Source organism: Zootoca vivipara, chromosome 13, assembly GCF_965207765.1.
Source record: "Zootoca vivipara chromosome 13, rZooViv2.hap1.1, whole genome shotgun sequence".
Lineage (NCBI taxonomy): Eukaryota > Metazoa > Chordata > Lepidosauria > Squamata > Lacertidae > Zootoca > Zootoca vivipara.
In genome coordinates, this window is record NC_142596.1 from 53404540 (window position 1) to 53615894 (window position 211355).

At 52.1% G+C, this 211355-nt stretch overlaps 11 protein-coding genes and 1 long non-coding RNA gene across 21 annotated transcripts; 6 read left to right on the forward strand and 6 right to left on the reverse strand.

The window, feature by feature from the left end:
• Positions 1-4337: 4337 nt before the first annotated feature.
• ADCY9 (adenylate cyclase 9) lies at positions 4338-35893 on the forward strand. Its single transcript, XM_035131579.3, has 12 exons — positions 4338-7842; positions 10687-10859; positions 16906-17010; positions 17924-18141; positions 20086-20188; positions 21966-22174; positions 22735-22894; positions 24306-24454; positions 24888-24929; positions 26261-26302; positions 27603-27644; positions 28937-35893. Exons 1-12 carry the CDS (start codon positions 5973-5975, stop codon positions 30126-30128), a joined length of 4305 nt encoding a protein of 1434 aa, XP_034987470.3. The 5' UTR covers positions 4338-5972; the 3' UTR covers positions 30129-35893.
• Positions 24773-27677, reverse strand: LOC148683730 (uncharacterized). The gene is made up of 3 exons (XR_015946904.1): positions 27557-27677; positions 26688-26767; positions 24773-24889 (listed from the first exon to the last, which is right to left on the reverse strand). It is a non-coding gene; the product is annotated as an uncharacterized LOC148683730 (long non-coding RNA).
• Positions 35894-42089: 6196 nt separating the features above from the next.
• LOC118093266 (hemoglobin subunit alpha) lies at positions 42090-43027 on the reverse strand. The gene is made up of 3 exons (XM_035132243.3): positions 42719-43027; positions 42402-42606; positions 42090-42295 (listed from the first exon to the last, which is right to left on the reverse strand). Exons 1-3 carry the CDS (start codon positions 42811-42813, stop codon positions 42167-42169), a joined length of 429 nt encoding a protein of 142 aa, XP_034988134.1. The 5' UTR covers positions 42814-43027; the 3' UTR covers positions 42090-42166.
• A 1537-nt stretch (positions 43028-44564) lies between these two features.
• On the forward strand, positions 44565-45310 carry LOC118093265 (hemoglobin subunit alpha-2). Its single transcript, XM_035132242.2, has 3 exons — positions 44565-44667; positions 44775-44979; positions 45094-45310. The coding sequence occupies exons 1-3, from the start codon at positions 44573-44575 to the stop codon at positions 45220-45222; spliced, it is 429 nt and encodes a 142-aa protein (XP_034988133.1). The 5' UTR covers positions 44565-44572; the 3' UTR covers positions 45223-45310.
• A 4371-nt stretch (positions 45311-49681) lies between these two features.
• On the forward strand, positions 49682-71333 carry LOC118092903 (uncharacterized). 4 transcript variants are annotated; one of them, XR_015946903.1, is made up of 8 exons: positions 49682-50158; positions 58594-58641; positions 59899-60051; positions 61211-61322; positions 63345-63512; positions 66347-66414; positions 69464-69964; positions 70688-71332. XR_015946903.1 is itself a non-coding variant. In XM_088657330.1 (7 exons), exons 1-7 carry the CDS (start codon positions 49786-49788, stop codon positions 71094-71096), a joined length of 1764 nt encoding a protein of 587 aa, XP_088513456.1. In that variant the 5' UTR covers positions 49685-49785; the 3' UTR covers positions 71097-71333. The 4 variants fall into 4 exon arrangements, 2 of the variants coding, with proteins under 2 accessions (XP_088513456.1, XP_060138404.2); XR_015946902.1 differs by having other exon boundaries at positions 70691-71332; XM_088657330.1 differs by lacking the exon at positions 66347-66414 and having other exon boundaries at positions 49685-50158; positions 70688-71333.
• A 1439-nt stretch (positions 71334-72772) lies between these two features.
• KATNIP (katanin interacting protein) lies at positions 72773-106196 on the reverse strand. Its single transcript, XM_035131801.3, is given in 29 exon segments — positions 72773-73711; positions 74151-74239; positions 75791-75951; positions 76969-77070; positions 78078-78217; positions 78763-78873; positions 79150-79214; positions 79317-79474; positions 79735-79900; positions 80750-80927; positions 81254-81329; positions 81718-81926; positions 82632-83372; positions 85384-85542; positions 85545-85682; positions 85685-86201; positions 88393-88533; positions 90175-90387; positions 90750-90822; positions 91479-91588; positions 94524-94720; positions 95906-96046; positions 96395-96647; positions 98884-99006; positions 100420-100554; positions 101754-101857; positions 102860-103029; positions 104194-104270; positions 106025-106196. Coding segments are annotated over 28 exon segments (4791 nt in total). The 5' UTR covers positions 104256-104270; positions 106025-106196; the 3' UTR covers positions 72773-73652.
• Positions 106191-146745, forward strand: GTF3C1 (general transcription factor IIIC subunit 1). Of its 2 annotated transcripts, none has more exons than XM_035130536.3 (37): positions 106191-106486; positions 107620-107829; positions 108991-109164; positions 109833-109976; positions 111521-111617; positions 111978-112101; positions 112839-112997; positions 113384-113499; positions 113606-113948; positions 114314-114525; positions 116091-116233; positions 116383-116536; positions 118964-119067; positions 119702-119871; positions 119995-120243; positions 121619-121764; positions 122100-122197; positions 123130-123226; positions 124488-124665; positions 124849-124990; positions 125784-125919; positions 127953-128034; positions 129862-130059; positions 130366-130523; positions 130711-130853; positions 134332-134413; positions 135553-135665; positions 135998-136060; positions 136358-136451; positions 137531-137703; positions 138796-139083; positions 140814-141076; positions 141209-141492; positions 142145-142700; positions 143578-143617; positions 144880-145072; positions 146447-146745. In XM_035130536.3, the coding sequence occupies exons 1-37, from the start codon at positions 106266-106268 to the stop codon at positions 146666-146668; spliced, it is 6369 nt and encodes a 2122-aa protein (XP_034986427.3). In that variant the 5' UTR covers positions 106191-106265; the 3' UTR covers positions 146669-146745. The 2 variants fall into 2 exon arrangements, with proteins under 2 accessions (XP_034986427.3, XP_088513454.1); XM_088657328.1 differs by having other exon boundaries at positions 106221-106486; positions 113606-113939.
• Positions 146746-147117: 372 nt separating this feature from the next.
• POLR3K (RNA polymerase III subunit K) lies at positions 147118-148403 on the reverse strand. Its single transcript, XM_035130542.3, has 3 exons — positions 148261-148403; positions 148082-148169; positions 147118-147323 (listed from the first exon to the last, which is right to left on the reverse strand). Exons 1-3 carry the CDS (start codon positions 148369-148371, stop codon positions 147196-147198), a joined length of 327 nt encoding a protein of 108 aa, XP_034986433.1. The 5' UTR covers positions 148372-148403; the 3' UTR covers positions 147118-147195.
• Positions 148404-148464: 61 nt separating this feature from the next.
• SNRNP25 (small nuclear ribonucleoprotein U11/U12 subunit 25) lies at positions 148465-151952 on the forward strand. Of its 2 annotated transcripts, XM_035131576.3 has the most exons (6): positions 148465-148609; positions 148684-148780; positions 149661-149766; positions 150226-150300; positions 150841-150903; positions 151609-151952. In XM_035131576.3, the coding sequence occupies exons 1-5, from the start codon at positions 148475-148477 to the stop codon at positions 150893-150895; spliced, it is 468 nt and encodes a 155-aa protein (XP_034987467.1). In that variant the 5' UTR covers positions 148465-148474; the 3' UTR covers positions 150896-150903; positions 151609-151952. The 2 variants fall into 2 exon arrangements, with proteins under 2 accessions (XP_034987467.1, XP_088513457.1); XM_088657331.1 differs by lacking the exon at positions 150226-150300.
• A 454-nt stretch (positions 151953-152406) lies between these two features.
• On the reverse strand, positions 152407-172302 carry RHBDF1 (rhomboid 5 homolog 1). 2 transcript variants are annotated; one of them, XM_035130537.3, is made up of 19 exons: positions 172166-172302; positions 164609-164738; positions 163104-163234; positions 162352-162453; positions 161450-161663; positions 160986-161192; positions 159734-159856; positions 159463-159632; positions 157932-158189; positions 157560-157671; positions 157255-157329; positions 156266-156427; positions 156007-156107; positions 155770-155833; positions 154294-154388; positions 153999-154074; positions 153814-153914; positions 153545-153698; positions 152407-153103 (listed from the first exon to the last, which is right to left on the reverse strand). In XM_035130537.3, exons 2-19 carry the CDS (start codon positions 164723-164725, stop codon positions 152684-152686), a joined length of 2682 nt encoding a protein of 893 aa, XP_034986428.1. In that variant the 5' UTR covers positions 164726-164738; positions 172166-172302; the 3' UTR covers positions 152407-152683. The 2 variants fall into 2 exon arrangements, with proteins under 2 accessions (XP_034986428.1, XP_034986430.1); XM_035130539.3 differs by lacking the exon at positions 162352-162453.
• A 12319-nt stretch (positions 172303-184621) lies between these two features.
• On the forward strand, positions 184622-188066 carry MPG (N-methylpurine DNA glycosylase). The gene is made up of 3 exons (XM_035131575.3): positions 184622-184823; positions 185700-185904; positions 187548-188066. The coding sequence occupies exons 1-3, from the start codon at positions 184659-184661 to the stop codon at positions 187943-187945; spliced, it is 768 nt and encodes a 255-aa protein (XP_034987466.3). The 5' UTR covers positions 184622-184658; the 3' UTR covers positions 187946-188066.
• Positions 188010-204732, reverse strand: NPRL3 (NPR3 like, GATOR1 complex subunit). 4 transcript variants are annotated; one of them, XM_035131518.3, is made up of 14 exons: positions 204575-204707; positions 203167-203236; positions 200856-200894; positions 197593-197722; positions 195488-195562; positions 194054-194207; positions 193671-193752; positions 192337-192474; positions 191974-192130; positions 191127-191233; positions 190854-190983; positions 190559-190748; positions 189570-189762; positions 188010-188964 (listed from the first exon to the last, which is right to left on the reverse strand). In XM_035131518.3, the coding sequence occupies exons 1-14, from the start codon at positions 204690-204692 to the stop codon at positions 188799-188801; spliced, it is 1749 nt and encodes a 582-aa protein (XP_034987409.2). In that variant the 5' UTR covers positions 204693-204707; the 3' UTR covers positions 188010-188798. The 4 variants fall into 4 exon arrangements, with proteins under 4 accessions (XP_034987409.2, XP_060138630.1, XP_034987410.2 ...); XM_060282647.2 differs by lacking the exon at positions 204575-204707 and adding an exon at positions 203563-203686; XM_035131519.3 differs by lacking the exon at positions 200856-200894 and having other exon boundaries at positions 204575-204732.
• Between the last annotated feature and the right edge of the window lie 6623 nt (positions 204733-211355).

Here is a 211355-nt window from a genome sequence, read left to right on the forward strand (position 1 = left end):
AAAGTGCTTTTTGAGAAACTGGTGATGAAATAATAATATTGAATATTCAATACATTCTTCTGTTATGTATGCATGTATTAACGAGTGTCTTAGCATGTGCAGAGTTTATACAGTGGAACCTCAGTTTATGAACACCTCGGTTTATGAATTTTCGGTTTATGAACGCCGCGGACTCATCTGGAACGGATTAATTCACTTTCCATTACTTTCAATGGGAAAGTTCGCTTCAGTTTATGAACGCTTTAGTTTATGAACAGACTTCCGGAACCAATTACACCCATGTTTCAGTTTATGAACGCTTCAGTTTAAGTACTTCGCGGACCCGTCTGGAACGGATTAATCCACTTTCCATTACTTTCAATGGAAAAGTTTGCTTCAGTTTATGAACAGTTACTCCGCGGACCGTCTGGAACGGATTAATCCACTTTCCATTACTTCCAATGGGAAAGTTTGCTTCAGTTTATGAACGCTTAAGAAGGATGTTCTTCTCATTACAGGGGATTGGAATGCTAAAGTAGGGAATCAAGAGATAAAAGGAACAACTGGCAAGTTTGGCCTTGGAGTTCAAAATGAAGCAGGGCAAAGGCTAATAGAGTTCTGTCAAGAGAACAAGCTGGTCATCACAAACACTCTCTTCCAACAACACAAGAGACGACTGTACACATGGATATCACCAAATGGGCAGCATCGAAATCAGATTGATTATATTCTCTGCAGCCAAAGATGGAGAAGCTCTATACAGTCAGCAAGAACAAGACCTGGAGCTGACTGTAACTCAGATCATCAGCTTCTTATAGCAAAATTCCAGCTTAAACTGAAGAAAGTAGGAAAAACCACTGGGCCAGTAAGATACAATCTGAATCAAATCCCTTATGAATACACAGTGGAAGTGAGGAACAGGTTTAAGGATTTAGATTTGGTGGACAGAGTGCCTGAAGAACTATGGATGGAGGCTCGTAACATTATACAGGAGGCAGCAACGAAAACCATCCCAAGGAAAAGGAAATGCAAGAAAGCAAAATGGCTATCCAATGAGGCCTTACAAATAGCGGAGGAGAGGAGGCAAGCAAAATGCAAGGGAGATAGGGAAAGATACAGGAAACTGAATGCAGATTTCCAAAAAACAGCAAGGAGAGACAAGAGGGTCTTCTTAAATGAGCAATGCAAAGAAATAGAGGAAAACAATAGAATGGGGAAAACCAGAGATCTGTTCAAGAAAATTGGAGATATGAAAGGAACATTTCGTACAAAGATTACCATAATCAAGGACAAAAGTGGTAAGGACCTAACAGAAGCAGAAGACATCAAGAAGAGGTGGCAAGAATACACAGAGGAATTATACCAGAAAGATATGGAGGTCTCGTACACCCCAGGTAGTGTGGTTGCTGACCTTGAGCCAGACATCTTGGAGAGTGAAGTCAAATGGGCCTTAGAAAGCACTGCTAATAACAAGGCCAGTGGAAGTGATGATATTCCAGCTGAACTATTTAAAATTTTAAAAGATGATGCTGTTAAGGTGCTACACCCAATATGCCAGCAAGTTTGGAAAACTCAGCAATGGCCAGAGGATTGGAGAAGATCAGTCTACATCCCAATCCCAAAGAAGGGCAGTGCCAAAGAATGCTCCAACTACCGCACAATTGCGCTCATTTCACACGCTAGCAAGGTTATGCTTAAAATTCTACAAGGCAGACTTAGGCAGTATGTGGATCGAGAACTCCCAGAAGTGCAAGCTGGATTTCGAAAGGGCAGAGGAACCAGAGACCAAATAGCAAACATGCGCTGGATTATGGAGAAAGCTAGAGAGTTCCAGAAAAACGTCTACTTCTGCTTCATTGACTATGCAAAAGCCTTTGACTGTGTCGACCACAGCAAACTATGGCAAGTTCTTAAAGAAATGGGAGTGCCTGATCACCTCATCTGTCTCCTGAGAAATCTCTATGTGGGACAAGAAGCTACAGTTAGAACTGGATATGGAACAACTGATTGGTTCAAAATTGGGAAAGGAGTACGACAAGGTTGTATATTGTCTCCCTGCTTATTTAACTTATATGCAGAATTCATCATGCGAAAGGCTGGACTAGATGAATCCCAAGCCGGAATTAAGATTGCCGGAAGAAATATCAACAACCTCAGATATGCAGATGACACAACCTTGATGGCAGAAAGCGAGGAGGAATTAAAGAACCTTTTAATGAGGGTGAAAGAGGAGAGCGCAAAATATGGTCTGAAGCTCAACATCAAAAAAACCAAGATCATGGCCACTGGTCCCATCACCTCCTGGCAAATAGAAGGGGAAGAAATGGAGGCAGTGAGAGATTTTACTTTCTTGAGCTCCTTGATCACTGCAGATGGTGACAGCAGTCACGAAATTAAAAGACGCCTGCTTCTTGGGAGAAAAGCAATGACAAACCTAGACAGCATCTTAAAAAGCAGAGACATCACCTTGCCGACAAAGGTCCGTATAGTTAAAGCTATGGTTTTCCCAGTAGTGATGTATGGAAGTGAGAGCTGGACCATCAAGAAGGCTGATCGCCGAAGAATTGATGCTTTTGAATTATGGTGCTGGAGGAGACTCTTGAGAGTCCCATGGACTGCAAGAAGATCAAACCTATCCATTCTTAAGGAAATCAGCCCTGAGTGCTCCCTGGAAGGACAGATCGTGAAGCTGAGGCTCCAATACTTTGGCCACCTCATGAGAAGAGAAGAATCCTTGGAAAAGACCCTGATGTTGGGAAAGATTGAGGGCACTAGGAGAAGGGGACGACAGAGGACAAGATGGTTGGACAGTGTTCTCGAAGCTACGAACATGAGTGTGACCAAACTGCGGGAGGCAGTGCAAGACAGGAGTGCCTGGCGTGCTATGGTCCATGGGGTCACGAAGAGTCGGACACGACTAAACGACTAAACAACAACATGAACGCTTCAGTTTATGAACAGACTTCCAGAACCAATTGTGTTCATAAACCGAGGTACCACTGTAGTGACATGGAAGCATATTGAGGGCAGCGGTGTCAATATGTGTTCTAATTTCAAAGGTAATTATTCTCCCCACATACGAATGCAACCTGAAGAGTCACCTTGTAAAAAAGATGAAATTATCAGTAGAGTTTGTCAGAGAAGCCCCCAAATTTATGACATTTTATAAATTCTCAAGGTTTGTTTTCTCCCCCCTCTTTCTGATATAAAAATGTAGTTTCAGTGCTGAGGTAAGACTGCAGAGTAGCACCAGTGAGAGGATGTACTGAAGCCTGGTAGGGAAACAGTTTATAAATAAATATAATAAATAGCTTGCCGGCTGCACCAGATATGTTTTTTAATTGCCGGGCCCATAATGCAACACTTTCTCCATCACCTTATGCATGTTTGCTTCAGAGAAAGTCCTAATGAATAAACCCCGCTGCATAGGATGTAGGCCTCGGCAAGGAGAGGCGTGTTGCCTGTTGGTTTTCCACTCTACATAGGATCGGGATGTGAGGATGTGAGGGAAAGGAGGAGAAACTAGAAGAACACTCTGTGACAGCATCAGAGGACTCTGTGTGGGAGCCCAAGATGGCAAGCGGGAGGCAGGAAGAGATAACAGAACGCAGGGCAGAAACATGCAAAGGCAACTGTGTCAGCTGCAGCTAATGAGGGCGCAGAAGGGGAGAGAGGGCGGCAGTGAGATCAGGCGCAACCCCCCCCCCTGCAGCTGCGGCTGCTGCGCGCCAAGCCTTTAATTGCTCTCTGACTCAGGCCGCGCATCATAAACGGTGCCACAATGGAACCAGCTGGCTTCTTCCCTGCTGAATAATTTACCCTTTCGACGGCAGCAATTAATTAGCTGTAATGAGAGAGAGAAGCAGGTCCAGGGAAAAGCTATTAAGAGCAGCAAGGTACTTTGGGCAGCCCGGTGGGGGGATCTGGGCTGAGAGCAGGCGGCACACGCCTGTGGCTCCTCAGGCGGCTCCTGGCTGCCAAAGGCCATCCCCAGGGGAAGCGAAACTCATCCAAAGCGGTCGGTGCCATGGAGGAGGACCGCAGACCTGTGGCCCAGGAGCACCCTTGGGCAAACGGCGGCGCAAAGCCGATCTCTTTGCTTATGCGCAGTGTCATTTGGAGCTGCGGCGGTGGCTTTGGGGCTCATCCTCCCATCTTCTCAGCATCGAAGAACCCAAGTTCTGCAGGGCGAACCAGAGCCAGGTGGTCCTGCAGGATGAGCCCGAGACCTTCGCTGCCTGAGGCGCAACAGCAAAAGAGCTCCTTTCCCGACCGAGGCTGCCCATTATGGTGGCAGAAAACCCCGCGAGTGCATCTCCTTGGAAATAAAACCACAGTAACCATGCATTCTTAAGCTCAAGGTGATGGAGTCTCCTTTATTGGAGGGTTTTCAGCAAAGGTTGGGTGCCCACCTGGCAGGGATGGTTTTGCTGCCATCCCTGCATGGCAGGAGGTTGGACTAGATGAACCTCGGGGGTCCGTTCAGTGGAATAACTAACCATTTGCACCTTTCCCTGCCTCGTGAAAGGTCAGCCGCCACTTTGCTTGACTTCGCTGCAGGGCTGCTGACCTTGGTAACTTGCCTGGTGCTGCAGAGTTCAAGGGCTGCAATTCTGGAGACAATAAATGCAGTGGGAATATGGAGAAGAGAAGCTGGGAGCTACTCTGGGGCGACCAGCTCCCTCAAACGGAGAGCGGCATTCCCCAAGAGTCGCCAAGAGTCTTTCGCCAGTTCTTCCCTCACATGTAACTTCTCAGTCTTCCCTCAGCAATTTCTCAAAATGGTGCCTGTCACCGAAATTTGGGTTGGAACTTATCAGCTGTTTGTTGAAAAAGAAACAATGAATTGGCTTTAAAAACCTTTTACTGGAAAATGTTGATTCGGCTATCTAACCATTCAGAAACTCTGAAGCAAGATGGAAAGAAGCCGCTGGGTGCCTTTATCACCTGGGGCACTTAAGTCGTCTCTGCCCAGCGGCCATTTTGCTTTTGGTCCGACTCGCCAGCTTTGCTCGAGTTTCTCCCGCTGCGGATGCGATCGGCCCTCACGCTCTTCAGTGCTGCAGCTTAGGAAGGAAAGGATTTCCTTTCCAACGTCTTAGGACGGTGCTCTTGGGAGTCAAAGAGTGAGGCATTACATTACATTTCGCAAAAAGATAAACTGGGAGCATTAAGGGTGCCAATCCGTGTGGGAACCCTTTGCTAAAGTCGCCCTGGGTGTAAATACCGGTCACTCACTGACTCATCGTTGCTCAACTGAGCTACGGTATGGAGAAATTGCTCGGAGAAGTTTTGTTGGAAATGACAAGCTAACAAATGCTTTTTTAAAAAAAGAAAATAGCTCATGATAACTCGGGGAGAGACGGGGTCTTCGTGAGGATGGCCCCCCTTGCCTTTCTCCCGCCATCTAGTTTTTCCTCACGAGAAATCGCGGGGGGGGAGGGGCGCTGAGGCGAGGGAGGAGACGAAAGGCGGGAAACTTGGCTGCACAAGACAAGCGGGCGCTTGCGCAGTGGGCAGCGCGACTTCTCCTGGTCGCGGAATCCTCGTGGCCGCCGCCGCTGCGCGCGCGCCCCGCTGGGGTCTCTTCCGTGTGCGCGCGCGCGAGTCCCCGCCCCCCTCCCGAGCGCGCCTGAGCCCAGCCGCGCGCCTCAGTGACAGCCGCCTCCGCCCTCGCCCTGCTGCTGCTGCTGCTTGTGGTTCTTCTTCCCGAGGGCGGCCGACCCGGCGCCGCGGCCTGTGAGGCGCTTCCAGGGAGGCGGGCGATGCGGCCGAGCGGCCCGCCGTGAGGGAGGAGCGGCCCTGGCGCAGCGCCATGCGGCGGGGCCCGGAGCGGCCTGGCGGGAGCCTGAGCAGCGCGGTCTTGGGCGGCACTCAGAACCCCGGCAGCGGAGGAGGCGAGGGCGGCGGAGGCGGAGGCGAAGGCGGCCCGAGCGGCGAGAGCAGGTCCGGCCCGCGCTGAGAGCCGCTGCCTAGGGAGAAGGGCCGCGGCCATGGCCTCCTCGTCGTCGCCGCCGTCGGGCTCGTCGGCGCACCAGCAGCTCCTCCAGCAGCAGCAGCAGCCTCAGCCTCAGCGGCGCCGGCGGAGCACCGAGGTGAGCTGCGACTCGAGCGGCAGCGGCAGCGTCACGGTGAGGATCTGCGCCCGGAGCCCCCCGGGGGCCCAGCCGGCCAAGGCCAGCATCTCTTCCTCCAGCGGCAGCAGCTCGGGAGACGCAGTGGCGGCGGCAGCGGTCAGGAGGGCCCAGGCGGCGGCGGCCGGAGGAAGAGGCGGCCGGGGCAAGAAGAAGAGGGACAAGGGCGGCGGCGGCGGCGGCGGGTTCGGCCTGGGCTTGGGCCTGGGCCTGGGCCTGGGCTCCCGGCGCCGCTCGACGCGGCTCCCGCAGCTGTTCGAGCGCGCCTCGGCGCAGTGGTGGAACCCCACGTTCGACTCGAGCAACCTGGAGGAGGCCTGCCGGGAGCGCTGCTTCCCGCAGACGCGGCGCCGCTTCCGCTACGCGCTCTCGTACCTGGGCGCGGCGGGGCTGCTGTGGGGCGGCTACTTCGCGCTGCGGCTGGGCCCCCCCGGCGGAGGGCGGCGGCAGCAGGCCCCCTTCGTGGCGCCCGCGCTGGCCTTCCTGGCCGCCTGCCTCGCCTTCTTCGCCTTCACCTTCACGCGCGCCTACGGGCGCCACCCGGCGCGCACCTCGCTGGCCCTCGTGCTGCTCGTCTTCGCCATCACGCTGGCGCCGCAGCTGCAGGCGCTGGGACCCCCGGCGGCGGCGGAGGGCCGGGACGACTGGGGGGGTCCCGTCGGGCCCTCGCCGCCGTCGGGGCCCTGCCTGTCGCAGGTGGGCAGCTTCTCCATGTGCATCGAGGTGCTGCTGCTGCTCTACACCGTCATGCACCTGCCCCTCTACCTGAGCTTCTTGCTGGGCCTCTCCTACTCGGTCCTCTTCGAGACCTTCGGCTACTACTTCCGCGAGGAGAGCTGCTTCTCGCCCTTCGGGGAGCGCCTCCTGGCCTGGGACCTGCTCAGCAAGGCCCTGCTGCACGTGTGCATCCACGCCACCGGCATCCACCTCTTCATCATGTCCGAAGTCCGGTCCAGAAGCACCTTCCTGAAAGTGGGGCAATCCATCATGCACGGCAAAGACCTGGAGGTGGAAAAGGCCCTCAAGGAGAGGATGATCCATTCGGTCATGCCCAGGATTATTGCCGACGACCTGATGAAGCAGGGGGACGACGAAAGCGAGAACTCCGTGAAGCGCCACTCCACCTCCAGCCCCAAAAACAAAAAGAAAAAGCCTTCTATACAGAAGAACCCCATCATATTCCGTCCTTTTAAAATGCAGCAGATAGAACAAGTCAGTATTTTGTTTGCAGATATTGTGGGCTTCACAAAAATGAGTGCCAACAAATCTGCGCATGCCCTGGTGGGACTCTTGAACGATCTCTTTGGTCGCTTTGACCGCCTGTGCGAGGACACAAAATGTGAGAAGATAAGCACTTTGGGGGACTGTTACTACTGTGTGGCAGGGTGCCCTGAGCCCCGAGAGGACCATGCTTATTGCTGCATCGAGATGGGGCTGGGCATGATTAAAGCCATTGAGCAGTTTTGTCAGGAGAAGAAAGAGATGGTGAACATGAGGGTTGGTGTTCACACTGGGACGGTCCTGTGTGGCATTCTGGGGATGAGAAGGTTCAAGTTCGATGTGTGGTCCAATGATGTCAACTTGGCCAACCTTATGGAGCAACTGGGCGTGGCAGGAAAGGTCCATATTTCAGAAGCGACTGCAAAATACTTAGATGACCGCTATGAAATGGAGGATGGAAAGGTGACTGAGCGTGTTGGTCAGAGTGTGGTTGTAGACCAGCTTAAAGGTATATATATATACGTGTGTGTGTGTGTGTCTAAAATGAACTGGTATACTTCAGTACTTTCCTCCCATAGCTTCTTATGTTTGTTGTGCTGACATGTCTGGACACATCAAGTACAACATCTGAGATTCAGAGAATTAGTTTTGAGGTTCTCCTTGATGATTCTTCGAGGGATGAAAGATAAGATATTTGAGGTCATATGCTTGGCGGGTGCAATGCTTTCTGATTTTAGAACTGATTATTTTAAAGGGCAGTTTTAATAAATGTTGAATTTTAATCGTCTGCCAGATATTTTATAGTTAATATACTTTCATATAGTCTGTACTTTGGGTGGTTGGGTTTGAAGTGATTCATAGGCTTCTAGAAAAAAAATATGACGTTCAGGGGGAAAAACTTTGTCTTCGTGCTGAGGAGCAGACTGCAGGCACCTCGTATGAAGGCAGATTTGCTTTTTTGTTTCTCCAGAAAAATACCACTGTTTGGTGAGTTGTAATGGTTAGAACTTGAGTTATAAAGTACTAACCTATTTTGTTGAAGCTACAAATAGATTTGAGGCACCCTGTTACAAATCTGTTCTTTAGAGAACTTGTGGCAGTTTGACAAGTACTTTAGGGAAAAGGCATATATTTTAATGAATTTCAAATAGAAGTCAGAACTCAGAATATATCTGAAAACAGTCAAATAAGTGTTTTGTTTCAGGTACTTTGTACTGTATTTATGAGTCTGGAGAACAGATGAAAGAGAGCTGAATGTGATCCAAAATGAAGTATTTGATACTGTTTTAATTAATACAGTGGACACTCGGGTTGCGAACGTGATCCATGCGGGAGACACGTTCGCAACCCACAGCGTTTGCAACCCACGTCTGCGCACGCGCGGGTTGCACTTCAGCGCTTCTGCACATGCGCAAAGCATAATTTAGTGGTTCTGCGCATGCATGCATGCCGAAAGCCAGAAGTAACCTGTTCGGGTACTTCCAGGTTCGGTGCAGAGCGCAACCTGAAGTAGCTGTAATCCAAGGTATGACAGTAGTCAGTTTTAGAAACCGTAGGCAAGAGCAGAGTGCACTGGAACAGATGGGGCATGGAGCATAAAATGACATAAAATATGCAAAGCTAAAACTTCCTCAAGACAAGCTTGAAAAATGTCTCCATCTTTCCTCCTCTTGAGTTTTCTTAGCATGGTGAAATTTAAAAGGCAGAAAGTCGAAATATAGTAATGGACTCAGCCTGCCTTCCTTGACAGCAGATGGAGGGTACCTGTAATTCTTATCTGTATAAATTGTTTTGAATTTCAAACTGTCATTTGACCTCAGCCAAGTCAGCTGCTGTTAGGCCAACCTGATTTTTGAAGAAAGCCTGTGCTGTTTACTCTGTGGCTCCCTGAAGTGTACAAGATATGCTGCACCCTAGGACAACTAATTTATATTGGTTTATTATATACGTATCTATTTCTTTATAGCATTTATAGTCTGTGTTTTCAGTACAGAATACTCCTAGGTCAGTAGTTGCAAATACAATATTAACAATTTAATAGTGAAATCTGATTTTATTTTGTTTTGTTTTTTTAAGAAAAGGGGTTTCTGGCTCTTCCATATGTGGTAGAAAGCCTTTGATGGGAATGACTACCACAAAGCGCCTACTTGCTGTTCTAGCAGTACTGTACACTTAAGCATTTAACAAAGATAAGACGACATAATTAGAAGATTTTCTTATGTCTAGCCTGCAGAGGAGCACTGTGCTGTGTAAAGAGAAGCCTTTGTTTTCTGCAGCAACACACTTAACACTGAATGGCTGTTTAACTTGCATAGACTGGATAAATTCAGTTAAAAACTTGATTTTATGGATAGTTCTAAACTGGGTTAAGCTTTGTATAGTGTTATATTGAAAATATAATAAACATATGCAGGTAATTAATGTGGTTATGTCACTCTCATGGCTTTTGTTTAGATTCAGCTCAGTTAGAGGGATTAAAATATGCAGGAATGAGCTTTGAATACTGTTAGTATTCTAGATATACTAGATGCAGGAGTCTTTGCTTCTGCAGTTAACTATTGTAGGTTCCCTTCTGGAAAATGAATTCAACAGGACTTCTGTTTAAGATGTGCATAGGGTTGCAGCCTTGGAAATGTTGAAGAAATCTTACCTTGAGTGGTGGGTCAGCTTTGTGTCCTGAAGGACTTCTATGTGTACACAAACCATTCTGCTTACTGCTGAATGTTTTTGACACCATGTTTGCTGTAGGAAGATAATCTACAGGCCATTAGGCTGTACCTCCTTGCTAAACTGGTGGGTGGGTGGGGGGGGGGAGAGTCTTGCTAGCATTCAGCTACTCGAGAAAAGTCTTACTATTATTCAGATGCTGCAGTGCAGTAGTCCTTGGTGCAGGATTCCCACTCTTCATAACATGTAAAGTGTGTGTGTGTTTGTGTGTGTGTGGGTTTTTTTTAAAAGCAAACATTCACACTTGCCAATGAAATCAAGTGCTACTGCGTGGGACAGAAATGCCTACAGTATTCAAAAATTGTAAAATACTGCAGCCCTGTATTGTATAAGCCTATTCTTGCCTTTCTTTTTATTGTGAGGCATTAGGAAGGCAGGAAAAGGGAAACAAAAGTCTGTTAAGAGCAGTTTATGAAATGTCTTTTTGTTGCCAGAGGATGGGCCTGACTGTTCCCAAGAGCAGCAGTGAGCCATGGGAATAGCTGGCTCGCTGGCAGCAGTAGCTGGCTGCTGTGGTTTGCCTAGTCATAGTGGAGTGCACATTGGAGAGAGGGGTTCTACAAACAAGTGGGGGGATAGTAGTGGAAGAATGGTTTCAGCTTTCCTAACTGTAATTTTCCTGTAGGTTTGAAAACATACCTGATTTCTGGTTTGAAAGTGAAGGAGCCCCACTGCAGCTGCTCACAGATGCTGCTTCCAGGTCTAGAAGCAGGAGACAGAAGCAAGTTACAGGGAACCTCATCAGCAGAGAATGTTGGCAACTTAGCAAAAGGTTTCAGACAGTTGGAAAAAAACAAGGTTTGTCAAATGTATTCTTCAAACTTCTAAGGGTTATTAATCAGAAACTTGTTTGAGAAGCTTTCATTGGGGACATTAAATAGCCACTTGGGTGGTTGGAGTAGAACTTGGAACATGCATCACTGAATCCTTGAAGAAGGAGAAATAGAAAGATTTCCTTCTTCATTTTATTGCTTATGAAGCCCTAAAATGAGAGGGGAACCATACTGTGTGATAATAGCTAAAGCGGAAGGTTGGCTGTGAGAGACCCAGTTCAAATTCCCATTCTGCCATGAAGCTCCCCAGGTGGACAAGTCTCCATATCTCAGTGCAACCTACCTCACAGCAGCAGTGTTAGTGAAGAAATGCTGCTTTGAGTTCCTCGGAGCAGGTGGCAAATGGAACAAGGGGTTGGCAGGGAACTCTTGTTCTCGGGTTCTTAAGATCCCCAAATGTATGTGGGAAGAGACACTTCTTATCTGTGCACAAATTGGTGTGCTCTTCCAAGCATTTGTTCCTAGTGCAATATTTGTTCCAGCAAACCAGTCACTTTTCAGGGTTGCTTTTCTGTTATCTACATGTGAAAAATAACTGATTGAAATTTGTGTGTGTGTGTTGCTTACAAAGTAAAGCAGGTGACAGAGCAGAAACCTTTTGGTTTTGTTTTAACATAAAAGCATTCTTTAGCTTAAATGCTGTGATGGTAGAGGAAACAAGATTCCATTGATTCTAATACCTACATTAATCATACCACTTAAACTTTCTCATAAAATTGTCAATAATTGTATCAAAAGCTTTAAAAAGGAGTAACGAACAAAGAAGGGAGGACTCTGCCTCAAGGAGCTTGTAGGGAGGGAATAGGAAGGAGGAGGAGATGTCTGTTTCATTAAGCCAAAGCACATGTAAACTGAACTGAAGCACTGTGTAAGGAGTAAACTATATATTATTAATAATTTGCAATATATATTAACATTTTTAATATAAAAAATACTGTATACTGGAGATTGGGTTCCCTACCCTGGCACCCTTTGGAGAGAAAGGGTGGGATATAAGTTTTTTTATTTGTTAACTAAAAACAATGGTGTGTTGGCAGGAACTGATGGGAGCTGTATTAAAAACATCTGGGGTGCACCTTGCTGGTTAAGGGTGTTCCAGAGCCATTTCGAGTGCAGCCAGTAGCCCTGAGAGGCTTAGGTACAAATTCCATATTCTTTGCTCTATAGATACTTGGTTCATCTTTGCCTATATGAGCCTTCACAGGGTGGTGGGAGGGATGAATAAATGAGATGTAAGGTTGTTATCTGCCTTGAGTTGGTAGGATGTAGATAGGATGGACATGTCGTCAATATCAACTGATGCATTTGTAGTTTTTAATTCATAGCAAGTCTGTTAAATATTTTACTCATCCCTTTAGGCTATGGTTCTTTATGTGATTGTGTGTTTTCAGTAAAAAAGAATATGATTATTTTTATCTGCAATTGCAGATGAAATGTTAACGATTATGGCAGCGTGGCTGTCCTTCAAATTTATAATGAATCTTGAATAAGGTGTTTCAGTTTAGCCCTAGAGTGTCAGAGACAGCTGTACACCATATAGAGCTTCACGCTATATCTATGTCACACTAATGGATTTGCTTCCTGTGGGTCATAATCCTCAGGAGTGGCTGGGGGAACCCGGCCAGATGGGCGGGGTATAAATAATAAATTATTATTATTATTATTATTATTATTATTATTATTATTATTAAAACATTCATAGAATTGTAGTGTTGGAAGGGATCCCGAAAGGTCATCTATTCCAACCCCATGCAATGCAGGAATCTCAATATATATGTTATTACCATTAAACTTATTTCCAGCGGTTGGATTGTGCTAAAAAAGGTTTCAATCAATGGAAGTCAAATTATCAACACAGGGAAAGTGTTTTTAATGGTTGATCTCTCAGAAATAAGCTTTTACTTCCAAATCTTATGTATTGAAATTCAAACACAACTTATTTCTGTGGGGCAAAGGGTTGCTACAAAATACATCACTTTAAGTGCCAAGCCCTGACTTGGTAAAGGAAAACCCCACGAGTGTGCAAAACAGGTGGGGTGGGGGAGCCATGCTTGTTGCATTATTAGTTTTTGAATGTTGCAGCCTGTGTATACATAAGCCACAGGACAGGCTGTGGATAGCAGTGGAAGGGACTGAAAAAGAGAAATCTAATACAGTACCTTGATTTTGGGACAGTCACATACCGGTGTCAGATATTTTGGAGTGGATTGATTGCCTTCCACAAAGGGAACATTGATGGTCTGGAAGAAACAGAAGTTCGAGATTTCTGTTTCCCCATTGCTTCCATTGGTACTCCACCACCCTTTTATAGACAAGACAGCTTGTTTGTTGTTTAGTTGTTTAGTCGTGTCCGACTCTTTGTGACCCCATGGACCAGAGCACGCCAGGCACTCCTGTCTTCCACTGCCTCCCGCACTTTGGTCAGACTCATGTTCGTAGCTTCGAGAACACTGTCCAACCATCTCGTCCTCTGTCATCCCCTTCTCCTAGTGCCCTCAATCTTTCCCAGCATCAGGGTCTTTTCCAGGGAGTCTTTTCTTCTCATGATGTGGCCAAAGTATTGGAGCCTCAGCTTCAGGATCTGTCCTTCCAGTGAGCAGTCAGGGCTGATTTCCTTTAGAATGGAGAGGTTTGATCTTCTTGCACTCCATGGGACTCTCAAGAGTCTCCTCCAGCACCATAATTCAAAAGCATCAATTCTTCGGCAATCAGCCTTCTTTATGGTCCAGCTCTCACTTCCATGCATCACTACTGGGAAAACCATAGCTTTAACTATACAGACCTTTGTCGGCAAGGTGATGTCTCTGCTTTTTAAGATGCTGTCTAGGTTTGTCATTGCTTTTCTCCCAAGAAGCAGGCGTCTTTTAATTTTGTGACTGCTGTCACCATCTGCAGTGATCAAGGAGCCCAAGAAAGTAAAATCTCTCACTGCCTCCATTTCTTCCCCTTCTATTTGCCAGGAGGTGATGGGACCAGTGGCCATGATCTTGGTTTTTTTTATGTTGAGCTTCAGACCATATTTTGCGCTCTCCTCTTTCACCCTCATTAAAAGGTTCTTTAATTCCTCCTCACTTTCTGCCCTCAAGACAAGACAAGCTAGCACAGTTTAAAGCATGGTCCTATGAATAAGGACTTGTCTACACAAATAGAAAACCCGTATCAGTAGAGAGGATTGCCACTCCATGTTAATTGGGTCCATTTGCACCAACTGCATTATTTTATAGCAAACCAAGTTACGAGAGAAACTGGTATAAGGGACCTCACTCAGGGACCTCACTCATTTGAAGCATCTGATTTTGGAGAATGAGCAATGAACACAAGGCTTTGTCTCCAAAATGTGTACTTTATTGTAAGTGGACTCCTTGGCTCTTTCTATCGGCCCACAAGTGGCTGGGCCTGGTGAACTTTTAATTCCTTACCCCAACGGTTATGATTCGTGGGTTCCCACTTAATTTTATTTTGATTTTAAATGTGATTCGAATTGTATTTTAAATTAATCATTTGATTTTGTGTTTTTAATGTATTATATATTTGGTGTTCCCCTGAGCCCGGTCCCGGCCGGGGAGGGAGGGGTATAAATAAAATTTATTATTATTATTATTATTATTATTATTATTATTATTATTATTATATGACAAATTCATTCAGCTCATTGAAGGACTAACAGGAAGAATGGCATAGGGCAAACTATACAGGGATAGAGCCTCTGAAGTCAACTTCTGCAATAGTCGGTGTCCTCATTGAAATACATCACCACTGTAGGAAGTACCAGGGGTTGAGAACTAAGAGGCTCATGCACACCTGTCTGTTGGGAGTGTCTGAAGGTTGTCTCTTATTGGACTGTGGTTTTCAAAGAAGTTGGTGTTGGCGCAAAGCAAAATGTAGCACTCCTGACAGCTGATACATTTAAATATTGGGGGGGGGATGAAGTTGTGATGCACAGATTTTTACTTTCAGTTATGTTAATAGCTGCACAGATTAAAAGTGCAGGAAAATGACAGATGAACTAGCATTTGAAGTATAGTTCCACAAACTGTGGAACTTTGCCCTGGCAGAGAAATTAACATTTAACATAAAAGGGGCCAAAGTCAAGGTTAAATAAATGAATTATTATGTACATCAGTGTACATCAGTGTGCAGGCCAGCATTAGATATGTCAAATGCATTTCTTAAACTCTGTGATAAACTCAGTTGCCTTACCCAGAAATGAAATATTGGAGACTGGGCAATAATTGGCCATAATGTTCGGGTCCAGCAATTTTTTTTTTAAAGAAGCTGCCACTTTAAGGGACAAAGGTGAGAGCTGTTTCCTAGTTGTGCTGGATCTCTCAGCGGCCTTTGATACCATTGACCATAACATCCTTCAGGACCGTCTAGAGGGGCTGGGAGCTAGGGGCACTGTTATACAGTGGTTCCGCTCTTTTCTCCGGGGTCGTGTCCAGAAAGTGATGTTGGGGGATGAGTGTTCAGACCCCTGGGCTCTCGCTTGTGGGGTGCCTCAGGGTTCCGTCCTCTCCCCCATGCTTTTTAATATCCAAATGAAGCTGCTGGGAGAGATCATCAGGAGGTTTGGGCTGGGTGTTCATCAGTATGCGGATGACACCCAGCTCTACCTCTCTTTTAAATCAGAACCAATGAGGGCGGTGAATGTTCTGTGTGAGTGCTGAGGTTGAATCCTGACAAGACTGACGTACTGTTTTGGGGGGACAGGGAGCGGGCGGGTGTGGGGGACTCCCTGGTCCTGAATGGGATAACTGTCCCCCTGAGGGACCAGGCCTGGGAGTCATTTTGGACTCACAGGTGTCCATGGAGGCACAGGTTAATTCTGTGTCCAGGGCGGCTGTCTACCAGCTCCATCTGGTATGCAGGCTGAGACCCTACCTGCCCACAGTCTCACCAGAGTAGTGCATGCTCTGGTTATCTCCCGCTTGGACTACTGCAATGCGCTCTACGTGGGGCTACCTTTGAAAGTGACCCAGAAACTGCAATTAATTCAGAATGCGGCAGCCAGACTGGTGACTGGGAGCGGTTGCCGGGACCACATAACACTGGTCTTGAGAGATCTACATTGGCTCCCAGTACGTTTCCGAGCATAATTCAAAGTGTTGGTGCTGACCTTTAAAGCCCTAAACAGCCTCGGTCCTGTATACCTGAAGGAGTGTTTCCACCCCCATCATTCAGCCCGGACACTGAGATCCAGCGCCGAGGGCCTTCTCGGTAGTGGCACCCGCCCTGTGGAACGCCCTCCCATCAGAGGTCAGAGAAATAAATAACTACCTGACATTTAGAAAATACCTAAAGGCAGCCCTGTTTAGGGAAGTTTTTAGTCTGTGACATTTTAATGTATTTTGATGTGTGTTGGAAGCCACCCAGTGGCGGGGGGGGGGGACCCGGCCAGATGGGCGGGGTATAAATAATAAATTATTATTATTATTGTGTGTGTGTGGTGCTTTTCTGAACAAGTACACCTTGTGAGAAAGGGGCTCTTGATACTGTGTGTCAACTGAGATCTTCCTCCTGGTCCCTTCTTGTGAGCTGGAAGGCGGGATATAAAAATAAGATAAATGATGAATTAGAGATACTTCTCTATCTTTTATGGACTGTGTTCTCAGCTTTAACATTCTGTCTCTCTGGCCATGAGAACTAGAATTTTTTCCCCCAGATGGCATTTCCATTATTCCAAACAGATTATCTAAGTACAAGTGCATTAACTGTCTTTTTGTTTAATTATAGTTAGGCTTCCATTAAGTGGTGATCACTTTTCTTATATGTGATACGACTTTCATTTATGCTCAAGTGATTTTAATTCTATTCCCAAATACTCAAGGAAGGAAAAAGGACAACTAAGTGTGATGTGCAGCCTGCTGGCAACATCCCATGGGCTGCATTTGAGAAACCTTTTGCCAAGAATCCTGAAATTTATACCTATTGGACATGCTAAGATTTGCAATGTCAGTGCTATTTAAAAGAGACAAATTAATCTTGCAGTGTTTTTCTCTTTTGGCCTCCAGACATGCCCTTCATGTAATACTACGTTGGCATCTGCTTCTGCTGCAAGTATAGAGGAAGGAGCTATCCAAAATGGGGGCCAGGATGAACATAAAAACAGCACAAAGGTAACACTAATTTATCAGCTTGCATTCTTCTCTAGCTCCCCTGTCTCATTCATGTGGTAAGTCCAAGATTTGGAAACTCACTTAGGGTAGTCTCGAGAGAAAACTGACTTAACCACTGACATCCAGAATTCCATTCTCAGAACTGATCTGTATACTTCCAGAAGTTGCACTTGGGTGCTTCAAACTGACCACTTTGAACTATTAACTATTAGTGGTGTAACACATTAGAGCCAGCAGCAAAGTTCCATGACTAGCCTTATCTAGCTTCCTCCAATCCATATTTGTAGAAGAGTGAATTTAAAAAACAACAAAAAACAGTGCTGCCCAGGTATCGGATAAAAGGTGCCATAGGAATTTTAAAAGTAAATAATAAATTGTAAAATAATGTTTGGCGGAGCCAGTGTGCCTTAATTGAATAAGAGACCAATACAGTACTGTACATCCTGTACTCAGATCCCCGTGAACATCACTAGCTAGTTTGTGGCAAAAAGTGTAGGTTGCACAGTGCTGTGAAAATCTTTGATAGTATTACATAAGTTTTACATAGAGATACATAGAAATTAATGAACGTGGCAAAGTTAGGTCCATTAATTTCAGTAGCACTACGCTGTGTAAAATTGAGTTGAATACCATCCCTTCTGTTTCAGACAAGAGGTGTTTTGACTTGCAAAACAACAAATAATGTACGTAAAAATAATTTGCATTGTAAAAATATCCTGAAATTTTCTTCTGTCTTAATTGTTTGGTTCTGTTTGCAAACCTGAAAATCGTTGAAAAAAGAAAGCTTGCAGACTTTCTCACTTCCAGTTAGAGCTGAGGCAGTTTTTCTGTCAAAATTTCTTGAGGATGAGCAATAGAATAGCACGATCACTCTGTCTCTTTGTGCTTTTGCCCCTCCTTTGATCTGAATCAGGGCCCTGGAGGATGCAGTCCAAAGTCCCAGAATGGTCTTCTAAGTCCTCCACAAGAGGAGAAACTGAGCAACAGCCAAACGTCCCTTTATGAAATGTTGCAGGAGAAAGGAAGATGGGTTGGCGTGAGCTTGGATCAGTCACCACTTCTGCCACTGCGCTTCAAAAACATCAGGGAGAAAACGGACGCTCATTTTGTTGACGTGATAAAAGAAGACAGGTGAGAAGGAATCCCAGCTTCACATACACACTGGTGGGGTCTGAACTAGCAGCAACTGAATAGGAAAGGTGTCTTGATCTCATGGTGGATAGCTCAGTGGAAACATGGACCCCGTGCAGTACATGGTAGCTGTGAAAAAGGCAAAATCCATGTTGGGGATCGTTAGGAAAGGGACTGAAAATTAAACTGCTGATATGTTACTGCTTTCATACAAATCTGCAGTGCAACCACACTCGGAGTGCTGTTTGTCATTCTTGCCACCTCACCTCAGAAACAATGGCTGTAGAGCTGGGAAAGAGCTGGGAAAGGGTCAGAAAAGGGCAATCGGAGTGATCAAGGGAAGGTTTGCAACATAAGGAGCTTTTTAGTTTACCATTACAGAGCTACATAAGTTTATGCATTGTGTAGAGAAGCTAGGTAGACGTACGAAAACCCAGTAGAGTCATCACACAGCACACAGTTACAGGTAGGTAGCCGTGTTGGTCTGAGTCGAAGCAAAATAAAAAAATTCCTTCAGTAGCACCTTAAAGACCAACTAAGTTTATATTTTGGTATGAGCTTTCGTGTGCATGCACACGAAAGCTCATACCAAAATATAAACTTAGTTGGTCTTTAAGGTGCTACTGAAGGAATTTTTTTATTTTACACAGCACACAGTTAAACTGGATTTCACTACCACTTGATATTGTGGCAGTCACCCACTTAGCTGGCTTTAAAATGGGATGAGGCAGGAAAATAAGGCTATGTGCTACCTTTGGGAAAATAGGCTTTGAATACCAGCTGCCGTGAAACAACATTGGGGAGAGGGGGAAATGGGATGTTGAATTAAATAGCTGTTTGGTCTGATCCATCAGGGTTCTCCACATGTTCTTAAATAACTAGTCACAGTTTTTAAATAAATATTTTCAGGAGGCGACTGTGAGCTTTGCCTAAGCAGCGCCTTGTTAGGTGGGCAGTTGGCCATGAGCATTCCAGCCCCAGCAAAGCAGCTGATCTCTCCAGGGGTTTTGGTGTTTCTCCTCTGCTTTGACGAGGGCATCCTAGTGGGCACTTGTAGTAACTTGCTAGGTTACTCCTCTCTCAGCCTTTGTCCTCCATCTGCATGTGTGGATAATAATACTGAGCTACCTTATATGGGTGTTGCAAAGATGATATGCAACATCTTAATCTTCCAGTAAATTTTGCCATTTCTGCATACTCCAACAGTTTGTGCAAATTGGGTCTACATTGTGCTACACAGGCTTGCTCCCCATCTTAGTGTAAATGGAAATTACTATTCTGCCGCCCACCTGACTGGGTTGCCCCAGGCCCTCTGGGCAGCTTCCAACAAATTAAAACACAATAAGTCTATGCATGAAGGAAATAACATGCCACCCCATATCTTGCAGGACATTTGTGCCATCCGTGGTGAGACTTTGTAAATTGTGCAAGTGATGTGTGCAGTCCTTGGGGATAATATATGGGATGACATTTGCCATATAGGGGGGGGGGGTGTCTCAGAAGTCGAGTTACTTGCAAGACGTAGGTGGATCATTCTGCTGTTATGCCTCACTGTAATTGTAGCTCCCCTGGAGGCTGGAGGGTGGTAGTCCAACCGCCTGCAATGCAAGAATCTCCCTCAACCCGTCCCTGCCTGCCTGCTTTCTTACTTTCACAGTCCAGCAGGTAGCACACGCACGCTGTCGGCTTCCTCCTCCTCCGTCTCATTGTTGCCGTTATACAATCCAGTAGGGGGGAGGATGGGGACAAATTTAGAATGGGCTCTGTCTAGCTGATGGAAATATTCTGAGCACTGCCTTCCTTCCTTGTGTGAACACAGATACTGAATAGTGAGAGACTAAGAGCTGTTGCTCAACCAAGAAGTAACCTGGAAATGGGACATTAGGAATTGTTTCTTCAAATGATAATTATGCAGAAGTAAACTCTTTTCCATTCTTCCTCTAGCTTGATGAAAGACTATTTTTTTAAGCCGCCCATTAACAGACTGAGTCTGAACTTCCTGGATCAGGAATTGGAGATGAACTATAGGAGCAGCTATCAAGAAGAGGTGTGTTTGTGTGTGGTGTATGTTCTGGTTGTCTCTGAGAAGCAAATGAATTTTTCATTTTTTACTGAAAAGTAGTCCTGGAGTGTTGCATTTTGTGGAGGGAAGGCTGCTTTATCATTGTCCTCTGCTCTTAATCTCACCCAGCCCAGTTGCTTTTGTCCCAGGGTTCTGAATTCATACTTCTGAACATACATTTGGAGCTTTGTAGGAGAGGGGAGAGATGCTTTAACTCCTTCATGTCTGTGGCTTTTAGGAGTTGTTTTGGAGGATGTGATGGTTTGTACTCGGTTCCTTTTGGGGCAGTTACTAACTTGATGCCAGGATGGTTTAAGGATAGAGAACCATACGCTGTTGCAGGAACCATAGAATCGTAGAGTTGGAAGGGATCCCAAGGGTCCTCTAGTCCAACCCCCTGCAATGCAAGAATCTCGACTAAAGAATCCATGACAGATGGCCATCCAACCTCTGCTTAAAAACCTACAGTGAGTCCAAGGGAATCCATTCCACTGCTCAACAGCTCTTTAAATTCAGAAAGTTCTTCCTGATGTTGAGTCGGAATCTCCTTTCTTGTAACTTGAAGCCATGGGTTCGAGTCCTACCCTCCAGAGCAGGAGAAAATGAGCCGCCTCCATCTTTCGTGTGACAGCACCTGAACATCCTTGATGTAGGCAAAAGAGAGGACAAAGGTCCATCACACTGTAAAGGTTCTCTGTCCTTAAACCATCCTGAACGTGCAGTGATACCCTGGGGGAGTTTCTCAACATTCATGGGAGTTTTGCCTCTTCTTAAATTGTTTGTAAGGTGTTTCCTAATATCCAGTCTAAATTTGCGTTGCTGAAATCCCTCGTGTTTTATTACACTATCACCGCTTCTGGTAAAGAGTCCCCTCACGTGGCCTTTTGAAGACCCCAAAGCTGCAGCTGCCCCCTGCATTCAGCACTGCAATAAGCTGCTGTTGAGAGTGTGGAATATAAGATACTGTCCGAAGGCAACTCCTCAGCTGGCAGCTGAACTGAGTGGCCTCCCAGAAGGAGGGCTCCTAGCAATGCAGTCAGAGCTGAGGAATGCACACAGCTGAAGAAGAAAAAGGCAGCTGGCTGCATTTCCCAAGCTGAGAACAAGAAAGCAGGTAAGGGTGACAGATTTGGGCAAAGGGGATGAAGGATGGAGAGGAGAGTGAAGGTGCAGTAAGAGGTTGGGAGGGAGGAAGAAAGAAAGGGAGGAGAGCAAGAGGGTTGAGGACAGGGACAGGGGGAAGCTGCTGGGAAGCTTCACTCCAGAGCGGGAGGAACAGAAATAGCTTTATTTCCTTGGGTTAAAAAAATCTCCTTTTTACCCTATTATGCTGAAGGAAGGCCAAAGGAGGGTTTAAAAAAGGAGAATTTTTTTAACCCAAGGAAATAAAGCATCCAAATGGACAGAATCAGTGATGAGTTATTTATATGTAAAAAAATTGTACTGACTTGTTTTTAATGTTTGTTTTTTAGCTGTGTTTTTAAATGAATATATTATATTGCTCTTTGTAAACAGCTTGGAAGTCTTCAGTTGAACCAGTGGTATATACATTTTATTAAATAATGTAACACCTTCCGTCTCCCACCCCCAATCTGCAAAGTCCTAAGCTCTGTCTGTGCCATCATATTTGACAGAAATGCCCACGCTGGATTTGATTCTGTTTAAAAGACAAACAAGAAAGAAAAAGAAAGAAAGAAAGAAAGAGGGCAACCACATATTTGTGCACTGTGTCATTCTGTTATTTTTGCCTTTACTGAAACAGGTTATGAGGAACACCCCCGTGAAGACCTTCGCCAGTGCTACCTTTAGTTCACTTCTGGATGTTTTGCTGTCCACAACAGTCTTCCTCATCCTCTCTGTCACCTGCTTCCTGAAACATGGGATGGCTGCAACTCCTCCGCCACCTGCAGCAGTGGTTGTGGTGGTCATTGCCATCCTGCTAGAGGTGCTGTCCCTTATCGTCTCCATTAGGTAAATGAGGCAGAGTCTGGATCACTCTCACAGGGCGCGTAGGGTAGCAGCAGAGGCTGGGCCTGCTTCTTGGATTTGAAAGGGGAATAGCTAAGAATGGGATAGAGAGTTCTGTGTGGGCCTTCGCAACTCTGATGTATGGAAAACAGACTCCTCCTTTCACCACTTAAGAGGTGAGCCATGACTCTCAGATTTGTTCTAGTGGTCCACCCTAGGCCAGGCAAAACCCAGTTGAGTCACTTTGGACATAATTAAACGTATAAGGCAGTGCAGCACAGTTCCCTCTCATCCTAAAGGTGAGAACATGACAGGAAAGGGAAGAGAACAGGATCAAACTAAGTGGCGGGGCTGCCGCTGCTAGTCTAATTAATACAGGAGATCAAGCATGCTATTTCCTTGCTTAGAGGCTGGCTCTGAGTGAAGTGGCTTGAGGACTGCAGCTAATACAGAGAGACTTGCAAAACCATTCCTCTCTGCTTCTTTGCCTTTCCAGGCTCAGTTCTGTCATAGACAGAAGCGGCTACACTGGCTGACTTGGATGTACTGTATGTTGTTTTCAGAATGGTGTTCTTTCTGGAGGACGTAATGGCTTGCACGAAGCGGCTGTTGGAGGGGATTGCCGGCTGGTTGCCACGACACTTCATTGGTGCCGTTTGGATCTCCCTCCCCGCTGTCGCAGTCTTCTCACACTTCAGCTTGGAATTTGAAACAAACATTTATGTAAGTCACTAGTTGGCCCTGCCACGTGTTGCTGTGGCTCATTCTGTTAAATGGAGACTCAGAGTCCCCCTTCAGACTCCCCTCGTCTTCAGAGTCCCCCTGTTTTACGTGTGTTCTGTTTACACAGGTGCATCCCTGTGACTCCCCCCACCCTGTGCCGATCCATAACGTATTCCGCCCCCTCCCCCCCACCCCCGGCTTATCCCTATGATTCCCTCCACCCTGTCCTGACCCATGACGTATCACACCCCCTCTTCCCCCCCACCTCCCGGCTCATCCCTGTGACTGGTCCCACTGTGTCCTGACCTATCCCATCCCCTCCTCCCCCAAACCCCCACCCAGGCGAGTCAGTACCTCCAGTCAGCCTAGTCTGTAAAGGCTTTGGCCTAGTACAGGCACCCCCAAACTTCGGCCCTCCAGATGTTTTGGACTACAATTCCCATCTTCCCCAACCACTGGTCCTGTTAGCTAGGGATCATGGGAGTTGTAGGCCAAAACATCTGGAGGGCCGCAGTTTGGGGATGCCTGGCCTAGTATGCAAACGGGAGCCGAGGTGCTGTTGAGAGGGAAGGTTTTATAGGTGCAGTACCAGTGTAGCCACCGCTAGAGGGCGCTGGTTTGCAACCTGCTTCTTTTCCCAGCATGCCTATTTGGCTGAGTGGTGTGTTCTGGAACAGGGGTTCTTACGTGGCCCAGGTGTGACATTTGTCTTTGCAAACTCTCTAAGATCCTTCGGACATTCGCATGGGACGGTTGCTTTCTTCCCGAGAGGAGTTGGAACCAGTGCTGAGGGAGATGGGAAAGGAAGTGGCTAGCAGGCTAGGGCTCAACATCTGCCAATTCCAGTGAGCTGGCTATGGGGTGCTTCATTCTTCGAAGGAGAGAGAGTAGGCAACATTGGAGAGGCTGACTGCAGGTGAAGCCAACATACGTTAAATGGAGTGAGCGATGTTGTGAGCCTGAAGAGAGGAGGCAGTGCCGGATTTACATATAAACTAAACAAGCTATAGCTTAGGGCCCCACTCTCTTGCCCCCCAAAAAAAAATAATTTAAAGGAAAAAAACCTGGATGTACATTTCCAAAATATAAGATAAAATACAAATAAATTAAAACCTTACATACAGCAACAGTGTAGGTCCATATATTACCATATAGCATATCTTCAACACAAAAAACAGTGACAATTTGATGTTGACACAGGACAGCTGGACATACAAAGGACCCCATTACCTTCAGTAGCTTAGAGTCTCATCAAATCTAAATCCAGCCCTGAGGGGAGGCATAATGACTAATGAAATTTTGCCTTGGCCACAGCCATTTTTTTAAAAAAGGGGATTCCTGTGCATTTACTTAGACATCCCATTCCAATAGATCATATATGACTAATAGCTGCTGTTTCTGTTTGTTGCAGTATGCCATGTTTATGTGTTCTGCAATTCTCATCACTATTGTCCAGTACTGTAACTTCTGCCAGCTCAGCTCCTGGATGAGATCATCTCTGGCTACTCTTGTTGGAGGAGTCCTGCTAGTTTTGCTGTGGGTGCCTCTCTGCCCTGACAGGTGAGCCTTTGAGGAAACGTGATGCTGCCTGCCTGTTGCCTGTGAGTTGGGACAGTGTCTTCTCCCCAGTGAGGAGTCTTGGAGAGCCTCATCAGGCAGCTGGAGTGAAATGGGTCTTCTTCTGGCTCATCCCTCTTCCACCTGCAAGCAGATTCACCAGGTGTCTTAGAAGTGCTGCCACTGTAGCCATCAGATGTATACTTTGACGTTTTGTGAAGTAATGTGGTTAACCCCCGGGAGGAAGGAGGATTGAGGCGGGTGTAGACCTCCGTGTCAGAATGGGTATTTAGCAGCCCAGAATGAGATTTAGAGAGTGGCAGCCAGGAGGGGTGTTTCGTTTTTCTGTTTTTAGGGGTGTTTTTTTGCAACTGTTCTTTTTTTCCCATCCATGCTTTTGATTTGTTGTTGTCTGTCTCTTGCGTTTCTGTTTCAGCTCTGTGGAGGAATCATATATTGAATCAGTAAAGAACTTTAGGTAAGCATTCATTGGATTTCCTTTCGTTTCTGGCTATTACTGAGCCTGGCAGACTTTTCCTTAAGTCTTTATATCAGGCATCCCCAAACTTCGGCCCTCCAGATGTTTTGGACTACAATTCCCATCTTCCCTGACCACTGGCCCTGTTAGCTAGGGATCATGGGAGTTGTAGGCCAAAACATCTGGAGGGCCACAGTTTGGGGATGCCTGCTTTATATCAACTAGCAGCATTTTTAGACCTTGAACAATTGCTTTCTCCTTCTTCTCCTCCACCCCCAGCTTATATTCACACGGTTTTGAGAAGCTCTGGAACTCTGTATCTGAAGTCATCATGCTTTACTGCATGATAGTAATCAGGTGGATTGCAAGAGAGCCTGTGCAAGTGGTTTGATGTTGGGATACCAAAAAAGAATGACAGAATGGCCAGTTCTAGTGCTTTTTTAGAATAAAGTGTAAACTTGCAGCACAGCCTGCATGCATAGGCAAACTCGGCCCTCCAGATGTTTTCAGACTACAATTCCCATCATCCCTGACCACTGGTAGCTAGGGGTGATGGGAGTTGTAGTCCCCAAACAGCTGGAGGGCCGAGTTTGCCTATGCCTGCTTTATGTCGTTATAGACTCTGAAACAGGAAGCGCTCGTCATGACTTGGGTGCACCCTGGAAAACATTTCTGCATCACTTTCACAAAGCACAGCATACGTCAGTTTGGCCAGAACCTCCCATTGATGAAGGCATGGGTGGCAGGCCCCCCAGTCTTACTGATAGCTCCCCTCCCATGGCCAATAACTGAACGTCTTGAGCCCCCAGATAAGCATAACATCAAACATAATATGATCTGCTTCTGGCAGCGACTGCCAATTCGTCCTGAATTTATCTTGGCTACCAAGGTGGTGTTTATAGGCCTTCCAGAACATTTTCCCCGTTTGGTTCTACACAGCCACAACCCTCATAAAACATGCACTATGCAGGTGTTAAAATGGCCTTTTTCATGTGAATTGAACTAAACACATTAAGGACCGTCTTGTAGACCTGGCCACCCGACATGGACTAAGTCTCTCTGCCAGAGAAAGATGTTTACTGAACCTTGTGAACTGTGGTGCAAGTCTCTTGTTGCCAGGAGTATGGAGACTTCCTTGGTATAAGGAAGCTGTAGCATGTGAACCTTGGAGACAGCAGACATACATGAGGCTCGTCGCCCATTTCTGAAGAATTGCTTGATGCAATAACTGATGCATCAGGGCAGATTCACATTTTGTCAAGCAGCTGTTGCTGCAGTGGGAATAGTGGCCTGTGAATTTTCTTGCTGATCTGGTGCTTCTTGCATTTCAGTTTAAGCTCCATGGAAATCTTCAACTCTACACAGAACATCAGGTAATCATTAACATCTAGCAGTCTTCCTTGCACTTTCTGCTTTCTCCTCAAAGGCTTAAATGAAGTGCTATAACAATTTTTTTTAAAAAAAGAAAGCTTTAAAAGAACTGTTACTTAAAACTATTATAGTGGTACCTTGGTTCTCAAATTTAATCCGTTCCGGAAGTCCGTTCCAAAACCAAGGTGCGCTTTCGCGTAGAAAGTAATGCAAAACAGATTAATCCATTCCAGACTTTTAAGAACAACCCCTAAAACAGCAGTTTAACATTAATTTTACTATCTAACAAGACCATTGATCCATAAAATGAAAGCAATAATCAATCTATTGTACTATATAATAAATAAGACAGTATTGTAGATGATAAAAATTTAAAAAGTTTCTTACCTGCACTGATGATAGTCATTGTTTGGATGGGTTTTTTAATCTATTTCTGCAGTCACACAATCAATCAATCGGTAGCTGACCTGGGTTCCATACAGTCACAAAAACAAATTAACCAAAAAAAGCCTCAAAAACAAAAATGCAAAATAAATAGCCAAAACAAAATACCCAAACTTAATCCATTCCAGAAGTCCATTATAACTTCCAAAACGTTCGAAAACCAAGGCACAGCTTCTGATTGGTGCAGGTGCCCCGGGAACAGTAGCCGACACCCCATCAGATGTTCGGCTTCTGAAAAACGTTTGAAAACCAGAACACTTAATTCCGGGTTTTCAGCATTTGAGAACCAAGGTGTTTGCGAACCAAGGTACCACTGTATGCTTGTGTATTGATTAGAAACACTAAGAAAGGTCAACTGTACACTGAACTCCATGTCCAAAGAGTTAGACATCAGCGGCCTGCTTCAGAATTTGGCTCAGGAACAACCAAATTGACTGTAAAAAAAATGCCAAATAAACTACAGAAATATAACAGTTGCCTGGATTTAAAAAAAAGAAGTGTGTGCCTAAATCGGTGTTAGTTTTGAAGCCTGGTATATGTGGTGTCACAGAAGTGAAAGTGAGAAGAGGAAACGCTCACCATGTGACTGTACCCTAAATAATGGCTAGAACAGAAGTAGCTGTTTTCAGACTTAAGCAAATGGTTTTTCATTTAAGGGCTTGATCAACATCAAGCTTCATTATTTTCATCATTTCAAGGTGAATGTCTGAAGCCACCAAGCTATATATAGGTAAAACTCCAGTGGAGTCCCTGGGACTAAGACATGGAAATTCTAAATGTAGATGAAGCTCACTAAATCCTGCAATTATTACCTCTCCTGTACATTTCTGTTGATGTTTTGCTATATTTGGATTTCAGCTCCACAGAAATCTCCCATCTTCAGTCAGAACAGAACTATAGGTAAGAATTGATACCTAGTTCCCAGTATTTTGTGCTTTTCCTTTGCTTGCTTGATCATTCATATTTCTGAAATGTAGAGAGTGGTGCAGTTAGATTAGTCAGTCATAGAATATTATCTGCAGATAAGTGACAGATGAAGGTTAAACAGACTCTCACATGAAAACATGGGATGAGTCTCTTAAGTCTGACAAAATACTTTATTTGACTTCTGAGGACCAAACTGGACATGATGTGATTCACCCAAGTAGTAACTAATTGTGACACGATCTGTGTATGTGTGTGAGAGAGTGGGGGAGAGGGAAAGTAAATAACAAGTGGAGAAAATCTGGATTGGAACAAAACTGGTACACCACAACATAAGTGGTGAACCTGCAAATGAATTTTGGGATTTTTGGAGGGATTCAGAAAATTGTGAAACATGATATACTATCAGGACCCAATAGGCCCTCTTAAATTTCTATACAGTGGTACCTCGGTTTTCGAACATCTCTGTTGACGAAAGTTTCCGTTTTCGAACGCTGTAAACCCGGAAGTAGTAAACACTTTGTTTTCAAACACGCCTTGGAAGTCAACATGAAACGTGGCTTCCGTTTTGAGTTTTCTGTTTTGAGGCTTCTGTATTGAGTTTTCCATTTTTGAACGTTTCGGAACTTGAACTGTCTTCCAGAATGGATTACGTTCGAAAATTGAGGTACCACTGTACCAGCTAAAATAAATATTTGAAGAATAAGGATTTGATTGTTTGCCTTTTGATGGCAGCACAGAATTTTATTTGGTTTGCTAATTTTGTTTTTTTTATTTGCATATATTTAGTTAAATACATTGGCATCATATCTGAGTGATAAAACTTTTAGGTTTTATTCAACTACGTTTTACTTGGAGTATACCCTTTGAAATGAATAAAACAATAAAACATTTTTGAAAAAGAAACTAGGCAGTGTGTATGTGTGTGTAATCTGGATCTTTGCTCACCACAGCAGTCCTGATCTGAATCTCCACTCCCCCCCCACACACACTCCCAAAAAAGAGAGTGTCCCATTGTGTGAATGGCACGATGTCTAGTTTGGTCCTGCGCATATGAAGTTGTCATAATTGTCTCTGTTGCCATGGGGGACTAGAAAATCATATTTTAAAATAGAATAACATTTTAAAATAGAGTAACGTGTGCTTGTGATTAGAATATAGGAATATCAGAATATAGGAAACCTACAAATGCTTATTTTCTTTTTCGTTTTACATTTACTCTGCGTATGTGCGTGTGTCTATATTTTCTTTTAAAAAATTAACTCCAGCTCCATAAGGAATCCATGCTACCGATCGACCTTGGGAGACTTCAGGAGGCCAGCAGACCTTATTGGCCACGAAGTGATTCTGGGCTTCTTCCTCCTCCTCCTCCTGGTTTGGTTCTTAAACCGTGAGTTTGAAGTGAGCTACCGCCTGCATTACCATGGAGACGTGGAAGCCGACCTTCACCGCACCAAGATCCAGAGCATGAGGGACCAGGCGGACTGGCTGCTGCGGAATATCATTCCGTACCACGTGGCGGAGCAGCTGAAAGTCTCGCAGAGCTACTCCAAAAACCACGACAGTGGCGGCGTGATCTTTGCCAGCATCGTGAACTTCAGTGAGTTCTATGAGGAGAACTATGAAGGAGGCAAGGAGTGTTACCGAGTCCTGAACGAACTGATCGGGGACTTTGACGAGCTGCTGAGCAAGTCTGACTACAGCAACATCGAGAAGATCAAAACCATCGGAGCCACGTATATGGCCGCCTCTGGCCTGAACACGTCCCAGTGCCAAGACAGCAACAGCCCGCACGGCCACTTGCAAACCCTCTTCGAATTTGCCAAAGAAATGATGCGAGTGGTGGATGACTTTAACAACAACATGCTGTGGTTCAATTTCAAGCTACGGATTGGCTTCAACCACGGCCCCTTGACTGCCGGGGTCATTGGCACCACCAAGCTCCTGTATGACATTTGGGGTGACACTGTGAACATCGCCAGCAGGATGGACACGACCGGAGTGGAGTGTCGCATCCAGGTGAGTGAGGAGAGCTACCGCATCCTGAACAAAATGGGGTATGACTTTGATTACAGGGGGACGGTGAACGTGAAGGGCAAAGGGCAGATGAAGACCTTCCTGTACCCCAAGTGCATGGACAACGGGATCGTCCCCCACCACCAGCTATCTATATCTCCAGACATCCGTGTTCAAGTGGATGGCAGCATTGGGCGGTCTCCGACGGACGAGATCACCAACCTGGTGCCTTCTGTACAGAATTTGGACAAGATGCCCCACGTCTCGGACCATAATTTGGAGCTCAAGGGCGGGCTCTCCTGTTTCAAGAATCTCCCAAAAGAGACAGTGAAGCCAGAGGATGGGCGGAGGTTTGGTAAGTCTGTTGAGAAAAACGACTGCAAAGAAGCAGGTCCCGGTGAGACCAGTGAGCTGGCTAAGCTGAATAACTCGCAGAGCGTATGATGCGCTGGAGAGCTGTGTGGTCTGCTCTGTCTGCAAGAGCGCAGGTGCTCTCGGCAGGCTGTGTTCTCCTGGAGGAGGGGGCAGGAGAGGGAGGGGCTGGGCGGCTCTGTCATCTGACTTCACTTTGGCAACGGGATCCCAGGGGGTCACTGGTGTGCCAGGGCTTGTGTGCCTCTCTCACCCCCCAGGTCCCCTTGGAGCAGTCTTTCAGCTGAGATGAGACATCAAGTGCCTTCCGATAGACTCCGCTGGACTCCTTGTCTAGGAACAGAGGCACAAAGTTGACCATATGTTCAATGGATAAGCCGTGGTTATATCATTTTTATTGTTTCTCACTGGCACTGCTATTTTGTTTTTGTTTTGCCTATTGCAGCCCATATTCATGTTAAGCCTTTTGTATGTAAACACAGACAAATGCATGTTTACCTGACTGACACAAACAGCCACTAAGGGAAGATGATGTGAGTCAAGAGTGGAGGAGGAGGAGGAGGAGGAGCAGGGGGCTTGCCTTGGCAGTCCAGCACTTACCTGAAGTGACCCGTGGGCTGCTCTGTTTGCCATAATCAGACTCAAGTGCCCTTGTGTGTTCTGGGACATGTGGCCTCTTGCCATTCACCCCACAGGCCTCTGCCGTGTGGGGATTGGCGCTGGCTGCACAGTGCTCCAGCGACAGAAGCGTGGCCAATCTCAGCCTCAGGTGTTTCGCTTCTGACCTCTGCCAGGAGCGACTTCTGAGCATTTGGGTGAAACTGTTTTCTCTAAATCTGGTCAGGCCTAAGAGAAAGAACTAATAAATGATAGGGGGGTTTCTCCCTTCCTTTTTATTCCTCCCTTCCCCCTTAATTCTGTATTTGTGGGGACAGTAGGGATTGTAAGCAGTGGTGCCGATTGTAAGGCAGGTGCCAATTTAGCGTGTCTGCATACTCAGTCCAGCCTTTCTTTAGGCACAGTGGGTGCCAACAGCACTCAAGTTGTCAGAGGTGGCTGACTCAGCAGGGTTGGGGCACATATTTTGCCCTTCTTGTGCATGTCCTTTGTGGGAGTTGGAATGAGAAGTCTGTTCAGAGCTGAAAAGCACAAGAGTAGAGAGATCATAAGCCTTCAGTGCTTTATTGTGTGGATTCAGTCAGAATGAACTCCCTTTGACATTATTTTTTTGCATTTTCACTCCTGTTGTATTATTGAATGAAGAGTCAAACGTGTTTGACACTAAATGCTGCCAAATTTTGTGATTCACCTAAAGGTGATGTAGCCAAGCATAAATCTGTCCCACAAATACACATGCAGAATAAAGTAGAGGCTGTTCTACATTTTTTCAGGTTTAGAAGATGTGAAAACGGTTAAAGTACTTTAGGGTTAGAAAGTTTGTTGTTCCATAGAACACTTCCTTTTGCACTTTCTTATCCTGCAACCTAAATTGGTCCAGTAAAAACCTTGCATCTCCTGTGTTCTGACCTTTGGAGTGAAATGGACAACTGTGACCATTCTCATCAGCTGGTCGCTTCTGTTATTTGGTTGACATGCTAATCTTCTTTAAAACTAAATCCAGAATCTCTTTCTTTTGGCTCAGTTGTTAAGAGCATCCCTGGAATTTTTTTTTATCCTAAAGGGGCTTTTGCTTGATATCACATAGAAGACCTTTTCTGTGGGCCACTTTCTCTTCTGTATGTCTCACATTCCGACAACCACACTGAGCAGCATTGTAATATGTGCATCTTTCGATAAAAGCCTTTGGGGGCTGAACCAACATGGGGGTAGTGAATTTCTGGAGCAGGCTGGGTCCCGGAAGACAGAGCTGCACCGTTAAAACAATCTTATTTTCTTCAGCCCCAAGTACTGTACTAGCCTCCGCTGTGGCTGCAATCCTAAGCACATTTACTAGGTTGTAACTCCAGCGTATGCAGTGGACTTAATTGTGAATAAAATGCTTTGGAGGAGGCTTTCCAGAAGATTAGTATTTTGCAAACTTCTCTTGCCTCAGTCAAATCAAAGAAACTTTCGAAGGTAATTGCCAGGATTCTAGCTACTGGTTTCTCAACTGAACTCCTGTTTCCCCCATGGCTGAGCTGATTTAGTCCCAAGATGTTGCCAGGCCACCTGCAGCATACAGAACAGAGCTGGGGTTCAACAAGAGCTAAAAGTCAGAATGGAAAGTTTAAGGACGCTGATAATCGCCAGCAAGGATGATGGCTTGTGGTGGATCTGGCCCTGTGAGCATGAGAGGCTTTGGGGCCAGCTGTCTTAATGTGTGACCTGCTTCTCTCAGTTGTGAGAATTGTTGGAAACTTCTAGATTTCTAGCCACAAGGAATTTGGCTATTTGCTTTTGTAAAAAGACTGCAATAGAGGCGGGAAGAGCAGCATTACCCTGGCTTGGGGGAATGTTCCTAAGACCAGCTCTTTGCAGTGTAAAAATGCTCAAATGGTTGGAGTCTTTTATTTAATTTTCTTTATTTGTGTAGGTGCTTCAGGCCCTTGGCAAATGTGTCTTGCTCTCTGCCAGGCAGGTGATGTCTTCAGCCATGGGGCAGGGGTGGGCTTGCTCTTTCCCTGGCCAGGCCGATGAAAGGTGTTTTCAGCTTGAATTTTAAAGGCTCTGATTGGTGTCTGCTTAATCCTGGATGCTGAAATAGCAACGTCTCAGCTGCTCTTTGTGTGAATTCATGGGCTGCTCTCAACAACAGGGTTACCTGCAGTGGGACGTTGCCTGCAAAGCACCTTGCATATCATTGCTACTTACACAGAGGTAGCAGGGAGCTCTTCTACTGCTTGCCTGTGGAACAGTCCCGGAAGGCTTGTTGCCTGTACTTTAGGCCTTGGCGGGTGCAGGGGTGGGGAACCTGAAGGAGCCCTCCAGATGTTGCTAGACTCCAGTTCCCACCACCCCTGCGCATCGGCCATGCTGGTTGCTGGGGCGCAGGGAATCCCAGCAGCAGCTGGAGGGCCACCGGTTCGTCACACCATGCCTAAAATTATAGCAATAAAACTGGAGCGCTACGTTGGTAGCAATAATGCAAGATGATAAATACGCAAGCCTGGTGAAGTGTATTGCAAGTAGTGACATGCAAAGGAGGCAGTTGTTCTTTTGAAGAGCAGGCTGGACATGAGGCAGGGGTGTCGATTTTAGTTTTTTTCAGCAGAAGCCTTATTTCCAGGGCTCTGGAACTAATGATGCTAATTAACTTGGCACTAAAGTGGCCTTGCTCACACCACAAACAGTTATTTTTGCTAGAGTTGGGATGGGAAGTCGGGTGGCGGAAGGAAATATTGGAGGGCGAAGGCGAGGTTTCCAGAAGCCTTGGTCTTCTGCTGCCAACTCTTTGGCAACAAAGTTTTGGGCTACACGAGAAAGTGCCCCAAATCAAGCAAGTTCTGTCCTGCTGTGCTCCAAGGTCTCTGAAAGCAGTAAATGAGGCTTTTTATTCAACTGCACTCATTGAGGCCTGCTTCAGTCCTACAGAAATCAATGAAACAAAGCACCTTTTAAGGACTAAATAACTACTTAATTATTTAGAACTTACTCTCCCTCATGTGCTGACTATATATAAATAGAAACAATGCACTTGGCTTCTTTTCCAAAGGCTCTTTTAACTTGTCACTGGAGGCTTGTTGCCATTTGGCTTCCTAGCAGAGCCACATGATGAGAAGGGTGGCTTCCCTTTTTCTTCCACAGGAGCTGGAGGGGTATCTCTGAGGGCTGGGTGTGCAAGGTGGAGGAAATGCGCCTGTGTGACTTTGGCCGCTCTTAGGAGCCCCACCCTCTCTTTGCCCCTCCTGTGAACTGAAAGGCAGTGACCACCAGCCCCTCCTCCTGCATCTGCCCCACAGAGAGGCAGCATTCTTGGCGCTTATTCCCACTCAGGTCCAATTGGTGGGAGGAGGAGGAGCTCTTGGTGTCCTGCTGAGAGAGTCCCACAAAGCTCTTTACTGCCTCTTCTCTGTTCTCTCCTCCCCCCCCCATCCCATGCTCCTAATGCCTATATCCCTAATGCAATATGCCCTGCCCACCCCCCACTTACCTGGGGAGAAGCATCATAAAGCAGAAAGCATTTCTTTTTGGCACTTCCTGGGTCTCCAAGGCAATAGCTTCTCCTCTTAGAAACAAGCCTAAGGCTAGCGTATCTCGCTTGTAAATCCTGGTTGGTTTATGCACCGCAGCTGCACTCCTGCCTTCCTCTGTCTGACTTCAGCCGCGCTCCCCGCCGGCAGGCCAGCATCCTGCTTCTGCAGTAGCCATAGCCAAACATGACTTCCTGGAAATATTGCAGCAATGTAAACCAAGGGCTCCAAAGCATCCCTTTGGGGCAGCAGCTTTTTTAGGTTGTTGCCTCACTGTCACGAGGACAAACAGAAGTAATAAGAAGCCCAAAGCCTTAACAAGATGGGGGAGGCGGACTCCACCTCAACAAGCACAGTAGGAGGCCTGTGGCGTTGTGTCCGCAGGACGACTCCTTCTGCCTCTGTCAAGGGTGCCCCTTCCTTTAGGTGCTGAAGGCTTTGGTCCAGTTCCAGGGCCATGGAGGAGGCTGCGTGCTCCCCTCTTCCCACCCTCCAGTTGCTGCCATGGAGAGGGAGCCTGGCTCTTCACTTCTCAGGACCTGATGACTTAAAGCCAACTCCTTATTTTGATGGCAATACCATTCAGAAACTCTTAACTGGTGGCCTGGGCTTTACATACTTGCAAAGAGCCGCTGGAAAGAATTGGTCCTGTGCCTTGGTCAGGTGCCGACTGAGCAGTTTGACTTGGAAGCAGCTTTGAGGGTCCACGGTCTCCTCTGACTCTCCCTTCCTGGCTGACGCAAAGCAACCCTTTTGTTTCTTTAGCCCTCGGTGGGGAGGCTGGAGAGAAGCCTTCTGTCGGGGCTGATCCTTTGGAGCCTGACTTTCCCTTCTCAGAACGCTCCTCCTCGTGGAGAACGAGAGTCCTCTGCAAACCATCCAAGAAGGTTCAAACTGGTGTTCTTCACCAGCAGTATCTACAGGGTTGTTTTAGACATGTATGGTTGTATTTTAAGGTGTATTTATATTTTTATTTGGTTTTGAGATAATGCTGTTACTGGCCCTGAGGCTTTGTGTTGAATAAACTACTAGTTACTGGGGTGGTGGAAGGAGGGTGCCAGCCTTTAGGCAGCCTATGCAACACTAATTCAGTATTTGATATGCACAAACAAGCCTCTCCTAATTTTCATCATTTTAGCCTGGTGTGCTGAGAAACTTGGGAGAGGCAAAAGATGAAAGCAACTTGAAACTCCTTTCATTTTGTAAAAAAAAAAAACACACCCCACAGTATTGGTCCTTCAGGTGCCTATCAGCTCCTGGTCTGCCTTGAAGAAGGGCTTTCCTGGAATATTGCCTCCATGCAGTATTGGTGTCAATGGAAAATGCCCCAAATTCTGTACTTGCGGGCGTAGGTGTGAGCAGAAAACCATCCAGCTTTCTCTTCCTTTTTCTGCGTTCACTACTCTGGTTGACATTGTCTTGCCCTCCCTGCAGAAAGGAAGAGCAGGCCCCTCCTCTCACCAGGTGAGGAGGAGAAGGCAGTGGCTTCACAGAGTTTTGCTTGCTGGAAGTGCCGAAGGCCATCCTTCACTACAGTAGCTTAACTGTAAATAGCCTGCATACGTCTGGCTCTAAAGACACACACAAACAAAACTATGTGTGAAATACTATACTGTATGTATATAGAAGGTAAATATACACATTCACTTTGACTTGTTACTGCAGATCTGTAATCAATTGTATATTAAACAGTTTTCCTGTACTGGAGATTCCTTTGTGCCATCTTAAATTTGGTAGATCTGGATAAGTGATTCTCGTGATTCACGTACCACTTTGTGGAAACGCTCATTCTTCCAAGGGATAAGTGGGCTGGATTTATCTGCATGTGTTTTCCAATAGCTTGCTATCACTTGGCACTGTCCTCACAACAAACTCTTAGGATGGTATTTATCTGTCTACTCAAGGTAGCAAAGTGGCTTGGGGGCAAGTCATATATATGATGGAGAAGTTGGAATGGTAATTTTTTAGTCAGTTGCCCTAACCTTGCCTGCTCTGCTTGGGCACTGTGAATGTGTCTCGTAGCCAATTTCAGCTTCTGAAGGTGTTCCCCTTACAATTGCACTATGCTGCTACTTGTGTAAATGTAGGCACACTTTTGACAGTAACACAACCATGTGGCCTTTTCCACCAGTTGCTAGGAAATACATGTCCTTTCAAAGGGGAGCAGTTCTGGACAGTTCTATTCCATTTTTCTTGTCTGGGGAGGGTGGTGATGTCATCGTTCAAGATTGCAAAATAATAATCTAGTTTCAGCCCTTCGCCTGCACTTGTCAGCTGTTACAAACTTCTGAAACCTAAAGGGTACCCAGGAAAGAACTGGGTGCTAAAAGGCTATGCCAACCTCACCCCAAATAGCTTCTGAGCAATTTTTCTTTAGATACTTTGGCAGCAGAAGATCAGATATGGGTCAGGAAGAAATGAGATCAGAAATGGCTCTGAAAGTTGCGCATCTTTCTAAAGAGGACTTCGAACCCTTCCAGGACCTTCTAAAACAATTGCAGAAAGATTTAGCGGTGGAAAAAGGAATGCAGCCTTCAAAAATTCTAGAGAGGAAATCAAAATGGAATTGAAAGACTTGCCTACAAAATTTACTGAACTGCCTGCTTCAGCTAATGAAGCTTTGGATTTAGGAATATGCCATAAATCCACCATTAAAAGACTCACTAAATCTGTATCAAACATGCAACTTCATATGGAGTCCTGGGAGGATAGGAGTAGAATGGATAATTTATGACTGAAAGGAGCTCGGAAGGCATTGAGAAAACAGGTATGAAAGCCCTTTTTGTTAACCTTTAGCATGAATGCAAACTGCACACAGAGAATGCATGAGGCTTCGGCACCCCCCATCCCCACAAGACAGCAACCCTGTGATACAATAACAACAGCTTTTATTATTTATTAAACTGGTATCCTGCCCTATACACGCAGGTCTCAGGGCGGTTCACAGAATAAAATTGCAACATAAAAACAAAATACATAATCAAAATAAAACCAAAAACAACCCAGTAACACCCCCCCCCCCAACACATTTTAAAAGGGCAAAGGCTGGTTAAAGAGGAACGTTTTTGTTTGGTGCCTAAAGGTGTATAATGAAGGTGCCAGAGCAATCTTCCTGTGGAGAGCATTCCACAAACGGTGCCACTGCAGAAAAGGCCCTGTTCTCGTGTTGCTGCCCTCCAGACCACATGGAGGAGGCACATGAAGAAAATGGCACATTCCTCCTTCAAAGAAGCAATTAAGAAAGTAGCAAGAGAATCAACAGAATTTAACATGGAAGGGAAGAAAGTCCACTACAAAAAGGAAACCTCCAATAAATACTATTCTACATGCTGCTGGAGTGAAACACAGATGGGTCTTCCCATTTAAACGTGTTATTTTGCAGACAGCAACACTGATAGGGCTCAGCTAGATTAGTAAAGGAAAAGCGTTTCATGCGCTTTGTATGTGCGATATGAGACTCTGACACCAGATGGCGATGTGGAGTTCCATCTTTCCCTGCCTGGTTTCCCTGTATGAGTTCACAACGGATTTAACTGAATCGCTTCTTTGACGTCTCTAGATCCAGCCACCATCACCACTCTGACTGAAGCCAAACTAGCATTGGGAACAATTGGAGTTCCAATACACACAACAGGAAGAGGCAGGAGAAGGAGAGAAACAGAGACAATATGGATGGCAAGGGAGGTCAGAGAGCAATAAGAAACCTAAGAGTTTCTTAAAGAAATTAGAAACATCATTCTTCAGCAAACTGAATGGTTTGACTTTTAATTTTTATAACTTATCTATATATATATACGTATATATATAAGGTAGGCATTGCGCACACGGATGAAACAGCCTTTCTCCATAACTGCTGAACCGTAATGTAACAAATTTGGCTACAGTGTTCCATCAGGGAGGGATCTGGCATAATTCCCCCCCAAAAAAACCACACCTTTCACATCTAAAATAATGATTAAACACAAAACAAGGCCCAGCTTTTTCAATAGGCCGCAGCATTGCCAAGCAGGGAAAAACAAACAAAATAGGGCCTTTCACAACGGGGGGGGGGCACAGGGATGAGGCACAACAAAGGGGGGGAACACATAGTCATAGGGGTGAAGGGGGGACCCTGAGTCATCCAAAACAGTGGGGGTGGGTTGGGACAGGGAAAACTGAGTAGGCAGACTGCCAAAACGGCCATTCCACCTCCAAAGCCCAAGCCCAAAGCCTCTACCGGCGGCTGCATTAATAAACGCCTGGCAGCATTAGGCAGTCATTCATCATTTCCCCTAACATGCACTTGGGGGTACGGCGAGGGTTTTTTGCTTTTTAATTTAGTAGGCGTGTCACATGTGAGGCTACGGCGGCCATTTTAAGTAAGGGCAGTCGTGCCCCTTTTAACCTAGGCTTTATACTATGACTGATTGCCAGCCTCTGTGTCTTTAAAAAAAGCAACAACCATGCACTTTCTCTCCCCAGTTTAAGTCCCCAAACCAACACCACATCCTACATTCAAAACACCTACCGGTACTCCAAAATTAGAAAATCCAAATGACAAAACAAACAAAAGACACAACACCCAAATCATACAATACCCACCAAAATAAATGACAACCCCAAAAATAAAATTAAACAATACTGTAGTAACTTCTGCTTCTCATGTTCTTATTTCAAAAAAAGTAACCTATATATATATAAATGTTCACGATGCGTGCACAGTAGCCAATGTGTGGAGATACAGGGGGGAGGGGACAACACTCCCTGGGGACAACAGAGGGCTCAAACAAAAGTAAATACTGGGAAATAGAACCCAGAAACTGACAGTTTCTTCTCCAAGGATGGGGGCCAATGTAGGAAGATACGGGGGGGAGCAACACTCCCCAGGGACAAAAGAGGGCTCAGACAAAAGTGCATGCTGGGAAACAGAACCCAGAAGCTGACAGTTCCTTCTCCAAGGGTGGGGGCCAAGGTATGGAGAAATGGGGGAGGGGCCAACACTCCCCGGAGACAACAGAGGGCTCAGACGGGGTGGGTGGGGGGAGGAGGGGGCTCCATAGCTCATGGGTTGGGTCAGGGTGGGGCCAGTCACAGGGATGAACCAGGGGGTGGGGGGAGGAGGGGCAGGATAAGTCATGTGTCCTGACAGAGTGGGGGGAATCACAGGAAAGAACCAAGGCAACGCGTGGCCGGGCCAGCTAGTATCTCTATTATGCTAAGTGAAGAAAATGGGGGGGGGGGAGTGAAGGAAATCTGAAACTGGCATTTCTTTTTTCTTGGCAAGAGAAAATATTCTTGACATATTCAACTGTTTGAATTTGGGCAGGGAGAGCAGAGTGCGAGCTGCCTCGCCCCCTGTTCATATGCCATACCTGTGGACACTTAAATGTGATGCTCTGTTGCACTGTTTATAATGCTCTGTTTATAAAAATTCCATATAAATTCAAACAGTGAAATCTCAGAAATAGAACCAACTCTCTTTGGTAACACCACTCATGCTGGAAGATGTAACCAAAGTAATTAAGAAACTTAAACCACACAAAGGACCTTGAATCTCTTGGATGGGTAGGTTGGATTGGTTAAAATAGTACCAGTATTACAAAAAAAATGTTTTTTGTTAGAAACCCTATCTATATCTATTTCAGCAAATATCCTAAGGATATGGCAAAAAAAGACAAAGATTTTAAGCTTGATTCATCACAGCTGCGCCTAACTGTATTTTTATCAGCCTTCCCAGAGAAGGGTAAATGGGTCTACCACACCATGTGGCCCATATATAGAATGTCATTAATATGATATTCAGTGGGAAAGAGAAGATTTGGATGCAATTGAAATTACATGAACCTGTGCAACATATAATACCAGATATCCCATTTTTTTTAATAACAACAAAATATTTTGTAATGATAACAAACCCATTTGCAAAAGCAGAATTGGAGATCTGGCGATCCTGGGTATAAAAATTTCCTTTAGGGACACGGGTGGCACTGTGATGGATATGAAATGGAAAGAAAAACGCTTGTGCAGATTGATTCACCATTATAAAAATAATGTTTTTCTCACAAGGCAAATTATGGAAAGATTTGAGGGTTGTAATGTGAATTGGCTATCAGGTGATACATATTATCTCAATTTCAGCAGCTGAATCTCAAGGAATTAGACCATTCACACAATTTGAAAAACTGATTCTGAATATCACTGAGCACCCCCAGCCAAAAAAATAATATCGGTTTTATGCAAAATACTCGCTGACCTAGCCATTGGACAATGCTAGACTATTAAGCAAAATTGGGGAAAGGACCTAGGCACAGAAATTGTTCCGTAGGTGATGGGCATGTGAATTGGTGCAACCATTTTGGGAAACTGCATTGACAGAAATAAGCAAAATTACAAACCAGGATGCAACCCACGCCTAGGTTTATTGCAAACAATGCAACCCACGCCTAGGTTTATTAATAATATTTAAATATACTCAAATTATCACACGAGGAACTTTCCACTTCTGGTTGTGGCAAGGTTGCCTATAGCATGAAACTAGAAAGGAAGCTCCCCTGTAGATCACACAATGGAAGCAGAATGTATAGACCCTTGCTTTATCTGAGAAGCTGAGAGAATACATGCCCTGAATCGATGCTTCGGATATGGATGGTTTTGTTGAAAAATGGCACCTTTTTAAAGAAAACATTCAATTGAGCTGCTCTGACGCCTGGCGCCCACAAACTACGTGTATGGATTATTTATGGGGGAATTTGACACAATAGTCTTCTGCTCTGGGGGAGGGTGAGGGTGGGGAGAAACCTATTGTTTTGATAAGGTTTATGTAATATGTTTGTATTATTTTCTTGAAAATGAATAAAATGCTTTAAAAACCAAACGTGTTTACCTCCCCCCTTGCTTTTCCCTTCAGGGGCGGGGTTTTGATGCCCACCGCCAAAAGAGGAGCGAGTCCCCTCTCCTCTCTTCGTGCCAAAGCTTCAACTGGCCTCTGCACCTCTTGGGGCAACGGGGAAAAGGCGGCAGCATCAGCATTCGGCCACTGGCCTTTGGTCCCATCCTTGAGCTGCTGCTCCGGGGGGGGGTGTCCTGCAACCCACGCACAAAGTCCCCCCCCCGCCCCGGAACTGGAGAAGTTGACACCCAGGGTCGGCCTCCTTATCTGTGTCGTCCCCACCCCACCCCAAGGCCTGCTGCCCCGCCCTGAGCGGTTGTGCCTGTGGTTGTCTGGGTGGTGTCCTCCTGCCTGCTGCTGGGTGCAGATAGGGAAGGAGGCAGCGCCCCCCCCCGCCACGTGCCCTTCCCCATTGCTCTGGTCACCATGATCTCGGGGAACTGGGGCCTGAGGCGCCCCCTGCCTGCGCGGAGACTTCCCTGCGCCCTTCTCAGCGTGCGCATGTTTTTTTGGGGGGGGGGCCTGGCCTCCCCATCATTGAGTGGAAGCAAAGGATGGGGGTGGTTTGAGCAGCCTCCCTTTCATGGGCGTAGCCAAGAGGGAGCAGAGAGGGGCAGCCCCCCTAAATCAATAGCAATCAATAGAAATACATACGGTAGCTAACGTAGGTTCTGCCCTCTCCCCCCCCCCCCAACAAAAACCCTGGCTTTGCCCATGCCTCCTTTACTACAGATCCTGCATTGCAGCGGGTTGAGCTTTATAACCTTTGGAGTGCCCTCCAATTCTGCGATTCTTTCTATACTATTGTCTCTCAGCACAGGGATGTAGAGGGGAAAGCCGCAGGTACGAAAAAGCTTCCTGGTGAATAAGCTCATTTATTACCCAGTCTTCGCCATCCGGCCCCGGGGCAATGTGACAGACATTCACACTACGGGCAACCTCACAGGTCTCGAGGGGAGCGCCGTCGAGGGCTCCTCCGAAGTCCGTCCAGCTGCCCCACCACCCGCCCCCCAGAGAGAGGTGAGGGCGCAGCGCTGCAGTTGAAAGAGCCCATAGCTTTATTAGGAGGGAGAAGACGGGGAGGCCGCCCGGGCGAGCCCGTCTTGCCCAGCCTAGCGATAGCAGGAGGTCAGGACGTGGGCGACGCTGCTCAGGAATTTGTCCAGGGAAAGGAGGAGCGCCGGGTCGAGGGTGCCGCGACTGTGGGCACCGATGGTCACCAGGATGCAGTGGTTAAGGCACTGTGGGGGAGAGAGGAGAGCGCCAGCGTTAGAGAATAGGACCCTGAGCCGCCCGACGGGGAGGGCAGCGGGAGGCCGGGGCACTGCCTCCGGGAGCGCGACTCACCTCGAAGCTGGTGGGCGACACCTGCAGCTCGAAGGCGTGCAGCTCGCTGAGCTTGCCGAGGGCGCCCGGCAGGTCGTCCAGGTTCTCGACGGCGCGGCTGAGTGCGTCCACCACCTTCTTGCCCAGCGCCCGCAGCTGGGCCGAGTCCGGCGAGAGGTCGAGATGGTGGAAGTAGGTCTTGGTGGTGGGGTGCGCCGCCAGCAGCCTGCGAGCAGGAGGGGGACAGGGACAGGGACAGGGACAGGGTCAGGCCAGCGGCCTCGCCGTCGGGGTTTCAGTCTCCACCCACGGATGGGCAGCCGACGGGGCGGACTTACCTGGTGAGCACCTCGACGCCCACGGCTTCGGCGTGTCGGCTCACGGGGACCCAGATGGCCCTCACGCGCTTCTTCTCTTCCTCGGTCAGCCCCATCTTGGCAGTGGGGCGTCCTGGGCGCCGCGCGCGCAGGCAGCCAGTCTTTAATCGGCGCTGCGCAGGGGGCCTCCGACCCAGAGGGTCCCGCCCTTCACCGCTGCGACTGGGCGCCACAAGGAGAGGCCTTGCGAAGGCACCACTAGCTGGCTGAAGGCCAGCCACGCGCAGAGGCCCGGTGGGGCCGTGCCGTGGCGCCTTGCTCAGTTTCTCTTTCCCCAAATCTTCGCCCTGTTTTCGAGCGCTTAGAACTCAGTCCGCCCCCGCCCCCCCAATCTTCACCCCATTGGGTCATTTTGATACCTCCCTTTCCAGCAGACTGCTGCTTGAGGCGGCCGCTAAGGCGCAAAGGGAAATGCAGCAAAAGGCCAACTCAGGTGGACCCAGAGACCACCGTCGAGGCCACTTGGAGCCCGCGGGCGCCTGCCGGGCAAATCACGCTTGCTTCTCTCTGATGGGCTTTGGGCACCTTCCCCGGAGGGTTGTCGCTTGCGGGGGCTCTTGGGGATGCCTCTGTGAAACACCCCGCCGCCGCCCCCCTCAGCACAGAAACTCTCCAGGTGACCCGGGCCAGTCACAGTCCACCCAATCCTCTTTAAAAGCCTTCCAAGTTGGTGGCCGTCACTGCCTCTTGTGGGAGAGAGTTCCACAGTTTAACTCTGTGCTGCGTGAAGAAGGACTTCCTTTTCTGTGTCCTGAACCTTCCTGCAAAACAACCTATCCTGTATCCATTTTCTTCGTGCCATGCGTAAAGGCTTCTATCATGTCACCTCTCCCTCGTATTTTCTCTAAGCAGGGGTCCCCAGACCCCAGCGTAACCCACCCAGAGGGTCCGTGGAACAACTGTTCCGAACATCCCGTTTTGGGGGCGTTGTGGTCTCCCGCAAGAGCACAGCGCCCCAATACAATGCACGCTCCCGCCGCTGCCCCCCCCTGTTACTTCCATCCACTGATACCGTAAGCTTCGCAGGGCGCCCTCCCCGAGCCTCTCTGCGGGTGCCTTCAGCCCGGCTCCCACGCCCAACCACCTTGGATAACCCTTCCTACGGTAGGAGAAGGGGAGAAATGTCTTGCAAGGGCCCCTCTTCTTTTAAATGCTGCGTTAGTTTAACCCAGGAATTCTGCTGCCACTCACGGTCCTGCATTCTCACGGACTGTGCCACCCATAAGCATGCACCGAAAGAGTGCGCGTGTGGATAGGAATGAATGCACGTGCATGCAACCCCCATAGCTGCCAAGTTATCCCTTTTTTAAAAGGGATTTCCCCTTATGCTGAATAGGCTTCCTCGCGAGAAAAGGGAAAACTTGGCAGCTATGGCAACCCCCCCCCCGGACGCCTGTAATAACCGCTACTGTGTTGGTAAACACGGGGGGCGCGGGACGTTGGTTTAAGTGCGCGGCAAAGGCCTCAACATCCAGGAAAGTCTTCAGGCCTCCACTCCTCGGCACGTGGTGACTCTTCATTTGAGCTCTTCCTTGCCTGCCAAGCTCCGTAGATTATTTCAACTAGCAAGGACAGGCATGTCATCGCCCAGGGAGATGCCGGCAAGGCCTGCCTGGGGGAGGCAGCGGGAATTGCGGGGAGGCTGTTCATGCGCTCCCTCCCGCATCCTAGCATGAGCCGTAAAAGGAGATAACGCTGGGAGAAACCGCAGCGCCGACGGGCGGAGACCGAGGGAGAGGCCCAGGGCGGGGCGGGGCGCCCCCTATAAAAGAGCCGCTCGCGCTCCGACGGCATCGGAGACTTTGAGCTGCCAGGATGGTGTTGACAGACGACGACAAGAACCACGTGAAGGCCGTTTGGGCCGAGATCCAGTCCCACGCCGGGGACATCGGCGCCGAGGCCATCACCAGGTAAGCCCGCCCCGTCGGGCACAGACCCTCTCCCAGGGACGAGGCCGCGGGCCGGGCGGGAGTCGGACCGTCGTCTCCCTGCTCCTCTCCTCCTCCTTCTCCCGCAGGATGTTCGCAGCGCACCCCACCACCAAGACCTACTTCGCGCACATCGACGTGCACCCCGGCTCCGCTGACATCAAGGCGCACGGCAAGAAGGTCGCGGCGGCCATCGGTGAGGCCGTGGCGCACATCGACAACATCGCCGGCGCCCTCGACAAGCTCAGCGACCTGCATGCCCAGAAGCTGCGCGTGGACCCCGTCAACTTCGCGGTGAGTCTCTCTAGCTCCCCGTCGGAGCTCCAGGGCAGGCAGGCGGGCGGGCTGGATTCCTGCTTCGCTCCGTCCGGGGCCCCGACTAACGCTCTCCCTCCGCTTTTCCCGCAGCTGCTGAGCCACTGCATTCTAGTGGCCATCGCCGCCAACCACCAGGGGCTCCTCAAGGCCAACACCCTCGTCTCCATGGACAAGTTCCTGGGCCGCGTCGGCATCGTGCTGACCTCCAAGTACCGCTAGACCCCACGAAACCCAAGCCCGCCGGAGGAGCCGCCTCGACGCCGCCCCGCGACCCCCAAACACCACAATAAACCTGCTCTTGACTCTCCCTGATCTCTCGCGTCTTCTTGGGCTGAACTGGGGGTGGGCGGGAAGAAGGGAGAGGGGGACCCCGGGGGCCTGGACGGCTCTGGCGAGGGAGACCCCGTCCCGCGGGATAGTCCCTACCTTGGCGCTCCTTGAACCCGGGCCCCTTGGACCGAGTCGCCTGCTAGGTGGGGGCCCTGAAAGAGCCGCTGGCACGCGTGGCCTTTGCCGGAAGGGGGCGCAGAGTCAGCCCCAGAAGGGCTCCGTCTCCTTGGGGGTCTTCCTTCCCGTTCCTTTCGGGGGACTCGTGGGGTGGGGCTCCCCAGGCCTTTGCGCCCCTGGCTGAGCTGACGGGGATGAAGCAGACGGACGATTCGGAAGGGCCGGTCTCGGCGTGGGGTTGTGCTCGCAGAAGGGCCCCGCTCGGCTCCGTCCAGCCCGAAAGCCCCGAGAGCCATAGCTGCCAGCCCGTGTAGGCATTAGGCAATACGGCTCAGGTTGGATACAATAGAAGGCAGCTTCTTACGGTAGGATCCTGCGCTCGAGGGCAGAGGCAGCCCCCTCACCACGAACCTAGCCCACTCCAAGGCCGGGGACGGGGTGGGGGGGAACAGTGCCAGGGGTCCCCTCCACACCCGCACACTGAGAGGGCACGAGAAGAGGCCCCCAAGGAAGAACTATGCCTGGGAGGGGGCGACTCGGGCTCTGGAACCACCGCCAGTTCCTGAGATCCCGACAAACCACCAGAGCATTGGGGAAGGGCGCATGGCGGCGGCGGGGGGGGGGGCTCACCCACCCTATCTGCTCACAGCAGCCAGGAGAAGGAGCCACGCCCAGGGCGGGTACGGAGGTCTGGGGAGCAGATAAGCAGGCACACAGGGTGCCAACATCTACCCCAACTCCAGGAGGCCTGGGGGGGGGGTTAGGCCTCTGCTATCTCTACCTGGGCTGTGACGCATTCACGGAGGCTAAGAAGACTATCCAAAGCCCCGCAGCTGCTGTGACCAACCTCCGGTGTAAAGCCATAAAGAGACCCCAAGGGTCATCTAGTCCAACCCCCTACCGTGCAGGTGTCGGGGTCAGGGGGCTTCTGAAGAGCAGTTGTTGCGTAGCCCCGCTGGGGAGAGCACTGCTCTCTGGCTTCCAGGTCCTGCAAGCGGGCTTCTTCCCAGGAGAGGCATCTGGGTGTGGGACTGGGAGCAGAGGCGGGACCCCTTCTTTAGCCGGGGGCCTCTCCCAAGGCTGCCCCGGCCAGACTCCTCTCTCTGGCAGGGCCTGGATGGCCACCCCCCCCCAGGAGACCCATCGAGGGAGGTGTTTTGCACGGGGGCGCCTATAGCACCCATTTTGCTCCAATCGGCCAAAGGGGAACTTAATAGTAATTGTGATTGCCGCGTTTCTTTATTTTGCAGAACTCCTCTAGCACCGAAAATAAGCAATAAATATTGCCTCGCGAGGGTGCAAACAAACAGCAAAGGCTTGGGATTGAGGCGGGTGGCAGAGGAGGAATGAGTCACCTTCCTGGCGTCAGCTGTATGCCAATATCGTTGCAAAGGCCGGCTGCCTCCTCTTCTCTCTGCTGAGCGGGGGCAAGTGTCCAGGGGGGTCCAGGGCCTGCGCTCCTTTGGGGAAATGGAGCGGTGGAGACCGTCGCAGCAGCTTTAAGATTAGCGGTCTATTCACTTCTTCACACCTTCAATCTGCAGGGAGCGAATCCAGCTCTTACAGCACGGTCATCTCAAGTGGGGTTTGTTCCTTGCAGCAGGAGTGCAGTTGGGGGAATCCAAGGCGCCTAATTCTGAGCCTCCTTTATTCGGTTGCATCCTCACGGCTAGTTCTTTCGATGCTTTGAAGTACTAATTACCCCCCCCCAGGTGTCACCTAACAAAGGAGTTCCCCTGACTTCATCAACACTTGTTGGTTACAGGTACCGGTAGGTAGCCGTGTTGGTCTGACGTAGTCAAAACAAAATTTAAAAAATCCTTCCAGTAGCACCTTAGAGACCAACTAAGAGGCTGATACACACAACTAGGACATTTACATAGGCTTAATTAACTCTTCGCATGCTAATTGCTGATGCTCAGAAGCAGGTACACACGGATCTTGATTATATTCTCAAAGTCTGACACACAGTCTTCACACATGAACACTAATTAAAACACCTCAACCGCCTGGCCTGATTTATTTGTTAAGATGGAAACATAAAGGAGAAAAATGACCCGAGCCTGCCTGACCATCCTTGGATATCATTATTGTTCTAGAAGGTTTAGGTTAGTCCTAAAAGCGTCTCAAGATAAGCTGCACGCGGGTGGCGATATGACTCCGCTGAAAAATGCATTTGCCTTTTCACAGAACGGGAGAGGGGAAAAATATGAAGAATAATTAATGAATAAAATATAGGCTCCTCCGCATCTTAAATCCATCCAACACTCTTCATCAAGAGGCAGCTGTGAGGCGACGTGGGGCGTGTATTGCAGGGGCGGTGCAGGATCTGGCCTCCACGAAGCTGTGCCACTGCAATTGCTGCCACCATGGCAACAGCAGTGGGGGGATGCATCCCACGGAGGCTGGATCTACTGCCCCGGTGGATCTTGCTGCCCAAAGTGGTCACTTCACTTTGCCGTATGGGCTTTCTCCCAACCCTTCCCTGCCCACCCCCCGTCCCCGTCCCCGGGCAGGAGCCTGGCTGCCCAGTGCTGGTGGCAAAGACTGCCCAACAGCATAGCTGCCAAGTTTTCACTTTTCTCGCGAGGAAGCCTATTCAGCATAAGGGAAAATCCCTGTAAAAAAGGGATAACTTGGCAGCTATGCCCAACAGATGCCACCCCAGAGCTTCTGTCTGCAGCGGTGAAACGAAGGGCCTTTAGCCAGGAATTTTGCCCGGAGCGAAGCCTCCAGGGGGCGCGCTGAGGCTCTTAGCCCGCCAATCGTTGGACTGCCTGGGCTTTTCTCTCGCCCCCTCCTCTCTTTCCCAGGCACCCTCCCCCCGCAGCCCCCAAATCCGCCCTGCGCACCCCGCCCCCAAGGAGATGCACGAGCCTGTGGCTCCCCTGCTGAGGGTTTTCTCAGCCCCTTCTGCTCCTTACAGCACCGGCGCCTCAGTCGAGCCTGGTCTCAGTTGCGCAGCAAAGCCCCCTTCTTACCTTGGGCCCCCCTCCAGCCTGACTCCCTCCGGAGCCTCGGCGTGGGTGGGGGTGTTTTGCTGCAAAGAAGTCACTCAGTTGCGGAAGTGAGATGCAGGAGGCCAAGCTGCGTATGAGAGAGATGCCTCAGTTTCCCTTTTGCTGTGGCCCTACCCCCCCACGGGACCCCGATTTTGTTTCAGGCCACCCCTGCTTGGTTCCATAAACTCCTCCCCCCCGAGCGCCCCATACCAAACCCTATAAAAAGCATGACTCAGAAAAGCAGTTTGTACGACCTGCTAAGGAAAACAGACGCAATAAAATAAAATTCAAAACAGCAGCAATTAATTGCACATTCATTTGAGACCCAATTAAAACAATTTAAATCATTAAATAAAATTGATTAGCTTGATCCAGTGCTACCAGCTTTAAAATTATAAGGCTATAAGTTGCTATACATTATATCTCCTAATACTGTAAAAATGAAACTTTTTTTATAAAAAACAAACCACCACTTGTTGTTAACAAGTAATATAATGTGGGCTGGATGAGGTAACTGTTAGGTGGATTTATTTGTAGCTGGAATCCAAAGACTGCTCTCTAATGGTTCCTAAGCATCCTGGGGGAAAGTAAGAAGGCGGTTCTGTCCTGGGGCCCCTTGTTGTTCAGCATCTCTATAAATGACTTGGCGAAGGACTTGAGAGGGTGCAAATGTGCAGACGACACCAAATGGGGAGGGGTACCTAATGCCTCGGAAAACCGACGACCATCACAGACTGGAGAACTGGCCCCCGACGAACACAAGGAGTTTCCATAGGGACAAATGTAAGGTCCCGCACTTAGGCAGGAAGAACCAGCTGCGCGAACAAAAGATGGGGGATACTGTACTAGCGGTTTCTAGCAAGTGGCCTTCCAACCATGAAGGCAGAGCCGAGCCATCCTGCCTATTAGCCATCAATCGCCCTTTCCTCCTCCATGACTTGGTCCCACGCCATCCTCTTCTAAAGCCACTCCTGCCTCCTGCGGCAGCGAGTTCCCTAAGTGAACCGCGCGCGCGCCGCCACTCGATTCCTAGGAGCTGCCCCCCCCCCGCCCGCCTCCTCCTCTCCGGCCTCTCCGCTCCTTCCGAAGAGCGTCCCTTGCTGGCGGTGGAGGGGCCGCCCCCGGAGCGGGAGAGGCGGCGCCAGGCCCTCCCTCCGGGGCGGCTCCCTCTCGGCGGGCGGGCGGGCCGGCCGGCCTCCCTGGCCCTGGCGGCGGCGGCGGCGCTGGCTGGCCAGTGGCGCGGCGGCTGAGCCCGAGGCGCGCGCCCCCTCCTAGCCATGGCAGGCCTCCTCCGCCGCCGGCGCCGCCTGCCTGGTGCGTGGCGCGGGCGAGCATGAAGGCAGCGGCGGGCGGGAGCGGGGCCCCGTCGGGGGCCGTCGGGGGCCGTCGGGCGCGGGCGCTGCTGGCCGTGGGGCTCAACCTGCTGGCGCTGCTTTTTTCGGCCACGGCCTTCGGCACGACGCACTGGTGCGAAGGGACGCAGAGGGTGCCCAAGCCCACCTGCGGGCCCCACAAGCGCACCAACTGCCTCGACTACGGCTACGAAGCCGCCGCCAACGAGACGGCGCGCAACGGCTCCTCCGGCGCCTCGCCGCCCGCCGCCAACGTCGTGCACTACAGCTGGGAGACGGGCGACGACCGCTTCCTCTTCAGGTACTTCCACGCCGGCATCTGGTACTCGTGCGAGGAGAACATCAACACGCCCGGTGAGTACCTGGCTGTACCTGCGGGCCGGGGGGCACCGCGCGCAACAACCTCCCCAATGCCCAGGCTCATCCTTGGCCCGAGGGGCTTCGTGCCCCGCCGGCAAGGGACGCCGTTCGCGGTGGGGGGGGGCGCCAGGGCCCGGCACTGTTGGACTTCTGGCCGGCCAGGAGGGCGCCTGGCTGTCACCCTGCCCGTCTGCCTGGGACCCGGAGGGAGGCTTGGGCTGCTGCAGCAGAGGCCTCCTCGGAAGTAATCCCCCCTTAGCTGAGTGGCGTTTACGCGCAGGTAAGTCTGCCTGGCCTTGCAGCATCTGCTGGCGTTGCTGTGGCGACGGCGGATGGCGCGTTGGCACGGGCAGCGTCGCAGGCAGCAGCAGGCAAAGCGGCCTCTGCCCGCTCCGGGGCCCCGGCCAACCCCGGCTGAGAGGAGGGGGACCGGCCTCAAGCACAGCGCAGGGATGGGGAGAGCCCAGCCCAATGCCCCCCTCGAGGGCGGCGGATTCTCTTCCGCGCCTTCCCCTTCCTTGGCTCCCTCTTCCTTGCGCCGCCGCGCAGGAGGGTCGTTCCAGCGCTCTTGGTCGAGGGCAAAGAAAGGGCTTCGAGGCTCCGGGCTCATCCTGACCGGGAAGAAGCATCCCGGACCCTCCACTGACTGTCAGTCTGCTCTCCTCCCAATCCCTGCCTTCGCACACTTTCCTCTCCCTCGGCCCGGATTTTCTCGTAGCCTCAGAATATCCCTGGTATGAGAACACCCAGATTGAAGGAGCCGATTCCGAAAGAGGGCAATATGGACAGCAGAGATTCCCACGGAGAGCCGGGGAGTTTCCTGTCCATATGAGATGATGGCAGTATGGATGAGCCCTCTGCCTCCTCATGGGGCTTGTCCCCCTCCACGTTGAGTCCTGCCGGGGGCTGTGTGCCCCCGTCTTTGCTGGGAGCCACGGAAGGAGCAACCGGAGGCTCTCCTGGTCCCCTAGGACACCCCTGCTTCGTGCCCCCCCCTGCAAACCAGCTGCAGCTCCCCTCCTGTCTCCTAGCAAAGCATGGCGCAGTTCACCTGCTCACTTAGAAGTGTGTCTGAGAGCCCCCCCCCTTTTAAAACATGCTGGGCACAGTCTTGGAGTCCTGACTTTGTTTTTGATTCTACATGAGAAACATTTTCCAAAACCTGCAAGTTAAATCAGTGCCAAACTAGTTGTGTGGGTGAAATAAACCAGCATGGTAGTTTTGTTTTGTTTTTTTTTGCTTTTTGAAAAAGCAGTTAAATAGCAGCCTGGGCAGCTTTGGAGGGGGGTGGGAGTGGGAAGGTGGGAGAGTTTAAGCCTGCCAAGGTTGAGACAGTAATCGACACCCCCCCCCAGCTGCTCTTTGCATCTCAAGCAAGCAAAGCTCTTGATTTGATCTCCCCCCACCTCCTTCAAACCACTCCACAACTTCATCAGGGCAATCCATGGGTGCATGCAAGCACATCTTTTTATAGAGAACATACTTGGAACATATGAAGCTGCCTTATGAAGCCAGACCATTGGCCCATCCAGCTCAGCATTGTCCGCACTGGCCAGCAGCTGCTCTCCAGGGATTCTGGCAGGAGTCCCTCCCAGCCCCACCTGGATTGGACCTGGGACCTTCTGCCTGCGAGGCATTTGCCCTGCCACTGAGCTGCCAGGGCTATTCTCCTGGGCTGGGCAAGCCTTCCCGCAAAGGAGCAACCTGGGCTGAGTTTGCAGGCAAAGCAGCTGCAGCAGCTTCTCTGAGGTCTGGAAGTTGCGCAGCTTGGGGGTCCTGAAGCCTCTCCCTGCAGACACAGGCGGTGTGGGGCTGCCAAGCGACCCAAGCATCTTGGCTTTTGCTTCATGGAGCTGAGCTCTGTGTTAAACTGTGGCTCTCTTATAATCAGCTGTGTGTGTCTGGGAAAACCTTGCACTGTAGTGGAGATAAGCAGCGTTAATGCTTTGATTCATCAGCCATCAGGGAGGGAATAATTCCTCCAGTTTCTGAGCAGGGCAAAGCTCCCTAGCTCCCTCCATTATCCCCTGGGCAACTGGGCTGCAGGGGGACGGCTTGTGTTGCTAGAAGCAGGCTCTTCCAAGGCAGCTTGTAAGGCTGGGGGTCTGAGATCTCAGAGGGGAAACAGCTCTCTGGGGTCTCCAGCAGGGGGAGGAGGGCCTTTTCCAGCACCTGTTCTTGCTCCCCAAGGTACTAGGGATTGGACCTCCTGCAGGGGAGCCCACTCTGAGCAGCAGCTCTCAGGTAATCTCTTTATTTGAGCCACTTGAATGTCTGAAACTCTAAAAGTCTCAGAGCTGCTATGAGCTTTTCCTGCAAATGCATAAATGCACTCGTAAGAAGTGCCTGCTGGATCAGGCCCATGGCCCCTCTAGTCCAGCATCCTGTTCTCACAGTGGCTAACCAGGTGCCTGTGGGAAACCAGCAAGCAGGATCCGAGCACAAGAGCAAGTCTCCCCTCCTGTGGCGTCTAGCAACAAGCATTCGGAAGCATTGCTGCTTCCCACTGTGGCGGCAGAGTGCAGCTCTTGCAGCCAGTCACCCTCATAGCCCTCTCTCCTCCATGCATTTGTCTGAACTTGACTCAGAGGAGACCTTTGAGGGAGGCCTGCTGCAGCTCAGCGCATCGACTGTGCAGCTTCCCTCTGGGTGTGTGGGCTCCTGGTGGGAAAAGGGCCTGGTTTTGCCTGTGCCTGTTGTTTGTGCCAAAACAGCTCTGCACGCTCCATCTGTGTCTGTTTTGCAAAGATGTTTTCACTGCCATAGCCAGAATCAGGTGCTGAAAGTAAGCAGGAGAAGAGCTGCGGCCCCCCTGGCCCTCACAACCCCCCCCACTCCTCCAATCCTCTTGCAACCGTGGGACAAGGGGAGCAGTGGTGGCTGTTGGGGGGGACGGACGCAGAGCATGAAGACCTGCCGGGGGGGGGGAGTACCGACTCCGTCCAAATTCCGGTGTATTTGGGACTGGGAAAAGGCAGTGCGGCTGCCCAGCTCCCCTGCCAAGTCTGAAATTAAATCTAAAAAGCTTAGAAGAAGATCAGTTATACAATATGCTCAAAAATAGCAGGAATAAATCCTCGGCAGCAAAGAGGAAGTGGTGGCACTTTGCTGTGTGTGGGGGGGGGGGGCATTTTCTGCTGGCACATGGAAGTCACCTTCTCGGGCTGCTGGTTAAAGTCAAAGGTCCAGTCCCTCCCCCCCGCCCCAGATCCGCCACCTGGTGGGACAGTCCTTGGTGAGGAAGCCTGGTTGGGGGTGCAGGGGCCACTGAAAAGAGATTCCTGCTAGGATGTGCCTGAGGTTGTGGCAGTGGTGGAAAGATGGAAGATGATCTGCTACTCAAGTGCCCTTCAGAAAACCTGCATTTGATGGAGCTCCAAGAAAGGCTCTTAAATCGGTCATTGTCTGGGGACCCAGGAAACAGAATCAACAGGGAGCCAGCAGGCATTGCGGCCCAGTGAGAGGGAAAGGAGGCAATTCTTCTGTAAAGGTCCCAATTAAATCGACATGGTGTGCTGTTTCCGTTGACACGGAAGCATGGGGACTGTTGGGGAAGGGGGCTCAACTGGCTTCGGATTAAAACAACAACAATGGGGCAAGGCTACAAGAGATGGGGTGCAGTGGGGGCTCATTAAAAGAGTCGTGGAAATGAAAGGTTTTTGAGAGAAGTGCTTTGAAACATGCGTCATGCCTGCTGCAAAATGCTCTTATTTGCATCTTTTATTATTATTATTATTATTATTATTATTATTATTATTATTTCATTTCTATACTGCTTTATATTTTTAAGAAAAATCTCAAAGCGGTTTACAGCCTATTGAACATCCACAAAACAATGGAGAATCAAATGTTTCTGAAGAAAGTCAAATATAAAGCACCCGCAAACTAGCAACACAATTAACAGGAAACCAAAATACCATCGCAAAGATTTCAAAATAAAACATTACAAAGGAGGTCAACTACAGAATACATATTTAACACAAACAAAGCCAACGACAAACAAAATCTCAAACATTTCAAAAGAAAACAAGTGAAGTCAAATATAAAATGCACATTTAAAACAGCATAATGAACAAGAGAATAAAATACTATGAGCATGACACGGCTGTTTGGCAGGCACAAAAAGATGAGGCAGAATAATCCAATAATTAGGATTTGTTGCTAGGCCAGATGGAAAGGGCCTTGCAGGGAGCACCCTTCATGACTGGAGCATCTGTAGCAGATGTGAAGAAAGTCAGAAATAACTTTACACTTTTGCTGTTAGAAAAGGGTGGGGAATTCTTGCTCTCCATCCCTTCCCTGCTAATTCCCAGCCCTGGACTCACCTTTCTCTGTGTGTCTCTTGTGGTATTAGGGGTTGACTAAAAGGTAAAGGTAAAGGGACCCCTGACCATTAGGTCCAGCCGTGACCGACTCTGGGGTTGCGCGCTCATCTCGCATTATTGGCTGAGGGAGCCGGCGTATAGCTTCCAGGTCATGGGGCCAGCATGACAAAGCCGCTTCTGGCGAACCAGAGCAGCACATGGAAACACCGTTTACCTTCCCGCTGTAGCGGTTCCTATTTATCTACTTGCACTTTGATGTGCTTTCGAACTGCTAGGTTGGCAGGAGCTGGGACCAAGCAACAGGAGCTCACCCTGTCACAGGGATTCGAACCGCCGACCTTCTGATCAGCGAGCCCTAGATTCAGTGGTTTAACCACAGCGCCACCTGGGTCCCGACTGCTGTGAGCCAAAGGGCTTCCTTTTGCCAAAGGGGCACTTTAAAAGGTGCCAAGGAAAATCAGGGCCCATGGCATTCCAGGGTGATTCGTTTTCCTTACAGGTAGGTAGCCGTGTTGGTCTGGATCGAAGTAAAATAAAAAAATTCCTTCAGTAGCACCTTAAAGACCAACTAAGTTTTTATTTTGGTATGAGCTTTCGTGTGCATGCACACTTCTTCAGATACCACACTTCTTCAGATGCATACTTCTTCAGATTCGTTTTCCTTGTGTGTGGAGCTGAGACTTTGCTGTGGCCACTGAGCTGGGAATTAGCACTGCAGCTTTGAATGAAGGAGCTGGAGTTTTGCCAGGTCGATGAGACTTGGTGGCTGAGCCCAAGTTCTGTTCCAGCCACTTGCTTTCAGGTTCCTTGGGAGCGAGAGATGCTCAGTCGGGAGAGCATGGAAACTGTAGGAGGGGAGAGTGTTCCTGTGCTCATGTTCTGCTTGCAGGCCTCCCTTAATGGGCATTTGGTTGCGCGCTGTGAGAACAGGATGCTGGGCCAAATGTCCCTTGGCCTGATCCAGCAGGCTGTGCTTAGTCCCCTAGTACTACTTTCTGGTTGGGGATGCGGGTGGTGCTGTGGTCTAAACCCCTCAGCCTCTTGGGCTTGCTAATCGGAAGGTTGGCGGTTCAAATCCCCGTGACAGGGTTAGCTCCCGTTGCTCTGTCCCAGCTCCTGCCAACCTAATTAGAAAGTACGCCAGTGCAAGTAGATAAATAGGTACCGCTGCAGTGGGAAAGTAAATGGCGTTTCCGTGTGCTCTGGCTTCCGTCACAGTGTTCCGTTGTGCCAGAAGCGGTTTAGTCCTGCTGGCCAGCAAGCCATGGGACATATCTGGGTCTGGGCGCCTTTGGAGCTGTCAAGCCACCACCCTCTGTGTCACTTTGCTCCAGAAAGGAGTATTCTAGACCAGGTGGCAGTTTTCTAAATCCACTGGAAGCAGAGAGGGGCTCTTCAAGAGAGGCCACACCATTTCCACTTTTGATCAAGGCAGCGGGCATAACTCCCACATGCATTAACTATTCTCTGGACCCACCTGGCCAGCCTCTGCCTCCCAGGTTGTACCAGCCATGATGGGCAGGGATGGACTTGGCTTCCCATCTTCCTGCAGGTGCCCAGCCATGTCCTCCAGCTGTTTCAGCAACTGAAGCTGATTCCCTCGGCTGTAATAAGACTGCCGTTTAACCATTTGTGGTACCTTGGAGTCAAACGGAATCTGTTTCAGAAGTCCGTTCGACTTCCAAAATGTTCAGAAACCAAGGCGCAGAAACCAAGGCCTGCAGGCAATCGGAATCCGCATAAGCCACGTCGGACATTTGGGTTCCAAGGCCTTTCCTCCGCCAGATGGTTGAAGCAATTGTGTGTGGGGTGGGGATGTGGGCGATGTGGCTCAGGCGAGGGGGATGGGTGGATCTTAATTACTGGCATAGGTACCCTTCATTAGCGGTTCAGCTTTTGCCTCCCTCTCTGCCAGCTGATGGATAGGGCTAGAGCAGCAAAACACAACAGGATTCGGACTGCTCTTTCCTGCCACACATGATGCCCCTCCCAGGGTTTCATTTTTATTTTTAGGGGAAGTAGATGGACAGAGAGAGAGTCGGTCTATCGGTCCATTACTGTTATTAGCACACTATGAATAGTATAAGCTATTAATAGCTGCATAAATACCATTGTTACATAACTCAGTAATGTAAAATTATTCATGGTTATGCAATCTCGCATTGTGTGCCGTGTTGGTGATTAAGAAGCTGAATCCCAGGGGAAAGTGTTTTGGGCTGGAGCAGAAAGACCCCCTTGCCGAGTGGCTGCCAGGAGGAGCCCAGAAGGGGAGAGCTGTAAGGCCCGGCCACTGGGACCTTAGGCGCCAGGGCGCTCTTGCTGGCTCAGGTGGGGCAGCCTGGCACGAAGGGGAGGGCTCTGGCTTCCCAACATCATTGCAGGAGGTTGGACTACATGACCCTTGGGGGTCCCTTCCACCTCTGCCGTGCCATGATCCTCATAATCCTCAGGGGTGCTGCTGCCAGGGTTTGGAAGGAGGCGAGGGCACTGGCCAACTTTGCCCAACCTGCTTCCTCCAGGTGTTTTGGACTCCCAGAAGCCTCAGCATTATAGAATCACAGTGTCATAGGATTGGAAGGGACCCTGGGGGTCATCCAGTCCAGCCCCCTGGGAATCTCAGCTAAAGCATCCCTGACAGGTGGCCATCCAACCTCTGCTTAGAAACCTCCAGGGAAGGAGAGTCTGCCAAGGATGGAGAGATCCATTGTTGAAAGGCTCTTCCTGTCATCCTACAGGGCCCTGTTGGAAAGGAAAGAAGGGAGTTTTAATCCGAAACAGTGCAGGGCTTTCAAAGCCCCCTAAATAGGCTTTCCCTGAAATATGGCCCAACCCTGTGCCATTGATCTTGAGCTTATTATTCTCTTGCTTTGTCGTATTTTTAAGACTGTGGTGTTATTGATTGATTGATAAGTGGGGTGTGCAACCAGGGCCAGATTTAGGTCATGGGGCCCTTGATATGTCCAGCTGTCCTTTGTCAACAACAAATTGTCACTATTTTCTGTGTTGAATATATGCTATATGGTAATTGATGAACCTAATAGGTACTTAAAGCCCTTTGCCCATCTTGCCCTGCAACCAGTCCATGCAGAATGTAGGCACCCTATATATAGAAAGGAGCAAACCCGGGATATTTGAGGGAGCAGGCTAGCAAGCGGGGGCCATGACTTACATCCTAGTAGCCTACACAACACAAAACACGGTTGCTGTAGGTAGGTTTTATTTTATTTTCTAAAATCTTTTTTATTTTGGAAATGTACATCCAGGTTTTTTCCCTCAATTTTTTTTGGCCCCCCCCCAAGAGAGTGGGGGCCCCTAAACTATAGTTTGTTTAGCTTATACATAAATCTGGCACTGTGTGCAACTGTATAAATGAACAAACGAACAAATCTGGAGATCCCTCACTTGAGAAAGGCTGGCCCAGAGCATAGGAGCTGCCCCTCGTGGGCCTCTGAGTCAAACCAGGGGTCCAGCTTGCTGAAGATGAGCAACCAGGGACTTGCCACAGCCCCAGGCAGGAAAAGTCCCCCCACCCGTCAGCCCCCTGCAGCCTCTTAACTGAAGCTCAAGACCACATGTGTGCAGGATGAACCCCTTCCCAGCCCCCCCTCCTTCCCTTGCCCTGTAAGCGGAGGGGGCGCGACTGGACTGGGGACCTTCTGCATGCAAAACACCAGGGACTCTTCCCCCCCCCATTTCTCAGGTGGGGCGGCACTGGCAGAGGCCCTGTGGGCAGGCAGAAGAAGGGCAGAAGGGGCAGGACAAGCCCGGCTGCCCCTTCCTGGGAGAATGGTCTCTGCTGGGAGAAAGGGCCTGTGCAGCTCAGGGGCAGAGCAGTGGCCTTGCATGCCAAAGGGCGCCTCCCCCCCCCCCGTTCAGTCCCCAACAGCATCTCCAGGTCAGGCTGCCTGGAACCCTGGGGTGCCCCTGCTGCCCATCAGGGTAGAGCCAGAGGGAGCCCAGGGGCCTGACTCTGCTTCCAAGGCCAGCCGCCTCTCTTCCTGCCTGAAGGGGCCTCCCAGGGGTGGCTGTTTGGGGGGCTGTGGGTGAGGGCAGGAGCCCACTCTGCCCCTGTCTACCTGTCAAAGCTTTCCTCTTCTCTTAAAGGTGAGAAATGCCGAAGTTTCATTGACCTGGCTCCAGCTTCCGAGAAAGGTAAGAGATGCACATCAGCCGGGGTCACCTTTGCGCAGGTGACATTGGCAGCGCCAGGAGAGGGAGGGAGGGACGGAGCGTGTTTGTCTGCCTCTGTCTCTTATCCCTCCCCCCAGTGTTTTGATGGTGAGATCAGCAGTGCTGATCTGAGAAATCCTGTCCTTTTGCAGAGGAGAGCCAAGAGCAACAGGCGTATCCTTGCTTCCTTCGCTGGGAGGGGGCCTGTTCATAACTGAATTAAAGAGGCTTCTGGGGGGGGGGGAAGAACGGCTGTTCCCTGTCGACTATTTTGCCCCTTTTGTGCCTGTGCTGAAGTGGGAAGGGCAGAGCAATGCAAGAGTCCTGCGGTGCAGACCTCTAAAAACCACAAGGGTTGACTTGTTGACTCAGGGTCCCGTGCTGGGGGGTGTCTTGCTCCCCCCCAGGCTTTGCCCTGGTAACTCCTGCTGCTTTGGGGCCCCCATCCTTCCTCCCAGATCCTGCAGGAATGCCACCTGGCTGCCACTCCACCTGGATTGTAAGCTTCCCAGGGCTGAGACCTTGTCCTCGTTTCAGCATCACCAACACTGATGGTGATTTTAGATGCTTGGTGAAATTTACCCTCTTTGCTCGTGCTGTGATTTTTAATTGTGCTGGAGCTACTTTCTTGGTATTTATTTTTTGGGTGCTGAATTTAGAGGGTATTTCTTTTGTTGCTTTTTTTTGGGGGGGGGTGTAAGTCCACATGAGGACTATTCAGGGGAAAGGCAGGACATAAATTTCCTAAACAAATAATGCTTTGCACGTTCTGTTCTCTTCCTTTCCTGAGGCAGCCAGTGAACTCTGCGGACTAGTGGGCTTGTCATGGCCACGGAGGGAGGGAGGGAGGGAAGTCTGGGGCCAAATGAAGGAATATGATTGCTGCCAGTGGGTTATGAAATGAACCCCACCCCATCCTGGTAGCCCCTTTCCAGAAAAATGCTTGCTCCTCTTTGCCTCGAAAGGCAGCTGAGGGCAGATCCATGGTTCTGGGAACAGGCCTGTTTTTCAATTGAGCTTGGAATCAACCCAGCAGCAGCTCAGCTGGAAACTCCCTTGCTCAGCTTAGGATCATAGAATTGTCAAGTCAGAAGGGACCCCCGAGGGTCATCTAGCCCAACCCCTTGCAGTGCAGGAATCGCAGCTCAAACTTGCCCTGCCCCAGCCTCCCCCCCCCGGCTCTCTGATCTGAGAGAGAGCTCCCTCCCAGTGCGGACGGTGTCCCTTGTGTGCTTGCAGGAGTCCTGTGGCTGTCGGTGGTGTCGGAAGTGCTCTACATCGCTTTGCTGGTCATCGGTTTCAGCCTCATGTGCCTTGAGCTCCTCCACTCCAACAACGTGATAGACGGGCTCAAACTCAACGCTTTTGCGGCCGTCTTCACGGTGCTCTCAGGTAGGTCCCTGCGCAAGCCCAGGAAATATTCCGGGGAGTAGCTGCACTCCTTGCACTCCAGCCAGGTGAAAACAGCTACTTGGTCGAGCTGGAATGGTTTGCTTTTAAGGCTGGGCTCATCAGTGAAGACCATTTCATTCCTCTCCCAGATCGGAGGATGTCTTGCTCTGAGTTGGACCCACCTCGATCCACTGCATTCTATGCCGACCTTCGGCAGAGGACATTTTCACTGCCTGGCCACACAGGGCGTTGAACCCAGAACTTCTCGCTCACAAATGATGATGATGATGATGATGATGATGATAATAATAATAAACGGCCTCGGTCCAGTATACCTGAAGGAGCGTCTCCACCCCCATCGTTCTGCCCGGACACTGAGATCGAGCGCTGAGGGTCTTCTGGCAGTTCCCTCGCTACGAGAAGCCAAGTTACAGGGAACCAGGCAGAGGGCCTTCTCGGTAGTGGCACCCACCCTGTGGAACGCCCTCCCATCAGAGGTCAAAGAGAACAACAATTACCAGACCTTTAGAAGGCATCTCAAGGCAGCCCTGTTTAGGGAAGCTTTTAATGTTTGATTTCTGTATTTTAATGTTTTGTTGGAAGCCGCCCAGAGTGGCTGGGGGAACCCGGCCAGATGGGTGGGGTATAACTACCGGTAATAAATTATTATTATTATTATTATTATTATTATTATTATTATTATTATTATTTATTTGTACCCCACCCATCTGACCGGGTTGCCCTGCCACTCTGGGCATCTTCTAACATATCTAAAAACATGAAACCTTAAACCTTACAAAGTTTCCCTAAACAGGGCTGCCTTCAGATGTCTTCTAAAAGCCAGCTAGTTGTTTGTCTCGACATCTGATGGGAGGGAATTTCACAGGGTGGAGGCCACGACCGAGAAGGCCCTCTGCCTGGTTCCCTGTGCTGCTGAGCTACAGCCCCCCTGCCCCCAAGTGACAGGATACCAGCTGTGCCAGCAGAAGGTCCCAGGGCTGGTCGCTGGCAGCATCTCCAGCTGTAGAGGGAGGTGGGTCCCTGGTGATGGGGAGCGTGCCCCCCAGTTGCTGGGCTTGGTGGTGGCCTGGCTCCAGGGCAGCCCCGGGGTCTCCCCTGTCCCAGCGATTCAAACCTTTGGGTCTGTGTCTCCTCGCAGGGCTCTTGGGAATGGTGGCTCACATGATGTACACCCAGGTGTTCCAGGTGACGGTCAGCCTCGGCCCGGAAGACTGGAGGCCGCACTCGTGGGACTACGGCTGGTCCTTCTGGTGAGTCTGCGTGGCTTGCGGGGGGACCCTCACGGAGGGCCCTCTTGGAAACAGAGGACTTGGCTGGCCCAGTGACGGGTTACCAGGAGAGCAAAACACTGGAGGCTGCTGCAGGCAGAGACCTTTCTCTCTCCCCCCCCGCCCCCCCAAGGATCACGTTGCCTTGTTTGGGCTCCTGTCAGTCTCCTGCACCAAGAGACCTCCTGGCACCTCTGGAATTGCAGGGGAGGGATCCGTGGGCATCCCTTCCTCTTTTGCATTCCCCAGGGTGGAAGGACAGGACAAGCGAGAAAAAGAGAGGCTGCTTCTGGAGCAGAACAAGGCGTTAGGTGCCCCTCCTAAGTCAAGAGTCTGGGTCTAAGGAAGGAGCTCAGTCCCGGTCATCCACCAGTCGGGAGGGGAAATGTAAATGGGGGGGGTGCTTTGTTGTGACTCACCTTGAGCTGGGGTGGGCTGTGCCCCCAAAGGTCATTTAATTAATATTTTACTTTCCTGTCTTAATATTCTTTACTTGATATCCTATGGCTGTTTTAACTGTATTTTATTATCTTTGTTTTGTTTATTATTATTATTATTATTATTATTATTATTATTATTATTATTATTGCATTTTCACAATTACATATACATATGCAAATATCTTCTTCCATTCCCGTTAGTTTTATATACTATATTCATTCTTACATACATTGCATTTCCCTTTTCAAAACACTATACCAGTCACACACAAAATACATTTCCCGCCATAAATTTCTTTTTCTCCAGGTTGGCTTCCCCCTCTCCCTTGACGGCTTCTTCGTGCTTCCTTTTCTCCATACTGTGTTGTTTTCCTCTTTGTTTATTGTCGTTAAAAAGAATAGTTCTTCCCTGACTAATTTCTCCCTTTGTGAAATTTATTTTCAGCACCTCTTAATCCCCCCCGACACCATTGCTTGCGTAGATACATTTCAAAACAATCCCATTCCTTTTTATACCTTTGACTCGATTGACCCCTTATTATATTATTATATTTGTTTGATTGCTATGAGCCACCTTAAGCACCGTTTGGTGGAAAGGTGAAATGCAAATGAAATATCAAAACATGAAGGAGGGAATGTCCAGGATGGGCCCTTTGCTCCCTTAGGGCACCCTGCCATGTGGGAATGTTCAGGGATGAGAGTAACAGTCCCCTTTTAAAGTCACATTGTGGATACGTTTGCTCAGATTCGCTAAAACCTCTATAATAATATTGTCCTGGTATTTTCCCCTTTATTCCCTCCTAAAAGATAAGACACGACACAGCCTTCTATAAAAGTATAAAAAGAGTTCAGACATCTGTTCACAATAGGATCCCAGAAGGCAGACTTAGCTTAGAAAAAGTTACAGTGGTGCCTCGCTTAACGAATGCCCTGATTAACGAAATTTCCGCTTAACGAAAGGTTTTTTCTAGCGGAGGTTGCCTCGCTAGATGAATTCGTTTTACAAAAAATTCGTCTAGCGAATCGCGGTTTCCCATAGGAATGCATTGAAATTCAATTAATGAGTTCCTATGGGCAAAAATAATAATAATAAAAATCAAAAAAATTCATTGCATTCCTATGGGATTGACTAGACAAATTTTTCGTTATAAGAAAAGACCCGTGGAACGAATTAAATTTGTCTAGCGAGGCACCACTGTAGATACATCTGGAATCTATCCCATAAGGAGATAGCTCCTTTGTCCTCTCTTGGCTGGCTGGAAGCCAAGAGGGCATCTCTGGCTAAGCAGATGTTGCTTGCTTGAAGAACGAACTCAAAGAGAGAGAGATGGCGGCCAGCCCTATGCCTTTTGTTACCTGCACAGGTGAGACCACGCCCACCTCTAGTCACATGCAGAGGATGTCTGTCCCAGCCCAGGAGAAACACTCTAGGGATGTTGTACTTGACTGCTCTTGTGTTTCACATCCGACATGCCAGAGAGAGGCATCGCTGGGGGTGGGGGTCCTAGTCCTGTGTCTGCCACCCAGCCCCCTTTCTCCCTTCTCCCCCCTCCTCTCTCTGCAGCCTGGCCTGGGGCTCCTTCACCTGCTGCATGGCTGCCTCCGTCACCACCTTGAACTCCTACACCAAGACCATCATTGAGTTCCGCCACAAGCGCAAGGTCTTTGAGCAGGGCTTCCCCGAAGAGGCCGCCTACACGGACCACGAGCCCATCCCCTACTTCCATGGAAGGTCAGTGGGGCTGGCCTTAAGGGGGCTGTGGGGCAGGGAGAAGGAGGGGGGCAGGGGTGGGCATGCAGAGGGCAAGGATTCCTCTGGGTGGGTGGCTCCCACTTTCCTCTGAGCAAGGCGCAGCTTCCTTTCGATGGGAGAGGAAACGCCCTAAATAATAATAATAATAATAATAATAATAATAATAATAATAATAATAATAATAATGTATTTATACCCCACCCTCCCTGGCCAAAACTGAGCTCAGAGCGGCTAACATCAAATGTATAACATATGAATATAAAATCAGGCAACCAATTAAAATACAGCCTAAAATCAGATCAGGATCAGGATCCAATCCAATCAGATGCCAACCTGCAGAATAGAGAGCTCTCTGTCTCTTTCTTGACTCCTCAAGAGGCTTGGCTCTTGCTGACTCTCACCCACAAGGACGTTGCCATTGGTTGGCCAGCACGGCAGGGGTGGGGACCAAATCTTTCCCCAGGCCCCCCAATAATTTCTGGGTTTGTCATCTAGCTGGAGAAGATGATCTGGGTTACTGAATGTGACTTTTGGTGGAATGAAGTAATTTGGCTCTCTGAAGCTCATCTGAAGGTCATGACTGGCCGGAATGGAATGGGTTTGGTGCAAGATCTGTTGGGAACTTAACTCTGTGATGCTGTGGTTCCAAGTGTGCAAAGGGAGGTGGGGAGAGAAGAGGGTCCACGGCGGTGACTCTCTTCTGCTCGCCTTGGGAAGGAGATCTCTCCAGGCCCGGCTTGTGTTGGCTTAGGAGGCAGCAGCCATCCAAACCATCCCTCGTGCACCAAGTCAAAGTGATAATGAGCCTCCTGAAGGGGCCACTCTCCCCCCACCTGGGCCCTGGGGGGGCTTCCCCCCTTTGGACTTTGGACTGGGGCAGGGACCCGTCAAGAGCCAGTGTCTGTGCCTGGAAGAAGGTGGCCAAAGTGTTGCCTGGGGTTCCTCCAGCTGGGAGAGCCTTGGGGTCGCCTGACAGATTCCAACTTCTCAAAATCTCTCTCGCAAAGATATGAGCAGAATATTTTCCCCGCTGACCTACACCCCAGCCAGGAAGCAACAACAGGAAGGAAAGAGTCCTTTATTTTAACGTTTGCTGTCTGAAAGCCCTGTAGTTCTGTCCCCCCCCCCCATTTAAGTGACAGCAATGCTGATGTTGGTAAGAGAGAACCTTTCCTTCTCCTGCCTTGCTCTGGGCATGGTTCTGGTCAAGCGCAGGGGCTTTGCGACAGTGGCAGCTGGTTGTACAATGTGATATTTCCCTGGCCCCCCCCTCTTGTGGTAACTCAAGGGCTTGGCCTGCCTTGTGAGGATGGGTGGGGCTTGCAAACCGATATAGAAGAAAATGAGGGGTGGTGGGCTTTTGCTGCCCCACTTCCCCAAGGGACTGAGTCCACGATCCGTCAGAGATGAATGGATGGAGGCAGGATGCAGTGAAAGTAAGGGAGGTCTCTATTCTTCTGATGCAACAGAGTCCCCTCCCTCCTAGCAAGAAGGCAAGAGAGACCCAGAAAAATGGTGTGCAGGCCTCTATAAAGACTTTTGAAATTACCCACCCTCTAGCCCAAGACCACCCCAAAAACATCATACATACATCACAGGAGGAGGCGGCCTCCAGCAGAGATTTGAGTGTGTTGCTTCTCGCCTGTCTGCCAGGTTACCTGAAAATGCCTTACTTAACTGCATTTTCTGCACAGCCTGGCCATTCCTTTGAGATCATAAATACTATAGTTCCTGAATCTCTTGCGCATATTGATAGTGTGCTCAGCTTAACAGATACATGGTGGACTGTATTTGCCGGGATGTTTCAGCCCCTCCAGTCCAAAGGCAATTGGAAAGCTTTTCCCATTTCCTCCCTCCTTGCAGAGAAATATTTGAGGTCAATTTGGGAGAGTCAAAATGGCTTCAGGATTGCTCTCCTGTACTATTTCAGACACGCGGTTTAGATACTTACGTATGTGCATTTGCCTTGTACATTTATGAGCATTGATTCTATACCTGAGACCTTAGAATTCCGATAACAAAATGGAGGTGCTGAAGGGAAGCACGGCAAGTGTTGAAAGAGGCCTTTCAGCCCCTTTCCTGCTCATTGCCTTTCCTGTGACTCTTCCTGGTTGACCAGCGCGGGCTGGTGAGGTGCAGAGGAGCAGGGCTCGTCCCTGGGAATGGCAGGGCAGCGTCACCAATCCTGGTGACGTTTCCCTGCAAAAGTCCTTCCTGGACTCTTCCTCTTGTGGCAATGTCCTACAGACAGCTTGCTGGACCTTCCTAGGTGGGGTGGGGTCCGAGTTCTTAAAAATGCAGAGCAAAGGGTTGTGTGTCCCCTATAGCAGCGTCAATTCCGCATTGGGAGGGGGGATATAGGTAAGGTGATCTCATCTGATCTTCTGGGATCCCGCAGCTGTGGGCAGGGCAGGGCGGGGGTTGCTGTGGGGGTTCAGTTCTGGAATGGCTGCACCCCCCCCAGCCATACTCTTTTGAAAGCAGAGAGAGAGCAAACAGTGTCCCCCTTTTCCTGACCTGCCCCCAGCCTTTGCCTTGCAGAGTTTCTGCCTTGCAAGCGGAGGATTCGTGGCTCAGTCTCTGCTGGCACTTCCAGGCAGGGCTGGCAGGGACTCTTGAGTCTGCAACCCTGGAGAGGCGCTGCTGCCAGTCAGTGCGGGCACTGCTGGGCCAGATGGACCCCAGGGCCTGACTGTGTCGCTGTGTTTCCTGTGGCTTTGGCTGTGGCGGCGACTGGGCTCCTCCCGGGCCCCAATCCCGGGCTGGGGAGTCGGCTCCTGCCCAAGGCGCGACTTGTATGTTCTCTTTTCCAGGCTGGAGGAGGAAAGAGGTGAGACGGGGGACGTGAGGCTAGCATGCCTCCATGGCTACTCCTCCCATAGTAAGTGCCGCCTGCCTGTCTCCGACTCGCGGTCTGTCTTGCATGGCGGCTCTCCAGGGGGGGCACAGACTGCCGAGGGCCTCAAAGTGTCAGAGGCCACACAACCACCTTTGACGCCCTCACCCCCAATTCCTGACTTCACCCTGTCTCTCTGGGCATGGAAGCCTCGCCTTCTGGGATGCCAGCCTGGCTTCATGGGGCAAGCAGAGCAGCAGCAACCTCAGTGTTGTGTGTGTGGTGGGGGGAACCACCTGGGTTTGCCTTCAAATGGGGGGCTGCTCTGCGTTCCTGTGTGCCGCCCAATAGCTGCATCTGTCTTGTCCTGCCGCATTTGTCGTTCAGGCTCCACCTGCTTGGCTTGCATGGGGAACAAGGAATTGCCCAGCATGGCTTTCTCAGGCAGCTGAGGTTTAGCAAAGGTCTCACAGGTCAGGTTTTGCAAAGCTGCTTTGGCTTAGGCCACCAATGACTCGCCTTGTGAATGCAATTTTGGATGATGACCGGTGGTTCTCATGGCTGGAAGGGTTGCACCGGTGGCCACTCCTCTTTCTCAACCAGGTGATTCTTCTCCTCATGTCATTGGCAGCCCTCCCTGCACCCCTTTGCCCTTGCATTAATCCTGTAAGGGGCCTGAGAGAGACTGGCTGGAGGGCTTCCAACCAGGCCTGCCGCTCTCACCTCCCCAATTGGACTCCTACCAGTAGCTAAATAGGCGCCGGGCTCATTTCTGAACCAGTGGCACAGGTGCCTGCTTGCCTGATGCTTCTGCGTCGACTTTGTGGGCTGTGGCAATCCCCTTTGGCCCGCCGTGTGTCTTGCTGGGTGATTTGGTAAAGGGGCGGCTCTGCATGCGGGTGTGAGTTGCGCTTCAGAGTAACGTTTTGTGGATGTCAGAAGAGCCCCTTGGACAGAAGGGCTGTCTAAATCCAGAACCCTCCCTGGTGCCTCTTCCGCTCCCCGAGGGCACCTGCCTGGCACTCAAAGGTTTCCTGCTTCTGGCAGAATCTCACTGCTGGGCCAAGAGGCAGGTGCCAGCTCCGTCTGGCCGTGGAAGCCGCCTGAGCCAGCGCCACCCCTGCCCTTTCCTCTGCTGCCCTGCAGAGCCACGGGGAGATGCTCAGCCCAGGCCTGGTGTGACCAGGCACACGTCATGTGTCCCCCCCCAAATGCTGGCACCTCCACGTGGATGGGGTGGGCTTCTTCTTCTCTGCACCATTTGAGTCCTGCTTTGTCTGTTTCACTGATCTCCCGGGACCGGCGGGGGTGGGGTGGCCCTGTGGGCAAAGGCGGAGAAGGGGGCTGCCAGTTCTTATTTACTGATTGCTTATTATTTACACCACACTTTCCAGAGTCAGCCCAGTTTTCCAGTCACTTTCCTTATCTGACCCTTTGGGGATGTGGGGTTCTTGCACAACTCCCAGTCAGCTTTAGTTGCCCAAACTGAATTTATCAGTATGCAACTGACCCCCCTCCACAAAAAAAACCAAAAAAACCAACCCAGAGACCTGAAGCTTCTTCACCTGAGTGACCAGGTTGGATGGCCATCACTCAGGGATTCCCTAGCTGACTAGATGATCCTTGGGAGTCCCTTTCCAGTTTGACAATTCCATGGTTCTGTGATGGGCTGGCTGTGTTGCCCGTCTGACTTGGCGCTTGGATTCTGTGGCTGCTCTTTGAGCTGGGGGTTGGTTGGGGACGGTCCTTTCTGCCACATTTACCGTGTCTGTGTGACAGGGACCTGTTCCTTGTTCATTTAAAGCCTCTTTATCTCGCTTTCCCAGAGCGGCCAGTGATAAGGCAGTCGTCCTGCGTTCGAGCTGACAGTCTAAAAGACACAACAGTAAAAGAAAAGGGATTGGGAGGGAGGGAGGAGAAGGAGGGGGAAAGGAAACCTGCGTGCTGCTTCTTGGCAACAGAACTTTTGTAAAGGACCAGCTGGAATGGAGAGATTTCAAGGAGAGAAGCCGAATGTTGCTGGTTTTCCAGGAGTCCCCTCCCTCTCCCTCTCCCTCTCCCACCCTGTTGCACCTGGGCTTGGCCAGGGCTGTAGGCCAGGGGGGACAGCAGCTGCTGTACACCCAGGAAGTCCCAGCCGTGATCCCCAGCAGCACCTTGTTACGCCTGGGGCAGAGCCCTGCCTGAAACCCTGGATCGCTGCTGCCTGTCAGTGTGGACCACAATGAGCTAGGTTGCCCAGGCCCAGGCAGCTTCCTCTGGGCAACTGAGGCCGTTTGCTGCAGCCCTGCCATCCTTTCCCCCCAGTGTAGACTGGATCCTACTTTTCTACCTCTGCTTGTGCACGGACACATTGATTGCTGCAGTGCTTCTCCGAGTCACCTAGGGGGCATAAGATGGGAGAAGGCGCACGTCCAGCTGGAAGGAATCTCTGGCTGCAAGGGAGGCTGGCTGCATTTGGGGCAGAAGGGCACACCTGGACTGCTGGCGGCAAGAGAGGGCCAAGTAAAGTCTTCTGCTGAAGAGGGTCTGGCTCCCTGCAAAGTCTGCCCAGGCCAGCTGGGCTCCCTGCTCCCTGAAGGAGCCCATAAGCAGAACTTGCACCTGGGACAGCCAGCAGTAGGTGGGGGGGGGGCAATGCCATCCTGCCAGCTTGGGTCCTTTGCCCAATGGTCATGGAGGAAGTGGGCAGCAGGAGCCCTCCCCCCTCCAAGCCTGTGGGCCTGTGTTGTGGTTGGCCTGCTTACTGTGGCCAGGATCCCAGGGGGGATTTCTGCCTCCCACCACAAGCATGCTCTGGTGCCCTTCCACAGAGTTTTGGGGATTCAGCCCCTGGCTGGTTCAGGAGGGAACTGCTGTGCAAAAGACCCCCACAGACCTTTTTCCTTTTCTTTTTTTGCAGAGGGAAGGAGAAAATGCATGCAAGGCCTTTGCCTCCACCTGCCCCCCCAAATTCTCATTGCAACCCCCCCCCCCCATTTGTCTTTGAGTGGGGAGAGATCCTGCTCTCCATGCATTTGGAGCAGCCGCGTCCTTTGCTCACGGGACATAAAATGTGCTGGCCAGGAGAGTGAAAACTCTTGCTCTCTTGCAGGGCTGCACAACACTCAGCTGTGAAGCCGCAGAGAAATGCCAGGAGCCACGATGGGCAGAGGAGTGTCTCGCAGTCCCCGTCCAACTCTTCCACCAGCACCGCCAATTCTTCCTCGCTTTTGTCGGAGCCCAGCAGCCGCCTCGCCTCCCCTGAAGCCAGGCATCTGGACGCGGCCCCAGCCGCCACTCGAGGGACTGCTGAGCACGGCCACCTGAATCTAAGTGCACAGGCGGGGGTGTCAGCAGCAGGACCTGGGCCCCATGCCCCTCGCCCCTCCTCAAGGCCGGCGTCCCGCCCAGCCCCCCCAAGGCCCAACCTGGTGCCAGAGAACATGATGCGCAGAGTCCTGCTGCCTCGCCATGGCAATCCTCCTGCGAGCCGAGAGCTACTGGCTGCGGCATCAGCAAACCAGCTGGCAAGACAGATGCGTGCCCAGCCCCTTGGGCATGTGAAGCTGGCAGAAGAGGACGAGAGAGCAGCTCAGGAAGAGGACTTGAAGAGGTTTGTGGGTTGCGTGAGGGGCCTGCTGCCAAAAGGCGGCCTCATTCTGCAGCGGGGATTGCGAGAGCCTCTCTGCTCAACTCTGTAGGAATGAGTCTCGTGGTAGTGTAAAGGAGGGAGCTGTTCCGCCTCGTTCATCCAAGAAGTGGCTGAGGTTCCATCTGGGGGCTCTTGCTGGGGGCTTTGTGGGTGCCAACACCCTGCCTCTCCCTACTGGTCTGCAGTGTCAGAGTTCAGCCATGGCAACAGCAAGAGGCTCTCTGTGTGGTCCCATGCGCCACTTTAGAAAAATGTGGCAAGGGAAAGTGTTGTGTGTCTGTGACACTGTCGTCCTGCAGACCTAAAAGAGAGTTGAATGTGGGATGTGTGGAGGATGAGATGCCCATGGTGTGCAAGGAATGTTCTCCTGCTGTGCGCACTGCCTCTGTGGCCGGCGAGAGAAAGAGACGGGTCTCCCGAGTGGCATTCAGGTCTGTGTGGACGGACTTTGCTAGGGCACGATTCAGGAGCAGGGACGAGCCTTGCCACTGGCTGTGAGCAAAGCCTTCCCAGCTTGCCTCTGGCAGTGTCCGGCAAATAATGCCTCCAGGAAGCCCATCCTCATGGGGCACAAGGGCACTTCCCCTCCCTCTCCCAGCAGGTGGCCTGAAAGGGGCACAAGCAGTGCTAGCAGAGGGAGGGGCTGCTAAGCCCATGATGCCCCCTCCCCCCCTCTCTTCCCAGCAGAGGCCTGGTGACCCGTCAGGAGCTGCTGGCGGTGGAGCAAGAGCTGCAGGAGGTCCGGGAAGAGCTGAAGTGCCTCCGGTGGAAGGTCCGGCACATCGGGGAGACGGTGCAGCCTCTGGCCGAGGAGAGCAAGCGCTACAACGGCTACACCCTGACGGAGCTGAAGGCCTTGGTGCAGTCTGAAAAAGACCCTTGTAAGGCTGCCCACAAGATCCTGGCCCTACTCTTCAGCGACGTCTACCTGCTGCAGCACCTGGCGGTGGCCGACCAGGCCTGCAACTCCAGGACCCTCCCCAGACCCCAAATGGACCCGGAGCTGTACACGGTCTACTGCGACATCCTGCAGAGCATCTTCCCCGGGATGAGCAGCCAGGCCCTGCGGGAGAGGATGCAGCCGGGCGTGTAGGAAGGCCAAAGGCCGCTGGGGACAAAGGGCGCCCAGCCAAGTGCCAGCAGGCAGGCGGGGGTGACCTTGGACCCCTCCCACCCACGGTCCCTGCCACCGCTAGAGGCCTGGGGAGAAGCAGGTGGACTTGGCTTGGGACAATCCTGAGTCTGCAGAACACCGCATATATTCATTCATAGCTTTTTTTAAAAAAGAAGAAGACAGATATGTATTAAATATTGCTGGTTTTGTTTTTTAAAAGGTTGCCTCCTGCTTTCTGTGCTGCTGATATTTAGCCAAGGTTTTTGTTTTGCAGTCTCAGGGGTTCCATCCTCGGATGTTGCCGTCTGTGCAGCTGCTTCAAGGCGATGGTGTGTCCTGCTGGGGGGGGCAGCTTTGGCAGAGGCTGACCCTGAGGCTGGTACCTTGGTCAGCCATACATCTGGCCCCCTTCTCTCTCTCTCTGGTCCTCCCTGCCATAGCTGGCTGTCTACACTTACAAGAAAGACGATTCCACCTAAACATGAGGAAGAACTTCCTGACAGTAAGAGCTGTTTGGCAGTGGAATTTGCTGCCAAGGAGTGTGGTGGAGTCTCCTTTGGAGGTCTTTAAGCGGAGGCTTGACAGCCATCTGTCAGGAATGCTTTGATGGTGTTTCCTGCTTGGCAGGGGGTTGGACTGGATGGCCCTTGGGGTCTCTTCCAACTCTATGACTATGATTCTATGAGATGACTGCCTGCGCTGCAAACTCGGCCTCCAAGTCTTATACTTGGGGAGGGGATTAAGGGGCAGCCAAACATGACTTGGCTGGGTTTGTGTGCCCTCGGGAAAGTCGGGTTGGCTCAAAGCATAGACAGGATGGCTCAAAGAGAACCTCGACTTCTTCTGCCGCAAAGGCCACCAACTGGGAGGGGAGGGGAGGGGGAGGATGTGTGTGAGAGAGAGCCAGTGCTGGGGGGGGGGGCAATGCCTATCCTCCTGGCCATGGCTGACTGACCACCATTTCGCTTTCCTGACAGCCCTAAGTGGGATAAATAATCCTGGCCACAGCCAGCCTCCTCCTTCACGCATTCTCCTCGCTGGTTCCTAATAGAAATGTCAGCCTGATTCATTTCCTCCAATGCTGCCTGGGGGGGGGGGGAGGAGGGAAGGCGGGGGGGGCAGCACTGGGCCATGCTTGCCTCTGCTGTTGAGAGGGGGCTTGTGCTCCCCCCAGGAGGAGCTGAGGGAGGGGAGCCCAGCTTCCCCCCCTCTTGTGGGAGGGGGCTGGAAGGATGGGAAGTGGGGCTGATTTCCATGGGGAGGAGGGTTTACTAGGAAACAGGTTCATGGGTTAGACCCCATGAGGGCAGCTGAGCCCTCTAGAGGCTCCTCCTTCCTCCAAGAAGGGAGCCACCCCACCTGGGCCAGGCTCTGTGCTCCCCCCCCCCATTGGCACTGCAGGAGACAGAGGGAGTTACTTGAAGGACCGGCTGCAAGAAGTTGCCATAGCCCCATGGTGGAGGGTTGGAGGGTGCCCTCTGGAGGCTGCCCAGTGATCTTTGCTTTCCAGCTCCCACGCTGTCTCTCCCCACCCCATAATAGCCCCCAGGACCTGTCCTCACAGGAGGGGGAGCGGCTTGTGTTTATTGCCGTGTGAGTGGCCCACCCCCCAGCTTGCTAAAAAGACTCCCACAGAATCCACCAAAAAGCCAGGCTCATAAGGCAACCATGTAATAACAAAACAGCATCGGAGGAAGGGGAGCGAGGGGGGGGGAAGACAACCTTGAGACAACCTGATAACTTGCCATTCAGCACCCCTATCTGTGGACATGGTGAATTGTGCCACCGAGCCCCCCTCCTCTCCAGGGACACCCACCCCCCTCCCATCTGGCTGGAACCCTCCTCCTACCGTGAGGGAGGGGGCCAAGGTGGCTGCAGCTCCTGGCCAGCCCTGCGTTAGAAACAGGGGGGCTGCATAGCAGCTCCTTGACCCCTTGAGCTTCTTGCCGCTATGGATTGGTGCTCTCTCCTTCGGGGCCCTATTGGGGGGGGGGTTGTGGGCCCCGCCCCTGCCTCCTTTTCCAGAGAGCTTGGGAAGCCTGGAAGGAGGGAGTGGGGGCAGGAGGCATCGCTCTGACCCCCTTCACCCCCTTGTGTCCTACCTGTGGCACACTCAGGGCAAGGCAGACTGCAAGTGTCAGAAGCAGCTCAGAGGCTCTGGGTGTGGGGGGGAGAGGGGTCTCCTTGGCTGCCAGCTGCCCCCTCCTCCTAACTGCTCCTCTTCATTGGCCATGCACTCTCCCCACCCCAGCTGCACCTGAATTGGGGCCTGTGGCAGCTCCTCTGCCTGGGAGCCACCGGGAGCCTTGGCAAGGCCTCTCTCTGCAGCAGTCCCCCTGCCAAAGCCTCTCCTGGCCCAAGCATACGGGGGGGCTTCAGGGAATAGATTTAATGCAGCTGCAGCTGAGAAAAGCAGTCCTGGAGGTTTCGGCCCTGGCCCCGAGGAGGCCAGGTGGTGCCCCCTCTCTGTGGGGCAGTGGGGGGAGTAGCCCAAGGCTGAGCAGCGTGAGATGCCAGCTCCGTCTCTTCCTCGTGTCACTGTCTCATCCTCCGCAGCAATCCTTTGTCCTGGATGCAGGTTTTAGGGCGAAGTGCTGGGAGAGGGAGAAGGGGAGAGAGGTGGCTTTCAGATACGGACGCTGCCTCTGCAGGTAAGGAGACTTTGAGGGCCTCAGCCCCAAAGGCCGACCAATCCGGGCCAGCCAGCAAGCACCAGGTGGAACCATTTTTTCTGCAGAAACAGCCCTTGAAGGGCTCCTTTGTTGGGGACCATGTGCTGCTGTTACTGCATGATGCTTAATACCCCACCCATCAAGGAGAAGCAGCAGCTGCCTTTCCTCAGAGATCTGGGCCCTCCCCCTGGGCAGGGATCCAGTCAAGGGGAGCAGCAATCTCAGCCCTCCCCTAAAGAGGCTGAGCAGCCACAGCAAAGCAGCTCCCACCCCCCACCAAGGGAGCGTGGCCTCTGGCTCCCTGGAAAGACCCCCCAGGGCTGCCTTCCCTCGTCCGAGGAGCCCCAGAAGAGGAGCCCACCTGGGTCTGCAGGCACCTGCTTCTTCTTCGAATAGGAAATTATCTGGTTTTCATTCATCATCCGCACGTCCTGGTCTTCTATGTAATTGCTGTCAGTCCAAGAGAAAAAGGAAGAGAAAGAGAAAGAGGAGTGGGCTTGCAGCGGCCACTCGCCATGACGGCCATGAGGAGCAAGGCTTCTGAAGGTCAGCTCCCAGAAACCGCAGGAGGGGAGAGTTGCTCTTGTGCTTGTGGGCTTCTAGGCCACAGAGAGAGAAGGGGGTGCTGGACTAGCTGCCCCCCCCGGCCTGATCTAGCAGGCTCTTCTGAAGTTCTTATGGTCAAGGGGCTCCTCTAGAAGTCCAGCAGCTGAGTGGAGGCAGATGTAGTGAATCTGCCCGTTGGCCACCTTTCAGCTGTGGATCAGGGGGCGGGCCTTTTTCTTTACTAAAGAGTAGCTGCAAAAGGAACCAGAGTGGAACACACACACACACACACACCTTGCTATGTAGTAAAGAAAAAGCGAGCACATGCCTCATTTGGCCCCTGTTCAAAGAAGTTTTGGGGGAGCTTCCTGACCTCTCTTTTGCTGCTGTTGGCCAGAGCAGAGGAGAGGCCCTTCTCTGCCCTCCCCACCCCACCCCAACCCACCCCGGTCATCTCAGGAAGAGCAAAGCTGGGGGTGGAGAAAGGAAGAGTGGAAGGCACAAGCAAGGGAAGGCAAGACCTCCTGTTCCCACCCCAACCCCCCAGCCAGTTCTGGGAGGGATGATGTGCAGGCCTTGCTCTTAGCCCCCCCCCGATGCCCCCTGCCCTGCCCTACCCCAGAGATCACATGCACAGCTGCCCCTCTGTTTGCCAGCAGCCCCCCCTTCTCCTCTTGTGCCTCCGCATGTGCACAGACGCCGGCCTTGGGTAATTCTGAACGAGGAACCAGGACACGATTTGGGGCTGGTGGAAGCAGCGCTGCTGTGGTCGGGCTCCAACCTGCTTCCAGAGACAGATGGCTTTGGGGGCCCCCTCCCCTCCCTCTTGCTGCCGCTTGCCATGGCTCTCGACAGCCTTTCCGCTCCTGCATCAGAGGATTATCTGACCCCAGAGATGCTCAGTGAGAAACCCTCTCCAGAACATGCTTGTCAAATTAGATTATTCCTTGTTGTTTGCTTTCATCTGGCCTTGATGTCAGAGGGTTTTGCTTTCTTCTTATATCCACCCAGAGAGAAATCCCTCGACTGCAGCCTTGCTGAGCTTTTAGGCTGGCCACAGGCAGGAAATGGATCAGAACAGTGAATTAACCAGAGGGTGGCAAGGGCAGCGGGGGTGGGGGCGGGGGTGTGTGTGGACAGTTTCCTGGACACAAAGCACCGACTCTCTTACAGGCAAGAAGCCACTGATTGTGGATCCTTTCACTGGAGGAAAGAACAAGCATTTGGGGCGTGGAACTAGTTGAAAACAAAGGAGATGACAGCTGTTGCTCCAAAATGGAGAGACGGGTCCAGGGGTCCATGTCTGGGACCCATGAAGAGAGGAGGGCTGCTGCGGCTGCTGCCCCTGAGGAAGGTGCCCTCAGACCCAAAGGGCAGCTGTTTCAAGGTGCCTAACTCGGGCGCAGAGCTGGCCACAAGAGCTTTCCATGCCAGCTGCTACGCAGGCAGGCCTACCTGATGACGGAGTTCTTCTCCTGACGGCAGATCTTCTCGTTGTCCGTGAAGAGAACGGTGTGATGGGGGACGACGGGGTCGCAGGTTGGGAGGATGCCCTGGACCAGGTGGCTCACCAGGTCCAGGATCCCGTTATAGACAAGCAGGTCATCCACAAGGAGCTGGGCAGGAAGAGGAGGAAAGAGCCCAGTCTGACAAGTGAGAAAGATGGAAGAATCCCCCCATCCGCTCCCTCCCCCATCACCACCTGAGGGTCAAGGGACCAGTTGGCCTGAAGGAGGGACTTCCAGGTCAGGGAGATGAGCAGGCAGCTGACCACCCAGCCCCAAGCCCTGGCCTGCCTAGCAGCCAGCAACAGGCTGAGCCTCAAACCCAGCTCCAGTAATCCTAGTCTCAGAGAAGGCCGAGCTTTTTGCTCAGGAGTAGAGCCCCTGAGCAGGCAGACCTGGAGTTCAGTCCCTGGCAGCCTCTCTGGTAAGGAGAGAGACCCTCGCCTGCCTGAGGGTCCTGAAGAGCTGCTGTCAAGCACAGGAGACCAGGCTTCTCTCACTTGCTAAATTATCCCCAAACTGTGGGGCTTCAACTCCCATCATCCCAACCAGCAGGGGGGGGAGCTGCAGTCCAGGACTCCCCTTCCTTGGATGCTTTTAAGCAGAGGTTGGGTGGCCACCTGTCATGGGTGCTTCAGGTGTGATACCTGCATTGCAGGGGGTTGGGCTAGATGACCTCAGGCTCCCTTCCAACCCTATGAATCTATGAACTGTGGGAGGGCACCAAGTTGGGGGTGGGCTGCAGTAGTCAGTGTCGGTGAGTGGCAAGACCAAAAGTCTGAATCTCTGCAGAAGGGCAGCTCCACTAGCTCATAGGAGGAGAGCTTTCCCCCCCAAAACAAACACATTAATTATGTACCACCCATCCAACAACTTCTTAAAAAACAAGAAGCCACAATCCCATAAGATAAATGAAAGCAGGCTCAAAACAGAAGCCGCTTTAGAAGGTTCTAAGGCTCAATCTGCAAGGAGGTTCTGCCAGGGGGAACCCTTCTGCCCAGCAATGCCAAGGCTGGCCTGGGAGGGTCAGTTTGAACCAGTTGGTGGACATGGTTGGCAATGGGGACACAAGGCCCTCAGAGAGACAAGAAGAGGGTTCATAAGCTGCTCTGGGGCGCCGTCACTTACTCCAAATTCTTTGACTCCTCTCTGGGGAGTTTTTGCGTAATTCCACAGCTTAATCATGGAGACTGTCGTAGGCGAGTCAAAAATGACATACACGCGATTCACCTGCCACAGGAAGCAACAACACAGGGGCACAAATTAAACAGAATTCATGTAACCGACAATATATTTCTTGCTCATCCTGGAAACCAAATTCCAGATAATTTGTAAAGAATAAAAGGAGTTGTGAAATGCCTGGATAACCTCTTCTTAGCATCCCATTATGAGCGACAGAAAGGCCTGCCAATCCCAAAGCTCGTGGCTCCATCACAACTAGGGCAGGGCAATATATCATCCCAAAGTGGTTTTAAGTCCAGATCATGATATCGGTTTCACAATTTTTGACCTGGCAATACATCGTGAATCATGGGATGTGTGTGTACTATGCAAAAATCACAATGTGCAGCCGGCCAAGCCGCCTCTTGATTCCTGCAGCCCCTGTTAACTTTGCTCTTGCCTCCTCCTTCAGGGGGCAGCGAATCACAACAGCAGGTGCTGCCAAAAATCACAAAGCAGGTAAACTGTGAAACCAGTCAAGGTCTCTACATAGCTTCCTCCTTATTTTTCAGACATTGTGATACATTAGTATAATCGCGACATTTAGCTGGTTTTCACGATGTTGAAAACCAGAAATCTCCCAGCCCTAATCCCAACACCAACTCCCTGGCCAGCTCCTCCTCCTTTTCAGTTTCATTGTTCTGTAGGGGACAATGACAATAAAGATTATCTAGCTACTCTTCGGGGGGGGGGGTGTCCTTTAGCAGGCCACTCTTTGCAGGCTCTTTCCTGGCACCTTTGCCTGCTCCTTGGCACAGGTGGGAAGGCTCATCTCCTATTCTGACTTCTGGTGAATCAGCTTTGCAGGCAGCGACAGAGATCCTTTGCCCCTAAACTCAGGCTGCAGGGGACAGCCTGGGGCTGAGCTCCCACGCCAGGGCTCTGACATGCCCAGAGCTACGAAGACAGCTGCTGATTACTTTAGGAAAGGACTTGCGCAGGTACGTGCCCGGCTGCATGAGGCATCGCACGGCACTGATGCAAAAGCTCGGGCAGAATATGCAAAGGAGACCTACCAAGCCAGGGAGAATGGGGGCTAGCCAGGTGTGCCTCCCGTCCGTCGTGTCGTTCACGCCATCGATGAGCTTGTCTGGTGTTCGGACGTCTCCACAGACGCCTTCCAATATGTTGATGCTGTCTGGGAAAGCCGCAATGTCTGAAGGGCGCTTTGTCAAGCACAACGTCCGAGCTGTCTGCTGCGCAAACTTGTTACAAGCCAGTAGGCCTCCCCAGGAAAAGGCACAGGCAGGCCTTGCTCCCTTGGATGTGAGCCCCACCCAGTGCAAGGGAGATTGAATGCCAGGCTGCAACCTCAGGAAAGCTTCTTTCCGCAAGGAAGCAAACGTGGCAAAAAGCTAGTGAGCAAAAGGGGGAGTGCCAGTTTTGCCACCCAGAAGGAGGTCGGCCAAATCCTGCCCAGAGGGCAGTCTCTGGTCATTGGAAAAACTTGCCAAGTGGGCTGCCCACCCTCCAGTGGAATTAAATGAGGGCATTTGCATCTCTGGTCAATATTGGAGGAGGCCCCGTTCTGGTCCCGAGTTGAAGAAATGGGGCAGATCAGGCCGGGGTTACAAAACTCCCCATGACACTAATTCCAGCTGAATTTCCCCCTCCGCCCCCCCAGACGGTCATGTTTCATTTGTGGGGGCTCCTCTGCAGCGTAGCTTTTCCCAGATTCCAGCCGTTTCTCGAAAAGGATACTGTTCTCACTGAGGAAAATCTTCTGCCCGCGTTCATTATACAGCTCCAGCCCATTCAAACCAATGTAATACGGATCACCCCAACTTGTAAGAAGCTGGAACTGGAAAATGACTGATGAAAGACGTTGAGGAAATATTGCGAATGTTTGCATCCCATCTCTTGGGCCTTGGCCTCCCACAGCAGGGGACAAAGAAAACAGAGAACGTAGTTCAAACGGCAAAACACAAAACGATACACCACAAAACAGTACAGAGGGTGATGATGATTAAAGGAATGCAAACAAATCCCAAGGCGGTTTATGCTGTGCCAGGGTCCTCCTCCCCCTCCCACACCAGTCAAACCAGTTCACAGGGCCTGGGGGCAGGCAGGCCGGACAGAGAAGGATACAGCCGCAGGGCATCAGGGGAGCCTCATAGTCCATGCTGGCTTGTTCTGCCTTCCCCACTTCCGTTCTGCCAAAAGATAAGCACATAAGTCAGGGGGCCTGAGGGCACCAGACTTCCTAAATGCACATGCCAGTGGGCGCAGAGCCCCAGAGGGCACACGTCCCTCACCGTTCGCAGGCTGGCATGACCGGGGGACCCTTCAGGTAGTCTACAAAGAGGATTTCTTGAGCAAAGTCAAAGTGGCAGTTGCCGGGTCCTTTGCGAATGAGGAAGCCTCCCGGAGGGGAGATGCAGCAACCGTCCAGGGAGACGTGGACCACCTTTGCCTGCGGAAAAGAAAACGCAGAGAAAGCGGTCAGGAGCCGGGGCACTACACTAGCCTTCCTGGCTCCTGCGGAGGAGGCTGCCTGGCCAGGGACAGGCAGCCGCTCCTTGGAGGGGGTGGGGAGGCCCCCCTTTGCCCACAGGATGCTCTCCAGGTGCCCAGGGTGACCACTGGCCCACAGAGCACCTCCTCCTGCTGCCTGGGGCCACATCCAGGGGAAGCGTGGTGCATTCTGGGAGCTGGCTCAGGACGTCCGCTCACCCCTCTGTAGGTGTCCTCGGGAGATTTATTATAGTTCCAGATGCGAAGCCCAGCAATGCTCTCCGCCCGTGTGAAATGGATGGTGACCACGTGAGCTTCTCCAGGACTGAAGGGAATGAGCCACATGTGCTCATCTTCCATAGTAATGTTGATCCCATCAATTAATCTAGGAGAAGGGGGGGGGGAAGTTGAGAGAAAGAGGTACAATATTTTGGAAAAGTGTCAAGTCGCTCAGAGTGGCTGGGAAAACCCAGTTAGATGGGCATAATACTAATGCTAATATAAGAAGAAGTAGTAGTCATCACTTTTCTTACTTCATTTTCGAGGAAGACAGAGGACTGCTCTGCATAACAATGTTAAGGGGGGGGGGAGGAACCCAAAATGGAGGTGGCAGAGAGAAGCTCACTCCAGAGGGTTCTTCTTATTTTTGGCAAATCTCTTGAGTCTGATTTTTGCCCAAATTTCAATTTCAATTTGGCCAGCTTCACTTGCCATCTGTTGGCTCCTCAGCATTCTGTAATTACAATTGAAAACACACCAAACCACCTCCTCCCTGTGGTGGTTTGTTTTCCCCCCAATTTGCAAACTTGCACGAGTTGGCTGAGCTTTTCGGCCTTCGAAAAGGGTGTTTGCTATTCCTGTGCCACGGAGGAGGCCCACGGCATCTCTTCTGTCTCCAGGGAGACCACAAGCTTTCAGCCACCACCACAAAAAGGCCTTCTTACTGGCCCCTCACCATCACCCCAGAGTTTACTTGGGGGAGCCCCTTCTATGGCTACACTTTGCAGGCCCTGCCCCAGTCTCAAGACCCACCAGCTCTGTTGCTCAGTGTGACAATTAGATGGGCCAAGGCAGGAATGTTTTAAATGAACATGTCCAAGGCACAGTGCAGTCCGCGGCACTTCTCTTGGACCCCAGGAGCCCCTCCCGGAAGCACCCTGGGGAGGAAGAGACAGCCACACACACACACAGGGCCGCTTTCTCTCCTGTCCTAGCAGCCTGCAGAGATACTCACTTATCTAAGGTCCTACAGTCATCTGTGTACTCTGCAAGTTCGTTCAGGTCCCGTGGAGAGGCAGAGAGCTGATCCAGAGAAAAGGGGATGGCTTGGCCCTCCTTTCCTACCACTTCCAGCCCTGTCAGTCCAAGGTAGTGAGAGTCTCCCCAGGAAACGGTGAAATTCAGCAGAAGGCCTAAACAAAGGCAGACAGGCAGCGGAGTGAGTGAGCCGCCAGGAGAAAGGTCTATAAAGAAGAGGCCACTATAAACTGTCAAGGCCACATATGCACAACCCTAAATCAAGGGTCCAGAGGCATCCATGGCCTGCCTGAGGTGCCTCCTGGAAGAAGGAAAGCTGAGGACAGAGGGCACTAAAAGCGCCCCCCCCCCGAGCGAGGAGGGGGAGAAGCCAGAGGCGAGGCTGGGGGCAAAGGGGCACCGCTCTGCAGAGCCTGGCAGCAAACACAGTGGAACCGTTGAGAGAAAGTAGCAGGAGCCGTGTGTGCAGAGTCAGACTTACACTTCCCAGTATAGACACCTGGTTCCTTGGTCACCATCCCAGGGACAGAATCTGGCACAGCTGTCTGCATCCAGCCCTGAAACGAAAGCCGGTTAGAACGACGTAGATTGTTCTCTAGCGTTCAACAGAAGCAAAGGCCGCCTGTTCCTCCATGACAGGAGCACTTGGGGGAGGAAAAAGGTGCCTCGAGACTTGCAGGGCAGAGACCCACCACATCCTGGCCCATGTCCCCTCTCTCTCTGCAGCACAGGTGGCCAGCTCATCCACCCCCCCTCCCCATGAGGGGTGCCAGGAATCACAGCAGTAAGGTCCTTCCCGGCCAAAGCTCCCTGCTTGGGTTAGAGACCACTTTCTGACGCATTCAGTTCAACAAAGGGCATGTTTATCGCCTGGATTTTATCTTCTAGACCGAGCCTCTGCGCCACCTCTTCCCCAGCCAGCCTTTTCACGACAGGCACCTTTACCTGTCTGTCTTCTGTCCGTGAGCCCGCCTGCGTGAAGGGTCTCTCGTCCCCCTCCCCATCTGCAGTTCTCGGCCTCTTCAGCTCCTCCTCGTACCTCAGGCTGCAGGCGCCTTCTGCCTCCTCGTCGTAGGACTCGTCGTAACAGAAGATGGCCTCCAGGATGTCGTCGTCCGTGGTGAACAGAATGGTGTCTCCAAACTGCTCTGGAGCTGAAACATGGTCAACTCTATGGTGACGACTCAAGCGCTAAAACCGCCCTCTTCCTACCTCTTCTGCAAGCCAACAGGAAGGTCTGCCGGAGGAAGGATCTACGCAGCCACTGCTCCCCTGCCCCTCCTAACAATTATTTTGCACCAAATCCCACAACACCCAGACCAGGAAGGCAGACCAGGAGAGGCTGTAGTGGTGCTTCATACTGGGTCCTGTGCTGGGACTGCGCACCCTGGGACACCCCCTGAAAAGAAGCATCGCTTCTGAGGATGGCTGTGGGTTTGGGGCTGTTTAAGCCATCAGCAAGAAACAAAAGCAAAGGGACAAAGGGATATGAGAGACGAGAGCTTGCTGGGGCACCTCTCCAGAAGGGCAGAAGGGCTGCAGGCACACGCGCAAACAGCCTGCTTTCAAGTTATTACTATTATTTCTCAGATTTATATACTGCCCCTTCACCCAAAGATCTCAGGGTGGTTCACAATATAAGAATACGGGATAAAAGCAGCCTGGCCTTCCCTTCCCCTCACCCTCTCTATTCCCAGCGCATCTCTTCCCATAACTAAGCACTTCCTGGTCCAAGGCAAGTAACAGCTGAGGGAAGGGGCTGGGCGTGTGACCAGGACTGGGAGCCAGCTCCTCTTGCTTTCTCTGCAAGGCATAATTAGAAGCAGAAACTTAAAAGCCTCCCCCCCCCCCGCACGCACCTCCAGCCAGAGTCCCAGAAGCCTTGGCAATCTCCCCTCGGAAGATGCACTGCTCATTCAGCAGCATGGTGACGTCCTTTGCGCCCCGGAAGGAGTGGATGCGGGACTTGTTGTAATTCCAGATGCGGACCATGGCCACCTGGCAGGCCTGGGCAAAGTCCAGGAAGATGCAGTGGGATTTCCCAGGGGTGAAGGGAGCCAGCCAAAGGTGCATGTCGTCCTGAGTCCGGTTCACCCCGTCCAGCAAATTGCTGGCCACTCGCGGATCTTGGCCATAGGAGGGCAAGATGTTGATATCGGGGGGGTTGGCTGTGATTTTGGCAACCTGGATGGGCTCCCCTTTGGAGCTGAAGAGCTCCAGCCCGTTAAGACCCACGTAGTGCCTGTCTCCCCAGGTGGAGTGGATCTCGATTCTCAAGCGCTGCCCAAAAGGCAGGACCGGGATTTGGAAGTCGCCCCCGTCCTCCAGGTCCAAGCAGCCCTCCCCTTCCTGGCGCCTGGGCAGCCCCTGCCCACTCTCCTTCCCCCGCAGCTTCTGGTCTCCTTGCCGGCTGATTTTCTGCTGGTGGAGAAACTCGTCAAAAATGTCCCCTTGGAAGTCCATGTTGGAGATTCGGCCATGGTGCAAGTGATTGAACTTCAGCAGGGAGTTCCAGGACTCCTGCAGAACCTCCTCTTGGGAACTGCCCCACTTTGCTCGGGAAGACCGGGTGGCATTGCCCTTCGCCAGCAGAGCCTCACCTGGAAGGAAGGAGGGAGAAACAGAGAGTGCCTCTGGTGCCTGCTTGGCTGAAGCCTCCGGCCCCCAAAGACTGCAAGCCCAGCTTAACCAGGGACAAGAGGGTCTCACAGCACAGCCCTGCTGCTCTGCTAAGAAGAGCCCCATGGAAAGATCTGCCTCTGGGGACCGAGGGAGCTCACACACCCTTAGATGAGGGAGACCCCAAAGCAGAGGGTGGCTCTGAGCCAGGCTGAGCTTGACTCCTACAACTAAGACTCTCCAAAGCATTTGGAAGCCAGCTATCAAAATGGACTAACGGTTCTCAAGCTTGAGCTTCATGGGAAGTAAGCTGTACAGTTTAAATTGGGGTGGGGAACCTATAGTCCTCTAGATGGAGCTGGAAGGCAGCTCCCACTGTAGGAACGCAGGAACCTGCTTTACGCTGAGCCAGGCCCCTTGGACTGGCAGGGGCTCCTCAGGATGCCAGGCAGGAGTCTTCTCCCATTCTGGCCTCCCAGTGCTGCTGGAGCATTTCTGCACATGATGTGTGTGTTCTTTCACCAACTACAACCCCTCCCCGACCACTGTGCATGCTGGCTGCTGGGAGCTGGGCTCCAGCCACACCTGGAGGGCTGCAGGCTCTCCAGCCCAGTTTAGAGGATGCTCAGAGGTGCCCCCTTTTCACAACATTTCTGAGTGCTGGACCCACAACATCTACAGGAGGAAGAGTCTGCGCGTGACTCGGCTCAAGCCAAGGCGTGCTTGACGCATGACACAGTTGGCACATGGCTTTGTTGTGAAAGGAGGTTTTAAGAGATGTAGCAAAAAGGCAGGAAATCCAATAACGTAAGCTTTACATGCCACTGATACAAGCCAGGCAGAGACGTCAATTTGCTCTCGTAAGGCCACATCCCCACATCTGCCAATGGGATGAATGTGCCCGGGACCTGTGGGTCTCGATTTCTTACAAGAGAACAGAATCTTATTAAAAGATCTGTTTCAGATAAAATACATCCCTGAACAAAACAATTAGGATTTAAGCAGAGAAAATCAAGGGGTTTAAGACCTCTGGCTACAAATTGCTCTTACATACTTCACAGACTGCTGCTCCCTCCTGAGAAATGCTGCAGCTAAATGTGACTCAGAGCTGAGCCCCATCCTGCAAGCTCCCCAGCACAGCCCCATCAAGCAGGATATAGAAAGGGCTGCTTCTTAGAAGATGAAAGGACAGCCCAGGGCAGGAGATGAACTCCTGAAGTTAGGAAAAGAAGGAAGGAAGGCCGTTTGAGCACCTGGCCCGGGAAAACCAACCTGGCCCTGAAAAAACACAGGCAGTGAAGAGATGAAGCTCTCCCTGCCCCTGAGTTCTTTTCCTCCCAAGGAGACCCACCTAAGGGCAGCCCAGAACAGCCAGGGGGCTGCCCACTGAGAACCACACGGCAGGAGCCGACAGAGCTTCAAGCTGAGGGGAGGGGAGCAAGAGCATCACAGCATGGCCAACCAGAGCCAACCTCTGAATGCAGGCAAGGGAGGGAGGGAGGAAGGCCCATCCATCCATCAGCATACACCCCCCCCCCAGCCCCAGGAGCCATAGCGGCACTTCCTAGAAGCAACCCTCCTGTGGCAACTTCTCCAACCACCGCAGTTGCCAGGCTGAAAGGGTCTGCATAGTCCCCAATTCTACCAGGAAGACGGTGTGCAGCTCTCTAGGCTAGGCACTTAGTGAGTGCAGCTGAGGATGGGGAGATTGCGAGGGGAGGGGGATTTCCTTCAGCTGCCAAGGGAGTCACTTCCCATAACTGCCACTTCCACCTCCACTGCTCGCTGTGTGATTATAAGCAACCTCTCCTTCAAGAGTTCGTCAAGGGCATCCCAAGGAGACGGGGCGGGTGAGTTGTGCCAAGGAAGAAGTTGTAGCCACATTTCCCCTTTGTGGCCAGCAGGCGAGTGCTGGCTGTCTAAGGTGGTCCCCCCAGAAAACCAGATGACCCGATTGGACACCTAAGGGAAGCTGGCTGGATCAGTTCTTACCTATGTCCGGTGGGGCTTCCTCCTTGAAGATGGCATGGCCAAACTCTTCCCTTCCCTGGCTTCGCCCGGGAAGCAGCAGGTCGGCTGCATAGTTGCACTTGCTGGGCAGGGGACTCAGGAAGTCCAAGCCGGCGGCCGACTCTTTCCTGGTGCCTGCAGCAGCTTCCCCTCGGCAGACTCAAGGTGGGATCTCTCTAGATCATCTGGGCAGGGGTGGGGGCTCCTGTCGCTTGTTCCTAGGCAGCCCCTCCCAACGGTCTGGGTGGGCAGCTGGGCTCGCTGTGATTCAAGCCAGGGAATGGGTTTGGCTTAGGAGAGCAAAGGCGGCTCTTTTCTTTGGGCTCAGAAGCGGGCAGGATGCAGGGGGGCTCTATGCCAGGCAGCTGAGACAATTTCCTTCCAGAGAGTTTTTCCATTTGTTCACTCAGAGAAAGATCGTCGTCGGAATGAGCAGGCTCCATGGTCTCAGGCGAGAGGGGGCTATGGACATTTTCCCTGGAAACTGTGCTAGGTGCTGCTTGGAGATTTTGCTTCAACTTAACCAGGCCAAGAGAGCTGTCCTCTTCCTCGGAGCAATTTCCCCCCAAGGGAGGCTTCAGAGTCAACGGCCCCCTGCCTGGCTCGTGGCTCCAGTCTGCCGTGCCCCAGCCCCTTCCCTCCCTCTCCTTCCCAGGAACGGAGCAACTTTCTGGGAGCTCAATGGTGGCGCAGCTGCTGCCATCAGCGCCCTCGTTCCCGCAGCCCTTTTGCAGTTCACCGGCGAATACAAGGTTTCCATCCACATAGACAATGATGTTTCTTGCTCCGATGTCAAGATCCTGAAAACACACAGAAAAACAAAAGGACCTGGGTCTGGGAGCCAAGCAAAAGTCAGTGGTTTTCAATTCATGCCTTCCCAAAGAAGCCCAATTCATAAGATGTGAAGAGAGAGCTAAAAACATATGCAAAGCACTTCAGCTCTGACACATGTAAAGGGGTGCCAATATCTTCCTCACAATTAAACCTGTAGGTGTTGAGGAATTGGCTGTGTTCAGGCATAACACCAAACCATGGTTTAGTGTTACAAGAGCGAGCCTGTGCAAGCCTCAGACTCATGTGCTCCCACCAGCCACCAGACGAGGCTGTGGGGAAGGGAAGGGAAGTTCCTCTTTAGATTAGCGTGCTGCCCAAGCCCTAAAGAGTGGTTAAGCTAAAGCTTATGGTTAGAAGTTGGTTTGCTTTAATAAATCAAAGTCAGCCTCAGTGTCTGGGTTCAGATAACACACTAAACGGCTGTTAATGTAAAAGGCAAGCAAAAGCTATGAACTCCTCCATGTGCCACGTCAGAAGTGCAGAGGGAGCATGAGAGCTGCTTGTTCTTGTGATGCTAAAGCACAATTCGGGGCAGGGATGGGGCACCCGGCGCCCTCTTGATCTTGCTGCCATCAGCCCCAGCTGGCATGGCTGACAGAGGAGGACTATGGTAAGGTCAGATTTATTTATACAGTTATAGGCCCATCAAGGATGATGGAGGTTGCAGGCCAACAACATCTGGAGGGCCACAGATCCCCCCACACTCCCGGATGAGACCATTACCTACTCATCCCAAGCTGGCACGCTGCCCTTGAGGCTGTTTTTCTGAAGCTTCTGTGTTTCTCTCCATTCCTTAAACCAGGGATGGCCAACCTGTGACTGCCCAGATGTTGTTGGAGTCTTCGCTCCCATCATTCCCAGCCAGTGAAGCCAATGGTCAGGAATGATGGGAGTCGGGTCCATGAACACCTGAAGGACCACAGGTGAGCCATCCCTGCTAACCCTCACAATTGCTCCATTTGGGCTTGGACAATTCCTCTTCCCGTCAGAGCCTGGACTTAAGGACCTGCTCTCAAGCCCCTGGAGTTATACCAGGCAAGCACCTGACTCCCAAGAAGACCAGCAAGCAAACTGCCCTCCTGCCACCTGTTTCCCAGGGAAAGGGTTGCTCCTGATAATAATAATAATAATAATAATAATAATAATAATAATAATAATAATAATTTATTATTATTTATACCCCGCCCATCTGGCCAGGTTCCCCCAGCCACTCCTGATCTGCTTTGAAAGCTGTATGAGGCCTCCCTCTTTGCTCTCGGCTTCCCCATTTCCCTTCTATTTGCGCTGCCATATGAGTACTGTCTCTCTAACAGCACAGATGAGAATGAGTCATGGAGGATAAGGCTTAGCTCATCTATAATCCAGAATAGAAAATCCTCTTTCGCTCAGTACCTGGAGCCATTCTGAACAAATCACCCCAGCAGGCTCTCTGAGCAATTCTCAGAGCAAATTTCCAGAACCATGAAGCAGTTGCCATCTGCTGTGGGGGGGTGGTGGCTTGGGCTGTGCACCACATTTGCCAGCAGCATTGCGAACAGAGGCTTAGTGTCCAACCAAAGACCAGCTGGATCGTCAAGGTTTATAAAAAAATATTGAGTACGAGAAGAAACTGAATGGGGCAAAAAAGCTGAAAAAGCGTCCCATTGAGGACTCAGCCTGTGAAGGGACCACAGAACGATGTCTGCCTACTGGGGGAGGGAAAGGAAAACCATGTGCCTAAGAAATGGAGTGTCCTGATAGGAGGTAGGGCAGGCTGGCTAGAACCCTGATCAGGAGCACTCCATACTGCAACTGTCTGTTGCAGGCCCCACTTGGCGGCAGCAACAGCAGATCCCAAGGCATTTTCCCCCCCTACTGCATGATCTCCTAGTAACGTCTCTCTTTCTTTCTGATCATGCCCAAAAGCCAATTCCAAATGGGAAAGGACAGTCCGAAACTCTGCAGGCTCTTTTTGTTGTTTGGAAATTCTCACGATGCAGCCTCAAGGGCAAGTCTTGTTTTGAAGGCATCATCCAAGCATTTCTGCAGCAGTGGCAAAAACAAACCCCTCCTCCCCTCCCCTCCCCTCCCCTCTCTCCAAGGCTAACATAATACTGAAACAGCTGAGAACAGCACATGCCACACCCCGAGGTGGCCAAGACCAAAGCCATCACTTACACTAGGCACAGGGGTGCTGTAATTCCAAATCCTGATCCGGGATAGACCGAAGTCATCAGACAAGCTGGGATTTCGGACCACGAAGTACAGCTGCACTGGAGGCTGGAAGAGGCACGTCCAGGGGAAGCGCTCTTTGCTGACCTAGGAGACACGGAAGTAAACCCTCGCAGCAGATGGCTGGGAAGGAAGGAGCCTGGACGCTGCTGCTGCTGCTGCAGCTGGGAGAGCAGAAGGGGGGGCTAGAGGAGGGCAAGAGCCACATGCCCACCTGCTCCTGGGGGAAGCCAGGCTTGCCTCGGGGAGAGCGAGTGGCAGCCTCCCTGCAGCTCCAGAGAGCCGCTGCCTGGGTCAAACCCCCCGGGGGGGGCTTATTCTAATCAAAGTAAATCAGCTTTGCAGCTTGCCAGGATCCCAACAGGACACCGACTTGCAGATTAGCAGGCAGGACCTTTAAGAGCGATGGGCATTTCTGACCACCTCCCTTCTGGACAGCAAACTTTTCTCAAGCAGACTGAGTTGACAGTACAGATTTAAATGTTTTTAAAGCCTTAAAGAAATATCCATGCTTCAAGTGATGAAAGATGCCTGCCTGTTTCTCAAACAAACAGAGGCCTCTTCAACTTGCTTCTCCTTGCCTGCCAGTTCCTTTTGATCCTGCTCCCCCCACCTGCGCACTTTGACCTTCATGGGTAAGAGGGCCCTGGCATGGAATGCAGCAAAGCTGGGGCTCCCCCCCCCCCAGCCAGGCCTCAAAGCTACCTCCCAAGAACAGCCGCAGCCTCCCCTAGGGAGGCTCATCCTCGCCACTCCTTGCAACAAGCTGAGCAGGGGGAAACAAAACAAATGCTTAAAACAATCATAATACATTTTTATTTGTATCCCGCCCTCCCTGGCCAAAGCTGGGCTCAGAGCGGCTACAACAAGTAAAAATAGCACAGTGTACATAAAATCGCACAATCAATTAATGAAAATACATTCTAAAATCACTTCAGAATCAAATTAATGGCAACCATTGGGCTACAGTTCTATGAGGATTACAGAAGGAGAGCGGGGCCAGACTGTGCCTTGGCCCAAGGCCTGGTGGAACAGCTCTGTCTTGCAGGCCCTGCGGAAAGATGTCAAGTCCCGCAGGGCCCTAGTCTCTTGTGACAGAGTGTTCCACCAGATCGGGGCCACGGCTGAAAAAGCCCTGGCTCCGGTTGAGGCCAGCCTGACCTCCCTGTGGCCCGGGATCTCCAAGATATTTTTATTTGAAGACCGTAAGGTCCTCTGTGGGACAAAGCAGGAGAGGCGATCCCATAGGTATGAGGGTCCCAGGCTGTATAGGGCTTTAAAGGTTAAAACCAGTACCTTGAACCTGATCCTGTACTCCACCAGGAGCCAGTGCAGCTGGTATAGCACCGGGTGAATGTGATCCCGCGGTGAAGACCCCATAGGGAGTCTCGCCGTGGCATTCTGCACCCACTGGAGTTTCTGGGTCAGTCTCACGTAGTGTGAGTTACAATAATCAAGCCTGAAGGTGGCCATCGTGTGGATCACAGTCCACCCAGGGGCAAAAAGCAAGGAAGCTGTGCATGAGATTGGAACAACCCTGGTGTTTCTGTGGAGGGGGCTGAGATACGCTGCATGGCCCACTCTCTGTCGTGAGGAGTTGAACCAGGAGAACCCCCGGAGGCAGGTGCTGTTTGAAACCCACCACAGGGCATTTGCTGAAATGGAGGAGGGGCATCGCACCGCCCTGGAAAGGCAGGTGAGCCCTGGATCCTGCGGGAAAGAGCCTACCTTGGAGTTCCTGTTGACCAGGCAGCCCAGCTCTCCTGGCGTGTCAGCATGCCGGATGTCCACGTCGTGAGGAGACACAAACACTTTGGCGTGGTGCAGATCAAAGAACTCCACTTCCGTCAGGCCCACCCTGGTGGCGTTGCCCCAGTTGGAGAGGATCTCCACAGTGATGTAAATGGCATCCCGGACCTCTCTCTCCAATTCCAGCTGGCCCTAGGAGAGGGAAAACTGAGAGGCCGCCCCTACAGGTGCTGAGGCCCCAAGGTGAGCAGCAGGAAGGCGAGGGGAAAGGGCCTTCCGGGGGGGGGGTCCTGACACATAGCCCCTCTGTCCCATACCACACAGAGCAAATTGTGCAGCCATGCCAAGGGATCCGTTCTTGAGCCTGCCATCCCAACCCTGGCGTGGCCCGTCTGCCTAGAGCAGCCACTGGCTGGAGGCCCCTTTCCCAGGCGAGGCTCCTGGGGCCTTCATCCCACCTGAGGTCATTTCACTTCCACTACGGGGCCTGGGGAAGAGGATGACTCGGCGGCACAGCTGTGGCTTCTGCCACTCAGAAAAGCCTCCTTCCCTACCAGCACTGGGGGGCTGCGGCAGGAAGACTGGCTCTCAATCTCTTGCAGCACTTTCAGAAGCTTCTTCTGTTGCCTGAAATAGGGAGCAGAACAGTCACAGGCCAGACTCTGGCAGGAAGTCCCGGGACGGACAACTGCCTCACCCTTCAGGCCAAGACCTGGACCACCTGGAGAATGAGGTGCAGCTCTGCTGACTCGGCTGAGGATGGGCAAGATCTGGGCTACCTTGCCAAAGATTGGAAACGCTCTCAAGAGTTAGCAAACTGGCCTGAAACTCCAGGTCTGTTCCAGGATCATTTTTGTTTAGGAGCAGGTAGGAATGTGTCCCCCTCGGGTATGACACCGTGTTCCCCACCTGCAGGCATTCTGGCCCAGACACTTCCATGTGCAACCACCGCCAGTGTGCTGAGCCCAGTCCCCGGACATCCCTCTCTTGCTGGGCATTCGGGGAGGAGGAGAGCCAATGGCCCCAGCACCTCACCTCCAACCTCGGAATCGGCCCCACAATGGACCACAACCTCTGCCCCCCTCCCGTCGACACATCCTGGATGAGGCCCTCACAATGGCACCTCGTGAGCCGGTGCTTCTTCAACATGGGCAGGATGACAAGGGGACCCAGCAGAGACAGGGGAAGGCACTAGGGGCTTACTTGCCCATACCAGACCCCCTCCCCCCGCTTGGCTCAGAATTGCCCCTGGAAAAGGATTCAAAATAAACCCACACAGCCACCTGTTTCCTAGGTGCCCAATCCTCTCCATGGCCGTGGAGACGACGCTTCCCTCCTGCAGCTTTTGAGGAGGCTCATTTGTTGCAGACGCAGGTGGCAAAGGCGAAGGCAGCTGCGCAAGGGGGAAACACAAACACAACAGGTCACGAGGTCGCCACCTGGGAGCTCCAGAACAAGCTTAGGCCGGACAAGTAAAGCATCTAGGAGGACAACCTGGCCATGCATTTGCAGGGCACTTTGGTAACCAAAGGTAAGAGAGTGACTTGGCAGTCACATGTGCACCACTGTTCATCTTTAGAGGGCCTGCGAGGGCTCAGGGGGACACTCCCTTCATGTACGGATCACCCAGGAGGCTGGCAGTCAAAATGTGGCACTTCCTTCCTCTTGGGGGCTGCCTGAGGTTAAGGGCAACGTGGCCCTCCCTCCCTCCCTCCCTCGATAGCAGACAGGAGCCAGCTGGATGAGCGCTTAGCCCTTTGGTAGTGGAATTTGCTGCCAAGGAGTGTGGTGGAGTCTCCTTCTTTGGAGGTCTTTAAGCAGAGGGTTGACAGGCATATGTCAAGAATGCTTCGGTGGTGTTTCCTGCTTGGCAGGGGGTTGGACTGGATGGCCCTCGTGGTCTCTTCCAACTCTGTGATTCTATGATTCTAACCCTTCTTCAACAATGGCAAGAGGACAGCAGCTCTCCACCACACTGGAGGGCAGAGACTAGCTCAAGGAGAGAAGGGCAAGCTCCCTCCTGCAAGACTGCTCTCTGCCACCCAGCAACTGCAACCTCAGGCAAAGTGCTTCACTGCACCAGCTGGTGGGACTGGCCCTGAAGAGAACTTCAGGTGGTTAAAGGACACCTGGTTGCCAGCTTGTTCCTCCTCCACCAACATGGGATCTGCCCTAGATCTTGGTTCCAGTTGTCTCTACACTAGGGTTGCCGCACGTCCGGATTTTCCTGGACATTTATTTTTCTTCTTTTTCCTCTTTTTCCAATTTTTTTGTTTCCTTTTCTCTTTCTCTGTTTTTGTTTTCATTTAGTTTAGTTTATCTTATTGTATTATGAAAAAACTTCAATAAAATATTTTTTTAAAAAAAAGAGAAAGAAGAAGAAATACTCAAAGAGAAGAGAGTCCAAGATGGATGGGAGTTTCTTAAAGATGAAATATTGAAGGTACAAAGGCAGACAATTCCAGCAACAAAGAAAAGTGAGAGGCACCTTTTACAGATGACTTGCGATGTAAGAAGGGAATGTATAAGAAAGGGAAGAAAGGGGGAATCCTAAACAAGGAGTGTCCACAAGCAGCCAACACTTGCAGGATGAAGGTCAGGATGGCTAAAACTCAGAATGAGCTCAGGCTTGCAAGAGAAGATGCTCATCAAATTGGCAGGTGTCACCAAACTGCCACAGAAGACAGAATCTGAACTCAAAATGAACTTAGCAGATTGGCAAACTGGGCGCAAGCCAACAAAATGAATTTCAATAGGGACAAAGGTAAGGTTCTGCACTTAGGCAGGAAGAACCAGATGCACAAAAGTAGGATAGGGGACACCTGGCTTACTAGCAGTATATGTGAAAAGGATCTAGGGGGTCTCTGTAAACCACAAACTTAACATGAGTCAACAGTGTGATGCAGCAGCAAAAGAAACTAATCCAATTCTAGGTTGCATCAACAGCAGTCCAGTGTCCAGATGAAGAGAAGTAATAGTCCCACTCTATTCTGCCTTGGTCAGACCACACCTGGAGTGCTGTGTCCAGTTCTGGGCACCACAATTTAGGAAGGATGTTGAGAAGCTGGAAGGTGTGCAGAGGAGGGTAACTAAAATGATCAAGGGTCTGGAAACAAAGCCTTATGAGGAATGGTTGAAGGAGCTGCGTAGGTTTAGCCTGGAAAAGAGGAGACTGAGAGGAGATATGATTGCAATCTTCAAATATCTCAAGGGCAAGTATGGAGTATGGAGCAAGCTTGTTTTCTGCTGCTCTGGAGGTCAGGACTCGAACCCATGGATTCAAGTTACAAGAAAGGAGATTCTGACTAAACATCAGAAAAAACTTTCCGACAATAAGAACTGTTTGACTGTGGAACAGACTCCCTTGGGAGGTGGTGGACTCTCCTTCCTTGGAGGTTTTTAAGCAGAGTTTGGATGGCCATTTGTCAGGGATGCTTTAATTAAGATTCCTGCATTGCAGGGAGTTAGACCCTTGGGGCCTTTCCTACTCTACAATTCTATGATCCCTCCCTCTCTGCTTGCACTTGGGGGGGGGGGAGAAGTTTGTGCTCCTTTTGGTTCTTCTCACTTGGACAAGACTTCCGTCTCCGAGGGCTTCTTTGAATCTGCCTGTTAACCATGCTGGCATCCTACTGGCCCTGGAGCTGCCTCTCCTGATCTGCACTATACTCTCCAGTTGAGCTTTCATACAACTCCAGTGATTTGGCCCTCTTGACTCTTGCCTTTTTAGCATTTCGGGAGAGTTTCCTCTTCTGAAATCAAGTGTGACTCTGTGGCAGTGGCTGGCAACAGCAGACAGAGACAGTGCAAGGAAGCAGGTGGCTTCTCTCCCCAGCTGCTGTTCCAAATCACTGCCACTTTAGCACACTTCTGTGCCCAGCAGCATTGCCCTAAATTGACCTCTGCACCCTCCTATTCCCATGCAGTGGGTGAAGCCACTTTTGACTGTTCGAGCTTTCGCTTTTGATAAACCATTTTGCCTCTCGTGTCCCCCAGCCCAAGGAACTGCCCCTCTTGTTTTCCAAATGACCCCTTCCTTCTGCTAAGTCACAGAGGGAGCCATCGGCGCCGTCCCCCCGCAGCTGACTATATTCAGGATCAAGCAGTGGGAGGAGCTCACTCTCCATTGGCATGAAAGCGCCAGTCGTGCAAACTCTTCCAGGGCTGCCCTCAGCAGCTGGGAAGGGGTATGCAGTCCTCAGCGTGGCACTGGCAATCTATCCATCGTCAGCAGAGAAAGCTTGCAGTGGGCAGGGCGAGGGTGGGGTGGGTGTACTCAGGGAGCACCAAGTCGCTTGGTGGGGAGAGAGACGGCTTCTGCTACTGACCTCAGCAGAAGTGGCTGGCTCCAGCTCAGCCCACAGGGGCCCAGCCTGCAGCTGCCTGCAGAGAAGCTCCTTCCGGAGGGTCTCGTTTTCTGCCTGCACCGCCTTCAGGACCACAGAAGCCGAGCGCACAGGGTCTTTTTTCTCACACACATTCTTCCGGGTGGCTGAGAGAGGCCTTTCGGATCGGCTGATTGGCCCTGATGCCCAAAAGAAGCAGAAAAGACTTTCTGACCATTTTCTCAAAGAGCAAGTGAGTCCTGCCCCAGGCAACCCCAGGCTAAGGCTGAAAAGCCTCCTGTGCCACAGGATAGGAAATGCCGGGGGGAGGAAGAGGAGGAGGCATGTCTTGTCTGTGATGCACAGTAAGGAAACCCAGGGCTCTCCCATGCACCACCCAGGGCAAGATATGGACCCTTCTCCCTGGCACAGTGGCGCAAGCCTCCAGCCCCACAAGGATGTCAGAGAGGCCAAAGCAGCTGCCGCTCAGCTCCAGCCATTTCCCCTTAACTAACACTCTGCTGGGTGTAAGGATGTGACTCCAGACCTAGAGCAAAGAGCTGAAGTGGGCTCCACTCAGGTCTGAGCAGCAGAGGGAGAAGAGGACGGTCAGGGCCCTGTGCCACTTCCACCAAGTGGGGAGGAAAACCTGCCAGGGAAGAGGCAGAGCAGGCATGAAGGAAGAGACAGACGCTCAGGGGAAGCAGAAAAACCAGCATAGAGGAGGAGAAGGAGGAGGAGGGCATTACCTTGAAAAGGTAAGGATTTAGCCGAAAAGGAGGGACACAGCAAAGAGGGAAGAAAGTAAACAGAGTAGCCTTTTGAGAAGTTTGTAAGCTGTCAAGAGAGGTGGAGTCAAGAGGCATTTCTCTGATGCCAGGGCTGTGGGAGCACATTTGAAAGCTGAGCTCTTTGAGAAAGAGAAAGGCAGAAAGAGCGGGAGAAACGTGTGCAGCCAAGAAACCTGTGAAGGGCCGTTTGTGGAGAACAGATTTGAGCAAGATGGCGACTTCTGGGGGCTGCTTTGCAAGCCAGCCTTCCCAAACACTGGCGAGCTCTTGGGGGTTCTACATCCGTGCCGTGCAATGCTTGAAAATGCTATGTCACAAGAGAAAGACGTCAGTCGACTGCCAAGAGGCATGCCCAAGTCACGCTCCCTTTCCTCTCTTCTCTCGGCAAGGAAGGCTGTTGGCTTTGTGTGCCTCGCTAATGAGATCCCAATGGGCTCCCCAGCGAGATGGTGATACATGCCAACGAGAGCATGAATGCAAGCAAGCAAGCAGCACACCCAGCTGGGCCCTTGCGAGGGAACAGGACCTGCCTGTGGTCCCTTTTTATCCTCAAACGTTTAGGCGTTGCAATGAAACAACCACCATCTCCCTTACTGGAGGGGGTCTGTTCCTGATCCTCCTGGTGCAGGCACCCAGCGGAGAGCGGCCGAGCCCCTTGGCTACCAGGCTTGGTGGGGACGTAGGTCTCAGCGCTGCCCTTCCTTTTTGCAGAGAGGCTCCGCTCCTTCTTCATGTCTATGGAAAGAGAAACAGAAGTGATGCCCAGGCTGGCTTCCTTGAGGAAGGCAGCACATGCTCATGGGGAATGGAAGAGGAAAGGCAATCAGGCACTCCCCAAGGTACACGGGGGGGGGGGCACTGTTTCTGAGACGCTGCCTATTTTGGTACCGTGAGAGAATGGGAGTGGTGGAAAACAAGGCTAAATGCCAGCACATCACCTTCCACCAGCACATCCACAGTCCAACAAGACAAGACACAAAAAGGGAAAGGGAGATTGGCAGAATTCTCTACAAGCAACACAAAAGACACTCTCTCTTTCCTCTCTGGTCCAAGGCAGGCAGAGTTAGCTCCCTCTGGACTTACTTTGGCAGTTGGGCTTGAATTCCAGCACCAGGAGAGAGGTGGGCACAGCTGCTACTGCTGCTGCTGCTGCTGGGGAGTCTCCTGCGTTGCTGAGGAGAAGCCCAGTGCCTTCTCCAGAAGACTCAAGGGGCTCCTCTGCCTCCGAGGCCCCCGCAGGCACGTCCTCCTCCACAGAGTCCGAGGTCTCCCCTTCCGAGCCATCTTCCTCCATTCTCTTCTGACTCACGCTGAACTCCAAGTTCTGCCGGAGTTCCTGCCACAAAATTCCAGAGAGCCAGGTTGAAAATCTCACAATAAAAAAAGGATCCACATCAAGGCTGCTACAGGGTATCTGTTTACCTTGCAGGAAACCACAGGAAACTCAATGTGACTCTGCTCTGGGTTGATGTATGTAAGATTCTGCTATAAATTCCCTTCCATATCCAACATGCTGCGACAAGGAAGAGGCCATCAGGAGGCAGCTGCTGTTGCTGGGAGCTGTTAGCTCTATGCAGGTCCCAGGAACTCCCAGAATCACAGCTAGGAGAACTCGGATGAGTCACCCAGCCAAAAGAAAGCAAAGCTTGCAGAACGAAGCTCAAATCCTCAGTTCTCTGCACCTCTTGTTCTACCAGAGCTTGTTTACTTCTTCCTCATCCCTTTTTCCTTGTGTGTTTTGTTGTTTAGACTCAGCCTTAGAGGACTGTCTTACCAGTGATCATTGCAAAGTCACTCTGGGAGACTTTTTGGCTGAACAAGAGGGATGAGTCTTGCCTAGCCCTGACCTGTGACCCAACACAGAGTCCTCAGAGGACGATCCAAGCACCCTACAGGTCGAGGACCCTGAGCAGCAGGCAGGGCCTCCTGGGTCTGAGGATCGCCCTGAGAGGCCCTTCAGGTTGACATCTAACAAAAAAAACCAAACAAACCTAGAACCACCAGAGGAGGTGGAGCCACCCCACAGGCCTCGAGTGCATCAGGGCATAAAGCTTCAGGTCCAGATCAAAGAGCACTAGCATGTATGCACCTATGGACCCAGGGTCATTGGTCTCCTTGTGAGGTGGGTGTCTACTCATGGTTAAGCAACCCCCGATATTCCTTCACAACCAGCAGCTGCGCTCAAGGTGTGGTCTAGGAGGTCAAGGGACATAAGGCCTTCCTCTTAAACAGTGCAGACTGCTGACCCCTTGTTGCTTACAGCTTGAGTCTAGTCTGCCTTGCTGTGCCTTGCCTGGCCTCCCTGGGATACCGGTATTATTGACCTTGGACTGTTTCTGGACCTTGACTCCGGGTCAGGTCTGGACCTAGACTGATGCTCTGTGCTTTGCCTTGGTTTGAACAGACTGTGCTGCATGAGGCATCCTGTCCTTGTTGGCGAGTACTTTGGTGAAGGTTTCTATACCTGGGACCCATCCCTGCCTCAGCCATTGAGGGTATCCTTTGGAGAATGACACAGGTAAAAAGGCTGCCAATAAATAGGACAGCATGCAGATGAGGGAGACTAGGACTGCAACCCTAAACACGTTTACCAAGCGATAAGCCTGATGGAACACTTGCAGTAAACACAGCTAGGGTTCTGCAGTAAGAGAAAAACCAAAGGCTACTGAGGGAGAAAGACCCCTCTCTCTTTTCCAACAGGGTATAGAATCATAGAATCATAGAATCATAGAGTTGGAAGAGACCACAAGGGCCATCCAGTCCAACCCCCTGCCAAGCAGGAAACACCATCAAAGCATTCTTGACATATGCCTGTCAAGCCTCTGCTTAAAGACCTCCAAAGAAGGAGACTCCACCACACTCCTTGGCAGCAAATTCCACTGCCGAACAGCTCTTACTGTCAGGAAGTTCTTCCTAATGTTTAGGTGGAATTTTCTTTCTTGTAGTTTGAATCCGTTGCTCCGTGTCCGCTTCTCTGGAGCAGCAGAAAACAACCTTTCTCCCTCCTTTATATGACATCCTTTTATATATTTGAACATGGTTATCATATCACCCCTTAACCTTCTCTTCTCCAGGCTAAACATACCCAGCTCCCTAAGCCGTTCCTCATAAGGCATCGTTTCCAGGCCTTTGACCATTTTGGTTGCCCTCCTCTGGACACGTTCCAGCTTGTCAGTATCCTTCTTGAACTGTGGTGCCCAGAACTGGACACAATACTCCAGGTGAGGTCTGACCAGAGCAGAATACAGTGGTACTATTACTTCCCTTGATCTAGATGCTATACTCCTCTTGATGCAGCCCAGAATTGCATTGGCTTTTTTAGCTGCTGCATCACACTGCTGACTCATGTCAAGTTTGTGCTCTACTAAGACTCCTAGATCCTTTTCACATGTACTGCTCTCAAGCCAGGTGTCCCCCATCCTGTATTTGTGCCTTTCATTTTTTTGGGGTATCAAGGGTATCAAGGAGGGGCTGTCACTGTCAGGGTGGGGGCACCTAGGAAGAGCTATTGTTTCATCTCGTCAGGGCTCTGGAGATGCTGGCCACCAGGCAAACCCAAGTCTGCTCACTACCTTCATGTCCTCCATGCTGAGAAGCAACTGTTCCTTTTCAGCATAATTGCTCATGCTTCGTTTTGCCCTTGGAACGGAGAGGATATAGCCACTGGGGGTTGTGCTTTCTGGAGATTTGAGACTCTGGAAACAGACAGAGAAGTAGCAGTAAATAAACTTCCTGATGCTTCTCTGCTTAGGAGAGGCAAATTGCCAAGAGCAAACCCTGGGGATGCTGCCAACATCCACCAGACTTCATTTCCGACACAAACTCTGCAGGGCAAGGTAAGCATCTTGGAGGCAGTTTCTGTCAGGGAGAAAAAAACACCATACTTGCAAAAACTGCTGAGAGGGGAGGAAGTTAGAGGTACAACATCGTGTGCAAGCTTGGCGTTCTTCACAGAGCACCAGCAAATGATACAGGTTCCCTGCGACATGTTCCTTCTTCCATAGCTGCAACCTGAAACCTGTACAGCATCTGACAGGCCTCCTTTGAATGTCTCCTGCTTCCTTCCACATTCCAGCTAGAGGCTGAGATCAGCCAGCTTTTTCCCTCCACCACTCTTGCTTTGTTTGCCATCAAATCTGACAAAGAGGAGAACTTTTAAGCTTGCACACTATTTTGACATTCTGGTGAGCCTAATGTAGCTACTGCCCTACTACGGATTTTTTAGTGTTACCTTAAATTTTGTTTAAAGTTGCAGACCACAGTTTAGCACAAAATAAAAACCAAACAGCACAAAGGTAAAGCAGTCGATCTTCATGACACATGCAACAGCTTGTGTTGCTGCTCATGAATGCAAGACCCACAATGGATCCAGAAGTTTTGCTGGAGACATCACCTTCCTGCAAAAGACCCAAGAAGTAATATTTGAAAACTAGCTGAACCCAGCCACGCGTTGCTGTGGGTCATCCCTGTGACTCCCCCCACCCCGTCCCGTCCCGACCCATGACCCATCCCGAACCTGTCCTGCCCCCACCCCCAACCCAGGCGAGCCCCCACCTCCACTCAGCCCAGTCTGCTGTTTCGCTCTTCCCTGCAAACCCAAGCTGAGCTGTTTTGGAGAGGAAAGCTTTTCTAGCTGCAGTACCAGTAGAGTCGCCACTAGAGGGCGATGTTTTGCAACCTCTCATGTTCCTATTTTTCTGGCATTTCCCAAAAAACATGTTTTTACCTGTGATAGGTGTGACATCTGTATAATCTAAGTTTATACAAACACTCGCCTATTTGCATGTGACGTTGTGTCCAAATTTCAACGCAATCGGTCAAGCGGTTTCGGAGAAAAGTGGAATATAACAAACATGGGCAGAGTACATTTTTTTTATATATAGATGCTAAAATTCCTTGGCTGGGTGGCTAGTTTGAGTCTGTGCATATGTACACACACACATGCAAATGTGTGTGTTTGTGTGTGTGTCGTGATCTTAAGAAGAAACAAGGCACAAAAATCAATGTAAGACGCTTCTTGGAAGGCAGAGAATTGTTTCCCGGCGTTAGTGCTAGGGTTTCACCCTCAATAATAAAAGATGCTTTTTGCAAAATGGTGAGGCACATACCTGGCCAGCGTCATCCTGTTCACAGTCACTTGAATGCGAGCTTAGGCTTTCATAAGGTTCAAAATCCTCAGAGTACTCTGAAGGAGGAGAGACATGGAGTTTGGATCCACTTTCTGTTTTGATCTGCACTGCTTTCTAGAAAAGGGAAAACCCCATTGTGTGTGTTGTTTGACTCTTTTGAGGAATAAACAGGAATCTGCTACTGCCTTCATGCTGGCAAGTATCCATTGTAATCCCACCAGCTATTATTTGGCTGATGTTCAATGCCCACTCTTGCATCCACTGGGCTCTGGAATGTCCTTAATCCAGTCTAATGGCCCCATTGTTTTCACACTTTCTCTTGCATGCTTTTGGCCCTACATTAACAAGCTGAATCCCCTAAGCGGGGATCAAACCAACAGGCTAGAAGGCTTGATGTGAAGAAGAAGAAGAAGAAGAAGAAGAAGAAGAAGAGGAGGAGGAGGAGTAGTTTGGATTTGATATCCCACTTTATCACTACCCTAAGGAGTCACAAGGGAAGTGGCTGGCACTTTGGGTTAAACCACAGAGCCTAGGGCTTGCCGATCAGAAGGTTGGCGGTTCGAATCCCTGTGATGGGGTGAGCTTCCGTTGTTCAGTCCCTGTTCCTGCCAACCTAGCAGTTCGAAAGCACGAACTGCAAGTAGATAAATAGGTACCACTCCAGCGCGAAGGTAAACGGTGTTTCCGTGTGCTGCTCTGTTACGCCAGAAGTGGCTTGGTCATGCTGGCCACATGACCGGGAAGGTGTACACCAGCTCCCTCGGCCAATAGAGTGAGATGAGTGCCGCAATCCTAGAGTCGTCCATGACTGGGGGTCCCTTTACCTTTATGGAGTCTCAAAGCGGCTAACAATCTCCTTTCCCTTCCTCCCCCACAACAAACACTCTGTGAGGTGAGTGAGGCTGAGAGACTTCAGAGAAGTGTGACTAGCCCAAGGTCACCCAGCAGCTGCATGTGGAGGAGCAGGAAAGCGAACCCGGTTCACCACATTACGAGTCCACTGCTCTTAACCACTACACCACACTGTCTCTCAATGTGAACCTGCAATGAAGGGCTAATGTGGTGCAATGGTTAGCCTGAGCGTCAAACTTGGACTAGACTACAAACTCAGCGCCCAGCTCTACACCTCCCAAGTTAAACTTCCTTTTTCATCTTCATCCTCCAGGGACATTTGTTCCAAATGGGACACTCCTTGGCTCCTGCCGGCTTTCCCCCTCACCCCAGTGATCAGTTTAAAAGCTGCTCTGCCACTTTCCCCAACTAGAATCTGGGGCCATCGAGGAGCCAAGCGTATGCACCCTCCTCCTCCCTACCTGGAGCCACCCTCGGCGCTGGATTTTACTTGGTGCACTTTGCGTGCTCCTCCCTTGCAGCTTGTCGTCGTCGTCGTCTTGTAACAGGGCTCTGGAACTGGAACCTGAAAAGAAATTTGGGGCAGTCTTGGAAGAAGGAGGGTTCAAAGGCCGTCAAGTGCCATTCCCTGCCCCGAGGCAAGGCTTTCAACTCACAAACTCTCCTACAGATTATCGTGTGCTCCAAGGACAGAGGGGAACACGGTGCCAAATGTGGGAAAGGCTCACATCCTGAGGTTACCGGGACTAGCTGCTCTGTTAGCTCCTGAGCTGCAGGGCAGGTGTATCCTCAGCTGCACTGCGGGTTCTTGGAATTTAGAAACTGTAGGGGGGAGGGGCACACCAGGCAAGGGCGGCCCATGTTGCATTCTGGTGCTTCCTTCCTCTCCCAAAATACCTTCTGTGTCAGCTGACTAGGGAGCAGCGCTGGTAATGGCAAGTATGGGACACCAGGCAGTGAGCCTGGCAGCTTATGCCCCTTTCTCACTATATGCTTCACCACACACACATCACAGCTTTCGTTAACTGTACAAAGGACTTGAAAATGGGGACTAAAATGGACAGAGATGATGCTGTAGCATCTTGGAGGCGGTACAGTTATTTGAAGAGAGTTACTGTAGATGCAAATGGGAGGATGGGGTCAACTAGAATAAATTGCCTTTCCTAAGCTGGTTTCTATCCTAGGCTCTGCACATGGCAGAAAGCCTGTGTGCCCAAGCAGAGAAATCTACCCTTCAGTGGAACAATGCAGGGCAGATGGAGTCTGCTTTTGACTGGGTGATTTACTAAAAAGCTAGAGATTCCCTCAAGTACACCAACGTGTGTCAAATTCACAAACAAGGTGGTGTGATCAGGAGAACCTCTTAAGAGCTGAGGGATGAGTTCTCTGTTGAGCCTTCACTCTTGCTAAAGACAAGATTGGCCCAAAGTTTTCTTCATTGAAGGATTCTCAAGGCCAGCAGATACGAGGTGGCACACTGGAAACTGACCACCAGCTTACATTCTGCCTACTCCTGGTGCAGCAGTGCAATGGCGTTTCAATAAGGTTATGTCACGAAGGAACTCACAGTTTCCCCTTGCTGTTCGTGTGCCACTTCTGAAGAAGCTCCGAGGGTTGACTTTCTGACGATGGTTGGCTAGTTCGGAGTTTGCTCCGTTCACATACAGAATAAACCCTTGTTCCAGCTGCTCCAGCTTGATCTGCATAGGGTCCTTTCTTCTGAGCTCTTTCAATATCCTAAAATATGCAGCACACCAATTTTCTGATTTGAGGGTTCTCCAAGGATCACGTTCTCTCTACAGAAAATGCTACCATGCGGACATCTGTGGTGATGCAGAAGTCTCCACAAAGCCATGATGGAGATCCTCCTACAAATAGCTGAGGAATACCATCAAAATTTATCCAATGGGGGAGCACCGAGTGAGAGAAGTAGTCTGCTGAAACCTGCCTCTGCTCAGAGTGCAGGGGCTGCTAGATTTAAGGACAATATAGACTCATCTTGCCCTGGAAGGAGGAGTTCCTGGGAATTCCCAAGATGGACTGTTGAGTTTACTAAGCTACTGCTTGCTTTTCTACAAACCTGTTGTTTATTGATATTTTAAATCAATAAGCTGGCTTTCTGCCTTAAAAAATGCTATCCAAGAGTCACCCCCAAGTTCATGTCCTTGTCTGCAGTCTGCTTGTGTAGATGATTCTTGCAGGAAGATCTAAGCAGGAAGACCTTCATGGTCTGAGCCAGATTCTTTCCTGACAGGATTTATTTATTTATTTATTTATTCATACATACATACATTTCTTAAGCTACTTGTCTTAAGCTGACATCAAGAATGTTTGAATAAATAAATCCTGCCAGGAAAGAATCTGGCTCAGAGGTTGCCTGCCTAATGAAAATACATTTCACAATGCAGGTGCTGCTTTTTACTCAGGCCTTTGGCCATTAAACAGACTATGGCCCTTTTAAAAGAGTGGAGACTATTACTATGATTTTTGTTTTATTGGTTTTTATTATGCCATGTTAAGTATACTTTTAATGCTGCACACTGCCCTGGGATCTTTGGATAAAGGGTTATATATGAATTGAATGAATGAATGAATGAATGAATGAATGTCCCATTCACAAGAGGCAGTCAAGCAATGCTTCTCCAGCAGATCTCAAAGAATAGGTGCAAATATATGGAGAAAGAAGGTCTTGAGACAGGCTGATCCCATGTTGTGTAGGGCTTCATACCCTCACAGTAACGCCTTAAATTTGGGCTGGTAGCATATTGGCCATTAGTGCAAATTCTCTTGGAGTCAAATGCTGTTGACAAGCAGGCAGTTCTGGTCAACCAGAGGAGGCAGCAGGCTGCAGACCAAGCCAAGGCCCCAAAAATCTGTTCTGCCAGTCACCCTTCAGCCTACCTGTTTCTATGCTGAAGAAATACTATATGTTGATCATGTTTTTCATCAAAGTCAGTCACCATGTCCTTTGGTTAAGCCTGAAACACAGAAACAAAGCAACATTTTGCATGGGCCCTGAGCAGTGTTTATAAAGCTGCCCACATTGGAGGCCGCCACTTCAACCCCTTTGGAGAAAATTCCAGTTTAATTTGGCTCTGGATAAAGCAATTCCTTCCGACTGTCCTGAATAATCACCAACATTCAGCTTCATTGGCTGGCACATGTCACCCTGCAAATCCAATGCCTGACATTCTGCCTTGGCTGCCTAAGTAGCTGGTGCCCACGTGCTGGTTGTGTTCTTGTTTGGGGGGGCAGGAGTCTGCTGCAGGGGGGATGCCTGGCTTTGGGGGTGCCCAGGGTGGTGCTCCTTCAGCCTACCAGTAAATTTCTCATGCCCAAAGGGGCACCTCTCCTGACAGGGCCCTTGCACAAGCTGAGTGGGGGCAGCTGTGGCACTGCCTCCTAGGGGGGGCAGGCCATCATTCCCCATCCTGGTGCCCTCCAGATGCCGTTGGACTCCAACTCCCATCAGCCTTTGGAACTCCCTGCCTAGAGGAGCCAGGCTGCTCCCTCCTTGCTGTCCTTCCACCGACAGGTAAAGCCCTTCTTGTTCAAACAGGCTTTTGGGAACGGGCTGTTTTCAAGGAATGGTGCCATGCTGTTGTCATGGTAATTATTTGCATGGTTTTAATTCTATTAATGCTTGATGTCTTTTGAGAGAGAGTTTTTCTTCACAGAATCATAGAACTGTAGAGTTGGAAGGAACCACAAAGGTCATCCTAGCTCATTGAGGAAGGGCTACTTCTACGTTTGTAGCTGTTACTTTATGTGTAAACCGCCTTGAGAAAAAAAGCAGAGAGTGTGTGTGTGCATATATATATATATATATATATATATATATATATATATATATATACAGTATATATATATAATGACAATAGTTTGCTTTGGCATCTGTCTGTCTTGGGAGACATAAGGGGAGTGCACCATTGCGGGTGAGGTTGAACTAATAGTAAGTCAACATAATAATGATAATGATAATCATATATCTGAAGGAGCGTCTCCACCCCCATTGTTCAGTCTGGATACTGAGATCAGATGTCAAGGAAATAAACAACTATCTGACTTTTCTCTGAAGGCAGCCCTGTTTAGGGAAGTTTTTAATGTCTGACGTTTTATCGTGTGTGTTTTTTACAATACTTTTTATTAGTTTTACATATAATCACATTGTGTAACATCATATCCTCTTATTAAATCTCTTTGGCTCAACTGAGCCTAACGACTTCCCTCCCTCCCGCCTAATGGTTGACAAACTAAAATTTTGCATCACGGCATTTCACTCTATTTCAGTGTATCTGAAGAAGTGTGCATGCACACAAAAGCTCATACCAAAATAAAAACTTAGTTGGTCTCTAAGGCGCTGCTGGAAGGAATTTTTTTATTTTGTTTCGACTACGTCAGACCAACACGGCTACCTACCTGTAACTTTCCTATTCTTGTTATATCATTACCTAAAGTTATTACATTACTCATCCTGAATAGGTAGTAATTTCATCTTACAAATCTTTTTTTATCGTGTTTTTAATATTCTGCTGGGAGCCGCCCAGAGTAGAAATAAATTATGATGATTATGATTATTAATTATGACCAGTCCCTGCAGCAGCCAGCCTGGCCAGTGCTGCCAGCGGTGGGGCTGCCGGGGCGCCTGGAGGCCTGTGGAGCCGCCCGTCCGCCCCGTCCCCGTCCCCCGTCCCCCCACCGCCCTTTCCCCGGAGCCCCACTCGCCGCCTACCCCGTCGCCCCGCACTCGCCGGACCCTTCCGGGGGCGCCGCGGCCCTGGCAGGCGCGGCGGGGCTCACTCCATCCTCCTCTTCCTCCTCCTCCTCTTCCTCGCCCTCCTGGCAGGCGCCGCTGTTGGGCCGTTGCCATGGAGACCCCGCGGGAAGCGGCCCTCGGCGGGGCGGGGCGCGTCATTTCCGGCGCGCCGGAAGGAGGACGGGGAGAGGCGACGGAGGAGGGCGACAGAGGCGCCATGGAGGCCCTGTGGGCCGCGCTGAGTGAGGTGGCGCTGGAGGGCCTGGACGGCGTGACCCCCGGGGCCCTCTGGGAGCGCCTGGCCGGCCGCGTGCCGCCCTTCCCGCTGCCGCTCGAGCCCGACTCCCGGCAGCTCCTCTGGGCCTCCCTCGCCGCGCACGCGCAGCTCCGCTTCTACCGGCTCCCTCAGCCCAGGCCGCCGCTGCACCTCTACGACCGGTGAGCCGGGAGGGGTCCCCCAATGGTCACCTAGTCCAGCCCCCCTGCAGGAGCAGGGGCGTCTCGGACAAGGGGGGACCGACCCCCGAGCCTCTCTTTAAGAAGCCTCCCGGGAAAGAGAGCCTTCACCACCGAGCGGATGTCTCCCCCCGCCTCGCAAGAATCTCTTCCCAAAGGCTCGGGTGTCATTCATGTTTCTAGTCCTGGGGAGGCAGCCGCTGGGGAGTCCCCGTGGGTGGCGCCGCCAAGGTGTGGAAAAAGGAGTTTGAAATAAGATGGGCGATATCCGAGAGCCCCCGTGCTCCAGTTCTTATAAGAAAAAAAGGTGCCAGTCCTGTGTACCCTTGAGTACCACCCCCCCAGGAAAAAAGCACAGAGTTCCACTCTACAGATCTGTGTTGCCATCATGCAGTGCCAGATATACGTATAAGCTAAACAAGCTATAGCTTCGGGCCCCACTCTCTTGGGAGCCCCAAAAAAGTTAAAGGAAAAAACCCATGAATGTACATTTCCAAAATATAAGATAATAAACAATAAAATAAAACCTACATACAGCAACAGTGTTTTGTGTTGTGTAGGCTCCCATGATGTAAGTCATGGGCCCTGCCTGCTAGCCTGCTCCCTCAAATATCACTGGTTTTCTCCTTTCTATATATAGGGTGCCGACATTCTGCATGGACTGGTTGCAGGGCAACATGTGCAAATGGCTTTACATACCTATTAGGTCCATCAATTACAATACTGTATAGCATATATTCAACACAAAAAACAGCGACAATTTGTTGTTGACAAAGGACAGCTGGACATATCAAGGGCCCCATTACCTTCAGGAGCTTAGGGCCGCATCAAACCTAAATCCGGCCCTGCCATCACGCTTGGGATTTGCTGTGTACAGTTCTGGTCGCCTCCCCTTAAAAAGGATATTATAGAAACTTCAGAAAAGGGCAGCCAAAATGAGACAAAGACATGATGGAACAGCTCCGCTATGAGGAAAGGTTTCAACATCTTAGTTTAGAGGAAATGAGGGGTGCTGCTTCTTTTTTTAAAAAAAACTAAACAAATTAAAACCCGCTGCAAATTTTGGGCAGGCAGGCTGGGGTTGAGAAGAACTCATTCTCCTCTTCTCGTTTTAGGTATGAAGAAATTGATCTTGAAACAGGAATACTGGAGACCAAGAGAGATCCTGTTCCTTTAGATGACATTTATCCTGTGCACATGATTTTGGATGACCCTGAAGGCATTCAGGGTTCGTGCCAGTATTATAAAGAAAGGCTGGATATTACTGACCTGGTCAGAACAAAAGACTTACGGCCCCTTTGCACATATACAGAAGCTTATGAGAAGTGAGTAAGCATTTGCTGGTTGGCTTTGCTCCAGGCTCTCTTTTGGTGGGGGAGATGTCTGCAGAGTGGGCAAGTGGAGCAGGACTGTTGAATTCATTCCATTGCAGAACTGTCCATGGAGTCAAAAGGAGAGTTCTATAGCTTTGTCATGAGGTAGAAAGAAAAGTGTGTTTTCCAGTAAAAGTTTGAATGCCGGTGTCAAGCATACCTGGAACAAGATGAAGGAGTGTGACAATTGTCACTACCATTAAGACTTGCTAGATGTGGGTGGGCAGGTGTCATTCTCAATTGACACATCAATGTGAAAACTTATTCCTGGAGGACAAAAGAAGGGAAGGCTGGAGTGCCACATGTCTGCACCTGAATTTACGCAGGCTAGCTAAGTGGAGATGGGACGAAGGGAAATTAAGAGGCGCCTTTGTATGAATGTGCTAAAACAAGGGCCACCAAATGAGGTGGTTAACCTGTGGCCTTCCAGATGTTGTTGGTCCCCCAACACCTGTCAGTCCCAGTCATTGTGGTCAGGAATCATCATTCCAGTCCAGCAACATCACAGGAGGGGCACAGGTTAGCCCCCTGTACTTTGGACTAATAACCAACAGCAGGTTCTTCCCTGCCTACTCCTTCTAAGTTAAAAAAAGGCTGCCAGAGAGGAAATACCTTTGCCCGCCTGTCACTTCTGTGGTTCTGTTACTAGCTGCGATACCCATCTTGGGAAAAAGGAAATGTGGGAATCTAGTAATTGTCAGCTTTTCCTCTGCTTGCTTGGAAGTAATTAGTGAAGTGGGAGTTAGGCTCGTCAGCATGTTCCTTCAGCCTCTTGCTACTGAGAGGTGATTGGGTTTGCTACGTGCTGCTTGCTTAAAGTGGCTCGAGCCCACAGGCACTCCAGATTCATGGGAGCTTTGGTCAGCTATGCAGTGTCATTTCGGGAATAGGGACAATCTGGACAAGAAAGCCTATTCTTTGGGTGGGGTCATGGTTGAAATGTGCCATGTTGCTTTGCGTATTCCAGCCATACAGCCCCTGCTAGACTCAAAATGATCCAAGAGAGGGAATCCTGCATAGCTTGGTGGCAGTGCTGATGTGGCACAGAAAGTGGGTAATTCATTGGGGAATGGGGGGGAAGTACCTTCTTTGCCATGTCTTACTGCTTTGCAGGTGGGGAGAGAAGCTGGTGATCGTTGCCTCTCAGATGCTGCGCCACAGAACGCTAATAGGATGGGAAGGGGATCCAGACTTAAAACTTCCCGACTTCTCCTACTGCATCTTGGAGCGCTTGGGGCGTGCCCGATGGCAGGGAGAGCTGCAAAGAGACCTCAGCGCAGCTTTTAAGTAAGTGCCCGGGTTGCAGCCTGTTGCAGTAACTCCTTCTGGCTCCAGCTGTGGCGCCACAGTGGCAGAAGGGATAGCATGTGGGCAGGTGTCCACCTCTGGTTTGGAGAAGATACCTTGTCCCATGGGCTGGCGTAAGAGGATAGGATTGCCTTGGTTTTCTTTTGCAGCGGTATTCTAGCATGGCCAAGTTAGGCTAGAGCCTGTCTCTTGTGGAGCTGCTGTGATGATAGACAAGCCTCAGCCCCAAATCACTGTGGACATGCCACAGCCCTGAGCTGTATCCAGAGCCCACCCTTTCAAAACATCAGAGGCCTGGCAAATGCTGGCTGCTTGCTGCTTGGGGGAAGCATTCTTTAGCCCGTTTTATCCCAACTTAAATTTTAAGCAGGCTTAACGTAGTGTAAGGCACTTGCATGGCTCCCTGGAAGATGCAGGTTCTGGCCCCGTTATTGTTGGTCTACAGCAAACTCCGGCCCTCAAGATGTTTGGGACTACAGTTCCCATCCTCCCTAACTAACAGGACCAGTGGACAGGGATGATGGGAATTTTAGTCCCAAAGATCTGGAGGGCCGGAGTTTGCCTATGGCTGGTCTACAGGGTTAGAGTTTGTCTCCTTTCAACTTCTGTGGCATACTTAATTTTTGTGAAATCTGTCCTCATCATAGGGTGGATTCTGGGAAGCTTCATTACCACCGACGAGTCCTGGACAGAAATGGGCTCATCACCATGCAGTCCCACGTGATCAGGCTGCCGACGGGGGCCCAGCAGCACTCCATCCTCCTGCTGCTGACCCACTTTCATATTGACAGGTGTGTGTTGCAGGGAGGTCAAGGAAGAAGTGCTGGGGGGGGGGTGTTTTAATTTCTTCCTCCTACACTCTTCCCCTGATCTATATGCACCCCTTCACCTTCACAGGAAAGACAACCACCACCACCCTGGCGAATCACAACTTGGGGGAGTGACTTAAGTGATTGAACATCCTTCATTGCTGCTCTCCTGATCAAATTATTACTTTATTTTAAAAGTTTTTAGACTATTTTTGGGACAGAGTGGCCTCTAAAGGCCATTTATAGCCATGTGCAAATTTAAACCCCTAAAAATCCAATAGCAAGACCGGTTAACCAATTAAAATCCACCCCAATAACATTCAAGCCAGGATACCAGCAGAATATCCCAGCTAGTTTTAAATACCATCTCTGGCAGTCCCCAGTGTGGCACCAAGGCACCCTCAGGCACCCCAGTCATAGGCCACTTTGCTTGTTTTTGGTATCACCTGGAGAATACTCCCCATGGCGGAGGCACAGAAAGAAAAACGTGATACTTTCTCTGAAGCCGTTTTGCGTTCCCCCCAAATTGGAAGTGTTCACAGTTCCTGTCAAAGAGATTTGACTCTGAAATGCATAGAGCAAAAGAAACCTCTTTCAGTGAGTACTGGAGCTTGTCTCCTCTCTGACTGGCGCAGTTTTGTTGTAGGCCAGAGGATGGAAGAGTCTGGCCTTGGTATCCAATCTAGCTGAGCCCCACAGGATGAAGCCTCTTTCATCCTGTGAGGGCGGCAGCAATGGTGACTCTGTCTTCTTCAGGGTGGATTTGATTTAAATCAAATCGATTGAAATCATGATTGAAATCACTAGTCAGTAAGACTTGATTTGAATCATTTTTTTTACAGAAAGATTCATTCTTGCTGGTATAATCTTAATATTTACAACGAGATAAAGGTTTCCTTTCTGAAATAATAAATTTTCAGAGTAGTTTTTACTGTTATATCAAAAATTGCTTATTTGGTTATACGGTTAGAAATACATAGACAGTTACTTATGAAATTATTGTGAGGTTTTATAAGTTAACTGTTTATATTTGGACAACTTTTCAGCTGTACTTTATTGGAAGGAGAAAAATAATCATGTCATTAATAACAATTTAAACAATTAATTTAACTAAAACAATAACATTATAGCATATGTACCCATGTTTGTTAACTGATGTGGTTAAACAGTTTAAACAACAACAACAAAAACTTAGATTGGGTTTTAGCACACATGAAAAACTGAAAACAAATCCTTATTTCCTGATGAATAGCCTTTGGACTATAATGTAACTTAAACAGAAAACTATCTTTAGAAAGATTTTTCCTCCAAAAGCATTTTATTTTTAAAATCCCATTTAAATTTTTTAAAATTTGATTTTTTTTTAATCATTGATTTTTATCCCCCCTGCTCTTCTTCTTCCTAGGGGTGGCCAGAGCTTTCCTTGTGTCACTCACAGCTTGCGCCCCACCCAAGGGGCGGGCGTCCTCTAGCTGTGAGGAGGCATTGGTGCCGCCCGCTTACAGTTGCCTCTCTTGGGGTTTTAGGAGGAGCAAATATGATATCCTTATGGAGAAACTGTCCACTATGCTGAGCAAGCGACCTGGTCATATGGAGACGATGGCGAACATAAGGGAGGAACTGGTGAGCACCTGGCTGTTCTTCCATGTGCTTGAAACCCGGCTGCGTGCATCCGAGCGTGTGGTGCTTGTTTTGCTTTCTGATGGAGAGGAGCTTCTCAGGTGGCCATGGGGGCATTTGGGGGTGCTCACCCATGAAGGCCCTGCCCGCCCTGCTGTGTTTCGCCTCCAGCGAGAGCCAAGCAGAAATGTGTTCTATTGGCTCTGTGGGCCTTTGGAGCAACCCTTGTTTTCTCTCGCCTCCAAGGAGGGTTGGGGGCTTGGCATGAGGCTTATGGGGGAAACAAGCTTGCCTGCCACTCTGTCCTGAAGTCGGTTGTGGCCAGCCTTGAAACTGATTCTCTCTCTCGTTGCACAACGACAGGGTCTCTGTGAGAAAACATTTAAGCGTCTCTATCAGTACATGCTGAATGCCGGCTTTGGAAAGATTGTGACCGTGCCGTTACAAGACGTTCGCCCTGATGGAGGTCCTTTCAAGACCAAGAAGGGTAAGGGGGCACCTCACAGCTTCTGGAAGGGGGTCAGGCTGCCTTGGCACTCCCATCCTTGTGCAGAAGAGTAGCCTTGGACAAGATAAAGCGATTAACAAATTAGATTTTTTTTATTATTGCTGCTGCTGTTGTTCTCCTGCTTCCAAGTGAAGGGGCAGGGCCCTGTGGAAGCTTTTGCCTCCACAGTACTTCTCTCTAGATCAGGGATGGGGAACTTTCAACCCTCCAGATATTGCTGGACTCCATCTCCCATCAGCCCCAGCCAGCAGGGGCAATGGATATGGGAGTTATAGTCCAAGAACAGATGTTTTCCTGTCCCTCCTCTGTATGCAGGGGGCTGAACACTCCATGTTAAAAATGGGGATGGAATTTGGAGGTAGGTGTCCAACGAGGCCTCTTTTAGGCATATCGCCCCAGGTGCACAATTTCTTGAGGTTCTTTCATTTGTTTAATTTCTATCTCATCCTTCCTCCCAAAGGAGAAAAGTTAGGGGGGGGGGAGAAAGATAATTAGTAAAAGAAAGTAAGTTACAGATTAGCGAAAGGATACAATTAAAAATAAAATAAAATACTTGAAAACAGTTGTGTATCCTGACAGCTGCAGCTGCATTTCATGCTAGTTGTGTTAGATTTGTTTGTGCTTTGCCTGGAACTGCCGGTTTTCTGCCTCGCTAAGTCTCCTTTTGTGTTTTGACAAACGGGGGGGGGGGGGTATGCTTGTTCATTCGCTCCCAGGAACGGACGTCATGGTTCGCTGCCTGAAGCTGGTGAAGGAGTTTCGGAAGAAGGTGGATGATTACCATGACGACGACGACGAAGAGATGATCACCAAAGCCGTGCAGCCTGTGGACATTGTCTACGAGAAAGATATGCTGACGCAAGCGTATGAGCTAAGTAGGTGAACGGCTGTGGCCCCAAACCTCTGAAAGGCCGCCTCCTTCCCTACAGACCCCCTCAGGTGCTGAGATCAGTAGAGGGGGCCTCTTGGCAGTTCCTTCACCCTCACCACCGTTTGGGGCGGTGGCCTGAGAGAGAGCCTTACCTGTGGTGGCCCCTGATCTGTGGAACTCCCCACAGAAGTGGGCCTGCCACCTTCATTATACAGCTTTCAGCAAATGCTGAAGGCACACCTCTTCACCCTGGCCTTTGACACTTAAGGTGTATGTTTTAAGGTCCGCCTTATCCTTCTGCCCATCCGAACTCTCCTACCATTCAGCACCTTTGGGTGAGCCCCTTGGGGACCTAGTCTTATGTTTTCTCCTCCCCCTCCCCCTCTGCAGTTGAAAGCTGGGGGACCAAAGGCATTTCTCAAGCTGAACTCCGAGCCGCCATGAACGTGGGGAAGCTGGAAGCCAGGATGCTCTGCCGCCTCTTGGAGAGGTACAAAGTGATCAAGGTAATGCTTGTCACGGCCTCCGCTGCTGGCCTTGCGCACGTTGCCCCTTCCCCAACGTGCAGGAAATGCCAGCTGAAGGCTGAGAACAGTCCTGATCCTTGCTTAGGGATTCATGGAAGACGAAGGCAGGCAGCGGACGACCAAATACATCACCTGCACGTTTGCGGAAGAGAGCGACCTCAGCCGGCAGTTTGAGCGGGAGAAGGCCCGGAGTGAGCAGCTTGCCATGGCCAGTGTGTCGGTGGCCCCTGACGACTCCTTGCCTGGGGAGGAGCAGCTCTCTGCAGCTGAGGAGGAGGAGGAAACGCCTCTGCTCTCTGAGTCGGAGAACGAGGAAGAGGAGAGAGAAGGCGGGAAGCCGAGGAATGCCAGCTCAGCCTCATTGCGCAGGCTCAGTTTCCGGGGAGGAGGCAGCCCCTGCCAGTCGACGCCAGTGAAAGGTACAAGGGGTGAGCTTTGGCCAAGAGGGCCACTTCCTTCCTCAGTGCCCATGTTAGGCTCTGTGTCTGCCTGCCTGCCTGCCTACTTGCAGCCTTAAGCACCACAAAGAAATTGCATGACTCTGCAACAGTTTTTAATAAGGTCTGAGTGCTGAGATCTTTATCTGTATAAAGGGGGCAGGTGGGTGGGCTGCCCTCACAACCAGTTGTGCTTAATGAGGGGGGTTAGGATTGCTCAAGATCGCCAGAAATCCATGATCTCTGTAAGCATCTGACCCATTGCCTGTGATATAGTAAAGCTTGCAACAATTGCTTGGTTGTGTTGCTGACCAGCTGTGTGTTTTCTCCCCCTCTGTGTCTTTTCTTAAAACTAGCCAAGAAATTGCTAGCTCCAAGGACCTTGGGGAAGAAGCTGTCTCCATTGCGCCCTTCTGAATACCCAGAAGAGCTTCCTGAACACACGGCAAATGATGATTCCACTTTGGACATACTAAAGCAGGAAAGTGGCCTCTCAAATTGTACCCATTTTATAGATCATGCTGGTGATATGGCTCTGGTTGAGGAAGTCAAGCTGGAGACTCCCAAAGTAAGAGCCCGGGCCTTAAAGCCAGAACATTTGCTGTTAGTGCGCATGTCTTGGCACACTTGGGGTGGAGAGTCTTTTGCAAGGTGTGAGCTGGGACAGGGGGACCAGAGTCACTGGAGGGGGGCCACCTGCTCTCTCTTGTGCCCCAGAGAAGACCTCCTTGGCTTAGCCAGGCCTCCCTTGCCAAGCCTGCTTTGGGCAGCTTGGACATGCCATGGAGGGCCACTTTCGCTGCCGGTTGTCAGATGGAGGAGCCAGCCTCAGGGAGTGAGAGGGAATGTTCCTGGGGGCTTTTGAGCTGGCATTTCTGCAACACAGTGGGCATCCAAAGGTGCCACAGCAAGACATTTATAAAAGGGGAAACCAGTGAAATTTATAAAATATTAATAGAAATGGAGGATCGAGAAGATCAATTGTAAAAGGTGTGGAAAAAGGATACAACGGAGGGAAGGTTTGCAGGCTATGAAGGACTGGCGCACAAAATTATTGCCAGCTGCATCAATTAATAGCTAGGAAGTGGAAGGGGCAAGCAGATTATAAAATGGAAGAATGGTATATAAAGAGGTGTGGGATATACCTATTAATGATAAATTAGCATTAAGGCAAGATGGGGAATATGCAGGAGAAATTAATTTGAGGAGATATGGAGGGTGTTTGTAGAATTTGTACTGTTAAAACGGAAAGGGGTCAAACCATCGCAAGAGGTGTTGAAATTTTGGAAGGTTGTACAGTATAGTTACAATGAAATGGTCTCAGTGGTGGGATGCACATGTTTATTCTTATTTATGTATGATTATTACTTTGTCAAAATAAATAAAAAGACAAAAAAAGAAGGTGGCAGGACTTCTGCCCTGGTCCAGGAAGTGTATCACTCTGTCCTGAACCTCTCCTTCAGCAGCAGGGCACTTTTTTCACACACCAAAAGTCCCAGCCACAAAGAGCTGGGAGTGCATCGCAGGCCTTGCACACCACCTCTCACCTGGGCATTGAAACCTGTCTCACATCCAGGGGGGATTAACTCCTAGGGCCCCTCAATCTGGGTGGACTGAAAGTTTCGTGCATGGCCAGGAACCTAGGCACTTCTTCCCAAACTCGCAAACTTCAGTCCAACCCCGAAGCCACAGTCCCTTTGGGGTTGATGTCACAGGCATAGCCCTCTAGGCTGCAGCAAGTCTGCTTTTAGGGCTGCCAATCAGCTGCTGAGCCCCAGCTGTAACAACCTGGACCCAAATCAAACTTGGCTGCTCTTGCCTCAGCCTCTACAAGTTCCACCCAGTTTCAGCTACAGGGGACTCACAACATAGGCGTGATTTACTTCCGCTATTGCAGCTTTGTGCAGGTGGCTGGACGATAACCCTGGTGAAGGTTGCAGGCTACTGTGTGTGGAAAGGAAGTGGGTGTGCAGAGGAGGGTGGGGTGGCGGCCAGTTGGTCCAACTCTCCCTTTCCCTCTCACTGCCAGGGGCTTCTCTTTCGGTTTCCTTGTCCTGAGTGTGGTGTAATGAGTGTCTGGGCGGCAGGATTTTATCTGGCCTCTAAACTGTGGTTTTCTGCCCCTGCCCACAGAAAAGCTGTGATGTCAAGAAGAAAGAGAAGGGCTGGCGAGCCTCGGGGGTGGAGCGGTCCCATGAGACCTACCGCCTGCTGAAGCGCCGCAACCTCATCATAGAGGCCGTGCGCAACCTTCGCTTGATCGAAAGCTTGTTTGCGTAAGTTGGGGGTTTGGAAGCGAGCGCCAGCTTTTCCCCCTCCCGCCTGCTCCACCGGGGCACATTCCACAGGGAGTGAGTTGGGCTCCTTGGAGGAAAATGAGGGATTGACAGCAATAATCAATAAGTGTGCGTATGCCTTGTTGCAGCCTTCAGAAGATGATAATGGACCAGGAGAAGCAGGAAGGGGTTTCCACCAGGTGCTGCAAGAAGTCCATTGTCCGCCTAGTGCAGAAGCTCTCCCAGGAAGGCCTCCTGCGCCTCTTCCGCACCACAGTCATCCAGGATGGCATCAGCAGAAAGGTACTTCACCTGCCAAGGCTCCCCCCCCCCAGGATGTTAGTGTTGCCCATCCGGGTGGTCTTGGAAGTGCGAATCCTTTCTAGCTAGTGAATTTGGGGAAGGGTGATGGAGATGGGTTGAAGTCCAGTCCTCCTAAAGGGTCTCAAGGTACTCAGTGATAAGAAAGAGACACCACCCTGAGTCCCCTGCTGGGGAGGCCCTGCCACTCATAGAATCATGAAATGGTAGAGTCACAAGGGACCCCGAGGGTCGAGTAGAGTCATCATTTTTTTCATGGTGTGTTTCATTTTGTGTTGAATCATCACAGTCTACAAAAAGTTGGATGGAGTGCCCTGCCTTTGAGGGGGGCACGATTGGTATTATTGGAACTCCAGAACGCCCACAGGGAAGAAGGAAAAAATATGCAGAGAAGAGAAGAAATTCAGGGGTCCTGTATGGTGACCTGGATGGCAAGAGACTGTAAACAGGGGGTGGGGTGAAGGGAAAGTGATGTTGTGATTATAAGGATGGATTAACAGGTTTATAACTGGTCTGCTGATTTTGGAATTTGCTGGATTGGGGGGGGTGGAGCCGGTAATCGGGGATGTAAGGTTAAATTGAGAATAGTTATAGTTTTAAAAGTGAATGGATTTTGGAAAATGTGAAAATATGGAGGCTTATAGAGGGAGAAAAAAAAAAAATTAGGCACGGGAAGAGAAAATGGGAGTTTGAATTTTCAGTGATTTGAATATTAGATGAAAATGTTAACAATTGATTTATAAGTTGTATAAGATACAAAGGTGTATTTTTATAAAGTAAGAAACTGTTGCAGATGATAAAAAAGGGATGAAAACCGGGGAAGGGGGGGAGGGGAAGCCCATAAAATATGGTTTTTCAACTATGAATGCAAGAAAAAATTTTCTGTTTTGTATTGTTTTTTTCTTTTTCTTTTTTTTCTTCGCCCTTTCTTTTTCCCCTTTTTTTCCTATTTCTATTTTTTTCTTTTTTTGGTATAACAATAGATGGTTGGATGGATGTCCTCCTGCGTACTGCCCTGGTTTGCTGGAGCTCCCTGGTGGCAGGGGGGGGCTTTGGGGTCAGGGGGGGGGGAGGAGGACAGAAATCCAAGCATAAAATGGACCATTTCTGACTGTTCACAAACATGGGATACTTCTGTGGCAGGGGAGGACCCATGTGGGTGGGTAGGAAGGAGGTGGAAAAGGGGTTTAAGTATGTACCGTTTTTTTGTTTTTTTGTATTTTGTAAAATTAATAAAAAGTATGTTAAAAAAAAAAAAAGGGACCCCGAGGGTCATCTAGTTCAGCCCCCTGCAATGCAGGAATCACAGCTGAGGCATCCCTGACGGATGGCCACCCTGTGGGATGGGTTTAATTGCAATTTCTCCCTCCCAGCTCCCACACGTGTGGCTTGAGCAGAGTTTTAAACTCCCATCCTTGGCAGAAAAATTAAAAGCATCGAAATTAGGCTGTAAAACCTTATTCTAGGCAAGTCCAGCTACGAAGTAAGCTGGCTTTCCCTTTCTTACCCGTTCAACAACTTCTAAAGTAAGTTTAAACAAAGGATTTACTTACTTTATAATCGTGCATTGGTTCACAACAATAGCAGCAGTAAAACCAATGCAGGCAAAATACTTTTATGTACCGTACTGTATAAAGAGCTTCAGGCATATGCCTAAAGTTGGAGCACCCAGCACTGGTCAAAGGGACAGGAACAGGAAGTACTAGATGCTCCTTTCTCTCCAGGAGAGGAGGGGAAATGACATCACACAGAGCCCGCTCTACCAGCTGTATGTCTATGGTCTGGGTACCTGTCTGTTGGCAATATAGCTGTGTGAAATTTAGCCCATTCTCATGCTAACTGGCCCAAATAGGCATGCTAGGTTTGGCTGCTAATCTCCCACACTTCCAACCTCTTGTTTAAAAACTTCTGCTGAACGAGGGTCCACCACCTTCTGTGGGAGCCTGTTGTACTGTTGAACAGTTCCATGGCCAGAAAATTCTTCCTGATGTTGAGTGGGAGTCCCCTTTCTTGTAACTTGAATCCAATGGGCAATCCTATGTGGACAAGGAATCTTACCTGCTCTCAGGGGCCTGTTTGCTCTGCTTGTCTTAGTGGTGTAGCTATCTGCTTGGGTGCCAGGGGAGAGGGGGGCAGGGCAAGGTGCCTGCAGAGCAGGGCACGTCAGAATCCCAGTGCCTGAGCCCCGTTCTGCTCTGAAGCCATGCAGAGCTCCTCCAACCCAGAGTGGCTGTTCCTCCTAGTTGGCCTGCTCAGAAGGCTGCCTGGGACCTTGGGCAGAAGCAAGGTGTCTCCCAAGGAGCTTCACAGACAGGAAGGGGAAAGGGCTGCCCTCAGCACCACGCTTCTTTTGCTTGGCCTCTCCTCACCAAGCCTGCTTCTGTGTCTTTCTCTGCCTCTGCTTGGCAGGTGGAGTTTGTGGTCGACCCCTCGGTGAATCCCAGCGACCCACTGGTGAAGAGCGCGATTGAGCAAGTTCGCTTCCGAATCTCCAACTCAAGCACCGTGAACAGGTAGGTGGTGGGAGGGGAAGAGGGTGGCGGGGGCTGCCGGCATGAGCTGGGCAGGCTCCGACTGGCAAGATTTCCAAGCAACAGGAGAGCGTTCAGAGCTTGGCAGCTCCCCCCCCCCCCCGGTGATTTGGGCTGGTGGACTGAGGTCTCTTATTTATTTTCTATGTAATGTATGTACTGCTGTATCATAGAAATACATCACAGTGGTTTACAACAATATAAGATCATAAAACCATACAGTAAAATGATAAAAATTTAAATCAAAAGAATTAAAAACAAACAGCAGTAGACCATTGGTGTGTGTGTGCTCCTAATGGCCTGCCTAGGTCTGGCGGAACAGAAAAGTGGAACAGAAGGTGCCCACTGAATCTCTAGTGGCAGGGTGTTCCACAGGACTGGGCTAATGACATGAAAGGCTTGGTTTCTCTTCCCTCTGGCACCCATTCATTCCTACTTCCTGGTGGGGGGAGCCCCTCACTCGGGTTTCTGAAACACTTTCCAGTGCCCTACAGATGGCTGCAGAAGAGCTAGTGGTTCAGGGAACATTGTGATGTTTCTGGGGACTGAGCATTGGAGCCTGCTTTGCAGTTTCTTGACGCTGGTGCCTAGCTTCACTTTCCCTTCATAACTGCAGGATCAAAGTCCCACAGACACCAATGTCTCAGGAGTGTCTGGACGAAGAAAGCCAGGAGTCTGGAGTTGGGGCTGCCCTGAGGGAGATGGAGGGCTGCTTCTCTCCTTGCAAAGCGGAGGCGGCTGGCAGAAAGGTGCGCACTGCCAAGCTAAGCTACCACCCAGTCACAGGTAAAGGCCTTTCCTGCTTCTGCTGTTTCCGGCTTCCTGAATTTGGAGGGGGGGGGAGTAGGGAGTGTTGGGCAGTAGCTCCTGCGTGTGTCTCTCCAACACAAACCCTCTGCTTCTCTTCAGTGCCAGGCCTTGGACGCTCCCTGGGCTTCCTCCCCAAAATGCCTCGCTTAAAGGTGGCCCACCTCTTCCTCTGGTACTTGGTTTATGGGCATCCTCTCAGCGCCCAGCAGAGGAGATGGAGCTGCAGCCAGGAGGCAGCGGACAGCCTGCAAGGCCTTGATGCCAGCCTGCCTGGTGGAACGGAAGAGAAGGAGCTGAGAGCAGGAGCCGGGAGCCAGGAAGGCGGCGAGGCGCTAGGGGACCAGACAGGTGAGGAATCGGGAGCAAGCCAGGAGCCCAGAGGATGGCTTGACGCTTGGTCTGAAAGCATTTCTCCATCAGTTAATATTTGAAAGCATTTTGAATAGAAGCAATGAAACTATAACAAAAAGAGAGCATAAATACTAATAACAGCATGCTAAAAAGAGGAGTTCAGTAATCCTATGAGTCGGGGGAAGCCTGGGCAAAAAGATTCCTGTTTACGGGATGCCTGAAGCAGCTGATAGGGCAAAGGGAAGGGCTTGTTTCTACAGCACAGGGGCAATGGCGGGAAGGCCCGTTTTCGGGCCACTGCCCCACGGTGTCCTGGAGGGTGCAGGACCACCAGGAAAAGAGTCCCAGGGCGCCTAGGGGCTCTCCTAGGGCTCTGCAGGGGCAGCAAAGGGCTTTCACAGTGCTTGCTGCTGCTATGGGGAAATGGGAAATGCACGTATGAGGGGCTGAGGGTTGTGTGCACTGTGGACTCTGGGCGGCCCCAGTGCCTCGTTTGGGATCAGCCGCAAGGAGCCATCTGTGACCTCTGCCCAGTTGTGGGGAAGGGGTGTGGGAAGAATCTGGAAGCCCTCGTGGAGCTTGCTCTCTTCTTTTTCCGCTTCTTCCCTCTAGCACCAACCCTGAGTCGGAGGATCCCCCCCTCCACCTTTACTAAACAAGGGCCCTGCTCAGCTAGTGTTTGCTGGAGCAAATTCTGACATTCCTGTGTCACTGTAGCACACAGTGCAAAATAAATGAGACGTGACCTGAGGATATTCATTTCAGCATGAATGGGGGTGAACACAAGCTGTTCATAAACATAGGAACAACCTTGTGGTCCATTTCTTCCCCCCTCCTGTTTGCACAGTGGCCACGTTGTAAAGTTAGCAGGGGTCAGCAAACTTTTTCAGCAGGGGGCCGGTCCACTGTCCCTCAGACCTTGTGAGGAGCCAGACTATATTTTTTTGCCGGGGGGGGGGATGAACGAATTCCTATGCCCCACAAATAACCCAGAGATGCATTTTAAATAAAAGGACACATTCTACTCATGAAACATGCTGATTCCCGGACCGTCCGTGGGCTGGATTTAGAAGGCGATTGGGCCGGATCCGGCCCCCAGGCCTTAGTTTGCCTACCCATGAGTTAGAGGGAGGAAAGCTTTCCTCTGTCCACTTTCTTCACACTTTGCCTCGCTTTATACATCTCTATTGTCTCTTCTTCCTCAACTTCACTCTCTACGTTTCCTCCTGGGGGAGTCACTCCACCCCTTTCATCCCTTTGGTGGCTCTTTTCCGCCCGAGCTCCCCCCAGTATTCCACGCCAGAGATCCGTGTGTTGGCATGAATCTCCCTTGACCACCCCACGAGAAGAGTGTTCTCTCTTTCCCTTGCAGTGTACGTGGACGATGCCTCGTGGAAGCGGCACATCCCTCCTCTCCCGCTCCACCGGGAGTTTGGCCATGGCTGGGCTCTCGTCAGCGACATCCTCCTCTGTCTGCCACTCTCCATCTTTACCCAGCTAGTGCAAGTCAGCTACAAGGTGCTGGGCTTCAGTTCAGGGGTTTCTCCTGCACCCAATTTCCCGTCAGTCCTGCTGTGGCTACAAGTTGCCGCCTGATCCTTTGGAGGGGTGGCAGTTAAATCCTTTGGTGGGGGGGCAAGAGCTGCTTGCCACACCCATGGGCACCGCTAGCCAAGGCCACAGGCGGAGGTCCTGGCCAGCCTCCTTTGGGGACCTTTTCAGCTTCCATGCAGCTGCCACAGCCTTCCTTGCAGTCGTTCTGTTTTCTAACAAAATATCCCTGGGCTTCGCTTAGGAAAAGCAGAAAGTTATCCAGACTTAAGCTACATTGAAATTGAATTCATAATTTTTAGGTAGATAACCTGGAAGACTATTTAAATGATCCCCTGAAGAAGCACATGTTGATCCGAAACCTTCCAAGATCGATCCGCCAGAAGCTCCTTTACAAGAGGTAAGCATCTTCAGCAGGTGTAGATTTGGGCGAAGGGTGCGATTTCAGAATAGCGGAGAATACCAAACTTTTCAAAGGTCCAGCTCCATGAGCTTGGAATCCACACCTGGGCAATATTAGAGCAGTGCAAATTATTCTCTAAAAAGGTAGAACAGCCGTGTGATTTTATAAGAGCTGTCCATGTCAAATCAACATCACTCTCATCCTCTGGACAAGGTAAAATTTCTGAATGCAACTGAGAGCGGAGAGAAAGCTACGAAGAAAGAGCTGCAGTAAGATGAAGGGCTCAGAAAGGATCAGGGAGTCAAAGGCATTGTGAAAGAACATCTCACTTTGTGTCTCGTGTAAAACATTCAGAAAGTTCTGTTGGTCCTGCCTCTTTCTCCTCTTCTGCCACCCCCAACTCCATTATATAGGGCTTCGTGATCACAGTGTTCAAGTCATAGCACCAAGAAACCCAGCTTGCGATATAGTCTGTTCACTAGGCAGCCATCCACCGGTGCCCCAAAGCCTTCCTTAGAGAAAGGAGAGGGAACAGATTCACTGCTTTAGCCCCTATTGACCCAAAACATCATTTTGTGGGCAGGGGGGGATGTCTCTGACTTTCAAAGGTTGCCTTGGTGGTCGGTTTGAAGCAGCTCTGAACTAAAACGGGTGGCCTGTAGACACTCCCACCCACCCCTCCTTGGGCCTAGGTCAGAATGTTTTGAACTGGGACCCAGGGAGGGCTATAAATATTCCACAGGATGGTTCAAGCTGTTTGAATATGGGACATGTCTGGGAATTATGCACATAGTATTGGAAAACCTGCCAGGTCTTTTTTATTATTATTTTTTTTTGCGGGGGGGAGGGGAGGTGACTGGTGGAGTGCCTGGAAGCTAACGGACAGAAATAAATTGATAAATCCCAAGTCCTTAATCTCTTCACTACAGGAGATACATCTTCTCAGTAGTGGAAAGCCTTCAGCGGCTGTGTTACATGGGCCTGGTTCAGTTTGGACCCACAGAGAAATTTCAAGAAAAAGATCAGGTACAGTGAGTGCTACGTATCTGCACCTCTGACACTTGATGGTCGAAGCAGCTTGCTTTTTAAAACAAAAAACAACAACAACCCAATGCCTAGAGGAGTAATGAGGGAAACTTCCCCTGTCCCCAGTGGGGAAGGAGACACCCAGGTGTGCGTTCTGCCTCCCTCCTGTCCCACCAGACTTGCAAGGGCACCAGATGCACCTGGGCAGGTAGAAGAGGCTTCAGCCCCATCCCTTCCCTGCATTGCCCAGTTCCCAGGAGCTGTGCTTGCTTCCCTGTGTTTCTCATCTAATTTCCTGTTAAACATTTGTGTCCTTCTTGTTGAGTAACAAGAGAAAATCGTTTTACCGTAGTCTGTGGCAGCAAAAGAAGGAAGCACTCTAAAGAGGGACCTACTGTTGCAGAAAGATTTGTGGACTGGAGTCTGCTTTGCCCTATGTGACCCTCTCAACCTGGGTGGAGAGGGAGAAAAAGGCCAACCCTTGAGGCCAGATAGGAATGAATTGCAAGGAATGCAGTCTGTGGCCGCTTAGAGCAGGCTTCCTCAACCTCGGCCCTCCAGGTGTTTTGAGGCTACAATTCCCTTCATCCCTGACCACTGGCCCTGCTAGCTAGGGATCATGGGAGTTGTAGGCCAAAAACATCTGGAGGGCCGGGGTTGAGGAATCCTGGCTTAGAGGTTTCCCAAAAAAAAGCATTTGACAGCAGCCAAAGTACCCTAACATTGCTAAGCAGTTAACACCTCAAGGAGGCAGAACAACCTATAAAAGTAAACCTGGCGTGTGAATATCCCAGTTTGCTCCTCTAGTGCACACTTTACAAGAGTCAATTTGCCATTTTTGGAAAAGGGAAATGGTTGCAAAGCCGTGGTGCCCATCCTGAGCCAAGCTGCGCCTCTGTGGGTCCAGGCAGTTGCTGGGCAGGCCGTTCTCTTCCCCATCTGTCTCTGGAGCTGGATTGCTCTTTCCCAAAGCACTAGGTCGCAGCTGAAATGGCCTTGAGCGGCTGCATCATAATACTGGCTAAACAACTGAGCCTGGCCCAGGGTGCCCCCCCCCCAGCAATGCTTTTCGCAGGGTGGCTTCACGAGGCTTGTGAAGATGCTCCTGCTTCTTCAGCTCGTGTGTGTGTGTGTGTGAAAGGATGCCTCTGGAAGGAGAGCACTCGGCTGCTATCCAAACACACAGCTAACACACCCTAAATCCCTCAAGTTCCTCGTTGCTCAGTTGCTTTGCCCCTGAGCTTTTGTGGTTGCCTTGCAGGTCTTTGTCTACCTGAAGAAGAACGCTGTGATTGTGGACACCACCGTCTGCGAGCCCCACTACAACCTGGCTCAGAGCAGCCGCCCCTTTGACAGGCGCTTGTATGTCCTGAACACTCTGCAAGACGTGGAGAACTTCTGGTTTGACCTGCAGTGCGTCTGCCTCAATACACCACTAGGTACAGAGCCAGACTCGCTAGCCGCTACCGTCCTGCACTGATGGCCCCTTCCTGCCTCCTCTCCTGCCATATCCTGCAGCTCTCAGCTCCTAGCCTCTGGCCACCTGCCTCTGCATTCTCTGGCCCATGGCAAGGTTGCTGCTGCTGCTGCTGCTGACCAGCTCCTCCTCCTCCTCCTTTCAGGAATTGTCCGCCACCCCCGTGCCAGGAGGGGCGGAGCACAAGCCAGCGAGGCTGGCACCACCCTGGACGTGGCAATGGAGCAAGAGTCGGCAGCCCACAGGCACAACCTTGAGCGCAAGTGCGCCATGCTGGAATACACCACGTACGTCTCCTTTCCTCTGTGGTTGCTTGCAGAGTTCGGATGTTGCTTTGGCAGCGCAGAACGCACTCGGGGGTGGAAGGTGTCTCCCATCCGCCAGCGGAGGCGGGGCTGGTAAAGGGCTCCAGCAGGGAGGAAAAGAGGAGCCCCCTGGGCTTTCTCCAGGTCTTAGCTGATCAGATCTGAGATGCAGAGGCTTAAATGCGCCTTGGAAGTTGCGCTGTTGAGCCCTTTCTGCGCAGATTCACGCTTCTTGTAGTGTAATAAGAGAGCAGCAGATAGGATCAAAAACAACGTAAAAGGCCCATTGGGGTTTCCTTCCCCTCTCCTTTTAAAGGCATTTCTTTATTTGCCTTTTCAAAGTTAACACAGAAAAGGCCCAGCACAAAAACTAAGCTGTACTGCAGCTACTACTGTCTGGAAGAATTAGGCACCCTTTCCTGAAGTTGGGTTAGCAGCATCAGGAAGAGAGAGGAGCAGGAAGTCACTCGGGATCATAGAACTGTGGAGTTGGAAGGGACCCCCAAGGGACACCCAGTCCAACCCCCTGCAATGCAGGAATCTCAGCTAAAGCAGCCATGGCCATCCCACCTGTGCTTAAAAACCTCCAAGGAAGGAGAGTCCACCACCACCTGAGAAAGTACTTTGTAAGGTTTAGTCAGAAATCGCTGGAATAGTTGCATGACAAGACCAAGCCTCCGCCCACACCGCCTGGTCCTAAGCAGAGCAGAGCTGGCCTTTGAGGATTCCTGGGCTAAGCTGTTCCCTTCACAGTGCCCTTTTCACCCCCTTTAAGAGGACGCCGAGAGGTGGAGGAGAACGGCACCATTCCTGGCGACGGGCTCGGGGCTGGTGGCTTGGATTCCAGCTTTTACAGCCATTTGAAACGCAATTGGATTTGGACCAGCTACATTATGAACAAGACCAGGAGGGTGAGTTTTTCTTCCCAAACAATTCTTTTTAAAAACTGCCTCACTCCCCCCCCCCCAAAAAATTGATACCTTTTTAAACAATGCAGACGGTTGAAGAAATAAACCAGATTTTTTAGCACAAGCCATTCTGTGCTAAATTTTGCTTTGACGTGCATTTTATTTTTGGGAGGGAGAGAGAGACTGCTCCCAAAAATCACCTTTCCAGCTGCCTGTATTTTGCGTGGCTATAACTGAAACTTATTTCTGAATGGTGCCGGTGTCCGCTAAGTACTGAAATCAAAGGATTCTGAATGCCACCCCTGTGAAGTCAAAAGGACATTCTGCATACCTAATAATAATAATAATAATAATTTATTATTTATACCCCGCCCATCTGGCCGGGTTTCCCCAGCCACTCTGGGCGGCTTCCAACAGAAACATTAAAATACACTAATTTCTTAAACATTAAAAGCCTCCCTAAACAGGGCTGCCTTCAGATGTCTTCTAAAAATCTGGTAGCTGTTTTCCTTTTTGACATCTGATGGGAGGGCGTTCCACAGGGCAGGCGCCACCACCGAGAAGGCCCTCTGCCTGGTTCCCTGCAACTTGGCTTCTCGCAATGAGGGAACCACCAAAAGGCCCTCGGAGCTGGACCTCAGTGTCCGGGCAGAACGATGGGGGTGGAGACGCTCCTTCAGGTATACGGGACCAAGGCCATTTAGGGCTTTAAAGGTCAGCACCAACGCTTTGAATTGTTCTCGGAAACGTACTAGAAGCCAATGTAGATCTTTCAAGACCGGTGTTATGTGATCTCGGCGGCCACTCCCAGTCACCAGTCTAGCTGCCGCATTCTGGATTAGTTGCAGTTTCCGGGTCACCTTCAAAGGTAGCCCCACGTAGAGCGCATTGCAGTAGTCCAAGCGGGAGATAACCAGAGCATGCACCACTCTGGAGAGACAGTCAGCGGGCAGGTAGGGACTCAGCCTGCGTACCAGATGGAGCTGATAGACAGCTGCCCTGGACCTCTTTTGGGCAGGTGGGCACAGCATTGCAACCCTCCCTTGACTCCGCATAGCAGGAGCACAGGAGGCAAGAGCAGCCATGGACGGTGCTTTCCCAGTCCTTAATGGGCAAAAGCTTCTCTAAGAACCTGTTTTGTGTGGGAAGCTCTCTGTTCACTCTGCAGCCCACATGCAACGCCAAATCCACACATTTCCCCCAGGGCTGTCACCTGGATTCGTTCCTCCTGCTCACTCCCAGGCAGGGTGGATTTGATTTAAATCAAATCGATTTAAGTCACTAGTCAGTAAGACTTGATTTAAATCACTTTTTTACAGAAAGGCTCATTCTTGCTGGTATAAATAAATGATTTATAAATAAATAAATAAAATCAGATTTTTTAAAAAAAATTAAATCGTATTTTTAAAATAAAATGCTTTTGGAGAAAAAAAAATCTTTCTAAAGGTATTTTTCTATTTAAGTTACATTATAGTCCAAAGGCTATTCATCAGGAAATAAGGATTTGTTTTAAGTTTTTCATGTGTGCTAAAACTCGGTTTTAAGTTTTTTTTAGCCACATCAGTTAACAAACATGGATACATATGCTGTAATGTTACTGTTTTAGTTAAATAAATTGTTTAAATTGTTATTATGGAAATGATTATTTTTCTCCTTCCAATAGAGTACAGCAGAAAAGTTGTGCAAATATAAACAATAATTTCATAATTATCTGTCTATGTATTTCTAATAGTATAACCAAATCAGTAATTTTTGATATAACGGTAAAAACTACTCTGAAAATTTTTTATTCCAAAAACGGAACCTTCACCTGGTTGTCAGTATTAAGCTTTTCTCCACCCTCCTCCCAGGGCTCCTCTGCAGTTGGTTAGGAATGGCTCCTTTTTGGTCAGCTGAATGCAGATGTGGAGCTCAGGCTGTGCAGGTGACTGCCAGATGCTGCCGAGCTTGGCTAGGAAGCAAAACCCTCTCTCCCCTCTGAGCTTGAACCACCTGCGGCTTTGCATGGCTGGTAACCCTGTGTGCTTTGCCGCTAGGAGAACGCCGCTGCTGAAGTCAGGAACACGGTCAGGCTGCAGACCTTCCTGACCAAGCGCTCCCTGCCGCTGAGCACAAGAGGTAATGGGGCTGGGGGCTCCCCTGTGGATATGGGGGGGGTGGGGTCCACAGATATGGTCGCGCGTGGCTCCTACTCCTGCAGGGGAATTGGGGGGGACGACCCAGCTCTCACGTGGCCGTTGTGGGAGCTGTGATGCTGGTACAGGTCCAAAGAGACTGACGTCCTGCGCAGCCCTTGCTGCGGAAAAACGCTTTACGGAACTGGGCAGTGGAGACTAGAGGCAAGATGACCTTCTTCCTAAATCGCACCGAGGTATTTTGGCGGCACCTGGTGCTCCTTTTGAGGATCTCTCAGGAGAAGTCAGATCAAATTAAACCCTAAACAACTCAGGCTCCAAATTCCCGTAGGCCGCTTCCTTCCCTACAGACCTCCCCGGGTGCTGAGATCGACAGAGAGAGCTCTCTCGGTAGTTCCTCTCAGGCTCAGTGGGTGGTGGCCCAGCGCCTTCTCTGTGGTGGCCCCTGAGGTGGCAAACTCCCTCGCCGCAGAGGTGCGCCTGTCGCCTTCACTGTGCATCTCTTTACCCTGGCTTTTTACACCTGAGGTGCATATTTTTGGCACCAACCTTATTTGGGTGATTGCAAGTTGTTGTATGTTGTTGTTGTTGTTGTTGTTTAGTCGTTTAGTCGTGTCCGACTCTTCGTGACCCCATGGACCATAGCACGCCAGGCACTGCCTCCCGCAGTTTGGTCAAACTCATGTTCGTAGCTTCGAGAACACTGTCCAACCATCTTGTCCTCTGTCGTCCCCTTCTCCTAGTGCCCTCAATCTTTCCCAACATCAGGGTCTTTTCCAAGGATTCTTCTCTTCTCATGAGGTGGCCAAAGTATTGGAGCCTCAGCTTCACGATCTGTCCTTCCAGGGAGCACTCAGAGCTGATTTCCTTAAGAATGGATAGGTTTGATCTTCTTGCAGTCCATGGGACTCTCAAGAGTCTCCTCCAGCACCATAATTCAAAAGCATCAATTCTTTGGCGATCAGCCTTCTTTATGGTCCAGCTCTCACTTCCATACATCACTACTGGGAAAACCATAGCTTTAACTATACGGACCTTTGTCGGCAAGGTGATGTCTCTGCTTTTTAAGATGCTGTCTAGGTTTGTCATTGCTTTTCTCCCAAGAAGCAGGCGTCTTTTAATTTCGTGACTGCTGTCACCATCTGCAGTGATCAAGGAGCCCAAGAAAGTAAAATCTCTCACTGCCTCCATTTCTTCCCCTTCTATTTGCCAGGAGGTGATGGGACCAGTGGCCATGATCTTGGTTTTCTTTGTCCATGGAGTTTTCTTGGCAGGGATACTGGAGTGGCTTGCCAGTTCCTTCTCCAGGTGGATCACGTTTAGTCAAAACTCTCCACTATGACCTGTCCATCTTGGGTGGCCCTGCATGGCATAGCTCATAGCTTCTCTGAGTTATTCAAGCCCCTTCGCCACGACAAGGCATTGATCCATGAAGTTGTTGTATAGTGTTTTTAATACTTGTTTTAATGTTGTAACCTGCCCTGGGACCTTCAAGTGAAGGACAGGTTATACATAAATTAGTAAATAGTAGCAGCTCAAATAGCTTAATAGATCAAAAGCTTTTTAACTGCTCTGTATGTGTGTGTGTGTGTGTGCAAAACAGGGTTGCAATTCTCGCGCATGCTCCTGGGAGAGTCTCTTTAGACCGGCAGTTGACATTTCCAGTTCCTGCCTCCCTCTTCCATGCTTTTGGGGCCCGTAAAAGCCCCCCCCCACTGCTCCCCCATGAGCTGCTCCCCCAGACAGGCGGTGGCTGCGTGTGTTGCTGTGCATTCCCTCGCTGGTTCAGAATTTCCCTGTTGGTTCCCAGGTGGTGGCGGCAGCAGCAGCTCTCTTTGGGGAGACGGGCTGCTGGGTGCGGAGCCTGCGGTCCAGAAGGAAGACCTGGAGGTCGAAAGCGAAACCACGCTGAACAGAAGCCAGAGAGTGAGGGGCGGAAAGAGCCAGAAGAGGAAGCGGCTGAAGAAGGACCCGGTGAAGAAGACAAGGAAAAGGAAGAAGAAAAGAGGTGGGGGCGGGGGGGCAGGCTGTGCATGGCACCTGCTGGCCAAGAACCACTTAGTGCTCTGAGCGCCAAGTTGGTCTGGATCGTCCTCTTCCTTTGAGATCTCCATGTCCTCCTAATGGCTTGGGGCAAACCCTCCTGCCTGCCTTTTGGGGCTGCTGGGCACAGGGGGGCCGGAGTGGCTGTGCCCTGGCCCCCCACATCTGTGGGCCTTGGATGCCCACCTCCTCCCCCCGCACACATACACACATGGGAGAGGGAGAGCCAGGAGCGGCTCACTCACCACAAGTTGCCTCCTTCATTTCTAAGAGGGGGGCGCTGCCGGGAAGAGGAAAAAGCCGCGCTACCACGACGAAGCGGACCAGAGCGCTTTGCAGAGGATGACCCGCCTGCGCGTGACGTGGACCGGGCAGGAGGACAGCTTGCTCATGCTGTGCCGGATCGCCAGCAACGTCCTCAATGCCAAGGTGGGCAGGGCAGCGGGGGTGGGGGTGGGGGGAAGCTGATCTCAGCAGCGAGGCTGGGAGGGGGCGACTTGGCAGCCAGCAAGGGGGGAGAACAGGAGGGTGACTTTGGGCTTCCCTTGTGTGCAAAGGGTCCAGGGGTCCTGGCCTCGGCTGAGCGGGGGCTCCTTTCTCTTTTTCTCCTGTGCAGGTGAAGGGGCCGTTTGTCCCCTGGCAGGTGGTCCGAGACATCATGCACAGCAACTTCGAGGAGTCACTGGACAAGACGTGCCACTCGGTGGGGCGGAGGGCGCGCTACATCGTCAAGAACCCCCAGACCTACCTCAACTACAAGTGAGGCGCTTTCCTCGTTTCATAAGCTTTTTTTTTTAAATGATTTTTATTGTTTTTACAAACAAAACTACACAAACTACACAAACATACAATATAATACTGTCCCTTCGTTCTCCCTCCACCCACTGATTCACCTCTGCCACCAGTGAAACCAGTGTGCTTTGAGAGTCAAAGGGGTCCATTGTAAGTTGGGTTTAGCCTCCCCCCACCCTCCTCCCCCCTCTTCCCCCCCCTGCCACTGAGAGGACAGGAGTGGAGGAGTTCTGAGGATTGGTTTCCCCCAGCTCTTTCATAGATACCTTAACACAATACAAACATACACATAATAGGGGAGAGTTTTAACTCCCCAATTCCTATTACCTTAACCTTATACTTGTGACTTCCTCGGTGGTCTTCCTCCTGGTTTTCTTTAAAACAAAATCTAGAATTGATGGCGGGTTTTCTATTTCAGTTTAAAATCCTTTTCTTGTAATATTAACTCAACCCTCCTCCTTTTCCATGCTGTCCTCCCACAGATCCCCTCCTGCCACAAGAGAAATCCGTGGGGCACAGCATTTCCAAGGTTCCATTATATCCCCTCCTCACCCCTCCGAGCACCCCCTGCCACTGAGTATCTCAGAGTAAGGAAAGGAGAGTAGACAGCTTTCTGCCTAAACCTAACTTATCTTACAAAAATTTACATTCACTTAAATTCTTTCCTAAGCTGCTCTTATAATTCCCTCCAGAAAGCACAACTTTTTCCATTCATTTTTAGACTCCATCTCCTCTCCCTAAGTCTTTTCCCCCAATTGGATCAGCATTTCCGTTAAGCAAGCCAAAATTTCGAAAAACCGTCTCTCAGAAACTAAGAACAAAGTCTTTTAACTATAATATTCACCCCACACCCATTCTTTCCCATGTCCATCTCCAGGCCCTTGTCCCCCCCTGCCCCTGTCTTTTCCATTCCTCCCTAAAATCATCCCACATTTCACCCCCTCCAGGATCTTCAAGTCCATCAATCCTCAAATTCCTTTGCTTCTCATTGTCTTGCTCTGTTTGATTTTCATCCTTTTGAGGTCCATGCTTTGCTTCATCCCAAACATATTTTTTAAAGTCCAAGTCCTCTTTAAAATTTTCATCCAATTGTTCCTCCTGACATCCAAGTTCAATCTCCACAGTCTCTAAAGTCAAATTTTCCTCTATGTCCTGGGCTTGGACTTCATCCTTGTCTGTTGGTAAATTGGGATGCTGCCGTTCCTTGTAGATATCCTCCCATGTTTGTAGATAGTTTAGCACAGCCTCCTGGAAGGCTCGAGAGTACTTTGTTTTCATATTTCTCCTGACCGCAGACAAACAGGAGGTGGAGAACAAAGAAGTACTGGAAAATTCCTTTCTCAGACGGTCGACTCCATTTTGGCTGGTCTTTTCCTTTGTCTTTTAACTCAATCACAACTCCATTCTTAAATCCAAAATTAAACAGTTCTAGCACATTTTCATCCAATTTTTCCGATTTTAACAGTACAATCAATCCACCCGGTCTTTTGACAGCTTGACAGCTTTTTGACAGCTGTCAAAGCGCTCTCCCCCTTAATGATGCTGTACCTCAAGGGGGGCCGGACTCGGGAGTTGAGAGGGTTCAAAAAGGTCTTCTTTCTCTCGGGTTCACAATCTCAAAAGTCTTTTATCGTTCAGCTTAAGATTATTTATAGCGCCTCTCAATTTTCCATTAGGAAGAGACCGACTTCCGTTTCTTTAGAGTCTCTCCTATTTTTCCAATTAACGAATTTAAAGTCCGTAATCACAATTCCACTTACTTTTTTGGAAGTTCGAATTTATTTCGGAAGAATCTGCCGCTTGCCGGGTCGGGACTCGGAGCTTCACTTCTCGGAGGTAAGATCAAGCCCAAAATGGCTCCCGCGGTTCCACCCCACCGGCTCTCGATCGCTCTATTGAGCTCTCAGGCAGCGGGGGATCCGCACAAAAAATGGAGCAACCGCTAGGCGCATGAGTCACCGGGACTCTCTACCCGGTGTTTTTACGGGGAATCCGCTCGCTCTGCGGACCTCCCCCCCCTCCGCGAAGCCAGGGACATCGGCGCGCGAGGTCCCTGCGTCCTTCTCTCCGCCGCGACAGACCGGAAGTCTCGTTTCATAAGCTTTATTGGAGATTTTGAGAGCAGTTACCAAACGCAGAGTGTTGTCTCCCAAGACAAATAACATGCAGATGTTAAGTCTTCCTTGCAGTCGCCCACCAACTTGGAAAACCTTTTTACATTACAAATTCAGCAGCTGTCCTCGGGGGATACTTCAATCTAAAGTGTTACGGTGATTTCTCCACGGTGGCTGCTGCAACTGAGACAGGGGGGAGATGGCTGTGCCATTTATTGTTAATAAACGATATAAACTGAGACCACATGGAGTCACACCCACCTTTCATTGTTAAACCTCTTCTCACCCTCTGGTGGTGAGTTAAGATAAGGTATCTTTATTGTCATTGTCCCCTTGCGGGAACAACGAAATTACTCGGGTGCTACATCCCCTCAGATAAAGCATTCTGCATAATCCAAAATTACTACAAAACCTAATTAAAAACAGTAAATACGATACAAAATAACAAGTGAAATAAGATGACTTCAAAGTCCAGACTTTGTTAAGCATTTAATAAGTGCTCTTTCTGAGCTTTTGAGGCTGCTGTGGCTTTGAAATTATTATTATTTTATTAATTCATTCATATCCCACCTTTTCCCCTGACTTAGGGACTCAAGGTAGCTTACAGCTAAAATAGAAACAGCTAAAACCACCAGGGGGTGGGGAAGCAATCATTTAAAAACTATTACTATTACTGCCACTGTTACTACTACTACTAATAATAATAGTAATTTTAATATTTGTACCCTTCCCGTCTGACTCGGTTGCCCCAGCCACTCTGGGCAGCTTCCAACGGATAAAAGAAAACATCAAAACATCTATACAGATAAATATAGATATATATTGCTTTGTCAGAACATGCAGATCATTGCAATGAAAAGATCATAGCACCAGCCCTTTCCTCAGAAACAGTCAGTTCCCCAAAGTCTGTGGGAACAAAAAGGTATTCACCTGCCAACGGATGGACACCAAGTTGCCTGGGAGCAGCCACCACCGAGAAGGCCCTCTCTGTGTCCTGGTGTTCTGTCCTTCGCTGGCTCCCCTACTCTCAGGGCTCCCTCCCTCCTGGGTTCCTCTTCCCCAGCTTTAAGCAGGGAATGTGAATGTGAATGTGCTGAGAAGACAGGAATGCTGTGGCCAAGGGCTCTCCCCATGAGGCGATTGTCTGAAAGCCAACATTTCCCCTCTCGCCATCAAACAGAGCAGGCCATCCCTCCTTGGGGAGAAGAAGCTGGTGCCAGGGGATGCCCACTTTTTGCTGCCCCTGTGGCTCTTGAAGTGCTTTGTACAGAAGCCAGCATTCTTGGAGGGAGGCTCAGCTTCAGGGCTAAACTGAGGGCTGTCTTCCGCAGGGTTTGCCTGGCTGAAGTCTACCAAGACCGGACTCTGATCGACGACTTCATGAGCAGGAAGAGCAACTACCAGGACCCCAAGGTGAGAGGTTTCTCAACAGCATGAGCAGGGGCAGGTGTGGGGCTCTGGGTCCATGCACACCCCTCAGGATCTGCCTGAAGTAGCCCTGCCCTGCATGGGCAGAGATGCTGAGCACAGCTCCAGGGGGTGTTTCTCTGTGCCGCTTCACCCTTGAATTATTTTCTTTAGTTGCATATAACACTTGATTGTAAAAAAGCAATTTATTATCATCATCATCGTTCTTTTCTATACCACCCTTCATCCAAAGATCCCAGAGCGGTTTACAATATAAAAACACAACAAGACATACCATAATAAGAAACAAAAACAATACTCTCCCGCCCCCCGCCCCCCGGTTTAAAAGGCCATAGATTGTTTAATTAGCCAAAGGCCTGGGAGAAGAGGAACGTTTTGCCTGGCACCTAAGAATATGCAACGAAGGCAGCAGGAGAGTCAGATTTACAAGAAGATAAAACAATCAACTCAATAAAAAAATCACAGCCCTGCTTTAAAACGTGCACAAGTTAAAATAGAGCAAGAATACCTCAACTTCTAAGCCTCTGGGTAGGCATGCCTAACCAAGAATGCTTTGAGCAGGCGCCAAAATGAGTACAGTGATATCAATAGGCAGGGAGTTCCAAAGTGTAGATCCCACACTAAACGATCCAGTTATTAGAGGTGTGGAATGGGAATGATGTGTTGCCTGTAACAGGGCCAGTTCCACTGAGGGACGCGGTGGAGTCGGGAAAGGCGATCTCCTAGGGAAACTGTCGCAAGTTAAGTAGTTAAGGGCTTCCTATAGAAACAGTAACACCTTGAACATGGCCCCGTAGCAAATGGGCAACCCTTGCCAGCCCCTCAGCAGCGGACCCAAACGAGGAGTGGGCTGATGCCAGAGCCACTGGAGGTTCTTCTGCCGCCTGCTGCCCCTCTTGGGCTTTGGAAGGGGGGCAGGAGACCCCCAGCCTCCTCCCAGCCCCTCCTCCCGCCCCTGCCCTGCCAGAGGAGCCCTTGAAAGAGAGATGAATGCCCAGGTGCCATTCATGCAGGTGACCCTGGGAGACGGAACCAGGTGTGGTCCCCGCCTTGCTGGCTCCCAGGACCTGACCTGGCTTTGTTCAGAGCTGACCTCCCTCCCTCCCTCCCTCCTCTGCCGAAAGGTTTGCTCAGAAGAGTTCAAGGAATTTGTGGAGAGGCTGAAGGAGAAGTTCAGCTCCACGATGGGGAATCCCAGACCTGCCATCCCAGACACCCTGGAGGAGCTTTTCCGCAGGTATCTCCTTTGCCAATCTCCGAGAGGGTGTCACTGCAGGAGCTGAGCTCCCTGTCTGCCGAGAAGCCAGCCTGCTCTGCCCCGGGGAATGGCGGACCTGGCTCTTGCCCATCACAGTCTGTCGCAGTCCCTGGCGGGTCTGTAGGAAGCTGCCTTGAACCAACTCAGCCTGGCAGGGACTTTCTGGGGTTTGGGGCCCAGGGGTCCTTTTGGGCCGCCTGCGTGCCGGGGTGGGGGTACGCTACCCCTGGGAGAAAGGGAGATGTGCCTATGAGTGGCAGCTTCAAGTCTTGGTGAGATCTCCCCGTGGCTCCTTCCTTGTCCTTTTCCAGGTTCCGAGTTCTGGCCATCGGAGATGAAACGAACCAAAGCAAGAAAGAGGATGTGCTCAGCAGGTGAGGCAAAGTGGGAAGGGGAGAAGCATAAAATGCTTCCTTCTCCTGTTGGAAACCATTTGACCCTGAAATCCAGTCTCCCCAAGTGCCAAGACGCCCCACCCCCAACCCCCCATTCCAGCTTCCCAAGCTGGGATCCCATTACTAAGATGTGGAGCGGTTTATTCATCACTGAAGTCAGGCTTTATCTTTAAGAAGGAAGGATCTGTGCTGCAAAGGTCGATTTCAGGTTGACGCAGAAAGTCAGGAGCTGAACATGCGCTGAGCTTGCCCTCTTCCGCCCCTCTTTCCTTCCAGCATCTCCGACATCCACTTTCTGGTGCTGCAGAACTTGATCCAGAGCACGCTGGCCCTCTCCGACAACCAGATGAAGTCCTGCCAGTCATTTCAGGTAGAGAGAACCTTGGTCTGCTGAGGTGTGTGCGTCCCCTCACCTATCTTGGGGGCTCAAGGAAACATCCTGGGGCTTGAGCATCTGCTGAGGACACTGGTGCCTGGGGGAGTAGGTGGGAAGACAACTGGCCTGTGCGCCTGAGAACTTATAAAGCCAGTGGCCCCTCTATTCCAGAATCCTGTTCTCACAGTGGCTGTGGGAAGCCAGCAAGCAGGATCCGAGCATAAGAGCAACACTCTCCCCTCCTGAAGTTTCCAGCAAAGCAATGATGCCTCTCACCATTGACACACACCCCTCCTCCCATCCTCCTTTAAAGCCAAACAAGGTGATTCCATCACAGCTTCCTGTGTGAGATGAGTTCCCTAGTTAAGCTACGTGCTGTGTGCCCCTCCTGCAATGCTTGCCAGCGGGGACGGAGTGCTCTAAGCCAGCCCTCGCCAATGCCAGGCAGGGGCAGGGCGCAGAGGGTGAAGAGCACTCATCAGGTGCACATGAAGGGGGGAGCCTGGTTCACACACACACCGATTCTGTGCCCAAGGCCACGGCCCCCCTACACACACGCTAGACCACTTCTGCCCACCAACACTTAGATTCCCTCCTGCCAAAAGAAGCCAGAGTGGTGGTGGCTGAGAGGAGAACAGGAACCTCGTGCCCCCCGCCCCCCCCCAGATGGTGCTGAGCTACAAAACCCCTTCGTACTTGAGCCCTTGGCGATGCCGATTGAGGCTGATGAGAGCTGGAGCATCAGAAGCTAGAAATGGTCAGGCAGTCCTTGGTTCAAAGCTCACCTCTGCCTCAGGCCACCCAGCCTCTGGTCCCTCGGTCCCCTGATAATAACAGTGGCCTACAATGCTGGGAGGTTGTAAGTGTGATGGAGGAAAATGTCTAGGAGGCACTTCAAAATGCTGGCGAAATGATTTGGGCATGTTGGAAATGGCAAAAGTGACTGGAAGAGATGTTTGAAAATACCACGGAAGTGTCACCCTTCCCAAAAGGAAACAAACGTTGAGAGATGTTAAAATGGGGAGCCGAAGTTCCCATCTCTTAGCTTCCTGCGTGTGTGTTTGTGTCCACAGACCTTCCGCCTCTACCGGGAGTACGGGGACGACCTCCTGGTCAAGGCTTTCTTGGACTGCCAGAAGAGGAGCCTCGTGAACCGCCGGAGGGGCAACCACAGCCTGGGCCCCAAGAAGAGCCGGGCACTGCCCTTTGTGCCCATGTCTTACCAGCTCTCTCAGAGCTACTATAGGTCAGTGCCCTACCCGCACCCTGAGGCTGCCAGTGCAAAGCAGAGGCTGTGGGGATGGTGGGGAGGGGCAGCCAGGGGAACCAACACCCCCTCCCAGGGGAGCCCAGGTGGCCCTTCCTGGGGGCTCCCCTCGCCCCCTTCTGCCTGGCATGCTGGAGCACAGGGGAGGCCACCACTTTGTCCAGCCAGGGGAACAGAAGGTAGCTTAGCTCTTGTGCCATCTTCCACGCAACAGCCCTTTATGAGCGGCGTCTTCAGGTATCTATAAAGAGCCGTCACATGGAGCACGTTTGTGCTTCCTGCTGCTTCAGAGGGCAGGATCCCACCCATGGGAGTCCAATTGCAAGAAAGGGCATTCCAACTAAACATTAGGAAGAACTTTATGGCGGTAAGAGCTGTTCAAGAGAGGAACAGACTCCCTTGGGAGGTGGTGTGGTGGACTCTCCTTCCTTGGAAGTTCTTTGGATGGCCATCTGCCCGGGATGATTCTTCTTAAAAATCAGGTTCTCCCTCCTGTTGCAAACGTATGTCCACTACTTCCTCATGTAGCCATTTCATCTTTCTTTCATCCCTTTAATTCTTCCCTTGATGTTAGTCTACTCTCACAGCTGACCTTTATTGTTTCCTCGCATACAGCACCTTTGTGGTTTCTCATAAATATAAGATCCATTTCATGTGTGTAGTGTAGTGCTTCATAAACGTTGGTCTCGTGTGCTGAGAGAGTTATTCTTTGTGCATTCCATCCCTTCCGCTGTCCACCAGCTTGCATACAGGCTGCGCCTATAAATAACTCCCGGATAACATGTCCACTCTCCGCCATTAAAATTCCTCTCTGGGTTCTTCCTCGGCACACAGCTAAAAACAGATCCTGTTTCACAAATGCAGCCTCTTGACAGCTTTAATTAGTAGCTGTTCCTCGTCTTACTTTGAATTGCTCCCTTATACTCCTGGTCCAGTTCAAAGATAATTTAAAATGAAGTCCGTTGCTAAATTCCCTGGAGGGCAGTGGAGATTGACCGCCATCAATCGTGACGTCCCCTGAAAACCTCTGCCAGGGATTCTTTATTGACAATTCTCGGATTCTCTCTCCAGGGTGTTCACGTGGCGGTTTCCCAGCATGCTCTGCAGCGAATCGTACCAGTTCCTCTTGAAGCTCCAGGAGGCCGGAGTGCAGGACCAAGCCACTCGCTTCTCTTTCAAGGACCAAGAGGACTCCTTTGCCTCCGAGGAGATGGTGACCTTTCCTCTGGACGGCCCTGGGGGCTACTGTGCCGCCATCCTGGCCCTCTTCTCCCTGGGCTTGGTGTCTGTGGACGTGACAATCCCAGAGCAGATTGTGGTGGTGGACAGCACCCTGGTGGAGAACGAAGTCATTAAAAGGTGGGGCTGCCTTGGCACTGAGTTTGGAAGGGGCTGGCAGTGGGGGGAGGCCAACTGAAGCCCACCCATCCATTTGGGGTGCACAGCAGCAGCAGCAGCCCTGGGGCTCTTCCTCAACCCCTTTCCCTGAGGCCTCTGCGTGAGCTGCTAAGCCGGGGGGGGGGGGGGGGAGGAGAGCCTTTTCTGGTGAGGCTATTGCCTGGGGTTTCGTACATGTGGGGAACAGTGAGAGAGACGAGCAAGGAGAGGCTCATAGCTGCTCTTCCACACTTCAGGCGGCAGCAGCAGCAGCAGCAGCAGCGAGATCGGTGGGCTGCCTTTGTCTTGCGTTGTTGTGACATTTGTTGGTTGCAGTTTGCAAAAAGATCAAAAACAACTAAATGGCCTCGGTCCAGTATACCTGAAAGAGCGTCTTCAGGCCAGACACCAAGGTCCAGCTCCGAGGGCCTTCTGGCGGTTCCCTCCCTGCAAGATATGAGGTTACAGGGAAATTGGCAGAGGGCCTTCTCAGTAGTGGTGCCCACCCTCCCATCAGATGTCAAGGAAATAAACAACCATTTCACTTTTAGAAGACATCTCAAGGCAGCCCTGTTTAGGGAAGTTTTTAATGTTTGAGGTTTTATTGCTTTAATAATAATAATAATAATAATATTCTATTGGGAGCCACCCAGAGTAGCTGGGGAAACCCAGTCAGATGGGCGGGGTATGTATGTATAAACATTTTTTTAATTTTATTATTATTATTATTATTATTATTATTATTATTAACTAGATAAACTAGAACAGATGGAAACAACTGAAACAGAAAATGTATAACAGTAAAAGGTAAAGGTAAAGGGACCCCTGACCATTAGGTCCAGTCGTGACCGACTCTGGGGTTCTCGCATTATTGGCCAAGTGAGCCGGCGTATAGCTTCCAGATCATGTGGCCAGCATGACAAAGCCGCTTCTGGCAAACCAGAGCAGCACATGGAAACGCTGTTTACCTTCCCGCTGTAGCGGTTCCTATTTATCTACTTGCACTTTGACGTGCTTTCGAACTGCTAGGTTGGCAGGAGCTGGGACCAAGCAACAGGAGCTCACCCCGTCACAGGGATTCGAACCGCCGACCTTCTGATCAGCAAGCCCTAGGCTCAGTGGTTTAACCACAGCGCCACCTGGGTCCCTTTTTGTATAACGGTGCTTAATGCAAAAGGCCATTATGTCACTGGGTGAACGTTTTAGACAAGTCCTACCCACCCCACAGAAAGGTGTTCACAGGACTGTTTAAATGATGTTTGCAAAGCAGCGGTGTCCTTTGGGTGGAGAGCTGACCTCTGCCGCTGAAGGTTTGCTAGCCAGAGGCTCCGTTGGGGGAACTGGCACCAGGGGACCTTGGCAGAGCAGCTGTAGGTTCCACAGCAGAACCGGCCACCCAAAGAACACACACAAATGGCAAATGGCAATGGAGCACCACCCAGAATCAAATGTGCCAGAGCCGCTTTTGGTCTTAGATTGGTGGGGATTAATAGATCTCACACGTCAGTCCAGGAAGAATCTGTGGCTCTCATTTCCTTCCATTTGAGTTGCACAACCACCTGGGCAAGTTAGGCTGAGAGATAGTGTCTGGCCTGTGGCCACACAGGAGGGCAACCTGCAGGAAATGCTGCTGGCGAGGGGGCGGGGCTGGTTGCTCCTTTGATGTAGCAGACCTTGATTGGGTGGGTGGGGATCCTGTCTGCTCCTTGCAGCCTGGGGAAAGAGGGGCTGGAGGACGACGACGAGGATGAGGAGGAGGACGAGGACTTGGAGGAGAACACGGCCAGCAAGCGGCAGATTGAAGTGAAGGCCCACCAGGCGTCGCACACCAACTACCTCCTCATGAGAGGCTACTATGCTCCCGGCATCGTCAGCACTCGCAACCTGAGCCCCACCGACAACATCGTCGTCAATTCCTGCCAAGTGAAGGTGAAGATGAGGAAGACCCCTGCCCAGGACAGCCTCTGGGCCCAAGGTGAGTCTGTTGGCAGAAGAGCTGTTCCTCACCTTCCCTCTGGCAGGAAGTGGGCTGCCTGTGGCAGAGCAACTAGCTAGGGTGGCCTGCTAGGCTCCCTTTGTCCTGACCCATCCCATTTTGTGCTTGTAGGTCCACCAGTTCTGGAGAACCTTCCCGTCGGAGCCTCCTGCCTCCCCATCGCCTTCACCAGACTCCTCGGTGTCCAGGAAGAAGATTGCGAAGCAGACCAACTTCTCCGGTCCCTGGAGCGCCTCTCTTACAGCCCTGGAGATGCTGCTGCCGCCCTGGAAGTCTGCAGAGCCATTGGTGAGGCCTCACACTTTGGGGTGACCACAGTGGACCTTGCCAGGCAGTTCCAGCACTACGAAGTGGCAGGCGGGGAGCGCACACAGCTCTTGCCCCAGTACCTCCAGGTGGGTGCGATGTGTCGGGTGGATTTCGTCAGGTAGGAAAAGCTTCTTAACGACAGTTCTCCTCCCTGTCTCCCATGCACGTAGGATTTAAAACATTGGGTTAGCAGAGTTTAAAACAGGAACTAGAGACTTAAGGTTAAATTAGTTTAATTTTGTTTTGTCCAGACTGTGTTAGCAGGCTAGAATTTCCCTTCCCTCTCAATAAATAAATAATTTCGGCAATAAACTGTATGGTAAGCATAAAAACGTCTATGTGCTTTAGTTAGTCTTGTACTCAATTTCAGCAGTAACAGCAGCAAATACAAGGCAGGCAAATCTGCTTTTAAAGTTGCATTCTAAAAATCCAGATGGAATCTTCTCTCAGGGGAGAATGGACCATCAAAGAAAGAGACTGAGCCAAGCAGGAAGGAGACAATACTAAGATATCTTTTGACTCCTTTCCCCGCCACAGTACGTAGGGGATACGATCTCAAAAATTGTCCTGTCTGGGAATTCTGCAATTGTGTAGGTCTTAACCCCTTCATATATGGCAAGCACAAATTGCCCTTTGGACTGCAGAGATCCCCACATGATGAGGGAGAGAGATCTAGTTCTGTAGGCTGTTGCTCTGATTCTCTTTGAGGGTGCTCCTGGTTTTCCTTCTCCCCCTTAGGACCTCATTGACCTGGAGCATGTGTTGGCAGTCGGCGGCCACACCACTCGGCTGGTGGCAAGGAGACTCGCCGACCCCTGGCTGCTGCACTCTGCACGCCTCAAGGAGGACGGTGGCGAAGTCCTGCAAGGCAAGGACTCTGCTCTCCCGAAGGACCCGGCTGAGTCAGGGGAGGAGGAGACGGAGCTCAGCCGGGCTTCTCCTTCTGCTCTGACGGAGGAAGAACCAGCCAGGAAAAGGCAGAAGATGGATGAGGAGAGTCTGCATGGAGAAGCTGCTGCCCAAGGCACCCAGAGCATGCTGGGAGAAGGAGCCAACAGCACTACGGCCCTGAATGCCAGCCTTGGTGGCGCCAGGTCTCCAGAGATGCCAGAAGGAACTGCCGCACAAGAGCCAGGCTCCATACAAGGCTGCAGGATGGACGCTGTGGGAAAGGACAGTGGGAAAGAGGCCTCTGGCCTGAGTAGCCAGGAAGCTGAAGACTCTGGGGATCACACCAGGGAGCCAGGCAGGGAGCCTGTCTCGCAGCCGGAAGCAGCCCTTGGTGACTCCAGCGGTATGTGTGAGGAGCCCCACTGGGCAGGCAGGAGCAACGTCAGGAGTGGGTTGGTGGGAGCCTGCAGCAGGATCAGGCCAGAGGGGGCCCCATCCAGGCCCACATCCTCTTCTCATAGCAGCCAGCCAGGCGAGTCACGGTGAAGCCCACAAGCTGGGTCAGAGCACAACCCCCTCCTCGTGGTTGAGATGATAGGGAGGGCCTTTGTGCAGAGGCAACCCATCAGCCATTTGATTTGTATCAATCACTCATTCTGCCTTTCCACAGTTTTAACCCTGCTCTAGGCGGCTTGCAGGATTTAAAGAATTGAATAATTGCAAACATTAGAAAATATATTGAACATTAAAAAGTGCACAACCAAATTGAACAATTTCCACATGAACCGTAAGATCCAAAATAAAGGTACAAAGAATTAACAGCACCAACGCCAACAAGACCTCCCCCCCCCCAAAAAAAACCTTACAGCTTTTGTAGTCCATCAGCCATGTCAGTCAGGGCCTCCCCCACCCAGACCAGGTGGGAAAAGGCCTGCAAGGCAGGGCTGCCCCCCCCCCCACTCAGTGCCTTTGCCATGGCTTTCGTCTTGGGGCTCCTGCAGAGCCATGGAGGGGCAAGACCACCAGCCGGTCCGCAGGGTCTGCCATCTTCTGGTTCCCTGGTCCGTATTTTCTCTCTCTCAACGATTGCTCATTCCTGGTGGCTGCTTTTGTTCCACAAGCCCCTTCCACCTGCACAGGGCCTTCCTGTTCCTGGTTGTGCTGCTCATCCAAACTCTCCATGCGGTTGTCACACAGCCCAGCAATGTGAGGAGGTGGGGGGGGACCCCTGTTGTTGAGCTCCTGGTGCCATTTGTGCTTTCTGCTCTTTTTTCCCCTAGGATCTTCCACGGGGAAAGTATGGCAGGCAGAATACGAAAGGTGAGTGTGCAGATCAGATGAAACGATGGAATTCCCTTTGCTTGAGCAGAGCTGCGTCCAAAGAGTCACAACATAACTTAGATCGGCTTCGGTGTTGCTTCAACACACCCACTTTGTAGTCGGAGGCAGTTGGGGACATTAGCAACCACATTCACTTGATTCCCACCTCAAAAAGTTTTAGGGACTCTCAACTCCCCCATTGGTTAGTTTAAGAAAATCTTGCTGGATCCGGCCAATGGCCCCCCTGCTCCAGCATCCTGTTCTCACCAGATATTGTAATGGAACACTCTTGGTCAGAGCCTGATGCTGAGAACACCAAGGTTGCAGCCTCAGTCCCCGTATGGGGCGGCTGCATATTCCCAACTCTACAGGCTCTGTGATCCTGTGAAAACCTGCAAGGAGGATTCGAGCACAAAGGCACTACTGCCCCTCCTGCCATTTCCAGCAACTGGCATTCAGAAGCAGACAACAGGTATTCAGAAGCAAACAACAGTTATTCAAGTTCCCCCCACCAAACCCCTGGAGATGTTCCTGCTGCTGTGGCAGGATCTCAAAAGGGAACGAGGCTCCATTTGTGGCCAGGGCAGCACTTGTGCCAGTGGATCTGAGGGGTTTTCAGAGAGGGACTTCCTGCTGAGTCCAGTACTCCTGGGACCTCTAGTTAGCTGTGCTGTGTTTTGGAGACCCAACCTGCCCCCTGGGGGTTGTTCTCCAGGAGGTTGGCACCAGCCTTAAAGATGCCTCTGGCTTTTGAGTCGCGAGTAGGCCTGGCTGGGACAGGCCACCAAAAGCTGCTGGGATCTGCTCACTCGCTGTGCTGCAGCCTTAAGCAGGGCCTGGCCTTTGCCTGTACATTATTTGTTAAATTTGTTAGTCATTTTACCTTGCCCAAAGCAACCTACAACCAGCCAACCAAAAAACAAAAGAAAAGCCCATATAGATACATTAGAGAAATAAATTAGAAACATCCCACCCACTTCTAAAAGGCCAGAGATAATCAAAGGCTTGATTATAGAGGAAAGTTTTTGACTGGTACCTAAAGACTAGGAATGTGCCAGACGAGCAGGAAGCCACCCCAAAGAAGGCCCATTCTCATGTTGCTGCCTTTTGAATTTCCCACACAAGAGGCACACAAATAAGGGCCTTAGATGGTGGTCACAGGCTCCCGGTTGCTTCAAGGGGAGAGAGGCTGTCCCCTTTGCCAATCCCAGCAGTGGTTCTGATCCTCTCAATCTCTCCGTGCACCTCGGCTCTCAAAACAGCGCTGGCGAGAACATCTGCTTTGTCGGCCGTCCGTGGCGCATCGTGGATGGCAGCCTGAACAATCCAGTCTGCAAGGGCATCATGGAGGGGGTGCTCTGCCACATCATGACCAAGCCTGGCATAACGGAAGCAGCTCTGTGCCACCACTATTTGGGCGTCCTGCAGCCGGTGGCTCTTCTGGAGATTCTGCAGGTATGTTTGGTCTCCTGGGGTCAAGGTGGATCCACTCTGTCCAGGTGTTTCCAGCTTACCTGTGTTGTATTGCTGCATGTGTCCCTTCCCAGTGCTGTTGGTGGCAAAGAAGGGAATGTTATATGCAGGCCCAGGGCAGAGGCAGGAGGCCAGCCAGTCCCAGCCTCTGTCTTAAAATAGGAGTTTATATATTTAGCCACATTTGTTTCCCACCCTACTTCCAAGGCCCAGAGTAAAGCACTTGGGCATTTTCTGGCAACTCCTATTCAGGAGTTTTGGAGATGGAGCTGCTTTGGTTGTGTTGTAAGAATTTTAAAAGGCTTTCTTGCCTGTTTAAAAGGGCCCTACCCCAGTAGGGAGTCCGAACCTCCGAAGAGATCGGGCGAAGTTCATTACCCCTCTTCAATAGTGCAAAACAGAGACCAACCCAAGGTAGAGGAAAGCAAGGCTAGTTGCTTGCGGTTTATTTGCCAAGAAAATAAAACAATCTGCTGCAGCAGGGTGTTCTCTCTAGCACAGGAGAAAAGAAGGACCCAGGACAAAGGGCCTCCCTCCCCATATATAGAACTTTGAAAATTCCCTCCTTCCCAGTCCAGCCCACCCCCAGAAGCATCAGACATAAATCACAGAAGGGGTGTAGCCCAAGACCACCACCACCTCATGTCACACATCAAAAATAAGAGGTGTGAGAAGCTCCCCTATTCACACCTTAAATGTGCCCTTAAGGCAGGATCTGTGAGCAGAGAGACAATGGGGAGGTTTTTTTTTCTCATTTCCTCCCTCCTTTCAAAGAGAAAGGCCTTGTCAGCCTGGGAGAGTCAAAATGGCCACAGGACTGCCCTCTTGCACATGTTTGCTTGGTACATCTATGAACATTTAATACATATATATAAAAAGACCTTTACAAACCGTAACATTCTCAAAACAGTTTTCTGCGTCCTTGATGGCCGCAGAGCAGCACCCGCCCACCCAAACTCCTATCATTGTTAGGGAGCAGAGCCTGACTCTGGTGGCACAGAGCAAGGAAGGAGCCACCTCAGGGAAAGGTACGGTTCTCTTCCTGCATAGGAAGGCATTTAGGAGGCACACTCCACCTTCACATGTACCCATACCGGTAAGCAGCTGCTATTTTCTTACATGTTGAAAATGCTAAATGGCCCCGTGATGGAGGGAACTGCTGTTCCCCAGGTGCTGTTGTACATCTCTCATTAGCTTCAGCCAGTATGGCCAATTGGAATCCAGCAAATCTGGAGGGTCAACTTGCCCCCTCCCTCCATGAAACCACTGCTTTCAATACAGCCTAACTCTTTTTAAAAAAGGTTAGCGTTCAGTAACTCACTCTGTGTGTGTTAAATTTCCCCCTTTGCTTTACAGGGCCTTGAATTTCTTGGCTGCATCAGAAAATTCCACTTGAAGCAGCAGAGACCAGCCTCACTCTTCTCGAAGCCGACCCTTGAGGAGGTGGTTGGCAGCCCCAAACTGAGCAGCACGCCAGCCGTCTTCTATGAGCCCACTGTTGACTGCACCCTGAAAATGGGCAGGGTCTTTCCCTATGAACTGAACTGGAACAAGTGGGTGCAGATGGCTCCCTTGTGATGAGGCCTTTCTTGTACAGTAGGACCGTGAATGTCGTTGTGTGCTTTTGTTAAGTAAAGAGATTGTTTGCGTACCTCCTCCTGACTCTCAGCTTCTTGCTTGACTCTATTAACACGCAACTGGGAGGATACTGATGACTGTGGCAGAGTCTGGTGCTGTGGCAGCACAGGGTAAGCAGGTGAAACACCCGAACAGCTCCTACTGTGGGCAAGGCAGTGGCTCCTCTCAGGTGGGGGTGGGAGTGGGAGAAGCTACTTTCATCTGTGGAACCTCAGCTCAAGCCAGCTTTTTAAAACATAGCAGAAAGAACTGCAAAAAATTAGGATGGTCCCCTAAACACAAAGCTCTCCAATCTTTCCTCTTGTCCCGTTGAGCAGGTGTGCACAGGATTGCATTTTAGGATGCAACCCTCCCTGCCCATAGAGAATGAGAGAACATAGCTGCAGCCCTTTCTCAGGCATACGATTTATTATGTACAGAGTAGCAGACGCCCGCACCCCAGTTGCCCAGTCAGCTCCACTGCGGCCTCAGTCCCTCCAGCGGTGTCCGCACTGGGCGCTGCAGCACTTGTAGAAAGTGGTCATGGGCTCGTCGGCCGAGCGCGTCTGCAGCTGCATGAAGTAGGCCCGTGGGTGCTCGCACTTGGGGCACGGCTCTGGGGGGAGGGGAGAGAGAAGGAGACAGAGAAAAGGGTGTCAGGATCTGGTGGGTGGTGGAACATTCCCCCCTCTAGGCCAGAGGGTGGCTCCTGCAGCCTCAAGTGCCCAGGCTGGTGGAGGCCGGAGATGATGAGGACCCTCAACTTGACAAGCGGGGTGCTTGTTTTGCATCTCCCCGAGGGCCTGAGAGAAAGATCCCCTGCCTGGAATCCTTCGGATCTGTGGCTGCCAGCCATTGCAGACCACGCTGAGCCAGGCAGGTCTGACTCAGTAGAAGGCGGCTTCCTGAGCTCCCTCTTAAATCAGAGCTGCGAGGGCCAGAACCTTCACAGCGCAGAGAAGCCAAGTTACACTGTTAATGGATGGAACCAGGTAGAGGGCCTTCTCGGGAGTGGCGCCCGCCCTGTGGAACTCCCTCCCATCAGATCTCAGCTATCTGACATTTAGAAGACCTCTGAAGGCAGCCCTGTTTAGGGAAGTTTTTAATGACTGATGTTTGAATGTATTTTTAATCTTTCGTTGGAAGCTGTCCAGAGTGGCTGGGGAAACCCAGCCAGATGGGCAGGGTAGAAATATTAATAATAGTAATAATAATAATAATAATCCGTTTCGCCTTCCAAAGGGGGCTCCCAGGCATCTCCAGGTGGGGCGTGGGGAGAGCTCGATCCCCGCGCTGCCTGCGAGGGGGTTGGCCTGGATGCCCCCTGGGGGTCCCTCTGGGAGACCCCGGCCCCCTTTCCCACCCCCTGGGCACCTGCGGTGGAGTCCACGTTCTCCCAGGCGGCGGCCCCGCCCAGCACGTCGTCCACCTCCTTGAGCTTCGGGTAGCGCCGGCTCGTCACCTGAGAGAGAGCAAGAGGGGGGCGTGGGCGGGGGGCGAGAGCGGGGAGACCCAGACCCCTCCCCCCTCCCTCGGGGGAACCCCCTCCCTACCTTGCGCGTGACGTTGCGCACGTAGGGGCACGTGGTGCAGGCGAAGCGGTGGCAGCGCGCGCCCTCCTCGGCCACCAGGACGTTCCCGCAGGCCGGGCAGAAGAGCAGCATGGCTCCCGCGTCTCTCTCGACGTCCAGGCCACGCCCCTCGCTCAGGCACTTCCGCTTCCGGCCGACACACCCCCTGAGGCCTCGCCCCTTTCCCTTTCCCAAGATGGCGGCGCCTGAGACGGCGGAGGCGGGCGAGGAGGGCGCCGTGGACGCGGCCCACGCCGAGGTGCTGCAGCTGTGGCAGGCCGGCCTGGCGCGCCTCGTGAGGGACCCGCTGCTCTGCGACCTCCCCGCGCAGGTAGGCCGCCGGGGGGCGGGGCCGGCCGCGGCTGTCGATCACCGGCGCTGACTCCGCCCTCCTCTCGCCCTCAGGTGACCCCCGAGGAGATCGGCTCGCAGGTGGCGCTCGAGTACGGCCAGGCCATGACGGTGCGCGTGCGCAGAGCCGACGCCCCCGAGGCCCCCATGCGTAAGTCGGCGAGGCCCCGCCCCCAGCGTGGCCCGGCCCCATTGAGCGTTTGGGGGTGGGCTAGATGACCCACGAGGTCCCTTCCGACTCTAGATCAGTCTCAGCAACAGGAGCAAACGCCACCCAGCCTCCTACCCCGTGGCTTTATGCGCTGGAGGTGCAGGGAGCAATAATAATAGTAGTAGTAATAATAATAATAATAGGGACCCAGGTGGCGCTGTGGTTAAACCACTGAGCCTAGGGCTTGCTGATCAGAAGGTCAGCGGTTCGAATCCCTGTGACGGGGTGAGCTCCCATTGCTCGGTCCCAGCTCCTGCCAACCTAGCAGTTCGAAAGCACGTCAAAATGCAAGTAGATAAATAGGAACCGCTACAGCGGGAAGGTAAACGGCATTTCCATGTGCTGCTCTGGTTCGCCAGAAGCGGCTTTGTCATGCTGGCCACATGACCTGGAAGCTATACGCCGGCTCCCTCGTCCAATAATGCAAAATGAGCGCGCAACCCCAGAGTTGGTCACGACTGGACCTAATGGTCAGGGGTCCTTTTACCTTTACCTTTAATAATAATAATAATTTATTATTTATACCCTGCCCATCTGGCTGGGTTTCCCCAGCCACTCTGGGCGGCTTCCAGCAAAATATTAAAATACAATAATGCAAGCAAGCAAGCAAGGCCCTGATTGCCCTTCCAGCCCTTTTCCCTGAACAAAGCCCACTTCGCCGCCCAAGGTCTCCTCTCTTGCCCTGCAAAGCCCCTCCCTCAGCTTGTGTTGAAGGTCTTTCCGGGGGGGGGGGTTAGAAGTGACTGTCCTGAGCACCTCTTGGGCCCTGGCAGGATGCGCAAGATGCTGCCTGGGGGTGACGAGACTTTCTTCTTCGCAGCCGTGGTGGTGGTGCAGAATGCCAGTGTCCTGGACCTGAAGAAAGCCATCCAGCGATTTGTGCAGCTGAAGCAGGAGCGGACAGGGGGCATCGAGCACATCAGCTGGTGAGTTGAGCCATCCCCCCTTGCCAGGATGGGTGGGACCCTCCTGGGTGACCCTCCCAGGCGGGTGGACCAGCCTCTAGTATCCTGGGATCGGCTGCTCCCACCTGCCAGCCCTCTGTCCTCACACTGCCATCAGGCACCTTCTGTGCCAAGTTTGTCAAAAACCTTTGTTCCACTAGGCCTTTGCAGGCAGTTACAAGTGTGTCCCACCACAATGGTCTGCCGGTGCCTGTGTTTAATTCTTTTGCTTTTAACTTGCTTCTTAAATATATTTATATACCGCTGGATCGCTAAAGTAAATCACTGTGATTTGCAGCAATATAAAACCATACAGTAAAATCATTAAAAGGTTAAGTGATTTTACTGCATGCTTTTATATTGCTGTGAGCCACTGTGCTGTATTACCATGAGAAAGCAGCATAGAAGTATTTTTACAAATAAGCCAACCTCCCCTTGCAGGAAGTATGTGTGGCGAACATACTGCTTAACGTTTGGCGCAGAGAAGCTGACAGACGACAGGAAGAAGCTGAGAGAGTGAGTGGCGGGGAGGCTCGAGCCGGCCTTGCTGGGGCTCACCCAACTTGCATCATTTTGGGGCCGAGCCTCAGGGAAGGTGGGGGGGACACAGCTGGAGTTCATTACCCATCTGTGTGGGGAAAGAAGCCCCAGCAGCGAGGCGAGGGCAGGAAACCAGCTGCCCTGGGACTTGGGAGAGCCAAAAAAGGGGGTGTGGCTGCTGTTCTCTCCTCCAGAAATAAACCATTGCGTTTGAAAAGCTGCGACTCTGGACAGGCTCAGGGTAGAGAAATGGATCAGGGTGGGGTGCAGCAATATTCAGCGCAGAACTCAGCCGTTGAATTCACCATCACACGGTGCAGGGCTGTGGTTGCTGAGACGAGCAGTACGAAGGGGGGGGGATGTGCTGAGAAGAGGATGCTGGACTAGGGGACCGGTGGCCTGGTCCGGCTGCTCCCCTGATGTTCCTCGGCCTTTGGGAGAAAGGATGGGTGGGTCTGTCACGACAGCAATGTGTGTGTTTTGGCAGACGTGTAACATGAGCAACGCTATTTTTAGGTACGGCATCCGAAACCGAGATGAAGTCAGCTTCGTGAAAAAGCTCCGGAAATGAGCAGCCAGGCAAGTCCCAAAATACCCCTGACCTCTTTGCTGGGTCTTCTGTTACCCACTGCTGTCTGTCCCACGTCTCGTGCTTGGCTACCTCTCAGCAGCTCTCTGCTGTGGGCAGGAGAAAGCTTGGGCGGGGGGGGGGGAGAGAGTCTTCCCTCTTTGGGTCCGTTGAAGGTCCTGGACAGGCAAGGAATAGATTCCCTTTGCTGAGAAGGAAACCAGCACTGCTGAACTCAACTAAGTTCAGTAACATGCTTAATGCAGTATCAGAAATGATTGTTTACAACGTGGTGAAAAGCTCTTGCGGGGGAATTGTTATGCTTTTAAGCTGAGCATCTGGGGGTCAGTTTGGGAAATTGTTTCATTCCGTAGCTGGCTGGCAGAAAGTGCCCCCTCCACCAGCTGTGCCTGCCTTTTGGAGAAAGGTGCTAGTGGCTTTGTCAGTGGGGGGGGGGCAGTTTTGTTAAATCCATCAGCCTTGGATGTGAGCAGATGCTGAAGCCACTAGGCTCATACTTGGTCCCCATAACCAACATGACCTCACCAGGATGGGGGGGGCAGGTTTTCTCGCCCTGGACCTGAATGCAGTGAGCTTTTGCAGTGCTCAAGGCCGAGGCTCTGAGCTACATTATTCAGCTGCACTCAGATACTTGGAGAGCCCAGGAACTGCCTCTCAGGCCTAAAGGAGCCTTTGCCTTGTGTCTTCCCTTGCAGGTGCCCATTTCTGAAATGGGGAGAGGCCAGTCTTTGAAAGCCACAGCCGTGACCCAGGAGCACTTGAGACTTGCTCTGCTTCTGTCTGGTCAGCGACTGCGTCACCCAAGGGACCACTGCTGCTGGAAGTGGTTTTGGACCCAGGAGGGTAAAGGTGTTTCCTGTGAGGCTGGCAAAGGCAGCTATGAGTCCAGGTTGGAAGAGAGGGGGCTGTCTGTGAACTGGGCAGATTTGGGAGCAGCAGCCACACAGCAGCAGGTGCCCACTGGGCCCAGCCAAAGGCTCCCACCCGCTGGAGGCATCAGCCTTCGCTGGACTTTCAATAAAGTGCATGAGCAAAGGGAGGCGGCTGTGTTGTGATTTGGAGAAGCGGTTCTTGCAGAATGGGGCTAACGTCCCCAAACCCAGGAGGAGCTTGCAGAAAGCGCAGCCCAGGTGACTTGGGAGCATAGCATCATAGAACTCTAGGGTTGGAAGGGACCCCCAAAGCTCATCTAGCCCAACCCCCTGCAGTGCAGCTTCTCCTAAGGAGCTCCAAGGTTGTCCTCTCCTCTGGCCGCAGCTCTGCAGCCCCCAACTTGACCCCCCCTCCCTACACAGAAGGATTCATCCCAGCAGAGGGCATCTAGGGCCTCTCTCAGTATCAGGGCGCTCCTTCATTTTGAGGGTCCTGACATCTCTATCCAGGGGTAGCTTTTTGCTTTTCTGGTGTTAGAATCTGGGTTTCTGGCACTGCGCGAAGGACACACCCGTGGCCCCACCTTTCGCCATCGAGTGCAAATGAAACGCCCGAGGCCCTTTTGGAAATGTAGCTAAAACGCTACCTGTGTGTTTTAATCACCACCTGGGCAACAAGTAACAAATCCCGTTAAAAAGGCCATTTTGAAAGGGAGCGTCATAAAAACAGGGCAGCGGGGAAAAATGAGTTCCGTAAAACAAGGCACAGCGAGAGGGTTCCGGTGGCAGCAGGCGAGTCTCCGTTCCTCTGGGCTAAGGCAGCTCGGGTGCAAGAAGAAGCAAGAGTTTAAATTAAGTGCGCTGGGGAGTTGGAGAGGGAGGGGGTCCATCCCCCCGCTCAGTGGAGCTGCGCATCCAGGTCGTACTTCTCGCAGAACTTGTCCGTGAAAGGGATGCAGGTGAGGAACTCGCACCACTCGCAACGGATGGGGTAGAAGTAGAAGAGGACCACCAGTCCCGACAGGAGCCCCGCAAAGACCAGCTGGAAGACGATGATCTGGCAGCGCTTGCGGTACAGGTCAAACTTGCCAAAGCTGATGTAGGGCAGGAAGGCGAAGGAGAGGAAGAGGCCGCTGACGAAGCCGCCGACGTGCGCAAAGTTGTCGATCCAGGGCAGGAGGCCAAAGGCGAAGAGGAAGAGCACCACGGCCAGCAGCTTGAAGAAGGCCCTCCAGGGACGCGCCAGGATCTGCCAGCTCTGGAAGAGCTCCACAAAGAGGCAGGCCAGGATGCCAAACTGGGAGCCCGCAGGGCCCACCTGAGAGAGAGAGAAGAGGGAGGCAGGCAGGCAGAGTTCCCCGTTAGGCCTGCCTCTGGAGAAACACCTGCTCAGGGATGGCCTTGGGGGTGTGTGGAGGGGAGGCAGCTGAGAAAGGGCTTCCCTACAAAAGTAGAGCAAGGAGGGGCCCCCACTTCCAGGCCAGAAAAGGGGGCCTCCAGAGCCGGGAGCAGGAGGCAAAAGCCTGACAAAGGGAGATGGAAGAGGAAGGAGCAGCCTGGGGTTTGGGGGGGGGGGGACCAGGGAGCTGCCTTGGCCAGAGTCAGGCTATGGGCCCATCAGGCTCCGTCCTGCTCCGCCAGGGTCTCTGTCAGGAAAGCTCCTCCGAGGCCGAGCCTGGGCCATGTCCCTGCCCAGGAGGTGCCCTAGCCCTGGGTCCAAAGGAAAGGGCTCCGTTGCCCCTGGCCGCCCCAGACCCACCTCAGCTCTGTAGGGCAGGAAGATGGCACTGGCCAGGTTGCCCGTGATGCCGCTCAGCAGGTAGATGATGGAGATTCGGTGCCAGCCAGCCAGCTTCTCCAGGTCTCGCAGGATGGTCATCTGGAAGCACACGGACACCAAGCAGTGCAGGATCCTGCTGGGCAGGGGAGAGAGAGGCCAGTTGGATGGGGGGGGGAGAGAGAACAACCCTCCCTACCCCCCACCCGCCTTGCTGGCGTGTCCTGGTGGGAGCCCAGGGCCAGCCTTACCCTGCGTGGAGGAACAGTGAGAGCCACAGGCGGTACACCTGGTCTGGGACCTCTGGGTTGAGGAAGGGCAGGAGACCGCAGACATCATCCATGCAGTGCACCTGGGGGAGGGGGAGAGCACACCTGGGCTTAGCACTGCCCTGCAAGGAAGGCACCGGATTTGGCCGTCGGGGAGAGGGCGTTACCTGGGAGCAGAGGGTGGCCTCCTCGTGGAAGTAGCCGTGCATGAAGGTGCAGTATTCTCGAGATGTGATCTCACACCTGGGAGGAAAGAGGGCAGAGAGCTGGGAAGTTAAGGGGGGCGGCAGAAGGGCAGAGAAGGGGAGCCGCCTCCCGCTGACCCCAAGCACTGCTGAAGAACCCATACGGTCCAAGCTGATCCCTTGGGGGGGGTGGCTGTCCATCCCCCCCCCTTCCCGGAGTGGCCAGCGGGGAGCCTGCAACCTAGCGCTGCCCCGCCTCCCCCAGGCCTCCCCCTACCTTCCCTTGGTGCCAATGCAGCAGGGGCGCCCCGTGATGGCGCAGTCCATGTGAGGGTGGTTCGTGTAGTTGCCAGCGCTGTTCTTGGTGCAGATCTGGAAGGAGAGGGGGGCAGTGGGTGGGGGCCTCCCTCCTCGGAACACGTCCCGGCTGGAGGGGCTTCCTGCCACCACCACCCCCCCATCTCTGCAGGTCCCAGAGGCGAAGGGAAAGGCGCACGTACCCCCAACACACACACACCTCTCTGCCGGAGTCCCCAGAAAAAGAGCAGCTGCTGGGCAGTTGGGGGGGCAAGGAAGTCTGTCCCTCGCCTAAGGGGCTTCCAGCAAGAGCCAGCAAGAAAGGCCAGAGCGGCCCACCATTCCTGAGTCATCGTATTATTATTATTATTATTATTATTATTATTATTATTATTATTATTATTATTATTATTTGTTGGTTGCTTTAACCTACCTAAGGCAACCCGCAGATATTTCCTGCCAGTCCTTGAAATGCCCAGCTGAGGAACAGGGCAGGACCAGGTCAGAAAGGGCCAGGAGGTCCCCATGAAAAAGTTTTAAAAGGGAGATCACAAGTTCTAGAAGCTGAGCTGCTTCCTGCCGCTTGTTCCTCTCCCAGCACCAGGGATCCAAGGCGGGGTCTTGGATGAAGCTGAGCCACCTTCCTCATTCCTTGTCAGCAAACCTGGCTTGGTTTCCTTGGGTTTCCTTTGCAATCTGTTTTGATCTTCTCCTGCTCCTGATTTCTTCCTAATGAAATTCCTTCGTTTGGCAGCTGTCATGTTTGCGATTTTCAACCCCAGGGCTTTAGGATCCCCAGAGGCTGGGCCTTCAGGCTCCTGGGAGTTTAGGATCAAACTCCTAAGAGTTGCTGGGGACCAGCGCACTCTTCCTACGTCCAGGATAGACTCTGAGACAGAGTGTATACCCAGTAGACCGGAAGGAGCATCTCCACTCCCATCGTTCAGCCTGGACACTCAGGTCCAGTTCCAAGGGCCTTCTCTGTGGTGGCGCCCGCCCTGTGGAATGCCCTCCCTTCAGATGTCAAGGAAATAAACAACTATCTGATGTTTAGAAGACATCTGAAGGCAGTCCTGTTTAAGGAAGTTTTGAATGTTTGGTGTTTTATTCCGTTTTTAATGTTCTGTTGAGAGTGGCTGGGGAAACCCAGCCAGATGGGCAGAGTGCAAATAATAAATTATTGCTATTGCTATTATAGTGAGCTGCCTCTGCACTCCAGGGAAACCCCCAAAGAACTTTTAGAAATTAGTCTTCCCTCCCATCTGGGGCTGCAGAGTTAAGTGGGGGGGGGCAGCAGTCTTACAGAGAGCGAAACCCACGGGCAGCTCTATGGGGCTGCTGTGCTGCAGTTGCTCAACGAAGGGAGCGTGAGGGGCTCCTTTGGCCTCCCCCCACTCTGTCGCAAGTGCAATGCCCCCCCCACTCATATTAGTCCCCAAATCGCCAGCAGGCTTACCGGCCACTTGGTGATGTCATCTGGCCACTCGTGGGGGTCCATGGAGGCTGGCTGTTCACAGACCCTGCGCAGGAAAGAGATCAGCAGTGCTTGGGGGGGGGGGCAGAGGTTGAACCCTGATTCCCTCACCTCCTCTGCTGTTCCTTTTAGCATCCCTGGGGAGGTTCAGGCCGTCAGCGCAGCGGGAGAGGGACGGGGCCGCTGGCTAGGCCTCCCAGCACCCATCGACCGACCTACCTGGGGTCTTGGTGACAGACCGAGCCAAACTGCCGCTTTTCTCCTGCCAGCAGGGGGGCGCTGGGGTGCCCCGGCCATTTCACCCACACGGCCAGGGTGGACTGCAAGGGAGAGCGAGGGGGGTGAGAGGAGGAGGGGGAGGAGGGCCTCCCTTTGCAGGGAGCGGAGGGGCCCTGGCACCCAGGAGCAGGTGCCAGGCAGTGGGGCAGAGAGGGGCCCCCCCCGCCCAGTCTGGGTGCCCAGGCCAGCGGTGGCTCACCGAGCACTCCTCTGCAGACGTCTGCACACAGCCCGACTTGTCGTTGCGCACGCAGCAGGCCGAGTGCTTCTCCTTCTGGCGGGCGGCGCGGATGAAGCTGTGCACCTGCTGGTCCTGGCGCATGCAAGGGGCAAACTTTGCACCCAGGTGGATGAGGGCTTCCTGGGGGGGGGGGACAGCCGCATTGTTACTCTGGATCGCGGCTTATCAAGCTTGCAGGCCGCCCTTCATCCAGAGACCCCAGGGCAGCTGACAGCATAGACCAGGCATCCCCAAACTGTGGCCCTCCAGATGTTTTGGCCTACAACTCCCATGATCCCTAGCTAACAGGACCAGTGGCCGGGAAGATGGGAATTGTAGTCCAAAACACCTGGAGTGCCAATGTTTGGGGATGCCTGGCATAGAAGGCAGAGAGCTCAGTCAGGAGAGAGCGGAGCTCTTATAATATCAGAGTCGTGGGTTTGATCCCTAGGCTGAGCAAAAGGTCCCTGCCTTGCAAGGGGGTGGACTAGAGGACCCTGGGGTCCCGTCCGACTCTACAATTCCATGAAATTCTATAAGTAAGAGTAAAAGAGGGGGAAATACAAGAACACTAACGTACACACAATCTGCTTTAAAAGGCCGTAATGGGTTAACTAGGAGATGATATATAACAAAATGAGAAAATGTTTAAAAATAACCTTTGTTTAAAAAAACCAGAAGATTTTCTATTAGGAGTTATAGGTACCGAGAATCCAGAGGAGCAGAAAATATTATTATGGATATGTAATTGGTTTTGTTTTAAAATGATATTTGTAAAATCAAATATTTATTTTAAAAAACAACAGGCAAAGGCCTAGGAGAAGTGCATCGTTTTCGCCTGGCAGCTGATGGTGTGCAAGGAAGGCACCAGGTGAGCCCCCCCCTGGCTGGGGAGAGCACCCCACAAGCAAGGAGCCACCACAGAGAAGGCCAGCAGCCTCAGAGCCACACCAGCCTGGGCCACTCACCGAACTGGGGCCGATCCAGAAGTTCTCCTGCTGCATATACTTCACGTTCTCGTAGACCCCGCGGTTTCTCAAGACCTGCCAAAAAGGAAGGGAGAGTTGGGGGGGGGCAAAGGGGCCCTGCAGATGAACAACCCCCCTTCACCCCACAGGGCAAAGGAGCAGAAGCCTGGCAGGGAGGCAGGTGCCTCTTTGCTCGGGGGGGGGGGGGAGATAGTCCAGGAAGGGGAAGGGGCCACAGAGGCAATTGGGTGGGTGGGCTGCTGCTGCTCCCCAGCTCCCCAATGGCCACGTTGCCTGCCACTCACCGAATCCACCGTCTCGTGCTGTGAAAACCCCACGGGGGCAATTCCGTAGATGGAGACGGCCAGGATGGTGATGAGCGAATGGACAAAGGTGAGCCAGTAGGTGAAGAAGGGCCTGCAGTGGGGAGAGGGGTCAGGCTTCACAGGGAGAGATCCCAACTCGACATCAGGAAGAACTTCCCAAGACTAGGAGCTGCTCGATGGCAGAACAAACTCCCTCCGCGGGAAGGAATCTCCTTGGAGATTCTTAAGCGGAGGCTGGGCGGCCGTCTGTCAGCCATGCTTTAGCTGAGATTCCGGCATTGCTCAGGGTTGGACTAGATGGCCCCTGGGGGTCCCTTCCAACTCAAAGCCCCCACCCGCTTTGCCACCCACCGGTGGTCATCCATGTCCTCGATCTGCTGCTTGACGAAGCTGTCGATCCGCCTGCGATACGTCCGGTTGGTCAGCCGGCCCACCATGCCCAGCCCGTAGGGGCGCTTCTCCTTGGCAAAGAGCTTCCGGACGGGAACCCGGATGCGCTGCCCACGCCGCTGGAGGCCCAGGCTCACCACCTCCTGCCGCAGGCGAACCTTGGGTTGCTGCCCCACCTGTGCCCCCTCCTTCTGCTTCCGCCAGCCGCGCTCCAGGGGGCTGCAGGACGGGAGGGGGGAGAGAGAGAGGCACTCAGCAACGGCCATGGAATGGGACCCCCAGCTGGTCAGGGGCAGGGAAGGAGCCATCGCTCCGTGGGGCAGGGCAGGGCAGGGTCCTTTCTGCTTGCAGGGCCCAAACCCCTCCAGCCCCTGCCGCAGAGCTCGCTTCCTGCTCAGCCGGTGATTCTCGACACTCTTTTGAAAAGATGGCCCTTGGCTTTGGGGGTGACCTTTGCAATCACCCAAGGGGCCTAATTCTAGAGGTGAGGATGATTATATTTTCTGTTCAGCAATTTAACATCCTTAAGATAGCAATGACTTCCCTTCTTCTCTTTCCATGTTTCATTTGACATATCATAAATCCCAGCATATTTTACAAAAACTAAACCAGGCATCCCCAAACTTTGGCCCTCCAGATGTTTTGGACTACAATTCCCACCTTCCCCGACCACTGGTCCTGTTAGCTAGGGATCATGAGAGTTGTAGGCCAAAACATCTGGAGGGCCGCAGCTTGGGGATGCCTGAACTAAACCATTCAGTATTCCATTATTACATCCATCTAAACTTATTTACACTGTTGACTTTATCTTAATGCTGCCAACGTTTTCAGGTGTACACAATTTCCCCCCTTCTAGTCAATAAATGTTTTCCAATCTTCTCTAAATGCATGTTCCTCTTGTTCTCTTACGTAATTCTAGAGATCAAACCCTTAAGGGGTTTCGTGGCTGATCAAAAGTGCGGAGGAGCCCTTTTTTTACAACTGGAAGCCCAGCAGACCGTGTCCCTGACCCTCTGCTGGTGGCGATTTGCAGGATGACCCGCTGACTCGAGAGGGGAAGCGCCTGAGCTTGTCCCATGGCGGCCAGTGGCCGTCCCAGGGAGCCCCATTCAAGTGCAAGCAGTGGGAGGCAGCAGGCAGGGAAGCTCGCTGAGGGGCAAGCACCACACGAGAGGGGAAGCGCCTGAGCTTGTCCCATGGCGGCCAGCGGCCGTCCCAGGGAGCCCCATTCAAGTGCAAGCAGTGGGAGGCAGCAGGCAGGGTAGCTCGCTGTGGGGCAAGCACCACACGGGGTCTTGCAAAAGGCGGGCCAAGCTGCAGTCTTGCCTTGTGGCGCCCAGTGGCCCAGAGAGGCTTGGAAGCCTTGCCAGCCAGAGAGAACAGACAAAGCATTGGGTAGCGTGCAGCTGGGGGGTGGGGTCTGGCCAGCAAGCAGCACACCCCCAGCCCCATTCCCTCTCTGGCCCCCCAGGGAGCCCCCCAGAGGACTCACAGCATCAGGTGACTCCTCTCCAGCTCGGTTCTGTCCAGTGCCCCCCCAGTGAGGCCGGGTTCTGGCTGCGGCTGGGGCAGCTTCGCTTCGGGGTCCTTGATGGCGCTTTCCGAGGGCGACTCAAAGACATCGTCGGGGTACGTGGAGAGCTCTTCGTGCAGAACCCCTTCCTGGGAAGGAGAGGGGGGCGCTCAGCCGCAGAAGCCAGGCCAACGCCGGCCAGGCTCTGCCTCCTCTGCCACCCCCAGTGCCAGCTCCGGCCCTTCCCTACCCGAGCAAAGAAGGAGGTGTCCAGCTCCTCTGGGAAGTCTCCCGTGTCTTCCTCCAGGAAGCTGGCCGGGGTGAAGCTGCGTTGCTGAGCCTGGTGCAAGTGGCTGTCCCGCACGGACCGGCCCTGCCAGGGAGGAGAGATGGCAGAAGCTGTTGCGCAAATCCAGGCTGAAACAGCATTAGGAATGTATACTGTGCCCAGTTCTGGTCGCCACAGCTCAGAAAGTGTGGGAATGTTCAGGGTGGCAGGAGAAGATTTATTGTTTATTAATATCCTTCCTAACTTGCACCAGCAAGTTTCCTTATGTAGCAGAGTTTACATTCCCCTTTTTAGATAACAATAATAATAATAATAATAATAATAATAATAAATAAAAAAAATTTTATTTATACCCCGCCCTCCCCAGTCAAAAAACGGGCTCAGGGCGGCTCACACCAACAAAACCACAATAAAACATAAAAACAATTAAAATACAGATTAAAATACAGTATTACAATTTAAAATGCAGCCTCATTTCAAGTAGTCCATAAATCCAGGCCATGAGGGAGGAAAACACAGGGGTCAGGCTAAGTCCAACCCAAAGGCCAGGCGGAACAGCTCTGTCTTGCAGGCCCTGCGGAAAGATGACAAATCCCGCAGGGCCCTGGTCTCCTGGGAAAGAGCGTTCCACCAAGTTGGGGCCAATACTAAAAAGGCCCTGGCCCTAGTAGAGGCCAATCTAGCCACCTTATGGCTTGGGTTCTCCAGAGTATTGTTGTTTGTGGACCTTAAGGTCCTCCGCGGGGCATAGCAGATAGCTGGTTGCAGGCTCATGTAAGCCTCTCACTATTCTACAATTCAGTCTGTCTCAGATTGAATTGCATGTTCCTGGTAAGTTCCCTTGAATCCCTCTTAGAAGAATGAAGACACGACAATCTTATTTAAAGTCAATCAAAGAAGTTTACTCACATCAGTTCACAGTTGGATCCCTGAAGGCAGACTTAGTTACAAATATGTACATGTGGATCTACCCCATATGGGGGAATAATCCCAGTGCTTCTGCTAGCTAAAAAGCTGGTCGAACAAAGAAGGAAGTGAAAAAAGGGAAAGGGTGCTGCGTGACTCGTCCTTTTGTTACCTGGGCAGGTAAGGTCATGCCCACCTCTAGTCACATGCAAGGAAGGAGGCTCCAGGCCAGGAATGAGTGCTTGAAGGCAAGCAGGAATTCCTTGCCCAGTGAATGCCCCCCCCTCTGCCAACCCCCCTGCCTTACCTTCACCAAGGCTGCCGCAGCTCGGAAGCTCATTTTGGCCACCGACTCCCTCTTCCTCCGCCGCGGCCACCGGTTGAAACCTGACCGGGAGCTGGTGAAGGAGCAGAGCGACATGGCCCCCGGCGTAGCTGGCGTGTGGGGCATGCTGCAGCCGTCACTGTCCTCAGCCATCCGGAAGGCCCGTCCCCGGGCCAGGGGGTCGATGATCTGCCGGTGCCAAGGAGGAAGGGGCCCGTTAGCCAGGGAGAGCCCTCGCCGCAGGCCGCCCTGGAACCCCCCCCTCACTCGTTTGTCCCCCCATGCCCCTGGCACAAGACCAGGGGTGCCCTGGGATGGTGGGAAGAGTCAGCCCCTGCCCCAATACACCCTTTCCCCAGCGCCCAAGGGTCCCGCGGGCGCAGGGCATCTCCTGACCCACACCCAGCAGCCCCCTCACCCCACAACAGGGCCCCATGCCTGCTCACCCTCTGCATGCCCAGCTGGGAAGGCGGCACATAGAGCGGAGGCGGCGTCTCGGCGCTGGCCAGGGAGATGTTGTCCTGGCTGGGGAGGTCCATTTCTCGGATGACCTGGGGCTTCAGCTTCCCGTAGCGCAGGCTGCAGTGGCGAAGGCTCTTCCGCTGCCACTTCTGCGTGGCGTCACTCTCCTTGCTGACGCCAAACCAGTCGGCCGTGCCCCTGAGAAGGAGGAAGCAGCCAAACTCAGGGGGCCCAAACAGAATGGTTCCCGGTGGGGGCTAGCCCTTTTGCTGCTGCTATTAGTGCGTCTGTCACAGGATGGCCTCTGGGGGGGACGGGACCCCACATTAGTAGAGGTTATTCACAACAGGCAGGCAGGGACAAGAGTTTAGGCTGCGGGCAGACGCCACAGCGCTGCGCTGCTCATCTGAGCTGGATGGGGCGCTGTGGGAGCTGCGGCCGCACAGCCTTCCCTATCCCGGCCCATCCTTGCAGGGTCGGGGGGGGGCACAGAGAGAAAGGGAGAGCCACAAGGGTCCCATCGCAAGGCCAGAGACCACTCTGCAGGGAGAGCGCCAAGACAGGCAGGACGGAGAGCCGAGCCCGTTTGTGGCTTCGCCTCGGTCCAAGCCGGACGATCCAAGACCGGGTTGGAAAGGCAAGTGGGTGGCAGGCTGTTCTCCTGCAGGCAAGCAATGGGGCCATGCCAGGTTTGGGGTGGGCAGGTGTGTGCATGTGGGGGGGAGGGAAGGAGAGGAATAACCAATGGCCACCTGTTGGTTGTGAGGTGGGGAGAGGCATGGGGCAGGAGGAGCAGCCATTGCTCCTGGGGACCCGGATGCACATCACACACATGCACTGGGGCGGGGGGGGGCAGGTGAGGGGGTCACACCAGCACTGCAGGTACCTGAAGACCGTTTTGGGCAGAGACTGGTGCCTCCTTGGGGCCCTCCTGCCCACCTGGCGCCCCTGAACGGGCAAAGTCTGAGTCATCTCAAAGCGGACCTGCCTGTTGCAAAGGAGAGAGAGCTGAGGGGGCGCCGGCAGTGGGGGGGTAGGCGGCGGCCTGGCAGCGCCCACGGGGACCCTGGCAGGGGCTCCCTACCCAACACCCTTCCAAGACTGGAGGGGTGGGGAAAGAGAGTCCTTCCACGAGTCTTTGCCAACCTGCTGCCCTCCTGAGGTTTGGGGGGGAGCTCTGCCCCCATTAGCCTAGTGCCCCACAGCTGCACTGGCCCAGGGGGCTGATGAGAGTTGGCATCCCAACTGTCTGCAGGGCACCAGATTGGCAAAGGCAAAAGACCCAGGTGAGGAGGAGAAAGGAGCCGGCGAGGAGGATCTAACCCAGAAGAGTTTAGCCTGGAGGAGTCACACGGAAGATGGAAGTTTTCTCCTGCTTCAGAGGGCAGGACTTGAACCCACAGCTTCAAGTTACAAGAAAGGAGATTCCGACTCAACATCAGGAAGAACTTTCTGCCTGTGAGAGCTGTTTGACAGTGGGAGAGACTTCTTCCCTCTCTCCTTTCTTGGAGGATTTTGAGCAGAGGCTGGATGGCCATCTGCCACGGATGCTATAGTTGAGGTTCCTGCATTGCAGGGGGTTGGACTAGATGACCCTCAGAGTCCCCCCCCAATCATGCTCCGATTCTGCGATCTTACCTCCGGATGGTCTGGGTGATGGAGGTGTGTCGCTGGAGGACGGGGCGCCGCAGGTCGCCGAAGGGGGAGGGGAAGCGGGTGTGTTCGGTGGGCATGCTGACGCTGCGGAGGAAGGCCCGGTGCTTGGGGGGCTGCCGAGGGGAAACAAAAGGGGTTGGAGCAAAACTGGGGGGGCGGAAACGCGCCCAGAGAACGAGGCACTGACTGCAAGACTGCTGGCTGCCAGAGGTCTCAGGCATGGGAATCCCCCAACCCCTTATGGGTGGGGCACCCAATCCTATGACCCTCTTCCCTTCCCCGCCTCACTTGGGAGTGTGGCCTAGTGGTTAGAGCACGGGACTATGGCCAGAGAGACCTGGGCTCAGGGGTCCCCCACTCGGCCACGAAGCGCACAGGGTGCGACTATCAGGGTTGTTGTGAGGATAAAATGGGGGGGGGACCAGGGGCAGCACCCTGAACTCCCGGGAGGAAATAGCGGTGTGCAAATGTAACAAATACTGTCGGTTCTTTTTATCATATGTGGTAGTCCTGTGGCAAGGTTAAGGCTCACTGGGAAATGATATACAACAAAATGAAAAGGATGTGTCAGCAAACCTTTTTCAGCCACGGGGGGGGGGGGGGGTGAACGAATTCCTATGCCCCACAAATAACCCAGAGATGCATTTTAAATAAAAGCACACATTCTACTCATGTAAAAACACGTTGATTCCCGGACTGTCCGCGGGCCGGATTTAGAAGGCGATTGGGCCGCATCCGGCCCACGGGCCTTCGGTTGCCTACTCCTGGCATGAAGGTTGCTGCTGCCGTTCTGGGCTGGCACAGCCTGCCAGTGTGAGCAGAAAGTGCTCCTTGGGGGCCTTCATCTGCCAGGCAGTTATAATAATAATAATAATAATAATAATAATAATAATAATAATAATAATAATATTTATACTTCGGTTGCCAACCCCTGGTTTAAAATAATGTTTTGTTAAAAAGCCAGAGGCTTTTCTCTTGAGAATTATAGGGACAGAACGACCTAAATTGTATAGAAACGTATTCATGTGTGCGACAACAGCACAAGAATGTTTCTTGGCCCAAAATGGAAAGAAGCGGAAGTCCCAGCAAAGGAAGAATGGATACAAAAACTTACGGAATATGCAGAAATGGCAAAACTTACTAGAAGAATAAGAAATCAAAATAACCAACTTTTTATAAAAGAATGGAAACGGTTTATTGGATGTTGACAGATAATAAATTGCAAACAGATAACAACACTGGCAGGATTGTTGCAATAACCTGCAGTTACATAGGAGTATATATTTAAAGAAGATGAAGAAATGAGTGAGTTAAGTTAATTTGGATATGCAGAAGGTATTAAAAATAAATTTAAGGAACCGCAGAAAGAGGGGGAAGGAAGTCAAGTTTTCAAATGTCAAAATGATTGTAAAATCAGTGAAATGTATATATATATGAGAAGTATAAATGGAATTTTTAAAAATGTAACAAATGATAAAAAGGACTACCTGTGCCATGGCTGGCTCCTCTGCCAACACCGTCGGGGCGGGAATGTCCAGCATCAGCCAGGGGGGCTTCTTCCTCTGCAAACTGCTGGTGCTGGCCCGGCCCCCCACCTCCGACATGGTCCTGTCAAGCCTAGGGAAGGGAAGAGGAGGGTCAGCAGGGGGTCTCCCAAGGCCTGGCTGGCAGCATCAAGAGGGCCTGCCAAGGGGGCTTCCTATGGCCCCCCCAAACATGATCTAGAATCCCAGCATTGCAGTGTGGGAAGGGAGCCTGAGGGTCTTTTTAAAAAAAAGGTTTTATTAAATTTTACAGTTTTATATTCATCACAATATAAAATCAGAGAAGTGGACACAGAGCAATGGATTCAAACTACAAGAAAGAAGATTCCACCTAAACATTAGGAGGAACTTCCTGACAGTAAGAGCTGTTCGGCAGTGGAACTTGCTACCAAGGAGTGTGGTGGAGTCTCCTTCTTTGGAGGTCTTTAAGCAGAGGCTTGACAGCCATATGTCAAGAATGCTTTGGTGGTGTTTCCTGCTTGGCAGGGGGTTGGACTGGATGGCCCTTGGGGTCTCTTCCAACTCTATGATTCTATGATTCTACAATCACCATTATCACATAAAAAGAAAAAAGTATAATTCCCAAACCCCCCCCCCATGACTTCCCTCAACTTTCTCTTCTGGTTCTTTAAGTATTTGCTTCTTCTGCTTATCTGTTCTACCTGAATACTGTAATCTTTAAAGTAAATATTGTTATACTCGTCAGTTTTGTACCATAATTCTTTTCAAATTGTATTATTTACATTTTGTTATTTCCAGTTATCTTAATTTCTGCGTTTGTTTTGTTGATTGTGTTTACTCCAACCCTGCTAGTGAGTCCACTTCTTTACAAAGTTACTGTAAACACAACATAAACGGTTCCCAGTCTTTTAAAAAATCTCTCTTGTCCTTGCCTCCTAGGGAGGGCCATCCAGTCCAACCCCCTGCAATGCAGGAAGCACAGCTAAGGGGCCGTCCGAGGCAGCAAGGGCAACAGGGCCGGATCTCCAACGGTCCCCCTCAGCCCTAGCCATTGGTCCTGCTGGCTGCGCCTGGAGGGCAGCAGGATGGCGAAGGCCGGCCTGTCGTCTGGAGCAACCCCACCTTACAAGGCTGCCCTTCCACAGAGGGCAGAGGGGGGGTTAGGAGCCCAGCAAGGCAATGAAGGCCCCCCCCCCACAACACACACAGGCCACATCCTGTCCACCATCCAAGCCCCTGCAGGCAGAAATAAGTGTAAAAAAAATTTTTTTAAGCCGCACCACCGATCCATCACCCTTCAGAAATTAGGAAATATTCCCTGAGGATAATACACCTCATTTGAGGTCACACAACCATCCCAAAGCTATCCTGGCTCCTCTGGGAAAACCTTTCCCAATACTGTAGTTCTTTTCACTTGCAAATCCTCCAAACCCTGTGAATAGATGAACTTCCTGGCAGGAAAAAACTAGCCTGGCAAGTATTTGTCAAAAGGAAAGGAGGCCTGTCAATAGAGCAGGAATAGGTAGGTGTAGGTCTGAGAAAGGGAGTCAAGAGCTCAGGTACAGTCATACCTGGGAAGCCGAGTGCCTTGGCTCCCAAACAAATCGGCTTCCGAACAATCGAAACCCGGAAGTCAGTGTTCCGGTTTTCAAATGATTTTCGGAAGGCGAACGTCCGGCGCGGCTTCTGATTGGCTGCAGGACGCTCCTGCAGCCAATCAGAAGCCGCACTCTGGTTTTCGAATGGTTCCGGGAGTCAAATGGGCTCCTGGAACGCGTTCTGTTTGAGTACCAAGGTACGGCTGTATCTACCAATCCTAAGGAACTGACCAGGTAAGGCAATCGGCCTCCTCAGGTCCCTTGACAGACAGGAGAGAAGCCACACTCTCGGGTGCCTGTTGTAGTTGCCTCTTCCTGAGACGCTTGTATTATGCTCTCAGGTGCTGCAGCTAATCATAGAATCATAATGGAATCATAGAGATGGAAGGGACCCCAAGGGTCATCTAGTCCAACCCCCCGCAATGCAGGAATCTCAGCTCAAGCATCCCTGACAGATGCTTCAGGTCCAGCCTCTCCCAGGAAGGAGAGACCACCACCTCCCTAGGGAGACCACCGTTCCACGGTCTGAACAGCTCTTACTGTCAAAAAGCTCTTCCTGACGATTAAATGTCTTTCAAAGCTGCTACACACCTTTCTTTGGGGTCCTCGCCTCCTTGCAAATGGCGGTGGGAGGGAGGGCTCTGTTTCAACAGAAAAACAAAGAACCCCCCCCCTTCCCGCATTACTTCTACAGCTTCCTGCTTCCACTCATTCTTCTCTTGGGGGAGGCTTTGAGCCCCTTGGGGAGTTGAGCTATAAAGGCCAACCTCAAATCTTCGTACAACAGAAGGAGCTCAGGAGCCCCTCCGGGGCTGACCCTGCGCAGGGTGGTGCTGAGCCTCTACCTTTCAACTTGCAAGGTTCCCCATACAAACACACACACACTGGGTTGCAATGTTGTGGGTCAGCTTTGGCTGGTCAGATTGCGGCCGGGAGAGGCAGCCCCCCCCTAGCCTTTGCAGCAACACCCAGATGGCAGAGGCTGCCCTTGGGACCGGCGTTCCCACACTGCCTCCTCGGCAACCAAGGCCAGCAGCCAAGTTCCCCCTCCAGGCCAGCTTCCTTGGTCCCACAGGGGCTGCTGCACATTCTGCCCTCCGCCTCTTCCTGCTGCCCCCAACAGACAACCAGGCCTGCAAGCTTCCTCTCCCGACTTCACCCAGGCCCCCCACACAGCCCCCCACCAGCAAAACGCCCAGAAAACGTGCAGTTGGAAGGGACCCCTCAGGGCCATGTAGCCCAACCCTGCAACACAGGAATGACAGCCAAGGGGTCTAACTCTGCAGGGAAAAGTTCCCTGTCTTTCCTCTGTTTGGAAAGTATTGATCGAAACCATAGTAACAAATGAATCACTGTATCTTTGAGGGAAAGAATAAGTACTGTATATCCATTTACATATACAGTATAGCCCTGTAACCTTAATTATATTCCATTGCTATTTTGTTATTGCTGTTTTCCTCTGCTTTTGTTTTTAATGCATGTAACCTTTTTATGTTTGCCTTTCCTCCCCCTCCCCTCTATTTAACTCACTGTAATACTCTCAGTAAAATATAAGGAAAAAAGAAGGGAGATTCCCACAAAACATTAGGAAGGCCTTTCTGGTGGTAGGAGCAGTTTAACAGGGAAAGGGGCTTTTCGGAAGAGGTCTGGGGGGGAGGGCATCTGCCCGGGATGCTTTAGCTGTGAGTCCTGAATTGACGGGGGTTGGACTAGATGACCCTTGGGGTCCCTTCCAGCTCTAGGATTCCATGATTCCATGACCTTTAAGGGAAGCCACCTCTGTCTCCCTCTCAGAGCAGATGCCCACAAGCCCTGGGCGGGAAGAGAAAGAGAGAGAGAGAGAGAGAGAGAGAGAGAGAGAGAGAGAGAGAGAGAGAGAAGGACATTCCTAAGAACCGGCAGCTCAGCTCCCGCCTCCCTCCAGGAACCAGAAAAGCCAGTTTAGGGCTCAGATCTGTCCCACAGGCCTTTCTGAGTTCTTCTCTGGGGACACCCCAGCGCAGACCAGGATGGCCAGAGCTTCACAAGAACCGCAGCAGACATTCTCTGCTCCCCAGACCCCAAATCTTTTCCCTTCTTGGCCCGAGAAGCTGCAAATCCGACCTGTCTCCCCCCCCCTTCAGCTGATCAACACACAGAGACACAGGTGGCACCTGAGCCATCAAGGGGCAGCCATGCCCCCTTGACCAGCCCCCTCTCCCCTCCTCCCTCCGTGGCAGCTCTGCCATGACCACAAAGCCCTTACACAAAGGGTGATGCTGATTTTCCAGTGGGCATCTCTCGGCTCACAAAGGCGCCATTCTCAAGAGCAGGGGGGAGGGAGGCAGCTACCCCCCACCACCTCCCACGCAGGGAGATGGCACAACCAGCCTGCCCCCCCCAGCCCAGCAGAGGGAAGGCAAAACACAGCTGAAACCACACACCCCCAGTCCCCAAACCTGCCTCCACCACCACGTACACACACACAAAGCAACATTTCCAGCAGGTGCGGGGGGGGCAAGCCAGGCCTCCTCCTGGCCCCCATCCCACTGCCACCTTCAGAAGGCCCTGTAAGACCCCTTGGAAAGCAGGTGACTCCAGCAGGCCCACAGAGCCCCCCCCCTCTGCCACAGAAGGCTGGCACCACCGCTGCAGAAAGAGAACTGGGACAGAGTCGGTTGAGGTCACAAGTTGGGGGACAGTGAAAGGTCGTCCTCTCCATCCCACCCCACAGCCCAGGTCGCAGCCAGGGGGGGGCACCAGGCCGCCAGGGCCACTAGGCCACGGCTCACCCACCACGCCAGGAGATAGGGCAGGACTCACCCCACGCAGCAGCCTCAAGCACAGCCCACCCAAGAAAAAGACCCGCTGCGTTTCAGCCTCCGGTTGCTGGCCTGGGACATTTTGCGTCCCTGTTGGAGAATCTGGCCTCTTTCCTGCCAGAGGAAGACCACAATACAAGGACAACAACAGGAAGGAAGGAAGCTTCCTGCTTGCCACGCCATCCGACTCGGGAGGGAGGCGTCCCCCGCTGGTTCTGCCGCAGCCACAAAGGGCAAAGGGAAGGGGACCCCTACCCAGCTCTGCTCACGCATGCAGCCCACCTAGGCCACCCACCTCCAGGCCTGGCCCAGTCATCACAGCACCAAAGCTGGCAGCCCCATGGAAGCTATTCCAGAAGGGGGGAAGGATCCGGTGCCAGCCAGTGGCGGATGCGAGCAGAAGCGTCCTGGGCCCTTCCTCCCTCCCAAGCACCCAGACTCTCCTCCGCCTCTCAAGCACCCAAGGGCCCTGGCCTGGGAGGGATCCACTTGGGGGGCCAGGCTCAGGAGCATGGGGCTTCAAGGGCCAAACTCCACTGGTGGCAGAAACCATCAAAAGGTGCGTCGACAGAACCTGAAATTGCCAAGCAATTCCAGAATTTGAACCGCTGTGGCAGTTTTCTTTTGCGGCGCGTAGGAAAGGAGACAAAAGTTGGGTGTGGAAGGAAGACCAGGGCAGAAGGGGAACCTGGTTTCTTTATCGGAGCAAGGGGGGGGTCCACCTTGCCCAGTATCCTGTTTCCCACAGTGCCCAGCCGGGTTCCCCAGGGGAAGGAGGGGCATGAGCGCAATGAATGCGTCTGAACAGGGACAGGAAGAGAACTGCCACTTCTTGAATGGCAAATCCAAGTTGATGCACTATGCCAAAATGGCAAAATTAACTGGGAAGACAAGGAATTTAAGAAACAATGGGAAATTTTTATAATTTATAAACAAAATCATTGTAAACAGGTCAGAACATTAGCAGGGTTTTAAATACACTTGTAAAGTAGCAGACCGTATAGATAACTTAGGAAGATGAAAAATTGGAAGAAGTACTACTGATACGCAGTTCAAAATAAAATTAAAAGGACCCATGGAAGGGATTGGGGGGGGAGAGTCAAGAGGTTCAGAGTAATCTCAATATTTGGATTTTGTACTCTTTTATGTTGTACGTTTATATTTTTGAAAAATCAATAAAAAAGATTATATTTTTAAAAAGAACTTCCACATCTTTAGAATTCCTTCTTCCCACCCTGCAAAAAAGCCTCTTTATTCTCTATTCTCTAAACACTGGTCATCCCTTGCAGAATTCTGCCCCACCTGCTGGGCTGCCCAGGCCCAAATCCTGCGCTTGGTCAGAGCTGCGCAGAAGCAGCCTGACTCGCTTGCCTTGCTTTGGCCCTGCTGAGGACGGAACCTGCCCCAAACTGGCAGCCAGGTTACTCCAGAGCAGGCTTTGCCCCATGGTGCCAGTCCCTGGCAAGGGAGTCCCGCCTGCCCCTCGGGACCCCGAACTTGGGAGGAGAGGAACCAGGGCACTCTCTCCTTCGCCCAGGGCTGTATTAAGCATATGCGGCGCCGGGGTGCAAAGATTTGCCCAGTGCCCCCCTCCCCCAGTTGCCCACTCCCAGGTGCGCAGGAGGGCGGAGCCGGCTGGCCGCCTCAGCGTCTCACTGGCTTGGTCACCCCCAAACTCACGGTGCAGAGCTGCCCGCAGCAGAAGAGCCCGCCGTGGCACTCCAACCATTGGGAGGGCTCTTCCCCGGACTCAACTCTCAGGCCCCAGACTCTCAGCCTAGCGCCCCTGAGAGCCCGGCGCCAGGTGCCCAGCACTCCTAGCGCCTATGGGCAAGACGGCCCTGCCTTTGCCAAAGGCCCAGAGGAGAAGGAAGCAGGAAAGCGTGGAAGGGGGACGAGGGAGGGACGTGCCTGACTGCAAGGACCATGCTGCCCAGAAATGCCCACCCAGCTGCCCACAGTTCAGAGGAGGAAGGAGTTTCTTCCGAGGTTTCAGACAGGGCAGCTCACAATTTGCATGTGGCATTTCATGCCAGGTCCCATGACAGGCGGTGTATCACAAGAGGCTGGAAAAACCACACCTCCGAAAGGCTGAGGAAGGACTCAGGGTCAGGCTGGGAGGAGGAATTCCCCTAATGATACTCCAGTCCAGGAATCCAGGGACACAGGTGGCATGGATGAGGCCCTGGAGGAAGGGGGGACCCCACCACCCCCACAAGCAGGAAGGGCTGCAAATCCTGCAGAGGACAAAATCATACTTTTAAGTGCAGACCTTCACTGGGGGAAATCACATCCCGCAGACACCCAAGTGGGAAATGTTAGGAGCAAGCATGCAAGGAGGAGGGATCGAGCTTGGAAGCCGCAGCAGGGGCGAAAAGGGTTCAGCAAGACAGAGCCCCCACCCCACCCACCCCCACCCAGCCAAACCCAGAGGGACTCACTCCGGAGGGAACAGGCGAGAGAGTCAGTCACGCCGGCGTTGCACAGCTGCAAACACGACACGCGGGCGGAGAGAAACTCCGCGCAAAAACGCTCAGGATGCAGACCAGCCATTGGGGGGGGGCGCATTACAGTACAGGAAAAGTCTCCCAACTCTCCCGGCGGATGCAGACAGAAGCTGCAGGCTGGGGAGGAAAGACCCCGCCCGGCCCCCCGCTTGCAGCTCGGGGGTTCAGGACGTGCCCAAACAAACGGGATATCAAAGGTACCCCTGGCTAGACAGGGGGGGGTTTCCTGACCCGCTAGCTTGCCCCCCCCCTTGCTAAAGGCATAGCTGCCAAGTTATCCCTTTTTTAAGGGATTTTCCCTTATGCTGAATAGGCTTCCTCGCGAGAAAAGGGAAAACTTGGCAGCTATGGCTAAAGGAGACCCTGGCCGGCTTGGGATCGGGCCCAAGAGGGGCACTGGCTCGGCGTCCAGGGGGGCATCGGCTTTGGGGGGGGGCGTTTCGGGGCCCCGCTTCCCGCCGCCTGCCCTCGGGGAGTCCCCGGGAGGCCTCCCTCTCGACGCCGCCTCCTTCGGGGGCTCCGGCCCGACGGACCCCCGGGCCAAGCCGGAGCCCCCCCCCCGCCCGCCCGCCCGCGCGCGCAGGGCGACCCCGCGGAGAGCCCTCCCGATCCCCGCGCCGGGCGCCCGCTCACCGTGGCTCCGGGGAGCGAGTGGCGCTGGCCGGGCGGCCATGCAGCGAGGGGGCCGGCGTCGGCGCGGCCCGGCCTGGAGCGCGAAGGGCGGCCCGCCCGCCGGGCGACGGAGGCGGGCCGGGCGTGACTCAGGCCTCAGGAATGCGCCCTGGCCGGCCAGCGCCGCGGAGGCGGACCACGGACGACGGAGGGAGCCCTCCCCGGGAGCAGCCAGGAGGCCGCCTCCGCCGACCGGGCCGGGCCGGGCCGGGGAGCCCGCCGCGCGGAAGGCACGCAGCAGCAGCAGCAGCCGCAGCAGGCCGCCAAGGAAAGGAAAGGAAAGGAAAGGACGGGCAGCCGGAGCCGCCAGGACGCGCCGGGGCGGCGGCCCCCGACGGGCTGCTCTGGCGCCGGGGCGGGGCGGGACGGGAATCCCCGGCGCGGACGCGGCGCCTGCGCCTCGCGGGGAGGCTGCCGGAGGGTCGCTGCCCGTGCGCTCCCCTGGCCGCCCGAGGGAACCTGCCCATGATCGGCCCTAACCGACGGGGCCCCGGGACGGTTGGCCGTCGAACCAGCGGGGTTGGATCTGAACGGGAACCCCGGACTGTCGCTGAACTTAGCCGGGGGGACAGGGAGCCTCCGCTGAACTTAGCCGGGGGGACAGGGAGCCTCCGGCTCTCACCTTCCATACGCGTGAAAGTGGGTACGGTAAGAGCCCCCAGCGCAGTCACGTCGGACTTCAGAAGAGGAAGATGACTCGCCCCCCTCCCGGCGAGGGTTTGGGTTAAGATTAAGAAAGGGATCCGAAAGGCAGAGTCCAGGGGATCCAGTCTCTCCGCAATGCTTGGGAGGCGCTCAAAACCACCCCGTGAGAAGCTCAGAGAAAATGCAGAGACGCATCCCGAGAGGAACCGGGAGGGCCCCGAGGATGCCAGCGTGGTTAACCAGCGGAGTCAAAGACTTCCTTCAAGCAATCCAAATGTGGAAAATGAAAAAAAAGGGCATGTACACTTTTGGGGAAGAAATGCAAGCACATTAAGGGGTGCAAAAATGGGGGGGGGAGAAGGTTGGCGAAAACAAAGACCCAGGAGAAACAGAAAATCTTAGCTGCATGAGTAGCAGGAGTGTGGAGAGGCAGTTGGGCCCTTGGATGGCAAAGGGGTCAAAGGTGTGAGTGCCAAAAGAGAAGGAGGAGATTGCAGAAAAACCAGATTAATTCGTCGCATCTGCATTTGCAGCAGAAGATGGAAGGCGGACCCCAGGCTGTGCCCGAAATAAGTTCTGCAGAAAGGGAGTCTGAGGAACGGAGGCAACTGGTGGCGAGAGACAACATTCTAGGCCAGGCATCCCCAAACTGCGGCCCTCCAGATGTTCTGGCCTACAACTCCCATGATCCCTAGCTAACAGGACCAGTGGTCAGGGATGATGGGAATTGTAGTCCAAAACATCTGGAGGGCCGAAGTTTGGGGATGCCTGTTCTAGGCCTTATTGACAAAATAATCCTGCCTCACTGACGGGGGGGGGGCGTGTGCAGCCCAGCAGGCAAGAGCTCCATCTCCACCAGAGCTGTGGGGCAGGCAGGCTTCACAGGTGGCTGGGATGGCCCACCTGACAGGCATAGCATCATGGAAGTGCAGAGTTGCAAGAGACCCTGGGGGTCATTTGTCCAGCCGCCTGCAATGCAAGAATTAACCCTGAAATTAAGCGTCTCATGTTATCTCGCATTGTCATGAAACCGTGGGGCTGGTGAGCATGGCTTGGCAGGAACAGCCTTGTAGGCCAATTCAGACCCACTGGTTTGCCCCCCCCCACGGCCTCCCATCAGAGTTCTTTGACAGCTTCAAAGGTATGTCGATGTGATCTGGTTGGCATATGGGGTACTGGGACTTTTCAGAAGCTTTCCACAATGTATGTCCCCCAAGATTCCTGGCTGAGCTTCGCAGTCACAGAGTAAGAGGAGAGATCCTCTTGTGGATCGGGAGCCGGTTAAGAAACGGGAAGCAGAAAGGAGGAAGAAGTGGAGGGAAGTCGGAAGACGAGTCTCCCAAGGATCTGTATTGAAGCCTCTGCTTTTTAACTTCTTCACAAATGACCCAGAGTTAGACATGAGCAGGGAGAGGGCCAAGTTTGCTGCTGGTGGTGCTAAATCGTTCAGGGTTGTTAAAACAAAAAGAGATTGCAAAGAGCTCCAAAAGGACCTCTTCAAACTGGGTGAATGGGCAGTAAAATTATTATTATTATTATTATTATTATTATTATTATTATTATTATTATTATCTATATACCGCCCTATACCTGGGGGTCTCAGGGTGATTCGCAGAATAAAATCAAGATATAAAACCACAAAATACCTAATAAAAATTAAAACAACAACCCAATAGCCCCCCCTCATTTTTTTAAGGGCATAGGATGTAAATCGGATCAACCAAAGGCCTGGTTAAAAAGGAACATTTTTGCCTGGAGCGTAAAGGTGTATAACGAGGGCACCAGGCAAACTTCCCTGGGGAGAGCATCCCACAGATGGGGAGCCACTGCAGAGAAGGCCCCGTTCTTGTGTTGCCACCCTCCGGACCTCTTGAGGAGGGGGCACATGAAGGAGGGCCTCAGAATATGATCTCAGGGTCCAGGTAGGTTCATATGGAAAGAGGCGGCCCTTGAGGTATTGCGGCTCATGTAGGCAACTCTAAAGTGATGCCTGTTGGAGCTGGAAATCTTAATTTCACATCCAAGCTCATGGGGTCCGAACTGGAGGAGACAGACCAGACCAGGAGTGAGACCTTGGGGTCCCAGCAGAGCGCCTGGGAAAGACGTCAACCTCGTCTGCAGCGGATCATTAGGAACGGAATGGATACGGCATCCCTGGGACGACACCCCCCCACACACCTTGGAGTGAAGGCCATGTTCTGCTCTGGCTGCCTCACCTCCAAGAGGATATTGCAGAGTTGGAAAGGGTTCAGAAAAGGGCAGCCAAAGTGATCCAGGGAAGGAGCAACAAAGAAAGGTTGCAGCACTCGGGGATTTTTAGCAGAGAGAAAAGGCGAGGAAGAGGAAATGTGGCCGAGCTGCGTGAAACTCGGCCTGGCGTGGGAAGGGCGGGTGGGGAAAAGCTCTTATCTCTCGCTCATAGCTAGAACTTGGGGGCACCGATGAAGCTGAGCGCTGGAAGATTCAGGACAGAGAAAAGGAAGCTGATGCTTCACACCACGCAGACTCCAGGGTTGCCATATTTCAAAAAGTTGGAATCCAAACACAAAAAGTTGTTGAGCTTTAATTTGCAAAATCCCCCCCCAAAAAAAATGTTAAGTTTTTGAGCTATTTTTAAGGAAATTTGCCAAAATCCAGTTCCCACATGGCTTGCCAGACGTCTGGATTTTTCTGGACATTTAAGCTCTTTCCGACAACCGTTTCCTGGCTGTTTCTGGGAAATTCATAGTCAAAATGTGGAACTTGCTCCTGCAGGAGGCAATGATAGCCACCAACCTGGATGGCTTTCAAAGAGGATTAGACAAGTTCCTATCAATGGTTACTAGCGGGGGGGGGGCTGTTTTCTACCTCCATATCAGCCTCCCTGGGCTGCCCCCCTGCTCCAGCCACTGTGGTCCCAGCAGCCTCCTCCCTCCGGCAGAGCTTGCTCTCCCTGTTCCTGAACAGGCCAAGAGGGCAGCAACACCCTGACCCCCCTCCCTCTCCCCAGGGACAGGCCAAGGCTCTTTGGCTGCTTTGTCCACAGGAAGCTGGAAGCGGCTTCTGCTGAAGCCATCTGGGAGGGGGCTGGAGAGGGTGGGCCTTTGCCCGAGGTTGGTCTCCTCTGACCATGAATGGCGAGGAAGGAAAGGAGAGTGAATGGCCCTTTGTGACCAAGGCTGGCCCTGGCAGAGGCCCCGCGGGAAGCGCAAGAATGTCCCCATTGAGAGTGGCGTCAGCTGTCCTTTCAGCAAAGGACTTTCCCAGAGAGGCAGCAGGGTGAGGCCCTCCCTCCCTCCTTCCCAAGGCACCAGGGCTGCAGCTGCACCTGTTTCAGTAGGAGAGCCAGGCTGCCTTGCCCACCCATCAAGGGGCATCAGGATCAGGGCAGCGGTTTGGCCTTGGCAAAGGTGTGGCTGCACAGGAGCAGCTTCTGGGCTGCAGGGCTATGCCAGAGCAAGGGCGGGCATTTCCCTCGCTCCCCAGGGGTCTCCAGGGGTCAAGAGTCGAAATGCAGTTGGAGGCGGGCAGGGGATACCTGGTGCCAGGTAAGGTCCAAGTGGATCGTCATGGGTGATGGAACATGGAAGGAAACCAAAGCTGTAGTAAGTAGGTCACAGAATTCCCCACGGCAATCGGGGCCAGGTCCTGCCCTCAAGACAATCTGAAGTGCCCACACGAGTGTTTAAAGCCCTAAGCAACTTAGACTGCTTGGGTCCCTACCAGGGGTCAGCAAACTTTTTCAGCAGGGGACCGGTCCACCGTCCCTCAGACCTTGTGGGGGGGGGGGCGGACTATATTTTGGAAAAAATAATTAAAATGAACGAATTCCTGTGCCCCACAAATAACCCAGAGATGCATTTTAAATAAAAGGACACATTCAACTCATGTAAAAACACGCTGATTCCCAGACCGTCCACGGGCCAGATTGAGAAGGCGATTGGGCTAGATCCGGCCCCCGGGCCTTAGTTTGCCTACCCATGCTACAGACCCTCTCGGGTGGCCTTCTCTGTGTCAGCCCCCTAAATGCGGCATTCCCTCTCCACAGAGGCGAATCTGGCTCCCAACACAGGCTGAAGACCCACCTCCTTACCTTGGCCTTTGGCACCTGAGAGGTGTGTTTGCTTTCCCCGTTTTGAGTTGTAGCCCACCTGGGTGATAAGAGAGCACCTGCTGAAGTGTGACTGGGGGGGGGGGGTGTCTCCCAGCAGAGGCACCTGGTCTCTGAGCATCTGGATCAGGGCCGCTCCTCCTTGCCAGGCCCTTTGCAACAGTCTGGGGTCAACAAAAGACCCTTGGAGCATTCAGTGGAGCAGCTCCTCCCCCCACCCTGACACCCCTCTGCCTTCGGGGGAATGACCCAGGTGGTTCCAGGCAGACTTTGCCCCCTCCTTCCGAGGTCGACCAGGGTAGTTGGCAAGAGGAGGGTCACCCGGTGGGTAAGGCACTTCCCTTTGGGGCAGACCCATGTTAATAATAATAATAATAATAATAATAATAATAATAATAATAATAATTTATTATTTATACCCCAGCCACTCTGGGTGGCTCCCAACAGAGGACTAAAAATAGAATAAAACATTAAAAACTTCCCTAAACAGGGCTGCCTTCAGATGTCTTCTAAAAGTCAGATAGTTGTTTATTTCCTTGACATTAGATAGTTGTTTATTTCCTTGACATCCGATGGGAGGGTGTTCCACAGGGCGGGCGCCACTACTGAGAAGGCCCTCTGCTTGGTTCCCTGTAACCTCATTTCTCGCAGGGAGGGAACCGCCAGAAGGCCCTCGGAGCTGGACCTCAGTGTCTGAGCTGAACGATGGGGGTGGAGACGCTCCTTCAGGTCTACTAGGCCAAGACCCGGAAACATACTGGGAGCCAATGTAGGTCTTTCAGGACCAGTGTTATGTGGTCTCGGCGGCCGCTCCCAGTCACCAGTCTAGCTGCCGCATTCTGGATTAGTTGTAGTTTCCGGGTCACCTTCAAAGGTAGCCCCACGTAGAGCACATTGCAGTAGTCCAAGTGGGAGATAACCAGAGCATGCACCACACTGGCAAGACAGTCTGTGGGCAGGGAGGGTCTTATCCTGCATACCAGATTGAGCTGGTAGGCAGCTGCCCTGGACACAGAATTGACCTGTGAGTCCAAAATGACTCCCAGGCTGCGCTCCTGGTCCTTCAAGGGCACAGTTACCCCATTCAGGATTAGGGAGTCCCCCACACCTGCCAACCCCCTGCCCCCCCAAAAAACAGTACTTCTGTCTTGTCAGGATTCAACCTCAAATCTGTTAGCCGCCATCCATCCTCCAACTGCTTCCAGACATTCATGAGGGGCTATTTTAAAATGGGGAGCAGCTGCGCATTTGCCGGGTTTGTGCAACTTCCCAGCAGATTTTCCCATGTCTACAGGGAACGTCGCCCCCTGGTTCATCCTCCCACAGAGGAGGCCAAGCTAAGAAGAGGACAGTCCAGTCCCTTCAGCCATCTCCGGAGGTGGGAGGTGGGGTTTATGTCCCAGTGCTTGCCTTCCCCTCTGCAAACCGTCAGATGGGACTGGAGGCTGCTTGCTTGGAAACCGAAGCCCCTGGAGATTAGCCAGCATTTTGAATTTGAAATGTGCTGTTGCGCTTCCTCCATCCTTTGCTGTGCCTCAGTCTCTCTTTCGGTCCAGCAGAGGCTCCTGGGAGGAGGGTGGGGCAGCACAGAGGAATGTTGGCCTCCTCCTCTGCCGCCCCCAAAACAGCTCACAGCTGCAGCAGCTGGAGCCCTTCCTTCCTTCCCTGTTTCCCTGCTCATTTCTGGGGCTTTCCAGAGGATGAGACCAAGTATGAGATTTCCATCTCTCTGGGAATATCTCTCCCTGACCCTGCCCAACGGCAGCGCTGGCTTGGGATCTGTTTTTGAGTCCCAAGATCCACCCACAGGAGCCTGAAGGATCTGGAGCCCGAGAATGCATTGCGAGGAGCAGGAATCACAGGTCTTCCAGAACACAAACATTCACTTCTGGGCTTCATCCATTTCAACAGTAAAATTGAGGGGGGTGGGCAACAGGGGGGGGGGAGAGGCCGTCATTTTATTTGAGCTTTCATTAGATGCTTCTTATGGATGTACAGTGGTACCTTGGGTTAATAACTTAATTCGTTCCGGAGGTCCGTTCTTAACCTGAAACTGTTCTTAACCTGAAGCACCACTTTAGCTAATGGGGCCTCCCGCTGCTGCCGCGCTGCCAGAGCACGATTTCTGTTCTCATCCTGAAGCAAAGTGTAGCCTTATCAGCTACTAAGGGTCCTTTAAGTTGCGCCCAGGCAGGACAGAGATAGTCAATAATGACATCGGGGTTGAATTCAGAGAAAGAATTTAATTTCTTATTAATAAGAGACTCAAGGTGATCAGCTCACGACAAGAGTAAAGAAACACAAATTGCAAAGCTTCTTATACACTTCTTGGGCTCTGTAAATGTGTGCATGCAAGGGGGTCACAAGTACATATAAGGATCTTCCTGTGTCCGGTCCTGTGCATAATAAACACATGCTGACTCAACAAAGCCTTCAGCCTTCAGTAAGCCTTCAGTAAGCCTTCAGTAAGGTTAGTTTACGCATCAAGCTAGCAACTTCCAGCGTCAGGCTGGAAGTGCATCATAGCTGATAATAAGCCCCTCTCTGCCTCTTGTTCTGTCTCCAGACAAGGCCAACTATTTGTCCTTGATAGCAAGCTGGGCATCCTGTTCCTTTTGCTGTTCCACTTTGGCACACAGAGAGAGGCAAATCATAATTATACAATGCAACTATATGATCAGATTTAGCTCAATAATACAATTGGCAAACCTCTCTCCACAAAAGTTCTTAACCCAAGGTACTATTTCTGGCGTAGCGGAGTCTGTAGGCTGAAGCATCTGTAACCTGAGGCATCTATAACCCAAGGTACCACTGTACTGCAAGCTTCAAGCCTTGTGCCCACCCCTCCACTGTCACATCCTAGCAGAAGGAGTGTGGGGGGGGAGTCTTGCAAATGGGAGGATCCCCAAATCCAGCTGGGGCTCCCCTGCTTTTTTGGCTAAGAAGTCTAGTGTGTCTGTTGAGCACAAAAGCATTGATGGAGCACAGAAACGGAGCAACAGGAGGAGGAGGAACAAGGGGACAAGCAGGATACAATCTTTGTGCTAGTGACGGATGCAGCAAGGCAGCTCTAAGCCAGGCCGGCTCAGAATTGAAGGAGGCGGCAGAGAGGAAGGTCTGTGGCTGCCACTCTCAGGTGCCCCCAGTCGACAGGAGGTGCGCAAACGGTGCCAGGGAGCAATGGCCGCAGCTGGTTCAACCTGGAATTTCAGCCATCCAGGCATTCTGCAATTGTTTCAGTATCTACTTGACGGACCCTCAAAAGCCAGTGGATCCCACTGGAGCATTGAGACAGTTTGAGATACTGAGCTTCCAAGTCGAAGAGCAAAAGCAACCGCATGGTGAATTATATTGTTGTCAAAGCTATTTGGTCATCAGTAGAATCATAGAATCATAGAGTTGGAAGAGACCACAAGGGCCATCCAGTCCAACCCCCTGCCAAGCAGGAAACACCATCAAAGCATTCGTGACATATGGCTGTCAAGCCTCCGCTTAAAGACCTCCAAAGAAGGAGACTCCACCACACTCCTTGGTAGCAAATTCCACTGTTGAACAGCTCTTACTGTCAGGAAGATCTTCCTAATGTTTAGGTGGAATCTTCTTTCTTGTAGTTTAAATCCATTGCTCCGTGTCCGCTTCTCTGGAGCAGCAGAAAACAACCTTTCTCCCTCCTCCATATGACATCATTTCATATATTTGAACATGGCTATCATATCACCCCTTAACCTTCTCTTCTCCAGGCTAAACATACCCAGCTCCCTAAGCCGTTCCTCATAAGGCATCGTTTCCAGGCCTTTGACCATTTTGGTTGCCCTCTTCTGGACATGTTCCAGCTTGTCAGTATCCTTCTTGAACTGTGGTGCCCAGAACTGGACACAGTACTCCAGGTGAGGTCTGACCAGAGCAGAATACAGTGGTACTATTACTTCCCTAGATCTAGATGCTATACTCCTATTGATGCAGCCCAGAATTGCATTGGCTTTTTTAGCTGCTGCATCACACTGCTGACTCATGTCAGGTTTGTGGTCTACCAAGACTCCTAGATCCTTTTCACATGTACTGCTCTCAAGCCAGGTGTCTCCCATCCTGTATTTGTGCCTTTCATTTTTTTTGCCCAAGTAAATGAGCGCAAAGAATGATCACTGGGAGATCAATTAATTCACCAGGGTTTCCGCCCCCCCCAGTTGTTTACTGGTGCCCCAGCTTCCCTTGGGGGGGGGTCCCAGAAGAGCAGTCCAGAACAAGGGCTTGGAATGTCCAGGGGCCTCCTCTGAGCTGGCCAGCATATTTGTTCCTGGCGGACCGAGTAACACCCGAAACTGTCATGGGCCAGGAGTCGCTTCACCTGTTGAGCAGCAGCCTGAAGGAGCAGAGGGCCAAGTGACTCCGCCTGCTGCTGATCAGCCTTCTTGCTCCTGGTATGATCCTGCTAGCTGCAGCTTTCTTCAGCAGGGTTTGCAGCCTCAGTCAGTTGCTGGAAACATTCATCGTTCCTGGCCAGACCTTGCTGCTTCTTGCTCCTCGGCTTTCTTGACCCCCGGAACATCTAACTACGTGAACTGAGATAATCTTGACCTTAGGACTGGACTGGACCTTGTAAACGGACTCTGCCTCCAGGCCAGTACCGCTCTGAGACTCGGCTGGTTGGCTGGCTTCTCGCTCCCCTGAGCTCCGCCGTGGCTGAGCAGCACAGGCTCTGCGGCAAAAATAGATGAGTTGTTGCACCACAATTTGCCTTTCCTTCGCTATGTGCCTTCCAATTGTTACATGGCAAATATTTTTTATGTTTCAAGAACAATGCAAGCCACAGAATGCCTGGAGGAACAAGAAGCTGCTGCATCCCTCCAGAGACGGCTGGTGCCCCTCAACCCCTCCAGTGTGGCCTGCTCTGACTGGCAGCAGCCCTCCAGGGCCTCCTCCTCTGGCAGACAATAGCCTTCCCCACCCCACCCCAGAAGATAGAAAATCAACGGTGAAACTGTGGTTACACAAAAATGCCAGTTCTCAGGAATTCCTCTGGACTAAATGGTGTCTGGCAGAGCAGCCCCAGCTTCTGCAAGCTGCCATCCAGTCACCAACCCACCCAGGGAAGGCTGCAAAGTCAGAGTCCGTCCTCCTGCTCTGCCCGAATTCTCTGGCTGCCCGTGAGGAGGGAGGGGCTGGCTGGCTGGCATCCCGTGCTATTAACTGCAGTGGGAGACTCTGCACCAGCTAGGGGGACATTTTTATCTTTGGGCATTTGTCAGGCAACAGTATCTGCCATCATGGTGGGCTGGGCCAGCTGGGCTGCATGCCGAGACTCTGCGGAGCCCCTCAGCCCCCAGGCCCTGCTTCAGCAAACCCCAGCAGCCCCTGCCCCATGGAAGAAGGGGCACTGGCCCAGCCTCCCTGACACCCCGCCTTGCAGAGGGGCTCATCTTCCGCTCCAGAAGGCATTTCCTGCTGGCCAAGAGACAGAAGCAGCCCATAGGAGTCCATCGCTTTTGTCCTCCTCTGGAAATAAGGGGGCTCTGTTGGGGAAGGGAGGGACTGGGCAGTGGGCTTCCTATTTGCAGTCTCCTGGGCTCAGGGGCAGAGCACTGCTTCTACCAAATAGATGCCTATCTTGGGTGAAGCATTCTAGGGAAGCCAACAGGTGCTGAGGAGGGTCCGATGAAGAATGAATGATCTCCTTCCTGGGATGAAGATGGTAAAACTGGTGGAAATTCAAACAGGGGAGCGGTTTTTAATACTTGATTGGGAGCCGCCCAGAGTGGCTGGGGAAACCCAGCCAGATGGGTGGGGTATAAATAAAATAAATATTATTATTATTATTACGCACTAGTTCTCTCCCGCTTGGACTACTGCAATGCGCTCTACGTGGGGCTACCTTTGAAGGTGACCTGGAAACTACAACTAATCCAGAATGCGGCAGCTAGACTGGTGACTGGGAGTGGCCGCCGAGACCATGTAACATTGGTCCTGAAAGACTTACATTGGCTCCCAGTATGTTTCTGAGCACAATTCAAAGTGTTGGTGCTGACCCTTAAAGCCCTAAATGGCCTCGGTCCAGTATACCTGAAGGAGCGTCTCCACCCCCATCGTTCTGCCCAGACACTGAGGTCCAGTGCCAAGGGCCTTCTGGCGGTTCCCTCGTTGCGAGAAGCCAAGTTACAGGGAACCAGGCAGAGGGCCTTCTCGGTAGTGGCGCCCACCCTGTGGAACGCCCTCCCATCAGATGTCAAAGAGAAAAACAGCTACCAGATTTTTAGAAGACATCTGAAGGCAGCCCTGTTTAGGGAGGCTTTTAATGTTTAATTGATTATTTTATTTTTCTGTTGGAAGCCGCCCAGAGTGGCTGGGGAAACCCAGCCAGATGGGCGGGGTATAAATAATAAATTATTATTATTATTAATTATTATTATTATTAAACTGGGCATGGTGAGTGCCAGGACACAGGAAAGCAATTGAGAGGCCAGAGCACTTGCCAAAGACACATGAAGAGAGAGACGGAAGATCTGACTACAGTATAACATAGCTGCCAACCCTCGCTTTTTTGTGGGAAACTCCCTTATTCCAAGCCACAGCTGTCAACTTTCCCTTTTTCTGCTGGAAATGCCCTTATTCCATTGCCGTTTCCCACTGCTATATTGGATTGTTAGATATACCATAGACTGTCCCCAGGACAGGTGAGGCTGCTGATCCCTTATTTTCAAATCCGAAAGTTGACAGCTATGCAGTTATAAGTGTTCATGCACTAATGCTGGGAGCCTCCGAGTCAAGATGGGCGATCTAGTCTTAGGGAACAGCACTGATAACAGTGGGCAAAACAGAAACCTGGTGGAAGAAAGAGAACCAGTGGGACAAGCTTATCTCTGGACACAAAGCCCATAAGAAGGACAGGGAGGGGTGTAACAGAGGTGGGGCCGCTCTGTACCTCAAAGGCAGCATCAAATGCAGCAAACCAGAAACCCCAAATGGAGGAGCCCTTCCCAGAATTGATGTTGATGCTAGGGGTTGTCCTAGGTCCAGAATTTCCTGGACATATCCAGACTACTGCTGCATATCCAGAAATCCCTAAAACGTTAATGCGATTTTGCCGAAAAAGCTCAGCAACGTTTTGATGCCAATACCTCAGGGACTGGCTCTCTTGTATTGTAATTTTATGTTGTGAGCTGCCCTGAGATCTTTGGATGGTGGCATAATAATAATAATAATAATAATAATAATAATAATAATAATAATAGTAATATGGTCCTGGGTTGTGCCATTGTCGCCCTGATCAAATTGCTCAAGGTGATGTAAAGATGAAGAATGAATTCAAGGAAGCATCTGAAGGAGGAACTGAGGCAGTAAAGGGGGGTGGCTTCAGATCCTGGGGACTTGTGTGCTCAAGTCAGGGCAAAGGGATAACATTTCTTATTTGGCTGAACCGTTATTAATTGGGTGTTTATTTTTAATACTTTTTATTAATTTTCAGGAAGGATTAATTTTCTCAAACAGGACCTGATGATACAATTACGCTTCCCTGTTGAGCAAATACACAGCCATGAAACAAAAGCAGACTCAGGAAAGCCAAGGCCTGCTGTGCCTGGATGCGTGGATGCCGAGAGAAGCCGGGATTCCGCGCAGCCTTCGGGGTTCCCCTGGCTCCCCCCGGCAGGGGGCGCCCCCCGGACTGGTGGGGGCGGAGACCTCGAGGGGGCGGGGCGGCCAGAATCCCCTCCCTCTGGCGCAGCCATGCCGGGGCCGCGGAAGCGGCTTCCTCGCGAGCAGGAGGCGGAGGCGGCAGCGGAGGCGGCGGACGGGACCCTGGCCAAGCCAAAGGCGCCCTCCCCGCCCCGCCTGGGCGCCGCCTTCTTCGGCCAGCCCTGCGTCCGCCTGGCCAGGGCGCTGCTCGGACAGGTGAGCGGAGGGGAGGGACGGGGACCCCGCCGCCCCTCGGGGGCACGGCTTCCTTCGCCGGGGAGGCAGAGCGGAGAGGAGACCCTCCGGCTCCCAGTGGGGCCTGGATAGGGCAATAGCGAAAAAGCGCAATTACGCACTCAGGGAATCGCATGCTTGAAGAATTCTACTAATGTTTCATTGTTTAACTGTTGTGTCCCCCACCCCGATGATTTTAGCTGCTTCTATTTCATCTGTAAGACGCCTTGGCTCCCCGTGTGGAGAAAAGGCAGTATATAAATTTAATAATAATAATAATATATTTTGCCATGCAGCCCCCTCGCGCCTCCCTGCTCCTGTCCACTCCTTCCAAACGGGGGGAGTGTTACCTGAGACCTTCTGCATGCCAGGCAGGTGCTCCCCCCGCCCATCTAGGGTGCCAGAGACCCTGCAGCTGTTGGGGCGATGCCAGGCAGGGTTGGACGACTCCTGCTTTTTTTGTGCACAGCTTCTGGCTTCCTTTACAGGAGCATCTTCTTGCTGCGCAGCCAGGACTCTTTTCAGATCTCGGAGGTCAGGGTGGGAGCCTCCCTGGACCTCTCCTGCCAGGGCTGCCCTGCCAGGGCTCAGCCGCTGCCACCTCTTCCGAACCCATCGCTTGCCCCCATCTTTGCAACCGCATGGGGAGTCTCTGTGCACTGCCTGCAAGTGTTTTGGGGCCAGCTGTGGCATTGGCTGCAAGAGTTGGCTTTCTGAAATGTGGGGAGACCCTGCCAGCAGCAGGACCGCAGCCAGGGGTGGAGGTGCTGGCGTCCCCCCCCCACCTTGCCCGCTCTCCTGCAGCCCCCCAGGCAGCTCTGGGGGCTTGTGGGGCTCAGCCTTCGCTCCGCTTCCCAGATCCTGGTCCGGAAGCTTCCAGATGGGAGAGAGCTCCGGGGACGCATTGTGGAAACGGAGGCCTACCTGGGAGGAGATGACACTGCGTCCCACTCAAGGGGCGGGCGGCAGACTGCAAGGAACACAGCCATGTTCATGGCGCCAGGCACTCTGTACGTGTACCAGATCTACGGGATCTACTTCTGCATGAACATCTCCAGCCAAGGTAAGCAGGTGGCCGTCCTGCAGGAAAGGTCTGTGCTCCCCAGGGGATTTTCGTAAGCCTCACCCCCCCCAACCCCTCATCCGGCAGGAGTACAGACCCTGTCATGGGGGCGAGGGGGCTGTGCTTTGTTCTGAGCATCATCAGAAGAGAGCCAGATTGATGGATCAGGCCAAAGGGCCCAAAAAGCCAACATTCTCTGTGTCCATCCAGAAACTCATGGGAAGCACCTGGGCTGGCTTTCTGCTTCCCATTACATCTGATCAAGGGAAGTAATAGTACCACTGTGTTCTGCTCTGGTCAGACCTCACCTGGAATACAGTGTCCAGTTCTGGGCACCACAGTTCAAGAAGGATACTGACAAGCTGGAACGTGTCCAGAAGAGGACAACCAAAATGGTCAAAGGCCTGGAAACGATGCCTTATGAGGAATGGCTTAGGGAGCTGGGTATGTTTAGCCTGGAGAAGAGAAGGTTAAGGGGTGATATGATAGCCATGTTCAAATATATAAAAGGATGTCATATAGAGGAGGGTGAAAGGTTGTTTTCTGCTGCTCCAGAGAAGCGGACACGGAGCAATGGATTCAAACTACAAGAAAGAAGATTCCACCTAAACATTAGGAAGAACTTCCTGACAGTAAGAGCTGTTCGGCAGTGGAATTTGCTGCCAAGGAGTGTGGTGGAGTCTCCTTCTTTGGAGGTCTTTAAGCAGAGGCTTGACAGCCATATGTCACGAATGCTTTGATGGTGTTTCCTGCTTGGCAGGGGGTTGGACTGGATGGCCCTTGTGGTCTCTTCCAACTCTATGATTCTATGAAGAAGTGTGCATGCACACGGAAGCTCATACCAATGGCAAACTTAGTTGGTCTCTAAGGTGCTGCTGGAAGGATTTTTTTTCCTGCTTCCCAGGCAGCCTAGTCCTTTCTTAAAAGAAGGTGGGGGCCCATCAGCTTTGATGGTGTATGTGAGGTGAGAAGTTGCCTCTTTTGTCTGTTCTGACACTTCCAGCAGATACACTAAGAATAATTCTGCCAAGTCCTACCTAGTACGAGAGGGAGGAAAACACCTCTCTCTTCATTTTCTGCCCACCATGCCTAATTTTGTACAGTGGAACCTCAGTTGTCGAACGTAATCCGTTCTGGAAGACCACTCAACTTCTTAAACGTTCGACAACCAAGGCGCAATGGGCGGTTGGCAAATTCCATTGAGAAAATGGAGAAAGGCGCCTCGGAAGCCGTTCCAACTTCTGAGGTGCGTTTGAAAACAGAAGCATTCACTTCCGGGTTGTTGGCGTTCGGGTTTCAAATTGTTCCGCTTCTGAAACGCTCAAAAACTGAGGTTCCACTGTACACCTGTCTCATCCACCTCCGTACTCACTTTTTTCCTAAACTCAACGTCCCCAGAGTATCCAACTTTTCCTCCTCAGGGAGCTGGTCCAGGCAACTTCCAGATCCTCTTGGTTGCCCCTTTTCTGACCCTTCTTCACCTTTCAAGGGGAGATGACAGGATCTGCACATGGTCTCCCCATAGATTTGTAGAAGAGCATTAGAATACGGGAGGTTTTGTTCTGACCCCCTTCTGAAAGATCCCTTGAACTGGGATTGGCCTGTCCTGACCTTTGCCCCCTCCGGTCTCTCTCTCTCGCCAGGGGAGGGGGCGGCCGTCCTGCTGCGCTCCTTGGAGCCCCTGCAGGGCCTGGAGGCGATGAGAGAGCTGCGCCTGGCTCAGCGGAAAGGGGCCACCCGCTCCCTCAAGGACCGCCACCTGTGCAACGGGCCTTCCAAGCTCTGCCAGGCCCTGGCTGTGGACAAGACCTTTGACCAGCAGGACCTAGCCTGCCACCCGGCCGTGTGGCTGGAGCCCAGCCTGGGGACGCCCAGGGAGGAAGACATCATCTCCGCTCCCCGCATTGGCATCAGCGGCGAGTGGGCACAGCAGCCACTGCGCTTCTACGTCTGGGGCAACCAGTGTGTGAGCGTGACGGACAAGGGGGCCGAGGGGGCCAGGGGCAGTCAACCGCCAGCGGAGGCCTCTCCCTGCTGCTGATGCCCAGGAACTGGGGGGTGAGGGGGCATTCCAGGATGGGAAGAATAACAGGGAAGGCCAGGACTCTGTCAGCCTTATGTATTTATTTATTTCCAAAATAAAATAGATTGCTTTGCTTTGAGACTGGTGGTTGTGGCTGCAGGAAAGCCTTCCTGCTTGTAGCGTAAAGGAGCTGCCTGCAAAACGCAGAATTGGAAGGAGGAAGACACCCCCTTCCAAGATGTGGAGAGATAAAAGAGTTCCTCTGTTGCTAGGAAGAGGTACCAGAATCACCCCAACAAATCCCCCCCATTCCCTTTGTTAAACCTGCTCCTGCCCCTGGTCCTTGCAGAGGAGAGAGGGGCCACCTGATCAAGCAAGCAGGATGAGGCCAGTTCTGGTGTCCTGAGAGAGGAGGCCAAGCCAGCGGCCAGGCTCTGCAGTGGTCCCCTGCCCTTCGGAAGTGAGGAAGGGAGGTTTGTGGGTCAAGGTAGGGAGGAAGAGAGACGGTACTTCACAACGAACTTGTTCCCTGACTTACGAGGAGAAAGAGTTCACATTTTCCAGCATGTGCTTGTAATTGTGCAACTGCAGGTGAACAGTCTGAGGGTTGCCTGCAACTATCGGGACACAGGTCCCCAGCCAAGAGAAGCATCCAACAGATTGCTCTGTCGGTTGGCAGCCATCAGCAGAGGCCCAGGAGCAGCACCCGAGGCCTGGCAGTGCCAGGAGTGCGGCTGAATCAGGCCCGCTGGCAGGCGTCTGTGCACAAGGCCCCCGAGTCCCCTCCTTGCCCCCCCATATCTGGTGTTCTTCCCCCCATCCCAAGGGCCAGCCACCCTCCTTCCAAGTCCTGGGCAGCGGCTGCTTCTCCTCACTTCTGGAAGGACTGGAAGACGGAGATGACGGGGTCCTCGTGGTTGGTCACCACTAGCACGCCCCGGAACTTGTCGAAGAGCATCAGGAGGTGGGAGCGGCGCATGTTCTCGTTGTACATGATCTCCTCCAGGTGGTGGCGCCCACGGAAGTAGTGCAGCAGCCTGGGGGGAAGGAGGGCAGGGGTGGGGGGGCAGCAGCGGCAGCCTGGGCAAGGAGCCTCCAGTGGAGAACCGGAGGCAGAGGGGGGTCGCTGGTCACGGGACCCCCCACCCCAGCCGGGAGAGCTGCAAGGGACGGGCAGGGGAACCCCAAAATCTCCCCCTGGATCTCTCCACTCTCCCAGAGCAGCTTTACTCCCCCAAAGGAAGAAACGGCCACACATGCCAGAAGTCGGGGGGAGCAGGGCAGCTCCCCCCACCCAGTGCAGGGGGCAGAGAGGCAGAAGGAGGTCGGAAGGGGCTGCTCATCTCCGCTGCTCATTGGGAGCTTCAGAAATGGTCTTCAAAATACAGAAGCCGCCCAGCCAGGTCAGGTAAAACGACAGAAATACTTCACTAACTGACAAATCATGTTGGTTCTGCTCCTCTAACAAAAACCCTGGCTATGCTCATGTGCCGTTTTAGGGTGTGTGTGTGTGTGTGTCCCCCCCCCATAGGGACTCCTGCAGCTCGGCTTCTGCCCTCTTCCTAGAATCAGCCATCGGCCCACCCAGCCCTTTGGTTCTTTTAAGGCAGCTGCCCCCCTCCCTCCCTCCCTGCCTGCCTACCTGGCAAAGGTGCGCAGGTCTTCGGGGTTGTTGGCGGCTGGGACACTGAGGATGGCCTCTCGCTCATGCTCCGGGAGGCTGGTCAGCAGGTTCTCGGTCATGCGCTTGTTGACGGGGGAGTCCCCTCCGGGCAGCAGCTCTGCGCTGGAGTTGTCCATGCTGGGGCTGGTGAGAGTCATGTCGTCGCTGCTGGCTGGGGGGACGGGACACAAAGACGCAAGGGAGCGTGGAGTGGGCCGCCCCCCTTGGCCGCCCCCTTGCCCACGGGGCTCATGCGCACCCTCTCTCTCACACACCCAACAGAGGCAGACGTCTGTCCTGCTGCTTGGGGCCCGTCGCGAGAGGGCCCCCAGGCCCCCAAAGCAAAGCAGGAGAGAAGAGTAGCCTGGGCAGAGTGTGCATGCATGCGCCTCGTGTGGAGAGAGCAATGCTCAGGGCCCCCCCCCCATAGCACAGCCGCCCCTGCCACCCCCTTCTCTGTGAAGGGTGTGGAAGGATGAGGCCTTGCAAGATCCGTTGTGCAGACGGAGGCATTTGGAAGCCCCAGCATCCACCACAACCCCTTTCCATCTTTCACTGGAGTGGGGGGGGGGCAACTCAACAGCCACAGCTCCTCCTCCTCCTCCCCACACCTCAAAACAGGGCCTGACACCTTCATTACATCGCTTTAGGGGCCAGGCAAAAGCATTCCTCTTCAACCAGGCCTTGGACTGATCCAAAAATCTACAGCTTGTGTTTGTGGAGAGGGGGCTATGCGGTTTCTCGGGGTATTTGTTATTAGGCTATGCATTTTGTGTTCTCATTTTCCGTTTTTATACTGCATATAAAGGTAATAAATAAAATAAAATGGTAAAGCCTCTTATGCCCAGAAGTATGATAAAAAAACATCTGGGGCATCTGGCAAAAGGGAAGATGGAGACAGAATCCGTGACCCAGGGCCCCTTTGCGGCCGGGCTTCGGCCCCTCCCAAAGACCCACACACCACCTACTTGGGGAGCCAAAGCTGAGGGCGTTGGGGGTGCTGAGGCTGCGCCCCCCGACTCTGGCCGCCAGGGGCATTTCCTCCGCCCGGGGCCGGACGTCTTCCTCCCTGGGGGGCACCATCAGGCAGGCGTAGGTGTGCAGCTGCATGAGCAGTCGGTGTTGCAGCATCCAGACGACCATTTGGATGAGCTGTGTCTGGGGGGGGGAGGCCAAGAGGGGCTCAGTGTGGTGCCACACGCTGCCACCACCACCACCCCCGGGGGCCGCCCAGGGGCCAGAGGGGTGCCAGGGGCAGCTTACCTCCTGCACGGGGGGAGCCAGGGGGTCTTTGAACTCCGCCAGGGACACCGGCAAGGAGAACTTGGAGAGGACGGAAGGCAGGTCGTGGCCGGGGAAGTGGCAGGCAAAGTCGTCCGCCAGGGGGGAGTAGCTGCGGGGGGAGAGGCAGAGCAGGCAGGGGGTCAGGGGGGTCTCTCTCTGCACACGCACATGGACCCCCCAGCCTCCCCAGGGGGGGGGAAACGACAGGGTGCTAGTCTCGCACTCGGCAGAGCCGGACGCCAAGAGACTTACAGGCAGACGCTGGCATTGGGAGACAGCATGTAGACGTTGTTCTCGCACAGCGGGTACACGATGATGGCCTTCCCCCAGTAGACCAGGTGCGCTGCCAGCTGAAACACCTGCCGCAGGGAGGGAAGCAGCAGACTCGCACTCGGCACCAGCTGAACCCCCCCCCCAGGTTCCTGGACCCAAGCGACAGGAGGAAGCTGCCTCACCAGGGAGAAAAACCTGGATCGGGGCCACGTCTAGGGAGTCCCCCTTTTTCTCAGAAACTGCCTGGCTTCTCCTCCACCCACAAAAGTACCTCCCCACCCACGGGCATCTCCAGAAGAAGGGTCCCACCTTCTTTTCTCACCTGTTGACTTGGGGACACCTGCTCTGCTTTTGAGGAGAGCTGGCCCAAGGTCCCCTGAGCTAGCCAGTTAAGAGACGTTCTCCAGCCTCCCCCAGCGCCACAGGAGGCAGCAGTGGGTGCCATACAGGGTCAGAGGAGGAGCCACTGCTCAGGAAGCCCCCAGCCCAACTGCCAATCTCTCCGGGCAACAGCGGCAGCAGAGCTACTAGTCCTGAGTGAGGCACGGAGCAGCTGCTGCCTCCCTGCCCTCCGAGGCCACTGGGATATCCGGGGAGGGGTGGGGGGGTGAGGTTTCACAGAACCGCCGAGTCGGAAAGGACCCCCAAGGCTCCTCTAGCCCAAGCCTCTGCAATGCAGGAATGATTGCAGTAAAAGCGGAGAGTGGCTTTGGCCAGGGAGCAGGCAGGAGGCCTTGCTGGGCCCAGCCCAGAACTGAGGAGGGGGCGGCGCTTCTGCCGGCAGCCCCCAGAGTCTTGGGCAGGACACCCCCCCCCGCCCCGTCACCTGCAGCAGTGCCAGGTCGGCGTCCTGGGCCAGCTGCTGGAGGTTCTTGACAGCCGAGGTGGTTCTGATCACGCGCACCAGGGCGGGGGAGCAGTCCAGCGGCAGCTCACTCAGAAGCGCCTTCTCGTCCTTCAGCAGCAGCAAGGCGTGGTACGGCCTGCAGCGGGGAGAGACGAGGGGGGCACAACACAGGCATTCAGGGCACTGCAGAGCTGGAAAGGGCCCCCCAAGGTCATCTAGCCCAACCCCCCTGCAACACAGGTGTCACAGAGGGACCCCACTGCCCCCCGAAGCACAGATCCAGGCAACGGCCTGAAGCACTCCAGGACCAGGAAGCGGCACAAAAAAACTCCAGATCTTTACCGAATGGCCTTGAGGCTCCTCTCGATGGCTTCGGGAGGGATGAAGCGAGAGGCAGCGTAGTGGATCTTGTGGGGCAGGCAGAAGCTCACTTCCAGCCAGTTGTTGATGTGCAGCTGGACCACGCCTGTCGTGCAGAGGCTGCGGGGGACAGAGGAGCAGGTGGAAGAGGCCGGGCAGGGTCTGAGCCGCAGGCCCACTCAGCAAAGGGGGTTGACCCTCGACTCAAAGGAACAGCCCCCCCCCCTCACACTGGCTGAGCCAAGAGTGGCTGGGGCAACCCAGTCAGGGGGGAGGGGTACAAATAATAAAACTGTTACAGCCAAACCTCGGTTCTTGAACGGCTAGATTTTCGAACGTTTTGGCTCCCGGATGCCAAAAACCCAGAAGTAAATGCTCCAGACTTTTGAACGTTTTTCGTTTTTTGGCTTCTACTTGAGTGCAAGAAGCTCTTGCAACCAGTCGGAAGCCGCGCCTCGGTTGTCAAACGAATGAATTACGGCACATTCGACAACCGAGGTTGGGCTGTATGATTATAATAAAGAACAGGGGCCACCAAGCGCAGCTCCCGCTGCAGCCCACTTGAAGGCCACCAGGTGGCGCTGGGCGGCTGTGAGCCTGACCCAAGTGAGAAGCAGGATCTAGAACCTGGCATTGCTCTAGAGCAGGCATGTCAAACCTGCGGCCCTCCAGATGTTTTGGCCTACAACTCCCATGATCCCTAGCTAGCAGGACCAGTGGTTGGGGAAGATGGGAATTGTAGTCCAAAACATCTGGAGGGCCACAGGTTTGACATGCCTGCTCTAGAGGGAGGGCACCCGTGTTTAGGATGCTGAGCGCAGTTCTAGCTGCCTCAGCTAGGATATTGCGGAGCTGGAAAAGTTGCAAAAAGACCCAGGCGGGCAGCCTGACCCAGGGGCCAGAGCAGGCATTCCCAAACTTCGGCCCTCCAGATGTTTTGGACTACAATTCCCATCTTCTCCGACCACTGGTCCTGTTACCTAGGGATCATGGGAGTTGTAGGCCAAAACATCTGGAGGGCCGCAGTTTGGGGATGCCTGGGCCAGAGAAATGCCTGGGATGGAGACCCCTGGGCTTTCAACCTTCAGCACACACACCCCCCACACATCCACCCCAGGGCTGAGACCCCAAAGGCTTACTTGGAACCCTAGAACTGTAGAATTGCAGAGTGGGAAGGGAGCCCCGACCCCCTTCAGAGCAGGCATCTCGGCTAGATGATGAACGACAGCCAGCCCCCCAAGCGCTGCATAAAAACCTCCAAGGAAGGAGAGCCCCCCGTCTCCCGGGGGAATCCGCCCACCTCCGGGCGTCCTTACCTGTCGTAAGCCTCCTTCAGGTCTCTGGCTAGCTTGCACTTGGGGAGGATGTGGAGGAAAGGCGACTGGGGCCCCTCAGGCGCTGGGGAAGGGGAACAACAGCCAGGGGTGGCTTCTCGGGCCTTCCAAGCGCTTCCCCAGGAAAGGCCACCCAACCCCCTTGCCCCCCCCCAGCTCCCAATCGACATGCCCACCCACCCACGGCCACTGGAAGCGCCATGAGCGGCAGGCAGGGCGTTTTTGCGTTGCAAACCACCCTGTGATCTTTGGGTGAAGGGCGGGATACCAATTTAATAACTCCATCGCCATAAAGCCGCCCCTCCCCTCTGAACAGACGGGTGCCTGCCAGGGTGGGGGGCAAGCAGGAGAAGGGCAGGACTCACTCTCCGAGATGGCAGAGGCTTCGTCCTGAATGGCCAGGATGAGCTTGGCCTCCCGCGTCAGGTACTGGCAGCGGCGCTCCTCGTGCTGGAGGACAATGGCGATGCGGCGAGAGAGATTGTGGAGGCAGTTGATGACCGAAGGGTCCGCCGTGGCCTAAGGGAGACCCGGGGGGAGAGAGAGAGAGAGAGGAGGCCTGGGAAGGGGGCAGGCAGGGCAGCCGCCGCAGGACAGAAGGGGCCCAACCAGCTCATCCAGAGGACTAGGGGGAAGCCGCCGCCTGGAGACCAGGACTGGCGCCGTTTGGGGCCTTCACATTTACATGCGCAAAAGCCCCCCAGAAACCTCCTCTCCCCCCAGAACCTTCTGGTCCTTTTGGCTGCAGGCAACAAATTGAGCCAGCTGCCTGACACCCCTCATGAGGAACACAAGAATCAGGCCCATCTAGTCCAGGATCCCATCCTCACAGTGGCAGCAGGTGCTTGTGGGGAACCAGCAGGCCAGGATCAGGCCACAAGAGCAACTGGCATTCAGGAGCATGGCTGTCTCTGACCGGGGAGGCAGAGCAGACCTAGGAGCCACGAGAAGCCCTCTCCTCCTCCAGGAATTTGTCCAATCCTGCGGCAGTGAGTTCCATAGCTGACTTTCTTTGATCTGTCCTGAATCTCCCAATGATGCTCCTTTTTTGCTCCATCATGGGGGCTGCCCCCTTAGCCCCACGTGCTGTGGGCCCACCCAAGGAGACCCGGTCCTGAGGGAGGGCAGACCAGACCAGGCCCCCTGTGCAACGCCCCCCCCCGCCTGCCCTGAGCCTGTGCCCCTCAGCCTCAGGGAGGTTGGAGCTGGGTCCCTAACCCGCAGGCCCCTGCCTGGGCTACCAGCCAAAGGACATCCCCATCGCTGGCCACCCTGAGAGCTTGCTCAGGCCTCCCCCTAGCCCACAGGTGGAGGCTGCTATCAGCCCCACGCAGCTGGCAAGGTGGGGCTGGAGAGGCAAGCCAGAGGGGGTTGGAAGGCGGCTGCCAAGCCCCAGTTAAGGAGGGCCGGGCGGCCGATAACGTTTGCCACCCTGGTCCGCAAACCGTGACTCAGCTTTCTGAGCTCCTGCTGAGTCACAGAGCTGCTCCTCCGCTGATTACCAGGTCGGGGCCTCTGCCTGCCCCACCCAAAGCCCAGCCAGGCCCTCGGGGGGCAGCAGAAGCAAGGAAGGCTTGCCCCCCCCCACTGGCCTCCCCCAAGCAGCCTGGAGACCCTCGGCCCCACACATCCCTGCAGAAGAGCCATGGGGCCTGCTGCACAACACCAGGGAACCCCCTGCCCAAGCCAGACCCACATTCTGCCCCCCGCTCCTGGGCTCTGACTGCCAGGAACCGGCAGGTGTCCCCCCCCCGGCCTGGCTGCTCTGTTTCTCAGAACCCGGGGGGGGGGGTCCTTACCCTCAAGGCGAAGACGACATTGAAGAGGATCATGGTGGGCAGCTCCCGCTTTGGGGAGGGGTCTGTCTTGGAGATCTGCAGAGCAAGTCGGACTTTTAAGGGGGCAGCCAAGCGAGGGGAGCAGGGGAGGGGGCAGCCGCTGGCCAGGAGGGTCGGGGGAGGGCTGGGGAGGGCGGTGGGGCTGCAGAACTACCTCACCCTGCCATACACTAGGGAATCAGGCGGCTGGCCCACGTGGCAGGGCTTCAGGTAGGCTCTGCTTCTCAGCCTCCCCTACCTCACAGGGTCGTTGTGGGGATTGAATGAGCAGGTGGGGAGAGAACCACACAGGTCACCTCCTTGGAGAAAAAGGCAGGAGAGAAATGGAGTCAACCCATCATTCGAATAAAGCCACAAAGCTTACTGGCCTCCCCTTCCTTCCCACTGGCTGTGGCCCACTCCCTGGGCTTGTGTGGAGGAGGCAGCCTGGAGGCAAGGAAGAAGCGAAAGAAAAGGAACAGGGGGTGCCAGGGAGAGGGCAGACCCCCCCAATCTCCACCCCCTTGTTCAGCCCGGACACTGAGGCCCAGCGCCAAGGGCCTTCTGGCGGTTCCCTCCCTGCGAGAATTGAGGTTACAGAGAACCAGGCAGAGGGCCTTCTCGGTGGTGGCACCCGCCCTGTGGAACGCCCTCCCATCAGATGTCAAAGGGAAAAACACTACAGTACCAGACTTTTAGAAGACATCTGAAGGCAGCCCTGTTTAAGGAAGTTTTTTAATGTTTGGTGTTTTATTGTGTTTTTAATATTCTGTTGGAAGCTGCCCAGAGTGGCTGGGGGAACCCAGCCAGATGGATGGGGCATGAATGAATGAATGAATGAATACTATTATTACTAATACTGCTTCCTCCCCTCGCCTGCATGGGGTTTGTGTCCACCAACATCAGCCTACCAGGGGCCTGATCCGATCAGAGGCTCGGCACCTCTTCCCAATGCTTAGGGACAGGGGAGGGAAAGTGCCTCTGAGCACATGCAGAGCCCTGGCCGCCCCCAGCCCTCCCACCTCATTTTGAAGGACTCTCTGGGCTTCACAAACAGAAGGGAGACAAGGGAAGCCCAGGAAAGTTTGCAGCAGCTGCTAAAGGACTTTGCAGGGTCTGCATGTCACCACAAGGAGGTGCAGGAGAGCCTGAAGGCCGAGACCCCCCCCAAAGGCCTTTGGCACCCCTGTCTCCACTCCAAGGGAGGCTGCAGGACAAGGACCAAGAAGACCCCTGCCCGGGAGACTCTCCAACGCTGAACTGAAGTCGTCCCCCCCCCCCACTAAGAGCAGAGCTGTTGTTTTTAAGGGGGGAAACATGGAAAGAACATGGCTGGTCCTTTCCTAGAGCGCCCCAAGGGGAAAGGCCATAGGCTCAGTGGCAGAGCAGCTGCTTGGCATGCAGAAGTCCCAGGTTTAACCCCTGCTGGCATTACCTCCAGGGAAGGCTGGGAGAGACTCCTGCCTGAAACCCTAGGGAGCTGCTGCTGCCAGTCAGTGCAGACAATATAGGATTAGATGGACCAAGGGTGTGAATAAGGCAGCTTCCTCTGTCCCTGTGCCCTGGCTCAGCTTCCAAGACCCCCAGCAGCCGCATTACAAACTGTGGAGTGCCAGTCCGACGCCTCGTGACTGAACTCAGCACCCGTCTAAATTTGGCAGGCCAGTTCAGAAGTTCAGGCAGACACGGGTTCCAGGAGAGCACCCATACAGGTGGGGTAGTGCAGTGCACCCTTAGCAAGTGTGGAAACAGAACTCCCCCCCCCCCCGCAGGAGAGCCTGAAAGGGGTTCAGCTCCCCAGAGAGAAGAGGAGGTTGGGGCTTCAAGGACTGAATGGTGTACTTTGGAGGCGTTATAGGGGGAGAAAGGGCCACCTGGGGGCCAGCCAGCAGGCCAAAGAGCAGAGCGTGAGAGGACGGCACTGGGCGACTGCATCTGGCCCCCCAGCCCCCCACGGCTAGCTGAACCATCAGGAAAGTGGCCGGGGCAGCAGAGGGACCCAACTGGACAAGGCTTCCCCGCCCAACTCACAGGCTGTGCCCAGGCTGCCCGTGGCCCCTCCCTGCCCTTGTGCCCGCGGAACCTACCTGGCCAAAGGCATGCTGCACCAGGGTGGGGTGTCCCACAAAACGGACGTTGTCGATCTTCAGCTCAAACTTCTTGCCACACATATCGGATTTGGTGGCCAGGATCGTGGCCAGGATGACGTCCGAGAACCTTCGGGAGCAGAAAGGGGCATCAGCGCTTGCACAGCCCCCCCCCTCCACGTCCCGGAGGCGGGATGAGTTTATATGCATTGTGTCGCCATTAAGTCTACAAACACACACACACACACACACACACAACATGGGGGCACCTTGGAGTCCATCAGGTGGGGGAAATCACCGTCTTTCAAATCATCAGAATTATATCGAGTGGGAAAGCGTCAGAGGCTCATGCAACTTTCGTTAATGACAAGCTCCCAGGAGGAAAGATTAGGCAGAGTTTGCAGGTGGTGGTTTGGAAGGACAGGTGAGGTTCCCCTAAGCAGCAAGGTGTGGCGGGCAGGTCGCTTGGGGACAGGCAGCGCGATGGGGCTTTGATCCAGAGCAGGGGGGGTGAGGAGGCAGCTGTGTGCCTTCCGACAGTCAGGGGTGCCAACACCGCCTGGGGGCCCCACCGACTGGCCACCCCTGCAAAAAAGGGCTCCCTGGGCCAAAGGGGCAGGTGTGCCCAGCTCTGCTCCCTGCCTCAGGTGTGTCTGCGGGGGGAAGCAGCTGAGCCCTGTGGCCCCCTCCCAGAGACGCCAGAGCTTTAGGTCTTGGGGTGGCCAGAAGGGCCCGTCTGCAGCTGGGAGCCACAGGCCAGGCAGCCTCGCCTCTGACTTGAAGGGCCAAACTCAGAAGCCCTTCCTGTGTCTCTCCTCCCACTGCAGCTATCCCAGATTTACTTCTGTGGAGGAAAAGATGCATTTATGCACGGGCAAAGTTCCTCAGAGGGAAGGATCCTCTCTGAACCAGGGCAGGTGGAGTGGGGGGGGGGAGAGAAAGAAGGACTTCCTTTTGTCTGTCCCAGATGGCCATCTGTTAAGAAGGCTGGACTAGATGGCCCCTGGGAGCCCCTTCCCACTCTACAATTCTATGAACTGTCTAACATCTCTCCAAGGGGATATTCTGCAAAGTTGCTGCTTGCTCAGCTTTAGGGAAAGGCATGAAACTGTAAAGGGGGGCCGTCAGCATCTGCCTGCGTAACTCAAAAAGAAACTAGCTTTGCAGGCAGAAGTTGGCCTAAGCAGGGGCACCCCTTGGGTGGCAAACTGGCAAAGCAGCGGCAAACCTGCCAGATCAACGGGGGACTTGCCCACTGCTTTTCCGTCTCACACCTGCCAGGAGGCCAACCTCCGGGCACCAGGGAGACAACGAGGCCCAGAACAAGCTATGCCCTATGCCCCTCTTTGCCCTTAAACTTCACCCAGAAAGAATGCCCTGCCCTGCCCTGGGTGCAGGCAGGAGCTGCAGGGGCCGCGGCTGGGAGAGATTGCCAGCTTATCAGCCCCGGCAGAAGAGATCCAACGGGAGGCTGCACAATGCAGCCAAGGGAGGCCACGCAGGGCTCCTTCCCGGCCACAAAACCAGTGGCATCGGAGAAGACAGCAGTCCAGCTGCGGGGGGAATAAGACTGTATGGAAATGGAGAAGTGTCTACAGTAAGAAGCTCAACAAAGTCTTGTTACATCTTGAAAACCATTTCCAAACACTTGCCGGCCTCCGTCTGTCTCGAGAGACAATGGAGTGTGCTTCTGGGGGTGAAGTCAAACCGCTGGAGAACCACGGTGCCTTTCCTCCGCTACCACCCAGAAAAGACTCCCTGCTCCTTTGGCGGCAACCAGAATCACACGGCTGCTGCCTGCCACCCCTCTGGAAATTAAGAAACTGGTTTCTTGAAGCCAAACTTGGAATCTGGGGCGCACAGATCACTTCCACCACTCATCTGTTCTGGCAACGGAAAGGCCAAAAGCTTTGTAAACGAGTCAGAGCGGCTTTTCAGAGGAGTGGCTATTGTGCATTGGGGGCAGGGGGCAGAGTGTTGCGACCTCCGCCTACCCCCAACCTTTCTCTGAAAGCAGAGAAGCAAAGTGACTGAGCTCAAAAAAAGGGGTTTCTCTGGTTGCACATGAGAATATTGCTCTCCACCTCCCACTATTGTTAAGAGCTCATCTGCTTATTCAGAGCCGGAGACTTTGTTTGAATCCACTTGACGGCCTCTTTGAGCAGCTACGGAAAGGCAAACTTGCTTTAAAGGCACACAAAGTATTTTATTTTAAACAAGCATCTTCAGGGCAGGCGGTGCTCTGAGACAGCAGCCATCAAGCCATGAGCTTCTTGAGAAGCTGTTCAGAACCGGGGGGGGAGGGAGCGAGGGAGTTCCAAAACCTCCTGGGCTGCTCCAGGCCCACACCCCTGAAGGATGCCCCATTGCTCTGAGCACTGGGAGGCAGCCTCCCCCAGAGGCAGAGGGAATGGAGACGAGCCGGGGGCGGGCTCCGGGGGGCCGCATGGCACATGCAGGAGCGCAGCTCAGCCAACTCCTAGCCACCCTACCCTGACGGAGGTCCACAGCCGCAACCCTCACTGAGTCTCTGAAATGGGAGGCTGGGCCAAACCAGCACTGTGTCCCTCTGAGCTTCCCCCGTGGTAGGGGCTGCCCTCACAGGGGCTGGGGGCCTGTGTAGCCCTCCTAAGCAAGTCTGCTGGAACTGAGGATCCCCGGGGGGGGGGTGGAGCTCCGACCATTTGTCGCAAAGAGGCAAAAGGAGGGCGACAGGAGCCTCGCACTGTCTGCATCACAGGCTGGGCAACTTGCACCCTGGAGAACTGGAGCAGCAGAGCAGCCAGCCTTCAGACAAGGGCGTCCCCCAAATGCCTTCGGAGGGAAAACGTGACCTTTTCGTCTCCGTGGAGAAATCAGTTCCCCACTCGCTGCAAAGCCCAGCATGGCTGCTTCTACCCTGGGGCGGAAAAAGAAACACAGGCAACAGCCTTCTCCCGGGTCAGACTGGTGGGCCACGTAGCTCAGGCGTGCCCGCCCTGACTGGGGTGTCAGGCACAGGGGGTCTCTCCCCCAGCCCTAGCCCTTGGGGTCTGGGACCTTTTGCTCTGCCCCTGAGCAGCCATTTCCTTCCTGGCTGACCTGCCTGTTTCGCAGGCCCTTTGCCGGCCTCCCTGCACACCAGCGTGTCGTCCCATGACATTTGCAGCTTGGTGGGAAAGAGAAGTGAGAAACAAAGTGCGAGGAGAAGGAGAAGATGGTGGAGACAGGGAAGCCATTCGAGAGAGAGAGAGGTGCTGCTGGCGGAGAAGGTTTGGTCTTACCCCGACACCACCTGCTCATCAGTGAGCGGCGAGGGCTCTCTGAAAACAGGAACAGGGGCGATGAGCACCACTCGGAAACAGAACACAGGAATCAACCAGGCAAAGTCACGCAAGGCACAAAAATGTCAGCACGGCAAAACCGGGCAGCTGAAGGTTAGGGGACTGTCCCATATTGAAATCAACAAAGGCTCCGTCGAGAACAAGCCCTTGCCTAGTGCCTCAAGTAAGAGACACACCCAGAAAGCCTGGCTGGGGTTAGACTGGTGACTGGGAGCGGCCGCCGAAACCACATAACATCGGTCCGGAAGGACTTGCATTGGCTCCCAGTACGTTTCCAAACACAATTCAAAGTGTTGGTGCTGGCCTTGAAAGCCCTAAACGGTCTCGGCCCAGTAGACCTGAAGGAGCGTCTCCACCCCCATCGTTCAGCCCGGACACTGAGGTCCAGCGCCGAGGGCCGTCTGGCGGTTCTGCACTGCGAGAAGCCAAGTTACAGGGAACCAGGCAGAGGGCCTTCTCAGTGGTGGCGCCCACCCTGTGGGACGCCTTCCCACCAGATGTCAAAGAAATAAACAATTATCTGACTTTTTGAAGACATCTGAAGGCAGCTCTGTTTAGGGAAACTTTTAATATTTGATGAATCATTGTATCTTAATATTCTGCTGGAGCGGCTGGGGAAACCCAGCCAGATGGGCAGAGTATAATTATTATTATTATTATTATTATTATTATTGCCTGGCAGATGAAGGCCCCCAAGGAGCACTTTCTGCTCACACTGCCAGGCTGTGCCAGCCCAGAACGGCAGCAGCAACCTTCATGCCAGGAGTAGGCAACCTAAAGCCTGGGGGTCGGATGCGGCCCAATCGCCCTCTCAAACCGGCCCGCGGACGGTCCGGGAATCAACGTGTTTTTACATGAGCAGAATGTGTCCTTTTATTTAAAATGCATCTCTGGGTTATTTGTGGGGCATAGGAATTCGTTCATGTGCCCCCCCCCCGCCAAATATAGTCCGGCCCCCCACATGGTCTAAGGGATGGTGGACCGGCCCCCGGCTGAAAAAGGCTGCTGACCCCTGCTTCATGACTATCTATGTACTGCGCAAGAGGCAGCCTCTGCAGGAGGATTCAGCAGCCCCCCACAAACTTATCCCTATCCCCCAGCAGTGGGGCCAGGGGAGCTGCTGCACCGGGGGCTCCAGGAGCCACCCCGCCCTGCCCCTTTCCTGTAGCCAGGCCTGGAATGCCTCCTTCAGAAATGCCCCCCTCCCCATGCTGAAGCTGAGCGCAGCACCAGCACGACTGGGGAACTGGGATTACAAATGGGACCAAGTACAAGCCCCACAGGCCTGATCCAGGCCAGGCAGAGGCGAAAGGCTCAAAGGGATGCTCCCTTGGAAACTCCCTGGCTGCCAATTCAAGGGAAAGTGAGAGAGGAAGACCCTTATTGCCTTTTCAGGTTATTTTACCTGGAAGCATCAGGGTCCAGGGGAACATTTCTGGCCTGCCCACTGCAATGACTTTCTGGTTTTCTGGAATGAGGAAACTCAGCTCTCTTTTGGACCAAACAACCAACACATCTTTATGTGCTGGGCAAAAACATTCCTCTTTCCCCAGGTCTTGGGCCAATTGAACAATCTATGGCCTCTTAAGAAGGGGAGAAGGGGACGTCAGAGGACAAGATGGTTGGACAGTGTTCTGGAAGCTACGAACATGAGTTTGACCAAACTGCGGGAGGCAGTGCAAGACAGGAGTGCCTGGCGTGCTCTGGTCCATGGGGTCATGAAGAGTCGGACACGACTAAAAGACTAAACAACAACAACAACAACAACAACAACATGGCCTCTTAAACTGGAGAGAGGGGGTAATTGTTTTTGTTGGTTACTGTGTTATGCATTTTTGTGTTTTTATGATGTAAATCACTCTGTGATCCTCAGATGAAGGATCTGATACAAGCTGAATAAATAATAAAGCAAGGCTTGCGCAGGAAATTCCCATGCAAGAGTCTCATGCCTGGGTTGGCTAGAGACCTCTTTCAAAAGTCAAGGTAGACACCCCAGCATTAAAAGCCACACCTCCCTGCCACACCTGCGGAGCCACAGGTGCCCCCCACCCCAGCTGCGAAGGTCAGGGTCCGCTTTGATCAGGATCCCAGCAGCCCCAAGCCAGCCAGCAAATGCCAGAGCTCTGGGACTCCAACCCCACCCCACCTGGGGAGGATCCAGGTGCAAAGGTGTCTTTTACTGCACCAACCCAGGACACCTAGCGTCCTCCGCAGGAGGGCTGGAGCTGGAGGGAAGAGGAGCCCCACGTACCTGGAGTCCCCATCTGGGTCTTCCACGCCATCGCCCAGACTGTTCACCGCATACCTGCTCCTTGGTTTCCCTAGGAAAGGAAAAAAGGGGGGAAGTCCAGAAGTCTAGAGAGATTTGGGTTAGAGCAGAAACCTCCTCCACCGAATTCTTAGCAAATAAGTTAGATATGAAATGTGGCACAATTCAAGTTAAATAAAAAAATTCCTTCAGTAGCACCTTAAAGACCAACTAGGTTTATTTTTTGGTATGAGCTTTCGTGTGCATGCACACTTCTTCAGATACCAAGTGTGCATGCACATGAAAGCTCATACCAAAATATAAACTTAGTTGGTCTTTAAGGTGCTACTGAAGGAATTTTTTTATTTTGCTTCGACTCAGACCAACACGGCTACCTACCTGTAACAATTCAAGTTGCCGCTTTTGACCTCAGAAGCCCACCATGGCTTGAGCTCTACATACTGTATTCCGAGGGCCCCCATCTCCCCGATGCTTTACTGTTGATTTCAAGAATCGACTGAGATGTTTCTCAGAGCTCAGCTGGAAGGGAAGAGGCATGGGAGGGCCAAAAGGGGACACCTGGCTGGCTGCGGGGAGAAAAGGACGCCAGGCTATGAGGGGACCCTTGGGGCCTGAATGAGCGGCCCAGGCTTTTCTGACGCTCTTCTTGTCATTGGGTGCTCCTCAGTTGGGGGAAGCCCCCCCCCCCCCGGCAGGACTTAGGCCCCAGAGCCCTCTCCCTCCCTCCCTCCCTTCCTTCCTGCATCTTCCAGCAACTGGCATTGCTGCCTCCAACAAACAGGACCGGAGCGCAGCAGCCGGATTCGGAAGGCGGCTGCCCCAGGCAGCAGGGGCAGGACCAGGGGTGGCTAGTGCCCTTTGGGAGCGGCAGGGAGGTTGCCAGGGGGGGCACAGCCAGCTCCTCCTCGGTTTGCCCCCCTCCTCCTTCTCCACCCTGCTGAGTTCAAGGGCAGAGCTGCTGGAGCTGAGGAGGGGGTTGGCAGCCGGGGGGGGGGAGAGGCAGGCAGGTGGGGCAGAAAGCAGCAGCCACCTGGGGGGTCCTCGAATTTCAGCCATGCCCACCTCTCGCGCCCCATTCTGAATCATAGTTGCAGCGCCCCCAAACCGGTGGCCGCTCCTTGTGGGAGTGGAGTGACCATTCTGCCCTGTAGAGAACTGTAGAGCTGGAGGGGTCCCGAGGGCCATCTAGTCTGACCCCTGTAGGAATGGCAGCTAAATCCTCCCTGCTGGGTTCCCCCACCCAAGACCTCTTCTCAGGGAGGAGGCTCCCCTTCCGCGTCGCCCCGCCCCCCGCCCGCGTGTCAGGGTGTCGCGTGTGCTTGTGGTGCACGTGTGAACGCGGGCGCGCGAGGGGTCCCGGGCAGCGGCGGCACGCGCTGCTCCTCCTCACCGGTGTGGGCGGCGGGGCTGCCGGGCCCCCTCTGGAAGGGGAAGCGGAAGAGCAGCTTGTTCCCGCGGCTGCCGGAGCTGACCAGGATGACGCTGATGGGGCTCGAACTCTCGCCCATCCTCGCGCCCCACGGAGCGGACACAGGACGCCGCGCATGCGCAAGAGGGGTCACGTGGTGCGCTAAAGGAGGAGGAGCGGCGGCAGCAGCGTCACCAAGACGCATGCGCGGTCCCCGCCTCTCTGAACTACAGCTCCCATCGGCCTCGGCCGGCGCGGCTAGCGGCAAGGCACGCCGGGAGTGGTAGTCCAGAGCAGCTGGGGCTGAGCGAGCTTGCCATAGGCGGTAGCAGAAACCGGCTCCAAGGACCGGGGGCAGCTTGAAGCGGCGGTGCTTTCCCAATAATTTCCCATCGTTATTCTACAACAACAGCAACAACAACAGCAACAACAACAACAACAACAACAACAACAACAACAACAACAACAACAACAAATGATTTCTACCCTGGTCCGTCTGAAGCTCAACATCAAAAAAGCCAAGATCATGGCCAGTGGTCCCATCACCTCCTGGCAAATAGAAGGGGAAGAAATGGAGTCAGTGAGAGATTTTACTTTCTTGGGCTCCTTGATCCCTGCAGATGGTGACAGCAGTCACGAAATTAAAAGACGCCTGCTTCTTGGGAGAAAAGCAATGACAAACCTAGACAGCATCTTCAAAAGCAGAGACATCACCTTGCGGACAAAGGTCCGTATAGTTAAAGCTATGGTTTTACCAGTAGTGATGTATGGAAGTGAGAGCTGGACCATAAAGAAGGCTGATCGCCGAAGAATTGATGCTTTTGAATTATGGTGCTGGAGGAGACTCTTGAGAGTCCCATGGACTGCAAGAAGATCAAGCCCATCCATTCTGAAGGAAATCAGCCCTGAGTGCACCCTGGAAGGACAGATCGTGAAGCTGAGGCTCCAATACTTTGGCCACCTCATGAGAAGAGAAGGCTCCCTGGAAAAGACCCTGATGTTGGGAAAGATGGAGGGCACTAGGAGAAGGGGACGACAGAGGATGAGATGGTTGACAGTGTTCTTGAAGCCACCAACATGAGTCTGACCAAACTGCGAGAGGCGGTGGAAGACAGGAGTGCCTGGCGTGCTCTGGTCCATGGGGTAATGAAGAGTCGGACACGACTAAATGACTAAACAACAACAACAACCCTGCCCATCAGGCTGGGTTTCCCCAGCCACTCTGGGCTGCTTCCAACAAAAGATTTAAAATACATTAAAACATCAGTCATTAAAAACCTCCCTAAACAGGGCTGCCTTCAGATGTCTTCTAAATAATAATAATAATAATAATTTAGATGCCGCCCTTCAGGAGAGGATCACAGGTTGGTATATAGTATGGAAACACAGAATGCAAAGCACAGAATGCAAGGCAAAACAAGAACACACAAGACCAGCCCCTCCCTAGACACCCACAGTTTAAAAGGCCAAAGGCCTGGGAGAATAGTTTTCGCTGGGCAGCTGAAAGCAGGTAAAGAAATGACAGGTTAGTTTATTGCATTTTAAATTACATTTATTGGATGTGAAAAAGCAACAAATTAGATCTTTAAAAGAAAAAGAAAAAGAAAAAACATCCCAAAGCTAAGATCATCATCACCCAGAGCTGCTGTTTGGCATTTTGTGGCCCCCATGGCAGAGGAGGCTTTGCACCCAAATTTATTTATACATACATACATACATACCCCGTTGCCCCAGCCACTCTGGGCGGCTTCCAACACACACCATAATAATAATAATAATCAAACATAAATAGTAACAATCAGATCCTATACTAAAAGTCACAATAACTTTAAAATAAACAACTTTGAGCAAATAAAGCAGTATGCAACAATGCATTAGAATCCAATAGTAAACAATAATAATAATTAATTAACACTAATTAATAATTAAACAGTTTACACATCAATTCCAATAAAGAATTACTCATCTATAATCAATAAAAATACCAGCGAATCACAATGCAGTACATAAAATACCACAAATCATACAGAACAATGTAAAATGATTAAATTCACTGCCAGCTGGAAATGTATCTGATGCTTCTGGGGAAGCGGCCTTTCAGGCCACGAAAGGTTCTGTGGTGTCACATTAAATCTGTGGGAACCTGAGGTGCCACAAGACGTGGGTGCTTTCTCTGCAGCAGACAAGCAGGGCTCCCCCACCCCCTAACACAGCTCATCCTCCTGTGCCCACCCTGCCTGGCCCTGGCAGGAGACTTGCTTGACCCGTTGGGCTCCACCTGTTTCCCCCAAACGCAAAATGATGTCCTGAACTGGTTGGATGCAGAGGAATGATGGGAGGAACCAGCTGGGGAACCATCAAGGGAAGAAGGCTCAGAGCCCAGGGATTGGTGGTGGGACAACATGACTGGCATAGCTGCCAAGTTTTCCCTTTTCTCATGAGGAAGCCTATTCAGCATAAGGGAATTTCCCTTTAAAAAAGGGAGAACTTGGCAGCTATGATGACTGGTAAGAGCAGGCATCCCCAAACTGCGGCCCTCCAGATGTTTTGGACCAGGGGTTCCCAACAAAATTTTCTCGAGGACCCCTCATTGAGACGCTATTGTGACAAGGACCCCCATTAATTCCTAATCCTCAATCTAATTTCTAATTCCTAATCTAATTTTTCCAGTAAACTTAACACTGATCTTGGAAGGGTTAGGTTCAAGGGACGCCGACGATTTAGGTTCAATGGACACTGACGAGATCGGTTCGAGAGTCACTGACTTACTTGCTTAAACATCAAATGCATTATCTTCCTCTTCATCTGTAGGCCTTTGTCGTTTTAACGAACCGCTTTTTAACCAACGGTCCATTTTTAACTACGCGAATTGTAGCTTCTGCGAAAAACAACGCTTTCTTTACAAACACGACTGTTTTGCAAAGAGGCAGCGCGCGCCAGGGAGGAGGGAGGGGAATGGAGAAGACAGGGTATCTGTGCAGTAGCGCGCAAATGAAGCCGACGCGCGCAAAGCATCTTGGGGAGGTGAGCGTGAGTAGAATGCACGCGCTGCCTCTTTGCAAAACAGTAGTGTTTGTGAAGCGCCACCTAACGGCATACAGCAGAACTACTGCCTCTATCTAATTCTAGTTTTGCGCTAGACTCTGCTCACGCAGGAAGCGGCCAAAACAAAAAATCTGTTATCATACAAAATATATTTAATATATTTTTTATTCTAATAGCATCTTGCGGACCCCTCTAGCATAGCTCGCGGACCCCTGGGGGTCCGCGGACCACCTGTTGGGAACCACTGTTTTGGACTACAATTCCCATCATCCCTGACCACTGGTCCTCTTAGCTAGGGATCATGGGAGTTGTAGGCCAAAACATCTGGAGGGCCGCAGTTTGGGGATGCCTGGGTAAGAGGGAGGAGACTTAGAAGAGGAGGTGTTGGAAGCGGAAGAGGTAACAGGGTTTAGTGAGCTGGGAGAGTCTGTGGCAGAGAGAAGTCCAGAATCAGAGGCAAAAGTTGAAACAAGGAGAGGAGGGAGGCCAAGAGGCAGAGATGAGTCCGGCTGGTGAAGAGGCGCAGGAGTCTCCCTCTTCTGCTGCAACAAGCTCTCTTCTCCTCTGGTCGCCCAGAACCAGGAGAGGCATGAAAAGGGCAGAGGATAAGTTAGCTTCACATAGGCATAGTTTCAGATTTCTTGGGGGGGACACATACCAGTAGTCGGAGGTGGGGACCATTAGTATCAGCAAGTGATCCATGAGGGGCAAGACCTACTGGAGATGCGTCGCTGTGGTCATTAGGCCTGACACTCCTATGCAGATCCTGTTTTTGCTCGGTGTGATGCTCCTGTCAAATGAGGACCACGCCTGGTCTAGGAAGTTTTCATTCAGAGTAGCAGCTCAAGGGGGCCCAAGGGGGGGAGTGGGGAGGTTCACCACCACCACCACCCCTTTATCCCTCAATTGCCAGGCTAAATAAACTGGAATAATTACAGAGGATGGTATGGGGAGGGGGAATCCCCAACTGCAGAGTCCCCCAGAAGAGAAATTCCCATCTCAGATCCTCTGGGAGGACAATGCCTGTGTGGTCAGAAAAACAAGGAATTGCAATGCACAGTCAGCAAAAATGGACTCGGGTGGATTTTCAATTAATTCTTTCACTGAGATGTCTTCTCCTGTCTGCTTAAGAGGCACTCAGAGCAGCACTGGACGGATTGAGGAACGGATTCCGCCCTCCTGGGTTCTGCCCTGAAGCAGAGCTCCGTTGCCTCCACGAAAAGACATCTTTCTTTCTGCACCCGAAGCAGCAGGGAGCACAGAGTCCCGTGCCTGCCAGTTTGGTGAGATCGCAGGAGAGGAGCATCCCTCAGGATGAGGCCAGCAGGGTGGCTTTCTGCGCAGAGATCGTGGTGGGCGGAGAGCCCAGGCTCCTTCTCCTCCTTCCTATCACCCTGGCCACCCCCTGCAAGCTGGAGGATAAGGCAGGCTGTGTCTCTGAGGAGATAGCGGGAGGGAGGGTACTCTGGCAGGGCAGCTCCCTCAGGCCTCCAGCAACTCTGGCTCTTTCTGCCAGCCAAAGAGTCCAATTCTTCACTGGGAAAGAAATAAGCAGTATAGATGGGGATGAGGACTCCTAAAGTGGCTGCCCTAGAAGGAGAAAGGGCAGGGCCCTTCCTTGCCCCCAGGCCTGCTGCCTAAAGGGGTCGTGGGGGGGGAGGACCAGGGGGCTTGGAGGAAAAGAAACACCCAGACATTTCTGTGCTGTTTTGGGGGGGGACTTTCCAACCTACGCTTCAAGCTCAGGCTTGCAAGATTCCCTCTCAGCCATGCAAAAATAAACAAGGAGCTCTTAATGACTTGCACACTTGCAGCACCTGTCCCTAGGTGTGCATTGCGACCTCCTAACCAAGGCGAGTTGTGGTGGTTGTTTGTGTCTTAGGACTCTGAATAAATAAATACATATTTTAAAAAATAATAATTTTTATTTGCCTTTTAAAAATACACACAACAAACATCAATTCAACATCCAAATATTGAGATTACCGTTAACACTTTGAATCTCTTAACTTCCCTCCATCCCTTCCATGGCTCCTAGTACAAATAAATACATCTGCATATCAATAATTATCTAAATATTTTCCTTCTGAATTATCCATAGTTTGCGTTACTTTACAAGTATAATGAAAATCCTGCCAATGTTTTAATCTGCTTGCAGTGGTCTCGTATATAAATTATAAATATTTCCCATCCTTTTAAAAGTTATTGTATTCTTGATTTCTGAGCTCTCCATTTAATACACACCATTTAATTACACACACACACACACACACACACACACACACACACACACACTTCAAATGAAAGTGAAAAGTGGGGAAGAGGAGAGTCGAGGGGAAGGAGATATGAGGGTGAGGGCCTGGCTGAATCCTTGCTGCCCAGGGAAGGGTCCCAGATGCTGCTGCAGGAGATGGTTCTCCAGGAGGGAGAGGGAATGGAGGCTCTGCCTCTTGACCAGCTCAGAACTTGAGATTGAGCCAGGAGGTTGAAGTGGAAGGATGGAGAGTTCTGAGGATGCACATGAAGGCGATCACTCACAGGCCTCTTTGGCATTGGCAGCAGGGAAGCAGGTCGCCAGATGTCCTTAATGAGCCAGGTCAGTTTCAGTAGCCCATTAGTCTGAGAGTGGGCACAGACATCTGGATCCTCGCAGCTGGAAAGGCAGCTTTGGAGAGGGACTTTCTGGAGCAGAATATGGTGGAGAAAGGGTTAAGCACCCCCCCTCCTGCTTCTCTGCTCAGAATCGCAGCTCCCCGTTCGCCAGAAGGCCTGCTTTTCTGAACAACACCTGGCAATAAATCCATGAATTACTAGTAACTTCCCTTCCGGCATTGGCCAGCCCAGGAGGAGCCTCACAGGACCTCCAACACGGCGACTCATGCGGACTCTCCAGGAGGAGGATGTCAGGGGAAATGGTATGGAAGGCTGTGGGAGAGGCGTCAAAGGGAGGTCGCTCTCACCCTGCCCTTCTCTCAGCAAAGAGCTGGGGCAGCAGGACAGTCAGGCAATGACCAGTGACTATGAGGCAAAGTGTAGAAGCAGCCTGCCTCAGGCGGGAGAATCCCATGGGGCCTGCTGCCAGGGGGTCCTGCTGCGGCTGTGGCAGCTGCTTCCAGGGAGATCTCGCCAAAAGTCCCTGCGCGCCCAAGCCTGCAACACCTTCCCCTTTTTGCCTCAGGTGGTGAAATGGGATGGGCTGCCCCTGACTGTGACTGTTCCAGAATCAGAGCTGAACCCAAACTTGAATGGATGGAGAAAATAAGTTTCAGCCAAGAGTGCCTGGAGCTGGCCAATGCCTGGCTCCCTGTTCACCTGAGATTCAGGACGGAGAAATGCTTCTTCACACAGTACATGGGCACCAACTAGGGTTTGAGGGCTCTTGGGACCCCCCAAATATTTTGAGGGGCCACCCACCCCAAGTTGATGATTATTGCCATTGGCATTGCCCCTGTGTGAAAGCACCCAGAACATAACTTCTGCCTGGCCCTTCCTCTCACACTCCTCCCACCCTTGGGGCAGGGAGGGAAAGGGAATGTGCCTGTTTAAACATGCTCACCTGGTCCCCAGCAGCTCCCTCCACTCCTCCCACCGCCATTGCAGCTCAGTTGCCAGGCCTGGCTTGTGTCCATGGTATGTTCTGGTAACTGGGAGCGGCCACCGAGACCATATAACACCGGTCCTGAAAGACCTACATTGGCTGCCAGTATGTTTCCAAGCA

What these genes read in the sequence shown, in the direction of transcription:
- LOC118093266 (XM_035132243.3), bottom strand. Translation starts at nt 42,813, where the DNA reads ATGGGGCTGACCGAGGAAGAGAAGAAGCGCGTGAGGGCCATCTGGGTC. An exon ending in GGCGTCGAGGTGCTCACCAG is followed by an intron (nt 42,607 to 42,718) that starts GTAAGTCCGCCC and finishes TCCTGCTCGCAG; the next exon opens with GCTGCTGGCGGCGCACCCCA. An exon ending in TGTCGCCCACCAGCTTCGAG is followed by an intron (nt 42,296 to 42,401) that starts GTGAGTCGCGCT and finishes TCTCCCCCACAG; the next exon opens with TGCCTTAACCACTGCATCCT.
- SNRNP25 (XM_035131576.3), top strand. Translation starts at nt 148,475, where the DNA reads ATGGCGGCGCCTGAGACGGCGGAGGCGGGCGAGGAGGGCGCCGTGGAC. An exon ending in TCTGCGACCTCCCCGCGCAG is followed by an intron (nt 148,610 to 148,683) that starts GTAGGCCGCCGG and finishes TCTCGCCCTCAG; the next exon opens with GTGACCCCCGAGGAGATCGG. An exon ending in GGCATCGAGCACATCAGCTG is followed by an intron (nt 149,767 to 150,225) that starts GTGAGTTGAGCC and finishes CTCCCCTTGCAG; the next exon opens with GAAGTATGTGTGGCGAACAT.
- GTF3C1 (XM_035130536.3), top strand. Translation starts at nt 106,266, where the DNA reads ATGGAGGCCCTGTGGGCCGCGCTGAGTGAGGTGGCGCTGGAGGGCCTG. An exon ending in TCAAGCTGGAGACTCCCAAA is followed by an intron (nt 114,526 to 116,090) that starts GTAAGAGCCCGG and finishes CCCTGCCCACAG; the next exon opens with AAAAGCTGTGATGTCAAGAA. An exon ending in AAAGAGGATGTGCTCAGCAG is followed by an intron (nt 136,061 to 136,357) that starts GTGAGGCAAAGT and finishes CTTTCCTTCCAG; the next exon opens with CATCTCCGACATCCACTTTC.
- RHBDF1 (XM_035130537.3), bottom strand. Translation starts at nt 164,725, where the DNA reads ATGTCGGAGGTGGGGGGCCGGGCCAGCACCAGCAGTTTGCAGAGGAAG. An exon ending in GAGAGGAGTCACCTGATGCT is followed by an intron (nt 158,190 to 159,462) that starts GTGAGTCCTCTG and finishes CCCGTCCTGCAG; the next exon opens with CCCCCTGGAGCGCGGCTGGC. An exon ending in GAGGACATGGATGACCACCG is followed by an intron (nt 157,672 to 157,931) that starts GTGGGTGGCAAA and finishes TCCCCACTGCAG; the next exon opens with GCCCTTCTTCACCTACTGGC.
- LOC118093265 (XM_035132242.2), top strand. Translation starts at nt 44,573, where the DNA reads ATGGTGTTGACAGACGACGACAAGAACCACGTGAAGGCCGTTTGGGCC. An exon ending in GGCGCCGAGGCCATCACCAG is followed by an intron (nt 44,668 to 44,774) that starts GTAAGCCCGCCC and finishes CTTCTCCCGCAG; the next exon opens with GATGTTCGCAGCGCACCCCA. An exon ending in TGGACCCCGTCAACTTCGCG is followed by an intron (nt 44,980 to 45,093) that starts GTGAGTCTCTCT and finishes CTTTTCCCGCAG; the next exon opens with CTGCTGAGCCACTGCATTCT.
- POLR3K (XM_035130542.3), bottom strand. Translation starts at nt 148,371, where the DNA reads ATGCTGCTCTTCTGCCCGGCCTGCGGGAACGTCCTGGTGGCCGAGGAG. An exon ending in TGCGCAACGTCACGCGCAAG is followed by an intron (nt 148,170 to 148,260) that starts GTAGGGAGGGGG and finishes GCTCTCTCTCAG; the next exon opens with GTGACGAGCCGGCGCTACCC. An exon ending in GAACGTGGACTCCACCGCAG is followed by an intron (nt 147,324 to 148,081) that starts GTGCCCAGGGGG and finishes CCCTCCCCCCAG; the next exon opens with AGCCGTGCCCCAAGTGCGAG.
- ADCY9 (XM_035131579.3), top strand. Translation starts at nt 5,973, where the DNA reads ATGGCCTCCTCGTCGTCGCCGCCGTCGGGCTCGTCGGCGCACCAGCAG. An exon ending in AATTTGAAACAAACATTTAT is followed by an intron (nt 22,895 to 24,305) that starts GTAAGTCACTAG and finishes TGTTTGTTGCAG; the next exon opens with TATGCCATGTTTATGTGTTC. An exon ending in CAGTCAGAACAGAACTATAG is followed by an intron (nt 27,645 to 28,936) that starts GTAAGAATTGAT and finishes AATTAACTCCAG; the next exon opens with CTCCATAAGGAATCCATGCT.
- NPRL3 (XM_035131518.3), bottom strand. Translation starts at nt 204,692, where the DNA reads ATGGGCGAGAGTTCGAGCCCCATCAGCGTCATCCTGGTCAGCTCCGGC. An exon ending in AGCCTCTGCCATCTCGGAGA is followed by an intron (nt 193,753 to 194,053) that starts GTGAGTCCTGCC and finishes CCCCTTCCCCAG; the next exon opens with CGCCTGAGGGGCCCCAGTCG. An exon ending in CCCAATGCCAGCGTCTGCCT is followed by an intron (nt 190,984 to 191,126) that starts GTAAGTCTCTTG and finishes CTCCCCCCGCAG; the next exon opens with CTACTCCCCCCTGGCGGACG.
- LOC118092903 (XM_088657330.1), top strand. Translation starts at nt 49,786, where the DNA reads ATGAAGGCAGCGGCGGGCGGGAGCGGGGCCCCGTCGGGGGCCGTCGGG. An exon ending in GGCTCCAGCTTCCGAGAAAG is followed by an intron (nt 58,642 to 59,898) that starts GTAAGAGATGCA and finishes GTGTGCTTGCAG; the next exon opens with GAGTCCTGTGGCTGTCGGTG. An exon ending in ATCCCCTACTTCCATGGAAG is followed by an intron (nt 63,513 to 69,463) that starts GTCAGTGGGGCT and finishes GCTCTCTTGCAG; the next exon opens with GGCTGCACAACACTCAGCTG.
- MPG (XM_035131575.3), top strand. Translation starts at nt 184,659, where the DNA reads ATGCCGGGGCCGCGGAAGCGGCTTCCTCGCGAGCAGGAGGCGGAGGCG. An exon ending in CCAGGGCGCTGCTCGGACAG is followed by an intron (nt 184,824 to 185,699) that starts GTGAGCGGAGGG and finishes TCCGCTTCCCAG; the next exon opens with ATCCTGGTCCGGAAGCTTCC. An exon ending in CATGAACATCTCCAGCCAAG is followed by an intron (nt 185,905 to 187,547) that starts GTAAGCAGGTGG and finishes CTCTCTCGCCAG; the next exon opens with GGGAGGGGGCGGCCGTCCTG.